This window comes from Lagenorhynchus albirostris, chromosome 9 (genome assembly GCF_949774975.1).
Source record: "Lagenorhynchus albirostris chromosome 9, mLagAlb1.1, whole genome shotgun sequence".
In the NCBI taxonomy this organism is placed as follows: Eukaryota; Metazoa; Chordata; class Mammalia; order Artiodactyla; family Delphinidae; genus Lagenorhynchus; species Lagenorhynchus albirostris.
In genome coordinates this window covers 43,461,763-43,750,120 of record NC_083103.1, presented here as the reverse complement: position 1 = coordinate 43,750,120, position 288,358 = coordinate 43,461,763, and the positions used below count along the sequence as shown (strand labels likewise).

Sequence of the window (288,358 nt, the reverse complement as noted above, 5' to 3'; positions counted from 1 at the left end):
GGCAGGCCCGGTTATAGTTATCTTTAATACTTTTGCTTTGTAATTTTTATCCTGGGGTTCAAAGTGATTTATGCACCACCATTACAGTATTACATTATTCTGCATTTGTCTATATATTTGCCTTTATCATTGAGATTTATACTTTCATCTGTATTCCTGTTGCTGTTTAGCACATTTTCATTTCAACTTGAAGAATTTCTTTTAGCACTTCTTGGAAGGCAGGTCTACTGATGATGAACTCCCTCAGTTTTTGTTTGTCTGGAAAAAACTTTATTTCTTCTTCATTTTTAAAGGACAGTTTTGTGAGTATAATATTCTGAGTTGGCAGGGGTTTTTTCTTTTTTTTATGATTTTCTAAACACATTAAAGTTGAAAATCTCTGATTTAAGTCACTTTAAGGACAGTAAGATTAATTTAACAGATAAAACAATACCTCACTGAAGTTTTTATTTTTTATTATTATTTTTTAATATTTATTTATTTATATATTTTCCTTATGAGTCATCCATTTTATACACATCAGTCTATACATGTCAATCCCAATCTCCCAATTCATCCCACCACATCCCCCACCTCCCTCTGCTTTCCCCCGCCTTGGTACCCATACGTTTGTTCTCTACATCTGTGTCTCAATTTCTGCTCTGCAAACCAGTTCATCTGTACCATTTTCTACGTTCCACATATATGCGTTAAGATATATTTGTTTTTCTCTTTCTGACTTCCTTCACTCTCTATGATAGTCTGTAGATGCATCCATGTCTCTACAAATGACCCAATTTCATTCCTTTTTATGGCTGAGTAATATTCCATTGTATATATGTACCACATCTTCTTTATCCATTCGTCTGTCAATGGGCATTTAGGTTGCTTCCATGTCCTGGCTATGGTAAATAGTGCTGCAATGAACATCGGGGTGCATATGTCTTTTTGAATTATGGTTTTCTCTGGGTATATGCCCAGTAGTGGGATTGCTGGGTCATATGGTAATTCTATTTTTAATTTTTTAAGGAACCTCCATACTGTTCTCCATAGTTCCTGTATCAACTTACACTCCCACCAGCAGTGTAAGAGGGTTCCCATTTCTCCACACCCTCTCCAGCATTTGTTGTTCATAGATTTTCTGATGATGCCCATTCTAACTGGTGTGAGGTGATACCTCATTGTAGTTTTGATTTGCATTTCTGTAATAATTAGTGATGTTGAGCAGCTTTTCATGTGCTTCTTGGCCATCTGTATATCTTCTTTGGAAAAATGTCTATTTAGGTCATCTGCCCATTTTTGGATTGGGTTGTTTTTTTAATATTGAGCTGCATGAGCTGTTTATATATTCTGGAGATTAATCCTTTGTCCATTGATTCGTTTGCAAATATTTTCTCCCATTCTGAGGGTTGTCTTTTCATCTTGTTTGTAGTTTCCTTTGCTGTGCAAAACGCTTTAAGTTTCATTAGGTTCCGTTTGTTTCTTTTTACTTCCATTTCTCTAGGAGGTGGGTCAAAAAGGGTCTTGCTGTGATTTATGTCAAAGAGTGTTCTTCCTATGTTTTCCTCTAAGAGTTTTATAGTGTCCGGTCTTACATTTAGCTCTCTAATCCATTTTGAGTTTATTTTTGCGTATGGTGTTAGGGAGTGTTGTAATTTCATTCTTTTACATGTAGCTGTCCAGTTTTCCCAGCACCACTTATTGAAGAGACTGTCTTTTCTCCATTGCATATCCTTGCCTCCTTTGACATAGATTAGTTGACCATAAGTGCGTGGGTTTACCTCTGGGCTTTCTATCCTGTTCCATTGATCTAAATTTCTGTTTTTGTGCCAGTACCATATTGTCTTGCTTACTGTAACTTTGTAGTATAGTCTGAAGTCAGGGAGTCTGATTCCTCCAGCTCCGTTTTTTTCCCTCAAGACTGCTTTGGCTATTCGGGGTCTTTTGTGTCTCCATACAAATTTTAAGATTTTTTTGTTCTAGTTCTGTAAAAAATGCCACTGATAATTTGAAAGGGATTGCATTGAATCTGTAGATTGCTTTGGGTAGTATAGTCATCGTCACAATATTGATTCTTCCAATCCAAGAACATAGTATATCTCTCCATCTGTTTGTGTCATTTTTAATTTCTTTCATCAGTGTCTTATAGTTTTCTGAGTACAGGTCTTTTACCTCCTTATGTAGGTTTATTCTTAGGCATTTTATACTTTTTTTTTACAGTGGTACATGGGATTGTTTCCTTTCTTTCTCTTTCTGATCTTTTGTTGTTAGTGTATAGGAATACAAGAGATTTCTGTGCATTAATTTTGTATCCTGCAACTTTACCAAATTCATTGATTAGTGGTTTTCTGGTGACATCTTTAGGATTCTCTATGTATAGTATCATGTCATCTGCAAACAGTGACGGTTTACTTCTTCTTTTCCAATTTGTATTACTTTTATTTCTTTTTCTTCTCTGACTGCCATGGCTAAGACTTCAAAACTATGTTGAATAATAGTGGTGAGAGTGGACATCCTTGTCTTGTTCCTGATCTTAGAGGAAATGCTTTCAGTTTTTCACCATTGAGAATGATGTTTGCTTTGGGTTTGTCATATATGGCATTTATGATGTTCAGGTAGGTTCCCTCTGTGCCCACTGTCTGGACAGTTTTTATCGTAAATCGGTGTTGAATTTTGTCAAAAGCTTTTTCTGCATCTATTGAGACAATCATATGGCTTTTATTCTTCAGTTTGTTCATATGGTGTATCACATTGATTGATTTGCATATATTGAAGAATCCTTGCATCCCTGGGATAAATCCCACTTGATCATGGTGTGTGATCCTTTTAGTGTGCTGTTCGATTCTGTTTGCTAGTATTTTGTTCAGGATTTTTGCATTTATATTCCTCAGTGATATTGGTGTGTAATTTTCTTTTTTTGCAGTATCTTTGTCTGGTTTTGGTATCAGGGTGATGGTGGCCTCATAGAATGAGTCTGGGAGTGTTCCTTCCTCTGCTATATTTTGGAAGAGTTTGAGAAGGATGGGTGTTAGCTCTTCTCTAACTGTTTGATAGAATTCACCTCTGAAGCCATCTAGTCCTGGACTTTTGTTTGTTGGAAGATTTTTAATCACAGTTTCAATTTCATTCCTTGTGATTGGTCTGTTCATATTTTCTGTTTCTTCCTGGTTCAGTCTTGGAAGGTTATAGCTTTCTAAGAATTTGTCGGTTTCTTCCAGGTTGTCCATTTTATTGGCATACAGGTGCTTGTAGTAGTTTCTTAGGATGCTTTGTATTTCTGCGGTGTCTGTTGTAACTTCTCCTTTTTCACTTCTAATTTTATTGATTTGAGTCTTCTCCCTCTTTTTCTTGATGAGTCTGTCTAATGGTTTATCAATTTTGTTTATTTTCTCAAAGAACAAGCTTTTAGTTTTATTGATCTTTGCTATTGTTTTCTTTGTTTCTATTTCATTTATTTCTGCTCTCATCTTTATGATTTCTTTTCTTCTGTTAACTTTGGATTTTGTTTGTTCTTCTTTCTCTAGTTCCTTTAGGTGTAACGTTAGATTGTTATTTGAGATTTTTCTTTTTTCTTGAGGTAGGCTTGTATAGCTATAAACTTCCCTCTTAGAACTGCTTTTGCTGCATCCCATAGGTTTTGTATCGCCATGTTTTCATTGTCATTTGTCTCTAGGTATTTTTTGATTTCTGCTTTGATTTCTTCAGTGATCTCTTGGTTATTTAGTAACGTATTGTTTAGCCTCCACGTGTTTGTGTTTTTTACATTTTTTTCCCTGTAATTGATTTCTAACCTCATAGCATTGTGGTCGGCAAAGATGCTTGATATGATTTCAATTCTCTTAAATTTACTGAGGCTTGATTTGTGACCTATGAAGTGATTTATCCTGGAGAATGTTCCGTGTGCACTTGAGAAGAAAGTGTAATCTGCTGTTTTTGGATGGAATGTCCTATAAATATCAATTAAATGTATCTGGTCTATTGTGTCATTTAAAGCTTGTGTTTTCTTATTAATTTTCTGTTTGGATGATCTGTCCATTGGTGTAGTGAGGTATTAAAGCCCCCCACTATTATTGTGTTACGGTCGATTTCCTCTTTTATAGCTGTTAGCAGTTGCCTTATGTATTGAGGTGCTCCTATGTTGGATACATATATATTTATAATTGTTATATCTTCTTCTTGGACTGATCCCTTGATCATTATGTAGTGTCTTTCCTTGTCTCTTGTAACATTCTTTATTTTAAAGTCTATTTTATCTGATATGAGTATTGCTACTCCAGCTTTCTTTTGATTTCTATTTGCATGGAATATCTTTTTCCATCCCCTCACTTTCAGTCTGTATGTGTCCCTAGGTCTGAAGTGGGTCTCTTGTAGACAGCATATATATGGGTCTTGTTTTTGTATCCATTCAGCGAGCCTGTGTCTTTTGTTTGGAGCATTTAATCCATTTATGTTTAAGGTGATGATTGAGAGGTATGTTCCTATTACCATTTTCTTAATTGTTTCGGGTTTGTTTTTGTAGGTCCTTTTCTTCTCTTGTGTTGCCCACTTAGAGAAGTTCCTTTATCATTTGTTGTAGAGCTGGTTTGGTGGTGCTGAATTCTCTTAGCTCTTGCTTGTCTGTAAAGCTTTTGATTTCTCCATCAAATGTGAATGAGATCCTTGCTGGGTAGAGTAATCTTGGTTGTAGGTTCTTCCCTTTCATCACTTTAAGTATATCATGCCACTCCCTTTTGGCTTGTAGAGTTTCTGCTGAGAAATCAGCTGTTAACCTTATGGGAGTTGCCTTGTATGTAATTTGTTGTTTTTCCCTTGCTACTTTCAATAATTTTTCTTTGTTTTTAATTTTTGCCAATTTGATTACGATGTGTCTCAGTGTGTTTCTCCTTGGGTTTATCCTGTATGGGACTCTCTGCACTTCCTGGACTTGGGTGGCTATTTCCTTTCCCATGTTAGGGAAGTTTTCGACTATAATCTCTTCAAATATTTTCTCGAATCCTTTCTCTCTCTCTTCTCCTTCTGGGACCCCTATAATGCAAACGTTGTTGCATTTAATGTTGTCCCAGAGGTGTCTTATGCTGTCTTCATTTCTTTTCATTCCTTTTTCTTTATTCTGTTCTGTGGCAGTGAATTCCACCATTCTGTCTTCCAGGCCACTTATCCATTCTTCTGACTCAGTTATTCTGCTATTGCTTCCTTCGAGTGTAGTTTTCATTTCAGTTATTGTATTGTTCATCTCTGTTTGTTTGTTCTTTAATTCTTCTAGGTGTTTGTTCTTTAATTCTTCTTGGTCTTTGTTATACATTTTTTGCATCTTCTCGATCTTTGCCTCCATTCTTTTTCTGAAATCCTGGATCATCTTCACTATTATTATTCTGAATTTTTTTCTGGAAGATTGCCTATTTCCATTTCATTTAGTTGTTTTTCTGGGGTTTTATCTTGTTCCTTCATCTGGTACATAGCCCTCTGCCTTTTCATCTTGTCTATCTTTCTGTGAATGTGGTTTTTGTTCCACAGGCTGCAGGATTGTAGTTCTTCTTGCTTCTGCTGTCTGCCCTCTGGTGGATGAGGCTATCCAGTTTTTTTCTTTTAGCACTTTAAATGTATCTTTCCACTCTTTTCCTGGTCTGCAAGATTTCTGCCGAGAAATCCACCTATAGCCTTGTGAGGGTTCCTTTGTATATGATGAGTCAGTTTTCTTTTGCTTTTTTTGATATTTTTTCTTTGTCTTTGTTTTTGATGATTTCACTACAATATGTCTCAGTGTAGCCCTCTTTAGTTCAATCTATTTGGGGTTCTTTGGGCTTCATGAATCTGGATATCCATTTCGGGGAATTTTTCAGCCATATTTCTTTAAATAAATTTTCTGCTCCTTTCTATTTGTCTTTTACTCCTGGGACTCCTATAGTGCATGTATTTCTTTAGTTGATGGCAGCCCATGAGTCCTGTAGGCTTTCTTCATTCTTTTTCATTCTTTAATCTTTATGTTCCTTTGACTGAATAATTGTGAATGACCTGTCTTCTAGTTCACTGATTACTTTTTCAGCTTGATTAAGTTTATCATTGACATTCTCTATTGAATTTTTGAGTTCAGCCATTGTCTTCTTCAGTTTCAGAATTTCTATTTGGTTCCTTTCAATGGTTTCTATCTCTTTGTTAAACTTCTCATTTTATTCATGTATTGTTTTCCTAATTTCATTTAGTTTTCTCTCTGTGTGTTCTTATAGCTCACTGAGTGAGTTCCTTTAAGGTGATTATTTTGAATTCTTTGTCAGGCAGTTCATAGATCTCCATTTCTTTCAGGTAGGAGTTTTATTTTGTTTGTTTTTTTGTTCATTTGTTTTGTTTTATGTTTTTCCTTTTGGTCCTAGCTTGTGGTGTCATGTTTTCCTGATTCTTCATGATCTTTGTAGCCTTGCTTTTGTGTCTGCACATTTGAAGAAGCAGTCACATCCTCCAGTCTTTACAGACTGGCTTTGGCAGTGAACACCCTCCACCATTCAGCTTTGCCAGAGATTCTATGAGGGCCAGGTGCCAGGATCCACTGCAGGAAGGTCTACCAGGGGCTGCAGGCTGACAGCTGAGATCCATACCTACTGGTTGTTGAAAATTCCCACCCCTTTTCTTTGTTCTGATTCCTTCCATGTTCTGAGTGAGGCATGACAGAGGTGGGACTCTTGGGTAGTACTCCAAAGGTCTGAAAAAGTTGGATATTCACTTTGCTCTCCATCTTTCCCTCTTGGAAGAACTTATGGACCGAAGGGATTTCTCTCAATGCTGCACTGTGCTAGCTTGGGGTAGGTGTGACATAGGTCAGCAGTCCCCAACCTTTTTGGGACCAGGGACCAGTTTTGTGGAAGACAAGTTCTCCACAGACCAGGGGTGGGGGGATGGTTCAGGCGGTAATACAAGCGAAAGGGGGTGGGGGGTTCAGGCAGTAATGCAAGCAATGGGGAGCGATGGGGAGCAGCAGATGAAGCTTTGCTAGCTCACCTGACGCTCACCTCCTGCTGTGCGGCCCAGTTCCTAAAAGGTCGCAGACTCATACCAGTCCATGGCCCAGGGGTTGGGGACCCCTGACGTAGGTAAAGTAAAACTGTTCTTCTTACCCTTTTCATTATGTTTTTTCTCATTTTTGTGCTCCCCTGGGGTGCTGTAACCTCTCACCTGGGTTCTGAATTTCTTGTGAAGGTATTTTTGACTGTGGATGGTTGTTAAATTGGTGTTTCTGTGGGGACATAAGGGCTGAAATCACATCACTCCCATTCTTATTCAACACAGTACTAAGTCCTATCCAGCACAATAAGGTAAGAAAAGTAGATAAAAAGGAAAAATAAATAAAAGTATACAGATTGGAAAGGATAAAATAAGTGTCCCTATTTTCAGATGTAATGATTATTTGTATAGAAAATCTCAAAGAATCTACAAAGAAAATCCTTTAATAAGTGAGTTCAGCAAGGTCACAAGATACAAGATGAACATACAAAAATCAGTTGTATTTCTATATATTAGATATAAAAACGTTGAACATAAACTTTTACATAAAGTATCATTTGCAACGATTAAAAAGTAAAATAAAATACTTCAGTATAAAACACATATAGGACTTATATGCTAAAGACTACAAAAAGGAGATGTAAATAAATGGAGAGAGATATTGTGCTCACAGGTTTAAAAACTCAACAAAAGACATCAATTCTCCACAACATAACCTACATAGGTTTAATGCAGTTCTTATCAAAATCCCAGCAAGGTTTTTGAGAACATAGACAAGCTCATTCTAAAATTTATATGGAAGGGCAAAGGAACTAGAATGACTAAAAAAGATTTTGGAAAAGATGAATAAAGAGGAAGGAATCACTCTGCCGAATTTTAATACCTATTAGGTAGTGACAGTAATCAAGACTATGTGGTATGGGTAGAGGAAAAGACACAAAGATCAATGGGACAGAACAAAGAACCCAGATATAAACCCACAGAAATATACCCAATTGATTTTCAACAAAGGTAAAAATCAACTCAATGGAGGATTTATCTTTTCAACAAATCATGATGGAGCACACAGGCAAAAAAATAAAAACAAACAAAACAACAACAAAAAAAACCTCCACCTAAACCTCATGCCTTATACAGAAAATAATTCAAAATGGATCACAAATTTAAAAGTAAAATGTAAAACTATAACACTTTTAGAATAAAACACAGGAGAAAATCTTCAGGGCCTATGTTTTCCTAAAAGTTTATTAGTTTTACATTTGATCGAATAACTGGGAGAATTTAGCTGGAAAAATACTACAAAATGGACATTGCCTCCCATCTGTGCTCCAATTTTCATGAGACAATGTCCTTTGTAGCCCACCCTAGCTGGAAACATATCAGAAAAGGAATTCTGGGAAATTATATTTCAGGCTAGCCAAATTAACACATCAAAAGCCATCACGGATTATATATATATGGAAAAAATTATGGTGACACCATACAGTACATTACCACACCACACACAATACCAAAAAATCAATTCTGAATGTATTATATATCTAAATATTAAAGACACAGCAATAAATCTTCTAGAAGAGAACATAGATAAATATTTTCATGACCCTGAGGTTGCCAAATATTTCTTAAACAGGGCACAAAAATTACTAATCACAAAGGAAATGACTGACAATTTAACTACATTAAAATTTGGAAGTTCCACGTATGTTAAGACAAGACACAGACTGGGAGATTTAAGAGTATGAAAGCAAGCCTCAGGCTAGTAAAATATATTTTCAAGATGTATATATAACCTACAAAGAACTGTATCAATAATAGAGAAAAAGAATGTCTAAAAAACTGAGAAAAAGGCAGAAAAGTAGAAAAAGAGGATTTCCAAATCACCAATAAACATATGAAAAGATGTTCTTAAAGAAATGCCAATTAATATATCCAGAGAAAACCATAATTCAAAAAGATACATGCACTCCAATGTTCATTGCAGCACTATTTACAATAGCCAGGACATGGAAGCAACCTAAATGTCCATCAACAGAGGAATGGATAAAGAAGACGTGGTACATATAAACAATGGAATATTAGCCATAAAAAAGAATGAAATAATGCCATTTGCAGCAACATGGATGGACCTAGAGATTGTCATACTGAGTGAAGTCAGACAGAGAAAGACAAATATCATATGATATCACTTATATGTGGAATCTAAAAAATGGGCACAAATAAACTAATCTAAAAAACAGAAATAAAGTTACAGACGTAGAAAATAAACTTATGGTTACCAGGGGGTAGGGGGAGGGAGGGATAAACTGGAAGATTGGGACTGACATATACACACTACTATATATAAAATAGATAACTAATAAGGACCTACTGTATAGCACAGGCAACTCTACTCAATACTCTGTAATGGCCTATATGGGAAAAGATTCTAAAAAAGAGTGGATATATGTATAACAGATTCACTTTGCTGTACAGCAGAAACTAACACAACATTGTAAATCAACTATACTCCAATAAAAATTTTAGAAAAGGGCTTTCCTGGTGGCGCAGTGGTTAAGAATCCACCTGCCAATGCAGGGGACACGGGTTCGAGCCCTGGTCCGGGAAGTTCCCACATGCCACGGAGCAACTAAACCCGTGCGCCACAACTACTGAGCCTGCGCTCTAGAGCCCGCGAGCCACAACTACTGAGCCCGCGTGCCACAACTACTGAAGCCCACGTGCCTAGAGCCCGTGCTCTGCAACAACAGAAGCCACCGCAATGAGAAGCCCGCGCACCATAACGAAGAGTAGCCCCCACTCGCCACAACTGGAGAAAGCCCGCGTGCAGCAACGAAGACCCAACGCAGCCAAAAATAAGTAAATAAATTTATATATATTTTAAAAAGCTGAAAAAATCTTCACCTTCAAAGGTGAAGGAAGTGGTGCCCAAGTGAGCATTCAAATAATGCCAGCTCAGGCATTACTGAGCAATGAGATCATCTGAAATAGTGACTTGTTTAACCTTTTATCCTAATTATTATTTAGTCTTACTGTCTTGGTTCCCAACTGACACAGGTCACCTTGCAATCTTAGATTATAGAACTTAATTTCTATTTGACAATACTCAAAGGATTTCAGTGGAGGAGGGGAAGGGAGTTCTCACTATGATATATACTAAATATTCAAAACCACCCTTTCTCTGTCTCTCCTTGGTCTTTGAAAAACCAAGAATGTTTATAATACAATAATGAAATAAAAATAAAGTCATTCATCAAGAACCCTGTATTTATTTTCTTTACGTCTGAAGGTTGTTAAATCCTAATTATCCTGAACTATTTTCATACTGCTAAGCAGCCTCCACTTATGATGTCAGTAATTAATATTCAATTTGCCTAGAGCTTTCAGATTTGCATGTTAATTATTGATTTCTTAATCACCATGATGGGTATTTGAGAGCTTTTAGAGAACAATGACATTTCAGTAAATGTTACAGAGTGATCATCTCTGTAGATTGGGGTTTTTAAGAAAATATTTTGCAATTTTCAGATTTCCTCTCCACCTGCAGCTCTGATTCTTTTCCTGAGGCATCAGCGTAAGCTTTGCACTGGTGTTATTGATAGAATTATGAGTATGAATCTGGAAAGGGGCAATGTTATCCTTTATGGTCTCAGCCTAACCATCCTTCTACTATTGTCCTATCTCTAGCAGGCGCAGATTTGGGAAAGTTAATTATAGCTAGTAGCTTTTAAATTACCTACATGAATCCACTTTTTAAACAACTTTATACAACATTTTAAACTTATTTATTTTTGGCTGCGTTGGGTCTTCATTGCTGCGCGCGGGCTTTCTCTAGTTGCGGCGGCGAGCAGGGGCTACTCTTGGTTGCGGTGTGCGTGCTTCTCATTGCGTTGATTTCTCTTGTTGTGGAGCACGGGGTCTAGGCACGTGGGCTTCAGTAGTTGTGGCACACGGGCTTAGCTGCTCCGCAGCATGTGGGATCATCCTGGACCAGGGATCGAACCTGTGCCCGCTGCATTGGCAGGCAGATTCTTAACCACTGCGCCATCAGGGAAATCCCTAACATTTTAAACTGAGGGCATCATGCCTGCAGTTTTCCCAACTCAAGAGGAAGCCAGATGCTTGACCGTGTGTACCTCCATTATCAGCTTTATATTCTCCTCCATCCTTTTCCTGAAACATTTCTGCCCCATACTGGGATCTAAGCCTGACTTTGAAGCGGTCCAGCGTAAGCTTGATAGAGCAGCCGCTTTTAAATGGCTCACCCAGTGCTCAATCCTGACCCTCTTCTCACTTACCTGCTGTGGGAGATTGTGTTGATAGCTCCAATTCTTCATCCTCCCTGGATCTATTCCCTTTCTTTGTGATGTTTCAATCTCTCCTCTGAAAAAGGTAAATAATATTCCTGTGCCCACTCCCACTCTGCCCCCAGCTTGGGTTCTGTCATGTGACTCACTTTATCAAAGTGAATGTGAATGGCCTGAATGAACAAATATTTGAAAAGTGCTTTTTCTGCACTTGGCTAAGAGGCACCGTCTGGACCGTCTGAATCTCTGACATGCCCTCAGCTAACTCCCACCTCCATCTAAGGAATATAAAAAAATTCAAGTTCTTATCCCTCTTGGGGCAGCAGGAATTCAGTAGGGTTTTCTATGGTCTTCTCTGCCCTGATACCCATATTTTATTTTCTTGCTTCCACACCATGGCAGCAAGGGAATTACTGAAAAGCTGCCACCCTCTAGGATTCCCTTGACTCTCAGATGCCTCATATTTTCTAGAGGTTACAGCCCCTTCACAAACAGTTTGGAGCTAACACTGGTGTCAGCTGAAAAAAATGCACAACCTAAAAGTTGAGAGTTATGTTTTATTCAGCAGACAAAACTGAGGACTTAAGCCCGGGACTCAGCATCTCAGATAACTCTGAGGGACTGTTCGGAAGAGGCAGGGGAGGAACCAGGATATATAAGAGTTTTTGCAACAAAGACCAGGTAGTTGGAACATCAAAAGATTACTATTAATTAAAGAAAACCAGATATCTCAAGGTAAGGAATTTAGCACTTTTCTATGTATGGGAAGATGCAAAGTCTGGGCTCGTTGAAATCATTCCTTTGATGGGCACCTCAGCTACCTGGGGCGAGTATCCTGTGCTTCTCACCCTGAGTCTCTTCAGAGTGCACCATCTAGAGTGGCTGCAGTGTCTGACTGCTAGATGGGGGGCAAATCCTGCCTCCATCCTGAGTTCCCTCAGGGCTCACCACCAGGGCAGCTGTAATGTGATGGCTGCCACATCCTTTGTTTACTGATATGGCAGGTGGCATTTTTAGTTCACACTGGGGACCCTCAATGACCCTCACCTGCATACACTCTCATCCTTCATTCCCAACTCTTTTCTCTCTTCAAGTACAGAAATTTTTCTTTTCCTCTAACAGTAGAAATACAGAGAAAAGGGAATTGGCTAGCCAAGTATACTTCCAAACCAATTTCTTATGTCAAGATAATTCATTTTGCTTTTGTTTTCTTTCCATGCTATCACCTCCCTTCCCTGAAGGCCAAGGTCTAGTTTCAGTGATGGGAAGGACAATAGAACAAACAAGAGAACTGAGGCAGCAACAGCAACAGCACCAGCAGAAATCAATTCCTTCCCCATTTGTTCATCTGTATATCAGACAAATGAGTGCCAACTCACAGACTGGTGTGATCCAGGTGAACTGACAAGTCACCTGAAGTATCAAGCCCAAAACAGGAGCTCAAAAAGAGTATCAAGAAGCGGACATCAAAGTAGAAGAAAGATACTGGTAGAAACCCCAAGCCATAGAGACATCAAAAGAAAGAGTCAAGTAAGCAAAGATAAAATAGAAAGATCCATGCTGTGGCAGGGGTGTAGGATTCAGGAGAAGGCAAATTGAGGCTGTGGTTATACTGTGCATATGCAAGGGCGGGCCAGAGAGATACCATCATGGCCACAGCTTGCTATTTCAACACGCTCATGCCTCAACTGTGCTGAGACCACACTTTCTCCTTCCTAATGCAGCTGTGTTCATAAGCCACTGTCTAACAATCTTGAGGAGTCTGGAAAGGATCCGCTTTGGTCCTCCAAATGGAATATGAACCAGCACTCATGGCTTTTTTGAGTTTTGCCACATTCACATGTCTTAGGGATGCTTTGGTCATATAATTATAGATACAAATATTTCTATCCCACCACTCTCACCCGTTATGAGTCCTCTCCCTTTAACAGAACCACCCTGATATTTTGAGGGTTTCAATGATTAGAAACAAGCATTTCTGATATTAATATATTTATCACTTCTACATCAATATAATAAAAGATGGAAGCAAAGCCATATCCAAGCTTACAAGGTCCAACACATAAAAGGATAAAATAGGCTCCCCTTCCCCTTCCAAGCCAGCCTCCTATAAGTAGTTGAGGTTTTTCCTTTTCTTCCAAATTAGTCCTTAAAGCCTTGTCCACTTTTCCTAACTTGGATCTCATGACCACTCCCAAGCTTGGTCGGATGCCTCTTCCCTCCCTGTGCTCCATGACACATCACGCATCTTTCTGTCACTCTACTTCCAATTTTTTTTAAACTCACTGTTTATAAGCCTCACTGGACTGTGAACTCCTACAATGAGGAACTATGGCTTTTCGTCCCTTCTCTATCTCATTCATCTCTGTAACCCCAGGACCAACCTAGCACAGGGCCTGGCATAGATTAGATTTTAGGAATACAAAATGGTGGTCAAAGCACACTTGAAGTAATTGTGGTGTCTCTGATCTTTGCCCCAAAATCTGGATCAGAGGACTTCCCTGGCAGTCCAGTGGTTAAGACCATGCTCCCACTGCAGGGGGTGCGGGTTCGATCCCTGGTTGGGGAACTAAGATCCCACATGCTGCGTGGCACGGCCAAAAATTTTTTAAAAAGGAGAAAAAGACAAAAATCTGGACCATGACTTTGGTTGGGGACCTCCTTGGTACAGCTGTAAGAACCTCTTAGTGATTTCCTGCTGTTGGCCTTTCCCCATTACCCTGACCATAAACTGAAGCTCCCATGTACTCACATGGTTCTAGTATTGACCTGGACTAGCTCTACTCAGCCATGAGTCTCAAAATCCTAGAAGAAATATCTGGAGAAGAGGAAAAGGGAAGTATTTGAGTAAGTACAGCCTGAATACCAGTCAGAGACAAGCTGTGGAAGAATAAACATCTTCCACCTAAAAAATGATGTGCAAGCACTTTGTGCTGCCTCAGCTGTGAGGCAAGTGCAAGGTGCTGTCTGGGTCAAGGATAATCATGATTTCTGCTGTCTGGCCCACTGGAGACAGGATCCATGACCCCAGTGCATCTTTTCCATCTTTGACATATATTATTCCATGAATTTTTGATGTTTCAATCTGTGTACTTTGGGGAGAGTAGTGGTAATTACAAAAGAGTACTTTCCATTCTCTTGGGCATGTGATAGATGGCTGGTTTCCAAGCATGTTTCCCTGCAGTAGGGGGACACCGAGGGGGCATTATGCTGGCTGTGAGCAGTTCTTACATCCACCACTTCTGAAAGACAGACTAAATCCTTTCAAGATAGAAAGGTGTGGGTTTGCCTCTTCCCCATCTTGGCAATTATCCTTTGGCTCCTCCATTTCATACAGTTGTGGAGTGGTTATTTGGGATTAAAGGAGCAATTGAATCTGTACCAGAAATAAGTTTGAGATTCCTCGCCTCCCTGACAAACGTGTTATCACTGCCTGCGCAAAGGGGCATTTACCTGTCTGTCAGAAATACACTTTGTTTTCATTTTGTGTGAAATTCTCTTTTACCTCTGAAAATGCATCTGTGAAATAAAATGAAAGCTTCCAGCAGATATTTCCCAAGGGAAGCACAAGTCTTCACCCTGCTCATGTGGGTCCTGGCCTCTGAGCAGTACCATCTGCTAATGAAATGCAGTCTTGGTCCACGTGCTTTAAAAATAGAACCCCATGGATTGCCTTCATTTCCAAGGTCCCCACTGCTGCCCTGATTCACATGCTACTTAAGAGATTCCTTTCCTGAATGTTCTCCCTAGTTTTTCCAGAAATAAGTACTTTGCATTTAAAGGGGGGAAGCGTGGTAGCTCTGTGACTACCCTACCTAATTAAGATCCCGGGGCGTGGGTGCTCTCTTGTTTCTGAAATGTGCTCAGAGTTAGCAGCGCATCATCCTCTGGGTGACTCATCCAGTTTTCAGGCTATCATCTCTCACGCTTCATGAAAACCTTGAAAGTGTGTTGTCAAGAGCCAGCTCCAATACGAGTGGTAATACCTACCTAGAGCTTTCGATCTGCAGACTGCTTTCACATCCACTACCTCTTTTGAGCCTTTTAACAATCTCAGGAGGTGATGTTTTCCCACTTTCCAGATCAGAAAATGAAGGCTTGGTGAGGATAGGGGTCTTGCCAAAGTAAAGAACACTATGGATGGCCTAACCCAGCTCTCCTGAGTCGATAGCCCAGGCTTCTTCCACTGCCAAAGAAAAACCATTACTAATTAGACAAAAGTTATGGGACTGGGGCCTGGACCCAGGTATGTGTTGGGCATGTCCACAGTTTCCTGGGGGTTCTAACATGAAGACAGGGCTGAGACCAACTGCATTCCCCCTTACATCCGTCCTCCGGACTCAGCCCTGGGCTCAGGGATCACAATGGAAGTAATCACTTTTCATGTCAGAAGAGGCTGGGGCTTTGTGCATGCGGGTGGGTGGGTGGGTGTGTTGGGGGAGGGGACAGGAGGGGGTCTAATCTGCATATGTACCATAGGAACTCTGAGAAGTCAGAGAAATGGGGTCCCTCTTCCTTCAGTATCTTATGCTCACTAAGAGAAACAGTGAAGGGGTTTTGGAGAAAGGTGATCAGATTATAACCACAAATTTGACTGACTTTGCATATTGTACATTGATTTTATGTCATGAGTTTCTCAGCCTCTGCACCATTGACACTTGAGGCCAGATAAGTCTTTACTGCGGTGGCTGTCCTGTGTATTTTCGGATGTTTGGCTGCATCCCTAGTTTCAACCCATTAATGCCAGAAGCAGCCCCCTCTTCCCCAGTTGTGACAGCCAAAAATGTCTCCAGATATTCCCAGATGTCTCCAGGGGAACAAAATCATCCTTCCTTGTTGACAACTAGTGTTTTATTTCATTGTTAAATGTACACATATCTGTCTCCCCCTAACTGTGGGCTACTTGAAGTCCGGGGCTATGCTGTCTGTACTCGCCTCTCTAATCCCCCAACCTGGCAGCATACAGTAGAGACCTTTCAATTCACAGTGGCCACTTAAATTAACCTGTTGTTCCCAGGGTTTGTACTTCACAGTCCTGGTCCCTTGGCCGTAGTTCATTAGAGAAAAGGTGATGCCTAATTCAAACTCAACCGTCAGATTCTCCCTCTTGTTGGAACTGAGACTGATAGGCTCTGTGTCAGCATGGGCTGGTCTTTTGCACAGATGAGTTGGGAGCTGGCAGCAGTCTCTTGCACTATCACATGAACTGAGACACAGAGAAAGCCAATCTTCCAAGAAATAAGAATTAAACCTATTCAAGCAGAGGCTAGGGACTAGATGCAGCACCTCTGGGTCCATGATGGTTTTTCAGACACTAGCTGCATACCTGTCCTTGGGTTCTAGGAAACATCCCTCCATCTTTTTTTTTTTTTTTAACATCTTTATTGGAGTATAATTGCTTTACAATGGTATGTTAGTTTCAGTTTCACAACAAAATGAATCAGTTATATATATACATATATTCCCATATCTCTTCCCGCTTGCGTCTCCCTCCCTCCCACCCTCCCTATCCCACCCCTCCAGGCGGTCACAAAGCACCGAGCTGATCTCCCTGTGCTATGCGGCTGCTTCCCACTAGCTAACTACCTTATGTTTGGTAGTGTATATACTCAATGGTTTGAATTAGAATCCCAGAGGACTGGATTCTTGTCGACACCCTATCAGGTTTTATTACTGCACATCTCACTCTTCCATGGAACTCCTCCTCTCCCAGTGTCTGGATCTGCCTCTGCTTCCAGGCAGGGCCAGGCAACGTCTAGAGGGAAGAGCCATTTCTCCGTCCCAGTGGACCCCTGGTGACCGGTGGTGCTATTGTGACTGAGAAAGCCTTGCTGCTCTCACTACCTTTTGTTTTTGGCTGCTGGCTTCAGCTCTAAAAGGTAAAGGACACCCGGTGAGGGGACCAAGCTGAGGTCCTGTGTGACACTGAGGGCAAGCAAACACACCCCTGCATGAGGTCAGGCAGGAGAGACACAGAAAGTCCCTGGCCTGCTGAAAGGTCAGCAGATGAGTCTAAGTGGTGGGATTGATTTCAGTAGTAACCAGCAAGGCTCCACATTAAGTAACAGTGGCTACTGACTGTGGCATCAAATAAGTGAAGTCAAAACCACGATGGCTATTATTCAGAATAGCCAAAAGATGGAAACAACCCAACTGTCTATCAGCAGATGAATTGACAAACAAATGTGACGTACACACACAGTGGAGTATGTATAGAGTATTCTCCCTTAAAAAGGGATGAAATTCTGGTACATACTACATATATGAATGAACCTCAAGGACATCATGGTCAGCGAAATAAATCAGTCACAAAGAGAAAAAGTTTTATGGTTCCTCTTAAGCACAGTACCTAGAGTAGTCAAATTCATAGAAACAAAGTAAATGGTCGTTGCCAGGCGCTGAGAGGAGGGGGTAATGGAGAGTTGTTGTTTAATGGATATAGTTTCTGTTCGGCAGGGTAAAAAGAGTTCTAGAGATTGGCTGCACAACAATGTGAATGTACTTAACACTGCTGAAATGGTTAAGTGGTAAGTTTTACGTTATGTGTATTTTACCACAATTTTTAAAAAACAAACCATAGTGGCCAAGCGTGTCACAAACATGCCAAGGCTGGAGAAACTAGACAACTAACATCTGCTCACTGAACAGACAGCTCTTTGTGAAAGGCTCTTAGCATAAGGCAAACACTGCCAGCTGAGTTTCAGGAAAGCGACTTCTCTGCCTGGGGAGTTTCTCTTGGACAATGTTTCCCTGTAAAACCTCCAAGGCATTTGCACGGCATGTTTCTGAATCCGTTCTTTTTTTTTTTTTTTTTTGCGGTACACGGGCCTCTCACTGTTGTGGCCTCTCCCGTTGCGGAGCACAGGCTCCGGACGCACAGGCTCAGCGGCCATGGCTCACGGGCCCAGCCGCTCTGCGGCATGTGGGATCCTCCCAGACCGGGGCACGAACCCGTGTCCCCTGCAGCGGCAGGTGGACTCTCAGCCATTGCGCCACCAGGGAAGCCCTCTGAGTCCATTCTTGCTGATCTGTTGTACCATCTGAGGCTGTCTCGGGAAGCTGTGACTCAAAGGCAACCCAAAGAGGGTATGTAATCCTCTCCATTAGCCTTGTAGGTATGGGCTGTCTCTGTCACCAGAGGATCCTAGGAGTTGGGGGTCACAGAGCAGAGACAGACAGATTAGTGAACTTTGGCAATGAAAGTGCTGGATACCACTGAGATCCCAGGGTATCAAGGTAGATGTTACCATTTCCGTATATTGAAGAGATAAATTTTGGTTGTGAAAGCAACCTTTGGTAGCTTGAAAGAGTAGCCCATAGGAAAGTGGACAGTCAGGAAGAAAACACCTCCTTGGTAAGGACTACCATCCAGAATCATGACGGTGGGCAGCCAGTGGGATAAACAGTCTCCCACAGCCCCACTGAAGCCTAGGCAGGAGGATCCCTCTAGGAATTCCTCCTCTGCTCAGCCTTCCTGGGATACCCCCAGAAGAGTGAGCCACTCCTTCCCAGGGACCCCAGCACTTCCAAATTCAACAGCATCTGGCTTGTTCCATAGGAGGGCCTCACAGACGCAGGGATGAAAGGCACGAGCTCTATACACGTTTGTTGCAGGAATGAACCACTGAGGGACACAGGTCCTGACAGCAAGGGACACCTCTTGGGGGATCTTTGTCCCCTGCCCCAGCTCCCACAAAGGGAATTACTCCAGCTGACCACAGAGAAAGCCTGAAGGCCTACAATGCAATTTTGACACAAGCATTTCTAATGAGGCAAGTGATCTATACCATGTGGCATCTCTGCCCCAGCATCAAAGCTAAGGGAACCAACCATTGAGCCAAGCATGGCACAGGAAGTCCCCAACATCATTACACAGAGTGTTCACAAACCCCTTCAGGTCCTGGACGAATAAAACTGAACCTGAGCACCGTGCCCTTTTATAAAGAGGGTTATAGCAGCACCATGCTCTACATATCGAGGGTTCCTGGTAATGAAGACTCCACATTCCCTCCCAAGGGCCTGTCTTTCCAATACAGCATCCTAGGAGCCTGCCCTAGGGAGGAAAGTTGAGTCTCCCATCCTGGTCCACAAAGAAGCTGGTCTTTTAGAAGAACAATCACAATAAGGCTGTGTGTCGCATGAACTCAAAGCAATGACTTTTAGAGTGAGACAGCTTGATTCCACCACTTACTGACACTATGAACTTGATCCTCTCTGTGTCTCAGTTTCCCCATGTGTAAAATGAAGATAATAATCCCAACTTCCCAGAATTTCTAAGTACATTGAAAGAGGGCTTGCACCAAGCCTGGCTTATAAGACTCAGCAAATTTCAGGTTCCCCCTCCCCCTCTGGGCTGACTCTCCCTCCTCCCACCCCCTGATGTGGACCCCATATGGTCCTCTAGAGCACCCTACACAGGCTTCCTTCCCCTACCAGGATAGTACTTGTTTCACCGAAACTCCAATTTCCCCAGTTTCTGTCAACAGATAACCATCAAGACCTGAGGCATCCTTGGGACCACAGGTCTGTGAGTCCTCAGCGCTTACCTGCAGACTCTGCACATAAAGAGGAATCACCCAGAGGAGGATGCAGGGGTGTGGAATTCTCACAAGGGAATACTGGGGATAAGGAGACATTCAGAAACTCCCAGGAACAGTCTCCCATCCCATAAGCACAACAGGACAGCCTTTCAGCAGCGAATCCACAGCTGAAAACCCTTCCACTGACAGGCTAAAGTGATCAGTTTTTCCTGAATTCCCCCTCTCCCATCCTCCTCTTCCAAGACAGCATTCGAGGGTGGATGACTTGCCTATTTGCACGGTAGTGCCTCCCAGTTTTATTGCAAATTAAACATGCACACATTATAAACAAACAATAGATGCTTCTAGAGCAAATATACAGCTTTCAGACCCTTCATAAATTCTTCAAGAGGAGCTCTTTGCAGTTTATAGCCTCAATACAATTTTGAGTGAGTTACAGCCCTGTGGGGATGTCAGGAAGGAGACCACTCACTTAGTGGGCCCTGAGAGTGAGATTCTCCACTCTCCCGTCTTGCTGCCAACTTGTTCAGGGTTGGAGTGGGGTGAAGGTCCAGTCTCACCCTGGCCCACACTCACTTTTTCTCCATGCCTTTTGATTTCTTATAAGATTCTCTTTCTCTAGCAAGCTCAGAATTCACCCCTGCTCGCCAAATACCAGGATTCTGGGACTAGGAAAATTGTATCCACTCACCTACTGTTACCGCTTTGAAGTCTCACTTAGGGATACCAAGGCCCAGAGAGGTTAAGAAACTTACCAACAAGCGGCAGAGCCAAGACCAGAACACAGATCTTCTGACTCCCAGCTCAGTCCTCTTCCTAACACATTGTGGATCCAGGAATCTGACTTAAATGAAGGGGCTTTTAAATACTTGGAATACTCAAAACTCTGGATAATCGTGTGCTGTAAAGGGCAGGAAGTCAGAGCAAGAAGCTGAAGCCCAGCTGTGGCAGATAGAGTTAGGATGCCAAAACACAAATCAGGAGCTAATTGGAGGGAACAGAACAGGATGGGGTGTGGCCAGGTTCTCATTCCTGAAGGAGGACATAGGAGACACGTGCAGGACCAGTCGCAAGCAGGGAGATGGATAGGAAGCACAGGGATTTCCAGCACTGAATCCAGGAACGAGTTTACACTTAGAGCATCCCTCACTTCCATGGACTGAGTTTAGTGTCCGTGTAGAATCTGTACCTCACACCAACAATTTGCTCTGCGTCTTAGAGCAAGTCAACAGAAGCACCATACAAGCAGGTCCTAAGCTCAAGTGGGTGATTTCCAACTCAGGACACTCTAGGAGATTGCCCCATGCCACACAGAGAATGGCATCTCGAGGTCTTCTGTGGGCCTCATGTGACCCTGGCAGGGATGGGCTCCAGCAGAGATAGGTAGGTGCTTGGATAGTAGCTCTTGCCCTACCTTGTTCAGATGAGGAAACCAAGACTCAGAGAGGCCGGGTTGCTGAAAATAACACAGGTGGAAACCAGAAGACTCATTTAACTCTGGCCTTCAGACTCCCATTCCCGTGTTCCTCTACCCCACCAAGCTTCCCCTGAACTACCTCCACGGCCTTGCTGCCTTCCTAAACTACATGTTATAGGTGATGATGTTTTTTTAATTAATTCAGCTTTATTTTTTGAGGATGTTGTCAGTGTCACAATACCCCTTGAGAACGTTGCCAAAACTCTAGAAGTCGTCTCTCTCTAACCCTCATGTGCATAGAGTCTGTGGAGAGGTGAGAGAAAACACGCAGTGGTAGAGAGCGGAGGTCAAGGTGAGTGAGTGACTTTCCATGCATTGTGGTTGCCTGGCCTTTCCCCTGCTTCTTGTAGGATCACCTCTTGTGGGAGGAAGGAAGCACCATGGAGATAGTTCCTTTGTCTCTTCTTGTCCCCTCCCTGGGTATCCCCATTTGACTCTAGACAGCTAAGACTATCTTTCCATAAGGAAATAATCTGTAATAGTGAAAAAAGCAAAAAGAAAGAAAGGATTCTAAATGACCAAGAGTCAAGAAAAGCATATTATATTATTAGCTAGGATAATGTGTAGCTATTATAAGTGGCATTTATGAAGTTTTTAATGTGGGAAAATACAGTCTGCAAAGTCTTCAGTACAGAATGTAACAAATACATGAGAACTAGAAACAGAACTCTGCATAGGGAAAAGGCTGAGTTAGAAGCGTAACTAAGTATTAACCATGGATTGTCTGAGTAGTAAGACTATAAGACATTGTCACGGACAGAATGTTTGTGTGTCCCTCCCCCCTGGCCCCTGCAAATTCATACGTTGAGACCCTCATGTGATGCTAGTAGGAGGTGAAGCCTTTGGGAGGTGATTAGGTCATGAGAGTGGCACCTTCAGGAATGAGATTAGTGCCCTTATAAAAGATACCCCAGAGAGTTTTCTCATCCCTTCCTTCATGTGAGAACACAGCAAGAAGATAGGCATCTATGAACCAGAAAGCAGGCTCTTACCACATGCCATATCAGTGGATACCTTGATCTTTGACTTCCTGCCTCCAGAACTGTGAGAAATAAATGTTTCTTGTTTGAGCCACTCAGTTTATGATGTTTCTGTTATAGCAGCCATGTCATATTTTTTCTCTACTTTCTGTTTCTCTAGTTTTCAACTTTCTATAATGAATATAAATTTTATAACCAAAAAAACTCACTTTATTTTTTAAACTTTTCTTTCCAAATGGTGCCAAAATTTTAGAGAACATAGAGTATAGTGATTAAGACTCAGCTCAGATAGACTTGTTTGACTCCCAGGGTTAATTGCTTGTTGTTTATCCCTCTGTGCCTCCATTTTCTCTTTCAAACAGTTCGGATAAAAAATAATGCCTGCCTCATGTTGTCATCATGAGGATTAAATGGGATAAAGTATGAAAAGCACCTTTCCCAACACCTGGCACGTAATAGGTTCTTCATAAGTGTGTAGCAACTATTACTGTTGTTGTTGTTATTGTGCTAAGGCCAGTGCACGAGCTGGTGGTCAACAGCACACAAAGGGTCAAGAAAAGCCTGGGTCCCCCCTCTGGGTGGACTAGACCCTGAGGATAGTAAGTGAAGATGGCAGTGCTAGAGCAAGCTTTGAGCTTTTCAATTCCTAAAGAGCTACCAGCTGGTCTGCAGTGAGAAGTTCCTGTGCAAAGGACATTGGCCAGTTAGCAGAATCACCGTTCCGCTTCACTGTGAGTTTCCTGACTCTGGACCTTCTCAGGACAGAATTACACTTTGTGGGTGGTTTAACTGTATATAAAATTTCCCAAGGAGGAAGACCCCCCCCCAAGTTGTTTTCCAGACACGTACGTGTTCTTTTGATTGGAACCTAAATTCTTACATTATAAGGACTGTTCCTGCAGCCAGAAGCATTCACCAATAAATGACGAGAGATCGGACAGGATAACAATAGAATTCCAAATAGCAGTTGCGTTTCTCTGAAGAACATGACTATTCTGTGTCCAAGAAGTTCCATTAGATCTTGGCATTGAGGATATGTGACTTGGAAAATAGCAGTCATTTTTTCCAAAGTGACAGATTTCCTTAAAATAAATGAATGGATTCCCTTTATCCAGGTCCTGAAAATCCTGTCTGAGCAGATTCTAGACCATCACCTCTCTGGTCTGATGATTGTATTATTATTCATTTACAGACAGTCTTGGATTATTCGTTGCATAGAAGGTCCTCCATGGGGGCAGGCCCTCCTTGCTGCTTATAGACCTTAAGTATAAAACCGGTATCTAGAGTGAAGATAAAAATCAAAGGATTTATACCGATAAAGCACCTGAGCAATGCCTGTGGAGACCTATGGGACAGAAAGTTACTGTCTGCAAGATATGTTGATGACATGCTGTTGGTTTAAAATAACTATGAGTCCACTGAGCCCAGTGCTTTCTGCCATTTTTTAAGCTCAACGGTGAGAGGATCCTCCAAATGAGCCTGCATTCCTTCAGAGGTATCCAGGACACTTCGTGCATATGTCAATCAGTGGTGCTCCAACCCATTATTAGGCTATCCATCCCCGTGAGAAACTGAGGGAGCAAAGTCCCAGAGACTGAGGACTGCACATGTCACCTCCTTGTCTTGTTTCCAGGTGGCAACATCTCTGGATACATAACCTCCACCATTTCTCCCATTTCCAGTGCTGATGGAATAAATGTTTATGAAGAGTAGAATCCATTTCATGGAGTGCAGGTTTTAATGAATACAGCTGTGTGTTTACCCCCAATTTATCCGCTGGTTTTGGGCAATAAAATTTGAATGCATCTGAAGGAGATTTTCATAGTTCTATAAAGAAAGGCAGCTTATGGCATAAAAAGCGTACAGCTTTTCAGAGAAAAAAGAAAAATTGAAGCTGGGAGTGGTTTAAAATATTTGCTTATATCTCCTAGAAGAAATGAACCATCATATCCGGGGCCAGGGTCTTTGAGGTCTGTAGCAGGAAATCCTCCTACTATTTGATGATTCCATTTCCGCGGTGACTGGCACTTTTCAGAAGCAAAGTGATTGCTTTTCTTCTAGATTTCTTTCAGGCATTATCGTTATTATTGCCATCACTGCTAGATTAGGCACTAGTTTTGCCTAAAGCAACAAATCATCAAAAATGCATAGCTTTCAAGGCTCTCCCTAAGTTACCAGTACACCTATAATGAATCTTATATTATCATTGTTGCATTTTTATTTCTATCAGACCAGAACTCTCCAGGGATCTGAAAAACTCCCTCCACCTTTGTGAGCAGAAAAGCATTTCAAGGCTCCATAGATTTCTCCCAGAAAAATCAAAATAGTATTGCCTGGAGAATTCAGACCCCAGTGTTGCTTTTGCCTGAACTAACAAGAATATTTCATTCTACATTGCCTTTAATCCTCCTCCCGGCTGTGAGAAATTCTACCATACTGGAATGGAGACCTAGATGCAATGTACAGTGGGCCCTCAGTAATGTGGGTCAACCAGCAGAGGGACAAGTCCTGTTGTGGGCAATACTGTGAGCTTGTGGAGGTAGGGACCCAGACTCACTTGTTCTCCATCCTCCAGCACCTAGTAGAGGATCCTTGAATGCTTGTTGAAACTCAGCGAGCTCAGTTAAAAGAGGCTGGTTCCGGTAAGAGCAACTAGATAGTCGAGGACTCAGGGTCTGACAGGTAGAGTTTGTTTTGCACTGACTTAGGCAAGGCCAGGCCATGATGGAGTGTGATGTGGGGGAAACAGGACAGGGCGTGATGAGTACCGAAATGGAAGAGCTTGGTATTGGGGGAGATGCATACAGAGAGGTGATGGCAATTCTAATGATTCCTCTACTCCTAGCAGGACTTCAGCCGGTAATTTGGAAGAAAGGAGATTTCAGCACCTCTCCACCAGCACCCCTAGCTGAGAGGGGAGAAATGAACTGGGTGTTAAGTTCCAGCCACAGAGAGTTTAAGTCGGGCCCCAGTCACGGAGAGAGATTGTAATACAGGGCATGACAGCCAGGCAACTATATCCGATACTGAATCAGGCAGTGCCAGGACTGGTGGCCTCTCGAACAAGCAGAGTTCATCATTGGCCCTCAAACGTCAAGTCTGGAAGTGTGACTTAACTCCAAGCTCCCCAGGGATGGATGTCAGGCTACTAACGTAAGCTGTGTCCTGGTCAGGAATGGCTGAGGATTTATGAGGTCTTGGAACTGCAAGTAGGAGGAGCTGAATGAGGCCAAGACACAGCAGAGAACTTGCTGTTCTTCCCAGTTTCTACCAAGGGTTCAGAGGCATGATAGTTTAGGCTCAAATTGAACGAAAACAGTACATTCTGGCAGAATGATTATTAAAAGATGGTCTTGGCCTGATTTCTTTTCTCTGTTAATTGAAGGAAAAGAGCAGGTTGTACGGTACCTTTTTCTAGGTAGCCCATCTAAGGTCTTGATTCCTTAAGTGTCTGACACAAGGTTGAGGGAGGTTGGTAAGTAGGTTGGATGTGTCCAGTGTTGACTGTGCTGCCTCAGTGTAACCAGGCAACCAGATGATTTTATCAAGACGGCAAAGGCAGGAAAACTGGTCAAGTTCCACATACGAGTGCTCTGGCGAAAGGTATGCTGGGGGCTTCCGGGAGTAGATGAGGAGAGGAAGGAGGAAAGAAACCACTCCCAATGACCATGGCGCAGAGAGTAGGAGAAAGAGAGGACAGAGGTCATGATGGAAAGAGGAAAGGAGACTTTCTCATTCAAGATCCCAGGTGTCCAGGGATTAATGATGTATATGCCTCTTGCAGCCAACTGAAGTCTAAAAAAGGACACAGAATCTTTATCCTTCTCTCCTCCCACCATCATCCAACTCTGAGTCTTTAAAGATGATATTCTACACCCATTGTATCAGTTGGGGTTCAATCAGAAAAAGAGAGTCCTCCCAGTTTTCCAAATAGGGAAGTTTTTAACATAGGGAATTAGACACATACACGAACAGGAGCAAAGATCGGGGTAGCAGCTGCCACAGTCCATGAAATGAAGAAGTGGTCAAAGCAGGGAAGGGGCTCCAGACAACCTCCGCTGTCCACAGCTCAGAGCAAGTGACATAGGAGATCTCCCAGAGGTGCTGCTAACTTCAGGAATGACAGAGAAGCCTCAGTCTCAGCTACCTGCAGCAGGTGGATCACAAGAACTCACTTGGAAGTTTCTATAAATCTCATTTTTGCCCCCTTCCCATCTGTCCATGACTGTGCCAGAGAATAATGGCTTCTCCTGCTCTGCTGTCCTCCAACTGTCACATGAATTTACAGAATCTAACCCAGACCATTCCAGAAAGGAATTCTAGGAAATGTACTTGCAGACTTCTCTGTAATGATGATGTAATGATGAAGATAATGCAGAAGCAGACAATCTGGCACACCCACTGAGGATGGGGATTTTGCCAGTTTCTTTATCCTTGGCGTGTAACTTGTAGATTTGAAATTTATTGATTCCGTTTTGAGTCTATCTCCCTCCACACTGGGTGCTTGAAAAAGTGCTAGAGATGACTAGCTTATTTATTCGCTCATTCGCTGAATATTTGCTGGACTCTTACTCTGTGCCAGGTGCTGGCCCTGCCCTCAGAGGCTTATACTCTAATTAAAGAGTACGTGACCACAATAAAGTAAACACACTGAACAAGGTAATTTCTTTTCTCACAGCTCTACTGAGATATATTTCACATATCATAAAGTTCACCCATTTTAAGTGGGCAATTCAATGACTTTTAGTAGATTTACTGAGTGGTACAACAATCACCATAAATCAGTTTTAGAACGTTTTCATCCCCATAATAAGATCTCTCATGCCCATTTGCAGTAAATCCCAGTTCCCACTCCCAGCCCCAGGCCACCAAGAATCTATTTTCCGTCCGTATAAGTTTGCCTTTTCTTAACATTTCATATAAATGGAATCATACTGACCATTTCAATTTGAGGTAAATACATGATTTAAATGAACCAGAGAGATGTGATAGAGCAGCTGGGCAGTAGAGAGGTGCACCTTCATTTTGGATGGTGGGAGAAGGCCTCCTTGAGAAAGACCGACATTTGAGTTGATACACCTTTTCAGATACACCAGGCATATATTGTCAAGAGCATGAGGTAGAGACTATGTTAATTGGTATAAACTACACTAAATATATTCAAAAACACCAATACACTAAAATCATGGTTTGGAGATGATGTGAGGGTTACGTGGCAACACTTATGCCCAAGGAGGGTGTGGAGGGCACATGCTGGTGGAGAGAACTCAGGACGAGGTTGAGTGACTCAGAAGAAAAGGGACAGAGGGCTCTATTTTCTTTATAAATGACAAGGTCCTTAGATTCCATTGACAAATGTGGCCCAACACCTACTAGAATATTCAGACATAAAAAAGGGATGGAACCAAACAAAAGCACCTGCCTCAACTCCTCCTTTGCCCCAGGGGCTAAGCCAGGAACAGCAAACTTTCAGCCCTCAGAGCAGCATGGGGGAGGCAGGGGTTAAGACTTCGGAACTAGGAGTTTTTCCAATCTCAGTTCCTACACTTCCTTGCAATGTCATTTGAGTTGTTGTCTCCTCATCTGCAATATGGGAATAAAAACTCATCTTGTTGGAACTTCTGGGGGATTAAATATGCTAATATAGGTAAGTGATCAGTCCAATGCCTAACACATCATAAGGCCTCAATAAATGATATGATTTGTTATTTTGAAGGGAGGGGCTGCAGGCTCAAGATCCAGGTAGGTAAAAGGTGATGTGAGGTTATACACTACTTGGTAGATCAATTTTGTTTTAATTACTTTAGCCACCACATTTACATAAAAAGACAGATACTAGTTCTGATACCAGGCAGAACTTAGTAAAAAGACTTGTCTCTTGGAAGCAGCCAGGGACAGGAACTTAGTAAAAAGACTTGTCTCTTGGAAGCAGCCAGGGACAGGTGAGACTGAACATAATTCTGCAAACTTTTGAGCTTAGAATACAAGGTGACCATGAGCTTGAGAAACCCCAACCCACCCAGGGAATGGAGGTCTACTGGGTATCTACTGAGATGGGATGGGGGCTGGAGCCAATCTTATCTTAAGGGTAAGAGACCCAACAGCTGTCAGGGTTAATGAACTTGTTGTTGTTGTTATTATTATTACTACTTGTTATTTTCATTCCCCTATCCCAGCTCAATTTGGCAGATGAGAAAACTAACCGATAAAAGCTAGGCAGACAAGGAGATTGAAGGTTCAGGAAGCTTCAGACTATGAAAAGCTAAGAAATGAGGCAGGGGGAGGGGGGCAAAAACCAAGAGGTCCCATAACCTGGGGAGTCTGGGGCACAGTCATCACCACATTCATCACCATTTCCCCAAATTCCCTTCTAGGACTTTTTCTGAGAACAGATAAAAACCCTAAAAGGATTGTCCTCAGCTAATAAAACCCAGTAACAGGATGAAAATAGTACCTACAGTTTCTGCGGTGGGTCATGGCTTGCATAGAGTCTTATCTCAGAATTCTACTCAGCAAACAATTCAAAAGAAATAAGTACAAGGAAATATCCATCACTTAGCCCCAAGGGTTTCCAAAGCTGACAAAGAAAAACCAGCCTAAGAATTGCCTGCCAATGCAGAGGACATGGGTTCGAGCCCTGGTCCGGGAAAAAAGAGAGAGAGAGAGAGAGAGAGAGAGAGAGAGAGAGGGAGGGAGAGAGGGAGAGAGGGAGAGAGGGAGGGAGAGAGGGAGGGAGGGAGGGAGGGAGGGAGAGAGGGAGGGAGGGAGGGAGGGAGGGAGGAAGAAAGAAAGAAAGACAAAAAGAAAGGAAAACCAGCCACCAACTATCTTTCTGCTCCATTTTCCAAGGGGACTGTTTTCATTTCTTTTCCAAGTCTGGAGAAAAGACTCGGAAGGAGTCTTTTGAGGAGGCCTGCCATGTAAGATTGCACCCAACTGAGCCTAGCCCTAAAGGAGGATAGCACTGGCCTCCTCTGAGAGGGGAGATAATTGGAAGATGTTCCATCAATAGTAGACACAGAAGAGCATGTTATCCACTTTCAAGAGCAAAGCCTCCACAGGCATCAGACGAGGTTTAAATCCTGGCTCTACTACTTAATCAAGTGAGTTAATTTCTCTGTGCCTCATTTTCCTTCTCTGTAAAGTGGGACAAATAACAGTTCCTGAATTATAGGGTTGTAATGAGAATTAAAAGAGATGATTTATGGAGAGGTGTGGCCAAGATGGCAGCATAGGAGGACACTGAGCTCACCTCCTCCCACAGGCACACCAAAATCACAACTATTTACAGAGCAGCTGTCAATGAGAATGACCTGAAGACTAGCAGGAAAGATTTCCCACAACTAAAGATGTAAAGAAGGAACAACAACAAGACTTGTAGGGGGTCAGAGATGCAGTATAGTCCAGACCCACATCCCTGGGAAGGTGACCCACAAATGGGAGGATAAACACAATTGCAGAGGTTCTCGCCAACAATCAAGGGGCTCAGGCCCCACATCAGTCTCCCCAAACCAGGAGTCCTGTACTTGGAAGACGAGCCCTCAGAAAGGCTGACTTTGAAAGCCAGTGGAGCTTGCCTACGGGAGAGCCAGAGGACTGTAGGAAACGGGAACTTCGCTCTTAAATGCACACACAAAATCTCACATGCTCTGAGTCCCAGTGCAGAGGCAATAATTTGTAAGGAGCCTGGGTCAGACTCGCTTGCTCATCTTAGAGAGCCTCCCAGAGAGGCAAGAGTCAACTGGGACTCCCCCTGGGAATATAGACACTGGCAGCAGCCAATGTGGGGAGCTCATTCTCCCACGAGGACACTGGTGCTCGCAAGTGCCATTCTGGAGTCCTGTTAGCACTTACCCGCCCATCAGCGGGTTGGTACCAGCCTTGGGCCCCCCAGGCCCCACAGCAGCTGCTCTGGCACCCAGCCTCATCTACCAGTGGGCTGGCACCAGCCCTGGGAGCCCACAGGCCATGCAGCCAGCCATGTCGGGACCAACCCCACCCCACCCCCATCAGCAGGTTGACAGTCACTGCATGAGGTGGGCCCTGGCAGCCAACTGGGCTGGGACCCAGCCCCACCTACCAGTGCACCCACAGCCCCCATCACAACAGAAGGGCCCACTCGGCCCACATAGGTGGCCCTCACTCCTCCAACATATGGCTCTGGCAACCAGAGGTGAGTGCGCTCCTGGGCCCCATAGGACATCTCCTTCATAAGACCACTTTTCCAACGTCAGGAAATGTAACAAACCTACCTAATACATAGAAATAAACAGAGAATTAGGCAAAATGAGGAGACAGAGGAATATGTTCCAAATGAAGGAACGAGACAAAACCCCAGAAGAACTGAGCAAAGTGGAGATAAGCAATCTACTCAATAAAGAGTTCAAGGTTGGGCTTCCCTGGTGGCGCAGTGGTTGAGAGTCCACCTGCCGATGCAGGGGACACGGGTTCGTGCCCCGGTCCGGGAGGATCCCACATGCCGCGAAGCGGCTGGGCCCGTGAGCGATGGCCACTGAGCTTGCACGTCTGGAGCCTGTGCTCCGCAACGGGAGAGGCCACAACAGTGAGAGGCCCGCGTACCGCAAAAAAAAAAAAAAAAGAGTTCAGGGTAGTGATCTCAAGGTGCTCAGCAGACTCAGGAGCCAGATGGATGAACACAGTGAGAAGTTTAACAAAGACTTAGAAAATATAAAGAAGACCAAACAGAGCTAAAGAATACAATAATAGGGACGGGGGAAGAGTTTGCCGGTGGTCGAGGGAGGGAAAGGAATGATCCGTGCAAAGCTATGGAGACAGGAAATGGCGAGAAGTTGGGGTTGGCTAAAACCTGGTAAGGTAGGAAAGTGGGAGGAGAAGAGGTTGGAGAAGCAGGACAGGAAAAGATGATAAAGATCCAAACTAGAGCAGTGGTGCTGAAGGTAAGGAGGAAGAAAAGAAGGTAGGAGATATTTCTGAGGTTGCATCATCAGTTCTTAGCAACCAAAAGACTGGTTAGCAACCAAAAGAAGGGATGAGAAGAAGCATCAAAGAGGGCTCTCTGTAATCAACCTGGAGGACTGAGTAGGTGGTTGCTCCATTGACGGAGATGAAGTCCTAGTAGGAAGAGCAGGTGGAGACCTAAATTTTCAGCTTAATCTGGCATGTGTTGAATTTGAGATGCATGTGGGGACCTTTCCAAGCCACGGTAGGTTCCCAGGCAAAGATATGTCTAATATGTAACTCTATTGGAGCTCTGGGACCATGCTGGCTAAGGTTTACATCCTTCTTTCTGATAAGTGACCATGTCCAGTAGCCAACAGACCTGCAGATGTGTCTGGGCTGGACAGAGGGCTTGAGCAATCATCTTCAAAATGCAGTCCCTAAAGTCATAGGGTGGAAAAGGCACTCCTTGTACCCCATAGCTCCCAGCCAAGCGAAGAGCTTGATGAATCACAGCCACTGGGTTGACTGTCCTGGCACCGCTCTCCTCCCTACCCACCTCATCTTTTCTATTATGTTCTTATCTTTCTTCCTTTCATCTCCTCCTGCTTCTCCTTTGCAGCTCCCAGTGAATGCTTGATGAATCCTGGCTTAGCGAATAAACTAAACCCTCCACTTAGAAAACAAGCCTTAGCTTTTATCTTCCTCTGTGGGTTTGGGTTTTGCTAGAATCAAAGTAACATTAGCATGATTTGTTTGAATTAGCATGAAGACTCCTAATCTGCTCCTTTGCAATATTCCATATTTTAATAACTTTAGTAATTACTCCTTCCTTTTTTTAATTAAGAGCTTAGAGACAGAGACCTTGGAGAGGGACCAAAACAGTGGAGTTTAGTATTGTGGAGAAGAGGAAGAAACATTTGCATAGCAGAGTCAATATTCAGAGCCAGCTAAGAAGCATTTGGATTTTATTTAATTCTCTGAGCATTACTGTGGACAAAGCCCCAAATGCTAGAGATACAGATGTAGCAGGAGATTCTTTCATCCTGTTTGGGGTCCAACTAGGATGCCCCAGGTTGCACTGACAACAATAGCATAAATTCCATAACCATATCCTCCTGGCAATGTTCCTAGCAGTCTTTAGAGCTTAGGAGAGGCCCAGAAGACCATCCTGGCTTACCGCACCGTGCCAGCTTCAGGGAGGGGCTGAGCAGAAGTTCCTGTTGGGGAGTTGCTTCCACCCACAAAAGAGGCTTCAAGTCCTCAGCTCCAGTAGCAGCCATGTGTTTTAAGGTATGTCTTCTCCACTGGACGCTAACCTAAAGGGCCTAGCTGAACCCTCAGGACCCTCAGGCCAACTGGGCTCATTTCCCGTTTCCCAGCTCTGCAGAGGTGTGGAAGCCATAACAAAGGAAAACTCTAGCTTCTGGGCATGGGGCGGGGGTGGTGGTGGGAGCCCGGAGGCTTCGCAGAGGAGAGCCTTCAGAGGGGCACAGCTCTCTCCTGAAGCCAGATTAGAGCTCAGAGGTGGAGGTGGGCCTTCTGCTTCTGCTTCTGCTTCTGCTTCTGCTTCTGCTTCTGCTCCTGCTTCAGCCCAGCACAGACACAGTCCTTACACAGCATGTCTTTCTGTTTGCAGCCCTGATCAGGAATAAGCTGCTCTGGGATTGCTTCCGGGGTTGCCCGCCTCTTGGACCCAGAATCACTTTCCTCTTCCCTCCTGGGACCCGTCTTCAAGAATGGAGCGGCTTTTATTTTGAACTCTCACTCTCAGAGTTTTGTTAAGCCCTTTTCCCTCAATCACACTATACCTACTCTTGAAACAAAATCTATCTTGAGTGACTCCAGACGGCTTTGCCTTTCTCAGAGAGACCCTTCGAAGGATTCCACTGCCACCCTGCTAAGGAATGCTAGAGAGTCAGAGGTGGCTTTCTGCATCCCTCCCACTGAAGAAGAGAAAAAAAAATGCACAAATTCAATCTCTAGTGAGCTGTACCCCTGGCAGGGATTCCAAACCCCAGAGATAAATCTGATGCACCTCTGCCTCAAAAAATCACGATATGGGACTTCCCTGGTGGCGCAGTGGTTGGGAGTCCGCCTGCCGATGGAGGGGACACGGGTTCGTGCCCCGGTATGGGAAGATCCCACATGCCGCGGTGTGGCTGGGCCCGTGAGCCATGGCTGCTGAGCCTGCGCTCCGCAGCGGGAGAGGCCGCAACAGTGAGAGGCCCGCGTACCGCAAAAAAAAAAAAAAAAAAACATGATCTTTTGAGGAATCTGACATGGGCAATAGCACATTTATAAGGTTAGCTGACTAAATGTTAAATATAGGTTCAAAAAGTCCTCATTAATTCTAACTTGTTGAATTGGGGAGAGTTTCACAGAGGAAGTATTTGACCTGGTTCTTTGAGGATAAGAAGGATTTAATAGATAGATAATAAGGGAAGTGGCACTCTAGGATGGGGGTGCAGAAAGAGCCAGCCAGGGAAGCTTGAAAACATCAGCTTTACTTAGGGAACAATGAAGGGTTCAGTGTTGATAAAGAGCAGGGTTCATAGCAGGCAGGACAGGAAAAGAAGCTGAAGTGTCTAATGACACAAGGCCTTCGGTGCTGTGGGAAGGAGTTGGGTCTTTATTCTGGAGGGGTTGGAAAAGCTCCATGGCAGGTTTCTCCAGAGAGGACTGATCTGATCCTTCCTCAGATGAAGGAGCTTTAGGAGGTTCAAAGCTCATCCATGGGAAGGATGGAGAAATTAACAACAGGCCACCATCTTGAAAGCATTGCTACTGGCTCTGAAATGAGAGACAGAACCAAGATAAGAGCAGACACACAAAATTCTGCATACCATTTTGGGAGAATTTAAAGGCTCCCTTGAAGCCCAACTAAGGTCACCAAGTTAAGACTTCTACTACAACGAGAGTCACCTATGTTCAACACTAAGGCCACAAAGATGAATAAGACATGGTTCCTGCCTTCAGGGGGTTTGCAGTCTGGTGAGGGGGATCAAACATATATTCAGATAGTGATACCTCTGCTAGTCAGTTACAGGACCTACTGTACCATCTCTCCTATATCCTCAAAAGGCCCTGTGACCCCCCAAAAAATGATTAAAAACCACTGCTCTAGAAATGTGTCACCTTCATCAATGTTTCTGACTCTTGGTTTCTGTTTTTATTCCTTCTCTAAGTATTAACTTCCTATTAAAATAAAAACAGAAAAAACAGGGTCCACAACATTAAATGGGTGCTGTGAACATCATTACATTTTATTTGTAGTAAAAACCCAACATATAAACTCAGCTCTGGGTCTAAGTTATGCTGAAACTCTGAAAGACATTTTCCCTGCCCATACCTGACCTCATTCTCTGGTAACACACACCATTTCAGAACCTACTCTCTAATAGCTGGTGCTTCTGTGAATCAATTTTAATTTGGACTTTAGCTTCTGCAGCAAATGCCTTTGAGGAAGCACCTTCCTGAGAATGCCAGCTTGTACCTTTCAGTTATGGCCAGATAATGAGGATGGAGGCTTGCCGGCCGCCCATTCCATTTCTATGTGGGTGGTGGGGGACAGATGTGATATTTCTGAGCAAATGACACGTTCAACAAACATTGAAAGGGATCACCACCTGAAACTAGTATAATTTTATATATCAGTTATATCTCAATTTAAAAAAAAGGATTATATTGTCCAAACCGTGGCTGAAGAAGATTATGCCACTTCTCCATGGAAGACGTGACTTAGAAGCCAAACTGGATTTTCTATGATATCCCAGTATTTATGGAGTCTACATAACAGAGTATTTAAAGGTGGGATTGGCCTGGAAAACCTAGAACATGTGTTTGCTAGAAGAAGAAAAGAGTCTCTGACTTCAAGAAAATATGCAGTCTGGTTGGGGGCATAAAATACGCATATAGGAAAAAAAGAATCTACTTGACAAAGGGACAAGGAAGTGTGTGTTCAAAGCAAAGTAAATTATTTACATTAGGGGAGGGGAGGTTGTAGGAATTCTGAGAAAAGAGCTGCCACTGTGTAAGGCAGAGCATAAAAGAGAGGGCAAAGGAAAGAAATGGTGTGCTACACACCACATACACTCACATTTAATGTAATTTCCTTTCTTCTAACAATTAGGGACTGTGCCAGATATGAGACCAGGTCGTTTCATATATATTTTCTGTTAATCCTCACAACTGTAATTCAGGTAGGGATTATTATTCTCATTTCATGAATGAGGATGACTGAAGCTCAGAAAGAGTAAATAACCTTCCCAGAACACACAGCTATGAAGCAGCTGAGCCAGAACGAAAGCCCAGGTCCGCCTGACTCCAAACACTAAATTCTTTTCACTTCACACAGTGTCCTTACAAGCTATTAGGACAATGTAGATGAACCCCAAAATTATGATGCTAAGTGAAAGAAGCCAGGCACAAAATGTCACATAGTGTATGACTCCATGTATATGAAACATCCAGAACACGGAAACCTATTGACACGGAAACCTAGCAGTTGCCAGGTGCTGGGGGAGAAGGGAATGGGGGGTAATTGCTTAATGGATACGGGGTTTCCTTTGGGGGTGATGAAAATGTCTTGGACCTAGATAGAAATGATGGTGGCACAGCTAGTGAATGTACTACGTGCCACTGAAGTTACACTTTAAAATGAGGGATCACTCATTTTATGTTATGTGAATTTTACCTCCATTTTGAAAAGCTACCGGGAAAGAGAATTCAAGGAGACGAAACTAAGGAAATGAAAACCCCCTCAGCATATCTGGGGAATAGTGAGCTGCCTGAGCCAAGTGGAACAGCAGGATGGACCAGAATTTTCTTCTCAATTCAAGTTAAGGATTTGGATAAAGGTGTGAGTCTCTCTCCTTAGTTCAGAGTTAAGAGTTTCCAAGCACAGACACCCGTGTTTCTCAATCACGGTAGACAGAGGTGCCCAAGACGGTCCAAAATGACCCTGAGAGTATTTTGGTGTTATGAGGGGTAAAGGCCACCCCTATTGTCGGTACCCTGAATCCAGAAGACACAATATTCTGTTTGATCATTCTCAAGTGACCCCATAGGTTCATGAAATATGGTCATTTCTAGGTTGCTTAGGAGAAACTGAGTTTCTGTGAATCTGAACTAGATGGAATAATCTCTTAGCTAATGACCAAGACCCAACCTCCCACCTCAACTGGGCTTGTTCTTGGCATTGAAGGTATAGAAACTCTCATGAAGGGCCTAAGGGGTCACTTGAGATTTTTGATTTGGATTTACTGCCTTTTATGTGGGAAGTGATAGACACTAAGGCAACCCATGAAAATGGGGGCTTAGACACAGCCCCAGGCAAGGGTCGCCATCTAAGCAGCAGTGAGCCTGGATGCAGGACCTATCTCAGAGCTTCACTGTCCTTTCAGGCACTTTGGGAAAGGCACTTTGGGCATGTCACTTCACATTACCCTCAGAAGTCTTTGTGCTATTGACAGTGGCTTCTGTTGATTTGGAGTTTCACACAGCAAAATGACCCTTTCAAACCCTTGCAACCTTTCCAGGAGCGAGAAGATGCTGAGTGTGAGTGGGCACTACAGTTCCCCTGCCCATCCTTCCTCACTGCTACAGTCAGCTCAGGGAGCCCGGCAGGAAAAGACATGTTTACCCTGGTAGACTTGTAGCTGAGTTTCCTCCATAGCACAGGCTCTCTTCCTCAAAGGGCCATTGAGAGGGGCTGGATGCAAGAATTAAACTCCTCAGCTGCCCATTTCTACCCAATATTGGGGTCATGAAAGTGCTCAGAAGGGTGCTCTTCCTAAGGATCAGCTCGGAGTTGTGCAGGGTGCCAACTATGACACTGAAAGTCACATTCTCTGTGCAGTGTGGTGGCACACAAAGGATTCCATCTAGAGCCTCATGCATTACCTAGTCAAGTGCTCCATGCAGTAACTGCCCTGAGCCCAATGAAGTATAATGTGTTGCAGCCTGGGGAATGCCTGAGAGGACCTCAGCCATCCCAAACGAAACACCTGCTCAAGTGTTCTATGCCATGCTCAGCAAAACACCCCCTGAAGTGCTCTGAGCAGCACCTAGTGAGAGGTCCAATACGGTGCTAAGTATGATGTCTAGTGCCCAGCAAGTGCTGCCCAATGAAAAGCCTTCAAACCCCAGAGGAAGCCTCTCTTCTGCCCATAACACCCCAGGCAGTCCCCTAGGACTGGCCCGCTGGCCTCCTCATGACTCCAACCTCACTGCAGCCTCTCTATAGCATCCTGGGGTCCTTAAAAAGCCACATAATATCATTTGATCAAAACAAGCAACTTGGGCTTCCCTGGTGGTGCAGTGGTTGAGAGTCCGCCTGCCGATGCAGGGGACACGGGTTCATGCCCTAGTCCGGGAAGATCCCACATGCCGCGGAGCGGCTGGGCCCGTGAGCCATGGCCGCTGAGCCTGCACGTCCGGAGCCTGTGCTCCGCAACCAGAGAGGCCACAGCAGTGAGAGGCCCGCGTACCAAAAAAAAAAAACAAAAACAAGCAACTTGTTCCAAACCTGAAGATAGCCAAGAACATATGAAACCCCAGATAGTAATGTAACAGACTTTTGTTTTATTTTGAGATTCTTTTTTACATTGTTTTAAAAATAGCATGCAATAAATACTCATTGTAAAACAAAACAATACAAGCACAGAGTACAGAAATCAAGTATAAAGTGAAATTCCCTGTTTCCTTTCCTCTCCCTCCCATCTCCCATCAAACCTTTCTAGAATTAGCCACTGTTCATTTGGTTTGTGTCCTTTCAGATATGTTCCATGCATTGTTCAAACATATATATGTATATAATTCTCTCTTTTAACACTTATTGGATAATACTTATTCATTCTTCTGAAACATGTTTTTTTTTAATATAATGTGGTCACCTTTCCACATCTCTGCATAAGTATTTGCTTCATCATTTTTGATTAATGCATATTATTCCATAGTAGAGATGTACTATTATTTATTAACCAGTCCTCTGTTGATGGCATTTAGAGCATCTCCACTTTTTCACTGCTACAAACAACACTGAAATGAACGTCCTTTAAATTCTGACAATACCCTCCAAAAAGATTATAACAATTTACACTTGACACAATTGACAAAAGCGATGCAAATCTTTCCATTGCTCTTGGAAAACCATCAGTCAACTCCACTTTAAAAGTTCTAGGAGGGCTTCCCTGGTGGCGCAGTGGTTGAGAGTCCGCCTGCCGATGCAGGGGACACGGGTTCATGCCCCGGTCCGGGAAGATCCCACATGCCGCGGAGTGGCTGGGCCCGTGAGCCATGGCTGCTGAGCCTGCGCGTCCGGAACCTGTGCTCCGCGACGGGAGAGGCCACAACAGTGAGAGGCCAGCGTATCGAAAAAAAAAAAAGAAAAGAAAAAGTTCTAGGAGGCAGGAGGCTCACAATTCAAGTTTCAGGCTGAGAGTCGAGGCGTCCGTTCTCGTTGGGACTGGCTGTTGCCTTCATGTCTTGCAACATGTAAGCTGGAGTCCAGTTCTTGGCACTTTCCCTCAGCCTGGTGTCCGACCCCTCCTAGCTGCCAGCAATGAAGGCCTGCCCTCAGCGCACGGGAGGCAGGCTTGACGCACACAGCCATCAGGATTTGCAGGGCTTCTGCTGCCCTGAGCCCTGTCTCCAGAGATCCTGTGAGTGATGGGGCCTCCTTAAGTGAGCACAGAGCCAGAGCCATCTCCAGTTCCCACAGATCAGTCTTTCTGTCTGTCTAGCAAGCTTCTGTCTTGGCCCCTGGCTTTGTCTTCAGCTCCCACTTGGAAGGGAACTCAGCTGGCCGCGGCCCCTCCTTCTTCTCCTCGCTCCTCTCAGCTCTGCTTCCTGTCAGCCCAGCCTTAGCACCAGCATCTTCACCACCAATGGTCATGCTGAGATTCTTGAGATGCCCACTCCTCTACCTGCTGTCTTGGATGGATCAGAATTCACCTCATCTCTAGAACTGAGCATTTGGACAACTGACTACTCTGCCTTTTATCACAGCTGCCCAGGCATCCCTCAGCCCAGACATCCCTCTGTGCTCCCCTCCCTCCTGCAATGCCAAGGCCTCACCTCACATTTCATTCATTCATTAAACAAATATTTATTATGTGCCATGCACATTTTCTACCAAATTGCAAAATTCCTAAAATAACTTACATATACATCAAGCTCTGTAATTCTACTGCAATATGGATGGCAGGTTATTGAAATTTTATAAATGTATTACTATAGACTAGACATAATCAGTCCTTTTTCTGGAATAGATGCACTCCTAGGCAGTTACAATTATAGTACTCCATCCCATTCCATTGATATTGTATAATAATAGCCAAGATGTGTTAAGTGCTCAGTTTGTGTTGGTCTAAGATGTGTGCATGTGTTAATAATCCTCACCACAAAAAACCTGCGAGATAAGTACTATTGTCATCCCCATTTTATAGGTGAACATCTGAGGCTAAATGAATCACCTCAGTTTACCCAGGCTGTAATTAACAGAGCCACTGTCCAAACCCAGGCATTTGACACCAGAGCCTGCACTCTTAACCACTATGTCATTCTGCCTCTCCGTAGCACTTTTCTACATCAGATCCTTGGGCAAAAGTCCAAAAAGTTCATCAATGGCAGCTTTTGGGAAGCCTGAAAGATGAAGGGTCCAGGGCATAAAATGAGAGCAACAGCCCTGGGCTCTGGCCAGTGGGACCCCTTAGAAGTTTGGTGATCTACAGGCAGTGGGCACCAGTGTGTCTAGCATGTTCCAATGATGTGATGAGAGAGATACTCAGAGGCTGATGCTGAGGACACAGAGCTCTCTGTGGTGTCCTTCGTCCAGGGGTCCTGCTGATGAAAGGTGGCTGTTCAGACTTTTTTCAAGCCTTGTCATCTTCAAGATTCACTGCATGGTGGTTAAGGGCACACATAAAATTTAAGGGCAAGGACTCTGGGGTCAGAGTGTCTTGGTCCATCCAAATCCTGGCTCTACGACTTTATAGATGTGTGACCTTGGGATAAGTTACTAAACATATCTATGCCTCAATTTCCGGTGTGCAAGATGGTGGAAATAATATCTTTCTCAGAGAGTTGTTGTGAGGGTTTAGGTGAAGGAATTCATATAGAGTACTTAAAAAATACCAATAAATGTGAACTATTTCAATATCATCGCAAAGACTGGCTGACCACTTTGGAGCAGCTGAGGCAGTGAACATAAAGCCACAACAAAAAGATTTGGTCTTATATAAGTGTGAGGCAAGGTGCATTCAGCACGGGGGAATATGGCAGTAGAATGGCAATTTGAGTGAAAATAACTGTATTAGTCTGCTAGAGCTGCTTAACGAAGCACCACAGACTGAGTGGCTTAAAGAGCAGAAATTTATTGGCTCTTATTTCTGGAGGATGGAAGTCCAAGATCAAGGTGTCAGCAGGGTTTGTTTCTTCTGAGGGCTGTGAGGGAAGGGTCAGTTCCAGGTCTCTCTCCTAGGCATAGATGTGTCTATGTATATCATCTCTCCTCTATGTATGTCTCTGTGTCTAAATTCTCCCTTTTTATGAAGATGCCAATCATCTTGGATTAGGGTCCACCTTAGTGACCTCAATTTTAACTTGATTACCTCTGAAAAGACCGCATCTCCAAATAAGGTCACATTCCGAAGTCCTGAGAGCTAGTATTTCAACATATGAATTTTCAGGTGATATAATTTAACCTACAACAATGACTAGTAAAAATAGTTATCATTTATTGGGTGACTGCTATGTCACACTATAAACTCTGACTCATTTAAAACCCACAGAAATACAAACAGCTCATGCAGCTCAATATCAAAAAAAAAAACAAACAATCCAATTAAAAAATGGGTGGAAGATCTAAATAGACATTTCTCCAAAGAAGACATTCAGATGGCCAAAAAGCACATGAAAAGATGCTCAACATCACTCATTATTAGAGAAATACAAATCAAAAGTACAATGAGGTATCACCTCACACCAGCCAGAATGGTCATCATCAAAAAGTCTACAGGGCTTCCCTGGTGGCGCAGTGCTTAAGGACCCGCCTGCCAATTCAGGGGACATGAGTTTGAGCCCTGGTCTGGGAAGATCCCACATGCCGCAGAGCAACTAATCCTGTGCGCCACAACTACTGAGCCTGCGCTCTGGAGCCCGCGAGCCACAACTACTGAGTCCGTGTGCCACAGTTACTGAAGCCTGTGAGCCTAGAGCCTGTGCTCCACAACAAAAGAAGCCACCACAATGAGAAGCCCGTGCACCGCAACGAAGAGTAACCCCTGTTCTCCGCAATGAGAGAAAAAGCTGGCGCGCAGCAATGAAGACCCAACACAGCCAAAACTAAAATAAATAATAAAATAAATAATTTTTTTTAAAAATAGATTTAAAACAAAAGTCTACAAACAACAACTGCTGGACAGGGTGTGGATAAAAGGGAACCCTCCTAAACTGTTGGTGGGAATGTAAATTGGTACAACCATTATGCAGAACATATGGAGGTTCCTTAAAAAACTAAATACAGAACTATCACATGATCCAGCAATCCCACTTCTGGGCATATATCCGGAGAAGACCATAATTCAAAAAGATACCTGCACCCCAATGTTCACTGCAGCACTATTTACAATAGCCAGGTCATGGAAGCAACCTAAATGCCCATCGACAGATGAATGGATAAAGAAATTGTGGTACATGTATACAATGGAATATTACTCAGCCATAAAAAGGAACGAAATTGGGTCATTTGTTGAGACGTGGATGGATCTAGAGACTGTCATACACAGTGAAGTAAGTCAGAAAGAGAAAAACAAATATCGTATATTAACGCATGTATGTGGAACCTAGAAAAATGGTACAGATGAACCGGTTTGCAGGGCAGAAGTTGAGACACAGATGTAGAGAACAAACGTATGGACACCAAAGGGGGAAAGCCGTGGGGGTGGGGGTATGGTGGTGTGATGAATTGGGCGATTGGGATTGACAATGTATACAGTGATGTGTATAAAACTGATGACTAATAAGAACCTGCTGTATAAATATATATATATATATATATATATATCATTCAAGTCATAAAAAAAGATACATGCACCCCAATGTTCATTGCAGCACTATTTACAATAGCCAAGACATGGAAGCAACCTAAATATCCATCAACAGAGGAGTGAGTAAAGAAGATGTGGTACATATGGAATCTTACTCAGCCATTAAAAAAATGAAATAATGCCATTTGCAGCAAGATGAATGGAATTAGTGATTATCATGCTGAGTGAAGTCAGTCAGACAGAGAAGAAAAGTATCATATGATATCACTTATACGTGGAATCTAAAAATAAAATGGTACAAATGAACTTATTTACAAAACAGAAATAGAAGACTTCCCTGGTGGTGCAGTGGTTGCGAATCTGCCTGCCAGTGCAGGGGACATGGGTTTCAGCCCTGGTCCGGGAAGATCCCACATGCCACGGAGCAACTGAGCCCGTGAGCCACAACTACTGAGCCTGTGCTCTAGAGCCCATGAGCCACAACTACTGAGCCCGCATGCCACAACTACTGAGCCCACATGCCTCGAGCCCATGCACCGCAACAAGAGAAGCCACTGCAATGAGAAGCCCACCCACCGCAACAAAGAGTAGCCCCCACTCACCGCAACTAAAGAAAAGCCAGCACACAGCAACAAAGACCCAACGCAGCCATAAATAAATAAATAAATTTATTTTTTAAAAAAACAGAAATAGAGTCACAGATGTAGAAAACAAACTTATGGCTACCAGGGGGGAAGGGGGGAAGGGATAAATTGGGAGATTGGGATTGATATATACACACTACTATATATAAAATGGATAACTAATAAGGACCTACTGTATAGCACAGGGAGCTCTACTCAATACTCTGTAATGACCTATATGGGAAAAGAATCTAAAAAAAGAGTGGATATATGTATACGTATAATTGTTTCACTTTGCTGTACACCTGAAACAAACATTGTAACTACATTATACTCTACTCCAATAAAAATTATAAAAAAATAAAAAAGAAATAAAACTCACAGCAAATCTTTAGCTATCCACTAAGAAAAGAGAGATTCAGATTTTGCCAAAGATTAACCAGTGGAGCCAGGATCTGGATCAGAACTGTCTGATTTCAAGTTCATGCTCTTTAAATGCCATGTAATAGTGTTCTTTTTCGTTGTTTCCTAACTAGCCAGTGACTTGGGATCATTCCTGTGAAGGTGGAAGGGCTTATCTAATCCCTGCGCCCACCTCTGCAGCTCCTTTGCGTGGAAGGGGGCTTAGTTATGTTCCCATACAGATCCATGGGGACTCCAGAAAGTGATAGACTGCAGAGCAGGAAGAAGCCTGTGATGTCATTCAATCCATCCCCTGCTTTATCAATGAAGAATGAGTTATTTGCACAAGGTCCCACAGGAAGAGGGGAACAGTACTGAATCTGTTCTCTACTCAACACTGCCTTAAGCCAGAAAAAATCTGAAATTTGCTAGTTGATCTGATTTATTTAGCAAATTCTTTAGCAGACTTAAGCCATTTATACAAAATCAGGAGATTAATCTTTGTTAATCAAACACAGTCTGACACCATACGAAATAGCTGAGGGTAGGTCTGTCATGCAAACATCCTCCAACTTTAATTACCAAATGGCTGGAATGATGGCCAGCCCCTCGCATTTATCACAAGAAATATTAAACTTCTTAGATAACGTATTTTCTATGCCAATGTTTTGAACAATAAGAAGAAAGGGAAAAGGTAATCTGTTCTTGTCACAGGAATTTTTACATAAAAAAAAGGAGAAACACATCAAATTTCTACATCCATCCTCCAGACCATAAATGTGGTGTTTCTCCATAATAGGATTCACCTTCTCTCAATCACCAGCTCTGGGGCATAACCACCTGGCTGGCATCTAGGGCAAATGTACTCTGCCATGCTGGCTTTCTCTGTCCCAGAACACAGTCCGAGTTTCTTAAGGGCATCAATCAGGCAAAACGTCAACAGAATTGAGACAGCAACACAACTACAAGGCTGGTAGTGACAGGTGTGATTTCATGAAAAGAGTCAAAGATCTAGTTCCAGGCCCAACTCTGCCTCTTAGAAACAGTACAACCCTGGGCAGATTCCTTTAGCCTTCTAAAACTCAATTTCCCCATCTTTAAAACAGGAGAAATAATTGCCTGCATGACAGGCTGTGAGGCTTAAACAAGATGAGTGTTGAGAAAATGCACAGCCCAGAGGCCGACATACAGTAGGGCCTTAAATCTTTTTTTAAATTCAAAGTGTATGGCAAATAATTTTCTTCCCTCTAAAATTGATCTGGGGTAATCTATTCCTTCCCTTATTCATATACAAATAAGGAAGGAATTGAGAATATCATGGGTTCTAGCATGGCCAATCTTTGTTCTAATGCTGCCACCTGCTGCTGGACAGCCAACATCCCATGCTACTATTTCAAGGGGGTGCTCTGAAATACATGGGGGAGTCTATGGGATGCAACTAGACAAATCCCTCCCCAGCACACTTCCCTTCATCGCTATCCTTCAGATCTGGACCAAGGGCACACCTGACTTATCTGACCCTGGGGTTACAGCCAAATTTCCTTGGCAGGAGGGACTTTGCAGACAGAGGATGACATTTTCCTAATAGGTCGCATTTTCCAACACTGGGAACATGAGGACAGCCCTGGGCTGAGCCGCACCGAAGTCAGAAACTAGTATGCATAGCACGGGGAGATCACCTTGGTGCTTTGTGACCACCTAGAGGGGTGGGATAGGGAGGGTGGGAGGGAGGCTCAAGAGGGAGGGGATAGGGGGATATATGTATACATATAGCTGATTCACTTTGTTATACAGCAGAAAGTAATACAACATTGTAAAGCAATTATACTCCAATGAAGATGTTAAAAAAAAAAAAGTAGTATGCAGACGTGTTTCACTGAAACTACATAATGTTGGCCCATTATATGTTTCATAAAATTCAAATTATCCACCAATGCTTAAATATCAGATTTCACCTGAAAATGTGAACTTTCAGATTGTTAAAAAATCTAAGGATATGGCAACATGGGACCCACAGTTAGCGGAAGCTGAATAGCAAACGTCCCTTTAGCCTGGAGCATTACCTCCAGGTCCCACTGCATCTCCTGCTTGGCCTGCCTCACTTAGTAAAGGTACCTTGTTGACCCCTGGCCCGGCTCTGCACAAACTGTCGTCTCCCTAATCTCAACCACAAACCCTGTAGAGAGTAGGATGGCTAAATAGAGTAGGATTGATTTATACTTTCAAGTAATAATAATTAGTAATTACCAAGCATTTAGTCTACGTCAGGCACAAAGAAGAGCATTTTGACCCTAACTTTCGAACTCAAAGATATTTTCATCCCATTGTGCATTTAGATCTGACATTCTTGCTCTATGTATTTGCTTTGTGCTGTGGGCCAAGAAATATAAAGTCACTAACACATCCAATTCATAATAAATATTACTTGCAGAAATAATCTATCTAAACCAAAAATTGCAATGGCAAAAGCTTCAAACAAGAAAATCTATTATTGATTTTTAAATGACTAAAAGAATCACATCTTTTAGGTATTACTGAAAACAGTAAAATTTGAACTCAAAATTTTGATCTGATAATTTGATCCAGGGGAATTGTTATGAAAAGTAATGGCCTTGGGAATTCCCCGGCAGTTCAGCAGTTAAAACTCAGAGCTCGGACTTCCCTGGTGGCCCAGTGGTTAAGAATCCACCTGCCAATGCAGGGGACACAGGCTCGAGCCCTGGTCTGGGAAGATCCCACATGCCGCAGAGCAACTAAGCCCATGTGCCACAACTACTGAGGCTGCGCTCTAGAGCCTGTGAGCCACAACTACGGAGCCCGCATGCCACAACTACTGAAGCCTGTACGCCTAGAGCCCGTGCTCTGCAACAAGAGAAGCTGCTACAATGAGAAGCCCGTGCACCACAACGAAGAGTAGCCCTCGCTCACTTCAATTAGAGAAAGCCAGGGCGCAGCAACAAAGACACAATGCAGACAAAAATAAATAAATTTAGGGGGAAAAAAAGACTCAGCGCTTTCACTGCCGGGGGCCCTGGTTCCATCCCTGGTAGGGGAACTAAGATCCCACAAGCCCTGCGGTGTGGCCAAAAAAAAAAGAAAAACAAACAAACAAAAAGTTATGGCCAAAAAGAAAACTCACAGTAGCAAAAGTTATAACCAGTCAAGCTAGGTAGGAAAAAAAATGCTAATTAGTTGAGTCTTTGTCGAAAAATATATATGAAAAAAATTGACCTTCAGACAAATAATTTCAGTAAAATAAAAATTTTAATTGGAAAAAGAAGTAAATATATTGCACAGAAAATTGTTGATGACATTATATTTGGCTTACTAACTTCCCCTCTCTATGCAATACCACAGAAAACTCATGACAATAACCTAGCGTGAATCTGACCATGTATTTCTCCATATTTATATAATCTCACACCTTCATATTCAGAGTGGGCTTTTCATTGTTTCTCTTATAAAAATTGAATCATATTATCTTTTCTTGATTTTTTAAAAAATATTTATTTATTTTTTGGCTGCATGGGGTCTTTTTTTTTTAAGATTTTTAGAAATTCCATGAAATGTCTGAAACATTTATATTAACATATTTCCATACAAATAACCCAAAGAAAGTTTAGTTGGGTTTTTTGTTTGTTTGTTTTTTTATACTGCAGGTTCTTATTAGCCATCAGTTTTATACACATCAGTGTATACATGTCAATCCCAATCGCCCAATTCAGCACACCACCATCCCCACCCACTGCCGCGTTCCCCGCTAGGTGCATGGGGTCTTTGTTGTGGCACGCGGGATCTTTCGCTGCGGCGCGCGAGCTCAGTAGTTGCACCCGAGGCATGTGGGATATTAATTAGTTCCCCGACCAGGGACCGAACCAGCGTCCCCTGCGTTGCAAGACGGATTCTTAACCACTGGACCTCCAGGGAAGTTTTCTCTTATAAAAATTGAATCATATTATCTACATTTCCTGGCACCTTGTTTTTCTCACTTAACAATATCTTAGTCTTGCAGTGCACTCGTCAGTCCCCCGGCTCTGTCCCTTGCTTCCACGGTGTTTGGCCAGATTAGACCCAGCAACGCCCCTTCCTCTAGCCTCCAACCACCCTCCAACCCTTTTGCCAGTCGCAACCTCGGGAACCAGCCACTCAGCTATCCTCGGCTTCCGGGACCAGCTAACACCATTTTCTGAGCTTAGCTCCTTATTACCCGTTAACATGAGCTTCCAAATTCCTCAGAATTTCTCCCCTGGGGTGGAGGCCGCTGTCCATCGCCTGGCCCCCTGGGGGCCTTCTACACTTACCTCTCTCTGGGCTTCTATTTTGACCGCGACAATGTGGCTCTGGAGGGCATGGTCCACTTTTTCCATGAATTGACAGAGCAGAAGCACGAAGGCGCCGAGCGTTTCTTGAAAATGCAAAACCAGTGCGGCTGCCACGCCCTTTTCCAGGACGGTCAGAAGCCATAGCAAGATGAGTGGGGTAAAACCCAGGACGCTGTGGAAGCCGCCGTTCTCAGGGAGCAGGAGCAGAACCTGAACCTGAACCTGAACCAGGCCCTTCTGGATCTGCATGACGTGGGTTGTGCCCGCGCAGACCCCCACCTCTGTGACTTCCTGGAGAGCCACTTCCTAGATAAGCAGGTAAAAGCCGTCAAGAAGATGGGCGATCACCTGACCAACCTCCGCCGGCTGGCTGGGCTGGACGAGTATCTCTTTGAAAGGCTCGCCCTCAGTCGTGACTAGCGAGCCTCTGGAGCCCAGCGGCCTCTGAGAAGCCCCTCTGGCGTCAGGGCGTCTGCCTGCAGTCCCGTCTCTGCAGCTTCTCACAGCTTTTTTTTTTTTTTTTTGCGGTACGCGGGTCTCTCACTGCCGCGACCTCCCGCGTTGCGGAGCACAGGCTCCGGACGCGCAGGCTCAGCGGCCATGGCTCACGGGCCCAGCCGCTCCGCGGCATGTGGGATCTTCCTGTACCGGGTCATGACCCCGTGACCCCTGCATGGGCGGGCGGACTCTCAACCACTGCGCCACCAGGGAAGCCGTCTCACTGATTTTTAACCGCCCTGTAGCCCTCTCCCAAGCCTTGGACCAAATGGGAAAAATAAAGCTTTCTGTAGCCAAGAAAAAAGAGAGAGAGAGAGAACAAAAAACACAGTAGCTTACAGAAATCTTTTCAAATCAGGATGGGTTCATTTGTATAAAAGAAAGTCTTCAAGAGAACGCTAGGTTGAAGAAAAGATATATTTTTATTTTTAGAAGAAGTTGCCAGATCTCTTTCCAAAATGACTGAAATAATTCATATTTCCTTTGGCAAAGTATGCAAGTACCTTTTTCTCTACATCCCAGTAGTTGGCACTACTGTTTCTTTCTAACAATCAGGTAGAGGTAATGAATAACCTCATTATTACTTTAATTTGCATTTCTCTAACTACTAATGAATTTGAGCACCTTTTCGTATGTTTACTGGCAACTGAATTTGCTCTTCCACAAAATGCCTATTTATATGACTGGGCCATTTTTTATGAGATAGTTTATCTTTTGCTTGCCTTGTGTAAGAGTTCTTGGTATATTTTCATAACAAATCTTCTACCTGTCACTTGCATTACAATTATTTTTTCCAGATTCGTCATTTGTCTATTGACTTTGCCCATGATATCTTCACCATACAAGAGTGTGAATTTTTATATAGTTAAATATGGTTAAGCTTCTGCTTAAAAGGGTCTTTCCTCATCGCTAGCAATTCTCATAAAATCCGGGAATGTAGTCTCCCAGAATATCTTGCAAGATATTATAGTTTAATTTTTTTATATTTAGTTTTTACATCTATCTTTAATTATCTATTAAAGATAGATATAAAAACTATTTATTTATTTTATGTTATTTTATTTTTTATCCAAAATGTGTTTATTAGGATGGTTTCCCATTCATCTTGATTCTGGGGGCTTTTAGTGCTGCTTCATACATAAGATAGGGGTCCAAGTTTTTCTTCCAAATGGATAGCCAGCTTTGCCAGGATCATTCATTATAAAATGTATCCTTTTCCCACAGAACTAAACTATCAATTTTCTAATACAGATGATGCTTATACATTTCAGGATCTATTTCCAGATTATTTATTTTATTCTACGGATCTAGTTACCTATTCCTATGCCAATACAACATTTAATTTATAGTATGTTCTGACATCTTGTAAATCCTCTCTCACTAGTCTTTTTATCATATTTTTCTGCACCATCTTTGGGCATTTATTTTTCTATATAACCTTTAATATTATTTTATTGAATCCTCCTCACTCCAAAGCCACTGGAATCCTAACTGCATAAAAAATGCATTAAATTCATATATTAATTTTGGAAGAATTAGCCATTTTAATATTGTCTTCCCATCCAAAAACATGGTATTTCTATTTGTTTATATCTTGTTTTGTGTCCCTCTATAAGACACACAACTTCTAATGAATTATTTGCTTCATATAAGTCCTATACATTTCTTGTTAAATTTCTTTTTATTTTATACTTTTGTTGTTATTATTTTTTTAACATTTCCATTTGTAGCTGTTTATTTTTATAATAGATAAAAATTGCTGATTTTTATATATTTATCTTGCAGCTACACAGCTAGCCAAATTATCTTATTAATTCTAAGAAGTTTTTTTACTACAGCTTCCTGGATTTTCCATGTATATAATCATACGGTCAGAAAAAGAGATTGTTCTTCTCCTCTTTCCCAGTATTTTTACCGATTATTTTATCTGTTTATTATATTTGCAAGAACCTCCAAGACAATGTTAAATAATAATGGGGAGAGTAGGCATTCCTGTCTAGTTCTTGGTTTGAACTGAAATGGTTTTACCATTTTACCATTTAGGATAATACTTGCTGTTCATTTCTGGTAAATAATCTTTATTTTATTCAGAGTATTTTTCAGGAATAGTTGATAAATTTTCAAATGTCTTTTCAATTGATAAGTTGATTTTTTTTTCTTTAGCTTGTTGATTAATGGATTATGCTGATAGATTTCCAGTACTGAACTATATTTGCATTCTTGGGCTTCCCTGGTGGCGCAATGGTTGGGAGTCCGCCTGCCGATGCAGGGGACACGGGTTTGCGCCCCGGTCTGGGAGGATCCCACATGCCGCAGAGCGACTGGGACTGTGAGCCATGGCCGCTGAGCCTGCAAGTCCGGAGCCTGTGCTCCGCAACGGGAGAGGCCACAACAGTGAGAGGCCGGCGTATCGCAAAAAAAAAAAACCTGTACTTCTTTTACTACTCTTAGATACATTAATAGAATCTATTTGCTAATATTTTAGAAAGTTTGCATCTACATTCATACATGATCATTGTCTATGACCTAGACTAGTTTATAAAACATTTGAACTATGTATTCTTTAAAAATAAGGAAAAAAACTCAATTGTGAATCTGTCTGGTCCTGTTGCCTTCTTCAATCTTAGCTTTTTAATCGCTTTTCCAACATCATGTTTGGTAAGTGGTACATTTATATTTTTCACTTCAGTTTATTCCTTTGGGGGATTTATATGTACAGTTATTTTAATCTCCATCATTTCCAATTTTACATACTTTTTCGTCTCTTTTTTCTTTAATCTTAGAACCAGGGTTTGAACTCAAGTCTTTCTGCTTCCAGCCTGAGTCCTCATGCCACGTCTCCATACTATGCCCTTAGAGTTTAATTAAGGCTGAATCCATAAATGTAAATTATTTTGACTTGTTTGATTAAAACAATCAGTCAATTGCAAAAGTTAGATTTATACAAATTTTAAATTATTCTAATTTTTACTTAAGATAGCTATCTTGGCATAAGCAGAATCATCAATAACATGGTCATGCTTGGCAAGACCTCAGGGAATTTGAATTGTCTTCATTTAGCGAGGAGACTCGTCATTTCCTTCATCCTAAAACTAGTTTTTGACCAGCACCAATAATTTCCATAGAAGAAAGTGAAACCCACTTTATCTGAGACTATGATTACTATTTAATTCTTGAAAATGATGTTCAAACTAACATGAAATTTCATTCACTTTAATAAAATACTACCTATTTAGGAAGAAGCTTTACTGTTATCTCTAGGGATATATTAATATCATTAAAAAGAACATACGGTTGAGAAAGTTGCATGTACATTTATAATTTTGTTCCCTTCTGAATATGAAAGACTATTTAATTAAGATTATTACTATCTTTAAAGCTTTTTCTCAAAGGAAATGTTCTTCATTCTAAGCTACATATCTTCTTTGGGGGGAAAAAATGGAATTTTAAAAGAAATCCTGAAATACTCTGAGTGCATATGCTCTGGTTATACCCAAAGGAGGACTTCGCTTCTCCTTCCCTCATTATATTTCTGTAGTATAATATAAACCAGGGTTGCTTGCATGTGCTTGCTTTCTTTCTCCCTCAGTGACAATTTTTTTCATGAGCCAACTGGAGAGATAAACCAATTCTTCATATAATCCAGGCAAAAACAAAAGAAAAGAATTGGGGGGGTGCCAGGCAGGAGGGTACAGAAAAGTCCACCCTCTGGACTTGGACATGGACACATGTTATTGCTCAGACATCCGTTTTGCTTTGTCCTCAGAATAAACATTTTCTCTGCCTTCACGGTCAATCTACTTCAATTAGTCCCATGCTCTTCTGTTACCCTTCCACCACAGAGTTCCACTTCCTGACTTCTATTGTCCTATGTATAATCTGGTCTCTGCTGAAACTGTTCTCCCAAAGGCCACCTTCCCTGTGGCAAGTGGAACTGTGCCCCACCCCCCCCCAGAAAAATTCATATGTTGCAGTTCTAAACCCCAGTATCTCAGTATGTGACCTTATTTGGAAATAGGGTTCTTGTAGATATAATTAGTTAAGGTGAGGTCATCCTGGAGTAGGGTGGGCCCTAATCTAATATGACTGGTGTCCTGATAAAAAGGGGAAATTTGGACACAGGCATGCACACAGAGAGAACGCCATCTGATGACAAAAGCAGAGATTGGGGTGTTGTGCCTACAAGCTAAGGAATGGCAAGATTGCCAGCAAATCACCAGAAGCTAAGGGAGAGGCATGTAACAGTTTCTTTCTCATACCCTCAGAAGGAACCAACCCTGCCAACACCTTGACCTTGGCCTTCTAGCCACCAGAATTGTGATTCTATACATTTCTGTTGTTTAACCCACCTAGTTTGTAGTTCTGTCATAGAAGCCCTAGCAAACTAATACTCTCTTCTTCCAAATTTAATGGTGTTGGGCTTCCCTGGTGGTGCAGTGGTTTAGAATCTGCCTGCCAATGCAGGGGACATGGGTTCAAGCTCTGGTCCGGGAAGATCCCCCATGCCGCAGAGCAACTAAGCCCGTGTGCCACAACTACCGAGGCTGTGCTCTAGAGCCCACGAGCCACAACTACTGAGCCCGCATGCCACAACTACTGAAGCCTGCACGCCTAGAGCCCGTGCTCCTCAACAAGAGAAGCCACTGCAATGAGAAGCCTGCGCACTGCAAAGAAGAGTAACCCCTGCTCACCGCAGCTAGAGAAAGCCCACACTCAGCAACGAAGACCCAATGCAGCCAAAAATAAATAAATAAAAATTTAAAAAAAAATTTAATGGTGTTTTCTCTTTACTCATCTACATTAACTTCTCATTTCAATTGATAACAGTGGCCACCAAGTCCTTGTGAAACTCTCTCCTTATGTTACAAAATCATTATCCATTGATCTTCCATTGTTTCTTCCTATCTTCTTCTCTGACTTCTCTTCCTCCACCCCCCAAAAATGTCAGTGCCCCCAAGTGTCTGTCCACAATCATTCCCATTATTATTAGTGGTAATATTATTAGTGGTAATAAATTTTTTGAAATATCTAGCTTTTATTGAACATATGCCAGGTACCATTCTAAATATTTTACATATATCATCTTATTTAATCCTCACATCTCCTCCAAGGAAAATGCTATTTTCTATCCCATTTTACAGATGAGTAGACTGAGGCTTAGAGAGGTTAAGTAACTTGCCCAAGGTCACACAAAAAGTATGTGGCAGAGCTAGGGTTCAAACTCAGGTCTCTCTGACCCCAGAGTACAGAGTTGTTTTCACACTGGTTCTCATTCTTTCTCCATAAAGAATAGACCTCCCTCCTTCCTCTGAAATCTTATGGAATTCTACTGCTTTGTTTTCTATTCAATACAGACAATCTTGTATTCTACATCTCCAGAGCCATTTCCCTCCCATTCTCTAAAGTCTGAACTTCCACCTCAAACTCCTCTTGTCCAAAACTGAACTCTTCCCATTTCCTTCCAAATATGCTTTGCCTTCTGTACCTGCTATTCGTTCCACAATCTCCTCAGCCACCCATGCTTGGAAACTTCATAGTATTTTTTTTAATATTTATTTATTTGGCTGCACTGGGTCTTAGTTGTGGCACGCTGGATGTTTAGTTGTGGCATGTGGGATCTACTTCCCTGACCAGGGATCGAACCCGGGCCCCCTGCGTTGGGAGGGCGGAGTCTTAACTGCTGGATCACCAGGGAAGTCCCCATAGTATTTTCGACTCATGTCTGTCCCATGTTTCTTTTTATAATCTGTTGCAAAGTTGTGCTAATTCTACCCAAAACTTCTGTCCAGGTTGCCCACTCCTCTCCATCCCACCAGCCTGAACTAACCTAACAACTGCATAGTGTCCTCCACATCCCATCCTTTCCATCCTCCTGTCCTACATTCCACATCCAACTCCTCTTAAAACACTCATCTCATCAGGTTGCACTGCTGCTGCACTGCTCACTGCCTGCAGAATAAGGTCCAAACTTCTTACACAGACCATAACGACCCCTACGATCTAGTTTCCATCTATCTTTCCAATCTCTTGTGCACCAAACAAAACTTGTGGCAGTTCTATACACACCCAGGCTTTTCTGCCACAGTTCCACGTGGCATGTTCCATCTCTAATCCTTTAAGTTTAGTGCAAATTTCTTGCTCTAAAATTCAGCTTCAGATCTTTCACTGGCTGTTGAATAGTTCTCCCTCCTCTGAACTCGCTTTACAGTTTATTTATATTTATCTTGAACCATTATCACTTTCCACCCTCTATTTCAGTTATTGATCTAGAGGTCTGATATCCCCTACCAGACTATGAGTTCCTAAAGGGCAGGCACCGTGATTAATCTCAGAATTTTCCACAGCACTTAACTCAGTATTTAGCATATGGTAGGTATTCGGTAGGTAATCACTGCATTAGTTTTTAAAGTCTCTATGTAAATGAATGTATTAACCAAACTGACTATTAGACTGTTTGAAATTCACAGAGTTCAGAGCAGCTAAAGCCTGAAAGTATATTAAAATCACCAGGAGAACTTGCTCACCTGGGTCCCCTTCCAATCCAGTCTGCTTTGTGTTCCTCTGGAACACTCCAGGCTAAACCATGTCACTGGCCCCAAAGCCCTTTCCTCACCATTCCCACCACACCTTGGAAGTTCCTAACAGGTCATTATCCTTCTTCATGTCTCAAAGTCTACAAGATGCTAGGTAGATGCCTAAACCCCTTTGCAGTGATAGCAAGACAACTGGTGTCAAAGTGCTTTGAACTCAGCAGGACCCATTTACCCTGTTGTTATGAGCATCCCTCTGCCAAGAGGCCACCTCTTGGAGGCTTCTGCAAGTCACTGAAGCCTGGTTGTTTAGCAAGTCCATGGGAAAGATTGGAGAAAAACCTCAAAGTTTTCATTTCCAATCCCAAGACATGGGAAAGCTGGGTAATCTCAACTGACCCTTCACCTGGGTGTACAGCCAGGGAGAGCCCCAGGGCCCGATGAGAAACAAGAGCTTATCTTGTCTCTGCAGATTTGAGAATCATGGGGTGAGAGTTATGTGAATGGCAAAGTTTCCAGGCAGGACAGAGAAAGAGCTAAATCAGAGGATCAGAGAATCAGAGCTGGTAGTTTGAATTTTTAACCGGGTCTAGTTACTTTCCCCAAGGCAAGCGGTCAAGAAACTATCAGAAATTCTATACTAGCTCCACAATATTATTATATAGTGTCATTGTTAATATTCACATGGCTAATAAAAAAAGTGTAGTTTGTTGAGCACATGCTGTATACCAGGCATGTACTTTATTCTCTATATTTTATACCACTTGGCCCTCATGCTGCCCCTGTGAAGAATTATGACTATTAGGAAACTAAGGTTCAGAAAAATAAGTAATGTCCCAAGGTCACACAGCTTCTAAGGGACAGACATTCCGAGGCAGAGTGGAAAGCAAGAGCAAAGACACAGAGATGAGGAAAAGCAAAGTATTCACAGAGACCTGCAAGTAGTTGGGTGTTCCTGGAGAATAAAGCATGAGAAGACCATGGAGAGAGGAGTTGCCCTTGTATTCTAAGTTAGGCAAATGGCTATCTTGCAGATAATTGGGAGGCTTTGAAGAGTTTCATGCAGGCGAGTAACACATGAGACTTGTGATTTGAAAACTGAGGTGGAGAATGGATTGGAGGGGACAGCTGAAATGCAGGGAGATCAGCTGGAAAACTGTGCAAGTAATCCTGGAAAGAGGTGATGACACCTTTGTGCCTTCTCCATCTCTTGGATGATGGAGGGAAAGCGGTGGAACAGAGAAATACTTGGAAGATAAATCAGTAGTCTTGGGAAAGTATTGCATAAGGTTTCAGCTTATAACATCTCCAACCTCTTCAACTGCGCCTCAGACTCTCATATCCAATGTTCTGTGGATGATTCGTGAGTATTATGTCAAATTATGCAGGGGACACAAGAATGAACAAAACAAGGTTTCTGATCACTTTCTAGTTGGGACAGATAATGCCAATCAACACAAAATTACCTGGTAGATAAAAGTGTTATGCAGACAATTAACAAAAGGTGATATGATAGGGTTTGGGTACCTTTAGAATGAGTGGTCAGGGAAACCTTTATGAAGAGACGCCCTTTAGGCTTGCTAATGAAACAGGAGGGGAGGGGGCAGGGCACAACCTTTAAAAGAATGACATGGCCATAGGACATGACAAAAACTGTTTAGAACCAACTAGGTCCAAGATGGCAGAAGATTCGACTTCCAGTGGACCTTAAGCCTCATTATACACTCATTGTAATACATTAGCATGCTAAATGATACACCCACCAGTGCCATAACAGTTCTGAGGCTGACCATCAAAGTCCAAACAGTGGGCAGTGGCCCAATTCCTGGAAATCCCTGGCCTTTCTCCGAAATAATTAGAATAATCCTCCCACTCATTAGCCTATGAAATTACCCAGCCCATAAAAACTAACCACACCATATTTCAAAGCTCTCTCACCTCCTGAGATGGCTCACACTCTGCCTGTGGAGTGTGTTTCTCTCTAAATAAATCCATGTCTTACCTGTCACTTCATCTCTGAATTCTCTCCTAATGAAGCAAGAACCTTAAATTCACCGGGAACACTACGACCATATGAAAAATCAAGGGAAAGAAGTGGCTTCCTGGGTTGGAAGAATCCAAAGCAGACCAGTGCAGCTGGAACAGAATGGGCAAAGGAGAAAAGGGAACAAAAGTATATCAGAGACGTAGACAGTGCCCAGGTCACGTAGGACTTTGAAAGTAAGGTTAAGGAATTTAGATTTTATTTGAAGTATCATGGGAAGCTGGAGGAAGGTTTTAATCAAGGGACTATTTTTACCTAATTTAAGTTGCTGAGTGATTACTCTGGCTTCTTGTGGAAAATATAGGCAGGGCAGATGCGAAAGCAGGCAAATTTTGTAGTTGTTCATTGAGAAATGGTGGTGGCTTGGAGAAAAGAGAATGGATCAAGGATCTGTTTTTTGGGGGGTTTTTTTGCGGTACGCGGGCATCTCACTGTTGTGGCCTCTCCCGTTGCGGAGCACAGGCTCCGGATGCGCAGGCTCACCGGCCATGGCTCACGGGCCCAGCCACTCCGCGGCATGTGGGATCTTCCCGGACCAGGACACGAACCCGTGTCCCCTGCATCAGCAGGTGGATTCTCAACCACTGCGCCACCAGGGAAGCCCAAGGATCTGTTTTGATAGATTAAACGTGGAAGGTAAGAAAGAAAGAATCAAAAGTGACTCAGGGATGCAGAAGACTGTGAAGGAGCAGTTTGGCAAGAAATCAACAGCTGGGTTTTCGACACGTTGAGTCTGAGATTTCTTTTAGAGATCCAAATGCTAAGTAGGCAGTTGGTAATACAAGTCTGGAATTCAGGAGAGAATCTGAGGATAGAAATGTACATTTCAGAATGATCAGCCTACAGATGGTATTTAAAGCCGTAGGACTGAATGAGATGTCTTAATGAATAAGAAAGAACAAAGAGCCCGAAACAGAGCCTGGAGACACTCAGACATTTAGAAGTCAGAAAAAAAGAGGAGACAGAAGAGGGACATTGAGATGGAGCCAATAAGTGGCAAGAAGCCATAAAAGAGTGTGATGTTGAAACTGAGCAGGACCCTGCGGGGGTCCTCCCAGGGTACAAATCCTTTCTGTGTCTCCCATTTCTTGTAGGAAATAGGCTTCCTTCAGCTTCCTTGACCTTACCTGAGTTCCAAAGGGCAGATTCAAACAGTTGCTTATCAGTGAAGGGAGGGAATGCAGAAACAAAGGAGGAGCAGACTTGAAACTCAAGTGCAGCCTTGGGGCAGGTTCCTGGTTCCTCCACAAGGAATATACATAACAATATCTTTGAGTTCTTCTGCAGAACTAAGCCCCCCACCCAGGTGAAGGATGGCAACTTCAGGCTGAGGGCAAGATTCCTGGAGCACCGCCCTGTTACCTCAACATCAACCAATCAGAAGACAGTCACACACTCTGCAGCCCTCACCCCAAATTTTCCCTGTAAAAACTTCTCTCTGAAAACCACCCGAGGGGTTCAGGTTTTTGAGCACTAGCCATCCTTTTCCCTTGCTTGGCCCTGAAATAAAACTTTCTCTGCTAAAAAAAAAAAAGAAAGAAAGAAAGAAAGAAAAAGTGAGAGGAAGAATTATTTTCTCTGCATATCTTTTTATGTAATTTGAATTTCTATCATGTGCCTGCATGGCTTCCATTAAGTGAGATCCAAGGAAATACTCTGCTAAAAGGCCGCACAAGTAGAGACCCCTGTGGCACTGCCATCTCCCCAGCACAGAGGAGGGCCATCTCACACAGGGGGGTCCTCTGGGCAGCCATAGAAGAGGACGGGGTTAGTTCTCTTGTGACTTCCACATCCTCTCTCCACATCTCTCCCAACTCTGTTCCTTCCCCGAACAGTCTTAGGCCATCAAGGGCTGCAGATTATAACCTTCCTAAACTGACTCTGACAGAGAGCTCATGAGCTGCAGGATGTTCTGCACTGAAACTTTCCTTTGACCAAACTGAGTAAAAGTAAGACTGCTTTCTAGGGAGCAACTTTGCTGCTCAAACAAAAAGAAAAAAAGCAATCACCGGGAGAGGACGTTACTTTTATTCAGATACACGGCACATTCTTCTTGCTTTCTTTTTTTTTTTTAAATCATCTTTTTTGCAGTATAATTGCTTTACAATGGTGTGTTAGTTTCTGCTGTATAACAAAGTGAATCAGCTATACATATCCATATATCCCCCAATCTCATCCCTTTTGCATCTCCCTCCCACCCTCCCTATCCCACCCTTCTAGGTGGTCACAAAGCACCGAGCTGATCTCCCTGTGCTACGAGGCTGCTTCCCACTTGCTATCTATTTTACATTTGGTAGTGTATATATGTCCATGTAACTCTCTCACTTCGTCCCAGCCTACCCTTCCCCTTCCCCTTCCCCTTGTTCTCAAGTCCATTCTCTACATCTGCGTCTTTATTCCTGTCTTTTCCCTAGGTTCTTCAGAGCCTTCTTCTTTTTTATTTTTAGATTCCATATATATGTGTTAGCATACAGTACTTATTTTTCTCTTTCTGACTTGCTTCACTCTGTATGACAGTCTCTAGGTCCGTCCACCTCACTACAAATAACTCAATTTCCTTTCTTTTTATGGCTAAGTAATATTCCACTGTATATATGTGCCACATCTTCTTTATGCATTCAACTGTCGAGGGACACTTAGGTTGCTTTCATGTCATGGCTACTGTAAATAGAGCTGCAATGAACATTGTGGTACATGAATCTTTCTTTTTTTTTTTTTTTTCATGAATCTTTTTGAATTATGGTTTTCTCAGGGTATAGGCCCAGCAGTGGGATTGCTGGGTCGTATGGTAGTTCTGTTTTTCGTTTTTAAAGGAACCTCCATACTGTTCTCCATAGTGGCTGTATCAATTTACATTCCCACCAACAGTGCAAGAGGGTTCCCTTTTCTCCACACCCTCTCCAGCATTTATTGTTTGTAGATTTTTTGATGATGACCATTCTGACCTGTGTCAGGTGATACTTCATTGTGGTTTTGATTTGCATTTCTCTAATGATTAGTGATATTGAGCATCCTTTCATGTGTTTGTTGGCAATCTGTATATCTACTTTGGAGAAATGTCTATTTAGGTCTTCTGCCCATTTTTGGATTGGGTTGTTTGTTTTTTTTTGATATTGAGCTGCATGAGCTGCTTGTGTATTTTGCAGATTAATCCTTTGTCAGTTGCTTCGTTTGCAAATATTTTCTCCCATTCTGAGGGTTGTCTTTTCATCTTATTTATGGTTCCTTTGCTGTGCAAAAGCTTTTAACTTTCATTACATCCCATTTGTTTATTTTTGTTTTTATTTCCATTTCTCTAGGAGGTGGGTCAAAAAGGATTTTGCTGTGATTTATGTCATAGAGTGTTCTGCCTATGTTTTCCCCTAAGAGATTCATAATGTCTGGCCTTACATTTAGGTCTCTAATCCATTTTGAGTTTATTTTTGTGTATGGTGTTAGGGAGTGTTCTAAGTTCATTCTTTTACATGGAGCTGTCCAGTTTTCCCAGCACCACTTATTGAAGAGGCTTCTTTTCTCCATTGTAAATTCCTTCCTTTTTTATCAAAAATAAGGTGACCACATATGCGTGGGTTTATCTCTGGGCTTTCTATCCTGTTCCATTGATCTATATTTCTGTTTTTATGCCAGTACTATACTGTCTTGATTACTGTAGCTTTGTAGTATAATCTGAAGTCAGGGAGCCTGATTCCTCCAGCTCCGTTTTACTTTCTCAAGATTGCTTTGGCTATTCAGGGTCTTTTGTACTTCCATACAAATTGTGAAATTTTTTGTTCTAGTTCTATGAAAAATGCCATTGGTAGTTTGAAAGGGATTGCATTGAATCTGTAGATTGCTTTGGGTAGTATAGTCATTTTCACAATGTTGATTCTTCCAATCCAAGAACATGGTATATCTCTTTATCTGTATCATCTTTAATTTCTTTCACCAGTGTCTTATAGTTTTCTGCATAGAGGTCTTTTGTCTCCTTAGGTAGGTTTATTCCTAGGTATTTTATTCTTTTTGTTGCAATGGTAAATGGGAGTGTTTCCTTAATTTCTCTTTCAGATTTTTCATCATCAGAGTATAAGAATGCAAGAGATTTCTGTGCATTAATTTTGTATCCTGCTACTTTACCAAATTCATTGATTAGCTCTAGTAGTTTTCTGGTAGTATCTTTAGGATTCTCTATGTATAGTAACATGTCATCTGCAAACAGTGACAGCTTTACTTCTTCTTTTCTGATTTGTATTCCTTTTATTTCTTTTTTTTCTCTGATTGCTGTAGCTAAAACTTCCAAAACTATGTTGAATAATAGTGTTGAGAGTGGGCAACCTTGGCTTGTTCCTGATCTTAGTGGAAATGGTTTCAGTTTTTCACTATTGAGACCGATGTTGGCTGTGGGTTTGTCATATATGGCCTTTATTATGCTGAGATAAGTTCCCTCTATGCCTACTTTCTACAGGGTTTTTATCATAAATGGGTGTTGAATTTTGTCAAAAGCTTTTTCGGCACCTATTGAGATGATCATATGGTTTTTCTCCTTCAATTTTTTAATATGCTGTATCACATTGATTGATTTGCGTATATTGAAGAATCCTTGCATTCCTGGGATAAACCCCACTTGATCATGGTGTGTGATCCTTTTAACGTGCTGTTGGAGTCTGTTTGCTAGTATTTTGTTGAGGATTTTTGCATCTATGTTCATTAGTGATATTGGCCTGTAGTTTTCTTTTTTGGTGACATCTTGTCTGGTTTTAGTCTCAGGGTGATGGTGGCCTTGTAGAATGAGTTTGGGAGTGTTCCTCCCTCTGCTGTATTTTGGAAGAGTTTGAGAAGGATAGGTGTTAGCTCTTCTCTAAATGTTTGATAGAATTCGCCTGTGAAGCCATCTGGTCCTGGGCTTTTGTTTGTTGGAAGATTTTTAATCACAGTCTCAATTTCAGTGCTTGTGATTGGTCTGTTTATATTTTTTATTTCTTCCTGGTTCAGTCTCAGAAGTTTGTGCTTGTCTAAGCATTTGTCCATTTCTTCCAGGCTGTCCATTTTACTGGCATAGAGTTGCTTGTAGTAATCTCTCATGATCCTTTGTATTTCTGCAGTGTCAGTTGTTACTTCTCCTTTTTCATTTCTAATTCTATTGATTTGAGTCTTCTCCCTTTTTTTCTTGATGAGTCTGGCAAATGGTTTATCAATTTTGTTTATCTTCTCAAAGAACAAGTTTTAGTTTTATTGATCTTTGCTCTTGTTTTCTTTGTTTCTATTTCATTTATTTCTGCTATGATCTTTATGATTTCTTTCTTTCTCCTAACTTTGGGTTTTTTTTTCCTTCTTTCTCTAATTGCTTTAGGTTTAAGTTTAGGTTGTTTATTTGAGATGTTTCTTGTTTCTTGAGGTAGGCTTGTATTACTATAAACTTCCCTCTTAGAACTGCTTTTGCTGCATCCCATAGGTTTTGGGTCATTGTGTTTTCATTGTCATTTGTTTCTAGGTATTTTTGATTTCTTCAGTGATCTCTTGGTTATTAAGTAGTGTATTGTTTAGCCTCCATGTGTTTGTATTTTTTACAGATTTTTTCCTGTAATTGATATGTACTCTCAGAGCATTGTGGTCAGAAAAGATAATTGATACAATTTCAATTTTCTTAAATTTACCAAGGCTTGATTTGTGACCCAAGATACGATCTATCCTGGAGAATGTTCCATGAGCACTTGAGAAGAAAGTGTATTCTGTTGTTTTTGGATGGAACATTCTATAAATGTCAATTAAGTCTATCTGATCTAATGTGTCTTTTATAGCTTGCGTTTCCTTATTTATTTTCATTTTGGATGATCTGGCCATTGGTGAAAGTGGGGTGTTAAAGTCTCCTACTATTTTTGTGTTACTGTTGAATATCAATTTCCCATTTTATGGCTGTTAGCCTTTGCCTTATGTATTGAGGTGCTCCTATGTTAGGTGCATAAATATTTACAATTTTTATATCTTCTTCTTGGATTGATCCCTTGATCATTATGTAGTGTCCTTCTTTGTCTCTTCTAATAGTCTTACTTTTAAAGTCTATTTTGTCTGATATGAATATTGCTACTCCAGCTTTCTTGTGATTTCCATTTGCATGAAATGTCTTTTTCCATCCCTCACTTTCGGTCTATATGTGTCCCTACATCTGAAGTGGGTCTACTGTAGATAGGTTATATACAGGTCTTGTTTTTGTATCCATTCAGCCAGTCTATGTCTTTTGGTTGGAGCATTTAATCCATTTACCTTTATGGTAATTATAGATATGTTCCTATTACCATTTTCTTAATTGTTTTGGGTTTGTTACTGTAAGTCTTTTCCTTTTCTTCTGTTTCCTGCCTAGAGAAGTTCCTTTAGCATTTCGTGTAAAGCTGGTTTGGTGATGCTGAATTCTCTTAGCTTTTGCTTGTCTGTAAAGGTTTTAATTTCTCCGTCAAACCTGAATGAGATCCTTGCTGAGTAGAGTAATCTTGGTTGTAGGTTTTTCCCTTTCATCACTTTAAATATGTCCTGTCACTCCCTTCTGGCTTGCAGAGCTTCTGCTGAAAGATCAGCTGTTAACCTTATGGGGATTCCCTTGTATGTTGTTTGTTGCTTTTCCCTTGCTGCTTTCAATATTTTTTCTTTGTTTTTAATTTTTGATCGCTTGATTAATATGTGTCTTGGCATGTTTCTCCTTGGATTTATCCTGTATAGGACTTTCTGCACTTCCTGAACTTTATTGACTATTTCCTTTCCCATATTAGGGAAGTTTTCAACTATAATCTCTTCAAATATTTTCTCAGTCCCTTTTTTTTTCTCTTCTTTTTCTTGCACCCCTATAATTCGAATGTTGGTGCATTTAATATTGTCCCAGAGGTCTCTGAGACTGTCCTCAATTCTTTTCATTCTTTTTTCTTTATTCTGCTTTAAACGTCCTTATTAAACGTTTGTTGTATTTTTTTGCATTCTATTTCCAAGATTTTGGATCATCTTTACTATCATTACTCTGAATTCTTTTTCAGGTAGACTGCCTATTTCCTCTTCATTTTTTTGGTCTGGAGGGTTTTTACCTTGCTCCTTCATCTGCTGTATGTTTCTCTCTCTTCTCATTTTGCTTAACTTACTGTGTTTGGGGCAACCTTTTTCCAGTCTGCAGTTTCATAGTTCCCGTTGTTTTTGGTGTCTGCCCCCAGTGGGTAAGTTTGGTTCAGTGGGTTGTTTAGGCTTCCTGGTGGAGGGGACTGGTGCCTGTATTCTGGTGAATGAGGCTGGATCTTGTCTTTTTGGTAAGCAGGATCGCATCCGGTGGTGTTTTTTGGGGTGTCTGTGAACTTGTGATTTAGGCAGTACATGGCACATTTTACTCCTATTAGCTTCACACCTTTTTTGCCCCATGCTTCTCTGTTTTTTTTCTACTGTGGTTCTGTGATGATGCTGATCCAGGGGGCAATTTATAGGGGATGATACAGCTTTGTCAGAAGGAAAAGGTATCCTCCTCTCCAAATGCTATTTAGCAAGCCTTTGCTGGCAAAATAAACAGGAGGGATAAGACCTGTCTGACACAGGGAAGAGGGGCTTCTGAGGGTGTAGCATTGTTCTTGTTTTTGGCTGACACATTGACCAATCATCCATGCAGCATAGAAGGAGAGTTTGGGTGCCACTGTTCAGTGTTTACGGCACATGCACACATAACCAAGTACGCCCACCTAAAGTATTCTTCGCTGATTGTAGCTTTTCACTTTTCACATATACCAAGGGACTCAAAGGCTATGTGGACTAGTGGAAATCCAGGCAGAGTAAGCATTTCTACCTTGGAATGACTGTAGAGGAAAAGAAAAGGAAAAGGAAAGACCCACAACTTTATCTCTTTCACAAGCTTCACTTCAAATGAGGTTTGACAACTAAAGTCATCATTAAAATTTTGGAAATTAGTGTTTACCATAATCAGAGAGTTGCTTCTAAATTGTATGAAGAGCCAGAAACTCTGACAAGGAATACGTTCTACAAATTGAAAGTGCTTTAGTCAGTTTTCCAGTGAGCTCACAAAAGGAACATTTGTGCCCACCTCTAATGTGTTTTCGTGTTTATGAATGAGAACAGAAAAATATTGTATATTATGGAAAACATAAAAACCATATTTAAGGGACTTCCCTGGTGGCACAGTGGTTAAGAATCCTCCTGCCAATGCAGGGGACACGGGTTCGAGCCCTGGTCCAGGAAGATCCCACATGCCGCGGAGCAACTAAGCCTGTGTGCCACAACTACTGAGCCTGTGTGCCACAACCTGAAGCCCGTGTGCCTAGAGCCTGTGCTCCACAGCAAGAGAAGCCACTGCAGTGAGAAGCCCAAGCACTGCAGCAAAGAGTAGCCCCTATTTACCACAACTAGAGAAAGCCTGTGCACAGCAACGAAGACCCAACACAGCCATAAATAAATAAATAAATTTACTTTTTAAAAAAAAACATATTTTAAAAAATAATAACTTTCCAAAAACCGTTAAGACTATATGTGATGATATATCTACTTTCACATTTGTCAAGGTAGCTGTAAAATATTGTTCATTATAACACATGAATAATGTACATATAATATTTAAGATCCCACATTCCCAAACAGTGAGCTTTAAAGAAATACTTGGAGTAACATAAATTTTACTGCTTAAACAGCAGCAAAAAAAAAAACCTAGGCAATGTAATCAGCAATTTAAGCAGCCATCTATTTGTCTAAAAGTGCTCATGTTTCTAAACTGCATAATGCTTTCGAATAAGCACAGTATTTAATTCGATAGCTAAGGATCAAACTCTGAGTTTTGTTTAAATAACTATTTCTCATACGGTAAAGAAACCTAAACCCAGGCTGTCTACAAGACACCAACATTTTTAGAGAAAAATAAAATAAAATATGGTGATTTTTATAAAAATCCCTCCTTGTAAATCAACAATGAACATTTTTTTTTACTATTCACTTAATTGTTTCCTAGAAATAAACATCCACACTGAGGATTATTACTTAAAAAAAAAACACACACAACTTTTTTTTCTGGAACAGTAGACAACTAATATTACTATTTTCTATTCTTACTGAAGATGGAGTTCAGTTGACATTGCCTTATCTAGATTTGCTGATAACTCAATGTTAACATCCCAAGAAATTGTTGTTTCCCTAGTTCTCCAACCCATTTTCTTCCAATTAAAACAATAACAACAGAAACCATTCTAAAATTCAAAATTATATATGTATGTACTTGCATGTGTGCATATCATGCTAGGAATTTTTTATTTTCATAGTACAAATATCACAAATATAAAAGCTGAAAAACTCTGCTTTGTATTTTGGATTAGCTCATATTCCTGAGTAATTTCTGGATTTAAACATTTCTCTTTGTCTCTGTTTTTATTCTCACTAAAAACTCTTTAGGAATAAAAATGCTCACTTTTTTTTAAAATTTATTTTTGGCTGCATTGGGTCTTCGTTGCTGCATGCAGGCTTTCTCTAGTTGCGGCGAGTGCAGGCTACTTTTCGTTGCCATGCGCAGGCTTCTTATTGTGGTGGCTTCTTTTGCTGCCGAGCACGGGCTCTAGGTGTGCAGGCTTCCATAGTTGTGGCTTGCGGGCTCTAGAGTGCAGGCTCAGTAGTGGCGCACAGGCTTAGTTGCTCTGTGGCATGTGGGATCTTCCTGGACCAGGGCTCGAACCTGTGTCCCCTGCATTGGCAGGTGGATACTTAACCACTGTGCCACCAGGGAAGTCCCCAAAATGCTCACTTTTTAAGAAAAAGAATGAACTCAATTTTGCCTGAATATATTTTATCTCATCTGTTTCTTGCAACTTGTTGCAAACACATTTTCCCATCTGGCTATAATCGCTAAGGACTTTAATCATTATACCTAAGTCTCCATTATTGTCTTCTTTAAGGCTCACAGTCTCCAGAACATTTTTAGGAATCATATGAACTCCATCGTTAGCCTCTAGCATGTTACAAAATACACTCCCAGGTCCTTTTAGCCAAGACTTGTTTCTTCTACTCAAACTGAAATCCAGAGGCTATCTATCTAAACCTACTTTCTTTCTTTCTGAAGAGCAAGGGGATAACTCTGGTTGCAGAACTAAAGAAGTCTGACTGGTCTTCTCTTGGGTGCCCACATGGCTTCTGATTCTCTTAGAGGATCTTAGGTTCCTCTGGGTCTGGTAGCTGTACTCTTGAACTGTTTCTCCATGTAAAGATCTCTGCCCAATTTCTATAGAATCACAAAATGCTGACCCCCTTCCCCACTTTTAGCTCTGACATGCTTAGGAGCTGTTAAGGACAAATAACTACAGTGACTACTGGGGACAAGTCCAAAAAATTTTTTAAGTCTTTTGAGTTAGAAAAATCTCTTGACTGTGATCAAAACGGTTGCCTATTTTTTCAGGGTTTGAGAAGCCTTCTTATCTTTCAGGGTCTCCACCCAAAATTCATCTTCTGAGTTACATGTTTTCAATTCCAGCACAGATGGATTGGGTGACAAAGGAAGCTCTATGTTATGAGGACAGCTATTTATTTCAGGGATGGCAACTCCTAATACAAGGCCAACAATGATTTCCTTGTGTGCCTTTTCTGCTTTTTGGAATCTGCTAGGATCCCATCATCACAACAGTATGAAACAGTTTTAAGATCTTCACTGCAATTGTCTCTAGAAGTACTGGCTACCTGGTGGTTACTGTTTCTCTGGACAGGCAAACATATAAACATTTACACAGCTCTTTTGGCTTTACCTTGATTTCACTTTCTGGGGGAGAGATGAAGTTTCTATGAAAGCTTTTACTAGTTATGTCTGACAATGAGTCTTGGCTAAGATTTTTAAAATGTGTTTTCTTCTTTCTTTTCTTATCAACAACAGATAAGACTGAAGATGAAAGAGAAAAGGTTGGATGCTGATAAATGTAATCTTTTTTTGGTTTGATATTGCCTAGACCCTTTTTGTCATATTTAGAATGTTTGTTTTTAGGAGTTTTACTCTTTTTACAAGACAAGGCATTGGAAATGTTAGACATGTTTTTCAAAAAATTCAGATTTCCTGAATATAGCATCATATCTTCATTTTCCTTACACAGCTGAAGCTTATTTTGATGATTCATGGGATTTTTCCATGTCTTATTTGATTTTCTAGCTGTATCTTTTCTATAATGATGACTTGTTCTGAATTTTGCCTTATAGTCACTGGTTATCACACTGGCGCTCACCTAGTTACAATTGACGAGACTTAAAATAAGATAGACAACAGTAAGCTACATTCATCCATGTAATAAACATTTAAGTGGTCACGGTATGCACACAGACCTACACTAGGTATTATCTATGGTCATACCTCAAGGAGGTTTGTTAGAGAAGGGGAGATATAGGTCCTTGAAAAGGAGAAAGTCAGTACTAAATGAGCAAGTACATAATAGGTGGTAAGACCAAAGACTGTTATATCTAAAAGTAAATCGTAAGTATTCTCTTAGTGATATTATACATAGTACACATTACAATAATTTCATTGCAATATAAATAGTATTAGATATGTCTAGCAAAACTGTAAGATGACTCAGCTGTAAGGGGTAGTGACTTGATGTACTTTAGGTAGAAATGGTTACTTTCCCAAGCATGTGCTCTAAAGTGCAGGGAAAAGAAGGTTTCTGTTGTCAATTTGCCAATTTAGTGAAGTTTAAAGAAGGGAATGTTTCTGTTTGATAAAATGTATCAAAGGGGTATGTGATGTTTTGATTAAGAAAGCAAAGGATCAATGATGAAACTTCATCTGCATCTAAGAGAAAAGTCATTTTAAAGCTACAGACATATGAAGTCACCAAAACTTAAAGGTGCCACTTTACAGTAACAAGCTGTATCCACCTAACACTGTATCATAAAACCAACAAAGCCATGTTCTGCTGCTAAGGTACTAGTAAGTATCTACATAAACTTCCCCTAAGAACTGCATATTATCCATAATAGTAATTTACTCTTGTATAGTGTGTTTCTGCTTCCAAAATGCTTTCACATCCCATAGCAATAAATGAGAAAGGATGCTATGCGATGTGCCAGATGCAGCTGTAACATAAGTTGAGGGAGGAAATGTCTGGACAATTAGGCAGTGGTTGCAGGCAGAATAGCTTTGTCTTTAGCACATTGTATTATGTAAAGATAAACCCCAGACTATGAAGCCGGCCTCCAATCAAAACAACATCCAATAAGGCTGACAAAACAACTAAAGGACAAGGCAAGAGAAGCATGCTGGGTATGTGAATCAAACCTCTCCCAATTGACCTACACAATAACAGAGAAGGAATAAAAATAGAACACGAGTCTAGATTCCACTGGTTAATTTAAACTGCTTGTCATCTCATCTTTAAACCTACCCCTCCAACTCATGGGGTTGGCAACACATAAATAGAGTGTGGTTTACAGAAGGGACCTAAGCCACACGGCACGTCTCCATAAACAGAACTGATTTCAGAACAAAATAAACAAACAAAACCCCATGAAGTGGGCTAAGCAACCTCTTTCTTGGGCTCTTTCTCACCCTATTACCCTCCTATTTATAGTTCTTTAGTCTCCCCACCTGAACCCCAACTGTTCAGACTTCCCAACCCCCCACTCCTGTGGCTTAGAAACAGGAACAGATCTTCAGTGAATCAACTGAGATCAGATATTCTTAACCAAAACTTAACACATACAAGCAGATGTCTGGAAGTCACCTTAGAAGTCTTTTTCCTCTAATTTTTCATCCTTTGCATCTATTCTCCTATAATAATCCCCACACCTGGACTCCAGCCTCTGAATAAACACCTCCCTTGATTGTAAATCAAGGCCTCCTGGGGCATCTCATTCCATTTCTGGACTGTTCTAGTCATTAAAAGGTTCTCAGTCATGTTAGCTCAAATTAGCCCCCTCCAGTTTCTCCTCACTTGAGAAATATAACACAAGTCCTCCTCCCACCAGCCTTTCACTTCTTTTGAAGGCAACTGTCACCTCCCCACTGAGTGCTATGTCCCTGCAGTTCGCATATGCCCAAATGCTCCTCATAGGGCATGATCTATAGGATTCTAATCATCTTGCTTCTAATCATCATTCTCTCTTGGACATGTTGGAGCTATCAATAAAATCCCTCTTCAAAAGTGTTGCCCAGAATGGAACTCAATATTGCAGGAATGGCCTACAAAAGGCATGAGAGCCTTTGTTATCTTAAAGGAACTACAGTCACCAAAGTTCATATGAACAAAAGAAGGGTTTCTGTTGTTTTTATCAGTTTGGTTGTTTTTTGTTTTGTTTTGGGTGTTCGTTTGTTTGTTTGGGGAGGGGTGTTTGTGAGGGAGGTGGGGAAGAGTTCACCATGCTTTTTATTCTGTGATTCTGGAATTAAATTTAAAAATACAAACGAGAATCAACTATGTGCAAAGCTCTCTACTAGGGACTTTTGGAGAAACAAATGAATAAGATCCAGCCCTGAAAGAGTCCACATATCATGTCCCGCCCCTTGTCCCCTTCCCTTCAGGGAAATCACAATTACACAGGGCTTTTTGATAAGGTGGGCTTATCATGTTAGAACACCTGGTTGGGGATAGGTGCTTGACCTGACCTACAAACAGCTGTTGATGTCTGTTCCCTGGAACCGCAGAAGTATGTCATACGCTTGTGTCACTGGTCCCAGTGACGCCCCTACCACACCAGCCTGGTTCTTGCACCCTCTGTCTCCTCGTCGCAGTCTGAGAGCCTTCCCTGCCTCTCAAAACACAGCCTCCTCCTTCTTCTGCTCAGATCCCAGGACATCACACATCTAGTATCCATTCTCCCGGACCCTGAGGTCAGGAAGGAAAGGCAGGCTTCTCTAGTCCCTGCCAATGGGAGCTCCTGAACACAGGGGGCTTCTTGCCACGCATCTCTTTGTCGTTGCAACTGTTCACTGCCGAAGGGATGGGAGGTTTGCAGCCATCCCATGTGATTAAGGGTGTACAAACTGAGGCTATTCAGCTCTACCAGGCTGCCTTTTATAGAATCACAGGACTGAAAAGTCTTGGAGATCATCCATTCTACAGTTTACACAATGAGGGAAGCCCAGAAAGTTAACTGACTCATTTGAGGTAACAGAAGGACCCTAGTTATGAGAGTATGGACTACCCTGATTCCCAGCTCAGCACCCCTCCCACTGAAGAGTGTTTTTGAAATCTAAATACTTTCTGTGTATTTGAAGAAGTGACCTAGGAGTGGATGTGATCCTATCTCTTCCCCTTAATATTTTAATAAAGACATTTCCTAAAAACTAAATGCCCACCACACTTAGTGTAGAAGATATTTCCCTTCTTCACTGTGTATCAAAAAGCTGTGACAGAGTACTGGTCTCTCACGCCTTCCTTGGGCTGAGGGTGAGGAATCGTAGCACAGAACTTGATTGTCTTCGATTTTCTGCTCATCAGGACCATGCAACAGCCTGGGCTCCCTATAGCCCTAAAACCAGGGAAAAGAGACAGAGGGGCAAAGCTGGGTCTCAGAACCTGTGGCCACGCCCCTCTCTCACTTACCCTGCCGGCCTTTCCCGGAAGAAAGGAGCACAGTAGGCTGGGAATGACCCTGGGGCTGTGACTCCACCCTGGGTAAGGGGAAGAGGCTGAGCCAAAGCACCTGTGGCCAAAGGCCCCCTGCCGTGCCCACCCCAGGCCCCACCCTCTGACCCTGAGGCCCTCCCCATTCCCCTATGCACCCTGCTGTCCTGCTCTTCCACCCATTCCTGCCCCATCCTTCCTCCCCCGAGCCTGCAGTACTCCCCTCTCCCAGAGCTGCCCCACACTCCCCAGATACTCCCTGGCCTCCCCTTCTGCCTCCAGCCCCAACAGGAAGGTGTAGAGAGCCCCACCATTGGTACTATACTGACAAACAGGAAGTCAAACTCTGCCCTGGAAGTTCTTGGTTTGAGTCCCTTATGGTAAAACACTTGTACCACCCATGAGTAGATAATTAAATATAATAATATGAGCTAACAGAGAACTTAATATTTGCCAGACTCTGTTCTAAGTAAGTTACCATTATTGTACCCACTTTACAAATTGGGAGACTGAGGAACAGCATGGGTTAAAAGTTTAAGACCTATGGATATACAGATGGCCAAGAGGCACATGAAAAAGTGCTCAACATCACTAATTATTGGAGAAATACAAATCAAAACTACAATGAGGTATCACCTCACACCAGTTAGAATGGCCATCATCAAAATATCTACAAACAATTAATGCTGGAGAGGGTGTGAAGAAAAGGGAACCCTCTTGCACTGTTGGTGGGAATGCAAATTGATACAGCCACTATGGAGAACAGTATGGAGGTTCCTTAAAAAACTAAAAATAGAATTACCATATGACCCAGCAATCCCACCACTGGGCATATACCCAGAGAAAACCATAATTCAAAAAGACACATGCACCCCAATGTTCATTGCAGCACTATTTACAATAGCCAGGTCATGGAAGCACCCTAAATGCCCATCGACAGACGAATGGATAAAGATGTTGTACATATACACAATGGAATATTACTCAGGCATAAAAAGGAATGAAAATGGGTCATTTGTAGAGATGTGTATGGACCTAGAGACTGTCATACAGAGTGAAGTCAGAAAGAGAAAAACAAATATTGTATATTAACACAAATACGTGGAATCTAGAAAAAATGGTACAGATGAACCAGTTTGCAAGGCAGAAACAGAGACATAGACGTAGAGAACAAATGTATGGACACCAAGGAGGGGTAGGATGAATTGGGAGATTCGGATTAACATATATACACTAATACGTATGAAATAGATAACTATTGAGAACATGCTGTATAGCACAGCAAACTCCACTTCACTGTACAGTAGAAACTAACACAACATTGTAAAACAACTATACCCCAATTAAAAAAAAAAAGACCTATGGACAAAACAGAAAGTGGTAAATCCATACTGTGGAATACTACTGAGCAATAAAAAGGAATAAACTACTGATACACTCAGTAATCTGGATGAATCTCTGAAACATCATGCTAAATGAAAGAAACCAGACCCAAAAGAGAACATATTCAATAATTCCATTTTTTATGAAATTCTAGAAAAGGCAAACCAGTAGCAACAAGAAGCAGATGAGTGGCTTTGGAACTAGAGATAGGGAAGGAAGAAACTTTGTGGAGTGATGGAACTGTTCCAAAACTTTATGGTGATGGTGGTTGCACAACTGCGTACATTTACCCAAACTCATCAAACTGTACACTTAAAATGGGTGATTTTTGTGGTATGTTAAGTGTACCTCAAAACACTGCCAAAAAAGAAAAAAGAAAAATCAAGAGGGAAGAAGAAGGACAAACAAGAGCCCTGGACAACACCAAGGATGAAAAGACAGAGAGCAAACAGGGAAGGAAAAGAGGAGTCGTCAAAGAGGTGAAAGATGGCCCAGAAGCCAAATGAAAAGACTAGTGACTGGTGTCTTGTAGGTGCCGAATGAATTCTTGTTGAATGAAAGAACAGCGGTGTCCAGAGGGAAGATGTGGTCAGGCCACAGGGAGGTCTTGAAAGATGAACTCTCTAAAGAGGCCTGTGAGGGTTGAGCTGGAATTAGGGGGAGCAGCCTCAAGAGGAAAAGTCCCCTGGTTTTCTCAGCTTTAGTGTTCTGAGACCTTCCAGAAAGAGAGATGTAGGAACTTGGTGTGCTATCAACAGATAACCCGCCCTAGAGTTCAGCTCATCGTAATAGAGTTGTAAGAAAAACAATGGAATATTTGGCTCATTTGTGATATTCCTGTTTACAAAATCCATCATGGTTTTTAAATTATTTAAAACATTTATTTAATCGGGTTCAATTATATGAAAGAGTTTGAAATGTTTTTAATACAGCTTGACCAATGGCTTGAAGAGGGAGTTAATGATGATGGGTCCCACAGTCTGATCTTTTGTGATACAGACTCAAGGCCTTTGAAGGGTGACAATCATAGAATATATGGCCTCTGCGGTATGAAGTTCCTGACACTGATTTACATTGGTAGGAGAGCAGTGGGCCGTGGTATTCAGCAAAGCCAGCCCACAGGGTAGGCCTTCCAAACCCCATGCTCTGGCTTGCAGGACCTGAGTCACAATGACTGATGAAAGAGGGTGTTGCCCGAAAGTTAAGGGCTGGTAGGTTGATTAATGGTCTCAGCATGAAGCTGCAAGCCTCTAACCCTGACAGATCATTAGCTCCCAGAAAATGTCCAGCCTCTGGAGGTCATGGTTATTATTACAAACTAATAAATACATGAAACAGAGCAAATGGCCTTTTTATGTGCTGGGAATATTTAAAACCTAAGCTGCATATTTCCATGCATATAGATTGCTGTTGGTAGCATAAATCCAACCTTAGCTTTCACAAAGTGGGAGCAGCGACCCTTAGAAGAGCCATACTTCACCGTTAATGTTGCATTAAATTTTAACCACTGCAGTCATGGTTAAGGAGATATTTTCATTATAATCTGGTATTTTCAGGACTTTACAACTTAACTTAGTTCAACACTCTCTTTTGGCAAATTGATTACTTTCATGTTGGTTTCTTACTCAAAGGATATAATGTCTTAACTTTGATAAAACAGTCAGTTCTTAAGGTTACTTAAATGACAGAAAAGGTAAAATCCTCAGACACAGAGTAATACATATTATATGAGAAAAATATTAAGCTCCTGTAGGAAGGAAACATTGTTCAGTCACTGTTTCCTTGTTATTAAGTATAATATGTTCCAGTAAAAAAATACAAATAGTACCACTATAAATTGATGGTATGTAAAAAAGGAAGCCAAAAGCTACTGACGGAAATCATTGGCTATTTCTTTAATTTACACTTTATACCTTCCCAGAAAAGAAGTATGAACTGGCTAACGAAAAGAAACAAATAGAGTAATGAGGAGAACAATCAAGGAAAAAAAAAGGGCAGACTGCGGCTATTCCAGTAACAGGGGCCACTTCAGCTATTGAGATGGGGCCAGGGATCGAGACTCTCTGGTACTAAGGTCCAGGGGGAAACTAGATAACCTGAGGAACTGTCATCAGAAAGGAGAAAATTAAATTTTAGAAACCTGTGAAACGTGAATCATGTCCCATTCTCTTTGACCGTTAAACTGTACCACCTTAGTGACACTTTGCTATGAACTGAATTGTGTACTCCCCTGCAAATTAATATTCTGAAGCCCTAACCCCCAATGTGACTGTATCTGGGTAGAGTCTGGAAAAGGTAGTTAAGGTTAAATGATGTAATAAGGGTGGGGTCCAATCCCAAAGGACTATGGCCTTATAAGAAAAGAAAGAGAGAGACTTCCCCCTCTCTCTCTCTCCACCATGTAGGACACAGCAAGAAGGCAGCTGTCTGCACGCCAGGAAGAGAGTTCTCACCAGAACCTGACCATGCTGACACCCTGATCTCATACTTCCAGCCTCCAGAACTATGAAAAAATACATTTCTGTAATTTGAGCCACCCAGTCTATGGTATTTTTGTTATGGCAGCCCAAGCTAACTAATACACACTTTGGCATAACCCATACTATCACCCTTAAGACATGAGAACACAGCATGCAATCAGGTGTCTGGAAAACTGGGTCTGATCCTGGCTCTGTACCTCCTTCCATGACTTGTCAATGTAGAAGACAGCAGGATCGAATTAGGTATTTTTTTCTGTCCTATAAACTGCAAAATAATAATAATTGATAAATAAATTTGACTCTTCCTCAATGTCATGAAGTAAAGTTATAGGTTTTCCTTAACAAACTATATGGTAAGTCTATTCTTGTCAGTCTGTTTTTAACAAGTTAAAAAAAAAAGCAGGGAATCTACATAGATGTTCAAAAATAGGAGACTGTTGAATTAACTTATGGTGCTTTGACTGCATAACTATGAACTCTTGTTTTAGGAAATTTTGAAAAATATTTATGATGTAATATTAAGTAAAAAATTTAAATAAGACATACTCTGATTACAATGACATTTTAAAAACTATAAAGGTAATGTAAAAATGAGAATAGTAATAGTTGAAATATGAGTCACTTTTGCCTTACTAATTTTATTTTCTGAAATGTTGCTAGACGTTCTTTTTTTATCACTTACAATTTAAAAAATAATTTGAAAGCACCTACGGGTATCTTCTGTGGAGAAGTGTCTTTTATTACCAAATTGACTGACTTTTGTTAGTTATTGAAGATTCCAATTGTGATTAAAGTTTCATTTGATTGATAGGACTACTGTTATTTTAAATACACAGTCAGAACGGCTAAATAGAAACAACCAAATGTTTTGGTTTAAATGAGCTCTGAAAGCTCTAATTTAGCTAAATACTTTCAAAAGACAAGGTCAAGATGAATGTTGTGGTGATTAGATATATTCATCTCACTATAAATGTCAAGACTGTCCGGTGTTTCAAGATGAAACTGAGATGGTATTCTTAGAAATAGGAACGCAATCAAACCCCACAGAAGCTGGATCCTGTTCAGTAAGCATGAGTGAATAGCAAAGTCCTCTTATGATTTATTCATTCATTTAGTCAATTAACATTTACGAATCACTTACAGGGTAGTGATTTAAGGCATGGGCTTCAGAGCCAAACTGCCTGGGTTTAAATCAGGGGTCCCCAACCCCCAGGCCGAGGACCAGTACTGGTCCGCGGCCTGTTAGGAACCAGGCCGCACAGCAGGAGGTGAGCAACGAGCAAGCGAAGATTCATCTGCCGCTCCCCATCGCTCGCATTACTGCCTGAACCAGACCCCAAGCTCCAGCCATGGAAAAATTGTCTTCCATGAAACTGGTCCCTGGTGCCCAAAAGGTTGGGGACTGCTGGTTTCAATCTCCACTCCATCACCTGCTAGAGTTCTAATCCTGTGTATTAGTCAAGATAAGTTACGTTTGTTATGGCGTTTGAGTCTGTTTGGGCTGCTATAACAAAAGTACCATAGACTGGGTGGCTTATAAACAAAAACTTCTCTCTCACAGCTCTGGAGGCTGGGAAGTCCAAGATCAAGGCACTGAAGCCCACGTGGCTAGAACCCGTGCTCCACAACAAGAGAAGCCACCGCAATGAGAAGCCTACGCACCGTGATGAAGAGTAGCCCCCACTTGCCACAACTAGAGAAAGCCCGTGCACAGCAACGAAGACCCAACGCAGCCAAAAATAAATAAATAAAATAAAATTATTTTAAAAAATAATTATCTATATACTTTTATACTGTATAATCCCTAATATCCTATAGACAGTCAATAAATAACTAGCAATAGCTTATATATAGTGATGGCTGAGGGAGGGGTGTTCATACTCTCCCCTTACACTACCCCTGGGCACTGATAGCCACCAGAGACCCCGCATGTTGCTTTTGCCTGATGTCCTTGGCTGCCTCCTCCACAGCACAGTGCTGCTCTGGGGCAGAATCCTAGGCCTTTGGTTGAGTCTCAGCTTCCCCACCTATGTGTTTAATCTGGAGAGAACCTCAGGTTCCCCTGGTCCCAGAAACCTGGTATGTCCCAGGGTGGCTTTTCTGCCTCTCTGCCTCTTCAGTGTCAGCCAGGTTCACAGTCCCTCTCCTCTTGTCCCTGAGAAGCATAATGGAGCGCCCCCAGAGGAGGGGAACCCCAGTGTACCTGGCTAGGATGAGGCTGTTGTCTCTCTCAGTTGGTTGGTGCCCAGGCCCTCAGCTACTCGGTCATCTGATCTAAGATATTTTCTGCTTCCTTCCTAGAAAGATTTCTCTCATTGGACCTGCAAATGTCTTCCCTTCATCCTTTTTTTGTGAGAGATACAGCACATGTGTGCAAGTGTACGTGTCTGTGTGCATGTGTTTTAATTTAGGGCAGTGTCTAGTTCTTTTTCTCAGTCTCTATTTATATTATGTTCACTTAAAAAATGTGAACTCATTTTCATGATTGAATTTTCCAGTTTGTAACACACACCTTTGATTTTTAAAATTATTCTCATTTATCCACTCAACAGATATTTATTCCTGCCAATTTGGTGACAATGATGGGTAAAATAGCTCTTACAGAACTTATATTCTATTGGGATTGATAAATATTAAACAACTAATAACATAATTACTTAATTATAGTTATGTAAAATACAAAAAAGGAAGAAAATGAATTGCTAAGAGAGAATATGACACAGCACCTAACTTCATCCAAAGACGGAGAAAGTCTTCCTTGAGGATGTGCTGATTGAGCTGAACTCTGAGGGGTAAGCAGAAAATAACTGGGCAAAAGAAGTGTGTGGGGTGGGGGAAAGTGCAGTAGCAGAGAGCATCCCAGGAAATTGAAACAGCATGTGCAAAGGCCCTGGGGAAGGGAAAAGATAACTCCTCTCAGAAACTGAAAGAATGTGGCTGAAATGCAAACAGTGCCCAAGAGGAAGCTGGAGCTGTCAGGGACAAGATCATGAGGGGCTTGTTGGCCACACTAAGGACTCTGGTCTTTACCTTATGGGCTGTGGAAAGTATTAAAAGATTATAAGCAAAAAAGTGACATGATTCTTTTTAAAAAAGATTATTCTAACAACTGGGTAGGAAAGGTATTGCAGGGAGGGAGTAGAATTAAGAAGCTATTTCGCTAGTCCTCACAGAGATGATAGCTTGTGGCAGTGGAGATGGAGAAAACTGGGTAGTTTAGAGATATATTTAGGAGGTAGAACTGACAAACAACTATGGCCTGAAAATTCAAAGCAGTAGATACTGAAGTTTAAGTTTAAGTGTAAAGTTTAAAAAGGGAAAAAACTTAAGTTTCAGGGAAGTCTTTATTTAGAAAGGGTGGCATGGATTACTTCAAGAGAGTAACATTTATGCAGAGACTGAAGGGTACAGTGGTAAGGTCAGATTTTATATATATAAATTTTATTTTTATAAAATGTAATTGTTTGTAAATTACACATTCATTTCCTATATCTTCATATAGATATGAATATATATTCATACTACATCTATGAGAATATGTCTACTCAAATGTGCCCTTAAGAACAGTGAGGAACTCTGAGATGTTCAGGTCATAATCCTGTAGAACACTGGGCTACATGGTACAGACTACTCAGCCCAGTTGATTTGCTTGAGAAATAATGGATGAAGTTACAGAATGCGTTTATATTACATAATTTAAATTCTACCTACAGACTTAATGCTACTCTCCTTCTTCTTCATTCCTGAAAGAAGAAGGACTTACAACCATTGAAACCATTGGTTTCCTGGGAAGCTGGGCACAGACACAGCAGCTGGAGAGAAACATCTCTAGCTGTCTTCATTTCCTTCAGTCTTCTGGAATCCAAATCTTTTCTGGCTCTGGAGAAGGCATGAATAGTGAAAGAGGAGTTGTGGCCATCTGGTACTTCGGCGAAAGTGCCATCGGATCGTGAAGAAAGCTCTGGGCTAGGAGTTAGGAAATAAGAGTTGTAATTCCAGTTCTAGATGTGGTCCTGGAGTGCCTTGAGTAAATTACCTGGCCTCTCTGGGCCTTGGTTTCTCAGCTGCAGGATTTGGCCTAGTTTATGTCTGGGGTCCCCATAGTACTCATTCTATGATTCGAAGAGAGAACATGAAGGCACCTACATAACATTTCACAGACACGGTTTCTTTAATCATTCCTTAATTCATTTGACAAATGAGAACCCACTATGTGCCAATATTATTGCAAGCACCAGGGAACAAAAGCAAACATCCTCATGGAATTTAGATTCTAGGGTCTGTAGTGACTTTTATACATACATGGGTCATCAGCAATAGCATCTTTATTTATTTATTTTTTTTTTGCGGTACGCGGGCCTCTCACTGTTGTGGCCTCTGCGGTTGCGGAGCACAGGCTCCGGACGCACAGGCTCAGCGGCCATGGCTCACGGGTCCAGCCGTTCCGTGGCATGTGGGATCTTCCCAGACTGGGGCACGAACCTGCGTCCTCTGCATCAGCAGGTGGACTCAACCACTGCGCCACCAGGGAAGCCCAGCAATAACATCTTTAATAAACAGCTCAAAGAAGTTTCTGGTTTGCTTGTTTTTGTTTTTTTAACATTAATGAGGGAAAGTTTGTTCTTTCAATACTTATCTCAGACTCCACCTCCTTCCTCCAGGAAGCCTTTTCTCTGAAGACTCAAGTGGGGCGGAGTAGTTTCTTCTTCTGTAAGTCATAGCATTTTGTGCTGTGCAATATATACATAACTTGTACGTGTATTCAAGTATTTATAGACATAAGTCATTCCTATTGAAATTCTACATTGGTGTTGGTCACCTCAATCAGACTCTAAACTCCTTTCAGAAGTGACCACTTACCTTCAGGCTCTCAGCACAGTGCTGGGCCCCTGGAGGTGCTCGGTGTGCACCGTTGGCTCTGAGTTGCGGGAATACATGGGGGCTGAAACTCGGCGGCCTCACTGATTTTCTCAGCAAGAGTCTTCAGAGCAGGATTATGCCTCCAGCTCAAATCTGACTCCTAGGCTGTTGCCAGGTTTCCTCGCTCTGCCTGACCTTTCCTGCCATCCCAAGGCTCAGCCTTGCTCGGGTCCTGCTTCCACGGCAGGTGGTGCATATATTCCTGGAGGCGCAGCTCCCAGCACCGGGACCACCAAGGTGGGTGGATACATTCCAGGGAATACCCTAGAAAACGTCCTGGGGTGTGAGAAGAAAATATTAGAACACACACGCACACACCTACCTATTTACTTTTTATCCAAAAAATAAGAAAAATTAAGATTTACTGACATGTTATATGTGAGTGACATCTGCCCTTCCACTTGGCATGCGCGTCTGATGGCCTCTCCGCACATACTTGGAGGTCCCCGGGTCACTTGGAGGAGGTGGAAGGGGACCTTCCACAGCAAAGGGGGGGGTCACTGAGGGTTCAGTGAGGTGGATTTATACATTACATTATGTGGTTTTAACTCACCTGCCCTCACAAAATAGAAAAGTGGCTTCAAAAGATTCCTACAAAAAAACGACCGTTGGAATATAATGCCAAAGATATTGCATACTTACGCGGCATTTAGTACACACCAGGCACTGCCCTAAGTGCTTTATTAATTCATTTAACCATCACAAAAACCCTGGGAGGAAGGGACAGTTTTTATTCTCATTTTAAATTTGAAAAAAAAAAATACTGGGTCATAGAGAGTTTAAGTTGCTAGTCAATGGCAGAGCCTCAGGTCACCCCAGGCAATCTGTCTCTAGTCCGTGTTTTAATGTGATGCTCCTTGAAAGCACGAGGAAACAAGAGCATGGCAGAGCAAACACTCTTCCTCTTCTTGGTACAATACCTCAGACATCTTAGGAAGCTAAAAGTCTGACCAGTGTGACTGTCAAAGGTATTTGAAATACAGATTTGCATTCACTATCGTTAGTGATCAACTTTGCCTTAAGTTGTTTATTATGTCTGAGGCTGTTAGCCAATAATAGTAGGAATGTAAGTATATAAATAGATAGATAAATAAATATCAACACATATTAGTGCTTTATTAAATAAGCACCTGGTCAAAAAAAATTTGGAGACCACTGCCCTAGAGACTAACAAATAGCTAAACAACTTTCTGTGAAGGTTCGGAAGCTTACACCCCAAATTATTTATTGTAGTTACTTTCTAAGAAATGAGATTGTATACACAAAACAGTTTTAAGATAAAATTTCTGCTTATTACCTCTAGACTTAATAATGTTGGAATTTCCCAAACTACCATCAAACATTTTATGAGGAAAAGTTAAAGAACCGAATTTATTTATATGTCTCTACCAATAACCCCAAAGTGCCTAACTTCTTAGTGTGACACTTTAGATCTTCCATGACGTTTGTGACCCTCTTCTCCAACTCAGAGTGCCGTCTGTTGGTTTTGCCTTCCAGGAATCTCTTCTCCCTGGGGCCTCTACTGGGTTCTCAGCACTTGGTTCCTGCTTTGGCCATTGCATTAGGCATGTGACCCAGTCTGGGCCAGTCATAGATAAAGGGGTTCCTTTTTCTCACTGTGACACATCCTACCAGTCATCTGAGGCTCCAATGCCATGACCTGACAGAATCTATTTCCCTACACACTCAGGACTTTACACAAAATCTATTATATCTTTTTAACATATCTGTTTTAATTATGAACAGGGCTGCCACATGCAATTGTGCAAGTTGTGCACTGCACACAGATGCCCAACTAAGGATGAATGGAGGCTGAAGCCTAGCCCAAGCACTGCTCACCAAGCTGTGAGCCCCAGAGAAAGCTCCCCAAGAGTAGGGAACATTCTTGCTCATCTCTCTGGCACAGCTCCTGGCAACATGTCTTATCAGAAGACTCTCAATAAATATCTGTTGAATTGAATTTCAGAGTACGTTTTCAGACAAAAAACCCTTACATGCCCCATCATTTTTAATCTTCTTTATTCAGTTATTCAGGAAATCAGTCACCACATGGACTGTATGCTCTCTTAAGCATCTATCATAATATCAAACACCTCAAAGTGAGAGAGAGGCATGGACATATATACACTACCAAATGTAAGGTAGATAGCTAGTGGGAAGCAGCCGCATAGCACAGGGAGATCAGCTTGGTGCTTTGTGACCACCTAGAGGGGTGGAATAGGGAGGGTGGGAGGGAGGGAGACGCAAGAGGGAAGAGATATGGGAACATATGTGCATGTATAATTGATTCACTTTGTTATAAAGCAGAAACTAACACACCATTGTAAAGCAATTATACTCCAATAAAGATGTAAAAAAAAAAAATCAAACACCTTAGGGATATTTAGTGGAGATTAATTTATTATGATAAAAGACCCTTGCTCATTTTCTGTTCTTTTCATTATGTTTTTTATCTATTTTATGATCTACTTTCTAAGTGTTATTTATTATATTTTATCTTCCAAAGAGCCTTGTATGACTATAGTGCTCACACACATGATACATTTTGAAGTTTTTGTAGTTAAATCAAATGAGACATTGAGTCTGGTTAAGAATTTTTGGTTCCTCATAAACAGCAGTGCCATATACCTTGCATGAACGCAATAAATGTTGATTATTGACAAAAATTGTGATGATTATTGAAGTCAAAAATTTACAATCTGCCTGCAGATAAGTAAATGAGATAACAGTTGAAGTTTCTGAATTTTTTTTTAAGTTGAAAAGATTGCCTAATCCGTGCATGTAAAAAATTCTATGGACAACTAACATCCAAGTGTCAATTACAATTTTTCCTACTAAGGGACTCATGCAAGCCAATGAGAAAATATTCCTTTACTCACTTGTACTGGTCTGTAAAAGGTCTGAATAGACAAGTTTTGATGAAAAACTGCCTGCTTCATAAAGAGAGAGAAGAGGAAAAGTGGGAAAGGAATAACAACTGCTATTTATCTTTTTTTTTTTTTTTTTGGTGGAAGCAGGGAGTCCTAACCACTGGACAGCTAGGGAATTCCCTGCTATTTATCTTTTTAAAGAAAAGGTTCACTTTTAGGGCTTGTAAAAAGAGATTGATAATCTTCCAGAAAAGAGCAACTATAAGGATTAAATAACTAAATCTTTAAAAATGATTAGAAAGTGAAATCAGTTAGTCTAGTGAAAATCATCAAATAATTGAAAGACCAGTTTCAACATTTAAAATGTGAAAGATCAAGCAGCAAAGATCATTTGCTGAAAATTTAAAAGAAAGACCCAGAGACTTTGAATCACCAGCTTAGTTAAAAATTAAAAGTTGGGGGGGTGGGATGAATTGGGAGATTGGGATTGACATATATACACTAGTATGTATAAAATAGGTAACTAATGAGAACATACTGCATAGCACAGGGAACGCTACTCAATGCTCTCTGGGGACCTAAATGGGAAGGAAATCTAAAAAAGAGGGGATATATGTATACGTATAGATGATTCACCTTGCTGCACAGCAGAAATTAACACAACATTGTAAAGCAACTATACTCCAATAAAAATTAATTTAAAAAGAAAAATAATACCAAATAGAAATTTGTATATACACACTTGAATAAGGAATGCATTAAACTGCAAATATGTGGATCTATATTTTAAAAAAAAATTATAAGTTGGTGATTCATCACTTTGTTCCACTGAAGATAAATTATACTTAACCATCAACAAAGAAAATACATTCTATTGAAATATTTCTATGTGTTAAAATCTATTCTATAGTGTCTATAGAAGCAAACAAGTCTTTACCTATGATAAAAGACTTTGGAGTCAGACTTCTTGGATTGGAATCCTAGCGCCACCATTTACTAGCCTTGTGGCCTTGGCAAATTACTTCATTTCTCGATGCTTGTTTCCTTGTCTGTATAATGGGCATGATAATTGTACCCAACTCAGCAGGTTGTTGTGGGGAGTAATGAGACACTATGTGAAAGTGTTTAATACAAGCCCTGGACCATGGTAAACACTTAATAACAATTTGTGATTGTTATTAGAGGTATAATAAAGGACTTATGAGCCAAAGCAGACAATAAAAGACCATGAAAGTTTTCAAGTATTGAGCATCTACAATGTTTCAGTCACCATGTAAGTCAATTTCCATACCTTATTTTTAAATTAGTTGTTTTAAAATTATATAAGACAAACATGTCCCCCAGTAAAATAATTAAAGGAACACAGTGTGATTTAGTGTGAAAGTGAAAAAGAAAAGATCCCAGCTAACCTTGACATTGCCACTGACAACCTCTATTCCAGGAACTCAGAGATAACCAGTATAAATTTTCTTTTTGGTGGGGTAGTATCATATGCCACTAGAGATTTCATACCCACATCAATAGAAAACACCTTGGCAAATATATCAATGGTGGAGACATAAATATTAGAGCTTACAACAACCAAAGACAAATTGACCATGATACGTTCAAGCTTTCTCTAGGGTTTTGCAAATGCTCAAATTTCAAGGTCAAAGAATAAGGAGGAATCTAATAAAATAAAACTGGAGCCATGGCATTAATCTTTTGAAATGATTCCATAAGATATTTGCAATAGAGTAGTATTTATAAATTCGGTGGTTTGATAGATCTCAGTATCCCTTGAGAATCTCAGGGGCTTGTTGTAGTAATTACTTTATAGAATTACAAGAATTAGGAATAATGTATACAAAGGTGAATTTTATTTATTTTTTAAATATTTATTTATTTTATTTTTGGCTGCATCAGGTCTTAGCTGTGGCATGAGGGATCTTTCGCTGCTGCGTGTGGGCTTCTCTCTAGTTGTGGCCGCGGGCTTCTCTCTAACTGTGGCACAGGATCCAGAGAATGCGGGCTCTGTAGATGTGGCGTGTGGGCTCAGTAGTTGCGGCACATGGCCTCTCTAGTTGTGGCGTGCGGGCTTAGCTGCCACACAGCATGTGGGATCTTAGTTCCCTGACCTGGGATCGAACCCACATTCCCTGCACTGGAAGGTGGATTCTTAACCACTGGACCACCAGGAAGTCCCAAAGTGAATATTTTATAATAGTATTGTCATGAAACAACAACAAAACTCAGAGATGCAAAGGAAAAGATAGTCATTAAAAATTTTTAACTTGTGCATAGCAAAATATAAATAAAGTTAAAAGACAAAATATCAGCTGGAAGAATATTTGCAACAAATATGACAAATGGCTAATTTCCTTAATATAAAAGAGCTCTTATAAATCAATAAGTAAAAAATGAACAATCCAACAGAAGACTATTTAAAGATTGGCACTTCATAAAAAAGGAATTATGTTCCTAGAAATTATGTTCCTAGAAAAGATGTTCTACTTTACCTGTCACTAAAGAACTGCAAGTGTAAAAAACTGCCATCTTTACTCTCAGATTAGCAAGACTTATAGGGAAATAAGAACTCATTTAAATTTTGTAGAATATGAATTAATGTAAACTTCTTTGAAGGCAATATATATCAAAATTATACATGGAGTGCTACATACCATGAGCTGTTCTGGTCAAAACTGCAAATATTAAGTTGGTAAATGCCAAGAGTCCACTTTATTACTCTCAGTTTCTAGTTGAGAGCAAAGAGGTTCAGAGAGGTCTTACATGGAGAGCTTGGATCTCAAAACAGGTCAGTCTGGCTCCAAAGTCACATCACAGTAACTAAAGATCTTTTTAACTCCATTAAAACATAGTCATGGTGAAAACCTCCATTCCCATTTACAAAATACTTTTAACATTATTACTAATAGTTCCAGTTATAGTGGTGAACATTATCACTAGCTCTTAAATTGTATCATATGACTTTGACTATAGGGCTTTATTTATTTATTTATTTAATTTTTTAATTTATTAATAAATTATTTATTTAATTAAATTATTAAATTATTAAATTATTTATTTAATTAATTGAAGTATAATTGCTTTACATTGTTGTGTTAGTTTCTGCTGCAGAACAAAGTGAATCAGCTATATGTAAACATGTATCCCCATATCCCCTCCCTCTTGATCCTCCGTCCCACCCCCCGATCCCACCCCTCTAGGTCACCACGGAGCACCGAGCTGAGCTCCCTGTGCTATACAGCAGCTTCCCACTAGCTAGCTATTTTACACATGGTAGTGTATATATGTCAACGCTACTCTCTCAGTTGACTATAGGGCTTTTTAAAAGTCACTTAAAACATAGAAATAGGGCTTCCCTGGTGGCGCAGTGGTTAGGAGTCCGCCTGCCAATGCAGGGGACACGGGTTTGCGCCCCGGTCCGGGAGGGTCCCACGTGCCGCGGAGCGGCTGGGCCCGTGAGCCATGGCCGCTGAGCCTGCACGTCCGGAGCCTGTGCTCCGCAACGGGAGAGGCCACAACAGTGAGAGGACCGCGTACCGCAAAAAAAAAAAAACAACAACATAGAAATGTTTCACAAAGGGTCCTAAAATGTAAAAGAGGAAAGAAATACCTTAAGTGTTACCATGAATATTTTAAAATACACTTTTTATCTTGGAATAATTTTAGATTTGCAGAAAAGTTGCTAATACAGAACAGAGAGTACACATATACCCCTTCCAGCTTCCCCCATGATTAACCTCATTACCATTGTACATTTGTCAAAACTAAGAAACTGACATTGGAACATTAGTAATCAAACTAGAGACTATATTTGGATTTCACCAGGTTTTCCATTAATGTTCTCTTTCTGTTTCAGGATCCCATAGAGGGTACCACATTGTATTTAGTTGTGATGTCTCCCCAGTCTCCTCTTGTCTGTGACAGTTTCTCATTTTTTCATTGTTTTCTCGAGCTTAACTGTCTTGAGAAATACTAGCCAGATATCCTGTAGAGTGTTCTCCAATCTGGGTTTTTCTGATGTTTTTGTCATGTTTTGACTGGGGTTATATTATGAATATTTTAAAGTGAAAGAAAAAAGAGAAGTAATCCAAAAAAAGTTATAAAGAAAACAGTCCTAGCACTTTTTTTACATGAATCTCATGTAAAAAATGTCATTAATTCAACAAAAATTTATTAAGCACCTACTATGTGCCAGGCACTGTTCTAGGCACAGAAGATACATTAAGGAAACTAGTCTAGAGTGAATGGTCATGAAAGGCCTCTTTGAGAAACTGACATTTGAGAGGCCCAAATAACAAGATGGAACTAGATAAGGGCAAAGATTTGGGGGAAGAACATTTCAGGGAAAGGGAATAACAAGCCAAAGTCTCTGTAGCAGAGGTAAACTTGATGTATATTAAAAGCTTCAATAAAAGCAGAGTGGCTGGGTCACTGGTGTAAGACGAAGAGGATAGATGAGATGAACAAGGCAGACAGGGCTGGATTACATTGGGTTTTATAGGCCATGGCAAGGAATATGGATTTTATGCTGAGTGAGATGGGAATTCTTTGCAAGTTTCAACTAAGAGAAAGACATAATCTGATACATTTTTAAAAGATGATTCTGGATGCTGTGTGGAGTAGAAATTGTTGGGGGATAAAGTAGAAATCAGGAGCCAGGAGTTAGGAGACAAATGCTGTAGTCCAGGCAAGAAAAGATGGTGATTGGAATGAGATGGGCAGCAGTAGATATAAAGAGAAGTGGTTGGATTGGGATATATTTCAGAGGAGGAAGCAACAGCACATAGTAATGAATTGAATGTAAGATCAAGATTCTCAAGTTTTTGGCTTGATAGACTGAGGATGGTGTAATCTGTTGAGGTGGGGAGAACTGACAGAGCAAATGTTGCAGGAGGTATAGGTGGGGGAGACTTGGAAATCAAACGTTTTATTTAGGTCAAGTTAAATCTGAGATATTTTGAGTTATTGAAAAAGTAGATGGATATATGAGTTTGGAGCCCATGGGAGAAGTCAGGGCTGGAGACATAAAATCTATATATAAAATAAACAAACAGGGCTTCCCTGGTGGCGCAGTGGTTGAGAGTCCGCCTGCCGATGTAGGGGACACCGGTTCGTGCCCCGGGCCGGGAGAATCCCACATACCGTGGAGCGGCTGGGCCCGTGGGCCATGGCCGCTGAGCCTGCGCGTCCGGAGCCTGTGCTCCGCAGCGGGAGAGGCCACAATAGTGAGAGGCCCGCGTACCGCAAAAAAAATAAATAAATAAATAAAAAATAAACAAACACATAAATATGTAATATCAGTAACTTTATTTACTAGGAAGAGTAGCCATACATCCCTGTTTGTTCATTTATTTATTAATCAATTCATGCATTCATAAACTTATTCCACAAATGTTTATTGTATACCTACCAACATATCAGGCTCTAGTAAAGTCATGCCAATGGCATCTAAAGAGAAGAGTGTGCAGCCAGAGAAGGTGGGTCATGGCAAGAAAATACTAAAACTTTTAAAAATATTGATTTTTATCTAAAAACAGAAAAAAGTCTTTCAAATATTTAATATATAGATCGACACTGCCATCTCACTACTAATGAATGAAAAGTGTGAGTTAGGCATTGTGGAGAATAATTTGGAGATTTCTTCATTTTCTTTGTTTTAATATATTGTGATTTCTTCCAGTTTATGTGTGCTGGGTTAAGTAGATTTACCAATTACATTATTATTATTATTATTATGTTTTTTTTTCTTTTTTGCAGCTCCGGACACGCAGGCTCAGTGGCCATGGCTCACGGGCCCAGCTGCTTCACAGTATGTGGGATCTTCCCGGACCGGAGCACGAACCCATGTCCCCTGCATCAGCAGGCGGACTCTCAACCACTGCGCCACCAGGGAAGCCCACCAATTACATTATTATTTCATTAAATTAACCCCCACGAAAATGGAAGTAGCTAAAAAAGATTTCTGGAAAGAAAACATGAGTTGGAGATAATAAAGCAGGCCTAAGCAAAAAGATGACGATAGAGATGACACATCTGCTGCTAGCATGAGCTCTACAGAAGCCATCTTATTAACTAGTGGGCATGACATTTTGAAATCAGAGATCTGGAAATATTTCCATTATGTGATTTTGATGCAAAATGACGTATGTGTGCTAACCAAGGCTGGGACTACAGTGAGGCAAGTGAGGCATTCACCTCGCACACGAAATTTAAGGGGATGCCCCAAAGTCAGCGATCAAGATAAATATCTAAATGCAATATTTTAAAAAGTCAAAATTAATGCAAAAACCTATGATAAACAAAATATCAAAATTTTAAGTAAAGACAAGATCAGTACTCTTAAAAAAAATCTTATACATGTACACTAAAACTTGAAGACAGAATTTTGCAACTTGTTAAAAGAAATCTTCCAGGCAATGCATTCCAAAGAGTTTTGAAAATATATAACAATGCAACTTCTTCTGGCTGACATCAAGGAAGATAGAAAGTTACTAGCTGAGTTTCAACAAAAACTTTTCATGGTTGGTGGACGGAGGTGATAAAAATGGATACTTGCATTAGAAGAGCAGCCAAAGATGTACTTCTTCCATTAGGATCTAAATATCTTTGTAAGTTATCTTTTCCAGCTTATGACAGCCGTTAAAACAAAGTACAGAAATAACCTGAACGTTGAATCACACATTTTAATAACCATTTCATAAAGTATTACAGATTTTTAAAACCACTGAAACCTAGTCAATCATATTGCTTCCATTAAATATTTTTAGCAAGAATAACAAGGATTTTAAAAAAGACAATTAATATAGAAAATAACTCTTACAGTTACTTTAAATGTTTATTTCATCTTCATCCTTTTTACGCTTTAAAAATGCTTTATGTCATACACAACAGGAACACAACAGGACGTGTATATAACTTACATCAGTATACAGACTTTTTTTTTGGTAATAGGGAAGTGCAATCAAAAAAAGTTTGGAGAGCACAGGTACAGGTAGTTAATGCCGTGGGTGTTAGGAAAGTGGCAGGATTATATTATCTCAGCGTGCTGTAGAATCGCTGTACCACGGAAGTCTTCGTGAAGGACACCGCACCAGGTTTTCATAAACGGAGGTTTGAGGAATGAGCAGGATTTAGAAAAATAACTATTGCAAAATTTGTTGCCTATAAAACAGAGCACAGTGCTTACTGCCAGAGGAGATTAAAGTACTCTAAAAACACTTTTAAAAGGAGATCCTAGGTCCAAACTGCAGCCCTGCTCTCTGAAGCTATCTCAGCCCCAGGCTTGAACCTGTCGGAGAAGGAAGTTCCCCGAAATGGCCCAGGAGAGTGCAGCTCTGAAGGAGGGGGACTGGAGGGAGAGTGATACCACTTTTCCGAGCCATGGGCTGTCCCCTCCCCTAGCAGGAGGCCAGCCGTGAGGTCCCTTGAGCTGTGCCCTCGGGAGGGTGGGGAGAGGGAAAAAGAAAACGCAGTCCTTTCTGGCTGGGACCGTGTCTGAGCGCAGAGGCCGGGGGGCGGGGGAGGGGGGTCTGTGAAGAGGGGATGAGTTCAGGTGCTTTTCTAACGGGGAGGGAGAGCAGTGTTGGTAGTAGGGCCAGAGGAGCGGCTTTAGGCTCGAGTCTCTTCCTGGTGGGCAGGGAGTCCGAAGAACCCAGGAAGGCATGAAGGACCCTAAGGCCTGGTCCTTTCCTTGACGGCAGAGGGAATCCCGAGATGGACAGTCCAGAAACCCCCTCCGGAAAGCATTTTCTTGGCCGCTCAACTAACTTTATACATCCCGAGGCTAAGAGCTGAGGTAATTAGATGCGAGCGACAGCTGTCTCGGCACCTTGGGCGCCAGGCACCTGGCTTGGAGCCCGACGGCCCGAATTCTCGCGAGAACGGCAGCCGCCATTTTTCCATTGATTGCGGCGGGCTGGGGGAGGGGCCGACGACGAAGGCGGCTGCGGCGGCGACGACGGCGGAGCCTTGGGTCGGTGTCTGCGCGCTGGTGTCTGAGGCCCAGGCTGAGGCCTCCTCGGTAGCCCGAGCGCAGGCGGTGGTGAGGATGACGGCCGCTGCCGTTTTCTCCTGAGCTAGAGCCGCCGCTACCCTCCCCCTCCCCCGGCAGGGCGGAGAGGAGCGGCCGGAGTCTGAGCGATGGTGCCCGGCGAGGAGAACCAACTGGTCCCGAAGGAGGTGAGGGGCCAGCGGAGGAGGCTAGGCCCGAGGCCTGCGGCCGCTCTAGGCAGCGCAGGCCGAGGCGAGGGGCCGGCTGCGGGCCCAGCTCGTGGGCCGGCCCCCCTGTGGGGGAAGGAGTTGTTGGGGGTGCGTGGTGGGTGCGGCGAGCAATTGGGAGACCCGACTGGGTCTAGGGGGCCGGGGAGCGGAGACCTCTCCCCTTGGGTTTCTGGGGCTGGACAAATAAAGGAGCGCACTGGAAGGAATCGGGTCCTGCTTTGGGGGAGAAGGTGGCTTCTCAAGTAGTTATTTAACACGTTGAGCCAAGGTAGAGAGGTGATTTCAAAGAAAACATTCTGCAACACTGGCTGACGGGCACGACAGGGTGACGGTGCTGCTTCTGGTTTTGACAGTGGCAGTGTATAGCTTTCAGGGCTTGTGAAATCTACACCCAGCTTGAGCTTCGTGGGAGGGCAGTTAACTGCTACGACTTTTTTGAACAACTGTTTCTTACTTGGTAGTACTATGGGCCTGCCTAAATGGGGCCTCCCAATGATCGATGAAAAGTAGTAAATGCGACTTCCACGTAAAGGTAAGAGATATCGAAGCATTACCATATGGAGAGCTGAATTACTTTTTGTAGTTGGGCTGTGTACGCCAGTTTGGGTGACTTCTTAAATTCTTAAAAGCAAGTGATATGAGAAGGCTTGACTTCTTGGCTTCTCTTGAATAGTAGGAGAGGATTAATGGTAGAATCCAGCACTGGCCAGGGAATTTCAACATATTAATAGTATCTCTGTTGGCTTTATAAATATCTTCAGGGTATCCAAACGTGTATTTTTAACTGGTTGATCATCAGGCGAATGCTTTGGATTTTTAGTTCTTATATACCTTAAATAGAGGCAACTGTCCATTGAAATTAGCTATGTTGGATCTTGATATTTCTGAGTGATGTTCTTAAAAATTCTTCTTTTTTTTTTTTTGCCTTTTTTGGCTGCTTTATAGCAATTTGTTGCTACTTGACCAAGCTCCGACACTGCAAAAGTGTTATTGGAGTTGTGTACGTATGATATGAATATTTTCCCAACATTATCAGATGATTGTTTTGCAAGGACAGTTTTTTTTTAAACTAAGTTATCATGTGTCAGTATTTATTCATCAAGCACCACCAACTCTGCAAAGCAGGTAAACAGATGAGTTAATCAGAATTCTTGCCGTGGGAGCTTTTAAGGCTACTAAGGAAGGTAACACTAGTATTCATTGAACTCCAAGTAAGGACTAGGTACTTTTCTACAAAGGTAACTCTCATGCAGGGATGGAAGTGATAGGTGCTATAAGAGATATAAAAATGAATTTTCTTTTAGAGCTACATAGTGCTGGTTTTCATTTCTATGAAAAGCAAAGTTAGTCCTTTATTTTATTTTTTTAATTAATTAATTTATTTATGGCTGCATTGGGTCAGGCTTTCTCTAGTTGTGGTGAACGGGTTACTCTTCCTTGTGGTGTGCGAGCTTCTCATTGTGGTGGCTTCTCTTGTTGCCTAGGCGCGCATGGGCTCTAGGCGCATGGGCTCTAGGCGCGCATGGGCTCTAGGCGCGCGGGCTCAGTAGTTGTGGCTCGTGGGCTCTAGAGTGCAGGCTCAGTAGTGTGGCTCACGGGCTTAGTTGCTCTGCGATATGTGGGATCTTCCCGGACCAGGGCTCGAACCCATGTCCCCTGCATTGGCAGGCGGATTCTTAACCACTGCACCACTAGGGAAGTCCCCTTTCTTAATTTTTTGACCATTAGAAAATATAATATAGGTGGAACTTTGCTTTAAGAAAGCCCAATATTAGGTTTATTTCCTTAATAATTTGATTTATAGAAAACATGATATAAATAAACACTTTCACAGGAACATACCTGAAATGCTGCCTTTACCTTTTGGATTTTAAAGATTAAACGCCTCTCCTTTAAGACTAACTCCCTTATCTGAGGCTTCAAACTCATCCCCACTTACAACATTTTTTTTTTTTTTTCCCCTACTCTTTCTGGACCACATGCCTTTATTTTCTGTTCCCTAGACTCATCTTCAGTCTTTTCTTTTTCCCTGACTCCTTTTTTGATTCCTGGAAACTTGCACAGTACTCTCAAATCTCAAAAGTCTGTCACTTTTTTAGCTAGCTAAGTAATTCATTCTTTTTTGATGGCCATACTTCTCTTCTTGAATTCTTGCCTGCTTCTCTTCCTTGAATTTTCTTTTGCATTTGATACTTAAAAAAAATTCCTTGATTTTAGTAATACTGTACTTTGGGGCCTTTTGCCCCTGCCTGTTTGTACTATCTGACCACTCATTTAGTCAATGTCTTTCTCTTTTTTTCTGTGTCCTTAATTGTCACTTTCGTCTCATCTTTGTCATCCCTTGTCTGGTCTTTTTCAGTAGGAGTAGAATTATATAGTGCTAAAGCTGAGAGAACACATAGTGATCATTTAGTAACTTATACCCCTTCACTTCTATAGATGAGGAAATGAGGGCCAGAAGATTGAAAGTGAGTTGTTCAGGGTCACATAATGAGTAAATAAATGACAGAGCTAGGATTAGAACTCACATCCCCTTGATTATACTCTGTTTTACACATCCCTTCATGGAACCTAGAAGCTCCGTAAAAGTAGTATGTAACTCTCTAAGTCTATTTACTATGTGAAAATAAATTACAGAATTTTAAAATGTCTTACTTCTGTTCTACTGGCTTATTACCAACAATTTGGCGGGCTTTTCTTTTTTAGAGAACCTCTGACACTTACTAGATTTAGATATTGGTTAAATGTGTGCATCCATGTGTGTGCACATGTGTGTGTGTGTTGTTGAACGAATAATATGTTATTCTGGTCCCTGAAGCTCAAGGACAAGTGTACCTTAGAGGACTGCTGAAGAAGGCAGCTTAGTGTTATGCAGGGCTTGGCAAACTAGTCCCTGGGCCAAATTCAGCCCACAGCCTGTTTTGTTTGGCCCATGAGTTAAGAATGATTTTTACATTTTCAAATTGTTGGAAAAAAATCAAAATAATAAAAATAATCTGTGACACATGGAAGTATATGATATTTAGATTTCAGTATTCATAAATAAAGTTTTATTGAAACACATTGATGCCCATTTATTTACTATTATCTATGGCTGTAGCAGAATTGTGTAGTTGATACAGATGCTGTATGCAGGATAAGTTTGAAACTATTTAGCTTGGTGTTCAATGCCTAGTACACTTTGATTCTGGCCACAGTCTGCCCTTTCAGCTTATCTCTTCTTCCTCAAAACAAGTTTTTAATGCAGCCAAACAGGTTTTTCTCTGACTTGCTTTTCACTTCTATTTGTGCTAACTCTTCTTTCCTACTTCTGCCCACTGATACAGAACATTCATACACATCTTTCCCTCAGTACCTCATATCTCATTTATTCTAAAAAGCCTTTTCTGACCGTTTAACCTTAAGGATTTCTCCTTCTTAGAAGACTTTTATATATGAATAGAATTCATTTGGCAATTAATAAATAGTGCTTTGTGACATCTATTATGGTCTCAGACTGTATTTTATTATTATTCATTATGGATTTCTTGACAGCAGAGATCTTTGTGTGTGTCTGTCTCTCTCTCTCTCTCTCTCTTTTTTTTTTTGGTATGTATTATAGGTCTAAGACAGTGTCCTTTCTGAAGGACACTGATCTTCAGTAATATTCATTGATATGGTTACAGGGTTGCAAGGAAACTTAAGAGTTCTAACCAATTTCCCCTGCTTGGATATTTTCCACAACATCCTTGGCAAACTGTTTTCCAGCCTTTGCTTGAATACCTTCATGACATCTCTGATAACATCTTTGTCTTAGAAGAGATCTGTTTTAAGTTTTTGAGTTGAGAGAAGTCTAGATCTCTGTAGCTGCCATCTTTTGATAGTTGCCCCTGAACAACAGAGAAATCTTAAATCATTTTGCATAGGACAGCTTTTTCTCATTGTTGAAGAGGGGGGAGGGGAGGAGGACTGAGCATCCTCAGTACTTTGTTTCTCCGTTGCTTTCTTTTAGACATAATCCAGTGTTTTTAATATTTCTCCTAATTGTTGTACCCAGAGGAGAGCAAAGTGAGTGTGGTCTGTTCTTTGTGGTAAATAACAAAGCATTTCACCTCACTTTTTCACTCTACTATATGTCTTTGAATTGTTTTATATTGATGTTGACTTTGAGATCTCTTTTAATGTCATTCCACTTTCATTTATTGCATCATTGTTTTTATTATTCTGTTTCCTTATAAGGATTTGTGACATTAATATTTGTTGTGTACTCACTGTACGTTACTGTATGCTGCCATATAGGGAATATTTAGATAAAATTATTTTTTCCTCAAGTATTTTATAGTATAATTAAGGATAAAAGGTACATATTACTAATAGTTTTAAAATAATACTTTCACTGCAATACTTAAAGTGGCGTCCAAGGAGTATATAAATGTAGAAAGGATAGAAAAATGAAAGAAAAAGAATATGTAGTTCCATATCTCAGTAGATTTTTTTCTGCCTCTCTTTTCCATATAATAAACACTACTTCTATCTGGAACTAATGATGATAATAATAACCAAAATTTATTGAGCATTTATTATATGTCACATACTGTTGTATGTGCTTTGTGTGTATTAACTCATTTGAACTTCACAATGACCTCATAACTATATCAGGGCCGTTAATATTGAGAGCCCTCAAAACATTAAAACAACTTGTTTTTCATCTCTATTGTCTTTTTAAAAAAATAAATTCAATTAATAAATATTATGGAACATGTCAAATGAGTATTCTTTTAATTTGTATGGCTTCAAACTTTGATTGTAATTTACACATTTATATCTACAGCCCTGACCTCTCTTCTAGTTTCGGATTTCCACCTGCATACTGGATATCTCTACTTGGTTGTACTTGGACCTACAGATTAAATATGTGTAATATCAACCTCATTTCTCTTTCCTCTCTTCTCATGTCCTCCTCCCAGCATAGTTCTTTCTTTGTATTCTCTTGTTCAGTTAGTGTCATCATCATCTGTTTATTTGCTTAAGTTGGAACATTTTTTTGACTCCTCCTTTTTCCTTTTTTCCATATATAGTTAAATCGTCACTTGAAAAATATCTCTTGTATCCTTACCTTTCTCTTCGTGGCTCTGCCTCTATTTTCTCATTCAAATGTAGCCCTTTTAAATAGTCTGTGTTCTTCTAGGCTCTTTTCTTTCGTAACCGTCCTCACCACAACAGCCATTACTTTCTAAAACACATGACATTATGACTTACCTGTTTTGAAGTTTATAATTATTACCCTCTGATTGCAAATTGAATACTAGGTAATATTAATAAACACTATGCACCAGACACTGTGCTAAACAATTTACACACTTACTTAATATCTATAAAGCCCTTTAAGCATCTCTTATCTTTCATTATGTATTTTATAGATAGATAGAAAGAAAGTAAGGCTTAAAGAGTAAGTAACTTGGGCTTCCCTGGTGGTGCCGTGGTTAAGAATCCGCCTGCCAATGCAGGGGACACGGGTTCGAGCCCTGGTCCAGGAAGATTCCACATGCCGTGGAGCAACTAAGCCCATGTGCCACAACTACTGAGCCTGTGCTCTAGAGCCTGCATGCCACAACTACTGAGCCCACCCGCCTGGAGCCCGTGCTCCACAACAAGAGAAGGCACCGCAATGAGAAGCCTGTGCACCCCAACAAAGAGTAGCCCCTGCTCGCTGCAACTAGAGAAAGCCCACGCACAGCAATGAAGACCCAACGCAGCCCAAAAAAAAAGAGTAAGTAACTTATTCAAAGTTGTATAGCTGTTTGTTTCTAAGTCATTGTGGCCTTAATCAGTAGGAAAGTCCTTCATAATGTAGCCTCAATTGATTTGTTTTTTAAAATTAATTTTTGTCAAAAGTTATACGTGCACATATTGAAAAGAGTTGAATAACTCTGCTCTGCAGATTCTCCCTCCCCTTCATTTTGGGCTCTCCGGAGGCAACCACTTGCTACTCATTCTTTTGATATTTATCTCCATATTTCAAAATAGTATGCCTGTAGTTTTCCCTCGTGATTTTTTCAGTTGAATGGATCGTCTACGGACTTCCTGCAATGGAAGATTCGGTTTACCACTATCCCCAAACACAGACACACTTCTCAATTCTGCCCAATCCTTCCAATATTGTCATATTGCAAGTTGTTTGGATACATCAAGTTTCAAAGTTTATATCAATGTCACTGTATTCATAGTTGAGCCTTGTAGTTTATTGTGATGATTTTTCCTTCCTGTACAGTATTTTGTTTTCCATGAGTTAATATTTTCTAAGAATTTGCTTTTGCTTTGTTTTCTATGTATTTATCATTAATTTAACCAAGTGGTTCTCAATTGGGGGCAACTGAGAGGATATTGGCTATGTTGGGTAGGTGAGGGAGGGCAGGAGTGTGCTACTGATATCTAGCGAGCAGAAGCCAGCTATGCTGCCAAGCATCATCCTGCACTGCACTGGACCGCCTCCCACGACAAAGAATTATGTGGTCCAAAATGTCAATAAAAACTCTGATTTAGTCCAAACTCTCAAGTGTATGAGTCTTCTCCTTACGTTTACAACTACCAATTTTTTGATGAATTTTCTTGAATTGCAGCTGCTGTCTTAGATTTGCCTTTACAATCATTTTAGAAGTTTCCGTCAGGTCTCTCTTGTATTAGAGCTCCTGGTTCTGTATCTGATGTCTTCATCTTTCTTTGTGTTCTCATTTTGGAGGACCACTTTCAATAGCTTTCTGGATGGGCTATAATTTTTTCAAGACTTCACATGTCTGAAAATGTTTCTACCCTCTTGCTTTATAGATAGTTTGGCTGGGCAGAGAATTCTCAGTCAGAAATAATTTTCTCTCAGAACTTTGAATACATTGCTCCATGGCCATATTGTTTTCAGTATTGCTGTTGAGACATCAGATGCCTAGAAGATTTTTTTTTTAATTAATTAATTAATTTTTGGCTGCGCTGGGTCTTCGTTGCTGTGTGCGGGCTTTCTCTGGTTGCCGCGAGCAGGGCCTGCTCTTCGTTTCGGTGTGCAGGCTTCTCATTGCCATGGCTTCTCTCTGCCACGGCTTCTCTCGTTGCAGAACACGGGCTCTGGGTGCGCGGGCTTCAGTAGTTGCAGCACGCGGGCTCAGTAGTTGTGACGCACAGGCTTAGTTGCTCCGCGGCATGTGGGATCTTCCCGGACCAGGGATTCAACCTGTGTCCCCTGCATTGGCAGGCAGATTCTTAACCACTGCACTACCAGGGAAGTCCCTGCCTAGATGATTTTGAATCTTACTTTTCCTCTCTGGAAGCCTGGAGAAGCTTTTCCCCTAGAGTTCTGAAATTCCTGTATTATGTGTACAGGTCTGTTTTTCTCCACTTCTCCTGGGTTCAGGGTAGTCTTATTCAATCTGATATTTGTCTCATCAGTTTTGGGAAATTTTCTTAAGTCATTTCTTTTGTTTCTTCCCCTTTGTTTTCTCTGTTCTCTCTCTTGAATTCCTATTATTTAGGTAATGGGTCTACTGTCTTGGTTTCTCTAATTTTCTTCTGTTTACCTCTATTTTCCATTTCTTTTCCTTTTTCCTCTGTTTTCTGGGAGATTTTTCTCAATTTTATCTTCTGATTCTTCTACTAAGGTTTTATTTCTGCTATCATGTTTATAATTTCCAAGTACTCTTTTTTTTCGGAAAAAGTTTTAATATATCCTGATATATCCTGTTTTTGATATCCTATTTGTTTTATGGATGCAGTGTCTTATCTCTCTTAGGAAATTATTGATACTTCTCTGCATATTCTCTCTTTTCTCCAAATTTCCTTTTTCTGTTTGTTTGCTTTGGGCTTTGTCGTTCATATTAGATGCTTTTTTTAGATGTCTGGTATTCCTTGGAACTCAATGCTTATTTAGAAGAGGGGCCTTAAAAAGCTGAATGGAAGCTCTACCAGTGGGTAATTATGGTTTTCCCTGTACTTTAGATATGTGTGGTTAATTTCCTTGTAGACTCCCAGTGACACGTTTTTCCCTTGTGCTGAATTGATTTCCCAGAAAAGATCTCTGATCTTTTGCTTGGAGAGAACAAGCTTGGGAGCTGAGTAGGAAACGGGGTTGTGGGTTTCATCATAAAGTACATGAATACCGTTTCATTTAATTCTCCAGTTTTCAATGTGGCAGCCCTCAAATTTGATTGCACCTGGCATCCTCTAGTCCAGAGATACCTTGTTTTATGCTCTTCTGAGATTGCTTAGTCTTTTGCCCGGAAGGGTCAAAGAGTAAAAGAGAGAGGATCTGGGAGTTCTGAGTGCTTCTTAAGCAGACTTTAATCTCTTATTCTAGCTTGGACTTCACTCTTGCTCCCAGAGTATCGGAAACTGCTAGTTCCTGAGCCTTTTCTGGTTTTTTTCCCCTTTTTCTTTTTAAATTTTTATAGAAAGCTTGAAAAAAGAATACACAGAGTTCCCATATACCTGTCACCAAGCTTCTCCTCATGGTAACATATTTTATAACCACAGAACACTTTTCAAAAGTAAGAAATTAACTTTAGTACAATACTATTAACTATACTACAGAATTTATTCAGATTTGACCAGTTTTCCACTAATGTTTCTTTTTATTCCAAGATCCAAATTCAGAGTCCCACATTGAATTTTGTTGTCATGTCTCCTTAGTTTCCTCTTATCTGTGACAATTTCTCAGACTTTCCTTCTCTTTCATGACCTTGACATTTTGAGCAGCACTAGTCATTTTTGCAGAATCGCCCTCAATTTGGGTTTGTCTGATATTTTCTCATGATTAGATTGAGGTTATTAAAGAGAAGGCTGTCACAGAAGTGATATGTCCTTCTCTGTGCATCATTTGGCGGGGGGCGGGGGGGGGACATGATGCTGATGTGTCCTACTGTGATGTTAACCTTTGATCACTTGGTTCAGGTGATTCTGCTAGGTTTCTCCACTGTAAAGTTACTATTTTCCTCTTTAATAATTACTAACTACTTTGAGACCATGCAGATATCCTGTTTCAGCTTAAACTTCTGCCCACTAGTTTTAGCATGCATTTATAGATCTTGTTACTGTTGCATTCTAATAGTGATTTTCTGTTTCCCTCATTATTTCTACATTTATTAATTGGAATTCTTTTGTGAGGAAGAGTTGTCCCTTCTCCCACATTTATTTACTTAATTATTTATTTATGTCAGTATAGACTTAAGATATTTATTTTATTCTTTCGATTATAACCCCAAACTATTGTTATTTATTTTGTTGCTCAAATTTTTCCAGTCTTGGCCAGGGGGAGCTCTTTCTGGTTGGCATCTGTGCTCATCCTTGCCTTTTGAGCACTTCTGTACTTTGTGGCACCACATAAAGCTTCAACCCATCTTATACTTGCCCTGCCCCAACCCTGCAATCAACCACTTCTCCAGAGAGTTTAGGGGTCTTTTGGTATAATTGTAACTGTGGTATGTCCTGTAAGCCAGGTGTCTTTGTTTTTCTAGGCTAATGTAGGTTTCAGTCTTCTCAGGTGTAATTGTCACTACCACTTGTTCTGCTTTCTAGCTTCTAAAATTGTGTTTCTGGTTTCCTATGGATTTATGCTCTTTAAAAAATTTCTTTATTCTTGTTTCAGAGAGGTTTTGGGAAGCTTTTGAGCTAAATGCTTGTATTCAGTTTGTCCTCTTTGACCAGAAATTCTTAATGTTTTTGTTATCTCCTGCCCCAAGCCAATTTTGTTTTAGCCACATTCAACCACATTAGTTGCTGTTCCCTGATGTGCTGTATGCTTTCGTGTGTCACTTGCCCTGAGTGAATAATATGAAATGTTTTTTAATACCTGCTTTTTAGGGAGTTTTAAATGGGTGAACTTTGATTTTACATGAAAACTATTTAAGTACTTTATTAAGTACATTTTTAGGATTCTTGCCTCTTATTTTCCATTTTTTGGATTAGTCACATAAATGTTTTGTGTCTTAGTACCAAATATTGTAAATTTTTTGCCAAAATGGAGGGGAGAGGCTTAGTGCATTTCTAGACTACTAACATACCATCACCATCATAGCCCAAGTTGAAAGAAAAGATTGTATTGAAAATAGGGGGTTGTGTAGCACAGGGAACTCTGCGCAATATCATGTAACAACCTAAATGGGAAAAGAATTTGAAAAAGAATAGATACATGTATATGTATAACTGAATCACTTTGCTGTACACCTGAAACTATCACAACATTGTTAATCAACTGTACTCCAATATAAAATAAAAAGTTAAAGAATAAAATAAAATAAAAAGTTATTGCCCAAAAAAAAGAAAAAGAAAGGGGGTTGTGAAAAACATAGTATTAAATATACATTAAAATACCTATTGTAAATTTAGGTTCCAGAAGACATCGACTTTAAAAACTTGATTCATTGGTATTAAGGACCTTATTCAGTTCAGGCAACATGATAAGTGTCATGATATTCAGAGGCATATTCTTTTATGAGGCTTATTACACGGAGTGTTCTGTCTAGGTATTGCTGCTTAGAATCTAATTTTGTACAAACATTCTCCACTGTAAATGATGTGCTTTTTCACATCAAGATTCTTAAAGAATGTATTTTTCCTGAGCCTGCTTTTCTGTCAGTATAATGGAAGAAGGGGTGGATATAGGTGTAGTGTAAGTGAACAGATGTCTCCTCTCTGCTCTACTGAATACTTCTGTTTACTTTGTCTCAGGGTGTGGGAGCAACAGTAATTGCCCTGTTCTTTTGTTTAATGGAACTAAACTGAAACAAGCATACCTAAAGTAGCCATGGACAGGAACATTTTCATTGACATAAAACTGTTGCTGCAATCCACTGTCCAGAGTGTTGAGAGATTACTGTTTCTATGAAACTTACTGAGATATATGTCTTGAATTTGTTTTTTGTTGTTGTTTGTTTGTTTTTGGCCATGCTGCACCGATTGCAGGATCTTAGTTCCCCCACCAGGGATAGAAGGCAGGCCCTGGCAGTGGGAACACTAAGTCCTAACCACTGGACTGCCACGGAATTCCCAATATGTTTATTTATTTATTTGTTTGTTTTGGCCATGCCATGCAGCTGTATTGAATTTTTTATGTTTTTAAAAAGCAAGCTTTTAAAATCCTACCCAACCAGCAAAACCTAGCCCTTCTTACTACTATAAGAAACTTTTCCTGATTCTCCTCTTTCAACCTGATAGCATTTTTCTAACCCTGAAATCCCATAACACTGTAACTTTTGACATTTGAAAAATTATAAGTTAATACCTTTATTATTTGTCTTAATACCTTTATTAGAAGCTCTTCAAAGTCAGGACACAACAGTCAGAGTGCCTGGGTTCAACTTCCAGTTTTGTGACCTTGGGCAAGTTATTTAACCTACCATTACCTAAGTTAAATGAGGATACTAGTAACTACCTCCTAGGGTTGTTGGGAACGGTTAATGAGTTAATACATACAAAGTGTCTTCCACTTAGTAAGCACTCTTATAAATGTTATCTGTCATAATAAGTGTTACTACCTTCATTACTGTTATTACCTTCATCCTGTATTCTCCCTAGGGGCCAGCATAATGTACTGTACATTGTTGTTGTCCAATATGTATTGATTAAATAAAAATGAAGTCATATTTTAGTTATTAAATATGCTTAGTTGTTTGAAGTCGGGGATCTGATATGACCTGTCAGCATAAATCCTAAATGATTGTTAGATTTGACAGGTTCTTTTATATTATCAAGTAAGACCTGTTTTTACTACTTTTTGATAGTTGAAACATGTGACAAAGTACAAATGAAACTTTTTAGTCTAATGAGATCCTAAGAAAAATTGGTTTAGTATATATAGATATTTGTTGAAATAACTTACTAGATTAACAAGTTATTTGTGTATAAGTTTCAGTATGAAATGTTATTTTAAAGCAGGATTCATGTTAAGAATAGTTTGTTTCTGGGAGAACTTTATGTGTTTGATAATTCTGATTTTCAAAAACTCTAGAGTATAACCAGTTGACATGGATAGAAGAACCAATTAACCTGTCTATTTTTGTCAGTTGTATTACTGATTGTGCTTTAGATTTGGTGCTGTGTAATTGACTGCTATAAGACTTGCAGAGTCATTCAAATATTAGCAGAAATATAGTGGCTTTCCAGTAGAGAAAAACTTAGGGCTAAGTGACATAATTAAGAAAAAAGATCTGGAATTTAAATCTTTCTGTATACAGTGAGTCCAGTACTTTTGGTTTAGCTTTAAGGAAAACCATGAACCTCATTTATCACCTAAGTGAAATTTTCTAGTATAAGCAAAGCATTGTAATTTGACTATAAATACCTTTCTTGTTTCAAATGATATTACCTATTTTTATTTCATCATAAATACGCTTTAATTATTCTTAATGTAGATTTCCATAGTTCTGGATGCTGTCGAATTCATTCAGTTAAGCATTGAGTTAGTAGCTGCCAAGAACCAGAGAATCAAAGATGAATAAGGAATGTGACCTAGTTCTAGTTGCTAGTCTAGTCTGGGAGACAAAAATTTGTAATGAGGCAAATGCATAATTTGGAAATAAAGTGGGCCCATAGAGGAGGGAGCTACCAGCTTTATCTAGGGGATCCTGTGAGAATGTAACACTTAAATTAGGTCACAAAGGATGACTTGACTGCCAAGTAAAGAAGGAAGTAAGAGCTTTTAGTTAGGAGAAATGGCATTTAAAACACACAAGTCTGTAATGCATTTTAAAAGTGGCAGAAAGTTTGGGGTAAATGCATGGGGTGCCTGGGGTTGAGTGAGAGAAGATAGTTCTGACAGATCGTGTTTTAAAATTCTGAAGGCTTTGTATGCCTAAAAGGAATTTAGGTTTTTATTGTGCAGAAATTAGTGGGCAGGAAATGTTTTTTTGGCAGAAAAAGTTAACAAATTTGTTTGTAATTGTTACAAACAAATTCAGTGAAACTTGTTTGCTGAAACATTGTTTACTTGCATGAATGTTTTATATCGCTGCATTAATATTAAACATTTACACACAAACGAAAATGGGGCAAGGCAGAATTTGCTATAATACTGATTCTCTCACCTGTTTTTTTTTTTTTGCATTTGCAGTCATATAATTAGGTACTTTTTTTTGTTCTTTTAAGAATAAAATGTTTCCCTTTCATAATGCATCTTAAGTGCATTCTCCACATTTGAGTCATCCTGGCAGGATATCCTTTGGCATAATTGTTACATATTTGATATGGATAACACACAGGTAGGTATCTTCAAATAGGCTAACTAGATAGGCCTCATTTGCCTCCAGAAATGTGCCAGTAGCTGCACTTTGGTAGTGTAGATCTGGTTTGAAGTCCTGAACACTTGCAAGTGAGAAGTTCAGTGTACTTCAGGGACAGCTGCAGTATGAGGCTTGTAAAAATGTGGTTTCTTCACCTTTTCAGTATAAGACATATTCTTGTGAGTGACTTTAGTAGCTGGTTGCTTTCTTGAGTGCTTTACCACTGGCTTTTTACAGGCATTTGTCTTGATAGGAGCCATAGTATAGAGAACTCCCTGTTTATACCCCCCTTCTTTTCGGCAGCTCAACAGGCTAAAGTGGCACTGGTGCTAGAGTGATGACTGGTGGCGGCTGCAGCAGCAGCAGCAGCAACTGAGAACACCACAAGGAGTGTTAATAGGGGATTAATGAAATCTTCCCAAGGATTTCCCCAGTGCTCCAAATTCAGTTGACTTTAATATTTTACTGAGAGGAGCTCTTGATTACAACCCCAGTTCCGGGTTGCATTAGAAAGTAGAATTTTTGTATGACTTACCTGGTAAAAGATACGTATTGCTTTAGTAAATATATCAATACATAAACTATCTATGAATTCATATACATTTCTTCCATTTTATGGATATAAAATGTCTACCGTTTTATGTGTTTAGGTATTTTAATTTTGTTGCCTTTAATTTTACGTACACCAAGTTGTATAATTTATTACTTTATTTATAGCACTTTGTGGTAATGAAAGGGAATTGGTGAAAAATTAGATACCTAACAATGAAGTCTCTTACTAAAAGACATCTAAGGGATTTCCCTGGCAGCCCAGAGGTTAAGACTTTGCCTTCCAGTGCAGGGGTTGCTGGTTCGATCCTTGGTCGGGGAGCTAAGATCACACGTGCCTCGTGGCCAAAAAACCAAAGCATAAAAACAGAAGCAATATGGCAACAAATTCAGTAAAGACTTTAAAAATGATCCATATCAAAAAAAAAAGACATCTAAGAAATATTACTGCTTTAATTTTGACATCTTAAATTCATGTCTTGAAATATTTATTTACTATTACATTATTTACCATTAACATAACACAAGTATGATTTTTAAAATTCTAAGAAAAATAGACAGTGATGCAGAAAATATTTCTACAATTCAGTAATATGATTTAACAGTGGAAGGGAAGTAGTAGTTAGGTATTACAGCTCCTTCATTTATAGGGGAGGAAAACATGAAGGCTGTAAAAACCCCATAACTTACTTAATGTCTCACGTAGTGGAAGAGCTAGAATGAGACTTTTTTGAAAAAGTCAAGTTTACTGAGGTATAATTTATATACAGTAAAATTTGTTCCTTTAAGGCATACAGTTTTATGAATTTTGACAAACTTATACAGTTGTATAACCACCACCACAGTCAAGATATAGAACATCTCCATCACCTTAAAAAAGTTTTCTCATGCCTCTTATAATCAACCCCACCTCCCACCTCTAGGCTCTGCAACCACTGATCTGTTTTCTGCCCTCATGTTTTGCCTTTTCCTCATATAACTGGAATTCAAATAGTATGTAGCATTTTGAGTCTGACTTTCATCCAGCATAAAACTACGATGTTTATCTATGTTATCTGTTGTATCACTAGGCTTCCTTTTTATTGTCCAGTGTCACAATTTGTTTATCCATTTATTAACTGGTGGACATTTGGGTTATTTCCAGGTTTTGGTGATTCTGAATAAGCTGCTACAAATATCTGTGTACAGCTTTTTCTTTTGGTAGACATATGTCTTCATATGGTAAGTGCGTGTTTAACTTCGTAAGAAACTGCCAAACTCTTTTCTGAAATGGCTGTACCATTTTGCATTCCATTGAGCAGTGTATGCACATTCCAATTGCTCTGCCTCCGTGTTGGTACTTGGCAATGTCAATGTTTTTGTTTAGTTTTTTAATCATTCTAGTTAGTGTGTAGGGATATCTCTGTGGTTTGAATTTGCATTTCTTATTGACTAGTGATGTAGTGTATCTTTTCATTTACTTGAAGTTTTTTATTAAGCCTGCTTTTAAAAAATCATTTTATTTGAATATTACATATTTAAAGTTTTGCTAGTACTGATAGGAGAGAGAAGTAAAAAGAGTACCTATTCTCAAGGAGTTGATGATTTACATAGAGAAAACTGGTAATTGTGTTAAAGAGTATGGCTGTAATTTTGACAGGCTTCTTGAGAAAGGGGGTCATACATTAGCTTTCTGGTGGAGAGGATAATGGTTTGGGAATCAGAAAGTGCATTGGTTTGGCTTTGCGTTGCTTATCCTTTCTGGGCCTTTCTTTTTTTTCTTCTTTCTTCATCTCTGAAATGAGGGAGTTGGACTAGATAAGGTATAAGATTTGTCTCTAAATTATAAATCTACATAAACTGTTTGGTAGTAGTTTTTTGCTTTTTTTTCAGTAGTAGGTTTTGTGGGTTTTTTTTTTTTTTGCGGTACGCGGGCCTCTCACTGTTGTGGCCTCTCCTGTTGCGGAGCACAGGCTCCGGACACGCAGGCTCAGCGGCCATGGCTCACGGGCCCAGCCGCTCCGTGGCATGTGGGATCTTCCCGGACTGGGGCACAAACCTGTGTCCCCTGCATCGGCAGGCGGACTGCCAACCACTGCGCCACCAGGGAAACCCTGTTTTTTTTTTAAAAAATAATAAATTTATTTATTTTTGGCTGCACTGCGTCTTTGTCGCTGCGTGTAGGCTTTCTCTAGTTGTGGCGAGCGGGGGCTGCTCTTCATTGCAGTGCACGGGCTTCTCATTGCAGTGGCTTCTCTTGTTGAAGAGCACGGGCTCTAGGTGCACGGGCTTCAGTAGTTGTGGCACTTAGGCTCAGTAGTTGTGGCTCGCGGGCTCTAGAGCGCAGGCTCAGTAGTTGTGGCACACAGGCTTAGTTGCTCCATGGTACGTGGGATCTTCCTGGAACAGGGCTCGAACCTGTGTCCCTTGCATTGGCAGGAGGATTCCTAACCACTGTGCAAACCAGGGAAGTCCCTCAGTAGTAGGTTTTTAAATTATGTAAGAAGGCTGTGCAATCAGAAAACAAAGATCTTTGCAGATCTTTCCTGTCTGATGAAATTTCTGTTACCCAAAAAAGATCATCTTCTGAAATTTTAAATAATATAAATTATAATATAAATATTATAGTTGAGAATTATATATTTCTTTTTTTTTAACACTTAAAAAAATTATTTATTTTTGGCTGCATTGGGTATTCGTTGCTGCACACAGGCTTTCTCTAGTTGTGGTGAGCGGGGGCTACTCTTCGTTGAGGCGTGCAGGCTTCAGTAGCTGTGTCTCTTGGGCTCTAGAGCACAGGCTCAGTAGTTGTGGCTCACGGGCTTAGCTGCTCTGCAGCATGTGGGATCTTTCTGGACCAGGTCTCAAACCCATGTCCCCTGCATTGGCAGGCGGGTTCTTAACCACTGCGCCACCAGGGAAGTCTGAGAATTATATATTTCTAAAGTCTATTATAGGGATGGTAGCTGACAGTTCTATGATAATACATTTTGTATGATACTATATTATTATTATTATCATTTATGGAGCATTTTTAAGATGTTCTCTTTTGATCTTCAGAAAAACTCTTTGTGAACCATGAGAGTCAGAGATAAGTGACTTGCATAGGATTACACGGCTAAAAGAAAAGTAGCCACCTTGACCTAAGGGTTCTAGCCTAGATCCTTTGCCTCTGCACTACATTGCTCTTTGCACTGTAGACCATTCCAGTAGGAAATAAAATATTTAAATTGTTTTAAATAACCTTAACATTTTTTTCAGTTGTATAGTTTCATGTTCAGGGTATTATAAAATTTATTATCCATGCTTCTAAATAAAAAGCATGGTAACACATAATATAAAAATCTACTTTGATTTAGTAGTAATGCAGTAGAACATTCAAGACTTGTAAACAAGTCAGTTGTATCACAAGCTGAGTCACTGCTTGTCAAGAACAGCCTACTCACAGAAGAAAACTTAGCTGTAATCAAAAATAAAGATAACAGGAATAGTAAAGGATATATTATATACCCTCCTGAGAGTAGTTTAGTTTCTAAGTATAGATGCCTTAACAGTGGGTTACCCATTAACAGTAGTAGAACGACTGTTAAAAGGAGTATGGCAAAAGTGGGAATGGTGTTAGGATAGAAGTGAGAGGAAAAATACTATTATCATAATTTTAATGACACAAATATATTCAACATTATGAAGTCATCAGAAAGCTTGTATTTCTTAGGAGATCTGTGTTCATATGTGACCTTAGGTTTCTTAATTTGTTGTTCATCTGTAAAATAAGGACCTTGATCTGATGTCCAAAGGTTCATCCATGTTTAAATATATGTATTATAGTTCTGTGTGTGTGTGATGAGTCATCTGATTGATTGCTTCTTAACTATCAAATGAAATATGTTGATCGTAGTTAAATAGATTGTAAACTACTCTTTTAAAGTGCTGAAACTTTACACTGTTACTTTTCTACTAATCAATCGAATGAGTACTTGATGTAATCTGTTACAAGAAAAAATGTTACAGAGTTTTCAGAGTTTTATATATTTAGTTTTCTAATTATATTATGGGGGTTCTGGGAGCTTGATTTATGGGTATTTTAGAAGGAAGTAGAATGCAGGATTCTGAGGGACACCTAATACTAGAGCACAAAGGCAGGTATGAAACTGTATTTTTACAGAATTTTAAAAACAAATGTTATATGTTGACAGGCAGTTGATGTTATCATGTTCTATATTAGTTTAAGTTCAGAAAATCCATTCCATGATATATTAAATAAGTACCTGTTAATATTGCAAGTTAGTTTATCACAGAATCTGTATTTAAGTAAAATAGTAAAGTAGAATGTACTTACAATTTTTTTATGCCTTGAACTAAGCTTTTAGAATAGGTACAAAGTCATCTTTTAGAAAATTCCTATATGAAGATTTGAATTTGAAGAAACTCAATATATATGAAGAAAGCAGGTTAAAGCAGGGAGTGATTATTATCAAACTTCCTTTAAATAGTAAAAGCCCTTGCAGTAAAAAAAATTTCAAAATTTAAAATCATTTTGGAAACTTTTCAGGGTTTCCAAAATCAATTCAATTTTTAAAAATTTACTTAGAAGTTTTAAGAGCACACTATGCTTCCAAAAGCATCAGCTATAACATATTATGAATTATTTTCCTGAATGAATATATTTTGTTTAGAGAATTACCTAAAGGACCTTAGACTTTCTGCTTCTGTGGTTTTTGGTAGTTAAGATTTTAAAGTACCCGTTTTTATTTCTAAGCTAAGTAGAATCACACTTAATCTGCTTATGTTTCTTCCTACACAGTTGTTGTGGTCTTTATTCATGTTCATATTGTATCTTTATGATTTTCTGAAGTATTTACGTATTCCTGACTAATCTCCTCAATTCCTTGGACATATTTGTTTGTTTGTTTTGAGTATATTAAGAAGAAGAGCTAAATTCTGTTTTTTAAAAAACTGATACAAACCTTAGATATGTGAAAGAATTTTTTTTATTAGAGATTTGAGCTTAAAATGAAATATTATGAAAAGCTATGGTTAAGAAGACTGAGCCATTTGGGGGAAGTTATAGAGGATGCTAGTGAAAATGGACTTAACGTGGATACTAAGAAAGTTTTGAATTTTTGTTAGTAAAATGTCATTTGTATCACTTTCTGATTGTAATGATTAATAGAGATGTTTTATTATAAAGGCTTGACTGTTTAGGAATGCTAAACAGAAATGGGAAATGTGACATATTTAAATGATATACTATTAAAAGTTTCAGAATACCTACATATACATTCTTAGTCATTTGATTACTTTCCATTCTATACAGTAATGTCTTTAATGTTAACTTTTGAATGGAACAAATCATCTGTTTATTTTGATGATTAAATTATTCTATATTTGGCCAGTGAGAGCCTTTTCAACTGGTTCCTGTGTCCTTTTGACATACCCCATCAATGTTGGAGGATGTCCTTACTTTCTGGCAGTGCAGGGCATTCCAAACTCTTTGTGTATTTTCCCAGCCCTAACACTAACATCAGCCATTTCTACAAAGACCTATGGACCCTTTTTGTGGAGAATCGTATTGAGAAACCAAGATCTGGGCATTAGATGTGTTTATTGCTACAGGGATGTCATTGCTTCTAGATACTCTCAGTAGAAGGAGGTAGAAAATATGCACAGACATGTATATAAACGTGAAATCTGTTTTTATTTCTATATCTGTTTCTCTGTAAATGTATGTATATATACAATCAAATCATCTGTAAGTCCTTAATCCATAGGCAAAAAAATTTTTTTGGTTTACAAGAAAAAAGGGAAATTTATTTCATGCTTATACATATATTTATATATATCCATAATATATTTTATGCATATTATGTGTCTGTAATACAGAACCATTGGAAACCCAATTTGCAGACAGTTTTGCTGCTTCCACAAATTTTGGTCATAAGTTCTCTATTTAATTTTTTTTTAAAAATATATTTATTTATTTTTGGCTGCGTTGGGTCTTTGTTGCTGCACGCGGGCTGCGCCGGGCTTTCTCTGGTTGCCGTGCGTGGGCTTCTCATTGCAGTGACTTCTCTTGTTGTGGAGCACAGGCTCTAGGCGCGTGGGCTTCAGTAGTTGTGGCTCGTGGGCTCTAGAGCACAGGCTCAGTAGTTGTGGCGCACGGGCTTAGTACCTCTGCAGCATGTGGGATCTTCCCGGACCAGGGCTCAAACCCATGTCCCCTGAATTGGCAGGCGGGTCCTTAAGCACTGCGCCACCAGGGAAGCCCTACTGTGCTAGTTTTGTCATTTGTTTTCTGTAGACTCAACATTCTGTTTGCTGTACACACTAGGAGTATAGTCCTTGGAATCTCCCCAGATCTTTTTCATGTACTGTTGTTCAGGAGTGTCTTGGTTATTCTTGTAGTTTTACAGATTTGTACAGGTTTAAGAATCAGCCTGTTAGTCCTCCCTCCACCCCCAACACACACACACACACACACGCACGCACGCACGCACTCTTGGAATTTTGATTGGCATTACATTGGACCTATAGATTAATTTGGGAAAGTTAACTTTTTTACAGTATTGAATCTTCCAATTTATGAACATGACACATCTTTCATTACCTTATCATTTATTCAGATCTTTGTTAATTTCTTACAAAGCGATGTTATAGTTTTTTTCATAAAAGGCTTGCAGATTTTTGGTTAGATCTATTCCTAAGTATTCTATAAGATGCTATTGTAAATAGTTTTTTTACTGCATTTTAAATCTGTTGTTGGTTTATTGGTTTTTTAATGCATAGAAACTTTGATAAGCTATTATTAATGGTAATAATTTATATGAAAAGTATTTTGGGTTTTCTAGGTAGACAGTCATGACATCTGTATAATGACTGTACTTCCTAATCCATTTAGGTTGTTTTTCTTTTTCTTCCTTGTCGAACTGTCCCTTTGGTACAGTGTTGACCGGAAATAGTGACTAGTGTGCAACCTTGTTTTGTTCTTAAAGTGAGAGCTTTCATCATTTTGTCATTAAGTATGTTTGCTGTAAATTTTTGTAGATGTACTTTATCAAGTTAAGGAAATACTCTTCCTATTTTCTTATGCATTATCATGAAAAGATGTTTATTTTCAGATGAATTTTCTGTATTGTATCTGTTGTCATGATTTTCTCTCTTAACCTGTTAATGTGTGGCATTATGTAAATTGATATTTCCAATGTTAAATGAACCTGGTTGTGATGTATTATGCTTTAATACATTGCTAGATTCAGTTTCCTAATACTTGGTTTCACATATTTTGCACTTTTCATGAGTGGTATTGTTTTATAATTTTCCTTTCTTAATATTAGTCTTTTTAGAGTTTAATATCACATGTTAGCCTCATAGTATGATTTAGAGTGTTCTTCATTTTCTATAGCTGTGAAGAAGTTCTGTAAAAATCAAATTACCTTTAGAGTATTTGGAAAATCTTAGTAAAATCATCCAGGCATGGAAGTTTTTCTTGTTCTTATTGGAAGATTTTTAACTACTGACTCAATCTGTTTAATGACTTGAGCACTATTGTGGTTTTCATTTGTTTTCCTTTGAGTTTGTTTGATGACTATTATTTTTCTGGGAGTTTATCCATTCCATTATGTTTTCAGATAAGTTGGCATAAATTTGCTTGTGGCATTCTTTTATCTTTTGTTCTTGTTGTTGTTGTATCTAATAGTTACATCCCCTTATTATAATATTTTTGTGCCTTCTCGTTTTGGGGGATTGATCTTACCAGTGGTTTGTCATTAATTAGGTTTTGTTGTTGTTCAATAAAATCAGCTTTTGGCTTTGATAGTTTTCGTTATAGTATTTTTATTTTCTATCTCATTAATTTCTGCTTTTATCTTTTTATTTCTCCTGTTCTGGTGCTTTAGTTACATGACATAGATTTTGTTGTTGTTTTTGTTTTCTGCTTCCTGGAGACCAGCCACAGCCCCAAATGCCAGATAGTAGCAGAGAACTGACTATTTTTTCAGCTCTAGATTTTTGTAGTTCTTCCTGGCTTTTCACTCTATCTTACCTCTGCCTAGTACCACAAAGGCTCACCTATTTTGCCAGGAAAGCTCCCTGCTTCTCCCCTGCCCCCCTTATTCTGTACAAGTTTGATATGTTTCCATTATCATTTGGTTCTAAATATTTTCTATTTTCCATTATTCTTCTTTGACCCATCAACTAGTATATGTTAATTTTGTAATTATGTGATTTTCCTAGTTGCCTTTTTGTTACTGATATTTAATTCAGTTGCATTATAGTGAAAGAAAGTGTTCTATATGATACCAGTCTTTTGAAGTTTATTGAGACTTGCTTTATAAAAAAGCCGAGTATCAGGTCAGTTTTTATAAATATTCTGTGTGTGCTTTGAAAATATATATATTTGCAGCTGTTAAGTATAGTCTTTGCATGTATCTGTTATATGAGCCTTGTTAATTTTGGTGTATGTTTTTCTGTAATGTTGTTAATTTTTTGTTTTTGGTTTTTTTGGTCTATTAAACCTATCAAAAACGTGTATTAAAATCTCACACTAATATGTTGGATTGATTTATTTTTCATTATACTATCAGTTTTTGCATTGTATATCTCAAAGCTGTTTTATTTAATATATTCAGGCATTTAGAACTGTTACATCCAGGATAATCCCCCATCTCCAGATCCTTAACTTGATCATATCTGCAGTCTTTGCCATAGAAGGTAAAATCTATAAGCTCTTGGGATTAGGACATATTATCTTTAGGGACATGATTTAACCTATTCCATTATTGTTGTTTCTTTTTCTTTTCTTTCTTGGCTTCTTTAGGTTCAAATGATTTCTTTCATTCCACTTTTTTTCTGTTGGTTTGGACATTATATACCGCTTATATTCTTTTAGTGTAAGTGTTTTTAAAATTAACTAATTTATTATGCACAGTTACCAAAGTCTAAAATTAATCATCTTTAATTTCCTCTTGAATAGTGTAAGGATGTTAGAATGCTTTAATTCCAGTAACACCCTCACTTGTATGGTATAATTGTTATATACTTTAATTCTCTCTTTTTTTTTTAAACATAGAAGACATTGTTTAGTTTACCCACCTATTTGTCACTTCTTTTGCTCCTCACTTTTTAAAATTGTGATAGTATACACATAACATAAAATTTACCATTTTAACCATTTTTATGTGTGCAGTTCACTGGCTTTAAGTGCATTCACATTGTTGTGCAAACATCACTACCAGCCATCTGCAGAACTTTTTTTTTTTTTTTTTTTTGCCGTACGCGGGCCTCTCCCTGCTGTGGCCTCTCCCATTGCGGAGCACAGGCTCCGGACACGCAGGCCCAGCGGCCATGGCCCACGGGCCCAGCCGCTCCGCGGCATGTGGGACCCTCCCGGACCGGGTCACAAACCCGTGTCCCCTGCATCGGCAGGCGGACTCTCAACCACTGCGCCACCAGGGAAGCCCTGCAGAACTTTTTGTATCTTCCCAAATTGAATCTTTGTATCCATTAAGCAGTATCTTTCCCTATCCTTCCTCTTCCTCGTCCCTGGCAACCACAATGCTACTTTCTGTCTATGAACTTGACTTCTCTCCTTCTTATATAAGTAGAATCATACAATATTTGTCCTTTGTGTCTGGTTTCTTTCTCTTACCATAGTGTCTTCAAGTAGCATATACCAGAATTTCATTCCTTTTTAAGGCTGAATGATACTCCATTGTATGTTTATGCCCACATTTTGTTTATAATGTCATTCGTCAATAGACATTTGGGTTGTTTCTATTTTTTGGCTATTGTGAATAGTGTTGCTATCCTGCTAAAACGTATACTGTTTTCCAGTGGAAGCACCATTTCACATTCCCATCAGCAGTGCACAAGGGCTTCAGTTTCTCCACACCCTCCAACGCATTAGTGGGAGTTTTGTTTGCTTGTTACCGGTTTTTGGTTTTGTTTGGTAATAGCCATTCTAATGGGTGTGAAGTGGTTATCTTGTATTTTTTATTTGTATTTTCCTAATGATTGGTGATATGCTTGTTGGCTCTTTGTATATCTTCTTTGGAGAAATGTCTATTCAAGTTCTTTGCCTATTTTTTAACCAGGGTGTTGGGGTATTTGTTGTTGTTTTGGGGTTGTTAGAATTCTTTATATATTCTGGATATTAATACCTTAACAGATACATGATTTGCAGGTATTACCTCCCATTCCAAGGGTTGCCTTTCTGCTCTCTTGTCCTTTGGTGCACAAGCATTTGAATTTTAATGAAATCCAATTTATGTATTCTGTTGTTATTGTCTCTGCTTTTGGTATCATATCTAAGAACCATTGTGAAATCCAATGTCATGAAGCTTTTCTCCTATGTTTTCTTCTAATAGTTTATAATTTTAGCTTTTGCTTTTAGATCTTTGATCCATTTAGAGTTAATTTTTGCAGCTATTTATTTATTCTTGTATCCCACTCCTTTGTCAAAGACAAAATAACTACTTTGGGACCAGAATTTAAACACTGAGTAAAAATGTTACTACCAAAGAGGGAACTAGATCTAGTACAGAGACATGGGAGTGAGGAAGTGACACAAGACTCAAGAGAGGGAATATGGTTTTTCAAAGCTGAAATCCATGAACAGTCTTTTTCTCCATGCCTATGATTAGCTGACAATATATTGGATTGGCCAGAAAAGTTCATTTGGGAAACACCCGAACAAACTTTTTGGCCAATCCCATATAAGCACTTTGTTTAGACATTGCATGTGCATTGAGCTTGGTGGTGGTTTTTCTAGAAAGTTGTCCTCCTGGTGACATGATTATGGCACCATAATAGTTGTTTAGTAGAAATCAGGTATGTCTCACTGTTGTCAGGCTAGATCAGAATTCATCTCTTACTCTCTAGGATTACTTTTCCTTCTGCCCATGATACATTTTTTTGAAAGGTTACTGTGAAATATAATTTTCCGTAATATAAACAGGAAGACAGAAGAGGAAACATCCTCTCATCCTCTCTTTCATCATGAACTTTCAATGAAGTTCTAAGAGCATATGATGCCTCAAGCTTTTGTAGTCTTTTGTGATGATGAGGATACAAGTCTCTCATAGGTCTAAGAATTGACCTGCCTCAAACGAGTGGTTCTCACTTGGAGTCTCTTATGTGGTTATAGACAGATGTTGACTGGGATTTTAGACCTTAGAAAAGATTCTTAGACAAAAAAACACTGAGTGCCGAAGCATAAAAACTGGTAAAGAAGAAAAATACCTTTTTAAGGGTTTCTTTAATGAGGATCTACTGGTCATAAAAATCTTTGGTTTTGTATTCCTAAAAGACATTTTTGCTGTATATAGCATTCTGGGCTACCAGTTACTATTATTTAGAAGATTAAGGGTATGCTTCAGTCTTCTGGCTTCCATTTTTGCTGTTGAGAAATCAACTGAAAATCTAATTGTTTTAGTTTATTTAAAGGTAATCTCTCATTTCTCCCTGCCTGCATGTAAACTCTGTATTTACTTTGCTTGAAATTTGTTGGGTTTCTTGAATCTGATTTGGTATCCTCCATTGGTTGTTGAAGTTCATCATGTATTTAAATTTTCTCAACTTCCATTCTCTCTCCCTTCACCTGGATGTATCCTTTTTACTGTATCCTTCATGCCTCTTTTACTCTAATGTTTTACGTTGTTCTGTCACTAAAAGTTTAGAAAATTTTAGTTCTATCATATGAGATTCATTAATTCTTCAATATTTTAAATACATTTAAACTTTGTGATTTTTACTTTTATTATTATATCCTTTTCTAGGAATTCTGTTTGTTACTTTTAAAAGCCTGCTGATTGCCAACGTCTACTCATGAATTCAAAGTTCTTTTTTATTTCTTGAAGCATATTGTACATTTTTCTTTTATAATGTTGCCAATAGTTTCAATGTTGAAACTTTTATTGTATGTCATCTGCTATGTTTTATTCTTTGCTGACTCTCACTCATGGTGCCTTTTTTCTTATGTATTTAGTGATTAAAAAAACAATTTTGAGCTGTTCATATGTCTTGTAATTGTGAAAATAATTTTTATGGAAATTATATGAGCTTTGGAATACAGATGGCTTCTTTCAGAAGAAAATTGTGATTGTTTCTGCCATGTATCTGGGAGTACTACTGTTGTGGAACCATTTTCAAAGTAATTCTTAACTTGTGGGTTTTTTTAAATACCACACAGATAGTGTGAATTGGGGCTGCAAATGAACATGAGGGCCAGTCTGTGACTACATGTCCTCAGGAGTAGCACCCCCACTTCACTCCAAGGTTTAAAACAGGCAATCATCTTTTAGTCTCTAGGAGAAGAGAGGTGGAAGAGTAGCAGGATAGGCAGATGTATTATTTTTAAATTAAACTTTTAATTTTGAGTTAGTTATAGTTACATCTGTAGTTCTGAGAAATAAAAAAGAGGTATCATGTACTCTGTATCCAGTTCCCCCTAATGGCAACATCATGTAAACTATAGTACAATATAACAATAAAGGTATTGGCATTGATACAGTCAAGATACAGAACATTTTCATCTCCACAGGGATCTCTCATGTTGCCCTTTTATAACTACACTCACTTCCCTCCCACTCCCAGCCCCTCTTTGATTCCTGGCAATCTCTTAGCTGTTTTCCATTTCTATATTTGGTCATTTCAAAAATGTTGTATAAATGGAATCTTACTGTATGCAACCTTTTGGACTTGGCCTTTTATACTTAATATATAATTCTCTGGAGGCTTCTCTGGGTGTCCCATGTATCAACAGTTTGTTCCTTTGCTTATTAATGTCCTTGGTATGGATGTACCACAGTTTGTTTCCATTCAGCTGTTGAAGGACATCTAGATTATTTACGGTTTTTGGATATTATGAGTAAAGCTGCTATAAAATTCATGTATAGGTTTTTGTGTGAACATAATTCTTCATTTCTCTGTGATAACTGTTGAATAGTACAGTTGCTGGGTTGTATGGTAGTTGCATATTTAGTTTTTTCAGAAATTACCAAATGGTTTTCTAGAGTAGCTGTACCATTTTACTTCCCAGCAGGAAATTATGAGAGATCCAATTTTTCTGCATCCTTGTCAGCATTTGGTGTTGCCACTATTTTTAATTTTAGCCATTCTGATAGGTGTGTGGTCATATCTCATTGTGGTTTAATTTGTATTTATCTAATGGCTAATGATGTTGACCATCTTTTTGTGTGCTTACTTGTCATCTGTTTTCTTCATTGAAATGTATCTCATGATTTTTGCCTGTGCTCTAATTATATTGTTGCTTTTTTATTGTTAGGTGTTCAGAGTTCTTTACAGTATAGTCTAGATACTAGTCCTTTGTCAATTATGTCGTTTGAAATATTTTCTCCCAGTCAGGAGCTTGTCTTTTCATTCTTTTTTTGTGTGTGTGTGGGATTTTTAGTTCCCTGACCAGGGATTGAACCTCGGCCCTTGGCAGTGAGAGTGCTGAGTCCTAACCACTGGACCGCCAGGGAATTCCCTGTCTTTTCTTTCTTAACAGGGTCTTTGCAAAATAGATATTTCAGTTTTGATTACATCCAGTTTATCAATTTTTCTGTTTGTAAATCATGCTTTTGGTGTCAGGTCTGAGAACTCTGCCTATCCTTAGCTCTAGAAGATTTTTTCCTATGTTTTTTTTCTAAAAGTTTTATAGGTTTACATTTTTCATTTAAGTTCATGATCTATATTTAGTTACTTTTTGTATAAGGTGAGAGACTTAGGTCCAGGATTATTATTATATTTTTTTGCCCATGGATGTCCAATTATTCCAGTACCATTTGTTGAAAAGACACTCTTTCCTCCATTGAGTTGCTTTTACACCTAGTCAGAAATCAGTTGGGCATATCTGTGTGGCTCTCTATTGTATTCCATTGATCTCTATGTCTATTCCTCTACCAATACCACACAGTCTTGATTACTCTAGCTGTATAATAAGTCTTGAAATTGAGTAGACAGAGTCCTCTCACTTTATCTTTTTAGTTATTCTAGTTCCTTTGCCTTTCCATATAAGTTTCAGAATATTCTTGTCTATATCTTCAAAAAAACTTGCTGGGATTTTGATAGGACTTGCTTTAAAAACTGTATTTTTGTTTGGGAAGAATTGACATCTTTACTATGTTGAGTCTTACAGTGTAAGAATACATTATGTTGCTTTATTTATTTAGATCTTCTGTTGTCCTATTATGAGCAGAGAATATACTCTATTTGATTGTAGTTCTTTTAAATGTGTTAAAATTTGTTTTATGACCTGGGATATGGCCTGTCTTGGAATATGTTCCAAGTGCATCTGGACAGAATGTATATTCTGTCTCTTTACAAATGTTAATTAGGTTCTGTTGGTTGATGGTATTGTTGGTTTTTTTCTGTGTCCTTGCTTATTTTCTGTTTAGTAGTTGTAGCAATTGTTGAGAGAGTTGTTGGAGTCTCCTAATTATTGTAGAGTTATTTTATTATTTTAGTTTTACTGGTTCTGGCTTCACAAATTTTGCAGTTCTGTTTGGTTCATACAAATTTAGGATTGCTATGCCTTCTTAGTGGATGGGCCCTTTTATCATTATATGTTTCTCTCTATCTCTGATAATTTTCTTTGTTCTGAAGTCTACTTTAACTGATATTAATTTTTAAAATTAACTCTTGCTTTCTTTGATTGATGTTTGCATGGTACATTTTTTCCCTTTTTTACTTTCATACTAAATATTTTACATGAAATATGTCTTATATGTAAATTTATTTTAAAGCGTTTTATGTATATCATGTATTTGACATAGTATGTATTATCTATGGGTGTACATCTTTGTGTGTGTAGGTGTGTGTGTCTGAGTTTCTTCGAGACAGCATATAGTTTTGTTTTGTTTTTTTTTTTTTTGGTGGTATGCGGGCCTCTCACTGTTGTGGCCTTTCCCGCTGTGGAGCACAGGCTCCGGACGCACAGGCTCCGGACGCGCAGGCTCAGCGGCCATGGCTCACGGGCCCAGCCGCTCTGTGGCATGTGGGATCTTCCCGGACTGGGGCACGAACCCGTGTCCCCTGCATCGGCAGGCAGACTCTCAACCACTGCGCCACCAGGGAAGCCCGACAGCATATAGTTTTAATTTACCCTCCTAACTCTCTTTTAATTGGTGTGATTAGGTCATTTATATTTAATGTAATCATTAACATGTTAGCATAAACCTCCCATTTTATTTTGTTTTCTGTTTTTCATTTTGCTGTTATCTTTCACTTGCCTTCCTTTGTGTTATTTGAATATTTTTTAAAATTTCGTTTTGATGTTTCCATACTGATTTTGATCATATCCTCTTGTAATAGCTTTTTTAGTGGTTCTTCTGTGTATATACAAGTTTATCACAGTCTACTGGTGTCATTATTTTATCAGTTTAATTGAAATGTAGAAACATTACCTCCCTTTATGTCTTGTTACCCTCCCCTGTCTACAATATAATTGAATTAAATACTTCCTCTACATACATTTATAACCACATCAAGCAGTCTCTTAACTTGTGCTTCAACTGTCAAACATATAATAAAAACTAAAGAGGAGAAGGAAAATGTATTCTATTTAGCCATATTTTGCTAACTGTGTTCTTTTTTCTTTCCTGATGTTCTAAGGTTCCCCTTTAATCATTTCCTTTTTTGTTTAGAGAACTTCCTTTAGCCATTCCTTTAGGGTATTTCTACTGGAGACAAATTCTTTTAGCTTTCTTTTATCTGAGCATGTCTTGAATTCTGCTTGGTTACAGAAGCAATTTCTGGGTCATTCTTAAAGGACATTTTTCTGGTTATAGGCTCTTGGGTTAACAGTTATTTTCTGTGAGCACCTGAAAAATATTGTGCAACTTCCTTCTGGCCTCCTTGGTTTCTGATAAGAAAGTTGTCCCACTTTTCTGTTCTCTGGGTGTGTGTGTGTGTGTATGGTTTTTTCCTCTCTTTGTCTCATTTGTGATAGTTTCTATTGCTGTGTCTTCAAGTGGTTTATATAATCTTTTGTTCAGTGGTACCTAATCTGTTAACCCCATCCATTCTATGTTTCGTCTCAGACATTGTACTTTTCATCTTTAGAAATTTGAGTTGGATCCTTTTTTAAATTTCCTTTTTCTATAATTGAGTTTATTAATCTTTTCTTTCATAGCATTTAATGTTCAAGTCATGCTTTTTTATAATTGAATTTTTATTTTGGGTATAGCTGATTTACAATGTTATGTTAGTTTCAGGTGTAGAGCAGAGTGGTTTAGTTATACATATACATATATCCATTCTTTTTCAGATTTTTTCCCCATATAGGTTGTTATAGAACATTGAGTAGAGTTCCCTGCGCTATACAGTAGGTCCTTGTTGGTTACCTATTTTATATATGGTAGTGTGTATATGTTAAGCCCAGACTCCTAATTTATCTCTCCTCACCCCCTTTCCCCTTTGGTAAACATAAATTTATCTTCCAAGTCTGTGAGTCTTTTTTTTTTTTTTTGCGGTATGCGGGCCTCTCACTGTTGTGGCCTCTCCCGTTGCGGAGCACAGGCTCCGGACACGCAGGCTCAGCGGCCATGGCTCATGGGCCCAGCTGCTCCGTGGCATGTGGGATCCTCCTGGACCGGGGCACGAACCCGTGTCGCCTGCATCGGCAGGCAGACTCTCAACCACTGCGCCACCAGGGAAGCCCTGTGAGTCTATTTTGTAAATAAGTTTATTTGTATCATTTTTTTAGATTCCAGCTATAAGTGATGTCTTTCTCTGTCTGACTTACTTCACTTAGTATGATAATCTCTAGATCCATCTATGTTGCTGCAAATGGCATTACTTCATTCTTTTTTATGGCTGACTAATATTCCATCGTGTGTATCTACCACATCTTCTTTATCCATTCATTGATGGACCTTTACGTTGCTTCCGTGTCTTGACTGTTGTAAACAGTGCTGCAATGAACATTGGGGAGCATGTATTTTTTGGAATTATGGTTTTCTCAAGATAGATGCCCAGGAGTGGGATTGCTGCATTATATGGTAGTTCTGTTTTCAATTTCTTAAGGAACCTCCATACTGTTCTCCATAGTGGTTGTACCAATTTACATTCCCACCAACAGTGTAGGAGGATTTCCTTTTCTCCACATTCTCTCCAGCATTTACTGTTTGTAGAATTTTTGATGATGACCATTCTGACCAGTGTGAGGTGATACCTCATTGTAGTTTTGATTTGCATTTCTCTAATAATTAGCAATGTTGAACATCTTTTCATGTGCTTTTTGGCCATCTATATGTCGTCTCTAGAGAAATGTCTATTTAGATCTTATGGCCATTTTTTGATTGGATTGTTTGTTTTTTTGATATTGAGCTGCATGAGCTGTTTGTATGTTTTGGAGATTAATCCCTTGTCAGTCACACCATTTACAAATATTTTCTCCCATTCTGTGGGTTGTCTTTTCATTTTGTTTATGGTTTCCTTTGATGTGCAAAAGCTTTTCAGTTTAATTAGGTCCCATTTGTTTTTGTTTTTATTTCCATTCCTCTAGGAGGTGAATTGAAAAAGATCTTGCTGCAATTTATGTCAAAGAGTGTTTTGCCTGTGTTTTCCTCTAAGAGTTTTATAGAATCTGGTCTTACATTTAGGCCTTTAATTCATTTTGAGTTTATTTTTGTGTATGGTGTTGGACAATGTTCTAACTTCATTCTTTTACATGTAGCTATCCAGTTTTCCCAGTACTACTTATTGAAGAGACTGTGTTTTCTCCATTGTATATTCTTGCCTCCTTTGTCATAGTTTAGTGGACCATAGGTGCGTGGGTTTATCTCTGGGCTTTCTATCCTGTTCCATTAATCTACATTTCTTTTTTTGTGCCAGTGCCATACTGTTTTGATTACTGTAGCTTTGTAGTATAGTCTGAAGTCAGGGAGCCTGACTCCTCCGGCTCCATTTTTCTTTCTCAGGATTACTTTGGCTATTCAGGGTCTTTTGTGTTTCCATACAAAGTAAAATTTTTTTTTCTCTAGTTCTGTGAAAAATGCCATTGGTAATTTGATAGGAATTGCTTTGAGTCTGTAGATTGCCTTGGATAGTGTAGTCATTTTGATTGATTCTTCCATTCAGGAACATGATATATCTCTCCATCTGTTTGTGTCATCTTTAATTTTTTTTCTTCAGCATCTTATAGTTTTCAGAGTACAGGTCTTTTGTCTCCTTAGGTAGGTTTATTCCTAGGTATTTTATTCTTTACAATGGCAAATGAGAATGTTTCCTTAGTTTCTCTTTCTGATCTTTCATTGTTAGTGTATAGAAATGCAAGAGAGATCTATGTATTAATTTTTTATCCTGCAACTTTCTGAATTGATTGATGAGCTCTAGTAGTTTTCTGTTAGCATCTTTAGGATTTTCTATGTATAGTATCATGTCATTTGGAAACAGTGACCGTTTAACTTCTTTTTTTCAAATTTGGATTCCTTTATTTATTTTTATTCTTTGATTGCCATGCCATTGCCAGGACTTCCAAAACTATGTTGAATAAAAGTGACGAGAGTGGACATCCTTGTCTTATTCCTGACCTTAGAGGAAATGCTTTCAGCTTTTCACCATTGAGTACGTTAGCTGTGGGTTTGTCATATATGGCCTTTATTATGTTGAGGTAGGTTCCCTCCATGCCCACTTTCTGGAGAGTGTTTATCATAAATGGGTGTTGAATTTTGTCAAAGTTTTTTCTGCATCTATTGAAATGATCATATGGTTTTTATTCTTCAATTTGTTAATGTGGTATATCATACTGTTTGCTTTAGAAGAGTAGGTGTTAAGTCTTCCCTAAATGTTCAGAATTCCCCTGTGAAGCCATCTGGTCCTGGACTCTTGTTTGTTCGAAGTTCTTTAATCACAATTTTCAATTTCAGTAGTTGTGATCGGTCTGTTCATATTTTCTATTTCTTCCTAGTTCAGGTTTGGAAGGTTGTACCTTTCTAAGAATTTGTCCATTTCTTCCAGATTATCCATTTTATTGGCATATATTTGCTTGTAGTAGTCTCTTATGATCCTTTGTATTTCTGTGGTGTCAGTTGGAACTTCTTTTTCATTTCTAATTTTATTGATTTGAGCCCTCTCCATTTTTTTCTTGGTGAGTCTGGCTAACAGTTTATCCATTTTGTTTATCTTTTCGAAGAATCAGCTTTTAGTTTCATTGATCTTTTCTATTGTTTTCTTCATCTCTATTTCATTTATTTCTGATCTGATCTTTATGATTTCTTTCCTTCTACTAACTTTGGATTTTGTTCTTCTTTTTCTAGTTGCTTTAGGTGTAAGTTTAGGCTGTTTATTTAAGATTTTTTTTGTTTCCTGAGGTAAAATTGTATTGCTATACACTTCCCTCTTAAAACTACTTTTGCTGTGTCCCAAAGCTTTTGGATTGTTGTGATTTCATTTTCATTTGTGTCTAGGTATTTTTTGGTTTCTTCTTTGATTTCTTCACTGATCCATTAGTTGTTTAGTAATATATTGCTTAGCCTCCACGTGTTTGTGTGTTTTTACAGGTGTTTTTCTTATAGTTGATTTCTAATCTCTTGGTGTTGTAGTCCAAAAAGGTGCTTGATATGATTTCATTTTTCTTAAATTTACCAACGTTTGCTTTGTGGCCCACCATGTGATCTATCCTGGAGAATATTCCATGTGCACTTGAGACGAATGTGTATTCTGCTGATTTTGGATGCAGTGTTCTATAAATATCAATTAAGTCCATCTGGTCTAATGTGTCATTTAAGGCCTGTGTTTCCATATTGATTTTCTGTCTGGATGATCTGTCCATTGATGTAAGTAGCAGTGTTAAAGTCCCCCATTATTATTGTGTTACTGTCAATTTCTCCTTTTTTGGTTGTTAACATTTGCTTTATATATTGAGGCACTCCTATGTTGAGAGCATAGATATTTATGATTGTTATATCTTCTTGGGTTGATCCCTGATCATTATGTAGTGTACTTCTATTTCTCTTGTAACTGTCTTTATTTTATTTTATTCCATTTTTTAAAAATTTTTAAATTATTTTTTTTGTACACATTTAGTTTTATTGTAACAGTTTTTTAAAAATTTTTATTTTTGGCTGTGTTGGGTCTTTGTTTCTGTGCATGGGCTTTCTCTAGTTGTGGCGAGAGGGGGCTACTCTTCATCATGGTGCGTAGGCTTCTCATTGCGGTGGCTTCTCTTGTTGCAGAGCATGGGCTCTAGGCGCACAGGCTTCAGTAGTTGCAGCATGTGGGCTCAGTAGCTGTGGCGCACGGGCTCTAGGGCAATGAGCTTCAGTTGTTGTGGTTTGCGGGCTTAGTAGTTGTGGCTCGTGGGCTCTAGAGCACAGGCTCAGTAGTTTTGGTGCATATGCTTAGTTGCTTCTCAACATGTGGGGTCTTTCCAGACCAGGAATTGAACCCATGTCCCCTAGATTGGCAGGCAGATTCTTAACCACTGTGCCACCAGGAAAGTCCTGTAACAGTCTTTATTTTAGAGTCTGTTTTGTTTGATATGAATATTGCTACTTCAGCTTTCTTTTGATTTCCGTTTGCATAGGATAACCTTTTCCATTCCTTCACTTTCATTCTATATGTGTCCCTAGAACTGAAGTGAGTCTCTTGTAGACAGCATGTACATGGGTCTTGTTTTTGTATCCATTCACCTATCAGTGTCTTTTGGTTGGAGCATTTAATCCATTTACATTTAAGGTAGTTATCAATATGTATGTTCTTCTTGCAATTAAAAAAAATTATTTAGGATTTGTTTTTGTAGCTCTTTTTTTTTCATTCCTCTTTTGTTCACTTGTGATTTGATGACTATCTTTAGAGTTGTGTTTGGATTACTTTTTCTTTAAGTTTGTGTATCTAGTGTAGATTTTTGGTTTGCGGTTACCATCAGGTTTTGATATAGCAGTCTCTATATGTATATATACAAGATTGTTTTAAGTTGCTGGTCTCTTGATTTCAAATGCATTTCCAATATCCTGCATTTGTATTCTCATGATTGCTGATTTTTATATAATATTTTTGTGTGGACTGTTTCCTACTTTTACTGTATGTTTGCCTTTACTAGTGAGCTTTCCCATTTGTAATTATCGTTTTTCTAGTTGTGACCTTTTCTTTTATGCCTAGAGAAGTTCCTTTAACATTTGTTGTAAAGCTGGTGTGGTGGTGCTGAATTCTCTTAGCTTTTGCTTGCCTGATTTTTCCATCAAATTTGAACGAGAGCTTTGCTGGGTAGAGTATTCTTGGTTGTGGGTTTTTCCCTTTCATCATTTTAAATATATCATGCCACTCCCTTCTGGCCTGCAGAGTTTTTGCTGAAAAATCATCTGATAACTCTATGGGGATTCCCTTGTATGTTATTTGTTGCTTTTCCCTTGTTGCTTTTAATGTTTTTTTCTCTTTGTCTTCCATTTTTGTCAACTTGATTAATATGTGTCTTGGCATGTTCTTCCTTGGGTTTATTCTATATGGGATTGTCTGCACTTCTTGGAGTTGAGTGAGTGGTTCCTTTCCCATGGTAGGGAGGTTTTTGACTATTGTCTCTTCAAATATTTTTTCAGGCCCTTTCTCTCTCTTTTCCTTCTGGGACCTCTATAATGTGAATGTTGATGCATTTAATGTCATCCCAGATGTCTCTTAGACTGTCCTCATTTCTTTTCATTCTTTTTTTTTTTCTTTATTCTTATTTCTTTATTCACACCACAGCTGTGATTTCCACCAATCTCTCCTCCAGGTCACTTATTCATCCTTCTGTCTCATTTATTCTGCTATTGATTCCTTCTTATTTATTTTTCATTTCAGTTATTGTACGGTTCATCTCTGTTTGTTCTTTAAATTTTCTAGCTCTTTGTTAAAAATTTATTGTATCTTCTCGGTCTGTGCCTCCATTCTTTTCCCGAGATGTTGAATCATCTTTACTGTCATTACTCAATTCTTTTTCAGGCTGATTGCCTACCTCCACTTCACTTAGTTGTTCTTCTGGGGTTTTATCTTGTTCCTTTACCTGTAACATATTTCTCTGCTGTCTTATTTTGTCTAACTTTCTGTGTTTGTGATCTCTGTTTTTCAGGCTGCAGGTTTGTAGTTGCACTTGCTTCTGGTGTTTGCCCCTTGGTGGGTGAGGTTGGTCCAGGGGCTTGTGCAACTTCCTGTGGGATGGACTGTAGCTGCCCCCTGGTGAGTGGAGCTGGTTCTTGTCCCTCTGGTGGGCAGGACCATGTCAGGGGGTATGTTTAGAGGCAGCTGTGCACTCAGGACAGATGTTAGGCAGCCTGTCTGCTGATGGTGGGGCTCTGTTCTCACCTTCTTGGTTGTTTGGCCTGAGGCGTCACAGCACTGGAGACTGCAGGCTGTTTGGAGGGGCCAGGTCTCGGTGCCAAAATGACCACCTCCAGAAGAGCTCACGCAGATGTGTATTCTCTGGAGTCTCTGCCAGCAGTGTCCTTGCCCCCACAGTGAGCCACAGCTGAACCCCGCCTCCCCAGGAGACCCTCTAAGGCCCGCAACTAGGTCTGGCCCAGGCTCCTATGGAGTCACTGCTTTGCCCTGAGTCCCAGTGCATGTGAAACCTTGTGTGTGCCCTCCAAGAGTGGAGTCTCTGTCTCCTCCAGTCCTATGCAGCTCAAGCCCCCCTGACCTTCAAAGCCAAATGCTCTCAAGGCTCCTCCTCCTGATGCCAGACCCCCAGGCTGGGGAGCCTGACGCTGGGCTCAGAACTCTCACTCCTGTAGGAGAACCTCTGCGATATAATTATTTTTCAGTTTGTGGGTCGCCCACCTGGTGGGTATGGGATTTGATTATATCGCAAAAGCCCTCCTCATACTGCCTCGTTATGGCTTCTTGTCTTTGGATGTAGAATATCTTTTTTGGTAGGTTCCATTCTTTTTTGTCAATGGTTGTTCAGCAGTTGGTTGTGATTTTGGTGTTTTTGTGAGAGGAGATGAGCTCAAGTCCTTCAACTCTGCCACCTTGTCTCCACTTGAGTTGAATCTTTAATATATCTTTCATTTATTTCCTTTGCATTCTTTCCTGTACCTTCTTAAAATGTAGAATATAGTTATAAACTTTTTATATTCTTGTCTATTAATTATATCATCTGTATTATATCTGGGTAGGTTTTCATTGATTGATTTTTCTCCTCATTATGGGTCATCATTTCCTACTTTGATGCATGCCTGTTTATTTTGGATTGGATGCCAAACACTGAATTTTATGTTGATGGGTGCTGGGTATTTTTAATTTCCATAGATATTCTTGAGGTTTGTTCTCTGACAGAGTTTTAATTTACTTGTAAACACTTTGATCCTTTTGAGGCTTGCTTTTAAAAAGTGTTGTAAGTTTGATCCAGAATAGCCTTTAGATTAGGCCTAATTTGGTCCCACTACTGAGACAATACTCTTCTATGTACTCTCATCTGAGCCCCGTGTATTATGAAATTTTTTTCACTTTGGCTGGTGGGAACTGAAGTGAGCTCCAGGGATTCTTTCCTGTGGTTCTTTCCCCTGCCTCAGGTAGTTTCTTCACATGCATATGCTGGTGAGTACTTAGGGAGGACCACTACATATCTCTGGAGCATGCTATTTGCACATCTTTCTTCTCTTCAGTATTCTTCTCTGTAAATTCTAGCTGAATTGACCCACTTGAACTTCTAACCTTATCTTTTCAGCTCAGGAAGATTGCTGAACTTTAACTGGGTTCTCTCTCCCTGCACTGCAGCCTGGAAGGTAGCTTACCTTTTTTGTTTGTTTTCACAGGGATCACTGTCCTGTGTTACCTGTTATTTAATAATATTTTTAAACTATTGTTTCATATATTTCATCTCTTCTTTTTAGTTGTTTAAGGTGGAGAGGGTAAATCCAGTCTGCTATTTCATCTTAGCTCATAATGGAAGTTTTTTGGAGTTAACAATAAACAAGTAAAATATAAACAAATATATCAGGTGGCTATAAGTGTACTATGGAGAAACCTGAAGGAAGGGAGATGAAGAGGATTGCAATTTTAAATAGAATGGTGAGAAGAGGACCAGTTTGAGAAACTAGCTATTTTGGTTATTTTTTGCTTTATAATAGCCTACACCCACACTTAATGACTTTTGCTCATGGACGTGCAATTTGGGCCAGGCTGAAGAGAGACAGCTTGCTCTGCTCTGCTAGGCGTCAGTTGGGGCATCTGAAAGGCTGGGGTCTGGAATCATCTGAATACTTCCTCACATGTATGGTTGTTGATGCTGGTTGCCAGATGGGATCTCAGTTGGGTTGTGGCTAAAACATATACACATGACCTTTCCATGTGGCTGCGTGGCTCCGATACAGCATAATGGCCAGGTTCCAAGGGTGAGCATCTGAAAGAAAGCCAGGAAGAAGCTGTGTTGCCTTTCCTGTTTTCTAGCCCAGCCTTGAAAGTAATGTTATGTGTCACAGGAAGTCACTAAGGCTGGCCCATATTAAAAGGGACTGGACTTAGACTCCTAATCTTGCTGGGAGGCATGTCAAAGAATTTGTGGACACATTTTAAAGCCATCACAATGATACTTGAGAAAGGATATCTGAAGGAAGAGCATCCCAGGTACAGTGTACAGAAATGCAAAGACTCTGAGGCTGATGGATACCTGATGGTTTAGATTTGTTTATTTTGAATTTCCCCTGTACAGTGTCATCTCCTTGAGGGCAAGGGCTTTTGTTCACTGCTATTTTCTCAGCACCTAAAACAGTGTTTGACAGATAGTTGTAGTTTAATTCTTATTTGTGGAAGAGATAGCGTATTGGCAGCAGGTATCAAAAAAATCCTAAAAATGAGTACATAACCTTTGATCTAGAATTCTTTCTTTAGGAAATAAACTTTAGGGAAAAAAATTGTACAAATACGCAAAGCTGTACTGAAAATTTGAAGGTGTCTAAATGCCCATTAATAGATGAGTTAAATAAATTATGTTTTGCCTATATAATGGAACACTGCAGTTTTTAAACTAAATGTTTTGACCCAGAAAGATGAGTGAGTGTTGAGGGAAAAGGAGCAGAATTCAAACGATGGTGTTCGGAATGATCTTTTTTGGTTAATAATCTTTATATAATATATGCATAAAATGGAGAGGGATCTAATAGGATGTATATCAAATTTTTAATAATTGCTATAGGAGTTATTTTAGACTTGCTTGTCAAAAAATATGTATTACTATTATAATAGAAATACATTTCGATTGTAAAAGCAAATGAGGTAAAATTTTTTAATAAATTTTTTAATAAAATTTTTTAATTTTTATAGAATAGTATCTAAGCTACTATGAGTGATAAAAAGCACCTTTTAAAACAATATGTTGGGTTCTTTTTATTAATTAAAGAAGGTGGAGGAAAACGAAATTTGTACAGAAGTTTGGGATGTAAAATCAAGATTTTTCAAGAGATTATCTCTTGATTATAGGTTATCCTTATTTCCTTTTATATATTTCTGTATTTTCTTGATTTGCTAAAATAAGCTTTTAAAATAAGGAAGAGATATTAAAAGAAAATAGCTGTAGGGGATAATGTTAAGCAGCTTTACTTTAATAGTATTTATAATGTGAAAAATCTAAATTCATAAGGTAGCAAAATCGGGGATCTTTTGGTTTCCTTGCAGAGTTCCTTTAATGGTCTCAAAATAGTGACTTAGAAAGAGAAAGACAAATACTATATGATTTACTTATATGTGGAATCTGAAAAACTGAACTCTTATCAACACAGAACAGATGGGTGGTTGCCAGAGATGGGGGATGGGAGTTGTGTAAATAGGTGAAGGTGGTCAAAAGATACAAACTTCCAGTTATAAGATAAATAAGTTCTGAATGTAATATACAGTGTGATGACTATAGTTAACAATACTGTATTGTATATCTGAAAATTGCTAAGGGAATAGAACTTAAAAGTTATTATTACAAGGACAAAAAAGTTGTAACTATGTGAGATGATGGATGTTAACTAAACTTATTGTAGTAATTAATCATTTTACAGTATATACATATATCAAATCATTATGTTGTAGCCCTTAAAACTGCTACAGAATTATATGTTAATTATATCTCAATAAAACTAGCAAAATATGACTTAGAACATTTGACTTATACACAGTTCTGAAGCTCCTACTCTTTGTTAAAATGTGGTTGTTTTCCATGTTAATATTATTTTTTATCACCATAATGTAGGTTTTCAGTAACCTTACAAGAGTAATTGAGGGGCTTCCCTGGTGGCGCAGTGGTTAAGAATCTGCCTGACGGGCTTCCCTGGTGGCGCAGTGGTTGAGAACCTGCCTGCCAATATAGGGTACACGGGTTCGAGCCCTGGTCTGGGAAGATCCCACATGCCGCGGAGCAACTAGGCCCGTGAGCCACAACTACTGAGCCTGAGTGTCTGGAGCCTGTGCTCCGCAACAAGAGAGCCCATGACAGTGAGAGGCCCGCGCACCGCAATGAAGAGTGGCCCCCGCTCGCTGCAACTAGAGAAAGCCCACGCTCAGAAACGAAGACCCAACACAGCCATGAATGAATGAATGAATGAATGAACAAATGAATGAATCTGCCTGCCAATGCAGGGGATGCGGGTTCAAGCCCTGGTCCGGGAAGATCCCACATGCCATGGAGCAGCTAAGCCCGTACGCCAAAACTACTGAGCCCGTGTGCCACAACAACTGAAGCCCACGTGCCTAGAGCCTGTGCTCCCCAGCAAGAGAAGCCACTGCAATGAGAAGCCCGCGCACCACAACGAAGAGTAGCCCCCACTTGCCACAACTAGAGAAAGCCCGTGTGCAGCAACGAAGACCCAACACAGTCAAAAATAAATAAATAAATAAATTTATTATTTTTTTTTGCGGTACGCGGGCCTCTCACTGTTTTGGCCTCTTCCGTTGCGGAGCACAGGCTCTGGACGCGCAGGCTCAGCGGCCGTGGCTCACGGGCCTAGCCGCTCCGCAGCATGTGGTATCTTCCCGGACCAGGGCATGAACCCGTGTCCCCTGCATCAGCAGGCGGATTCTCAACCACTGTGCCACCAGGGAAGCCCCCAATACATTTATTTAAAAAAAAAGAGTAATTGAGGCCTAAGATTAAAACTACAAATGTAATTTATGAATGAAATCTTAGATGATATAGTAATACTTTAATTCATACATATTTTGTTGCAAAAATGTTTTTAGGTTAATTATTCTCATTTCACTGTCTTACCTCTTTATTTTAAAGAAATAATTTGTAATTCATTTTGTTCTTACACACCATAGGATGTGTTTTGGAGATGCAGACAAAATATCTTTGATGAAATGAAGAAGAAATTTTTACAGGTAGACTGCTGATGTAATTGCATTAGTGTGATAATCAGCAGAGCAAGTAACAGCATGTTAGTATTTTTATTTAATAACAAGGCATGTCTTAAGTTTTATGCTTGTTTGGCTATTTTATTTCTACCTGATTTTATTTATTTTTCATTTTGTTTATTTATTTATTTTACCTGATTTTAATAATAAGAAAGTCACCTTAAATGAATGTATGTCTGATAGTACCTTGTCTTTAACAAGTGAATGAGGTGGAAAACTGATATAAAAACTATAGAACGTTTAGTTTTGACTTTTGGGTATAATAGTTGTCTATTTTTTACGGATGTATTTATTTTCTGAAATATTAATAGTGCTGGGATTAAGTTAATAATTTACAGAGTCAAAACCCAGACATCTTATTTGAAGAATTAAATAGAACTGTTACCTTCCTGACAGCCTGTATGCACTACAAACCTAAACAGTCCTGTGATGTAGCATCCCATTCTAACCTTTACTTAATATCTCACTTTCCTCAGGTCCCTTTAGCTCTAAGTTCAAGGTTCTTTATTTAATCTCTTCTGTCCTCTTCAAGTGATCTCTGGCAAGAGGCCACGTAGAAAAATATCATGTAATATTTTAGGGTTTGCTGGGGGAGTTGGAGTGGAGTGGAGGGAGGATCTTAAAAATAAAATAATCTTTTTCTCATGTAAGTTAAGACTCCCAGCACTACTTGTTACTTGTTTAAGTAAAAATGCACAGTCTGAATGAGGCTGATAAATTTAATAAACTTCAGTGAGCAAAAATATTTATACCATCAATTTTTTTTTTTAGTCTGTGGCAGTATATTAGCCGTGAGCTGTGGATGCCCAGAAGGGTAATGCTCTAGCGCTTATAAGCTCATAGCAGTTTCTTTATCAAGTAGTAGATAAAATGGACTCTCTGTGTGTGTGTGTGTGTGTGTGTGTGTGTGTGTGTGTGCGCGCGCGCGCGTGTGCGCGCATTTTTAAGTTTGCAACCATAGTATTATCATTTGTAATAACACTGAAAGGAAGAAAGTCTTGAGAGAAAATGGGTTGACTATAAAATTTAGAGGTAAAGAGGTCCCTTTGTAATGTTTTTAAATTATTCATATTAATTTTTTTCTTAGAAAAATCTTAATCTTGTTAACTTTGAATTGTGTTTGATATTGTTTTCTGCATGCTAATGCCATTCTAAATATATGCATTAATTATACACCTTGTTTTGTGTTTTTTTAATAAGAAACACGAAGTATTTTATTATGAAACAAAAATTATGATGTTAACTTCAGAGAACTCAGATTTGAACTTAGAACTGTTTGGAATGCCAAGAATAGGAGACAAGATGACTTGAGAGGCCCTGAGACTCCTTAGACAGAACCATCTGTGTTGACCACTTCTAGATGTTCCTATAGATGTTTCTTCCTTTGGAAGAAATCTGTTTTCAGTGTTTTTATCCCAGTATGTTTTACCTTTTGTAAATAAGACTATCATTTTTGTTTGTTTTGTTTTTTCAAGGATTCTTTTTTCAGACTTTGCTTGGAAATCTGGCTTTGTTTCTGCATAGAGCACAAAGACAGAATACTCTCTTAGCATATAGTGTTAATGTAACTGCTGTTGACTTTACCCTTTTTCTCACAAGTGTAATATTGCTATGAGTTGCCCACCAAATAAGTAGTTTTAATTTTATACTTTGTACCTTTTTTGTAATTGGCCAGATTTTCTGTGTAGGGAACTTTGTGCCCTTCTAATAGCTCACCTAATATAGATGAAATGTTTTCCCAAGTGGGACATGCTTTAGGCTTTTCTAAAACTTTGCATTTGTTTTTTCTTACCTGTTTTCTCCTATTCATTATAGAACTTTTACTGACTCAGAAATTGTGCTCGCTTCCCTAAATTATGATGTGTCTTCAGATGCTTTACCTTAATGTTGGGTGTAGTGCTTAAATGGAACCCCCGCCACCAACCACCATCACTAATACCACCACCACCACATTCTTCCCAGCTAGCACTTGCATGTGCTTAAATTTATTTAGGTGTGTTTCTGTTATCTATTATTGTGGAACAGCCTACGCCAAAACTTAGTGGCTTAAAACAACTAGTTTATTTGCTCACAATTCTGTGGGATGGGATTTGGGCAAAGGCTTAGCCAGTCAGTTTTTCTGCTTCACATGGCATCATCTCGGATCATTACTTGGCTGCACTGGCTGGTGACTGGCTTTGGATGGAAGGTCCAAGAAGGCTTTTCTTATCAGGCACCCCAGTGCTCCACTAAGTGGCCACTTTCTCTCTGGGTGGATTGTTAGGGTTTTAACACAGCATGGTGGTCCCAGGATAAATGGATTTCTTTTGCCTGGCTGGCATATAAGAGGAACATTCCAAGAGGTGCAAAGGCAGAAGTTTCCTGCTTTAAATCACACAGTATCACTTCTGTCACATTCTGTTGGTCCTAGTTGGCCACAAGGCCAGCCCAGATTCATGGGAAGAGAAAAAAGAAGAAGAGTGGCAAAGAATATTTAGCCATCTGTAATTTACCTCAAGATGGTGATTTTTTTGCTTTGGGCATAAGTAGGACCAATCAGGGGTAGAACTCCAAAGAAATTAAGAAGAAAGAGGCACCCCTATTTTCCCAGTTCTAAGAAATACTTTTTTACATTTAAGTATTGTGGAAATCTGTATGCTTAGTATAATATTGTAGAATTTCTTTTTCTCTTGAAAAGCTATAATAAAAAGATTGGTACAACTTTATTGTTGAAATCTTAAAATTGGAAAAAAACAGTTTTTTCTAATTAGTTCCCAAATTGGGAGGCAGGGGGAGGGAAGAGATTTTGCCTCAGTGTAATTAGTGTGGGCAATCACGATAACAAAAATTCAGATGTAATCTATGGATGATGGCTATGTAATAGATTAAATTAGGACTGAAAAATGGGCCCAGGAGGTTGAGGATAAAGTAATAAGATTTACACATGGCTAGCTTAGAACTTTAAAGGTCAGAGTTTTTCGTTTGTTTAAATTATCCTAGAATTGAATTCAAGAGTAATATGTGATTGGCCCAGAAATTCTTATAGGAATCTTAAGAAAAAACAGAGGACTGCACAAAGTTTTATGTAGGCATTCATCACAAAATTATTTCTAAAGTGTAATAAAGTCTAGCTCAAGAGTCAGTAAAATTAAATTGATGGAACAAATTATTATTAATCCATGTAATAAAATATTATTCAGTTGTTAAAATGATGAGTTAGAAAAAGTTTGACAAGGAAAGGTTACATGATATATTTATAAGTAAAGAAAGAGGTTTCAGGGCTTCCCTGGTGGCGCAGTGGTTGAGAGTCCGCCTGCTGATGCAGGGGACGTGGGTTCGTGCCCCGGTCCGGGAGGATCCCACATGCCGCGGAGCGGCTGGGCCTGTGAGCCATGGCCACTGAGCCAGTGCTTCCGGAGCCTGTGCTCCACAACAGGAGAGACCACAATAGTGAGAGGCCTGTGTACCGCAAAAAAAAAAAAAAAAAGTTTCAAAACAGCATGTATATCTAACTGAATGTTTGTGTTTAAAAAGTGTGCATGTATATGTCTGTTTGTGCTTGTGTAGGAAAAATATTTGGAAGAATATAGACCAAAATGTAATAGTTATCTCTGTGTTATGAATTACAAATGATTTCCACTTTTTCCTTTATACTCTTCCTATTTTGTTTTTTTTGGCTGCGCTGCGTGGCATGTGAGATCTTAGTTCCCTGACCAGGGATTGAACCCACACCCCTGCATTGGAAGTGCAGAGTCTTAACCACTGGACTGCCAGGGAAGTCCCTATACTCTTCCTATTTCAAAAAAAGGAACAAAATTACTTATGTGCAATGCACAGAAAAGAAAGCTATTGTCATTAAAAGAATAAAAGGCATACATAAGATTAAATTTTGTGTTTACAAGAGTACATTTAGCCTTCAGATGAGATTCCATTGGGGTAATATTACCCACATCTGGGTGTGGAAGGAGAGGAGGCTGGAGTGCCTGTACCTTGCACTCACTTATTTAAGGAAAGAACCAGGAACTGCTGATGGCCATATGTTACCATATCATCATTCTTATGTATACTGTAATGTCAGCACTTCTGATTTCTGAATTCTTAGGTAGAGTTCTCTTGCTTGGACCGTCAACTTCAGCTTATCTGAAGCTTTAAAATCTGGCAGCTGTAGTGCTTTTCACCTGGAAAACTCGAGTCTGCCTCTGAAATATACTGTTGAAAGTGTAAAAGCGGATCTTTTGTAGTTGAAATTGATTTAGAGTTTCTCGTTCCTTTATCGTGAACCAGAGTTAAAAAGGGTCCACTTTATGTTTCTCAGTTTGAGATTAAAATGTGTAAAACCATCTATTACAAGTGTTAATATAACACCTTAAGCTTATAGCTGAAGTCTTTTTTGTTCTTTGTTATCCTGTTTATTTTATAAAAAATGTATTCTTTTGTTTTTAAATGGGTTATTATTGGTAACTAAATATTTTGACTTGTCTGAAATATAGTGCTAGCCAATCTTAAACATTATACTTCTTTTATAGCAACTTATTTCTGTTTTAAACTAATTGGATTAACCTTAGTTTAAGTAATCTCTTACAAACCCAAAATTATATATGGCAGAAACAAATTATAATTGTATTACCCTGCCAAACAAACAAAAATACCTTGTGGTGGTCCTGTCTTCAATACAAGTCAATGATAATAACTGCTCTTATTTAAAAATGGATAATATAGAAGTAACAAAAGATTGAGGTTAATATTATTGTGTTTTTTATAAAAAAAGGTGAGAAATACATTCTTGTATACAGTACCAGTTTGTACAGTTCATATTTGTGCAAAGCCTTTTATGGGGATAGCGAGAGGTCCCTCAGATAATGACTGCTGCCCTAGACTTTGAGGGAAAGCAAGAGATTTACATGATCAGATTTGCATATTAAAATACTGTTCTGGATTGAAGGAAGATGAGATTGGAAGAAGCTATTGCCACGATCTTAAGATAAGATTCTCATTGCTGCAGGCAGGATTAAAGAGGAAAGGAATAGTTCAAGAGATATTCAGATGATAGAAATGGTAGAATTTGGTGATTATGTGAGTTGAAGAAGAGGGAAGAAATGAGGAAGGTGCTCCTCTCTGGTTTCAGCAGCTGGTAGATGATGGTACCATTAATTGAGTTGGGCATTACAGGAGGAGGGAAAGAACTTCTTTCACCAAAGTGCCTGATGTAGCCCACTACTGCTGTGGAAGAGTCGTGTCCTTCAACAGCTTGAGGGAAGGCATAGCTTCTTTGAGAAAGTCTCCTTTAAAAATTTTTTCTCTGATTTATATACTAGATAAAAAAGAATGAAAAAATTTGTGACCCTAACTCCCTTCTACATTGGTAATTGAAAAGTATTTTTTCCTTGCTTTCCTTTACCCCTCTGCTGGCTGATCTATTTGGGTAAGCTTGTCAGCTCCTAACACACTGATAAATGGGGCTTTTGGACTTTTGGTCTGTGGGTACAACAAAGTAAAGGTCAGGATGCCTGATTGCTTTTATCCTTTAGTTATGGATTTTGCAATCTTATACAATCCTCATTGCATTTCTACACAGCTCTCTTTCTGTTTCATCAGGAAACCCAGAAATGCTTGATTTGACTGTGCTAGCATAGTAGTGACACATTTTTAAGGATCAGATTTTGTTATTTTCAACTGAAAATTGCTCAAGTAAACTTGTCTTCATGGGCTTGTTGATCACTGATTTACAGCCTTAAAAGGTGAAAGCAAATACCCACAAGAGCAATGGTTGATTCTTAAATATACCCCAGTTTTTCCAAAACAAACATATATGGTGCTTTATATGTTTGACATATCCATTAGAATATATTTCAGCCATAAAACAGTAGTATTCACACAGAGAAAATAGTATTTTGTGGGCATTTTTTTCATTTAATCATAGAAAACATAATTATATATATATTTTTAAAGATAAATAGTATATTTTTTTAAATTTCAGGTAGAAAATGCTGCTGAAGAACCAAGAGTCTTATGTATAATACAAGATACTACTAATTCAAAGACAGTGAATGAACGGATCACTTTAAATTTACCAGCTTCTACACCTCTCAGAAAGCTCTTTGAAGATGTGGCCAACAAAGTAGGCTACATAAATGGAACCTTTGATTTGGTGTGGGGGAATGGAATCAATTCTGCTGATATGGTAAAACTCTAAACTGAAAGCATCTTCTCTTAAGCTGCTAATAATATTATAGTCATTATTGTTGTTGTTTTTAATAGTATACTAAATCCTGGAACCCTTCTTAATATTGTAAGCAGGACTATAGAGTCTGTGCAACTCGATATTTGGATCCTCTTCATCACTTTACTTTCATTCTAGAGTCAGCATTTGATTATCTTAAAGTTTGCACAATGTCATTTCATTAGTTTTTTTATTCATGTAAGATGATTATCATAATATTGTGTCATCTATGGAAAATTTTCCAACATTTACTGAATGGGATATTCATTTTAAATATTTAAGTGAAAAAAGCAGGATATAAAATCATATGTATTTTATAATCTAATTTTTGGAAAAGAAGAGAAAATGTATATAGAAAGAAAAAAGTAATAGAAGGACTTACACTCCAATATTAACAGAGATTATGCACCAGATAGAGTGGTAAACACCTGAACAGGAGGGTTGGTGGTATCATGACTTCAACTTCAAAGACCTCACAGTAAAGTTTTAGAGACAGGTATATCAAAAAATAATTACACTAAGATGTTTTAAGTATTATTAAGTATCATTTATTAGTTTGCTGTAAGTGCAAAGAGGAGACACTGACCAGTTTTGCGTGGGAGAGTGGCAAAGGGGAATGTTGAGTTGGATCTCATCTGTATTTTAGAATAGTATTCTAAATAGTCTTTTTTCTTTCCTCTCAGTCCAAATTCACCCTGCATACGATTGCTAGAATTATCTTGTCATCTTAAATCATAGTACTCCTGTCACCTTCCAGTTTAGAAATCTTTAATGACTGCTCACTGCCCTGATTAAAAGTCATATTCCCGGGCTTCCCTGGTGGCACAGTGGTTGAGAGTCCGCCTGCCGATGCAGGGGACACGGGTTTGTGCCCCGGTTTAGGAAGATCCCACACGCTATGGAGCGGCTGGGCCCGTGAGCCATGGCCGCTGAGCCTGCGCGTCCGGAGCCTGTGCTCAACGGGAGAGGCCACAACAGTGAGAGGCCCACGTACTGCAAAAAAAAAAAAAAAAAAAAAAAAGTCCTATTCCCTAACTTAGCATTCAAGACAATTGGTCCTTTAAATATAATCTTAGCTCTCAGATATTGGACTAATTTATTTTCTTAACACAAAATTTCATACTTCTCTATCTCCGTGTTTTTGCTTATGTTACCTCTTCCTGTCCTATACCATTGCTGCTCTTAAGTTTTCCAGGAAAATACCTTTAAAGGCAAATGAATGTGTATCCTGATCGTATTTGGAGGGCATAGTTTTAATTGGCTCTGCAGAAGAATAAAAGATGTTGGGTGTTGCTTGATTTGCCTTTAAAATTGATGATATTTTGCCTTCTATTCCATAATATATTTATGATTTTTTAAAATGTAGAACTAGTGTTTTTAAATGGGAAAAGAATCTGAAAACGAATAGCTATATGTACAACATATGTATAATCGAATCACTTTGTTGTACACCTGAAACTAACCAACATTGTAAATTAACTATAATATAAAATAAAAAATTTTTTAAAAGTCTACTTACAAAAAAAAAAAACCCTAGTGTTTTAAATTAGCCAGCTTTCCCCCTCTGAAATTGGGCAGTAAAATTGGTAGTCCAACAAGTTATACAAAGAGAAATGATATTTAATCTGAAACTTTGAATATTCTCTTTTACATTACTGTATAACTTCTAGTGTTGCCTCTTTTTCGATTTAAAGGATAGTTCTATACTGTCTGCCCAAGTCCTGTTTATCTCTTACTTTTAAGAAGCCTTACTTGATGTTTCTTCATGCCACTTTAAAAGTAATCTTTCTCTTTGTTCTCCTATTGCACTTTTTATTCTGCTATGCCACTTATAGTCTTTTTATCATAGTTGTTATTCATTTGTGTCTTTCCACTTGATAGAATATATTTTGATGTCTAGGACCTCATAGTATTAGTTTTGTATCCTCCAAAGATACTATCCCTAGGCACTCAAAAAGTGTTTGTTAAATTAACATCTGCTATAGCACTATGCCAGGATTAAGTATTTTTCTTTCTTCAGCTGTGACTATTCTTAAGTACTTAATTTTTGTGTCTTAATATGCCTACCGTACATTTCTATGAGTATACTCTTACCTGCTTACTGTACAATGCTGCATGTATGCTGCTTTGAAAACCTGATTCATTTATCTACTCACCATCTCATACACACAGACACACATTTATTGAGGTAAAACCCCTATGTGTTCTAGCTGTATCATCTGATCTTTTATGCCTGAGAGACGCTGAGAGATCTGGTTCCTGCCAGAGAATATAAGGGACCCAAAGATACCTTTCTTCCTTTCAAGTGGCTTCTCTTAGCTTCTGGTTCTCTGTCCTGTTTTTCTCATGGATTTCTAGATGTGATCCAAAGTGAGATGATATGTTTATTTTATTAACACTTATTTTGTGCTTACTGTGTAGCTAGTATTGTTCTGATACTAGACTTTATACAAATATAACCTCATTTAATCCTTTTAACCACACTATGAGGTAAGTGCTATCCCAGCCTCGTAGGTGAAAAAACTGAGTCATGGGGAAGTGAAGTAACTTGCGCAGAGTCACACAAATAGCAAGTGGCAGAATCTCTTATAGTTAATTTTTTTGTCCTTAATACCTGTGCTTCTATATAACATTCATTTTGTAAGAAAGGCATCTCCATAAAGTAAGTCCTTCTAAGGAGATATTCCTCGTGTCTTTGAAACATTAAAAACATTTCTTAATGAACAAAATAGTTTTAAAACAAAAGAATAGGGCATTCATCCCATCCCTCATTTTTCTCAACAGTGGCCTGGAATGTTGGGTGAGTATGGCTTGGAGCATGCAGAGCTCTGTCTCTCATCCACCAACTGGAATGTATCAGAATGACAGCCAGGTTTTAAATTGCCTACCAGATAAAAGAGTTAGGTGAAGACTAAACATGTTAGATGTTTAGTTTTCAAAGGAGTGATCACTTCTATCACCCTGGGATCCTCTGAATCCTGACAGTGGACTTGAAATAGGTATCATTTACTAGGACAGGCTTTTCCTTCGAGGGTCTTTCTGAAGGTGCCCATTTTTCAATGTTACATAATTGTTTGGGTTGGGTTGCTTAGTGTGTTTCCTTATGTGGGAATTCTCATTATATTCCTATATCAAAACATGTTTTTACAGTTTTTAGTGATATAAAATAATCTTTAGTTAATTTTCATGAAAACCCATTGAATACTATATTGCATACATTTTAGAGAACATCAAAACAAATGTTTACAATACTTTTTTGTGTAGTACTTCAGTTTTTTAGATGTTGGGAAATGTGAACAGCTGGGATACCTGTCAGTATATGCCCTGTCACTGGGCTTAGCCATCCCAGTTCCTGAATAGATGAGTTAATTCCAAGCCTAGATTAACAGAATTTCTCAGAATCTTCATTTAAAAAAATACTGTTTAAGCCCAATAATTGTAGATATGTGTCTATTTACATATTACTTGTTTTATTATTATAATTAATGTTTCTCATAATCTGAGATATCTTATTTTATGCCTGTAGGCTCCACTGGATCATACCAGTGACAAGTCTCTTCTTGATGCTAATTTTGAGCCAGGAAAGAAGAACTTTCTGCATTTGACAGATAAAGATGGTGAACAGCCTCAAATACTGCTGGTAAACGCTTTAGAAAGCCCTATAGTCATAATTTTTGTGCACTGTCACCTACTACTTGGGAAGCAGTTTTCCAAAGGAAGGAGGAGAGATGTGTTTTGCAATTTATGTATAATAAATTATTTTTCTGTTTTCTGTTGGCTTGTATGTATGTTAACGTGGTTACACTGGGCATCCATAGCACTTTGTGTATATAGTCTCTTGCCACACTGAGAATCACCACTAGAACAGGGATGGGGATGGGTCTAGGATCTCCTACTGTGTTTCAGTGGCCTTTTGTTTGGTTAAGCATTTGCTTGGTTGGTGTAAATCTTCGGCAGTTTTGCCCAGGTTTTCTGGTAGAGGAACAGACCCCCAGAATTATCTACTCTGCTGGTTTTGCTCTCACTCCCCGTCCCCCACCCCCCATTTTTTTTTGGAATGACTAGTTTGTAAATTCTATGCTTTATTTCTGTTCTTTTAGTGTTTGCTGCAATTCATATTTCAATAGCCTTTCCTGTCTGGTTCAGTGGCTTTAGTGATTGTCAAATCTAGTAACTCCCAATTTGAGAGAGATTCATTGAAAAAACCTGGTCTGATTTACCTTGCTGCTTTACAGACTGAGGAAACTCACAGAGTTTATGGACTTTTTCAGAACGCTTCTCTTTAATGAAACTTTCCTCAGGAAAAGTTCTTCTGTTTGATGCTTTACATTTAGAAGTCTATTGTGAATTAGAATGCCTCTCTGGACAGTAGACAGTAATTAAACACAGGATATCCATACAGAAGCAATGCCAGAATATGTTCTGACTTTCCTTAATCTCATTGTTTATTTTTATGACATCATGAGAAGATTTTGATTAGTCTGACATTGAAACTAAATTAGCTATTAATTTGGGGATTCATGTTTTAAAATGCTTAGTAATTAGTCTTCAGCTCTTAGTTGCTTGTGCTGATTTTATATCCCTTACTCCTTTTGGACATCTTCCTCATTAATAGGAAGTTTCTTATTGGAGACAATAGGAGACTATCCATTTCATTCAATACTTATTGAGTGTCCCCTACCTTTCAGGCCTACTTAGCAAGGGTGATGTAAAAATAAATGATAAACTGTGTCATTAAGGAGTTCACAATTGTACTCTGATTAATTAGTACCAGAAATCTCTCTCATGTAAACAAAATTTGAAAAAGAATTAAATAAATTTGAGAAAGTAAGAACTTTGGAAGGAGACCTAAGCATTTTTCCAAAGTGTGTTATATTGGGCATCTTTCAAACCTTCTTACAGGAAATAGTGAGGGTATATACTTTGAATGTCTTGGTGGTACCAGTAATGCCTTGTCTTTTTTTCATTGCCTCAGGAATTAGTATGCCTTTTTTCATTGTTTTAGCAATATTTACCACTCAGTAAATATTGGTTATGCTACATTTTAGGAGGATTCCAGTGCTGGGGATGACAGTGTTCATGACAAATTTATAGGTCCACTTCCAAGAGAAGGTTCTGTGGGCTCTACCAGTGATTATGTCAGCCAAAGCTACTCCTATTCATCTATTTTGAATAAATCAGAAACTGGTAAGATATATTATTGTTGTCGTTGTTGTATTTTCATAAAATCATAGGGCATTAATCCAGAGTAATCTTAGCAATCTCAAGCCTAATCTTCTCATTTTATGGATTAGAGAAAACAGACCCAGAGCAGGATCACTAGTTAGCAGAAGCAAAGTTAGAACAAGAATGTGGTTTCCCTTTCCCTCAACCCATTGTTAATTTTACTGTATTGTTACTGCCATTATTTAGTAAAAAATATTAAATATTGGATTTTGAAGGAAGACTTTTTCTGTTTGATAATTTTCTATCTTGAATTTAATCTTAAATTTTTGAAGTTGACTTCCTCTGGAAAGGAATGTATCTCCATGTGCATTGGAATAGACTATGGCAGATACTTTCATGTGGAAACAGATGGGCCAGGCTTATTTTATCAGAACTACTGTGTTATCTTCTAGTTTAATCTAATCATATGTTTGAAATTAATCATGTAATTTAAAAATTCCTGTTAGCTTTTTTCTGAATATGTTTAAACCTATATTTTTGAATTTTTTTTCAATTTATTGAGCTAATGGAATTGCTTTATTTATGCAGTTTTATATTTATATATGACTGGTTAATTGCCTGAAAATATAATCTGGATACTTTCACATATCATTTTATCTTAAAACAAACATTTTCAGTAGGTAGTATTCGTGTTAAAAGAAATGGAAACAGGCTTAGAGAAGCCTTTGATTATATAGCTAGTTAATGGTATTTCATGTTAGGTATGGCTTCAGAGTGTTTACTCTTAGAACTTTAAAACAGAGATGACTGTAAATATTAGACACAAATATCTATTATAAAAAGAAAACTGTAGAGTAATATTGTAGATACTGTTTTAATTTGTTCTGTAATCTTCCACTTACTATATTTTGTAATTGAAATGTAGAATAATTTCCTCATAGCTAATCTTTTGTACAGGCTTAATGGTGTATTTGTTCTGAAAATGGTAAAAGCTGGTCGTGTTTGGTATTTAGGATCATTTATGTCAATAGAACTTTTTGCAGCAAACTACCAAGAATAAAAGAGAATGACAAAGTATCTTTTCTCATTATACTGTCTAGAGTATAGTGACTCTCAAATTTTTATTTCTTTAAAAATCATTTTGAGATACTTGTTAAAAATGTAGGTTCTGAGGCATTACTCCTCCAAATACTAAGTTAGTTAGCTCTGCAGTAGACTGGATAAATTGCATTTTTAAAAAAATAGATACCCTAGATTATTATGAGATAGTTGGAATACTTAGAGAAAGTTCCAGATTTAACAAGTCAGGATTCTTGAAATTTTTGCTGTGTATTCTGACAACCAACTCAGTCCTTATGCAAGAAGTATTTACAGAACTCCTACTTTGTGCTGAGTACTGTATGGCTCTCTGATGCCTGTAAATTCCTAGAAACTAAAGCATACTTTAAAAAAAAAGTTCTCCTATAATACGAATGTAATACATGTTCATTGTCATATTGTAAAATGAAAAAAGTGGAAATCACTGACAGTACTATTAACAGAAACTGCTTTAATGATTTTGCTTATTTTTGTCTTATCTTTCCTTCATCTGAATGCTTTTAAGAAAATGGGGAAATCATGTTGCAAGCAGACTTTTAATATATATTTTTTCGTGTAATACTATATGAGGAGCATGTTTCAATGTTATTAAATAGTATTTTAATATGGGTTTTAAGTGGCTGAAGAATAGTGTTTCATTATATGATTTAGATAGTTAAACTGTAATTATTACCTATGTTATGATGAACATACTTATACATAAGTTTTCATTTTCATCTGTGATTATTCCCTTAGAGTAAGTTCCTAGAAATTGAATTACTAAGTTGAAATTTATGAAAAATATTTTTAGAGGACTTTGATATACATTGCCATGTAATCATAGTCTTCATTCCCAACTATTGTTCCTCATACAGCTCTTTTCCCTACCAGTACATTTTCCTCCGGTGTTCTGGGGTACTGCCTTTGTGAATTAAAATAATCTGTACACGGGCTTTCCTGGTGGTACAGTGGTTGAGAGTCCACCTGCCAATGCAGGGGACACGGGTTCGTGCCCCAGTCTGGGAAGATCCCACATGCCGCGGAGCGGCTAGGCCCATGAGCCATGGCCGCTGAGCCTGCGCGTCCGGAGCCTGTGCTCCGCAACGGGGGAGGCCACAACAGTGAGAGGCCCGCGTACCGCAAAAAAAAAAAAAAAAAAAATCTGTACACATCCAAAGGAGCTGGGGTTCAAAAAGTGTTCTTTTTAAAAAATATTTATTTATTGTTTATTTGTACCAGTTCTTAGTTGTGGCACACAGATCTTTGTTGCTGCATGCGGGATCTTCATTGTGGCACACAGGATATTTAGTTGTGGCATGTGGGATCTTTTTAGTTGTGGCATGCAGGATTTAGTTCCCTTAGTTCCCTGACCAGGGATCAGACTCGGGCCCCCTGCATTGGGAGTGCGGAGTCTTAACTACTGGACCACCAGGGAAGTCCCAAAAAGTGTTTTGTTACTGACTACTGAATTTGCATTCTCCTTAAGAAATTATTGTAAATGTACAAAATGTTTTTATTGAAAAATGCTCTCATGATTTCAACTCAGGGCTGTAAGAAAACATTTCTCCATAATGCAGTGAGGCTGAGGACTTAACATATTCTTTCCTGTTTCCCTTGCCTACCAACTGCTCTGGTAGCCAGCCACTGTTGATAGGAGATGGTTGGGGGTCGGGGGGACTTTAAGGAATAAGGAGTGGATTGAAGGCTGATGTGGACTCTCAGGTGATTAGAAACCACATGACTGAGGTATTTCATCATTTAAAACCGAGATATCTTTCCTTGGGCAGTTTCTTTCACAATTCTTTTCGTTTTATTTTATCTACTTTAGGAGTTGGCCAGTTTCATTCTACTTCATTTGACCTGTTCGAGTTCTCGTTCATTTCTTGTTGGTTCTGTTCATGATTTCTTTCTGCATTTGCCCTCTGCAGAATGGCATGTGTTCTTATGTTCTTCTCCCTTAACTAGCTTGTACTTACAATATTGATTCATAACTATTTCAGATAGAGGACCCACTTGATAACATTTATCATTTGAAATTTGCTGATTTAGACAACGCATAATGACAAAAGATTTCTATTCAATAACATTTTATCTTACTAATCTCACTAAAACCTTCATACTTTTGGAAAATAGTTGTACATTTATTTGAGACACTGTTCATTCTGTTTACATATGGTGCTGAGTCAGGTACAAAAGACCATAGGTTTCTATATGATTCTTATTGCTAGTGGTAAAGTAAACAGCAGTGGCAAAAATTATTACTCCCTCCTTCCCTTAAACCCCTCCCCCGCCACCCTTTTTTAAGCCCAGGGAAGGGAAACAAAGTCATAAATAAATGATACATGATTGGTCTTAAGGTACACAAAGAACAATAGCAGTATTCATTTACCTTTTAAGGCTGCAGGTAGAGTGGTTGTCCCTGACTGTTGAGGAGTTGGGGGAAGGAGATGGAGAAGGGAAATCCCAGGCAGCCTCAGCTGAGAAGAAGGTGCAGGACAACCTGGTCTCCTTGCTTGAGTGCTGTCGTTTATGGGAAAGAGTCCGTTTATATAACCTAAGAATGAAATAATGCTTTTTATTATTAATAATCAGTCCAGATATCTTACAGATTTGTATTACTTGTAAGTCATATGCACTTCTCCCTCAAGTGCACCTGCTGCTATGCTAAGTAGGATAGATAGAGAAATCAGATTTGACCCCTCCCCCCACAGTCTGTTGGGGAAGCCATACAGGTAAATAAACAGTTATAGAACAGAGTAGGACAGGGTGTTGTGAGCACAACTCAGGTGGGGCATGCTGGTTAGGAATTGAAGCAGTTTATAAGTATATAACAATGTAAAGTAAATATATAAACATATATACATAGTATTCTTAAAGATGAAAGGCACTAGAAATCAAAGCTGGAACCTTAGTCCAGAGTGAACGATAGGTAACTACTTGGTCTCTTCTTAGAATTGTACAAGTGCAGATAGCATGGAATCTATTCCTCTTCTCCACAACTGACCAAGGTTCACTGTGCATTTGTTGGTCCTTTCATCACCTTCATTAGCAATATAGTTTATCCACAGTGTTTACCATTTCTTAAGATATTTTTGTTAATTCTTGGGAAATTGAAAAAGTATTTCAAAAAGCTTCAGTGAACGCCTTTGGCATGTATTGAGAAAAGATTTACGTTTTTTTGAGATAACCAAGTCTTTCAGTATTAAGTGGGAGTAAATAAGTTTAATTATTAAGCAATGTGTTTACCACATTTTACTAAAATAATGAGGTATAATAAAATGATGAGGCTGATTTGTGTGCTATGTGTACCTCATAAACTGGGCCTGAAGTCTACTTCAAAGGAGAAGTTCCGAAAATGTTCTCAACAGTGGTAGCCATTTCCAATTAGGTATATAAAACTAAGTACTTAAAATAGTTCACTTGACTTTTGAATGCATGTAGGTTTCTCCTTTCCTTCTCCCCCTCTCTCGGTTCTCCCCTACCTCCATCTCTGAGTTCTCTTCTTACTTTAATAGTCACTCTTTGCATAGCGTGCTGATCTGTGGGATTTCATACTTCATGGGTTTGTTAAAACAGTGGAAGTCACTTTGAGTTTGTATACAGTGAATTTATCTCATGTTGTTAATTCTTGGTAGAAATTGGTTTATGGGGCCTGATGACTGGGATAACTGGTTCGGTACTGTCTTCATTTGTTGGGTATATATGATGTTTAAAGTGAATATGTTTATACTTTTCCATTTTAATACACAACTTTTAGATTTGGTGAACAAAGATGATTTTTGTCAAAAAATACTTTATTAAACATAACCCTCTTAAAGTTTTATTAAATGCTATGTAATATCCATGTGTATCTCTGGACGTATAGCAATATGTCCAAAGATCCTGACTTTTTCTGAGAAATAAGGTTTACATAGTGCACATATTAGCAAAGAGGGCTTTCTTAGGTGCTGTTGAAAAAATTGAAATAATTTCCAACTGTAACCTTAACCTCTCAATTTTTACTGTGTAGTAAATTCTTGTTAAGTTTTCTTTTCATTAATTTTGTGATGTAAATGCTGATTTATGTATATTTGTGTGTGCTTTTTTTTTAAAGGATATGTGGGATTAGTAAACCAAGCAATGACTTGCTATTTGAATAGCCTTTTGCAAACACTTTTTATGACTCCTGAATTTAGGAATGCATTATATAAGTGAGTATTCAAAAAAATTCTATAAATAAAATTGATTTAAGAATGAAAATATAGTTTTTAACTAATTAAGTCTGTCTTCCTTCTTGCACTTATTTGTTAAGTTTGGGGCATCTCTCACTTCTTAAAACATACCTTGAATAGTAAATAAGGAAAGGATCTTATGAGAGACAGCATATGAAAAATTTGTGGGGAAAGAGAATCAGAAGTGCATAGACAGCAAAAGGATAAAATTGATAAGATTTATGTTTAAGAGAAATTATTGTATTTAAGCTTCCTCACTTTTAGCTTTAATGCCTTTGTGAAGAAATAAGTTATCTGCTTTTGGAGATAATCTGGATGTGTAAACCATATTCTTTTTTTCCTCCACCTCTCAATTTAAGAAACAAAGTTGTCTTTTTAAACTTGCAGATTTTGTTTTTTAATTAAAATACAATGCAGCTGTTCCGGTGTTGTGTGTGTGTGCGCGTGTGCGTGTGTGTGTGTGTGTGTGTGTGTATTAGAGAGAGAGAGAGAGAGAGAGAGAGAGAGAATGTATTTTTAAAAGAATGTATATATATCAGATACTTTAAAATGCTCTATGGAGGAAGTCCATATTTAAATAAACCCTAAAGTCAGACATTTATTTTTATGAGTATCCTATTATAATACATTTAATACACTCTCACTTTGTGTATTTCTTTACAGTATACATAACTTATTTTTTAAGACATTTTAAAGTACAAATAAACTGATTTTTTTCTCCTTTTTGTGTTACTTTTGAGTAACATCTTTGTAATTACTGTAAATATGTATTTAAACTATTTTTGGAACTTTTGATATTACAAACAACATTATATTACCATTGCATTCATATGTAAGCTCATCATCTGAATTTACTTGTAAAAATTGGCCTGTTTTTCATTCAGCAAGTATTTGTTACCTAGTGTTTATATGCTAGGCATTTGGTAGAGAGAGATGAAGTTAGAAATAAGATCTTTGTTTTTAAGTAATTTACAGATCTCTTCACAGTAGCAATATATGTATGTATAAAATAGTTTAAATAACATTTAAGGATGGCTAAATACCATGAGAGTTTAGAGAGAAGGGAGATTAATGAAACTTGGAGAAGTGGCTTAGAAGAGCAAGTAGAACTTGAGGTAGGTCCTGAAGATAGGTATGGTTTGGCCAGGTAGAGACGAAAAAGAGGGCCTTGTAGACAGGAGGACTTTCAAGAGCAAAACTGAGTAATAGTAAGTGCTACCTAAATGTTTGTTATTGTTAGTTTGTATCAGGTACTGTTCTGAGCACTTTACATATAGACTCATTTAATTCTCATGGTAACTGTATGAATTATTGAATACATGCTGTTATCCACATTTTACAAAGGAGGTAACTGAAGACACAGAGAGGTTAAATAGTTTGCCAGAGGCCACACTGCTAGAAGTAGCAACCCACTAGATGCCAGAATTTCCGTTACCCTATTCGACCTGTATTGTAGTTGATGCCACTAAGTGCGATATATTGCAGGGGCCTCCAGGAGATCTGCTTAAATGGAGTTTTTGTCAGAAGAAGATGGAAGATGAGGTTAATAGATGAAATCTAGAGCTTGTCCTCAAAACTAGAACAAACTCAGTAGTCCATGATAATGTGCCTTCTCTGGGGAGTGTTGCTTAGGAACAGGAACCCCAGGAGCTTAACCATGAGTTCCACCCTGGAAGAGGTCCGTAAACATATAGCTCTGTGGAAAACAGTAAGAGCATAGCCAGATTGATTGATTCAGCAAACATATGTTGCACACTTATTGTGTGCCAAGCACTCTTTTAGGCACAGAAATTACAGTGGTGAATAAGACAGAGTCCCTCCCTTAGACCTTCTGTAGGTCAGCCAATAGAATGAGCTCATTTCACAGTCATGTATGCCATGAAGAAAATCACGACAGTATGGAAAGAATAACTGTCAAGACGTAGGGTGAGTAGTTACGGAGGGCCCCTCTGAGGAAATACCATAGAATAGACTTGACAGGAGTCAGTCCTGTGAAGATACAGGAGAAGAACATTCAAGGCAGAAGAAACCGTAAGTGCAAAAGCCTTTGAGGAACAAAAATCCATTGTGACTGGAGCCCAGTGAGTGGAGGGGGAGTGAGAGATAAGATTAAAGAGGATGCCTTAGAGATTGTAAAAAGAGAATGAAGCTTTTTGCAGGTGGGGAAACAAAGCCCAAGAGCCTGATGGTGTTTCATAATGTAGAACTAAGGAAGGAATGGCTCCTTTAAGAAGCTGGACCTCGCTGGGCTACAGACAGGGTAGCACTAGCATGAAGGATAGAGTTCTGTTTGTTTATTTTCTTCACTTGCTACATAAGAGCCGGAGAGAACCTACCACTTTAGGTGTGTAGGCATGAATTATGGAAAATTTCAAAATATTAAAAAATAGTGAAATAGTATAATGAATCCCTCTGTACCCATCACCCATTTTTGGATATTATCAACTCATTATCAATCTTTTTTGTCTATAATCCTCCATTCTGATTATTTGGAAGCACATACCCAATCATATCATCTGTAAATTATATCTCAGGTCACTGCTAAGATTTCCCTGATTGCTTCATAATATCTTTTTTAAACATTCTGTTCAAATCACTATCTAAACAAGATCTGTGCATTGAAATTGATTGATAAGACTCTTAACTTAGAAATGCAAACCAAAACTACAAAGAGGTGTCACCTCACACTGGTCAGAATGGCCATCATCAAAAAAAATCTACAAACAATAAATACTGGAGAGGGTATGGAGAAAAGGGAACCTCCTGCACTGTTGGTGGGAATGTAAATTGATACAGCCACTATGGAGAACAGTATGGAGGTTCCTTAAAAAACTAAAAATAGAACTACCATACGGCCCAGCAATCCCACTACTGGGCATATACCCTGAGAAAACCACAATTCAAAAAGAGTCATGTACCACAATGTTCATTGCAGCACTATTTACAATAACCAGGACATGGAAGCAACCTAAGTGTCTGTCAACAGATGAATGGATAAAGGTGTGGCACATATATACAATGGAATATTACTCAGCCATAAAAAGAAACGAAATTGAGTTATTTGTAGTGAGGTGGATGGACCTAGAGTCTGTCATACAGAGTGAAGTAAGTCAGGAAGAGAAAAACAAATACCATATGCTAACACATATATGGAATCTAAAAAAAGAAAATGGTTCTGAAGAATCTAGGGGCAGGACAGGAATAAAGACGCAGATGTAGAGAATGGATTTGAGGACACGGGGAGGGGGAAGGGTAAGCTGGGACGAAGTGAGAGAGTGGCATGGACATATATACACTACCAAACGTAAAACAGATAGCTAGTGGGAAGCAGCCACATGGTACAGGGAGATGAGCTCAGTGCTTTGTGACCACCTAGAGTGGTGGGATAGGGAGGGTGGGAGGGAGATGCAAGAGGGAGGGGATATGGGGATATATGTATAGGTATAGCTGACTCACTTTGTTGTATGGCAGAAAGTAACATAACATTGTAAAGCAATTATACTCCAATAAAGATGTTAAAAAATAAAGAAGACTCAACCTATTGACTTTTAATCCTCTTCGATCTTATTTCCACATTGCAATTTATTCCTTGAATATATATATATATATATCAAAAACTGATGGCATTTTTCCTATAGTTTTTCACAGTTTGCATTTCAATGGTTGAGTGTCATTTAATATTCTGTTCCCTGTATTTTTATGAGTTAATAATTAGGACAAGAATCTTGACCAGATTCAAGTTCATCAATTACTTTCAAATGACCTTTGCGTTTTATTCATGTTGCCTTCTTATGCCTTTTCTTGTGAAAGTCTAACTTTTTTCTAAATTTATGAATTAGAGAAAGACTAATGTTTCATTAGATATTAATAGCTTCGGTTAATATCCAAAGCCCTCAGAGTTAACATCTTAACATTTGTTATGATAATATTAATTATGCTTTAAAGAATAAAGATATTTTGTAGATAATTTTCAAACATTTCATTTCAATAGGTGGGAATTTGAAGAATCTGAAGAAGATCCAGTGACGAGTATACCATACCAACTTCAAAGGCTTTTTGTTTTGTTACAAACCAGCAAAAAGAGAGCAATTGAAACCACAGATGTTACAAGGAGCTTTGGATGGGATAGTAGTGAGGGTACCAATTCTCTTATAATGATAAGTATTTGTAATAGTCAAAGGAATTTTGAGACCGTATTATAAACAAATGACACATATTAACATCTTAATTAACTTTACCTTAAACCTTTTGATTGCTTTTTGCTGGCATTTAAAAATAACTTATTTTGAAAATTTAAGCTCTGAGGCATAAATTTTTGATCAATTAAAATTTTCTTGTAAAGTAAGTTTGGTTATACTCTATTTTTATGTACTCAAGCTAAAATTTTAAAAGGGTGTTGGCTTAGATTTTTATTATCATATTTCTTGACTCTACAGTGAAAAATAACAAAAATAGCAAATATTGTAGCACTATAGAGCATATGCTATTTATAAAGTGATGAGCTCTTGTGATTCTTTTCCTTGTGATTGCCTTTTTATGACTATAATGTATATTTTGTGTTCTTTTTAAATTTAGCATTATTTTATGTAGACTTTTCCATATTTCTGACAATTTGCTTTTAAACAACAAATTAATGCTACATTACACTAAGTTAATAGCTCTTTTTAATTAAATTTTATCTTAAAATAGCTTGGCAGCAGCATGATGTACAAGAACTGTGCAGAGTCATGTTTGATGCTTTGGAACAGAAATGGAAACAAACAGAACAGGTAATTTATCTCTCAGGTTGAGGGGAGTGTTTTCTAATAAATTATTCATTACCTTACAGTGACTTTATTCTATTGGAATGTTTTAAAACTTGGGCATTAGTCCAGTTGTCAAAGTACTGACAGTTTCCTCATCTTTAAAATAAGTTGGGCCCTGTGATCTAGATGATCTCTGTTTAGCTAAGAACTAGGTAATTCATACATGTGTGTGTGTTTTGGGGATGATTTTTGGACAGTATTTTCAGATATTTGCTAAGTAAATTAGATGGCTTATCTGTTACACATTATAAAGTATACATTGTAAAGTATATTCATCTAGCATTACCTTCTTTTTGACCAGTCAGGTATAGGCATGCTTTTGACACCTAGGATCCTTGTTAATCTGACCCTATTCTTCTTATCCAGTGGAAGGAGGAACAGGTTAGAAGTGGGAGAATATTAGATATATCATTGGGGTGAGACATAAGGCTGAACTGGATGGGGCTCAGGACTCAGTACAGAGGAGGGTTTATGCTAGGTGTAGTGATAGAAGATCACTAGAGGTAAAAAGGGGGAAGAATCTGGAAGGTAGCCTGGAGGATCTACTCTCTGATTGGAACTATTATGATGGCTTGGACTAAAGTTTTTCAAACTAGATTGTGATCCATTCACTTATGAAATAAATTTAGTGAATCAACACCAGCACTTTAAAAAAAAGGAATAAAATTGAAAAGTATAAGAGAAGCATCACATAAGTAAGGGTAAGTATTGTTTTATGCAACTTTTGTTACAGTTATATGTATTGGGTTGCAGTGTACATTATTTTCTTACTGTGGGTTGCTATCAAAACTGCTTGAAAAACACTGGATTGAAACACTTATAAATGCCCTCTCAGGTAGAGAAGACATAATCAAATATAACTGGGGCAGGTGAATGAAGAAAGCTTCATTAAATAAATAGTATTAGAGTAGACAGTTATGGTGGATCCTAATTTGAAGGCTTATGAATTCTAGATACTTGAAGAGGTATAAATTTATGAAAGCGGTAAACTGTAATATGCTTTCCCTCTTAACTGTTCTTAAGAGATATTGGAAAAAATTTTAAGTTCATTTAGTGATCTAGTTTCTCTTCATTATAGGATTGTATTTTCATAACTTTATGTAGATGGTATTGGGGTGTTTCTTTTTCATAGGTCTGAAGGTACCCTTCCTCCTCGTTACATCCCTATGTGGGTCAACACTTCTATTAAGACCAGTTAGGGCGTTCCTTCTGAGTTCCCAAGTTTGGGTACAAGAATCTTGAGGCAAGACATTCACATGGAGGGTCCTTACTTAGGGAGTTACCTGCCTCCTTTGAGTCAGAATAGCCCCAGTTGGCTAAGTTTGGGGAGTAGGTGAGAGATCCATTCTTTTAGGTGAGGATATTTTGAGGGAGATGGAGTTTAAGATTTTTTTTTCAATTTCTGTACATTTAAAAAATTACAGTATATTTTTTCTTTAAATTGTTTTATGTATATTACTGAAAGTTAAAAAGTTTTATTTGTACCTTGAGATAGAGGATATGATTTTAGGAATCAGAATATTGCGAAAGTGGTGGTAATATATGTAAAGCTATAAAAGTAGCCAGTTGTTTAGCTGTGTGATTATCAGTATGCCTAAAATAATGTCATGATGTATTCTCATCCTAATGAAAAGATAATACGGGGCTTAGTAGTGAAATCAGTAATCAGCTTATCAACAAAACACATTTTAATAGTGGGATTTTTAGTAATGTGAGAATTGAAATAATTTTTGCACATTCTTAATTTATTTTGTTTTTGTTAAACCTTTATTTTTTTCTGTAGAATTTAGATTAGATAAATCTTAAAGGTTTCTAAAACTTCAACAGTAAGAATGAATATCCTTTTGAAAATCATTCTAAAAGACATAAAATATTGGTAACTTACTTTTAAGGAACGCTTTAAAAAATATAAATGTTCTTATTTTTTAGGCTGATCTTATAAATGAACTGTATCAAGGCAAGCTGAAGGACTACGTGAGATGTCTGGAATGTGGTTATGAGGGTTGGAGAATCGACACATATCTTGATATTCCATTGGTCATCCGACCTTATGGGTCCAGCCAGGCATTTGCTAGTGTGGTGTGTACCTTTCAGCTGACTGCTTGTGTATCCATACACAGAATACATAATAGCACAGTGGTATAATATATCCTAAGGTAAGTATCATCCTAGATACACCTTCTTGGGTTGTTAGACATTCCTGCATTTAAACTAGCAAGATCTAGAAGATTTTTGACCCTTCAGTGAGTCCTAATAGTGCATGTATAAGAGGGGAAGTATATGCAAATATACTGCCTCATGGCTCAATCTTTTATTCTTTCTTAGAGGTGACTAGATTATTTCACTTTCTTTTTTTTTTTAAGCTCTAAACAATCTATTTTATGAATGGTACTTTTTTTTTTTTGGCCTTGCCGTGTGGCTTATGGGATCTTGGTTTCCCGACCAGGGATTGAACCTGGGCCCTTGGCAATGAGAGCATGGAGTCCTAACCACTGGACCGCCAGGGAATTCCCTGTAAGTCTACTTTTGTGATTTTTTTTTGTTTTGAGGGTATTGTTTTGTTCCATTGGAAAAATAACCTCTGGATTTTTTGACAAACAGAGGCCACATTTTTTAAAGAAGCATCCCTATTCTAAAATTTAATTTTAAAATGATGCAGGTATTATATAACCACAGATAATTTGAAGACTCAGAACTATATATAATTAACTTAGTTACTTATATATTGAGTATCAAATTGGGCAATTAAGATTTTCTCATTCCTCCTTTTGTTATCTATTTTTAACTGCGTTTTGATAATTTTATTATTGCATTTTATTCTTAGGTTTGCATACTGAATTGCTTATACAAAGCGAGAGTCTTGGAAGGAGTTAATTTGACATTTAAAATTAGAGTTCAGAAACATTTATTTGAACCTGTTATGAGCCAGGGGAAACTTTCAAAGCTAACTAAGATATCTGAAAAAGTAGAATTTCATCATGATGTTGCTTTGGATCTTACTTATGCTGCAGTCAAGCCGATGGTGGCTGCAGCTAAAATCAGTGTTCTTAAAATCAGAGGCTAGTCCATACTTTAGCCTCTAAAATACTGCTACAAGTATGGTTTAGTACTCTGGCCTCTAGGACAATTGATGCCCTTTCTTTTTTTCTCCTATTTTTATATGACTTAAGGAAATAATCAGCAAGAAGTTATGGAATCAGTCAGTGGAAATCCAAAGGAAAAGACTTTCTGGATAGTGGAAGATCAGGCGTCCTTTGCTCCACTGTTTTTCAGTCAGCTTCCTGAATAGATTTGAAAAATTTTGTTAAGTGCTTAATAGTACCCTTTGTAAACTGCCACTCTGGGTATGTGAGATTGGCATTGCTTTGAGTGGCTAGTTTCATTTTTCATTTTTGTTTTGTTTTTACTTTATTTATTTTGACAGTTTAAGGTAGAAGTGACATACTGAAAAATCATTAACATATGTGTTTCAATGACTTATCTCCTAGCTTATTTTAAAATATTGGCATTTCTTTAACAAAATATACTAGGGAAATAGTCAGTAGTCCCAAGTGATGTACACTATTTTTTCTACTTTATTTATGAAAGTATTTTTTATGTAAGATTTTTCACATATATGTTCAGTTTAGTTTTTCCTTTTTTTACATATTTATTGAATGTTGAGAAAGCTAGTTTTATTTGTGTTATGTTGGAATGTAATATTTGAGTATTCAGCAAATATAATTGCATAGCTAAATCTATATGTTGTAATTTATTCACCTGCTGAATCGTCACCACTCTCTTCAGTACATTATAGACATAGCAGTGGAATGATTTGGAGGACATTTTTGGAGAAGTGAAAAAAGTCACATTTCTAAATGAAATTCTCCAAATTCTCTCCTGCACTGATACATGGATGACGGTGGTGGTGGTGGTGGAGATTATTCAGTGGGAATTGGAAGTTACAGCTATGAAGCAGTATGTGAGCAGGTTTATAACACACATGCGCTAATAGGGCTTGCAGAAGGGAACCTAAACCTTCCTAGACTTTGCTGGAATCTCTTGAGGGAAATTACAGCAGGTGAAACTACCCAAGATAGGGGTTCTAAGGAGGATACTACCTTCAGAGAACTTTAGTTAGAGGTAAGTGGTTTCCCTTTATTTTCTGAATTCAAACTTATAACCTACACTTGTTAAACTGCAGAAATCATCATACAGCATCTAAATTTAGTGTTATATCACTGCTTGCCATTGTGTATTTTGTTAGTTCTATGTGTTTTAAAAAGAATTTGGCATAAATGTGGATTGTAAATGTCTAGTTAAAAGAAGCATTATAAAATCTCATTCAAACTCTTATAATATTTGGCCTTAATTTGAGTTGAACTCTTTTAAAATTTATTTTTCTACTTTTATTAAGGGTCTCTGGTATGTTTGCCGTATTGGCTGTGTATACATATACACATAAACATAATTGAATACATGCACACATAAATACACACATGTACTTACGTACAATACAACATTGATGGTTATATGTTCTGATTATTATATATTCTGTTTAGTGAGCCATAATACTATAGTTATGTGTGTTCCATGAGGTTAACACCTGGTGTTTAATTTCAGATAATTAAGTGTGAAGTTCTGTTAAAAATGAAAGTTGTTTTTTTTAAACTTCATCTGAAACATCCAATTTCTATAGTTGTTTTATCTCCATGTTTAAATAAACTTGAGAATAATATTTAAGGTTAAATTAGAATGGAGTTGCCACTTAGTTAATTTATCATTATAACATCTGTAATCAATTTTCATGGTTATTTTTCACCGTGATTGATAACAGACTAGTTTTTTAGTAAGTGCTAGGAATCATGTATAGTTTTTTTTTTTTTTTTTTTTTTTTTTGCGGTACGCGGGCCTCTCACTGTTGTGGCCTCTCCCGCTGCGGAGCACAGGCTCCGGACGCGCAGGCTCAGCGGCCATGGCTCACGGGCCCAGCTGCTCCGCGGCATGTGGGATCTTCCTGGACCGGGGCACGAACCCGTGTCCCCTGCATCAGCAGGCGGACTCTCAACCACTGCGCCACCAGGGAAGCCCCCTCACGTATAGTTTTTTAAAAAGCTTTTCATCCTAATATTTTCTTTGTTGAATCATTTCTTAGTTATTATAACTATAATATTTATTAAATTTCTGGTCTTCATTCTCCCTGGCCAAGTAGTGAAAAGGGTTATTCTGCCATTCTGTCTCTCAGATTGAGTTCTATTCAACACTAGTCTCCAATGAGATTTAATAGATGTTTGGGAGAAGGCTTCTGATTAAATAAATTTGGGAAACTGTGTAGCTGTAATTCTCTGTGGGAAGTTTACAGTGCGTATTTAATTTTAAATGCCCTGAGTGTTCCTGTAGTGGAGAAATTTGTTTAACTGGGTTTAACCAATCTTATATTTTCTCTGTGGGACATGTCAGTATTTCAAGAGACACTAGGATTCTAAGGAATGTAGTTTGTGAAGCTCTGCATTAGATTAAGGTGATTTAAGGAAGTCTCTACTTTGTTACATTAACATTTATGTCCTTGGGACCTTGGGGGGGAGTGAGAATACTAAAATATATGTTATAATTTCCTGTTGTTTCACATAGTTTGTTATTAATCCTGAAAGATTATATATATTAATCTTTTAAAAAACTTGATTCTCAGTGATTTATTAGGTAATTACAACCTTTTATTTTCACTGATTAGAGCTGTCTGCGTGAAACCAATCTCTCTGAACTTTATAATCAAAGAAACCTTGAATCTGCTCATTGCCAAGCATATTTGAGAATGTATTATTATAAGAAGATACTCCTAAATACATTCTAATGATACATAAAAATTGGAAATATTTTTATTGGTGAATTATGAAAACATTTTATAAACAAAAATGATATAGCCTCATATGTTTGACATTAACTAGGGAAGCTTTTCTACTTAATAGTAAATTTTATTTATTTTTAAATTTTTTTAATAGTAAATTTTAAACACTATCTTGTTATAGATACCCTTTGTCCTGTATTTATTGAGTTGCTTATTCTGTGGCAGGCACTGTTCTAGACCATTTATTTTAGGGTAGTTTTATTTTCTTTCGGGATAAGTACATTTAAGTATCTGTTTATTATGACAAAATGTCTGAAATTGGATTTAGCTGTATAGTTCCATATAGTGTCTTTGGAAAGATCAGATTATGTACTTGTTCCCTAAGTAAACACAATTTAACTATCATTTTAAAGTTTTGAATAGAAAATTGTTAAATTCATAAGTATTTACAAAATCGTAAGTGTTCCAGGTATTTAGTGTACACAAGTTTATATCATAAGTGCTACCCTGATTTAACACGTAATTTGGACATTCTTATATGGCTGGCTTAACCACATAACTCATTTGGATGGTACAGTAGTCCAAATTTGTCCAAATATGTAAGCATCACATAAAGAAAACTCTCTTCCACAGACTGTATCCTCATTTTTCCAGGAATTTGTGTGGTTGGACATAGTGGGAACCAGTTTAAAAAGTGGGGACTTCTGCTTTCAGGATGATGGAGTAGATGTACATTGCCCTATTCCTCCCGCTAAAACAACTGAAAATCTTGAACATTATATATAAAATAAACATAAGAAGACTGAAAGGTGGAGAAAAGGCATAAAGACTAGGGACCTCAGGATTCAAGGAATGACATGGGGTGAGTTCCCTGGGTTTTCTTTTTGCCTAATATTTCCCAAACTTGAAGATGATGGCAGGCTGGAAATAGCAACTAGCACAGACTAGTAAGCCTGCTCTCTCTAGCCAAAAGACTGGGAAAGACAGAAAAGGTAGCCAGTAACTGCTATGCTCTAGCCAAACACTGCAGAAAGACTATGGCCCCAACCCTGACCCATGCCAGCCAAGGCTGAGTGGGGAGCCTAGACTTCCACCCTTATGAAGTTGTAACAAGGCTCTCCAACCCCCTGCTGGGGTGATTTCAGAGAAGATTGAGTAGGGAGGCAGGAGTTTCTTCCCTGCTTGACAGTACTGAACCTCCCCACTGCCATTCTCCCTTTCCCCTGGTTAACTGTCATTAGAGACCATGTGGGGAGCCTGGCCTTACACTCCCACCTAAACAGTAAGGAGGTGCTCCTTTCCCTTCCCACTGGAGTAATGTTAGAGGAGGCCTAGGTGAGAGTCAGGACTTTCACCGCTTCCCAGGAGTAAGGAGGCTCTCCCCCTCCTACCTGTGGTGTTGGTGGAGGCCACAAAGGGAGCAGTAATGAGATACTCCTGCTGTCACAGCCCAGGTGGTGTCAGCGGAGGCTTACTGAGTAGCCAGAATCCCTACCCTTGCCAGCAGTAGTGAGGAACCCCTCCCCACCACCAGTTTCAACATTGGCCAAGTGAAATTGGACTTCTACTCCCACCTGGCAGTAATTGGGCAGGAACCTTTTCCCCAGCTGGAACAGTGTCAGAGGAAGCCAGCTAAACTGGAAGATTTAAAATAGGGTCCAGAATATCATAATACCCCACATATTAAGGTTTCAATTAAAGAAATCATTCTGTATTCTGAGAACCAGGAAAATTTCATTTTGAATGAAAGAAGAGAATCAAGAGACATAAACACCAAAATAACAGATGTTAGAATTATCTGACAAATATTTTAAAGCAGGCATCATAGAAATACTTCAGTGAGAGTTCCTAAACCCACTTGAAACAAATGAGAAAATTGAGAGTCCTGGGGAAGAAATAGCAGGTATAAAAAAAAATGAAACGGGAATTTAGAACTGAGAAATGCAAGAACCAAACTCAAAAAGTTAGTGGATAGGCTCAACAGCTGAATGGAAGAGACAGTGTATAATCAGTGAACCTGAAGATAGAACAATAGAAGTTACCCAATCTAAATAACAGAGAAAATAGACTGAAGGGGGGATAAAAATCCTCAGGGACCCATGGGACTATAACAAAGGGTCTAACATTTGTGTCACTGGAGTCCTGGAAGGAAAGGAAAAAGAAGGCAGGGCTAGAAAAATGAAGAAATAATGACTGAAGACTTCCCAAATTTGGCAAAAGGCATAAAGCCACAGGTCAAAGAAGCTGAGCAAACAACATAAGCCAAAAGAACTTCACGTCAAGTTCAATTATAGCTAAACTTTTGAAAACTAAAGACAAAATATCTTGAAAGCAGTGAGTGAGAAAAGGTACTGTTTCTACAGGAGAAAAGCACTCTGATTTCTCATAAGCAGATTTTTCATCAGAAACTATGGAGGCCTGAAGGCAGTGGCATATTTTTGAAGTGTTGAAAGAAAAGACCTGTCAACTAGAGTTTTATACCCAGTGAAAATATTCAGGAATGAAGGGAAAAATCAAGACATTCTTAGATGAGGGAACACTAAGAGAATTTGTCACTAGCAGACCTACCTTAAAAAAATGGCTAAAGAAATTTCTCTAAATAGAAAGGGAATGATAAAAGGAAGGTATTTGGAACATTAGGAATGAAGAAAGAACATAGTAAGCAAAAATTTGGGTAAATACAGTAGGCTTTCCTTGTCCTCCTGAGTTTTCTAAATTATGTTTGATAGTTGAACCAAAATTGTAACACTGTTTGATGTGGTTCTAAATGTATGTAGAGGAACTATTTAAGACAATTATATTATAAATGGGAGAAGGTAAAAAGACATAGAGGTAAACTTTCTGTACTTCACTTGAACTGGTAAAAGGATGGGACCAACAGACAGATAAGTTTTGTGTATGTAATGTAATACCCAGAGCGACCACTGAAAAAGAGATAAACTCAAAAGCACTATAGATAAATCAAAGTAAAATTAAAAAAAATTTTTTTGGTCATCCACAGGAAGGCAGGAAAAATAAAACAAAACAAAAATTTAAAATAGCATACTTATTTACATGTAAATGGTCTAATTATACCAAATAAAAGGCAGAGGTCAGCATATTAGATTAAAAAAAAGTGACCCAACAGTATGCTAGCTACAAAAACTCCCTACAGTATATTGGTATAGGCAGGTTGATAGTAAAAGGATTGAAAATGTTATACCATGTAAACATTAATCAAGATAAATGAGGAATGGCTATATTAATATCAGGTAAAGTAGACTTTGAAGCAAAATTACTAGAGACAGAGAAGGGCATTATCTAATGATAAAAAGGTCAAGCCATCAAGAAGACAGCAATCCTAAATGTGTATGTACCAAGTAACAGAGCTGCAAAATACATGAGGTGAAAGCTGTCCTACCTGAAAGGAGAGACTGACAAATCTGCCATTATAGTTGGAGACTTCAATGCCCTTCTCAATAATTGATAGGTAGAATCTCTAGACAGAAAATTAGCAAAGATATGGAACTTAACAATACCATCAACCAACAAGATCCAACAGACATTTATAATATGGTCCACTCAGCAACAGCAGAGTATAACATTCAAGAGCCTGTGGACTACATACTAGGGTAGACCATATCCTGGGCCATCATACAAACCTCAATTTAAATTAAAATCATAGAGTATATGTTATTCAGCCACACTGGAGTCAAATTGGAAATCAACAGAAAGATAAGTGGAAAATCACCAAACATTTGAAAACTAAACAACACACTTAAATCCATGAGTCAAAGAGAAAGTCTCAAGGGAAATGTTTTTAAAAATACTTTGAACTGAATGGAAATGAAAATATAACGTCAGAAATTTTGAGACACAGCTGAAGCAATACTACTGATAGGGGAACTTAGAACACTAAATGCTGCCCTTTAGCAAAAATTCTTAACATTAGAAAAAAGAGGAATTGTTTTGAATCAATAATCTAAGCTTCCACCTAACCTAGAAAAAAGAGCAAAAGAAACCCAAAGCCAGCAGAAGGAAGGACATAATAAAGAAAAGGACAGAAATCTGTGAAATTGAAAACAGAAAATTAATAAATGAGAGCTATTATTTGAAAACATCAATCCGATTGACAAACATTTAGCAAGATTGACAGAAGGGGAAAAAAGATAAGAAAAAATTTTCCGGTATTAAGAATGAAATTAGTACCACTACAAACCTTGTATATATCAAAATGATAGTAAGGGACAACTCTGCAAACATAAATTTGATAACTCAGATGAAATGAGCCAATGCCTTGAAAAGCACAAAGTACAACTTATCTAATATGACTTGAATAGCCCTATAACTCTTAAGATATTAAATTCATAATTTAAAATCTCTTAGGAAGAAAATCTATAAGTTGGAATGGTTTCACTGGAGACTTGTACCAGGCATCTTTAGCACAGTGAACACCAGTTCTACACAACCCCTTCCAAAAAACAGAAAGGAAAGAACCCTTCTCAGTGTATTTTATGAAGCTAGTCTTATCCTCATACTAAACCAGACAAAGACAGTTAAAACTACAACAATAACAACAACAAAAAACAAAACAAGACACCAAAAAACTATGACCAAGCCACTATTCTTTATATATATATACACACACACATACACACACACACATATATATCTTTATTGGAGTATAATTGATTTACAATGTTGTGTTAGTTTTTGCTATACAACAAAGTGAATCATCTGTATGTATACATATATGCTCATATCCCCTCCCTCTTGCATCTCCCTCCCTCCTCCCTATCCCACCCCTCTAGGTGGTCACAGCACGGAGCTAATCTCCCTGTGCTATGCGGCTGCTTCCTACTATCTATCTGTTTTACATTTGGTAGTGTATATATGTCAGTGCCACTCATTCACTTTGTCCCAGCTTACCCTTCCCCCTCCCCATGTCCTCAAGTCCATTCTGTACGTCTGTGTCTTTATTCCTGTCCTGCCCCTAGATTCTTCAGAACTATTTGTTTTTTTAGATTCCACATATATGTTAGCATATGATACTTGTTTTTCTCTTCCTGACTTACTTCACTCTGTATGACAGACTAGGTCCATCCACCTCACTACAAGTAACTCAATTTCATTTCTTTTTATGGCTGAGTAATAGTCCATTGTATATATGTGCCACATCTTCTTTATCCATTCATCTGCCAGTGGGCGCTTAGGTTGCTTCCATGTCCTGGCTATTGTAAATAGTGCTGCAATGAACATTGTGGTACGTGACGCTTTTTGAATTATGGTTTTCTCAGGGTATATGCCCAGTAGTGGGATTGCTGGGTTGTATGGTAGTTCTATTCTTAGATTTTTAAGGAACCTCTGTACTGTTCTCCATAGTGGCTATATCAGTTTACATTCCCACCAACAGTGGAAGAGGGTTCCTTTTTCTCCACACCCTCTCCAGCATTTATTGTTTCTATATTTTTTGATGATGGCCATTCTGACCAGTGTGAGGTGATACCTCATTGTGGTTTTGATTTGCATTTCTCTAATGATTAGTGATGTTGAGCATCCTTTCATTTGCTTGTTGGCAATCTATATGTCTACTTAGGAGAAATGTCTATTCATGTCTTCTGCCTATTTTTGGATTGGGTTGTTTGTTTTTCTGATATTGAGCTGTATAAGCTGCTTTTATATTTTGGAGGTTAATCCTTTGTCAGTTGCTTTGTTTGGAAGTATTTTCTCCCATTCTGAGGGTTGTCTTTTCGTCTTGTTTATGGTTTCCTTTGCTGTGCAAAAGCTTTTAAGTTTCATTAGCTCCCATTTGTTTATTTTTTATTTTATTTCCTTTTCTCTAGGTAGTGGGTCAAAAAGGATCTTGCTGTGATTTATGTCATAGAGCATTCTGCCTATATTTTCTTCTAAGAGTTTTATAGTGTCTTGACTTACATTTAGGTCTTTAGTCCATTATGAGGGTTTTTTTGTATGGTGTTAGGAAGTGTTCTAATTTCGTTCTTTTACACGTAGCTGTCCAGTTTTCCCAGCACCACTTATTGAAGAGACTGTCTTTTCTCCATTGTATATTCTTTCCTCCTTTATCAAAGATAAGGTGACCATATGTGCACGGGTTTATCTCTGGCAAGCCAGTATTCTTAATGCATACAGATGGGAAAATCTTTGTCAAATTATTACCAAATAGAATTAAGCAATATATAAGGAGAATTATATACCATGTCTAAGTAGAGTTCATTCTAGGGATTCAAGGCTTGTCAGTATGTAAAAAATCAATGACTGTAATCTAGCATATTAACAGAGAAAAGAAGAAAATTCACATGATCATATCAATTGACTTAGAAAAAGTACGTGACAAAGTTCAATATCCACTTATGATTAAAAAAACTATCTGAAAACTAATAATGGAGGATAATTTTCTCAACCTGGTAAAGAATGTATTCAGAAATGTAGAGCTCCCATCGTACTTCATGGTGAAAGACGGAATATTTTCTCCCTAAAACATCAAGGTTATCTAGGCAAGGATGTCTGCTGTCACTCTTATTCAGTTCAGTACTGGAAGTCATAGCCAGTACAGTAAGGCAAGAAGAGGAAATAAAAGGCATACCAATAAAAGGAAGAAATAAAATTGTTCCCCCCCTTTTTTATTTATTTTTATTTTTGAATTTTATTTATTTTTTATACAGCAGGTTCTTATCAGTTATCTATTTTATATATATTAAGCATATATAGGTCAATCCCAATCTCCCAATTCATCCCACCATAACCACCACCATCCCCCCGAGCCTGCTTTACCCCCTTGGTGTCCATAAGTTTGTTCTCTACATCTGTGTCTCTATTTCTGCCTTGCAGACTGGTTCATCTGTACCATTTTTCTAGATTCCACATATATGCATTCATAAATGATATTTGTTTTTCTCTTTTGATTTATTTCACTCTGTATGACAGTCTCTACAAATGACCCAATTTCATTCCTTCTTATGGCTGAGTAATATTCCATTGTATATACATACCACATCTTCTTTATCCATTCGTCTGTCGATGGGCATTTAGGTTGCTTCCATGACCTGGCTATTGAACATTGGGGTGCATGTGTCTTTTTGAATTATGGTTTTCTCTGGGTATATGCCCAGTAGTGGGTTTGCTGCGTCATTTGGTAATTCTATTTTTAGTTTTCTAAGGAACCTCCCTACTGTTCTTCACAGTGGCTGTTATCAGTTTACATTCCCACCAACAGTGCAAGAGGGTGCCCTTTTCTCCACACCCTCTCCAGCATTTGTTGTTTGTGGATTTTCTGATGATGCCCATTCTGACCAGTGTGAGGTGATACCTCATTGTAGTTTTGATGTGCATTTCTCTAATAATTTGTGATGTTGAGCAGCTTTTCATGTGACTCGTGGCCATCTGTATGTCTTCTTTGGAGAAATATTTATTTAGGTCTTCTGCTCATTTTTGGATTCTGTTGTTTGTTTTTTTGATATTGAGCTACATGAGCTATTTATATATTTTGGAGATTAATCCTTTGTTGATTCGTTTGCACATATTTTCTCACATTCTGAGGGTTGTCTTTTCATCTTGTTTATAGTTTCCTTTGCTGTGCAAAAGTTTTTAAGTTTCATTAGGTCGCATTTGTTTACTTTTGTTTTTGCTTCCATTTCTCTAGGAGGTGGGTCAAAAAACATCTTGCTGTGATTTACATCAAAGAGTGTTCTTCCTATGTTTTCCTCTAAGAGTTTTATAGTATCCAGTCTAACATTTAGGTCTTTAATCTATTTTGAGTTTATTTTTGTGTGTGGTGTTAGGGAGTGTTCTAATTTCATTCTTTTACATGTAGCTGTCCAGTTTTCCCAGCACCACTTACTGAAGACACTGTCTTTTTTCCATTGTATATCCTTGCCTTCTTTGTCGTAGATTAGTTGACCATAGGTGTGTGGGTTTATCTCTGGGCTTTCTAGCCTGTTCCATTGATCTATATTTCTGGTTTTGTGCCAGTACCATATTGTCTTGATTACTGTAGGTTTGTAGTATAGTCTGAATTCAGGGAGTGTGATTCCTCCAGTTCCATTTTTTTCTCTCAAGATTGCTTTGGCTATTTGGGGTCTATTGTGTCTTCATACAAATTTTAAGATTTTTTGTTCTAGTTCTGTAGAAAAATGCCATTGGTAATTTGATAGGGATTGCATTGAATCTGTAGATTGCTTTGGGTAGTATAGTCATTTTCACAATATTGATTCTTCCAATCCATGAACATGGTATATCTCTCCATCTGTTTATGTCATCTTTGATTTCTTTCATCAGCGTCTTATAGTTTTCTGAGTACAGGGCTTTTACCTCCCTTGATAGGTTTATTCCTAGGTATTTTATTCTTTTTGTTACAGTGGTACATGGGATTGTTTCCTTTATTTCTCTTTCTGATTTTTCATTGTTGGTGTGTAGGAATGCCAGCGATTTCTGTGCATTAATTTTGTATCCTGCAACCTTACCAAATTCCATTGATTAGTTCTAGTAGTTTTCCGGTGGCATCTTTAGGATTTTCTATATATAGTATCATGTCATCTGCATACAGTGACAGTTTTACTTCTTTTCCAATTTGTATTCCTTTTATTTCCTTTTCTTCTCTGATTGCTGTGGCTAGGACTTCCAAAGCTATGTTGAATAATAATAGTGAGAGTGGACATCCTTGTCTTGTTCCTGATCTTAGAGGAAATGCTTTCAGTTTTTCACCATTGAGAATGATGTTTGCTGTGGGTTTGTTGTATATGGCCTTTATGATGTTGAGGTAGGTTCCCTCTGTGCCCACATTCTGGAGAGTTTTTATCATCAATTTGTGTTGAATTTTTTCAAAAGCTTTTTCTGCATCTATTGAGATGATTATATGGTTTTTATTCTTCAATTTGTTCATATGGTTTATCACATTGATTGATTTGCATATATTGAAGAATCCTTGCATCCCTGTGATAAATCCCACTTGATCATGGTGTATGATCCTTTTAATGTACTGTTGGATTCTGTTTGCTAGTATTTTGTTGAGGTTTTTTGCATCTATATTCATCAGTGATATTGGTCTGTAATTTCCTTTTTTTGTAGTATCTTTGTCTGGTTTTGGTATCAGTGTGATGGTGGCCTCATAGAATGAGTCTGGGAGTGTTTCTTCCTTTGCTATATTTTGGAAGAGTTTGAGAGGATGGGTGTTAGCTCTTCTCTAAATGTTTGATAGAATTCGCCTGTGAAGCCATCTAGTCCTGGACTTTTGTTTGTTGGAAGATTTTTAATCACAGTGTCAATTTCATTCCTTGTGATTCATGTGTTCATGTTTTCTGTTTACTCCTGGTTCTTTCTTGGAAGGTTATACCTTTCTAAGAATTTGTCCATTTTATTGGCATAGAGTTGCTTGTAGTAGTTTCTTAGGATGCTTTGTATTTCTGCCGGGTCTGTTGTAACTTCCCCTTTCTCATTTCTAATTTTATTGATTTGAGTCCTCTCCCTCCTTTTCTTGATGAGTGTGGCTAAAGGTTTGTCAATTTTGTTTATCTTCTCAAATTACCAGCTTTTATTTTTATTGATCTTTGCTATTGTTTTTGTTGTTTGTTTCTATTTCATTTATTTCTGCTCTGATCTTTATGTTTTCTTTCCTTCTACTGACTTTGGGTTTTGTTTGTTCTTCTTTCTCTAGTTCCATTAGGTGTAAGGTTAGATTGTTTATTTGAGATTTTTCTTGTTTCTTGAGGTAGGATTGTATTGCTATAAACTTCCCTCTTAGAACTGCTTTTGCTGCAACCCATAGAGTTTGGATCATCGTGTTTTCATTGTCATTTGTCTCTAGGTATTTTTTGATTTCCTCTTTGATGTCCTTAGTGATTTCTTGGTTATTTAGAAACGTATTGTTTAGCCTCCATGTGTTTGTGTTTTTTACATTTTGTTCCTTGTAATTGATTTCTAATCTTAGAGTGTTGTGGTCAGAAAAGATGCTTGACATAATTTCAATTTCTTTTTTTTAAAAATTTTATTTATTTATTTTATACTTATTTATTTTTGGCTGTGTTGGGTCTTTGTTGCTGTGCACGGGCTTTCTCTAGTTGTGGTGAGTGGGGGCTACTCTTCATTGCAGTGCATGGGCCTCACTGCAGTGCCTTCTCTTGTTGTGGAGCATGGACTCTAGGTGCGCAGGCTTCAGTAGCTGTGGCACGCGGTCTCGGTAGTTGTGGCTCGTGGGCTCTAGAGCACAGGCTCAGTAGTTGTGGCACACGGGGTTAGTTGCTCTGCGGGATGTGGGATCTTCTGGGACCAGTGCGCGAACCCATGTCCCCTCCATTGGCAGGCGGATTCTTAACCACTGCGCCACCAGAGAAGCCCGATTTCAATTTTCTTAATTTTGCCAAGGCTTGATTTGTGACCCAAGATGTGATCTGTCCAGGAGAATGTTCCATGTGCACTTGAGTATAAATTGTAGTCTGCTGTTATTGGCTGGAATGTCATATAAATATCAAATCTATCTGGTCTATTGTGTCATTTAAAACTTGTGTTTCCTTATTAATTTTCTGTCTGGATGATCTGTCCATTGGTGTAAGTGAGGTGTTAAAGTCCCCCACTATTATTGTGTTACTGTCGACTTCCTCTTTTAGAGCTGTTAGCAGTTGCCTTAATGTGTATTGAGGTGCTCCTATGTTGGGTTCATATATATTTATAATTGTTATATCTTTTTCTTGGACTGATCCCTTGATCATTATGTAGTGTCTTTCCTTGTCTCTTGTAATATTCTTTATTTTAAAGTCCATTTTATCGTATATGAGGATTGCTACTCCAGCTTTCCTTTGATTTCCATTTCCATGGAATATCTTTTTTCCATCCCCTCACTTTCATTCCGTATGTGTCCCTAGGTCTGAAGTGGGTCTCTTGTAGACAGCATATATATGGGTCTTGTTTTTGTATCCATTCAGCGAGCCTATGTCTTCTGTTTGGAGCATTTAATCCATTCACGTTTAAGGTAATTATCGATATGTATGTTCCTATGACCATTTTCTTAATTGTTATGGGTTTGTTTTTGTAGGTCCTTTTCTTCTCTTGTGTTTCCCACTTAGAGAAGTTCCTTTGCATTTGTTGTAGAGCTAGTTTGGTGGTACTGAATTCTCTTAGGTTTTGCTTGTCTGTAAAGCTTCTGATTTCTCTGTCGAATCTGAATGAGATCCTTGCTGGGTAGAGTAATCTTGGTTGTAGGTTCTTCCCTTTCATCACTTTAAATATATCATGCCACTCCCTTCTGGCTTGTAGAGTTTCTGCTGAGAGATCATCTGTTAACCTTATGGGAGTTCCCTTGTATGTTATTTGTCATTTTTCCCTTGTTGCTTTCAATAATTTTTCTTTGTCTTTAATTTTTGTCAGTTTGATTACTGTGTGTCTCGGCATGTTTCTCCTTGGGTTTATCCTGCCTGGGACTCTGCGCTTCCTGGACTTGGGTGGCCAGTTCCTTTCCCATGTTAGGGAAGTTTTCGACTATAATCTCTTCAGATATTTTCTTGGGTCCTTTCTCTCTCTGTTCTCCTTCTGGGACCCCTATAATGCGAATGTTTTTGCATTTAATGTTGTCCCAGGGGTCTCTTAGGCTCTCTTCATTTCTTTTCATTCCTTTTTCTTTATTCTGCTCCGTGGCAGTGAATTCCACCATTCTGTCTTCCAGGTCACTTATCCATTCTTCTGCTTCTTTTATTCTGCTATTGATTCCTTGTAGTATATTTTTCATTTCAGTTCTTGTATTGTTCATCTCTGTTTGTTCTTTAATTCTTCTAGGTGTTTGTTCTTTAATTCTTCTACGTCTTTGTTAAACATTTCTTGCACCTTCTCGATCTTTGCTTACATTCTTTTTCTGTGGTCCTGCATCATCTTCACTATCATTATTCTCAATTCTTTTTCTGGAAGGTTGCCTATCTCTGCTTCATTTAGTTGTTTTTCTGGGGTTTTATCTTGTTCCTTCATCTGGGACATAGCCTCTGCCTTTTCATCTTGTCTGTCTTTCTGTGAATGTGGTTTTCATTCTAGTGGCTGTAGGATTGCAGTTCTTCTTGCTTCTGCTGTCTGCCCTCTGGTGGATGAGGCTATCTAAGAGGCTTGTGCAGGCTTCCTGATGGGAAGGTCTGTTGGTGGGTATTGCTAGGTGTTGTTCTGGTGGGCATTGCTAGGTGTTGTTCTGGTGGGCAGAGGTCAGTAAATCTTTAATTTGCTTGTCTGCTGATGGGTGAGGCCGAGTTCCCTCCCTGTTAGTTGTTTGGCCTGAGGTGGCCCAGCACTGGAGCTTACAGGCTTTTTGGTGGGGCTAATGGTGGATTCTGTGAGGACTCATGCCAAGGATTACTTCCCAGGTAGGTCTGATTCATTCTCCTATGGGGTCACTGTTCCTTCCCCCTGGGTCCTGATGTGCACACTATGTGTGTGCTCTCCAAATGTGGAGTCTGTTTCCCCCAGTTTTGTCAAAGTCCTGCAGTCAAATCCCACTAGCCTTCAAAGTCTTATTCTCTGGGAAGTCCTCCTCCCATTGCCAGACCCCTAGGTTGGGATGCCTGATGTGGGGCTCAGAACCTTCATTCCAGTGGGTGAACTTCTGTGGTATAATTGTTCTCTAGTTTGTGAGTCACTCACCCGTGGTTATGAGATATGATTTTATTGTGATTGCGCCCTTCCTACCGTCTCATTGCGGCTTCTCCTTTGTCTTTGGTTGTGGGGTATCTTTTTTTGTGAGTTCCAGTATCTTCCTGTCGATGAGTGTCCAGCAGTTATTTGTGATTCCAGTGCTCTCGCAAGAGGGAGTGAGCACACGTCCTTCTACTCCGCCATCCTGAACCACTCTTACCTGCTCCCCCACCTTTTTTAAACAACATAATATTTTGTATAGAAAACATGAAGACATTTACCAAAACAAAACCCTAGAACTAATAAGTGAGTTTAATAGGTAGCAGGGTATAAGATAAACATACAAAAATCAATTGTATTTCAAAAATACTAGCAATGAAATGTGGAAAGTGAAATTAAAAATACAATACCATTTATAGTTGTGGGGCAAAAAAAGCCTTAGGTGTAAACCTAACAAAATATGTACTGGACTTATGTGCTGGAAACTATAAATTCTGAAAAGAATATTTAAGTAAAGGGAGAGACATACTGTCCTCATTGATTGGAATATTCACATGGTAAAGATGTAGATTCTCCCCCAAATTGTATAATTTTAATGAAATTCCTTTCAAAATCTGAGAAGATTTTTCAAGCTCATTCTAAAAAAAATAGCTAGAATAGCTAAGAGAATTTTGGAAAAAGAATAAAGTAGGAGAAATCAGTCTCCTTGATCTCAAGACTTATTATATAGCTACAGTAATCAGGACTGTATGGTATTGGAGGAATAGACAAATAGATCAGTGGAACATAATAGAAAACCCAGAACTAGATCCATATAAACATGCCCAGCTGATTTTTTTTAGAATTGCACAGTGCAATTCAATTCAGCAAGGATGGTCTTTTAAACAAATGATGTTAAAACCATTGGGAATTCATATATACAAAAATGAACCTTTACTTAAACCTTACAGCTTGTAAAAAAATTAACTCAAAATGGATCATAGACTTAAAAAAAATGTAAAGTTGCAAACTTTTAGAAATAAAACACAGGAAAAAATCCTCTAGAAAAAGGGTTAAGCAGTGAATTCTTAGACTTGATACCAAAAAGTGCAATCCACAAAGGGAAAAATTGACAAGTTGTATCTCAACAAAATTTTAAAACACTTGTTCTTTGAAAGCCCATGTGATGAAGGTAAGAGAAGCTACAGACTGGGAGAACATATTTGGAAACCCCATATCTGACAAAGGACTAGTATCTAGAATACATAAAGACGTCTCAAAACACAATAGTAAAAAATGATAACAGTCCATTTAGACAGTTGGCAAAAGACATAAACAACATTTCATGTAAGAGGATATGCAGATATCAAATAAATACAGGAACAGATGTTCAACATCACTAGGGAAATGCAAATTCAAACCATAATGAAGATAACACTCTCTACCAACAGAATGGCTAAAATAAAAAATAATGGCAGCACAAAAAGCTGACAACAGTGTGGAGGAACTGGATCACTCATGTTTTTGGTGGGAATGTGAAAAGTTACAGGCAGTTTCTCATAAAACTAAACATGAAATTATCATAACCTCCAGCAATTGTACTCTTGGTTATTTATCCCAGAGAAACAAAAACTTATCAAATATTCATAATGTCTTTATTTTTAATATTCTGTAACTGGAATCAACCCAGATGTCCTTCAACAAGTAAATGGTTTAACACACTGTGGTACAAACAAACCATAGAATACTACTTAACAATAAAAAGGGACAAACTACCAATACACACAGAAACTTGAATGAATCTCCAGGGAATTATGCTGAGTGACAAAAACCAATCTCAAAAGGTGACATATGGTTCCATTTATATAACATTCTTGATAAAACAAAATTTTAGAACTGGGAGATGGATTAATTATTGCCAGAGCTTGTAGATTAGTTGGCACCAGGGGAAGGATGGGTAGGTGGTTACTATAAAAGGACAACATGAGGGATCCTTGTGGTGTAGGAACTGTTCAGTCTCTTGACTATGGTGGTGGATATATAAGCCTATACAGGTAATAAAATTGTAAAGAACTTACTACACACACATAGACAGACAAATGAGTACACTGAAACTGAGAAAATTGGAATAAGATTGGTGGGTTATATCAATGTCAGTATCCTGATTGTGATATTATACTATAGTTTTGCAAAATGTTATCAAATGGAGAATGGCAAAGTGTACAGGAGGCTCTGTATTATTTCTTATAATTGTATGTGAATCATCAGTTATCACAACAATTGCAATTAAAAGTAGATGGCTTAAGTAAAAGTAGAGTTCTTTTCCTAGTTTAAAAGAGAAAACTATATGTTCTGGGAAAGATAGTTGACTCTCTGTAAGGAAGACATGTAACTGTATTTCAATAGCACAGAATTGCTAAGTCGAAATCAGTTAGAAAATAGTTATCAGTAGTGGTTCTAATTTATCTTCCATAGTTCAGTCTGAAAAGTAAAGTATTATATTTTAGCAACCATTTCTTCATTCAAGCCGAAGTAGATGTTGAATGATGGAGAAAGAATTATATATATAAGTTAAGAGTAAAAATAAGTGAGAGGATTTATATACCATTCCTTGGTTCTATCTTTTGATTGCACTGTACCTAGATTTTCTGTATTTCTTACTCAGAGAACTAAGGATGTAAGACTTCTCTATGTTCTATTCTGAACGCTGGAAATCAGGGTCTAAACAACTCTGCACAATTACACTTTGTATAATATATAAGGAGGTGTAAGCTCTAGAAAATAAAACTATTATCTTCACTCTGGAATGATGAAAAACAATCACAGTCAACCCAAAGCTAGTTTGGAAACATGACACAAGAATAACATACTCAAGAGGACAGCTCATGGTAAGCAGTATAGTTTTTTTGTGTGTATTAATAATGGCATAATGTTTATTATATTTTTCATTTTTATGATCCATAACTTATTTTTTTGTTATCTAAAATATAGTTTGGCATGATTTTTAGTTATCTTGTACATCACATTAAGTGAAGACAAATGTATATAACCACATTAGCCCATAACTTACATAATTGTTGAATGAATAGATGAATTGAAGCTAATTTTTATGACTGAATAATTTTATTTATAATTATTCTGGGGTCAACTTTTAAAAAAATGAATAAGAAGCTAAAGAAAATTATTAATATAGCTTTAACTGTTTTCTAAATCTAAAGGAAAATGGTGGCTACCTCAATCTCCATATCTCCACATATCCTCCCAAAACCATAGGCTAGAAGGAACACAAATGAAACCCAACTAACCCATACTTTCTGGATTGCTAGGAGACAATGACATGAACTTCAGATTACCTGAAGGTAGCAAAATTATCAAGTGCCAGTGGAGCTTCCACTACTGCTGCAAGTCTGTATATGTGGAGAGTATGAAGTGGGATGCTTTAGAGACTATGAAACAGAAGAGAGTGGACTGGAAGACTTAAACAAAATGAAGACAGAATCACCCTCAAAAAGAGAAAGTACAACAGTATGTGCCAAAATAGTGAACACAGACTGGGACTTGGTAGTTTATAGTACCAGCTACCAGGAAGGAGTTTTAGAGCGTGTAGTAACTTAGGAAGTGGCAGCCTTAGAGGAATTTTGCTTCTAGAGAAGGAGATAAACAGAGAAGGGGTGATGCCACTGAGTCCTAGCAGTGAGGAGAAAACAAGAAGAAGAAGAAAAATAAAGTGTTCTGCAAAATGAAAGAAGACACCAACCTCTTTTCCCCCATTACCCATTCAAGAAATTACACTTCACTAAGTTGACAGAAGGTACTCACAAACTAAAGAACGCTGTCCACAAAATGAGTAAGGGAAAAATCAAACTTACACAGCAGCAGTGTTGGAAGAAAACAGAAAATATGTATTAAATCATTTCAGCTGATGAAAATCTATACACACACAACCTCAAAACCTTAGAAAAATAACCACAAAGTAGCATACTGTAACACAGTACTCTAGACTAAGTTAAGTATTCTCAAGCAAGCAGAACAGAACTTGGTATCCAAAAATTTAAGGAGAGAAATGGATTAAAGAAAAAACCAAGCAAACAAGAAATGCAATGCAAGCTGATCAAACTCAGGAAGGAAATTTAAAAAAAGACAAGACTACATTAGAAATGAAGAATTAATTATAAAATGCTCAAGAGAAAATAGAATGGAATGAAAATCTAAGGAAGAACATAGAATGAAAATGAGATAAAGAAGTAAAAATTAGGATCTCAGAGCAAGTGATGGAAAGGAAAGGCTGGCAAAGGAGGTCCAACATAATTGGAATCTGTGAAGAATAAAAATAACTCAGTAGAACAAAACTTATAAACTATAATCCAGGAACACTTTCTGGAAATAGGGGAAATTTAAATCTACCTTTTGAAGGACGCACCACTGTACCTAGAAAAATGGACCTGGAATGATCAACTGAGACATATTTTAGTAAACTGCTAAACTTGAAAGACAAATGGGGCTGGCATCATACTTTTGAAGAGCAACATGCAAATCATGGCAATAGAATGGCAATTTCAAGAAAATCAAGAAAAAGTACAGGCCAAGGATTTGCTATCCAGCCAAGTTCTTCTTCAATTATTATGGCAATAGAAAATCAACTTTTGAATATTGAAGAACTCATAGACCATTGTATCCATAAGCCTTCTTGAGGAGATTGTTGGAGGATGATCTCTATCCACCCAAGAGACCACTGGGGAAGCTTCAGCAAAAGGACCGTGAGCATTTAATATACTAAATTGTAGAATTAAGGACTAAATAAAACAAGGGTGGGGACATGGAAAAAAGAAAGTATGAAATGTTACATGTTAAACAATGTACAGAGAATACCATTCTTAAAAAAGGAAGAGAGTGAGAAGGGAAAGTAGAATGAGATCATAGACTTAAATAGGTGGGAGACCAAGGCTATCATTTAAAATCGGCCGACCAGACACTAAAAGCTTAAGTAAGGAAAAGGAAGGATTAAGGGCACTAACAAAAGTACATATAAATGCACTAGAAAAAAATTACTAACCTTCCTAAATACCAAAAGAAAATGTAAAAAATAGCAAAAACACCATGTAGAAAAAGAAACACAGTAAATATTACTTAATAGAGTAATTAAAATATACAATAGTGACTGAGATGAAACAAAACATCAGTCATATTAAATATGGATGGGCTTAAATTGCCTATTAAAGGCAAAAAATTTTCAGGTTGGCTTATAAAACAAACATTATATTAAAATTTGGTTTAAACAAGAATCCAATAGTGGATGCTAAACTAAGGTGGAAAGTTCTTTAAAGCATAGTAGTTTTGTATGGTCTCCAAGTGTCTCCTTACAAATTGCTTATTAGCCACAGAGGAAAAAAATAATAACCACATAGTGAAAAAACTGGGCAACACCTTGACCACGTGTTTGAAGTTAATATCACCAGTAAGGATGTTAGGGACATCTTGCCCTTTGACTGTGATACCCTTAGAAGAACACATCATTACTTACTTACATTAGTCTAGTAAGGAATGCATAACCTGAATCTAAGGAACATCAGACAAACCCAAATTGCAGAACATTTTTATAAAATAACTGGCCTCTTCAAAATTGTTAATGTTATGAAAGAAAGGCTTTGAAACTGTACCCGACAAAATGAATCTGAAGAGGCAGACAGCCAAATGCAGTCTGTTTTCCTGGATTTGATTCTGTACTGGATGGGGAGAAATACTATAAAGGACATTATTAGGATAATTGACAGAATTGGAATATAAACTGACACAAGTACTTTACCAATATTAAATTTTCCTGAGTTTGATAACTCTTCTGTTTATGTAAGAATATGTTTTTTCTTAAAAAGTCAAATTGAAGTATTAAGAGGAAAAGCATGTATGAACCTACTCTCAAGTGGTTCGGAAAAACACATAATGTGCGTGTGGGTGGGAGAATGATAAAGCAAGGTAGCAAAATGTTAAAAGTTGGTGTGTCTAAGTAAAACGTTTAAGGGAATTTTCTTTAAACTTTTCTCCGGGTTTAAAAGAAGAAGAAGAAAAAAAAAAAGATAGCTCTGGCTGTGAACTATAAGCCAGAGATCAATACGTACATATAGCTTAGTTTAGTAAAGTAGAATTTGAGTTACATAATGTTCTCACTCTCCCTTTACCCTCCCCCTGCTTTTTGAAGATATTGAGTGTTTTAACAGTTCAGTAATCCATTCGGAAAGCTCAGCTGATTTGGTATCAGTCTGTGTTAAGCTATAGATGTGATTGCTCTTAAAGCTTTTACCTCTCATGTTTTTAAAGAATTTGCCTTTTTCGTACTTAAAAATATGGGAAAAAATCCCCCAAAAATCGTTTTCTAAATGTGTCCTTTCCTATGACCTCTGTAAAACACTTGATTATGTGGAGAAAAGCCAGCTACTTGGTCCCCCTCCCTACCCCATTGGTTCTTCTTGTGTTCTGAGGACCAAATAGGAGATGGATGAAGTTAGAAGCATTTTGTATATTTTTTCATATTTTTTATCTTATTCCAAAATAAGCTATACAAAGCAATATGTGGATAGTAGTTTTTGTATGCTTTGCTAGCTGTTTTACAACTAAGTCCATTTTGCTAGGTCAGGCTCCCTTATCTTTTGAGGAACAACTTGTTCTATATCAAAAATTTTTTGAAGATACTTTGTCTTAATGATTCCACTTCTTCTTCTTTATATGTAATAAATATTGTCGGTAGTTCTACTTAGACCATGTCTGAGGAAAAGAGATGACATCAAATGAAATTGTGCAATCCAATCTTGTATGTTGTATCAACTAAAATTTTTTAATTGTGAAAAATCAGTGATGAAAAATTACAATAAAAATTTTATGCCTACTGATTCTTCAACAATATTCATACTGGTTTCTTCTGTCTTAAAGCTGTATGGAGAAAAGAGAGCTACATGGTTCCACTAGGTGAACAATCCAGCATCTCTCATACGTTTTCAAATGGAGCAGTAGCTGACAAGCAGTGAGAAGGTTGCACAGTGGTTTTCAGTCTTTATAATTAGTGCAATGGTAGCTTACTGACTGACCCTAAATGTAGGGGTTAAGGATAATTATTAGATTTTTTAATGTACAAATAGTGTAAATTCTTCAGAGTGCTGGATTGTTAAATGTGCAGTTTAAAATTGTCTCCTTTTACAAGAAGGATGCAATGACACATGCAACTGCTTTTCTAAGAAGTATGGAATTACTTTTTAATCTAAAGACTGAGGATTTCTATTAGATTATTTAACCAAAAATCACAACATAAAGTCTATGAAAATTAGGTAGAAATGACTAACTGATGTGCAACACTAGGAAATGTAGAGCTCATACAGAATGAAATAAAGTAATTTTTTGCTAAGTGTTTATAATGATAACATCATTTTGCTGTTGATACTTTTTTTCCGCCTTTTTGCATTTTGAATTCCTAATTTTCTTGCTGTTCTACATATAAGTATTTTGGTAATTGCAGTGTTTTTATATTCAGGGCTTTGTCGTTAACATTATAATACTTTACAGTAATTATAAAACAATTTTTTTTTTTCTAACTAGGAGGAAGCATTGCATGCATTTATTCAGCCAGAGATCCTGGATGGCCCAAATCAATATTTTTGTGAACGTTGTAAGAAGAAGTGTGATGCACGAAAGGTAGATGCCATTTAGAAATTAATACTTAATTATCTGAGATAATATTCAATATTCAATAGATTCCCCCCCACACTTTTTTTTTTAGGGTCTTCGGTTTTTGCATTTCCCTTATCTGCTGACCTTACAACTGAAAAGATTTGATTTTGATTATACAACCATGCACAGGATTAAATTGAATGATCGGATGACATTTCCCGAGGAACTAGACATGAGTACATTTATTGATGTTGAAGATGAGGTGAATACTTATAAATTATACTTCAGATATTCTTCTTTGATCAGAGTAACTTGTGATATTCTTTGAAATGACAAAAAGGATATTAAATTCTGGAATTATTTCTTTAATTTGTGTGATAATCTTACGTTTCATAACTTTCTTAGTTATTGAAACATACCAGTCTAGAGATGGGCTGCACTTGTGTTTCTGGCACATGATAAACACAGAACAGATATATTGAATGAACGAGCAAACTGGGTAGTATGGCCTTAATTTCTTGTTTTGTCTTAGTGTCTTTTTCATGCATTAAGGTTTCTGGGTTATTCTCCCTTAAGGTTTACCAGCTCTTAAATTGGCTAGGTTAGAAAGCTAGGTAATAAAGGTATTTTTCTGTGTTTCTTTTTTAATTAGTTTTATTTTTAAATTAAAACTTCTAAAATAAAAAATTTAAAACTATTTAAATATAGTTTGAGAATGGAACTTTGAGGGCACACATAAAGCTCATTAATTTCTTCCGCTCATTGACCTCCCCCAATTATCTGGTTCCTCTATCCTTATCAGTAAAAGATTCATAATGTCCCACTCTGTTCTCTTGGAAACTCTTCTGATTTAATTATTGGGAATATTTACAATGACTTAACATAGTTGTTACAGAGTGATAAATCTTTCTTATTCTCAAAACTGCCATGAAGTATTTTTTTCTGATTGGAATTCATCACAATAGTTAAAAATACCTTTTCCCAGAGGCTTAAAAATAATTTTAAACATTCTCAAGTTTTATTTATGCTCTTAAGTACTAAATGGCAAATGTTTTCTGAGCCTCACTTTCCTTGTCTGTAAAGTAAGGATGATAATTGCTTTTCATAGCTTTTATAAGATGAGATTGCCTTTAAGTAAATGTTCATTGAATGGTACCTGTGACCAGGTAACATTCTCTGAAAGGTTTAATTTGAAATAATATCTCAAACACCTGTGCTTAAGCTAGGAAGTCTGTCCAAAGTATACCAAACTTTCAAGGGAGATTCCTACTCAGAGATGAGTATTAGATGGGTTTTCTGTATATTCCTAATGTATTTCTTACAAAGGGAAGTCTTTTCCAAGGGAAGAAAACTGAGATACAAAGTTTGACCAGAACTTTTAGGAAGTTTTAGGTCCATTTCTTGGAAGAAGAGAAGATGTTCTGGCTTAGTTAAAAGGAGTTTCAGGGATGATCTCTTTGGACTTTGTGTAGAATTCTCAAGTTGGTTTTCACCTCCATTTTTCCTTGAACCAAACTTTCTTGAGGGATGAAGACTGTATGTTAGGTGCAGTTCTTACAACAAAATTCTTGGCAAGAAGTTGGTACTTACTACATATTGCTTGGTTAATTCAAGAACTTATAGGCAATGCCTTAAACATATCAAGTGCCTACATTTTAGAGAAGAATTTTCAAACTCTGTATCTAAAATATTAAAGGAGGGGCTTCCCTGGTGGCGCAGTGGTTAAGAATCTGCCTGCCAGTGCAGGGGACACAGGTTCAAGCCCTGATCCGGGAAGATTGATCCCACATGCCACGGAGCAACTAAGCCTGTGTGCCACTACTACTGAGCCCACGTGCCGCAACTACTGAAGCCTGCACACCTAGAGCCCATGCTCTGCAACAAGAGAGAAGCCTGCGCACCTCAACGAAAAGTAGACCCCGCTCGCCGCAACTAGAGAAAGCCTGCGCGCAGCAATGAAGACCCAACACAGCCAAAAATAAATAAATAAGTTTTTAAAATAAAATAAAGTATTAAAGGAAAAGGGAGGAAAGAGTTGTTTGAGGATTTCTATGAAGAATTCTTTAAATTTGTCTGAAAGGGATTTAAAAATCATAAAAGCATGGAAAAGTATTATTTACTGTTGTTACATTTCCACCTCCTTTAACTGGAATATAAAGTTCTTGAGGATAGATACAGTGTCTTGTTTTTCTTTCTAATTGTCTGTAATACCTAGCATAGTGATAAACTGAATTGACCTTTTTGTTCAAGAAAGGAGATGATATTCTTTTGGGATTTGAGAACAACAGAAGCTCATTTTGGAGCATAAGTTCTCTGCTTTTATGGTTTTGATGAAAGAAATGGTAATTTTATATAGTTACTTTGCAGCTGTAAACATAAATGGGGTTTAATAGAATTCTGAAACACTAATTTGTTGTATTAGAATTTTAAGGTTGTTAATAGAAATGCTTTTAAAATACACTTTTGTTTAATTTTATTTAAGGTCTCACTTTTTAAGAGAAAATAAATTTGCTTAAAGTAGAATAAGTATTTTTATTAACAATAGCATCATAAATTATGTGGAAAAGCAGCATATAGATTGAAAGGTTTATATTTTCCCTTTATTTAGCTTATAATTGTAAGATAATTATGTTTTATTAAGAAATCTCCTCAGACTGAAAGTTGCACTGACAGTGGAGCAGAAAATGAAGGCAGTTGTCACAGTGATCAAATGAGCAATGATTTCTCCAATGATGATGGTGTTGATGAAGGGATCTGCCTTGAAAGCAATAGTGGAACTGAAAAGATTCCAAAACCTGGGCTTGAAAAGGTACTTTTTGTAATTTGTGGTTTTTAGTTGAACGAGAGAGTAAGGTAATCTCTGAGCTGCTATATAATTATCTTTAAAAGAAATTTAATTGCTATTATTTTTATGCATATATGTGGTCATAATTAAACTTTAGAAAAAAACTACTTACAGGTGGGAGCATTAATTTCTGAGAGGCTGAACTATACCGCTGAAGCAAGCTGAGTGGTGGTGTGGAAAGGGTACTAGTAGTGAGGAAACCACTTCATTTTGCCTTTAAAGTAGCAGCAAGCCTCTAAATCTTATATCAGAGTTTTCTCATATCGCAAAACGAAGGCATTAGACTAGATCTGTTAATTTAAAAAATTCTGGCTATGGGACCTTTCCTGAAACAATAAGAGAACTAATCTTTTTTAGGTAGGGGACCCCTCAGTTTTCCTCCCCTCCCCATGACAGCCCTTAAGGGACTTCAAAAAACGATACAATTCCATGGATTATCATTTGAAAACTACAAGACTGGATAATATCTAGGATAGAATTTTTTTGTTACTAGGTCAGTGATTTTTAAGATTTTGGTAAACCATTTCTTTAATGGTTTTTTATCAAATGGTTCTTTATCAAACCATTTCTTTAATGGTTTTATCAAACCATTCTATCAAACCATCAAATGGTTCTTTATCAAACCATTTCTTTAATGGTTTTATCAAACCATTCTAAAGCAAATTTGTATAATTTGCTTTATTGAGGGGAGAATTACAGATCAGATGTCTTGAGCATGGTGTGAATAATGAATCACCAGTGTGAAGACTGATCACTAGCTCAAGTCTTACAGAGTCGTATTAAATATAGGGGTTTTTTAAGGCAGTATTTAAGAATGGAGTTTCACTTGCATAAATCTGTTTTTAGATCAAGACCATTATTCTCACCACCATTACCACTACCCTTTACCTTTTAAAATTATCTGTTTCTTTCAGGGCAGACAGATGAGGTGTGAATTGCTGTGATGAATAATATAGTGGATACATTATAACTTAGTGTAAAGAACATTGCATTCAAACAAGGGTTGGAAAACTGTGGCTCAAGAGCTAAATCCAACCCCCAACCTGTTTTTCTATATAGACAATTATGTCTATCTTTTTTTTTTGTTTTCCTTATCTTATTCCACTGGATAGGATTTCCCATACAGTGTTGAATAGGAGTGGTGAGAGAGGACGCTCTTGCTTTATTCCCAATCTCAGGAGGAAAGTATTCAGTCTTTCGCCATTAAGTATGATATTGGGTCTAGATTTTTTATAGATGTTCTTTATCAATTTGAGGAGGTTCCCCTCTTCCTAGTTTGTTGAGAGTCTTTATCATGAATGGGTTTGGATTTTGTCAAATGTTGTTTCTGGGTTCAGTTGGTAAGATCATGTAACTTTTCTTCTTTAGCGTGGTTTACATAGGTTGATTTTCTAATGTTGAACCAGCTTTGCATACCTGAGAGATATCAAATCAATAGATCACTGTATCACAGATATTACATAAATAAATTAGAAGATGTTCAAAATAATTATATACCTTAGCTCTTTTATAAAGGAAGTGGAATCTTATTTGAAATTTTAAAAATGTTATTTGGGATTTATTGATTTTGATGTGCATATCAGAATGGTCTCATGTTTAACACCTCTTTGTAAAATTTCAGACTGTTATTTTCTTTTTACATAAATATATAAATTTGTATTTCAGTTATACATTGTTCTAGAGGTTATAGCATAATTAAAATGTGAAGGAATATACTGAATGAAACTTGTGGTATATAAAAATTATGTGATGAATTACCATTTTAATGATCTTAGAGAAAAGTTGACTTGCCATAAATACAGAGGACAACTAACATGTTAGTTCCCTGTGTTTTAGTAGAGAATAGGAAATATACAAATTAGGGTTTTGTGTTTTTCCTCTGTGCTGAGTTACTTTTATTCTTTTCTTTAGAATTCTTTGATCTATGAGCTCTTCTCGGTTATGGTTCATTCAGGGAGTGCTGCTGGTGGTCATTACTATGCTTGTATAAAGTCATTCAGTGATGAGCAGTGGTACAGCTTCAATGATCAACATGTCAGCAGGGTAAGGAGGGATTTTTTAAGATTATTATTCTGAAAGACAGGAGTAGGGATGTTTCTCATCAACAGCAGGGTTTATTAAAAATGAGAGACTCAGTCTGTCCATTGAAGCATACCAAATCATTAAGACATACCAGATGTCATTCTTTTGTTTTTGTTTTCAGTAAATTTCCTTTGTTTCTTTATTTTGTTTTATTTTGGGCTTGCAGAGCCCAAATTTATTTAGTGTTTGCAGAGCTAGACTCCCAGTTTTCTTCTTGCCCTGAGCCTTCACATGGGCTGTCTATTTAAGAGCACTAGAAAAGATTGGCCATTAGTAGCCACTGATTATGATTACATTTTGTGAACTGTTATCTGTGTGGTCCATTTAACTCTGAGGTTAAAACTTGGGTTACATGTTGACATAAAGGTAATGGTGTTATAGATCTTACCAAAAAAGTAAGTAATGTTACAACTTTTTAGATAACACAAGAGGACATTAAGAAAACACATGGTGGATCTTCAGGAAGCAGAGGCTATTACTCCAGTGCTTTTGCAAGGTAAATAACTTCCTAAGTTTTTCTGTTTATAAATTAGAATTATTTACAGCTTTTCAACATTTTTTTAATCACTAAAAAGGTTTAACCCAAGGGTCAACAAACTATAGCCTATGGGCCAAATTCAGCCTGCCTTCAGTTTTTGGAAATAAAGTTTTATTGGAACACCATCATACTCATTTGTTTAAATACTGTATGTTGATCTTTTCCCACACAACAGCAGAGTTAAGTAGTTTTAGCACACAGAATAGCTCACAAAGCCTATGACTTTTACTATCTGGCCCTTTTCCAGAGAAAAATTGCTGACTCCTGACTTACCTGTAGTACTCATTCTAGGACAAAGGTTTTTTGAAGATTTTACTACGTTACCAAGAAAAGATACAGGATTTTCTCATAAATATGTCGGTAAAAGCAAAGTAGTCTCCTTTTTTTCAAGAACGTTTAAATCTGAACCTGTACAAGAACAGCTACATGATTTTCTAATTGTTTGAAACAACAAAAAAACTACTATTTAAAATAAATATTTGATGCTAGGAAATGGAATCTTTACAATCTACTTTTTGTCCCTATTAATCTTTTTTATATTTTACTAGCTCCACAAATGCATATATGCTGATATATAGACTGAAGGACCCAGCAAGAAATGCAAGTATGTTGACATATAGTTACTTGATTTTAATCTGTGTTATAAACCAGTTTTTTTGCAAGTTTTATAAACCCAGATAACTACTTTTAAATGATAGGACAATTAAATTTTTTTAATGTGTGGAAGAATTAATTATAAAGACTGTTATGAGATAATACCAACTGGTAAAAGCACTTGGAAAAAAGTTGAACTATTTTTTAATACACTAAGAGACAAAACTTACTCTGCATTGCATACGTTGGATATTTAGTTGCAGTAAGATTGTATTATATGTAGTTTGGTGCAGTGATGATAGTCTCCAGATCTGTGTAGCAGCCATAACTCACCATCTGCATGTCCCAGAACAAGTTATTTAACTTTTCTAAGTCTTACTTTCCACACATGTAAAATGGGAATAATTATAGTATTTTATAGGATTATTATAAAAAATTAAATGAGATAAAATTTTAAGCATTTAGTGTCATACTAGAGTTAAACATCTTTGCTTATTTGCTTAAAAAGCAAGTAAAGTTTTATGAGTCGAGTATGCATCCTTTATTAGATTTTAATTTTATTAGGAATCCTAAAAATAATCCTGTATACAAAGCATGTGGATTTGCCTTTTTTTTTCCTTTCGTAACTGCTACTTTAAAAAATTACAGTTCCTGTGTTTTCTTGGTAACTCTGATCGTGACTGAGATAGTATTTGCACACAGGTGTATAAAGCATGTGTGTGTGTTTGTGTGTGTGCATACGATATATACACAGGTGATGTGTTTGCTCATATTCTTTTCACAATTAATATAATCATTGTCTTTGATTTCAATATATTTCCTTTGTTTAGAAACTACTATACTATGAGTAAATCTATTTTAAGCAGTCTGATGTTTTTGTTTACATTTTCGTAAACTCTCATCAGATTGTGAATTCAGTTGGTGCAAGGCTTAGGACTTATTTATCTTTTCACCAATGATATAATATAGGGTCTGTCATATAGAGGCTGTTCAATAATTTACTGTGTAATTATAGGAAAGAAAAAAGGAAATTATAATAAGTCATTTCAGAACAGAGATTTCAGAGTAGAAGTATTCATTCTACTTTACACATAATGAAACTATACCCTAAAGAGTAATTTGTCCAAGGTCATAGCTACCTGGAGGCAGAGCGAGGTTTCTAGTTTGTGTATCCTCTGTGACACCCAGCATTCCAGATATTTCATGTAGTACAGTAACTCAGCTTTCTTTTATCCGCTCCCCACAGCTCTAGTTTTGTGGTGAAGCACCAAGGGGCACTGTATGTATGATATGGAATATTTTTTAAATTGGAGCTCATTTCTGTAAACAGTAGATTTTTACCTTCCACAGAGGCATGATTTTTTTAAAATATAAATTGTTCTCCCTATTTAATGCCTAACAATCATTGGCTTTATTAAACAGTGTTATAGTCTCATACTGTCACTTCGAATACTTTGAGTTACATATGAAGTTCTTTGATTAGAAGGCAGCTAAAAGACTACTTTGAGAACAAAGGAAAGAGAATCATATTAGTGAATAATAATAAACAAATAAATACCATTTGTAGTAGTAGAGCATCAACAGTATTTATTACATTTCCTTATATCCCAGGTAATAACTCTATGTGGTAAGGTGCAGTTAATAAGCTGAAGAAACCAAGGTCTGGAGAAGTAAACTTGCCCAGGGTTATACAATTTGATGGTGATAGCACTATTTGAAATCAGAAGTGCTTTTATTTTCAAGTTTAAGGGAGGCGTTTTCATTCTAAAAATCTTAATTTACATACCAGAGTTGTCTGGAGCCAAGAGGTATACAGATAAAGATATGGCTTTTTTGAGACCTAACCATGTGTCATTATCAACTGCCTCTTCACCCTTGTCTGGAAGAAGCTCATGTTCCAAGTTGAAAGATTGATGTAATTGGGATATATTTTGATAACAGCTATAGTAGAAGTGTATACTCTGGGAACATAGTAGAACAAAATTAAATAAAGGAAGCTCAGTCTCAGTGGCACTGTTTTACCCTGTTTTTACTATTAATAGAATTTCTAGAAGTAGATGAATATCCAGAACATATTAAAAATTTGGTGCAGAGAGAGAGAGAATTGGAAGAACAAGAAAAGAGGCAACGAGAAATTGAGCGCAATACATGCAAGGTTAGATTTCCTAATTTTACTTTTAATTAAAAAGTGCTATTGAACTTTGCTTAACTGCAGTTCTCATCACTGACTCATTGGGTTGATTCTGTAGATAGTTATGCCATCATGATCATTAAACAGTATAACCAACTATATTACTGAGGTAAAATGATTTCATTTTATGCATAAAAAACCAGTAACATGGGCTTTCCTGGTGGCGCAGTGGTTGGGGGTCTGCCTGCCAATGCAGGGGATGTGGGTTCGATCCCTGGTCCGGGAAGATCCCACATGCCACGGAGCAGCTGGGCCCATGCACCATGGCTGCTGCGCCTGTGCTCTGGAGCCGGTGAGCCACAACTGCTGAGCCCATGTGCCGCAGCTGCTGGGACCCGTGTGCCTAGGGCCTGTGCTCTGCAGCAGGAGAGGCCACCGCAGTGAGAAGCCTGCATGCAGCAGCAAAGACCCAATGCAGCCAAAAATAAATTTATTAAAAAAAAACAAAAAACCAGTAACATAGTGATAATGCTCAGTGCTGCTGAGGTTACAGTGAGATGAACATTGTAACATTCTGCTACAAGTATAAATTGATAAAACCTTTCTTCCTAGAATTTCAGTAGGATTTATCAAGAGCCTTAAGCAAATTCATATTCTTTTATATAATTCTCTTAAGAAAATATTACCTAATGAGATAGTGACAGATGTGGTAAAAATTTTGACCACAAGGACATTCTCCACAGTATTTTCCAAATTACAGAAAAATTGGAAACAACTTGAATATATATCAGTAGGAGAGTGATTACATAAATTGTGATACATGCTTATAAAGAAACATACAGTTAAAATTAATGATTTTGAATTTTTTTATAACATGAGACAGTATCAATTATTAAGTGAGATAGATAGACGGAGAATGATCCCAATTATGTTTTTTGTTTAATTATAATATTTTTGACTATTAGGAAAGAATACTGTCTACAAAAGAAGTAAGTTCGATTTATGACCTGTTGAGTTAATGATGATATTTTACATTTTCTAGATAAAATTATTCTGTTTGCATCCTGTGAAACAAGTGATGATGGAAAATAAATTGGAGGTTCATAAGGATAAGACATTAAAGGAAGCAGTAGAAATGGCTTATAAGGTATGTTTAATTGCACTGTTGGCATTTAATTATTGATATTTTACGTAACAGCATTAACATTTTCCCAAGTTTTTATTATAGTCAGTAGTAATATAAGCACTTGCAGTAGCTTTGATAGCCCACTTAAATCCTATGTCTCTTAAAGAGTATAGTTTACACCTCTTCTCTGGAATGTGGTCCATTGCTTTTGAGAACTTTCTCACTCCGAAAGCCAGTTAAAGCTTTCTAAAACTCAGAAATAGAATTAGAAACAAAAATATTTATTTATTCTTTATATTCATTTAGCAGATATTTATTGAGTGTCTGCTATATGATGCATTAGAGAACTTGAGTGAACAAGACCACATGAGGTGTTAGAGGTACCAGAGTGAGCAAAACAGGCTCACTGCCTTCTTGGAGTTTACAATCCCACTGGGGAAAAAAACAGACAAAAAATATTTAAACACCACAGTTTTCAAATATCTTATTAGATGCCACAAAGTAATTCAGTAGTATATTAAGGTTATTTAATCTGAGACTTAAACCATGAGGAGACAGCTGTGCAAGAAGTTGGGGAAGAGTACTTTAAGTAGAGGTAACAGCATGTGTAAAAACTGAGGTGAGGAAGTACATGATTAAGAAGCTGAAAAAAGGTGCATTGTGTTTAGATCATCTTGATTGAGAATAGAGGCACATAAAATGCAATTAAAGGCTGTGTAAGAATAGAAGTTTGCATTTTATTCTAAGAATAATGCAAATTTATAAGTGCGTTTTGAAAGGCAAATAGAAAAAGAAGCATTCTTTAACCGGATTATTCTAAATGTCATCTGTTATACTTGACAGAATTTTTTGCCCTTTCCATGTAAACATTAACATCATTTGACTAACGTTAAACAGTCATTACCTAGAGAAAAAATTGCATACTACTTCATTTCATTTATAATTATATGTAGAACCAATGAAAGAAGTAAAAATAATTCACAAGATAGCTGGCATTGTTTCTCAAAGTGTGATCCAGCACAACCTGCACCAGAATCACATTCCTATTAAAAAACAAATTCCTGCAAATGAATCTGAACTTATGTTTTGGCACCTGGGATTATGCATTTTAAACAGGTACCTCAAGTGGTTTTTAGACACACACAGTTTGAGAACTTGTATTGTGTACCTGGTCTTTCATAGCACTTTATCAGTACTGAAAATTTACATTTGTGTGACTATTTTAATTAATTAATGTCCCTCACTAAACCGTAAGCACTTACAAGGGTGAAGAGTATTCTGGTTTTGTTCACAGTTGCATTTCCACTACTTTTGCCTGGTAAACAGGAGAGTCAAAATTGGAGGGGGAAAAAAAAATTGGATGGGTATGTGAATGAATAAATGAATGAACAAATAATAAAATGGATGAATGGCTATGGGTTCACCTGATTAAAGTAAAAATCCGTTAAACATAATGGTGGACTGCAAGCAAAACAATAGTGAAACCAAATTAAACTAAAATGGAGAAAATGTCTTTAAACAGTTTTACACAGTAAGGTCAATCAGTGATAGCACTAAGGGTAGTTTATATTCTATCAGTTTTTAATGTAGGAAGAAAAAAATCTTGTCTTAAAAAATAGAAAGTTTAATTTCACAAATGTAAAGAGTGAAATAGAAAAGAGAAATAAATCGATCTTATATAAGAAAAATAAAGCTCCATTTGTGGGAAGTGAGGGATGGAGGAGTAGAGGGCAATGGGGACATACCAAGGCTTACAGTAATGCTTTCTTTAAAGTTGTAATCACAAACCTCAGATGAGTATTGAATACTTCTAAGCAATCCTACTATGTTTCTCCAGGAGGTTCAACTCCCACTTAAAGTGATGTTGCATCCAGGGTATGCCATCTACTAGTGACATGTACTAGAGGGAAAATTTTTGACAGAAATTCCTGTGCCCAATTTGTTGGTGTTCCGGAGGCTAAGATTGAAAGGGATGGTTCAGAGAGGAGTCGGGTAGCACTTGGGAGACAGAAGCTATGACCTTTGTGGTGTCTCTACAAGGCATGCTATCCTCCCTTGCTTAGGGAGATCATTACTAGATACGTTAATTACCAGTTTTTCTCCAAATTGTATTAAGATAACAAAAGATGCATGTTCTAGTTGGTTGTTTTCCCCTCATGTTTCCAGCTGACTGGTTATAAAGCAATAGCTTACAGTGCATTAATTTTGAGTACATCTAAAGTTTAGAATGTTAACTTTTGTAAAAACAAAAAAGTCTTTAAAATATGTTAGTGCATAGGTCGTATAATTTGAGGGATAATGAACTATGGTTATTTTAAAATACCCTTTAAGTCGTGCCTTTGAGCTTTGATGCAAATCGTAAATATATGGATTTTATTGTTTGTTAGGACCTATTGTTAGTACAGTTACACATCAGACTAAAATATCAATACTATATATTTCTTTTTCTTTTTCCTCGGATGTTATATTCTTTTAGATGATGGATTTAGAAGAGGTGATACCTATGGATTGCTGTCGTCTTGTTAAATATGATGAGTTTCATGATTATCTTGAACGATCATATGAAGGAGAAGAAGATACACCAATGGGACTTTTACTGGGTGGAGTCAAGTCAACATACATGTTTGATCTGCTGTTGGAGACAAGAAGACCCGATCAGGTTTTCCAGTCTTACAAACCCGGAGGTAAGGAATTTCATGGTATTCTGAGTTGTAAAGGACTTAGAATATTCATAAGAAAGTTTTTGTTTGTAGAAATTATTTTTAAATTTTTTACATGTTCTTAAAATGTAGAATAATTCTGATAGGTTGGGAAGTAGTCAGCAACAAACCTGGAATTAAGTTCTAGATTACTTTCCAAAAAGCTATACACAAAATTTAAGAAACAAACAACAAAACTACTGGCTTATAGTCTTCAGTGGGATTTTTTTTTCTTCTCCAGTACTAAATCGTCCTCCCTCCCTACCTCTGCGCCTGCCCCAGCCTCTCTCTTTTTATAGAGAAGACCCTGGTATATTCCCATAAAGTCTCAGAAGTAGAGTCTCTTTTTCAGGGTCTCCTTGAAGACCTTATTATGGTAATGGTTTCATAACTCAAATTCTGTTCTTCTGTGGATCTTATACACCTCCTTTTTATGAAGGCTCTTCTTTCCAAAGTAGATTAAGTGTGGTATTCTTTCAAGAGCTCCTTTAGTCAGACTCCGCTCTCTCTGTAAAGAGTCCCTTTGGAGCATTTTCTTGCAGATTTTTTGTTTTTTTTGTTTTTTGCCTACGTTGGGTCTTCGTTGCTACGCGCAGGCTTTCTCTAGTTGTGGCAAGTGGGGGCTACTCATCATTGCGTTGCGTGGGCTTCTCATGGCAGTGGCTTCCCTTGTTGCAGAACACAGCCTCTAGGTATGTGAGCTTCAGTAGTTGTGGCACGCGGGCTCAGTAGTTGTGGTTTGTGGGCTCTAGAGCGCAGGCTCAGTTGTGGCGCACAGGCTTAGTTGCTCTGCGGCATGTGGGATCTTCCTGGACCAGGGATCGAACCCATGTCCCCTGCAGTGGCAGGCGGATTCTTAACCTCTGCACCACCAAGGAAGTGTCTGCAGATTATTTTTGAACTAGACTGTAAAAACTATGATAAAAATATAACATGGGTCAGCAAAAAACCCACTTTTTAAAAAGAGAATCCTAAATGTCATTGTGGATTGTAAACCTTGTAAAGTAATCTCCTTTATTCATTAATAATCAAGACTTTAGCAGAATATTTATTCAGATTTAGATTAGTAACATTTGGGGGAAAATGGAGTATTGACATATACTACATATAAGAGATTAAAACAGTTAAGCTGGAGAATAACTATCTACTAAATCCAATGTTTGAAGATCATTTATTTTTCTGGTGACTAAAAGTTAAGTTATATAATGATCTCCTGAAAATAGGAGAGGAGAAGATGGCTTTAAATTGTAACATGGGGACTTCCCTGATGGCACAGTGGTTAAGAATCTGCCTGCCAGTGCAGGGGACACAAGTTTGATCCCTGGTGCAGGAAGATCCCACGTGCCATGGAGCAACTAAGCCCATGTGCCACAACTACTGAGCCTGTGCTCTAGAGCCCGCAGGCCACAAGTACTGAGCCCGCATGCTGCATCTACTGAAGCCTGCATGCCTAGAGCCCATACTCCGCAACAAGAGAAGCCACTGCAATGAGAAGCCCACGCACAGCAACAAAGAGTAGCCCCCGCTCACCACAACTACAGAAAAGCCCGCGAGCAGCAGCAAAGACCCAATGCAGCCAAATAAATAAAATAAAATAATAAGTAAATAAATTGTAACATGAAGAATTTAAGTCAGAAAACAAACATGTAATCCAAAGGGTTTCTGCTGAAATTTCCATAGGATATAGAGAATATTATTTTGAGAAGAAGTCGTCTTTGATTATGAACAAGGTCTTGAATTGTTTAATGAAGGTTGTCAAAAGCAAGTAGGGCTGCTATGTCCCCTTTAGTATTTGTTGTGCATTCTCTAGTTATTTACATTTATTTAGTGTTGTGGTTTTGGTCTGTATTTTGGAACTTTGGGTATGTACTTTTAATATGCTTGATAAATTTGGCAGTGGTGTTAATGTTTTATAAGGAAACAAAGCAATTATTTTTAAAAGTCACATTTTGACTTTTGTCATTTTTTAAAGAGATCTATAAGAACTTTTTTATTAGCTTCATTTTTTATTTCTTTATATATATTTGTAATGTGATAAATTGTGAAAGTTTTAACATGTATAACATATACATCTACCATCTTGATAATTAGAAAAATATTTTCTTTGCCATCTATTAGAAACACATTTAGAATGCATTGCTCATGTGAAATACCTTTTAAAAAATAACCTCCAATTGGGTTTTTATGTTTTTCCAATGGGACAGAAGTGATGGTGAAGGTTCATGTTGTTGATCTAAAGGCAGAATCTGTAGCTGCTCCTATCACTGTTCGAGCTTACTTAAATCAAACAGTTACAGAGTTCAAACAGCTTATTTCAAAGGTAAGTTTTAAAATTGGTCAATGAATATTTTTAAGTACCTGCTGTGTACAAAGCACTATGTGATAGTTACAAGATGTAGGAACCAATATTTACCTCAAGGAGCCAGTGTTTATAGCTAGGAGACAACTGTGGTTAGGAGAGAACGATGCTGCATATGGAAGAAACAGATTGACTTAAGCGTGGAGGTAAGGAGTGTGAAGCAAGTGCACATAGCAATGATATGTGTGCTTGGCTGGATCATTGTAAAGTACGTGCCTGGAAAACAAGTTCACTTTATCTCATGGAGGGTTTTTAAATGTAAACTCAAAAGTTTGGGCCCTGTTTAACGTAAACAGTAGGAAGTAGGTTGGTTATTTTTCTAAGTACAGCAGTGGTATGATGAGAGCTCTGCTATAGCGTGATAATTCTGGCAACACTAGACTAGTGTTCCCAGTGGACTGAGGGAGGACTCAGGAACATAGATGAGGAGGTTGTTGAAATAATTCAGATGAAGGCGTTATGACCAGAAATGAGAGAAGTGGCGATTGTAAGAATGAATATATAAATAGAATTGGCAGCACTTGTGATTGGTAAACATTGGAGCAAGGCAGGAGCACAGAAGACCTAAGGAGTTTCACTCTTGGGTAACCAGAAAGACAGTGATAGATGAATAGAAGTAGAAGAGAAAGGTGATGAATCAAATATTAGCCACATTATGTGAGTTAGTGGTAAATAGCATAGGCTCATTCAGAATTTTTGAACTGGAAAAATACGATGACGAAACATTCACATTTCCTTAGACAAAAAAACTATTCCACTCTAGAGAAATGGTTATTATCCTTTCAGGGGTCTTGTACACTATAGAACATTGAGCACACAAACATAGGCAAAATTAACCCCAGGTTAAGATTCCCTTGGTGTGGTCGAAATTGTTCAGAAATCGCAAGTCAAGGAACTTCCAGTTTCCATTCATTCATTTTATGGTAGTATTGTCTTTTATCTCATCTGGGGTTTTTTAATGCCTATTTTAACAGGGTTGTTGTGAACATGAACAAAACAAATAAATGCTCTTTTTGTGGGAAAAAAAATTGTAAAGTATTATATAGAAGTTCGTTTTTAATTATTTTTATGTTTGAAAAAAATGACTTCCAGCAATTTGCCAAAGTAATAATTGGAGGAAACAAATCATACTGTGAAGTCATAGTTTATGATTAAATTACTTATAAAAAGACAGCATTAGTGTAACTGCTCTGTATTACAGTTTAATCTAGAATATGAGCACTGAGGTAGTACAAAAGAAACACATGCATTTCCTTCCCTGAAGAAGCTGATAATTTTGTTGGGGAAAAATGTGTCTAAGAATAAAGACAGTGAGAAAACAGGATGCCAAGAAATATAGTGTTTAAAGTATAACAAGGATGCCTGAGAATTAGTTATCATTAGCTGTAAAACAAATCATGTTTTATAAAATATAAATTATTTTTATCTGCTCATTTCATGAGAAATTTATAAAATAACACCAAAAATTTAGGACATGGAATTTTAGAAAACTTTAAAATTTACCTACTAATTTAATCTCATTTTACACAGAAGACAATTGATTTAGTAAAAAAAGTATTAACAACTATTCACAGAATACAGAAGAACTCATCCAAAGTCAAGAAGTTAAACAGGTGTTGGTTTGACATCAGTTCTCAAAGTCAGTTACTCAGTTTCTTTGGAATCAAATCACCTCATTTACTTCATGAGTTTGGGAGAAATAGAACTTTCAGTGAAAAATTGTTACTTTTAAAATAGTTTCAGAGCATACATTTATAAGTGATACTCTGTTTTCCTAATTTACATCATAATTAATGGATGGGACTAATAATTTTTCCCATAGATTCTTTAAAAATTTGTAAACCTCTACTAAGATTATTTTTCTCTTAATTTTCTTTCTGCTATTTTTAAGAAGAACTCAGCAGTGTCTCATTTTCCCATATTTCCAAGTCAAGCAGAATTATTCTTGAAAGAGCACTTTTTAATTAAATTACTTTCATTATAGGCCATCTATTTACCTGCTGAAACAATGAGAATAGTGCTGGAACGCTGCTACAATGATTTGCGTCTTCTCACTGTGCCCAGTAAAACCCTGAAAGCTGAAGGGTTTTTTAGAAGTAACAAGGTATGTCTTTTATTTTTTCATGACTATTTTCTATGCTGCCACTCACCATCTGTCTGAAATTTACTTTTTGGGTTCTCACATCCTCCCAATAATTACCCTCCTTTTGTAGTCAGGTCACATCTTGCTTCTCTGTCTTCTCAGTCAGTCTTGCTGGCTCTCGTCTTTGCCTTGTTCATGCACCACCCCTCCTGGAGTGTTTCCCCCTCTTCCTACAGTTTGTTTCAAGCCCAAGATTAGTCCTCCTTCTTTGGTGGAGCCTTCATGACTAGTTCTGGTCACAATGATTATGTTCTCTGAATTTTGTTCATTCTTGAGCTTCTCCCATAAAGCAGTACTTCATGGTGAAAGTCTGAAGCATGCCTAGTGTGGAGAAAATTACTATCTTGGATTCACCCCACATTATTCCCTTTTCCTACTCATTTATCTCTGTAAGAAAAGAGAAAGTTCATGTTGATCTCTTTGTTTTATCTCTTGATATCATTATGTGTTCCATCATTTATCATTTTTCCTATGTTTTTATTCCTAATGCCTTTGGTTTACTCTGGATAAATTGTATCAAATTTTCCTCATTTGCTGTCTTTCTTATTTATCACCATTTCCAGTCTCATTCATCTTAGGGCAGTTTGGTCTTTTATCATATTTAGCCTCTTTGTTTTTTTTTTTTTTGTATTTTATTAATTCTGATGTGTAATTTTTATTCACCCCTAGTTTCTTCCAATACTTCTGTGTGGTGTTTGTGTGTAACATTAAAATCGCCAATCCACCCTAATACTGTTTTAGGGTAAGGAGTGGGAGGGATCTAACTTTATTTTTTTCTTTAAATAGTTAGCTGATAGTCCTGATTTATAACATTTATTGAATAATAATCTTTTTATGCAAAATTCAAAATACTACTCATAATTGCCTGATTTATGTATATGCATTTCATTTTTTTAATTTATTGTGGAAAATTTCAAACATATGCAGAAGTGCATGAATAGTGTAATGAACCCTTATGTACGTATCACCCAGCTTCTATAATTATCAAGTCTTGTTCATGTATATTTAACTACTTCCCCCAGATTATTTGAAAAACATTCCCAGCATCATATCATTTCATCTACAAGCAATATGAATTTATATTTCTAAAAGATGAGAACTCTTTTTAAAAACATAACCACAATTACATTATTATACCTAAAAAACTAACAGAAATGCCTTAATATCAACCAATACCTAGTCAATATTCAAATTTCCCTGATTATCTTTAAAAAATTTTTTTTCAGTAAGATTTGTTTGTTCAAATCAGGATCTAAATAAAGTCCATAATATCTCTCAAGTTTATTTTAATCTAAAGATTTCCTTACATGTTTGTTTCCTTGCAATTAATTTGCTCTAGAATCAAGTCATTTGTCCATTAAATTTTTTATATAACCTGGATTTTGGTGTTGCATTCCCAAGATGTTTTCATACATTTTCCGATAAACAAGATATTTGTTTAGCAGTTTTATGGCTAATTACAAAGACATATGAACATAGTATTTATTTTATTTAGTCTCCAAAAACAATGGGCGTGTCCTTTAGAAACATTATCATCTCAACTTTTATAATTTATTGTGCACTGTCTTATACTGATGCGATATTATTCTTATAATGAATGAGAATGTCACCAAAATTAATGATGTAATATAACCCTTTGACTTACTGTTCAGGTGTTTGTTGAAAGTTCTGAGACTTTGGATTACCAGATGGCCTTTACAGACTCTCATTTATGGAAACTCCTGGATCGGCATGCAAATACAATCAGATTATTTGTTTTGTTACCTGAACAATCTCCAGGATCTTATTCCAAAAGGACAGCATACCAGAAAGCTGGGGGTGACTCTGGTAATGTGGATGATGACTGTGAAAGAGTCAAAGGACCTGCAGGGGGTCTAAAGTCTGTGGAAGCTATTCTAGAAGAAAGCACTGAAAAACTCAAAAGCTTGTCACTGCAACAGCAGCAGGAGGGAGATAATGGGGACAGCAGCAAAAGTACTGAGACAAGTGACTTTGAAAACATTGAATCACCTCTCAATGAGAGGGACTCTTCAGCCTCAGTGGATAATAGAGAACTTGAACAGCATATTCAGACTTCCGATCCTGAAAATTTTCAGTCTGAAGAACGATCAGATTCAGATGTGAATAATGACAGGAGTACAAGTTCAGTGGACAGTGATATTCTTAGCTCAAGTCATAGCAGTGATACTTTGTGCAATGCAGATAATGCTCAAATCCCTTTGGCTAATGGACTTGACTCTCATAGCATCACGAGTAGTAGAAGAACTAAAGCGAATGAAGGGAAAAAGGAGACATGGGATACAGCAGAAGAAGACTCCGGAACGGACAGTGAATATGATGAGAGTGGCAAGAGTAGGGGAGAAATACAGTACATGTATTTCAAAGCAGAACCCTATGCTGCAGATGAAAGTTCTGGGGAAGGACATAAATGTATGTACTTAAAAAGAAAAAGGCTCCTTGAAACAGCCTTAATTTTTTTTATCAGTTTATTTAAATTTTTAGTTAAGAATCAGCTAAGAGATGCTTTGTCCTAAGATTACCTGTAGCTTCCTGGGTTATAAGATTATCCTCTCTCTCCTTTGCTTTCAGTTTTGATGCAGTTATAGTAAACGGTGTCCTTAGACCTGTGCATTATGCCTGTGATGGTAATGATGTCACAACTTTTGTGAGATGATTTAAAAAGAAAAGGAAAAGAATTAAAAATTTTTTTAAAAGGAAAGAAGTATGATAACAGTACTAAGTAAAAAAAAAAAAAAGAATTAGTTTAAATAGTAAATAATATACCAAAAAAAGGCCAGACACTTTAGAAAATTTTATATTCAGTGCCTAGAAAAATTTTTAATTTGTGCATTCCTTCCCTTTCCTCCATCACCTAATCCAAACTGCACCCTTCCTACACCCTGTGAAAAGTACACAACCGGAAAAGTCAGGGAAAGGAAAGGGCCTTCTTTTGGTTTTTTTTTTTTTTAAGTTTCTTTGAAGGAAGCTTCAGCCAAGATATAAACTAGAAATTCTGAATTACATAATCTCAGAAGGATGGAAGAGATCTGTCAGTTTGGGCATTTGGACAAACAACAAAAACATATCAACATTGGTGAGATTTAAAATAATAAAAGAATAAATAAAATATAAGACTAAAACCAGCCAGAGAATTAGCAGGACAAGCAGGTTCAAGATACAAAATCTTTCTTCAAGTATAAAAGGGAAATAGCTGAAAACCTAAATACTTTGCATTAGTCTGAAAGGCAAATATTAATATTACCCATTATATTTTTATATTTTAGTTTTCAAAACACTTTTTTGTTCTCACTTGAAGCTTTTCTGAAATTAATAAAGCAAACAATGATATCCTCATTTGACTGATAAGAAAACTGAAACTCATAGAGGGTGAATGACTTTCCCAAAAATACATACATATCTAGTAAATAGTGGAACCATTACTAGAGGTTAAGGCTTCTAACTGAATGCATTTGCTCCTATTACTTTGGAAGAGAGGCCCACTCTTCATCAATCCATTTATACACCCACACAATTATTATTTCCTGAATACATGCCAGGTGCCAGGCCATATGTATTTGTCAGAAGTAAGGATGACTAAGATGCAGCCTTATGCTTCATCTTGTGGAGAGAAGGTGCACAAACAACCACTGTATTAGTTAAATGCTAGGATACTTGTAGTCTCAAAATTAGATCTTTTAAAAGGAAGTGGCGGGGCTTCCCTGGTGGCGCAGTGGTTGAGAGTCCGCCTGCCAATGCGCGTCCGGAGCCTGTGCTCCGCAACGGGAGAGACCACAACAGTGAGAGGCCCGCGTACCACAAAAAAAAATAAAAAAGTGGCAGAAATCATGAAATCAGTAGTAAAATACATAAATTTGTGGTTTTAATTAATTAGGTCCAAATAACAATGTAATTATCCATACCTATATCTTGCAGAAACTCAAGTGCGAAAATGTGGATTAGTGAGTTAAAATGGAGATAGAGAAGCTCTATTATAGTAATGCTTCATTTATATTTCTATGGAGTTTTTTTCTTATAACTCTTATTAACATGTTATCTCATTTAGTTCTCAACAGCTGTGTGAAATTGATATTGTTAGACACTTTTCACTGATGAAGAAACTGGCTCAAACAAGTTAAATAATTGGCCTGAGGTCACACAGTTAGTTAGTCACACTGCTGGGATCAGATTCAGGTATTCTGGTTGTAAGCCTAGTACTCATACCTCCACCTCCTCACTGCTACCACTGTTACTTACCTCACGTCATAGTACAGGAAAAATAGCTAGTACCTACTCTGCTTTCTTACCATCCTCAACCCTTCAAGGGCATTGCAGAAATTAAAAGTAGCTTCTCTTTGGAAAAAGGTTAGAAATTTCTTTCAAGGAGTTTGTTTTTGAAAGATGTGCTGAAAATTAGACTGCATGAGAGTTTCAATGGTAGGAAGGATTCAGTGGGAATATTTAGAATCATAGTCTAAAGGGTCCCATTTCCATCTTAGAATGCTTAATGAAATCTTTGCAAAGGAGATTGCTGGCCATTTTAACCTTTTTAGAAATCCATTGTGGGCTAATTTACTAGCATTCATTGAAATAGTATTCAAGATTTTGTATCTTGAACCTGCTTGTCCTGCTAATTCTCTGGCTGGTTTTAGTCTTATATTTTATTTATTCTTTTATTATTTTAAATCTCACCAATGTTGATATGTTTTTGTTGTTTGTCCAAATGCCCAAACTGACAGATCTCTTCCATCCTTCTGAGATTATGTAATTCAGAATTTCTAGTTTATATCTTGCCTGAAGCTTACTTCAAAGAAACTTAAAAAACTTAAAAAAAAAATGTGATGAAGAGAAACCATTTTCTACAAATTACTTAGGCTTTCAGAAGCCATACAGAAGGTTTGTTTGAAAAGAAAAAGTGAAAACCCTGGAAAATGCCTTTTCATGTTTAAAAATCTGGCTTAGGGAAAAGGGAGTGGGGATGATAGCCAGCAGCCTAGTGTTTAAGGAGTCTCTAGTAAGACTGCTTCGTCACAGTTCCGCAGGGATCTGAAAGTAGGTGCCTGGGAAACATGGATGATACGTAATAATACAAGTTCTTCAGAGTTCTGTGCACCGTCTAGACAACTCATTTAGATAATTACCAAACAGCACTTAAAATGATAGTCTTTAAGTGATTCATTATAATCCAGGAATTGTTTCAGGGAGTATAGAACCTGTCTTTGAAAATACTGTCCCAGTGTGACCTAGTTGTAGTCTTCAAGCACTGGGATATAAACAGGAAGGCCAAAGTAATAAAAATGGTAGTGTATTTGCACTGAAATTTTTTTGTACAATTTTGGCTACCACCTCTTTCAAGAAATACATAAAAGAAAAGAAAGAAAAAAGAAAAGCCTTTGAGGCTATTTTGAGGTTGCACTGTGAAGAGACTGAACTTTTCTGTATGAAGGGGTAGATAGGAAAAATGATATGATGGTATTCTGTAAAACTACAAAATAATTATAGCTCATCAGTTAAGCTAACACTTTGTCAGTGCTATGTTAAGCATTTTACATGTATTGACCCAAAAACACATTATGAGATATAAATACTGTTACCTTCATTTAATAATAGAGGTAATTGAAGTACAGAGAACTTAGGTCAAAGTCACAAATCTAATTTGTGAGGAGGAACCAGGACTTCATTCCAGCCAGGCCATGTAACTCTAGAACACTTGGTCCTAATCACTATATTGGACTATATCAATAACCAACAAACATTCATGTCTTCCTATGATACAACATTACTAGGAGTTATGAGAGAAACCAAAATGACAGTGATAGCTTTTATTTGAGTAATGCCTTAGAATTTACTATATTTGTCGAACAACAATCAATGAGACTGGCGTAATAATCCTGTGAGAAAAACGGAGGCTCAGAAAGATTGGATGACCTACCTACAGCCATTTATTTATCAGACTGAAGTGGCAAAACTGAAATCCAGCCATAGGCTTCTCATTTCTAATCAAGAAATTTTTTCATTACACCCTTCTCTCAAGAAATTTAGTCCCTCTCTGGATAATAGAGTTTTGTTTGCCAAAAGCTAGATTTTAACATTTAGGAGCATTCCTTAAAGCTTAGAAACTGACATTTTAAACAAATTAAAAGAAATGCTGCCTCAAAAGATATATACAGTAAATAAAGTTCATCACCTTATCTATGTTTTCTAATTCATACTTGCCACATTTTCTCTAGTGAACCAGTATTTTATAACCAGGAAAATAGTAAATTAACATTATTTGAAAAATCCATTTAGAAAAATTCATCAACCTGAGTTGGGATGACCTGAGAATGGAAATCAGGAGTGTTTTAGGGTTTTATCCTTAACCTTTCATGTAAATTTCACAGAAAACTGAGGTCTGCCCTAGAGAGAGCCTTAGGGCTGCAAAGAGACCATGGGCCTGAGGCTGCATGGCAGCTCTTGCATTCTGTACTGCTTTGTTACAAGAGAAAGATAAATGAGTGAAGTTTTTGCTCTTTACTAGAATATGAAGACCAGAGTAAATAGAAATATATTCCAGAAGTATCCTCATGAGTGGCTTATAAAGGACAAAATATTAAAATAATAAGCATTAGAAAAAAAGCCCATCAAAGATAATACTATTATAATGCCAACAGAGCTTAAACTGAAGCTTGGAGGAGGTGGGAGTTTCTGACCCATTTAGATATTATTTCTGTTACAGTCCAACCAACCACATGATAAAACAGACATCTTCATATGCTAGTCTTGACATTTTTCTCTAGTAGAAATCCCAGAACTAGATTTACTAACAATTTTTGAGGCGATTTATATATATTTTTATTTATATATATATATATATATATATGAAACTATTCTATAAACATATTACCTCATTGAATTTACAGTGAGATACTGTGAGGTAGGTACTGTTATTAGCTCCATTTTTCAAATGACAAAATGCAGGTACAGAGGCTGGTGGCTTGCTCTGTGTCTCACAGCTAGTAAGAAAGCAGAAGAGGTAGGGGTGGGACCCAGCCAGAGCCCACACTACTGCTGTGTAGATCTAGAAATGTATGTATTTGAAGAGAGTTCCTATAAGTTTGGTTTTTAATTCAGCAGCCAAAATAAGTAAGCAAATAAGCACTTAAATATCTCAGGACATTTAAAGCTGTCAGATTATCCTTAGCATATGCTCAGTGCCCACATTTTTGTCCATTCAATGTAGTATATTAGCTAAAAGTCAAATAACTGAAAAGGTACTTTTTCCTGCTTACAGTATAATAAAAAGTATATGATCTGCTTTATTTATACTCTAAGAGGTTTCTTTTACCTTTTTTTTTCTGTTTTTTGTGTGTGTGTGTGCTTAGGGTTGATGGTGCATGTTGATAAAAGAATTACTCTGGCTGCTTTCAAACAACATTTAGAGCCCTTTGTTGGAGTTTTGTCCTCTCACTTCAAGGTCTTTCGCGTGTATGCCAGCAATCAAGAGTTTGAGAGCGTCCGGCTAAATGAGACACTTTCATCATTTTCAGATGACAATAAGGTTGATTAAAATAATTCTGAATAATTAGAGTCTGTTTTAAATGATAGATTTGAGAACATCTTGCACTACTTCCAAGTAAGGTGAAATGGATACCCTAAAAGGATAATTTGTCCCTGAGGTTTAGTGGTTATTTGGCTTTTTTGTTGTTGTTTTCTCCATTCATCTAACAAACATTTGTTAAATGTTAACTGTGTGCCAGTTAGTATTCTAGGCACTGGGGAATCAGAGGTAAAAGATATACCTGTTTTCAAACAGCCCAGAATCTAGAGAATTGGGAGAAAAATACTAAACAGTTGAGATGAAAATGGGTAGTTTATTCTGCTGAGACCATACATCTAAAAAAAACTTTTTAATTTGTAGATTACAATTAGACTGGGGAGAGCACTTAAAAAAGGAGAATACAGAGTTAAAGTGTACCAGCTTCTAGTCAATGAACAAGAGGTAAGTAATATACTTACAAGCAATGTAAGGTAACTTTTGATAGTTATTAAAAACATACAGTGCACAGATTTGATTACTAGACATTTCTTTTTATCTCTCTAAAGAAGGGGATGGCAGACTATTTTTAGGAAATATTTCAGTTGTACAGGCCATACTGCCTCTGTTGCAACTACTCAGTTCTGTCAATGTAGTACAGAAGCAGACACAGACAGTACATAAGCCAATGGGGGTGGCTATGTTCCAATAAAATTTCACTTACAAAAACAGGCACCAGATGAATGTGGCCCTCAGGCCATTTTTGTCATCCCCCTGGTCTAAAGTATTGCTACAAATGCTGGAAGGGCAAACATTTTCTGCTTTTAAAAGGGGGTTTGTTTGTGCTTCTGGGAATGATTGTAAAATGCTACAGAAGGATGGCAGTTGACTACTTTTTGTGTTCAGAGAATCATTTTTAGTATTTAACTAGCATTATATATAGTGTCTCTTTGTGCTCTAAGTGCGTACAAATATTAACCCTTTTAATCCTCATCAATTAACTCTATTATAAAAGTACTGTTATTCTCATTTTATAGATTAAGAAACCGAGGCACAGAGAGGTAACTTGCCCAAGGTCATATAACTTGTAAATGGTGGATTAAGGATCTAAACCAGCTATGTTTTTCGGGGAGTAATAAAATATCTTAGTTCCTGTGATATATAAGATTGTGGTGAATACCCAGAAGAATAAGGCAAAGACACTATTTTTAAGACATTTATAACATCTCAGTGAAGACCTAGACAAATGTGAAAAACAGCAAATAAGGGGATAATGTTTTCATAAAATGCCTTCATTTGTTCAACAAATATTTTATTAGGCATCAGTCATATCTCTTATATGTGATCCAATATACTTATTTTGACTTACATCTTTCTTCTGAATTTGGGGTTTGTGAATACTGTATCTCTTTTGAGACAGTCAGTGAATGTATTTGGAGAATTAGTATTCATTTCTCTCATTTTACTCTATAAAGGTGATTCTTTTTACTTTCAAAATTATGGTCATTGTATTACAAGAAGAGAAATATGAATGTATTATCATATTTAATCTCCACAATGACTCTGGCTCTGGTTTAAAGATGAGAAAACTGAGGCACAGAAATGTTAAGTAAGCTTGCTCAAGATAGCAGAGCTTTAGTAAGTAGTGGAGCCAAGATTTAAACCTAGGAAGATAAGACTCCTAAACCCAGTCCAGTAATTGTCACACTATAAAGTGCAAATAAAACGTCTTGTTGATCCTTATTTTAATGTGTAATTCAGGGTCTAATTGTTTATGTTTATATTCCTAGCCGTGCAAGTTTCTGCTAGATGCTGTGTTTGCTAAAGGAATGACTGTACGGCAATCAAAAGAGGAGTTAATTCCTCAGCTCAGGGAGCAATGTGGTTTAGAGCTCAGTATTGACAGGTAAAGTAAAATTACAGTGTCATCAGCAATTTGAAGAAAGACAGTGTGGTCAATTGATATGGATTGGTATAATTTTCTAAAACTAGAAGAATTTTAAATTCCTGTACCATTCAGAATTTTAGTACTGCAGATTAATAGAACTAAGCAAAAGTATTAGCATTTGTTTGAACTTCCTCTGTAGGATACTAAATTTGATGTCTTGAGAGCTTTTCATTATATTTTCCCAAAATTTTAATGAATAACCATTTGACTTTTGTGTTTGAACATAGTTCATTTTTCTTTGATGTGTCAGATTCATGTCATTTTTTTTCAAGTTAAGAATTTCAAAGTATAATAGTTTAAAATGTCTTATCACATTTGTAGGTTTCGTCTAAGGAAAAAAACATGGAAGAATCCTGGCACTGTCTTTTTGGATTATCATATTTATGAAGAAGATATTAATATTTCCAGCAACTGGGAGGTTTTCCTTGAAGTTCTTGATGGTATTATCAATATTTTTGTGGAGAAATATCAGGAATTCTCTAGAAATAATCGAAGTTATCATTTTTTCAAATAATGAGTTTCTTCTGTCTCTTCTCTGGGCATCATTTGCCTTTTAAATATTTCTTCTTTTCTCTAATTTTAAGAATATGAATTCTTCCTTTCAGGGAAGTTGCAATTTCAAAGTTGTATTTTTAGTACCTTTTACAGAAAGTAAAAGTTTCTTAGCCATGTTTGTTATTTAGTCTCTTTTTTCATTGTGACTTGTTTTGAGGCTGTGGTATTAATGATTTTTCAGAGATTTTGAGAACAGTGACAATATTAGTTTTCTAGGCTGGTACAAAGTACTACAAACTGGGTGGCTTAAACAACAGAAATTTATTTTCTCACAGTTTCGGAGGCTAGAAGTCTGAGATCAAGGTGTTGTCAGGGTTGGTTCCTTCTGTGGGCTGTGAGGGAGAATTTGCTCCATGCCTCTCTCCTAGCTTCTGGTGGTTTGTTGGCAGTCTTTGGTGTTCCTTGGCTTATAGATGCATCCTCCTGATCTCTGCCTTCATCTTCACATCATGTTCTCTGTGCGGGCTTTCCTATCTGTGTCCTGATTTCCCATATTATAAGGACCCTAGTCATATTGGATTAGTACCCACTTTAATGACCTCATTTTAACTTGATTACCATTGTAACGACCCTATTTCCAAATAAGGTCATATTCTGAGGTACTGAAGTTCAGGACTTCAACATGTCTTTTGGTGGGGGACATAATTCAACCCATAACAGTGTAACAGTGACCTAGAAGAGCAGTTTTGTTTGTCACACCTCCTGGTTTTAATTATCAACATTGGTACATTTTAATCTAATGTTTTTTGGAAGAGTTAGTGGGGGAAAAGTTGGCTTTTGGGAGATATAAAGGGAAACAACTAGTTCTATATTCTTTTGTGACTTTGCTGTTGCTTAGAAAGTTTTTGATTTTCCTTTTCTTTTTCCATAGAAATTAAAATATCATAAGTTCTGGATATTTTTATGTAAGATTATGATAGCTTTCAGAGGGTTCAATAATACTAACACCTCACCTATTTCAGGTCTAATTTGGTTTAAATATCAATGTTTGAATTCTGATTAAGTGACAAGTTAAGTGGGGAGACAAGGAATAACCAGGACGCCATCTACCATGATTTGTAAGCAAGTGCTCCAGATTGTAATTCCTTCTCTGAGTATCTGGGGCCTGAGAGAGTAATCACTGTTTCTGGGTAGGCCAAGAAGAGATGAAGGACATAGACGTCACCCTTGTTAGGACGGAGTATATATTAGCAGAGATGGATTAGCCAGAACATGTCTCTGGATAGTAGGTCCTTACATCAGTATCATTTCAGTATATATTTTAGCATCGAAATACTTGAGTAAGATATGTCATGTGATTAAATCTAAGAAACATTTATTGACCTGTAATTTGCCAGACATTGCTGACCCTTGGTGCTATAAAAATGAATAAAGACCAGTGATTGCCCTCCAGATGCACAGTGTATGGGAGAGCCAGAACTACAAACCTGTAATTCCAAAATGATAGGCGTTAAGGACCAAATCAGTACAGTTGGCTCTTGTGTACATCAAAGAGAAAGGTGACAGCTGAGCTGGGTTTTGAAGAATCAGTAAGTTTGGGAGTAAATGAAAAGAGAAGGATTAATGATAGCTTGAGTGAAAAAAGAAGATAAACTTAAAGCTATTTGATTATGATTTTAGATTGTGGGGTAGAAGCCAACAGAGGAACAAAGATCATAGATGCAAAGAAGAGAGTAATTGGTCGAGCAGTGTCCAGCAGGAGTCACGAGGGAGTGGAATTAGGAGTACTGGTGGAAGGAGAGTTTGCAGGGGTTAGCGATTATCTTCTGAGACTTGGGGGAAGAGAGTAAATATTTTATTCTCAAAAAATCCTTGGGATAATTGGTTTCTTTTATGCCACTTTTTCTTTTTTATATTTATTTATTTATTTGGCTGCGCCGGGTCTTAGTTGCAGCATGCAGGATCTTTAGTTGTGGCATGTGGGATCTAGTTCCCTGACCAGGGATTGAACCCGGGCCCCCTTCTTTGGGAGCACAGAGTCTCAACCGCTGGACCACCAGGGAGGTCCCCATGCCCACTTTTTAAGAATAACACTTGAAGTAAATCTTTTTGTTTAGTCAGGCAGTACAAGAAAAGGCAAATTATGAATCATTAGAGTAAATAGAATGATGGCCTAATCTTGCATATTAGGGGCAGAGAAGATGAAATCCATGTCACAACTCGCAGTTTTGTCAAGACGGTGGAGGCCTTCAGAGATGAAGTTGGATCCCTTCCAGGAGGTTGTGTTGGAAAGCAGTAGTGTTGATGAGTTGCGAGAGAAGGTAAGTTCATTTTAAAGAAAATGAACTAACATACATTTTTCTCTGTGGTGCATAAGAGACACCCTAGGAAGTGAGTGCCAGACACTGATGCAGCAACCTCTCTTTCTTTGTCTCTGTCACACATTGTACCACACTACTCTTGTTTCTTAGGGCTGCTAATGCTTTGAAAAATTACCTTGGCTTCTGGCCATCCAGAAGTGAACCACCACTTTCTGTTACTTGGACCAACTTTGCCTTAAGTAGTTAGGATTAGTTAGAGGCACTAGAGTAAATTGCTGTATATGCTTAAAACCCAAATGAGGTAGAATCGAGTAGAGAACCCAGATGAAGATGTCTTCTGCATTTTTCATTTTAAAGGTGGGAATTCTAAGGATCTCTGGAGAAAGGGTGAATTATTCATAAGTGGTACTAGGACGGTTGGCAGTTTGGGGAAAAATTTATTTCCATATTTCACACCAAACACAAAAATAAATTCTAAATAAGTTAAATTTATATTTTAAAATATAATAAAATGATAAATGTTCTAGGTGAAAATATTGAGAATATTTTTATAATCCCAGAGAGGGAAAAATATTTGTAAGTATAATACCAAAAGCCAAAAAAGAAAAGATAGACAACATAAAAGTTTAAATCTTCTGCACAGTACCTCCCAACTGCCAAAAAAATATTTTTAAAGCAACCCATAAAACTAAAAAACAATGGAAAAATATTGGAAACATACGTGAAACATGATGTCCAAATTTAAAAGGAGCTACAAATTAATAATCTGGACAGTCTAATTTTAAAATAAGCAAAGAACATGAATACACAATTCATAGAAGAAGAAATACAAGTTAAAATAATAACAACACTTTTTACCTCTTAAATTGGTGAAGATTTAGAATATAAAAAAATACCTAGAGTCATCATGGTTTGGGGAAAATGCAATATCATACACCTTTGATAAGTGGTTAAATTGTTACATTTTTTTCAGGGTTCAGCTTGGCATTGTTTATCAACATTTCAGATGTGCAATTCTACATCTAAGAAATATTTGCAGAAATATGCAAAGAGATATTTATGGAGATACATATTATAGCATTGTAACTGGGAAAACCTAAAAACACGCTCAGTGTCCATCAATAGGAAATACAATGGTATATTTTTCAACTATTGAAGAGAATGAGGTTACTCGGTATCCTATTCTTATATAGAGACTACATAAAGTTACTATATAGATATATAAAACTGTTTATGAAATGTATTTATAAATGTGTGTATGTAGTTTATATATGCACAGGAAAGGTCTGAAAGGAATATACTGAATTGATATTTCTGAGACATGGTGTTTGCAGGTAGACAGAGGAGAGAATTCCACTTCCTGCTTTTTAAAAAATTTTTATCAAACATGTTACTTCTTTGAACAAAAAATCAAGCTATGTCTGTGCTTATGAGGTTAAAGGAAAATAACTTCTCAGCAAATTTACTTTTTAGATGAACTCATGTAAAATGTTTCCTTTTACAGCTTTGTGAAATCAGTGGAATTCCTTTAGAAGATATTGAATTTGCCAAGGTAAGGCCCTGAGAATGTTTAAATCTGGGTACTAGGGCTCAATAAACATGGCTAATGGTGTCATTTATTCATTCATTCTTTTCTCCTTAGGGTAGAGGAACTTTTCCCTGTGATATTTCTGTCCTTGATATTCATCAGGATTTGGACTGGAATCCTAAAGTTTCTACCCTGAATGTCTGGCCTCTTTATATCTGTGATGATGGTGCAGTCATATTTTATAGGTAACATTCACAATGTTTTGGTTATTTCTAGTGATGCCACATTTTTGTTGTGCATCTTGTTTTTCATAAATAGCTTTACAATTGTTATGATATAGAGCAGCCCTGACCAGTGCAAGCCATTTATTACATTCTGAAATTTCTAGTAGCCACATTTTAAAAAGTAGAATGGTGAAACTATTTTAATAAAGTATTTCTAACCCAGTACATCCAAAATATTATCATTACAACATGTAAACAATATAAAAATCATTTACAAGATATTTTACATTATATTTCGTATAGTAAGTCTCCGAAATATTGTGTATTTATTATACTTGCCTCCCATGTCAATTTGGAGCAGACATATCTCAATAGGCACACATGGCTAGTGGCTGCCGGAGCAGACATTACAGATATAGAGGGAAAAGAATAGTCATTGGAGGCTGGCAGATATGTGTTCAGATTTAGCGTTGTTATTTACCTAGGTCCTCATCTGTAAAATGGCAACAATGATTTCAACCTTGCAGGATTTTATGAGAATTAGGAACTATTGCATTTTAAAAAACTGGCCTAGTGCCTGTTATAAATAGATGTTCAATAAATGATAGCCATTATTATACTAATAGTAACATGGAAATTATTCTTTGCCATTTTTCGAAGTGAGTGCCATGTTAATATAATAAACACATTAGAAATCTAGGATATCTTAATATATGAGGTTATTTAACTTCAGTGGTGATAATCAGATTTCATTTTCTCACTGAGGAGCTTTAGAGCATTTAAGCATAAATTAAAGGAGACAGATGGCTCTGCTGGTCTAATATGTCATTAATATTTTAAACGTAGGGATAAAACAGAAGAATTAATGGAGTTGACAGATGAGCAAAGAAATGAACTGATGAAAAAAGAAAGCAGTCGACTCCAGAAGACGGGACATCGTGTAACGTACTCACCTCGGAAAGAAAAAGCACTAAAAATATATCTGGATGGAGCACCAAATAAAGATCTGACTCAAGACTGACTCTGCTAGTGTAGCATTTTCCCTGGGGGATTTTGGTTTTAATTAGACGGTTCACTGCTACTGTGTAGTGTGCCATTATAGCCGGACGTGGTTAGGGGTAACCCAGTGATACCAGCACTGATTGGACTGCCCTTCACCAATCAGAAGCTCAGTGCCCAATGGGCCACTGTTTTGACTTGGAATCATGTTGTGCACTATAGTCAAATGTACTGTAAAGTGAAAAGGGATGTGCAAAAAAATAAAAACAAAAAGCAAAACCTGCTACTAGAAAAGGGGAAAGGGGAATGAGTAAACTTCTTTTCTTGCAGACAGATGTGCACATAGCCGCTAGTCAAACCAGCCTCAAACAGGATGCTCATAGCTTAATAATAAAAGCTGTGCAAAGGCCATGAATGAATGAATTTCTGTTTATTTCACTGATACACACATTACCTCATTGACAATTCGGAAGTAAATGCAACGTGTGTTGACTCTTGGAAAGCAGCAAAAATAGGAGCAGAAGAAAGAAATTCTTAGAACCAGCCGTAACCCAGTAAAGAATCGTGAAGTTGTGTTTTTATTTTGTTTTCTTTTTTTCGAAGTATTAAGAACATTATTCTAGATCATCAAAACATTTCCTTAGACCACTCCCAGCAGGTGGCAGCTCAAAATTGCTGCAATACTGTAATTATAACTGATTGTACGTTAAGTTATGGGTGTAGAGAATTCATTTCACTCATTCATTCAGCATGTAAATAAAATTGATCCTATTGAGTTATCATAATTGCAGTTCAGCTATTTCCCATGGTTATTCATTTCACATATCATTCATGATGTACATTTGTGTACATTGAGAAGTATAGCAGTTTATGTAAATGTAACCCTCAGTGGGGTTCCTCAGTGCTGGGTCCCATACGATTGTATTTGCCCTTGTTAATGAGGTTTTTCTGTTCAGCGGCTTCGATTTTTTCCTTTTTTACATTTATTTTGAAGATTTACTCCAAGTTTGAATCTTCTAAAACCCTTTTAAGTCCCACTTTAATTTTTGGAGTTGATACATAGTTACATGTAGTTTAACTTTGGGGAAACAACATCGTTTTGAATAAACTTGCTACTAAGTCAGGTCATGACACAGGCTAATGCAGTCAACATGATTTCATTGCAAAGTCTATTCGAATCGGCAAGTTTTTGCTCTGCTAAATGCAACTATTCAATGAACATAATTCTACGTAAATTTTGAAAATGCCATCTAATTTATAAAAAAATCAATAAAAAGGTTTTGGTAAAACTTTTTCATGCCAGATGCTGTTTACAACAATGAACATGCCAATAAAACATTTGTTCATTCTGTTGTGTTATTTTGGTCATTAAACTTTTGTGAATGAAGAATCCGGGTTCAGAAGAGATTTGTTTTCTTTAAATACCACATTTTGTAATGTATATTGAATAATTATCTCATCTCTGTGGTAACGTATGTTTACAGTAAAGTTCTCATAAGAGAGATGAAAAGATGTTAATATTTAACTTTGGAGGATCCTGTCGATATTTCAGAGTCGAAATTTTACCCTTTTTTTCCTTTTAAGAAAAAATTAGAAAATAGTGTTAGCAAATGTTGGTTGCAGTTTGAATATAATGATTGAGAGTTCCATAATATCTTAAAAGTCCCTACGAGGGGAAAAAAAATCTTTTCTAAGACATTTTTCTCACTAATTTTTATTCCATATAAACTCTGTAGCATTCTGCTAAATTTGATGGCGGTAGTGTTCTGGGTTTGCATTAGTGGAATTGGTGGTGTTCTCAGAGGAAAACTTGAAGCATTTGTGATGAGTTGTTTTTTCAGATCATTTCGATTTTCTGATGTAACATGACAGCTCTTTGGTTCTGATGCAGGCCAGCTTCCTTGGGATATAGGGGTCAGTAAATGTGCTTTCTGCTTTCAAGGACTGACTGTGGAGCAGAAGAGGCAGATTTGTAAGTAAAATGGGTTTGGGGCCGTGTTTGGTTTGGTTTAGTGTCCCTATAAGAGGAAATGGTAGAATCTTCATACCTGCTCCTCATTCTGTGCCTTCTGCCCTTTTTATTGTTTGTTTCGTGTTTGCTGTTTCTAATTGCAGGCGTATTACAAATACCAAGGGTAAAGAAAATATATATTTCATTATGGAAAAGAAAAAGTTAAAGCTTCTTGCTCTTCAGTGCCTGATAGAGAACACAATGTTGCACTTGAATAATTTCAGTAAAGGGGGTGGTGATTTCAAAGTGGATTTGTGACAGTGGGAACAGTAATTTGTGGGAAAGAGATTAATGTGTCAACCTCCCCCAGACTCAGAGAAACAAGTGAGCACCTGTAAGCCAAAGGGCATATTAACTGTGTGTTCCCAGGCCTGGGGCAGTGGAACCTGGTGATCACTCATCTGCTGAATCTTCTGAGTCTGAGGCAGGCCACATGCAATAAAGAGTGACCCTGTTCCCCATGGGTCATGCCAAGGTTTTGAAGAGTTTTTACTGTGGGGAAGATGAGTTTGTGTCAGCCAGGTACGCCCTGTGAGAACCAAGTACCTACATATCTAAAGCAGGTGCTGAAGGTCAGGGGTCCATTTTGGCGAAGAAGCCAGAGCTATGGTTTCAGGACTCTGCCTTGTTTATTTAGCTGGTTTGTGCAGTGTTTATTTAGCTGGTCTGAACAGAGGTTTGCTAGATGAACGTCTACTTCTCAAACGAAGTGTAAGTAAGTGATAGTAGCCATGACAAGATAAAAAGAGTGAGGGACAGAGCCCTATACTAACTACACAGTGTTTGGTAATCTCTTTTGTAATGGAATGGAAAGTACTTTAAAACTCTTGAGAAAACAGAAAGTACTTTAAAATTCTGAGGAAATGGGGGTGAACTATGCCACAGCTAGAAAACAATCAAGTAGGCAGGCTACACTGTTAGGAATGATATCTAGGCGGAGAGAGGAGACAGCTATAAACTTCCAACGTGGTCTGAGCTAGAGTGCACAGCATCAGAGCACTGCAGTGTTATTACTAAATCTGGAAGTGACCTGTGAATGTATGGAATACAATAAAATCTTTTATACTGATTCATTCGCTAGTATTTCCTTTTCAATTGGCTGTTTTCCTTCTGAATTTTGTCCCTTTGTTCAGCATCAAGACTCTAACCAGCTCTTGCACTTGTGACTTGCAAATTGTAGTCTAGAGTATATGGAATAGAAGATAATCTGAATTAGCAAGTTTTTTGTTTGCTAAATAAAAGTATTCCATCTAAACAATTCTGTGTAATTTTTGCAAAACGAATCAATATTTTGGTCACTAGCAGTCAAAAGCCTTCTAGGGCCACAAATCCTTAAATCCAGTGCAAAATTGTGTGTATGTGTAGTTTTCTAGGGGTCTAGTAAATGCTTTTTAAATCAGGTTTGCAAAGGAATTCATGGTCCAAATAAAGCTTGTAGCCACGTAGGCTTGGTGTACATGAAGCTGGTGTACAGAAGATGCTCCTTCAATGTCGTTCGTATGGGGAAAGGGGTACTACGATCATTTGGTTAGATATAGTGTTAATTTTCAAAACGTGGCTTTCAGAAACAATGCTTGACAAAATCAAGAGTGCGTTAAATCATGTGTGTCTGTTTAGAAAAGAATGCGACAATCACTAGGGGCCAAGCTAGGAGGGCAAAAAAGTGTTAGGGAGGGATGTGCTCCCCCTTCCCCGTGATAGCACCACCACCTACCTCCCCCTCACCAGTTAACCTGCACAGGAGAAGCTGGTCTTTTGACTGGTCAGAGTCTGAGAATTTACCAGGCCAGGGGATTATTTGTGGACCCAGGAGCCCTGCCTTAAAGGTGAGTACCGTGCTCCCCCTCTGCTGCCTTTGCTCCCAACCTGCCCCTTCCCCCAGTATAGAGGGCACACTTCATGTTCAGCCTTATAATGCTTTAAGCAACCCACTGAATTAGAAGGTATCATCTTGTTGAGATACAAATAATGCAGTGGTTCTGTTTTTCCAGTAACTATGCCAACTGTTTTGTAGAATGCAGTTTCGCACTGGAAGCAGACTTTGGGGGCAACCCTATAAATTTTAAGGCACTTTGCATTATTCAAACAATCTGACCTTGTTGAAGTTTTTTAGCCATTTGATTTAAAGCGCCTCCCCCCACCACACGCACAGTGGCTGCTGGATGTGCCACTCTGCTTGGAGAGGGAAGGAGGCTATGGTCAGAGCCCTCACTCCCCACTGGCTCTTTTCCACACCAGCTCTATAGATGGTGGAAGAGGGAAAAGAGCAGCCTTCTGTTGGTGGTGGTGAGGTTACTGTCCCCTTTTTACCTGGTCACCATGAACTCTCGTAGAAGGTAAGACGCCCTACGGGTCCTACCAGGCAAAGATTCAACTCCAAACAACAGTGGTGGTTCCTTATGAAACTTGACTATCTTTTGCCGACTTCCTGCTGGCAAGGGACATTCCTCTGAAATGCGTACCACGTTATCCCATGATGCCCTGGTCCCCACCAAGTCTTCAACCCTTAACTGCATGTTTCTTCCATGGCCCTGTCTCTGGGGCTGTGGGTGCAGTAGGAATCTGTCTTTGCATCTGCCCTCCTCCACCTCACTGCTCCATCCAGTCGTCTCTCCCTGATGCTCCTCCTTCCATGGTATTAGTGGCAAGTCAATGTGTCCACCTTCTACACAACCATCCCCCTTTGAGATGTCAATGGCTCCCATACAAATTTTATTTTTTATTGAAGTATAGTTGATTTATATTGTGTTAATTACTGCTGTACAGCAAAGTGACTCAGTTATACAAATATATATACATTCTTTTTCATTATGGTTTATCACAGGATATTGAATTTAGTTCCCTGTGCTATACAGTAGGACTTTTGTTGTTTATCCATTCTATATGTACCAGTTTACATCTGCTAACCCCAAACTCCCAATCCATCCTTCCCCACCTCCCTCCCCCTTGGTAACCATGAGTCTATTCTCTATGTCTGTGATTCTGTTTCTGTTTCATAGATAGGTTCATTTGTGTCATATTTTAGATTCCACATATAAGTGATACGGTATTTGTCTTTCTGACTTCACTTAGTATGATAATCTCTAGTTGCATCCATGTTGCTGCAAATGGCATATTTTTTATGGCTGAGTAGTATTCCATATGTACCACATCTTCTTTATCCATTCATCTGTCAGTGGACATTTAGGTTGCTTCCATGTCTTGGCTATTGTAAATAGTGCTGCTGTGAACATAGGGGTGCATGTATCTTTTTGAATTATAGTTTTGTTCTGCATATATGCCCAGGAGTGGGATTGCTGGATCATACGGTAATTCTATTTTTAGTTTTCTGAGGAACCTTTGTACTGTTTTCCACAGTGGCTGCACCAACTTACATTCCCACCAACAGTGTAGGAGGGTTCCCTTTCTTCCACAGCCTCTCCAGCATTTGTTATTTGTGAACTTTTTAATGATGGCCATTCTGACCGGTGGTACCTCACTGTAGTTTTGATTTGCATTTCTATAATAATTAGCAATGTTGAGCATCTTTTCATGTGCCTATTGGCCATCTGTATTTCTTCTTTGGAGAAATGTCTTTTCAGGTCTTCTGCCCATTTTTTTGATTGGGTTGTTTGTTTTTTTGTTGTTGAGTTGCCCCATCCAAATTTTATGAGTGTTTCTCTGAAAGTTCCTCCCATAGGTTTTAGCCAAAGGAATAAGTCTAATTTCCCCTGCCTCATAGGAGGTCAGACAGGGAAATAACCTGTTTTCCAAACACTGCCATCTCCCAAAAGGGGGTTTCTTACCACCTCTCTTGTCGTCTTTATATAGGGCAATTGAGTTGCTGCTGCTGCAGTGGCATCTCTCAGCAGCCCCTGTTATGAGGTGCCTAGCTACACAGCTGTCGGCCCTCTGACTTTGGAAACCCAATCTGGCTATCAAAACAATCTCTCATCTAGTTGCATTTCTTGACTCTCTGGAGGGGATGCACAAACTACAGGAATACTTAACTGCCCTTTATCCCATGCTTCCCTCCCACCACAGCAGGTCCCTGGCCTCTCCCTTCAGCTCTCATCCTTCTGCCCTGCACCCCTTTCTCCTGATTGTGTCAAAAGCGCAAAGAACCAGGCTAGGGAGGCTAGAAAAGCCAGACACTGGGAGGAGTAAAGGAAGGGAGCAGAAACAGAACATGAAGAGGGGAAGCTGGGAAGAGTCAGCAGCAATCATTTTTGTTCCATCACAGTCCTCTTCCAGTTTAGTCTAAGGCCCTGTGGGTGGACAAGCCAGCCACTGACCTGGGCGGAAGGTGGAGCTCAGACTTGGAGCCTGCACCACACACTCAAACACTTCATTTTCTAATCTTGCTTTCCCATTGAGGGTGGGAAAGCGGGTGGGTTGGGATTCATAAAGCTGCATGTTGTTCCCCTCTTAGTTGTTTCTGGTTTCAAACAACAAAGACTAACAGCAACTTTATCTGTCATATTCCTGGTTTACTTTAGAAGGAGTCCAGAAATAGTTGACAGAAGGGCTGCTTTCCTCCTCAGCGTCATCAAGGACTCAGGCGTTTATCCTTCTGAGGTACGTAGAATAACAGCCCACAAAAGATGTCCATATCCCAAACCCCAGACCCTCTGAATATTTACCTTACATGGCAAAAGGGACAGCAGATATGATAAAGATTAAGGACTTTGCCATGGGAAGATTATTCTGGATTATATATGAGTCACTGGAAGTGAAAAACCTTTCCCAGCTGCAGAGATGGCACCAAAAGACCCAACCTGTTACTGCTGGCTTTGAAGATGAAGGGGGCCATGAGCCACAGAAAGAAAGCAACCTCTAGAGGCTAAAAAGGGCAAGGATGTGGTTTCTTCCCCAGAGCCTCCAAGAAGGCAGCCCTGCTGATGGCCTTGATCTTGATCACATGATCCCAAGATGGCTGCTGCAGCACCAAATGTCACATCCTAAACACCTGTGCTCAAAGGCAGGCAACCAGGGAAGGGGGTGGAGGGTGGGGATATACTTCCTGTAGGCCTCTTTCCTTTTGTCACTCAGGTAAAAAACCCTTCCCAGAAACTCTTTGGCAGCCTTCCCCTTATATTTCCAGGGCCCGGACTGGGTCATGTGGCCATCTCTAGCTGCAAGGGGGGGCTGGGAAAGCAAGTGTCCAGCTTTTTCAGCCTCTGTGATGGTGGGAGAAGCGCAAGGAAAGAGGGCTGGGATTAGCTGTCAGGTAATTGAAATGACAGCATCTACTGTGGCTTCCTTGGCAGGAACTCCAGATCTCGGGAAGGGCAGGCAGGAAGATGCAAGTACCAAACTCCACCTAACCTTTACGATATTGCACTTAGAACCGTGAGTAGAGGAGCTACACCAGCATCTATATGTGAATTTCAGCCAAGAATTTTGCCAAGCCTCTCATGTTCTTTTTGTGGCTATGATGACAAAGTAGAACAGGATAATATACCTGCATATAAGCTCCATGAGAAAGTGACCTAGTTTTTATGTCATGTACTACTGTCTCCCTGGCACCTAACGTAGGGCCTGACATTTAGTAGGTGCTCAGTAAGTTTTTGGATGAAATTTCAGCCTCTTCGCCAAACACTCAAATTTACCTTGCCTTCCAGCCACTATGAATTACTTGCAGTTCCCCCTATATACCATCCCTCCTCCTTGCCTCCCTCCCTCTGCCTGTAGCCCAGAATGCCCTTTCCTATTCCTTCTGTCCTCCTGATATACTATCATCTTGGAAAGCCAGTTCCCATGCCAGCTCTCCCAAGCCACGTGCTCCTTCGAGGATCCTGTAACGCTCTGTTCAGATATCGGGTTGACTGCTTTCATTTTGCCAGTGCTGTGCTTAGTGTATCTCCCTCATTAGGCTGTGATGCTTTCAGGGTAGGACCCTATCTGGATCAACTTGGTACCCCTAGTGCATATCACAGCACCTGGTTCTGAGTAAATATCTGTTGAGTAATAAAGATGTAGAGTGGTCCTGATGATTCTGGACATTGAAAACAGCTAATTTTAAGAGATAAACATCAGTATATCCTGAGCATACTGTACTAGATATTGTTTTGACTTCTAGCTCTATCACTTAATCTTTTTGAGTATCCATTTCTTCATCTGTTAAATGAAGAAAATATTCATGGGTTCAATGAAGATTGAATTCATATGGGTAGACTGTCTAATCTGGTGTCTATCAGTCACCCAGCTGACCTTCATATATAGTAGTTTATTATTATGGATTATTATGGTCACTGAAGATCTTACTGTGTTTGGCCCAGAACTGCATTTGATTAAAGAAGCCTCCCCAGAAAAGAGGCATACACATTCCATTTACTCTTTCAGAGACAATGAAGCACTGACACTCTTAAGGACTAATTCCCATCCCAAAATGGTTAACATTTCTAAAATATTTTGATGCTAAAAGAGGTGTGCTTCCATTGTCTGGAAAATTTGCTTTATGGAAGAACTTTTTATTTTCTTTTTGGACAATGCAGGTCATTTCTATTCTATGTTTTCTGGCTGAAAGGAATGTTTTCAAAGTCAAAAGGAAAAAGAAGTCCAAGAGCTACAAAAGAGTAGTTTAAGTGATTTATGCTTGATTTCTAAATGCAACATGTGTTTATACATAATTTAAAACTTGAAGAAAGCATGCTTATACAATTGTGTGTGACTTTAACATTTAATAACTCTGAATACCTGATAGAAACAGTCCATGACACTTGAAAATATCATTTATGGAACAGCATACAATTCAGTGCTCTTAGCTTGGATATTACCACCATATTTCACAAAGTCTTGCTTGGCTCGATTTTCTCCATGCAGTCAATATGGTCTTCAGTTGCTGGTAAGTGATTTTGCAAATTTCATTTATAATCCTGGCCCTAAGATTACCTAAGTACTGTTTCTGGCACATTAACTTACATATTATGCTCCGGTCATGTGTACCTTCAAAGTTACTGATATAACTGACTGCCACAGGGGATAGTGTCAATACCTCTGTCTCCACTGGAGTGATGGCCACCCACACTGGGGAGAACGCTGTTTTTCTAACAAACAGCAGAACTTTAATCTTACAGGGATGTGTGAACTAGTTTGACCTTAGTTCCAGGTGTGCCTCAAAAAAAAATCTCATTCTTCATCCTCGTAGCGGGTACTTTAGGTGGCACTGAGGCTGGTGGGGAGAGCACTGGGCTTGGAATCACACCTGGGTGACATCCTGCTCTGGTCTTCACTAGCTGTGTGACTTGGCAAAGCCACTTGACATCTCTGAGCCCCCGAGATCCTGGCAGACGGGGAGACCAATGCCCCCTTCACCAGGCTGTGGTGAGAGGACATGACACTGCTGCCCTGGCACAGAGGTAGGAGCTGAGTAACCCTGCTGAGAGGATGAATGCAGGTAACGTGGAGTGAGAACGTTTCACCTGCAGCAGCTGAGGGCAGCGCTTGCCTGTGCCCATGGGGAGAATGGCATGAAAGATTCACTTGTTGCATTTTCGCAGGTTTACGTTTGCAAAGCAGGGCATTCTTCTCCACATGTTTGAGAGTCAACATTACCCCAAAACCCATCGTGGGGAAATTCTGCATTCTTTTCCATCCCCTCCCCTCCAACTATTCTCGAGGCAATGTCACACAAAACGAAACGTGCCGTCTGCCAACCAGCAGAGGCGAAGCAGCCGATACTTTGGACCAGTTTAGCAGCCCTATTCTACCTTCAGCCTCCCACACCCTGGTCTTCCCCGACACCAGAATTGTGGTGCATGGCGGAGGGGGTGGGTGCTGGGCAAGGGTGCAGCCCCTCATGTTGTTTTAAGCCAGAGGGGAAAATGTACTGGGAAGAGGCCACGGAAAAAAAGCCTGGTGAGCTCACACCTAGGGACACAGCTGGGGAAATAAATTAACTACTTCTGTTGCATGTCTACCCACAGAACAGGCCTGGGTCTAAATCTCCTCTCCCTCCAGCAGCTCCGAAGCGGCCCCGAGCTCCCTGAGAGCCATTTCCACTGACAGGCTCCTCTCCAGGTTCTCCAGCTCCCGGCGCACCTCCTCGATGAAGCCGCCGTCTTCATACTCATCAGGGACGTCTCTGGGCACCAGGTTTGCTCCGTCCTCATCGCGGCCCCCGACGAAGGTGGGCTTGCACACATACACCAGGCTGTGGCTGTGGAGGGAGGGACGGGGGCGAGGCCCAGGCCCCCAAACTGAGGCCCTGCCCTCTGCACAAGCCCAGCTCACCTTCACGGCACCTCCTCTAACATCCTGCCTTAAAGCAGATGCTGAGGGAGGGTCACCTTTGGAGAATGTGCTCCAAGGTGAGCTCCCCCACGTCGAGCCACAGGTCTGTCCTCCTGTCACGGACCCTCTCTGGCAGCCCTGAGGACTTGGCGGTCTGAGAGTTTACAGCCCCCTGCCCACCTGGGCCCCCAGGCAGCAGCAGCCCCTGCTGCACCTATGGGGAGCCCTGGGCCTTGTGGGCCAGGGCCAGGGTTCTGTCTGTTTCCCCAGCCACCCTGGATCCTGCTGGGAGAGAAGGCAGAGCAGCGGCTGCTGAGTGAGATGCGCACGGAGAACTTAGCCTCTGAGCAGGCCTGGTGCTTCACGTCTCTCCACGGCCTCTACTCTGCTGGCCATTCTCCCGGCTGCCCTCCTACCTCTCTGACTGCACCTTCTCAGTCTCCTCTGCTCTTTCATTGTGATGCGCCTGGGCTCCCTCCACACCCAGTCTTTTTTAACGTCATCTACTGAGGAGGCTTCAACCCTCACACAGATGAACCCAAGTCTGTACCCCTGGCCACACCTCCTGAGCCCTAGTCCTATAGATCCGCTATTGGACCCTCCATCTGGAAGACCCAAGGACACCTCCAACTAAACCTACCTTAAATTAAATCCACATCTTCCCCCCACCCTGCTCCTGCTCCTGGGTCCCCACTGGGTGGCACCTCATTTGCTCTCAGCCCCCGACAGAAAGGGCAAGTGAGACCTCACCTATGAGGCTGGCAGAGGAGGCCACTGGCACACGGGCATCGGTCCAAAGCTCCATCAGGCTCCAGCTCCCAGGTGATGAGATCCAAAAGCCGGCTGGCAGGGTCGTGGCAGAGCTCACCCTCCACGGGCAGGGGTGTGCACACAGGAAACAACAGACCTGGAACCAGTGGAGGGTTACCCCTGTACCAGGCAGGCAGGCAGGCACCAAAGGAAGGAGCAGAGAAATGGGGTGCAGCCCCCCAGCTTCCACCCTGAACCCCAAAGTGGAGGTTGGGATTGAAGAGGTGGAATGGTAGGAAACCAGAATGATGGCATGGGCTCAGGAGGGAACAAGCCGGGAGGGCTGGAGCAGTTAGGGAGGACTGCCTGGAAGAGGTGGTCTTGTGCTGGGTTTTGAGGCCAGAGGTATGGAGAAATTAAGCGTAGAAAAAGGCACTGAAGTTGTTTTTGGAGGGGCAGGAATTATTATTACAAAATATGTTTTCAAAGAAAAAAAATCTGGAAGGATATAGATAAGACCTTTGCTTATCTGTATCTTCCAGTTTTCCTACACTGAAAATGTATTATTTGTATAATTAAAAAATGAAAGTAACTATGTTTATATATATATGGGCTGGTGAGAAAGGTTGGGACAGCAAGATTCCCAGATGGGCCAAGGAGTAGAGAGAAAAGGAGGACAGGTAAGCTGGACCCGGCCAAGGTCTTGGAAGGCCAACTGAGAAGTGGAATTGAAGTGACAGGACAGGAGCAACCGCAGCTCCCAGAGGAATGATACCCAGGGAGCCATGTCCTTGAGGAAAATTGCTGGGGCAGCAGGTACCAGGTGGACTAGGGCTTGAGGGAGGGGTTAAGGGACGGTTTCAGAAACACCCGTGGATAGGGAGAGCACCTGAGCAGACCTCACCTGGGAAGGGCAGTGAGAATGAGAGATGGGAGTAGAAGGGGGCCACTCGCAGGAAAGCGGACCAGGGCCAGGTGCTACCCTGAGGCCTGGGGAATGGGTGGAGTGTGATGGGGAGGGGGTGCCCTCATCCCACGCATCTGGGGGTATTCCTCCCTCCTTGGGCTCATGCATCCTGAAGGAATTTAATTTCCAGGCATCACAGGAGGAAAAGAAAAAGAGTGAGACAGAGAGCTGGTCTTCAGCCCCGGGAAGAAGTTGCGGTGCTGGGACACATACCAATGAGCATCGGGGACCCTGCCTAGGAGGAGGTCCCTGAAAAGGTGTGGTTGGCATGGACGGGGCCCCAGGAGCCCCAGTGTGCTAGAGCTTGGGACAGGGCTTGTCCTGCCCCCAGAGGGGAGCCCACCCACCTCTCTGGAAGGCACAGCACAGCCCCGGCTGGCAGTCCCTCTGGTTGTCACAGATGGTCCCGTTGCCGCCTTTGGTGGCCGTTCTGGTGCAGTGACCCCAGACGCACAGCTGGTCTCCACAACACTCGCTGTCCCGGGTGCAGAGCTGCAGCAGGGAGGGAAAACACAGGCGGCTCACGGACCTGAGGGAGCCCAGCCTGTCCCTGCCCCCAATCCAGAAGCCTGGAGACAGTGCAGGTCGGCTACCCCACATCCTCCTACTATAGACAGGAGGAAACCGAGCTCCTTGGTCTGGGGGTGTCTTAGGGAAGTCAAGGGGGTGGAGATGGGAGCTGGGCAGGAAACATGACACCTGGGGGAGTCCTACGCAGCTTGAGATTTTATAAAGGATGGTTGCATCTTTTCGGTTCCCCCCCCAGACTTGGCTTTGCCTCCTTTTCATTAGGTCCCTAATTAACGGTCAGGAAGGAAGATGGCTTATGGCCCACAGATGCAGGCAGCGGCGTGAATCTGATCAGCTGATTAAATTAAGGCCCAAGCCTGGACAGCCACAGGGACAGGAGGGCACTGGGTGCCTTGGACCTGGGGTCGCACGTGTGGGGTGGTGGCACCGAGCAGGCCAGGAGATGCCTAACCACAGGTGGGGGCCAGGCAGGGCGGCAAGAAGCCCTCTATTTTCCAAACTTGTTATCGTGCTGTGTTATTGCCTTAATAATGAAAAGGACCAGAAAAGCCCATATATGGCTTTGTTGGGCAGAGGGAGTGTCGCTGTTCCCCGGCTTCCCGCTTCTCTGTGGAACCTCCATCTGGAACATGCTCTGGCTTCTTCCTGGGCCTCCTTCTGCCCTCTCTGAGCAGACTGGGAGAAAGATCTGGGGCGTGGGTTGCCCCTTCCCTGCCCAAGGGCTGCCGTGGTGTTGCCGGCTGCATCTACTGCGATGGTTTTCCCCAGGGAAGGGGCAGGGTAGGGCCTCCTCTGTCCTGCCTCCGCACCTCTCTTATCTATGAGGCAGGCACTGGGGCCAGAAGCCACTGGGCGGGTAGGATGACAGCAGGTCTGCAGATGGCTTCTGGTCACCCCAGGAGTCAGCCCCACTGGGAACCATGGACTGGCTGTTCCAAGCGTGGACACGGTGGGGCCCCATAGGAGGCTTCCAGGAAGCCCAGCTGAGAACCGGGGGCCACTGGCCTTCTCCCCCAGGTCCCCTTTTCTGGGCCCCCATGGCCCTGGCGCTGCAGCTCTGGGGGCCTCTGGGCACACTCACTGTCTGCTGGTCCCGGCACGGCTGGCAGGAGTACTCGAAGCTGGAAAACTGGCAGTACCTGCCAGGCCCACAGTCCTCATCAATGATGCACTCCTGGGAGGGAGGGGAAGAGAGGAGAGGGGAGGGGAGAGGAGGAGGGAGCAGCTTCATCAGTGAAAGGCAGATCAGCTGACCCGCGGTGCCCTGGAAGGGCCAAGCCCCACTTTATCCCGCAGTCTTAGCCCACAGGAATGGCCTCCAGACTCCTCTTACACCCAGGCGGCCCGCCTGGCTCTCTCACTTCAGCATCCACTCCCTCCAGGCTGGCGGGGGCCCTCACCCACCCCGCACGCCCGGGCTTCTGCCCTGCAGGATGCCACACCCAGTGCACACAATCGAGTCTGCGTGCAGCCCTCCCCCTCACACACCCGGGATGGGAGCACAGAGACTCAGCCATTTTTCAAGGAGGAGCAGATGGATTTAATAAGAAGAGCTAATGAGTTCCAGGCCCAGGTGGCTGCACAGGAAGGGCTGGGGTCCAGGCCCAGTAGGGCCCTGCTGATGGTGAAGGAAAAGTGCTGCAGAGGCTGTGCAGCTGGGGGGCTGTCGGGGGGCCTCCTGGGGGTCCTGGTCTGGGGTCCAGGGCTGCCTGGCAAAGGCAGCTGCCAGCTTTGAAACCCGAGGAGGCTGCAGGTGGCACTCAGCCCTCCAGCCCAGGTGCCTTCTCATGGCTGCCAGCCCTGCTCGGCCGGACAAATGGAGGAGAAAGGGAGAGAAGGGATCTGTCCACCCCAAGGCCCAGAAGAGGGAGGCCACTGCGGCCCGGCCACGGTCACCCGTCACTGGCAGGAGCAGGGCTGCTTTAGCTCCGGGCCTGCTGTCAGGCTCCGCCTGGGAACTGGCAGCTTCAGAGGGAGAGGAGGGCAGCAGAGGCGAGAGGCATAAGATCCACCACTGACAACCCGCCCTGGTGCCAGCCCCGGCGGGCTCAACGTCCCCGGTCTACCTCGTGGCTTCCCCAGCAAGCAGCAGGGAGGGATTACTTTCCCCATGCTATCAACCTGGAAACTGAGGCTCAGAGAGGCCAAGGGGGCCCCCCAAGATAGAACAGCTATTCAGGGTAGGGGGACCCTCTCCACCACCAGCCCTTGGCTGAGGGGGCCTAGGGCTCCAGATGTGGCCGTCAGGGACCCACGGATGAGAAACTCTCCTGAGGCAGGTGTTCTGGGGCCCCAGCAAACCTTATGGGAGGGTCTGGGGGAGGGAGGGACCTGCCTTCCCGCTCTGACCTGGGCATGCTCCATGCTGAAAGCAAGTGTGGAGCCGGACCCAGAAAGGCCTGGATGGGCAGGCCCTGGCCTAAGTGGCCTGGGCTGGTCCCTCCCTCTGCTCTGTGAGCTGAGGCACCAGTGCTAATGGGTATGGACAGGGGACTGTGAACGGGGTCTTCTAGGGACCCCCAGGGCCAGAGCATGTTTGTAGGCCTGGGGGTCAGCAGGGAGGCTCTGGCCAGGTAGCCTAGGGAATGAAGCTTTGTCCCTGGGAAGTGACAGGTGTCCCCAGGCCAACACTGCAGGCCTAAGAAGATGGGTATTTGGTTCAGGGCAGCTGCAGGCTTGGCCTCTGCATAGGACTGTTGCAACTCCTGCCCGGCACTGACCCCCAGCCTGGCATACCTCAGAGCATGCGGTCATGCTCTGTTCACCAAGCAAGGCTCACCCAGCCAGGAAGACCATCAGTCCCACTGGACACCATCTTCCAACAGCCCCTCTGAGCGACGACGGGGAAGAGGCCAACCTGGAGACGTGGTACCAGTCACCCCTGTGTGCCAGGCTCTGTGCTCACCAGGGGCTCCAGAAGGGACCAGGGCTGACACCCAGAACAAGTGAAAAGTAATTTAAATCTCTACTGTAACCTCTCAAAAAGTGTCCAAGGGTAACCAAGCAGGACCCAATGGGGCTTTCCTGGGACAGACCCTCACCCCCACCCCATGTCCTCCGCCTGCCTCTTGTTTGTAGAAAAACTTTAACCTCCTAGGCCTTCCCTGAGTTCTGAAGAAAAAATTTAATCAGAGAAGTGAGAAAATGCAGAACCAAAGGAAAACAGTCAAGCAAGACAAAACAGTGATAGTTTAGCCATTAAATATGTCCTTGAGCCGTTTTGCAGTTACTGAAACCCCCAGCAGGTGGAAGAAGTTAACTGTATGCTGATCACAAGCCCGCGGACCCCAGGCAACTGGAACCAGAAGACTGATGATGTTGACTCCCAGTTACCTTCCCACCCATCAGAAGCATGTCCGCAAGCTCATCACGCACATGTGCAACTCTCTCCCTCAACCTGTCTTTAAAAACCCTTCCCTGAAAGCCATCGGGGAGTGGGGATCTTCTGAGCTTTACTCCTTGCTTGGCCTTGCAACAAACGCTGCACTTTCCTCACCACAACCCAGCATCAGAAGATCGGCTTTACTATGTGCAGGCAAGTGGACCCAAGTTTGATTCAGTAACAAAAGGGGAGCACACTGCCCACCACCCTGCAAGATGACCTAAAATTGCTCTTCTCTGTGTCTCCCCAGCGTCCCACGCATCTCGGCCCACAAGCCCCCTCCCACGGCTCTGCCCGAAGTTTCCATCACCACAGCAGTGCAGCAGCTCAGCAAGTAGGGTCTGCCCTCCCAAAAGGAATCGATCTTGTCCCTGTTCCCAACCCAGCAACTCTAAAAGGTCGGCTGTTTTTACTGGTGAGAAAACTGAGTCTCAGAGGGGCGGAAGGGCCGCCCAAATCAGGGGTGAGCTGGGGGCAGGGCACTCAGTCTGTGTGACCCCAGAGTCCATAATAGCCTGAGAAGCCGACAGGTTTATAAGTAAAGCACTCAGCCACCACGCCTTCCTCAACACAGACTCAACTCAGCCAGTTAAGCCAGAAGCGTCCTGACATTTCTTCCAAAACAGAATAGCAAGAGCATGGGGTGGTGGGGTCAGGAGGGAGGGAGGAGTAGAGGGCCCACAGGTATCAAGGCCCTTCTCTGAACCCGGCCACATTTTGAAGCATTGGGATGCAAATGTGAATAGGAGAAGGCCTTTGCCCTCAAAGAATTTATCATTCAATTAAAAAAAAAAATGCAACCCAGCAGAAAAGAGAGAAGGGTATGAACAGACAACTTACAGCCAGTGAAACTGCTTTGTCTCTTCACGCAGAAAAGATATTTGAGGGGCTTCCCTGGTGGCACAGTGGTTGAGAGTCTGCCTGCCAATGCATGGGACACGGGTTCGAGCCCTGGTCTGGGAGGATCCCACAGGCCGCAGAGCAACTGGGCCCGTAAGCCACAACTACTGAGCCTGCGCGTCTGGAGCTTGTGCTCCGCAACGAGAGAGGCCGCGACGGTGAGAGGCCCCCGCTCGCCGCAACTAGAGAAAGCCCTCGCACAGAAACGAAGACCCAACACAGCCAAAAATAAATAAATAAATAAAGATGTTTGATTTCACCAATAATCAAGAAAATGCAACTTAACAGAGCTGGATACCACGTTTTCACTTAGAACAGAAACAAGAAGTTTGATACTATCTGCAGTAGGCAGAATACTCCCCCCCAACCCCAATGTCCACACCCTCATCCCTGGAAGCTATGGACATGTCATGTTACATGGCAAGGGGACATTAAAGTCACAGGTGGAATTAAGGGTGTTAATCAGCTGACCTGACATAAGGAAAGAAGCCTGGATTTTCCAGGTGCACCCAGTGTAATGGTAAGGGGCTTTGCACATGCCAAGGAGCAGCAGGGTCAGTGTCACGGCAATGCCACATGCAAAGACCCTCATCCCCAGTTATCCAGACCTAACTGGCTTTGACTATGGAAGGGCCATGGGCCAAGGATCAGTATTTCTCCTAGACCTTCCAGAAGGAGCACAGCCCTGCCAATACTTTGATTTCAGTCCAATGAGACTCCTGTTGGACTTCTGATTTATGGAAATGTACGATAATAAATTCCTGTTTTTAAACCACTAAATATATGGTAAGCTGTTACAGCAGCAATAGGAAACTAATACATTGCATAATATCCCATGTTGGTAGGGATTTGAGAAACTGAGCATTGCCAGATGGCAGTTAGGGGGTAATTAAAATTGAAGTAGATGTTCTTTGCAGGCAACTCATCAGCATCTATCAAAAATGTAAATGCATAGATCCTTTGACCCAGTAAATCCCCTTCCAGGTGGCTATCCTCAGAAACACTCATCCATATGTGCAAATATCCAAGTACAGGGATGTTTAAGGCTATACATCAGTATAATATTTGTAATCCAGAAATAATGGAAATGCCCAATAAGAGGGGACTGATTAAATTATTGTACAATCATTTCGTGGGAAAATGGCACCAGGCAGGCATTAAAAAGAATGAGGTAGTTCTTTGCACTGTGATGTTTACAATCCATCAGTAAGTAAAACAAGCAAGTGAAAGAAGCATGTAATCTCACTCCTGTAGAGCAGAATAACAATACGTGTGACACGCGCCTGGACCCGGCACAGCGCCTGGCATGTGGGGGCACCTGATGGATACCGCTTAGTGGATGAAACCACTTGTATATTACTGGAGCAAACAGGCTAACAAAATGCTGACCGTTAGCATTGATCTGGGAACCAAAGCAAGAAAATATGCACATTCCATTAACTTGGCTTCTCATTCCCCAAGAATCCTGTAGACTTGGAATTTTTACTACATATTTCCCTTTCCAGATCTTTAATTTAAAAGATATGAGCTGTGGGGGCAGGGGCAGACTTCCCTGGTGGTCCAGGGGCTAAGAGCCCGCGCTCCCAGTGCAGGGGGCCCGGGTTCGATCCCTGGTCAGGGAACTAGATCCCACACGCTGCAGCTAAGAGTTCGCATGCTGCAACTAAAGATCCCACATGCCGCAACTAAAGATCCCGCAATGAAGATCCCACATGCCGCAACTAAGACCCGGGGCAGCCAAATAAATTAAATTAAAAAAAAAAAAAAAGATATGATCTAAGAGCCCCTGCTGTTCACAGTCCTCCATCAAGCAAAGAACAGCTTCATCCTCAGGAATATCTTCCTTTCCCTAAACCGACTCCTACGCAGAACAAAGCATTCCCTACAGAGTCACAGTGAAGCAATTCATGTTTTTCTAGGTATGGAAAAATTTTTGGCATGGAACCTTGCCAAACACTTTTGAAAAATCCAGATACACTAAAGCAATGGTTTCCTTTGCAGACATGTTTCTGCTACCTGCCGGGGGCTCTGGCAGGTTAGTTCAGCATGACTGACCCCCAGGAAAGCTCGGTGCTTCTTTGTTAACGGTCTGCCAGCTCGCTTACTGTGGATGTGCATTCCCAGCAGCTAGAAATGCTGGAGATGCTCTTTGAGAATTGTGATCATACTGGAAACCTTGGAACTTCAAAGTGTAAAGAACCCCTAGAGGCCAAAAGAGCAGAAACTGAATTCTGGTTTTGCCACTTCACAGCTGTGACCTATCTCACCGGGCTGTGAGAATGCCAAAAAATTTTTAAAAAAGAAAGAAAGAAAAGAAAAAAATGAAGGGCTCACGTGAGCACCGCGGAGCAGGTGGGATGAGGTGCTGGGGTGAGATGACAAGCTGAGCCGACACCAGCTGCCCGCGGTGTTCTGGCACCAGGCCCAGGCACGGCCAGGTCACTGCTGCCGCCACTCTGCACCAGTTCTCCTGAATCCCCCCAATGCGGGCCTTAGTACCCACACTTCCCAGATGTGGAAACTGAGATTTAAGGTGAAGGATCTGTCCAGAGTCACCCAGCCCAGACGTGGCGTTGCGAGTCCCAGCCAGTGGGTCTGACCCTAAAGACAGGATCCTTCCATCTCCCCTCCTGGGAGGATCACCTCTCTCCCTTCAGCGCCAACCAGTCCCCTGTGCCTCAGTCCCAGCTTAGCAGAGCCCACCTGGGACAAGGCCCCACACATCCCCGGAGACTCAGGGCCAGGGCCACGGCCCGTGGGCATCTGGGCCTCAAAGCTGGGTCACTCAGAACCAGCTTCTTCGGAGGCTCCCCCGGTCCCGGCCACTCGCTGTCTGTCCCCACCCCTCCCTCCCATCCTGGTGGGGAAGGCTGACAAACAGCCCAGAGGCCTGCTGTCAGGACCGCAGCCATTCAGAGGACGGGGGTGGGGGGGTGGGGGTGGGGTGGGTGTAGGCTTTGTTGTTCCGAGGACGGAGCTATGTTTAGAAGGCGCTCTGCACAGCACTCTGCTCAGAGGCCGGCGGGGAGGCGGGCCCAGCAGGGAACACGCTGGAGATCTGGCAGGATGCTAGGCCGGGAAATGGCCCTGGCACTTCGACACTACCATGAAATACTGGAAAATGGCAAAGGAGCCGTTCTGCATCTTTGATTTTCCATTTCAGAGTTTATCAGGGGAGGCAAAGGAAGGGGGAGAAAACAGCACAGGAACCCCGCGAGGCTTTCCTCGGCTTCTGTGTGGTGAGCGGCAGGGGGAGCTCAGCTTCTCTGTGGCCCTCCTGCTGCCACACTTCGCTTCTCACATTGGCCGGGACATGTTGTTCATGGTCCCCGGGAATCCAGACATTCTTATATCGAGAGGCCTAAAGGAGGAGGCCACCAGGGGGGCCCCTGCCAGGGCTGAGGCTTTCCACAGGCTCCTCTCAAGCCCATCTTCAGGGGAACCAGCCAGGGCACATGAAATGAAGGTCCAGGGGACCTCCACCAGCTGAAACTCGCTGGCCCTTGGAGCTACAGCCCCTGCAGCAGGGAAGGTTCAGAGAGCACCTGCTTGGGCTTCCATGGCTCTCTCTATCCTCACAGCCCCGTGAGGTCACTTCACATCCCCCAGCACGTGCCTGGCGCAGAGTTGCCATTCAGTTAAAAATACATAGATGAACCAAAGACCAATCTCCACTTTGCAGATAAGTAAACTGAGGCTCAGAGCCCAAGGTCATCGATGGAGTTGGAAACACTAAGATGTAAACCCAAGTCCATCAGACCCCCAAGCTGAGGCTCACTGACCTTCCACCACACCCTGTTGCCTCTGAATACCCAGGTACAGGTTGAATTATGCTCCCCCCAAATTCATATTTTGAAGCCCTGATTCCTAGTACCTGTGAATGGAAAATGTTGCCTGCCGTATCAGTAAACAAAGGATGTTGCAACCACCAAGCCATCACATGACAGCTGCCCCGAACCATGAGCCCTGAGGGAACTCAGGATGGAGACAAACCAAAGGGGCTGCCCACTGCCAAGCCCTCAGCCACTGCAGTCACCCCCAACTGTGTACCCGGGGGAATTCAGAATGGAGAAAAGCAGGGTACTGGCCCCAGACAGCTGAAGTGCACATCAAAGGAATGATTTCAGTGAGCCCAGACTCTTGCATCTTCCCATACATAGAACAGTGCTAACTTCCTTAACTTGAGATATCTGGTTTTCTTTAATTAATAGTAATCTTTTGATGTCCTGACTACCTGGTCTTCATTACAAAAACTCCTATATATCCTGGCTCCCCCCCACCCCTTGCCTCTTCGGAACACTCCCTCAGAGTGATCTGAGAGTCCTCTCTTCCAGGCTTGAAGTCCTCAGAATGTCCACCAAATAAAACATAACTCTCAACTTGCAGGTTGTGTTTTTTTTTTTTTTCAGTCGGCATACCTCAGAATGTGACCGTATTTAGAAATAGGGTCATTGCAGATATAATTACTTAAGATGAGGTGATTAGGGTGGGCCCTAGACCGATACACCTGGTGTCTTTATGAAAAGGGGAAATTTGGACACAGAGACAGACACTGCTGGAAGGAAGACGTGAAGAACACAGAGAAGATCTACAAGCTGTGCCCTCACAGCCCTCAGAGGACCCACCTCGGCCAACAGCTCGACGTCAGACCTCCAGCCTCCAGAGCTGCGAGACAACACGTTTCTAGTGGGTCACCTTGTCACCTAGCTTGCTTTATTATGGCAGCCCTAGGAATCTGACACCCGCCGCTCCCAACAAGCCTGTGGCGAAATCTCCTGTTTCAGACCTTCCACACACATCCAGCCTCTGTTCCTGAGCTTCAAATCTCCCTCGGGGTGGGAGCCAGAGGTATGACAGAGGGGATGGGGTCGGTGGCGGGGGGAAGACACGGCACATTCTGAAGGATTTTTACCCCAGGGACCGGAACAAGGTTTCTGCGTTGAGCCCAGAAACTTTCAACCAGCAAGTTTTGGGCCCCAGGCCCATGCTCTGGTTACAGAGTTCGGATGGATGGTCTTCTCCTGGTCCCAGGTGTGTAGTGGTGGTGCCGGGCCCTGAATGCTCCTGGGATGCGGGGATGGTACAGTCTGAGATAAACAAATGTCCCTCCCAGACGTGGGGCTGTTCTCTGAGCCCCGGCCCTCCTGAGCAGACTGTGGGCACCAACCGTCCTCATCTTCCCCGAACTGGGGGGGCTTCCTGGGATGTGGGCCCTGCAGTGCCAACACTGGGGAAGTCCCAGGCACTCTGGGAGCACACACCCTCACACCTCCCTCTCCGGGCCCCGTCGCTGCACTCAACGCACTCTGGTTACTCCATGTCCTCCTGCCCCTCAAGGCCACGTGGCACCAGTGTACCTGGGGTTGGCATGAGGGTGAGCTGCAGGCTTTGGGGCCCCAGGCTGGAATTGAATACGGGTTCACTTACAAGCTGGGTGACCTTGGGCAAATTACTGAGCCTCTCTGTGCCTCGATTTGTCTGTAAAATGAGAATCCTCAAGAGGCTGTTGGACAGATGAAAAGAGATAAAATGTGCATGCTCTTGGAACAGTGCTGGTCGCCCAGGACTCAACCCCCAGGGCGCACCTCTATCTGCGCTCGTAACTCACTGCAGGAGCTCAAAAGGTGACCGTGGGAAGCCTTGAGTAAGCTTCTGAGCTAAGTTCAGGCCAGCAGATCTCATTCTAGAGTGAATACCTGTCCTACTGAAAAGACCCAGAATGTCAGGTGCAGCCAGGGCTCTCCATCCATCACCACAAGACAACCTCCTGCTTCACCCTGGAGCCCTCTGCTGTGGGGAGACAGGAGGGAGGAGGACAGGTGCACAGAAGTACAAGGGCGGCCCAGGGATGCCCAATTACAAGAGGGCATGCAAGCGGCCAGGAGAAACACGATTCAATCACCCTGGGTGCTAGGCATTTGGCATCCCTCATCTCATCTCATCGTCTTCCAAAGTGAGCAAGAGAAGCCCAACTTTACAGACCAAGGCAGTGAGGTCACTTGCCAAGGTCATGGGGAAGAAGTGGTAAGGCGGGACACTCAGCCCAAGAGTTCCATCTGACCCCGACCCAGTGCTCTAGGGAGAAAAGGGCAGACCCCAGGGAACACGCAGCCTGGGGGCCCAGGCCAGGGGGCAGGAGGGAGAAGTGTGGGGCAGGAGGCCTCTGGGGGAGCCTGGGAGCTGCCAGCTCTGCCTGCAAGGGAGGGCAGGGTCTCCAAGGCTGGGCCCTGGTGCAGGTGCCCAGAGGGCTGGGAGCGGTGCTGAGAGCAGCGGCAGGCGGCCTCCCCTTCCTTCTACAGGATCTCCAAGTCAGCTTCGCCTGTTCCTCAGACTCCTTTCTTGACCTTAAGACCAGGTCAATCGCAGGAGCTGTGACACTCATGCACATTTGTCTCGAACACAGCAGGGTGCCCCCAGCCTCTCCTAGACGCTGCCCTGGAAACTCTCAGCCAAAGCTGCAAACCTCACCCAGGGCTGTGGCCTGACCCATGCTGCAGGGATAGCCCGATGGAAAAACCCAGGCCAGAGCCAGGAGCCGACGCCAACTATCATTATCCTAAAGTCCCAGCATCTGCAAAGGCCTGGGGCTCCGGGGCTGCTCCCACCAATACCTCTTCCCCAGTCACACAACCCGTTAAACAGGAAAATGTGGCCCCAGCTGGGCTCAGCACACGGGGTGTGGAGACCCACATACCCCAGAGCCTGCGGTGCCCGTACCACTCCGGACACGGTCCTGGAGTTCTCCTCTCCTCCTGGCCCCCAGCCCAGACCTCGGGCCCTCTGAGGAGACCGTCACACCCACAGGTCCTCAAGGACGGAGAGGGGTGTTCCAGACTAAAGCCTGTCCCACAGACAGGCCACAGAGACAGCCAGCCCCACACTCACGGAACTTCCCAGCACATTCTTTTAGCCTGAGCCATGTTGCCTCTGGGGAATTTCTACCCATATTTAATTCCAAAAAAAACTTATTCACGTGTCCAATCTGTGTCTAACCAATTGAGTGTTGTCACCGCCTGGGTTAGAAGCAGTGGAGTGAGCCCTCCACCCTCTCCCCATCCACGTTTCTGAGGCTCTGAGTCTGCACGGCCCCGACCTCCCATTCTGAAGGCAGACTTTGAAGGTCTGACCTTCACCAAATACACACGGGACCCAGCTGGTGCAGAAGAAGCCTGCTGCCCAAGCCGTCAGGAGCCTAACCATAATTGTTCTGAGAGCTGCCCCAGCAGAGGGGCCCTGGAGGAAGCGGAGGTTGGACTAATTCAATCATTGCCAGATTGGAGGAGACAGGCGGCCCTCCAGGCCCAGGGAGCATCCAGACCGCATCTGTGACGGTGACATAATAACGAAGTGTGACAAGGGGAGAAGTGAATAAAAAACAGGTTATGTCCCCCTGTGACCTGAGAGACGGGGGCCTGAGGTTCCGGCACGGGGAGCTCTCTGCCTGCACCAGGCAGCACCTGGCACCGTGAACTGCCCCCTTGGCTGGAATTCTCACTCCCCCAGCAACCCTCAGACAACCAACCTGGCTCCTCAAGGCCCTGACACCAGATGGGGGGTGTCCTGCATGGGGCGCCACATTCCTGCCACTGCAAAGAGATGTTCCTCACCCGTGCAAACTAATAACCTACACATCAGTGAGGTCTGAGTTCAGTTCACAAGAGGGCCAAGGATGTCCCGTGTCTGCATCTGCAGGGCTCAAGGGTCCTAGCAAATTCACCCAGGTTGTGAGTCCCGGTGAGACCTTCACCCTGAGGACACTCCATCTTGTAACTCACTGTCTTCCCACCTTCTCTGCCTACGATGACCCGAGTCCAATCTCTGCACGGCACACAGAGCCCTTCACGGTCAGTTCCCAACCTGCTTTCCAGTCCAATTTCCTGACCTCCCCAAGACCCAATTTTGGTCACTGCTTCTAGAATGCCCTCACTTCCCCGCTCTGCCAATTCATCTTTAAGGAGCAACACAATGTGTCCTCCTCAGACACATCCCTGACCCTCCCCACTGGGCAGAGAGGGCCTGTCTCCCGGGAACCCCTGGCCCTCAGTACCCACCCCAGTGAAAGCCGGGTGAACACAGGAATACGTTTGGACTACAAAGACCAACAGGCATTTATAAGGCTTGCCAAGACTGACACTGGGAGAGCCAAGATTCAAACTGTGGAGGCTTCAAGTGTCTGTAATTGGTTTTTCTCTCTGAGGAGTGACCCTGTCCAGCAGCAGTCAAGGTGGCCGGTGGCTGGCTGGTCATTTGTGTCTCTAGGCAACCCAAGGCGGGACGTGCCTCAACTCCCAAAGCCCTCTGAGACCTTCACTTGAGTCACTGGCCTCGTCTCACCAGAGCACTTACAGCATCTTTGGATTGTTTTTTGAAATAGGTAGCTGGGGGGACTGAAAGGGCAGTCCCTCAACTATCCCACCCAACCTAGGAGAGCACCTAGGCTCACCTTTTTTTAAAACTTAATTAATTTTATTTTTGGCTGCGTTGGGTCTTCGTTGCTGTGCGCGGGCTTTCTCTAGTTGCAGCGAATGGGGGCTACTCTTCGTTGCGGTGCGCAGGCTTCTCATTGCGGTGGCTTCTCTTGTTGTGGAGCACGGGCTCTAGGCGCGTGGGCTTCAGTAGTTGTGGCTTGTGGGCTCTAGAGCGCAGGCTCAGTACTTGCGGCGCATGGGCTTAGTTGCTCTGCGGCATGTGGGATCTTCCCGGACCAGGGCTCGAACCCATGTTCCCCTGCATTGGCAGGCGGATTCTCAACCACTGCGCCACCAGGGAAGCCCCTAGGCTCACTTTTAATGACTCTGATACAGTGATGCTGCATGACTTTCAAGGCTGGGTCATGAGAGGCAACAGAGCTTCTGCTTCGCTCTTTCCCTCTTCAGATGCTTGCCCTCTGAACCAAGGCTCCACCATGCTGGGAGGAAGCCCAGGCTGTGGAGAGGCCGCAGCACCAGCTAATGTCCCAGGTGACAGCCAGAAGCATGAGTATGAAGAGCTTCTAGATGATTCCAGCCTTAGCCACTGAGTCACCCTGGCTTCAAGTCAGAGCTCTCAGACTCTGGAGCAGATATGAACCATCTCACTGAACCTCGTCCAAATTCTTAGCCCCTAATCCACGAGCGTATCAAATGATTGTTTTACACCAGGGAGACTGGGGTAACAGATCACCCAAGCACAGCACACCCAAACTTGCCCTTTGCCTTGCCAATCTTCCCGCCTGGCACCCTGGTGATGATCTCACGGCTCAGTGGGTAATGCCGGCGTCTATACAGGGCTCGCTCCCCTGCTGTAGGCAGACAGGAAGCATGGCAGGCTGTGTCCTCAGCAGTCTCGGGCAGCTGTTTAGAGCGAGGAGGCCAACTCCATATGCCTCTGCTTGGTCACCTGCCTGGTGGCTGATTCTGTGAACTCCTTCGTCTCCACTCTGACCCCCTCTGGCCTCGGCCAGGCTATGGCCTCCTCGGTCTTCTTGGCTGCTCTCCAAGCCAGACAGGTTTGATGTCATCTTCCTTGGCTGGACATCTCCCCTCACTGTTCAGGAGTCCAGCAGAGCTAGAATTCCTATGAATCCAAATGACTTGGCATAAAATACCAGTCCTTGTTGATGGTGAGTCTCCAAAGTAGCTGCTGACACTGTGCCCTGTGGCCCTGGTTGGTCTCTGAGGTAGAGGCCACCCCCCATCCCAGCCTGGACCCCGTGGTACTGGCAGGGGAGTCCACGGCAAGGGCCTTACACCTTCTCTCTTTTAACATAAACATTCTGAGCAATGAATGGCCACCGGAAGCAACATCTGGGACGTGATGGTGGGTCCTCCGGGGCTGTGCTGTGTCCCAGGAGACCAGGAGCGCCCCTGGACTCCACTGCGTCGGGGGCCTCGAAGGAGACACATGAAGAGATGCCTTTGGGGAAGTGTGAGCAGCCCTCCCTGGAGCAGAGGACGGGGTCTCCCAGGGGGAGGGATCTGGGTGTCATGGAAGGTCTCCCAGGAGCCAGCTCCCGGGCATCAGGACAGGAGCGTCAATGGGAAGGCGCGTCTCGGTTCTCGTTTCCACCGGCTTCTTGGCACCGGTCCACAGCACTGCCTCTGCTGTCCCCTCAGCCACCCTGGGCAAATTTCCATCACCTGCCTCTTTCTCCTTTCCTGGTTCAGGGCTGAAATTGCTGTGTGGCTCACGTCTTCATGCACGTTCTATATCCTCTCGCCTCCAGTCCTGCTGGGGCCTTGGCCACTTTCTGGGACACTTGCAACCAGAATCAGAGGTCCCGTCGGTGCTGGTACCTGCCCCAGACAAATAACGTTCAGCCATGGAGGGCGGCGAGCCGCTGCCGTGGCAGAGGTGTTCTGGGCCTTCCTGCGTCTGTGACTAGGGGAGGCCACGGCCAGTGCCAGTCACAGGCGAGGAGGATGCTCGCAGGGGGCTGCAGTGGGCGGGATCCATTCGGGGCCTGTGGGGACCAGAGATCTGTGTCCCCACCCTCACACAACTCCTCATACAGGCCCTAGTGAAATCACCTCGCTTTCAAACAAAGCAATGACCAGGATGAAACTTAAATCGCATTCACATTTACCTGCACCCAGCTAAGCCCGGTATGGTTCACACGATCGTGTGATTCCTTCATTCATTCACAGGAAAGGATAATGCAGGAGATGGAGGAGGAACAGAGTAGGTTTCAGGGGCAGGGGATGAGCGACTGCTTAGGCTTTCCAGTAAGTGAGCTAGTAGCTTCTGAGAGTGTCTCTACTGCTCAGTTACATTTTGATTCTATCTAAGACCCTCCCTCCATCACTGGGGATAGATGGAGTTTCTCCATATTTACTCACTTGGTTTCTTTTTACTCTTTTCACATGAGTTAGTGAGCTGACTCCGCCTAACCCAACCCCTTCAAATTGTTTTCCTTTGCCTTGGGAAGAAAGTCATGAATGTGTCATGTCCCAAAACACTCTTGGAGAGGGTGCCTATGTGAGATCCAGCTGCTCAGCGTAAAGCATTCTGAGGCCCGGTCCCGAGGTGCGCGTGCTGGAGAGAACGGGGGGGGGGGGGGGGGGGTTGTGATGACTAGCTCGTCTTCCTTCTCTTGTCTATCCCAGCGGCTCGGGGCTGAGTCTGCAGGACAGCGGGTCAAGCCTTCTCCAAGGAAGAACAGACTGTGTGGGGGGGTGTATGATCCCTCCCAAAACATCGAAAATCTCCAATGGGACGTCCTGTGTCCTCAAGCTGATCCACTGGTGAAAAAGCCCTCAGAGGGAGGCAGAATTCCGGAGACACGTGAGCAGGTGGCTCAGGCTGCCAAGCCCCAGCCAGGGCCTCGGGCCTCCCCCGAGGAAGACTCGCCTCCACCGGAGCCCTAAGCTGCAGGGGTCTGCAGACTTCCCACCTAGCCCACCTGGTGTCAAACGGCAGATCTGGGACCACCTGCACATTCCAACTCTGAGATGGACCCTGACCCTGCATTTTCAAGAGCCCCGCAAAGCCGGTGATCAGAAGTTTTTCAAACTTCAGTTTCCTGCGAACAGGCCTGCGAAGCCCTTAGGCTTCAAATACCTGAACGGAGGCTGGCGTTACTGGGGTCTGGAGGTCACGTCCCATCCACAGTGGGGGCGACCCCACCCCAGGGAATGCAACAGACAGATCCCCTTCAACAACCTTCCCTCTGCCAGGGAGGCCACGTCTAACTCTGAACGACTAAGAGGCCCCAGTGTGGGCACTGGCCCCTGGCCTTTTTAAAAACAGGGTCTTAACATTTTTCACGCCATGGACTCCTATGACAGCTTAACAAAGCCTACAGATCCCTTCTCAGAATAATGCATTAGGTAAATAAAGGAAAACACACAAGACTACAAAGGAAAATGACTGCACTGAAATACAGTTATCAAAATATTTTCAGATACAGTGTTTTATGGGCTTCTTTATTAACACACTGAGCAGTAGAACCTACCGGCTGGTCTGACAATAACCTTAATTTCTAAGTAGTGATGAGTGTAAATGCTGTTTCAAGTCACCTGCAACAGTAGTGAGAGAGCACAAAAATATGCCTGACTGCGACCGGTAACGGGAACTGCTAATGATACTGTGGTTTGTTGCCTACTTTCAAGATTGAAGGAAGTACCACTTTGATTTAAAAGTTGGTGAAAATCAAAGTGCGCTTCTTTTCCATGAGTTCTATCCAGGTTAAGAAGGTGATTCTAATGCATGTCCAAGGTTAAGGGCTACTCCTTTAGTGCCTCCCATCTAGCACCCTCTTTAAAAGATACATCTCAAAGGATTCCTTCAAGTTCTTTAAAAAAAAGAAAAAAAAGATGAAGAAAGTGTAAAGTAACAGAAAACAGAAACAAAGTTGTTCCCCCCATGCAGAAAAAGTCACTTCCCCAGGCAACTGCTAGGCCATTGGAAGGGAAAACAGCCTGGCATCCCCCCTGGGCCTCAAATGGGTTTCTAAAGCCCTTGGTCCCCGCCTCTTTCCTGCTGTCAGCAATTATGCTCTCCCTCCCCCCAACAATCCCCACAAAGTTCACCACAGTGAGGACTGAAAAAGGGGCTTGTGGAATTGTTAAGCCTTCCAAGTTGGACCATTTGTGCTAATGAGCTTGGAAAAAGCCGAAAAACACATGCTCTGACCTCGTTCTGCTCACAAGTGGCCTCATCTTATTTTGCTTCATCTTCCTGCGATGGCAGGGGACACAGAAAGCTACAGCTCTAAGGGGGAGGCCGTGGGCCGTGGTCTAGGGAGAGTGGTCTGGGCACACCTAGGTTTTCTGCCCCAGACACCCTGGAGCCACCCATCATCATGATGGCCCCAGCGCTGCCTGCCGAGGTGCCGGTGCCGAGGAATCCACCCCCATCACCAGGTCTGCTCCAGCTCTCCAAGCCGAGACCCCGGCCACGGGCTATAAAAGGGACACACTACCCCTACGGTGAGCCCCCAGGTCCACTTCCTCCTCAACACTCCTTGCTGGGTAAGTCATTTAACATCACTGGGCTGTAGTTTCCTCATCTGAAAAATGGGAATGGCAAAACCAAACCAATTATGTTGCTAGGAAGATTAACAGCGATACGTGTGTCCACATATCATGGCCTGGACCAGACCTTCAGTTACTATTAGTGACCTTCCCATCTGCCCCTTTTGTAAAGTAGTGTATGGTAGAAGAAGGCTAGGCTTTGGAGTAAGACAGACCTATTTCCAGATCCTAACTCTGCCACTTACTAGCTGTACAACCTTGGCAAGTCACTCTGTGCTTCCTCATCTTTAAAGCAGGGCTGGTACCCCCTGTTCTAGGTGGGTTTGGTTAGAGTTAAGGAAAATCACGTCTATGAAATGGTCCACAGTACCTGGCACATAGTAGATGCTCGATGAATATTAGTTCTCTTCCCTTTCTCTCCCCCTCCAAATCCTAGCAAAGCTATCGGGGAAGGGAACAGCTCCGCCAAGGCAGGCACCGAGCATGACTTTGGTTTAGCCTTTCTGCAGGGTGTGTGTTCTCCCTGGAGAAGGTGGTCCCTGCAGACATCATGGGGAATAAACAGGACCCCAAAGCAATGGGAAAAGCAAAAGGCTACTGGGAGGGGGGTGGGAGGCTGACCGTAAGGCCTGCTTCTTGCAGGGCCTGAGAGGGATGGAGTCTGTTGGCCCCTAGCCACTTTGAGCCACCAGGGACCCACTGGCCTGGGGAGCAGGCCTCCTCAGTCTGCGAAGCAAGATGTTTTTCCACCCTGACTGCTACTCACCAGGCAGTGGGCTCTCTCTGCTTTTTGTACCTGCTTCCTCTTCTGGGAGGCCATGAATTATGAGACTATGGAAAATTCAGACTGTGGCTGTATTTTCCACATCACATCATTGAAATGTGTCAGTGGCCAAACTTCAGATACAGGTGCCTGCCACCCACTTAAAATGCTCCTCCTCGGTGGTTTAGAACGTTCCCCTTCAGGGGCACGGGTCTCATACCCGACCAGTGGTGAGAGCAGAAGAAATCGGGTGAGAGATTCCACAGTTTCCTAACCCTGAGAGCCTCTCCCAGTGACTCCCAAGGGGCTCTGCCATTCTTGGGAGGGAAAGAGCCCTGTGTTTATGGCCATGCAGTGGTCCTTTTGTGATTCTGATTCTTCATTTTGAACATTTGGTGGGGGGTGTTCAATGACTCTTGGTATAAATGACAGGAATGGAACCAGGTGGTGGAAGGTTCGCAATAACTTCTTCAAAACCACCTCAAATTATGGCTGCAAACTTCCATGACTTTTTCTATCAGAAATATATCTTTTTATGGAAAAGGCCAGTTTATATCTGGTTTCAGAGGAATAGGAACCCATTTTACCATTCAACCATCTACCATGACTTTGGGAATTTAACTTCTCTAAACTCCAGTGTCCTCATCTGTAAAATAATACCTACTTCCGGGACATCCCTGGTGGCGCAGTGGTTAAGAATCCACCTGCCAATGCAGGGGCTGCGGGCTCGATCCCTGGTCCGGGAAGATCCCACATGCCGTGGAGCAACTAAGCCTGTGCTTCACGACTACTGAGCCTGCGCTCTAGAGTCCGCAAGCCACAACTGCTGAGCCCACGTGCTGCAACTACTGAAGCCCATGCGCCCTAGAGCCCACATGCCACAACTACTGAGCCCATGCACTGCAACTACTGAAGCCCGCACACTCTAGGGCCTGTGTGCCACAACTACTGAGCCCGTGTACTGCAACAAAGACCCAACGCAGCCAAAAAAAAAAAAAACCTACTTCTCTGTTTTATAAAAATTAGAAAATAAAAGATGTAAAGATACCTGGTGTACAGCCCAGCAAACAGTAGGTGCTCAATAATGTAGATGAACGAATGAAGGCAAGAAAAACACAGAGGACCATTTTTTTCAAGCAAATAAAACTCATCTACGTATTTGTAGCTCTTTGCTGGGTCTTATCTTCAAGGCCTGCTGCTTCTGTTTATAGTCCCCAGCTTACTCCTTGGTCATACAGCTTTCATCTGTTAAATCTGTTCATTCAACTACTAAGCGCCGATCCCGTGTTGATACAGAAGTAAACAGGACAAAGCCCCTGCCTTCCCAGGGCTCACAGTCTTCTAGATACTCTCCTGGCCACGACTTCATCAACTTTGGATGGCTGCTCCCTGAGAAGCCCTGAGAAGCCCCTTCCCCAGCAGTCATCACCATCTTCTCAGCATTAGGCAGACCATCTCCCCGGTTACTAATCTTACTAGATATCACAAAAACGGTGACACCAAGCCCCTGCTTCCTCAACAGGAAACTCCATTATCAATGGCTGCTTGAAGTGCTGTGTTATCTCAAGTTCTGAAGCTCCCTCTGGGCTCATTAGGAAATAACTGCTATTGATTAGTCGTGTCTGCTATGGGCGTGGCAGTGGGGAGGATGGCAGTGTATGTGCCCCATGTTTTCAACCCTGGTCTACAGGAACTCAAAGGACCCTGTGAACCCTGCCATTTATAATTCTGTAACTCAGTGAAATCTTGCTTTACTTACCTTTGGCACAAGGCCTGTCTTCACACAACAGCTTTTTCATCCGTTTGGTCTAGCACCTTAGCCAGTATCACCTGAGAAAGTTTCTCAGTTACTGGGTTTCAAGGGACGGCAAACTTACAACAAAATAAATACATGTACTAATGTATCACCCTCATATATGGTAAATCACTGCTCCTAGAGGCCCAGGAAATTAGCTCAGAGAGGAGAATCTATTTGTATTGAACATCTATTAAGTGCCGGACACTTTCCATACATTGTCTCTTCCTTCTGAAACACCCTTAGGGCAGTCACTAACTCCTCCCCTCATGGGGCAGGAACCAGTGCTCAGAGCAGTAGGGGAAGCTGCCCAGGGAGCAGGGATCCCAACCCGTGGCACTCCAGACTCCAAATCCCACTGCTCTGTGTTCCCATAAAATGTACCCACATGTCTTGTTTATTCTTTCTCTCCCAGGGGGTGGAGGTGAAAAGTGAAACTGACAGTGGGTCTAGACAGAGCGATGAGATCTGGGCAAACGTTTAGATGACTCAATCCTCATCCATCATTTTTCCTACAGTCTGCTGGGCATAGGACCAAGAGAAGACATTCCTGCCTGACTTGGGAGACCAGCTCAGCTCACCAGGTTTGGGGCATACTGTGAATTCCCTGAGAGCATTAAATACATACCTCTGCACCCCAAACCTTCATCCTGACCCAGTTCCCTTCCACTGGCTCTGCCTATGACCCCAGAGCCCCTGTCCTCTGGTCCTCCTCCCAGGAAACCCTCCCGACCACCACAAAACCCTCTCCCTGGAGGCCTGAGCCCCCGCCAGAGCCCCCAGGAGTCTGCAGTGCCCCGAGGGAAAGTGGGAGCTCCCCAAAGCCTCAGGGATTCTTTCAGGAGACACGGTGCGGGATCTCACCAAGGAAGGTGTGGATGGGCAGGAGATTCCTAACGATCAGGAAAACCACATCTTTGGATCCTAGAAATGAATTTCCAAGGATGCAGCCTGAGCCTGCCTACACCCAGCCGGGGACAGGGGGAAGTTTTCAGCATGTTAGCTAGAGGGGGGCATGAGTTAGTGTTTACTTACACCTCTGCTTAGTGGTGTCAGGTACCCCTCAAAGACACCCCCTGAGACGATGGCTGCCATACTGCAGAGGCTACTGGTGGGACCAGTGTTGGGAAGGCACTGCCTTGACCTAGGGCAGCAGAGCCCAGGGATTTTGGTACAGCCCTTCAGCTTACATTGGGCCCTTGGGTTCTCTAGTGCCTACAGTCACGGAAACCAAGAGGTAGCAAAACACCCCCATCTCACGCTCCACTGGTGGGAATGTACAATGGTGTAGCTGCCGTGTAAGAGTATTGGCAGTGCCTCCGAAAATTAAAAATAGAATTACAATATGATCCAGCAATTCCATTCTGGGTATATACCCCAAAGAATCGAGATCAGGGATTCAAAGAGAGATTTGTACACCCATGTTCATCGCAGTAGGATTCACAACAGCCAAGAGATGGAAGCAACCCAAGTGTCTACTGACAGACGAATGAAAATATACACACAATGGAATACTGTTCAGCAAAAAGGAAGGAAATTCTGACACATGCTACAATATGAATGAACCTTGAGGACATTATGCTAAGTGAAATAAGCCAATCACAAGAGGACAAATACAGTATGATTCCATTCATATGAAGTATGTAGAACAGTCAGATTCATAGAGACAGAAAGTAGAAGGTTGGTTGCCAGGGGGAGGGAGGAACGGGGAGTTATCATTTAATGCGTACAGTGTCTTAGTTCTGCAAGATGAAAAGAGTTCTGGAGACCGGCTGCACAACAATGTGAATACACTTACTACTGAACCATATGCATAAAAATGGTTAGGATGGTAAATTTTATATTATTTATTTTTTACCGCAATTTTTAAAATGTTCCATTAAGAACATGGGTTTTAAAGGTTTGGCAATGGATAAGACCTAAGTAATTTGTTTGTTTTTTTCTCTTAGTACTGGCTTTCCACCTAGCTCTGCTGTTTCACTTCTCTGAGCCTCAGTTACTTCATCTATAAAATGGGATCAAGAGTGTATGTGCCCTGCATGGTTGTTGTGTTTATTATGTGAAGGGAAGCTGGCCAGATCCCAAGCACAGTGCCTGGCACACAGCAGGGGCCCCATCAATGGCAGCTCTTATGTTCATCATCGTCTATTACTATTATTGTCATTATGATCATTAATTATTACTGAGTACTGGATGACATCACAGCACTGATGAGCTGGTCTGATCGGTTACCAGGATTTACCCTGAAAAGGAGAAATAGGTGGCTTTGGAGAGAGGATGGCTAATCTGATCACTTTCTGAGTCTCAGTGACCAAACAAGGGAATGTTGTGGTCCTTGATGTTATTTTAAAAATAAAATGAGGGCTTCCCTGGTGCCGCAGTGGTTGAGAGTCCGCCTGCCAATGCAGGGGACATGGGTTCGTGCCCCGGTCTGGGAAGATCCCACATGCCGCGGAGCGGCTGGGCCCGTGAGCCATGGCCACTGAGCCTGCGTGTCTGGAGTCTGTGCTCTGCAGCGGGAGAGGCCACAGCAGTGAGAGGCCGGCGTACCGCAAAATAAATAAATAAAAAATAAAATGAGGGGCTTCCCTGGTGGGGCAGTGGTTGAGAGTCCGCCTGCCGATGCAGGGGACGCGGGTTCGTGCCCCGGTCCGGGAAGATCCCACATGCCGTAGAGCGGCTGGGCCCGTGAGCCATGGCCGCTGAGCCTGCGCGTCCGGAGCCTGTGCTCCGCAACAGGAGAGGCCACAGCAGTGAGAGGCCTGCGTACCGCAAAAAAAATTAAAAAATAAAATAAATAATAATAAAATGATATGGACTCACAAGCTCTGTGAGTTTTTCAGAACTATGCCAAAGATCAAGGACGGGCAGAGCTGCAGATCTCACAGTCAGCCTGAAAAAGTCCCAGGCTGGTCTAGAAGGATCCCCAGGCCCTAATAGCCAGGGACAGCCACCCACCTGCACAGGGAGCTCTTCAGCCCCTGACATGCTTGGGCTACTCAGAAGCCACAGAAATAGGCTTGTCCTGCAGCGTCAGCCTAATGAGATTTCAAGTTCAATCACTGTTGTTTATTTGACCTGCCTACTGGCACCAAGCAAAAGCAGCGTGTTCCACACTTCTAAGTAAGTTTCCAGACTCCAAGCCCTGAAGCCAGGCTTTTTGCAGGGCACAGACGACTCGGTCTCGAGTTTCAGCAGGATTAAGCAAATTCCTGTCCCCACCGACATCTCTGCCATCCAAACCACGTCTTCCTGGCTCTATCCCGGGGATTGCATGGAGCCCCCCTATACTATACCGAGGCAGGGTATGTTCCTAACTCAGCATGTATTTCCAACTCCTTGGCTGGGCTCTCGAAACCCTTCCTGATCTAATTCCTGCCTCTCCCCAGCCTCATCTGCTACTCCCCCAAGCACACCTCCACCTCTGGCATTCTAAACTATGTAGTGTTCCTCACACATGTTCCAGTTCCACCAGCCTCCTTGACTGTAAACAAAGAACGCTTCTGCAAGGAATGCCCTTCCTCCTCACAACTGAGAATTCCTCGACACCGTTCAAAACACAGCTCAACTGCTACCTCTTCCAGGAAGCCTGCCAAAATGTGTGAAGGGTCTGAGACTTTACTTGCAAGGGGACAAGTGAGCCTTCCACAGTTTCACGGCTGCCAGCAGAGAAGTCAGACTTCTGGGTCAGAGACAAAAGGCTTCATTGCTGACCGCACAGAAGCAGCATGAGCTTCATGTCTGTGACAGTTCCCCTCACCCCCAAGTTCCAGGGGGCAACATGGAGGGGCCCAGGTGGATCCAGTGTGTGCAGTGGGTGTGCATCACAGCTGACCAATGTCAAGCTTAGAGCACCCAAATCTCGTATAATGGACTGCAAGCAAACCTTCCCTCTGCCAAGGAGGGAGAGCTGGCTCTGTCTTCCAAGGCTGCTTGCTGTACAAGCATCCTGGAAAAGATAGTCTGAAACCAAAGGGCAATTAGCGCCTCTGCTTATAAAATGTGCAGAAACTCCAGAAACCAGGAAGGATTGTTTCCTGACAGAATCTTCCCTGGCTACCTCATCTAGCTCTCACACAGTGCTCCCACCATGCTCTGTCCACCACTGCCTTAGGAAACACGTATGAATCCATGTTGTAATGACCCGTTTACTTTGCAGTTCCACCGCTAGCTTGGGTCCTCTCTGCTGTTAGGGACCATCTTTTACATTTATCTGCCAGACACACATTAAGTGCTCAATGAATGTGCAAATAAATGGATGAGTTGAATAATTAACACGGGGAATTTTGACAGCCATGGTTTGGGGGTAATCAAATAATGATAACAACAAAGAGCTGACATTTACTGACTGCCTATTCTCGCGTTCTAGGCGCTGTCTGGTGTGTTTTTACCTGGATTGTTTTATTTTGTCCTATATGGAAGGTACTCTGATGAATCCACTTTACATGTGGGGAAACTAAGGCTCAGAGCAGTTAAGGGATTTCACCAGTCACACAGCTAATAGCAGTAGAGTTGCACTCTGAGCCAGCTCTCCTTGGGCCCAAGACTTACCCATCCCGCTAAAGAGCTTCTCCTCTCAGAGGGCATCTAAGCTTTGGGGTGTTTGTGAAAGTGGCCAAAGAAGGAAGGAGGGAGTGCCTGCCTTTTTGTGTTTACAGGGGTGGCAGCAGTAGCCTGCATGTCACCATCACCTACTCCCCAGTGTGACGTGCAGCCCCTCAGCCATCACAGTGGACACGGAACGCACAGATAGTTCCTGCTGGAACCTCACACCTTCCTAATCTGTCCCACACTGGGCCAGATGGTATTTGGCCTTGGGAACAGCCTGGAATGTGAAACTGACCCTTCTCCCTGAAGAAGAGAGGAAGGAATGAGATAAATTTGTGGACCACTCTCTTGTTTGCTACAACTTCCAATTCTCAAACAGCCATTCCCCTTGACCCTACTAATAATCAAAGAAATAGAAACAAAAAGAAAATATAGGTGGTCACCCACTATAACACTCACTGTAGGTGAGGGAGTGTTGGTGAAATTATCTCAGAAATTGCTGCTAGAAGCAAAAATAGTACAACCTTCGGGAGGAAAATTGGGCAACATCTTTCAAAATCTTAGATAGGCACACTCTTTTTTTTTTTTTGCGGTACGCGGGCCTCTCACTGTTGCGGCCTCTCCCGTTGCGGAGCACAGGCTCCGGACGCGCAGGCTCACCAGCCATGGCTCACGGGCCCAGCCGCTCAGTGGCATGTGGGATCCTCCTGGACCGGGGCACGAACCTGTGTCCCCTGCATCGGCAGGCGGGCTCTCAACCACTGCGCCACCAGGGAAGCCCCTAGGCACACACTTTGACACAGCAATTTAATTTCCAGGTTTTACACAAAGAAACACTGGCAATATTGTTCAAAAAGATAGATAGATGTCTATATGTCTATATGGAATATAGACATCTATATATATATATATAGACATATATATGTCTATAGATGTAAATAGTTCAAACGCTCTTCTTAAAACACTCAAAACATAGAGTTCTACAAAGGAAAAGTCTCTGCAAAGTTCAATTCTTCCAGAGATATCTACTAGTAATGATTTTGTGTACATTTTGCCAAGCTTTTTAATGCATACTGTTTTTTTCTAAAACTGAGATATTTTATAAGCTATATATATAAAGTATATCTTAAATACATAGTAAATATACTGCTTTGCAATTGCTTTTTATTCACTTAACATTTTATTGAAGACATCCTTTTATACCAACTTATACGAAACCTGTATGAAACTGGTTTATCAACTTCACAGTATTTTGATTTTGCATGTGGAATCATGAATTCCTTCTTGAAGGAGATTTAGGTTGAGGAGAGTACAATTTAATATAGCCAGGTTATAGCTCAAAAAAAGAAAAAAAAAACACCTCCTACTCCTTAAAAACTGCTTACCCACAACAACTATTTATTTGGGGATTGCTTATCCACTTCTCAGAATGATCCAGAGCTCTTCAATTTTCCCTATAATGTTTTCCTACTGGATTAAGGCATGAGGGCCTTACACCTGGCCAGAAATTACAAAACCAATGCAAAATATAAATCTAGAAACACAAATGGACCCAAGTGTCTGGTTATAGGACTGTGGAACTGTACATTCACACGAGACTCTGCCAATCACTCTTAGAACCACAAGTGTGTTGCTTTCTATAGAAACCAAGATACGTCCTGCCAACCTGGCCCCATCCTGGAACTTGTCAGCACCTGACCATCACCTATGCTTCTTATCATTCATTAGGCCCATCCTTCCTTCTATTTGTATCCCCAACACCCAAACCAGACACTTATGACTCGTGAGGACAAGAAGTGCAGGGTGAGTCAGGCTTGAGGCAGGGAACACGGAGTTTCTAGCAAAATGCATTACTCAAGAGGGCGAGGCAGAGCTCTAGAGAACTTAGCCCAAGGCCACAAACATCAGTGGGAAGAGGCCCGTGGAGTCCTGAAACACAGCCTCAGCTTCCAGGGAAATTCCACTCTTTTTTTGCAGTAGGTTGATGGGAACCAGGGGAGAAGCCAGTTAGAACCCAGTGTTAATTACTTGTCAATAATAATGAGCCTTATACAAAGAGCTTTCATAAACCTTGCCTTACAAGACTCTCCCCCAATTCTGTGAACCGGGGATTATTAGCTTCACTGGATAAAGAAAGAAACTGAATCACAGAGAGCTTGTGAGGGTCAGGACAGCTCTGAACCCAGGTGGGCCTCACATCTTGTTCAGACCTCATTCTGCCCCCAGACTGACCGACAGGGAAGGTCTGCATTTTCTGGGACTTGGCCACACACCCCTGCCCGCTACCACACCCTCAACAGGACTCTCCAGGAGGCTGGGCCTTTGGGAACTGACTGACGTTCTCTAAGGAACCCACGCCGTCCGCCAATGCACTTCTGTTAAACTAAACCCCAGTGACTCCTCAGCAGGGTGCCCTCTGCAAGTCCATGAAATTGACAAGGGTGACTCGAGCCTCAGAAATCAGGGCAGAGGGAGCAGGCAAAGCTGACACCCCACCTGCATTTACTCTGTGATGAACGAACAAGCTGGGGACAAGGAGAACCCGAGGACCAACAGGGGAAGAGGCCATTCAACACGCTTTCTCTGCCCGCTCTCTTACTGGGTCTCTCTGGGCTTTGAAGTAACAGGATGCTTGCTGTTCAGTGCAAAACAAACAAATCTTGGAGAAGTTCAGCCACAGCTTACCACCCCTCTTCCCCCACACTTGAAACACAAATAACACTAAGCACCCTCGCAGCAGAGGAGACACTGAGTTCACCCTAGTGGAGAATTCCACTGTCATCGTCTACAGTCCGCTGTCTGCCCTGACCATTCTCTTGGACAAGGAAGTCGCGGGGTTACTCAAATCACGACTATCCGGGTGACGTGGGTAGTGAAATTTGTCTACCTAGGCCCTCAGAAGTCTCCGGCAATATCTTGGAGTTGGTTGTATGTGATTGAACCTGTAGGTTCCAATAAGGTATGTTCGGCTGGAGAAACAAACAGACCTGCTCTTTCATATCATATTCTAATGTAAAAACAGAAAAGACAACAAATGCACAACGTGCTAAGCTCTGTCGCTCTGAGCTGTATTTTAATGAGAGGACGCGTCCCTTCAAAATGGTGCCTTGGCTAATTGGGCCAGATCCTTCATATCTGGGGACATGGTTATAAACAAAAGCCTTGCATGTGTGCATAACGGCCTGTCTGCTCTCTAGCTTCCAACAAGCCACTTTCCTCCTAACCCCTTGCGCGAAAGCAGCACAGCACCGGTCAGCCCACCCAGTGGCCCATGAAGGGGAGAGGCGGAGGGCTCCACACAAAAGCCTCACAGAAAGACGTCAGACCGCATCACCATCGCCGGTGCGCTCAGGTGAAATAAGACATCATGTCCTTTTCCCCTTTCGCATGTGAGAGCAAAAACAGACCCACGCCTTGCACGTACTGTGTTAGGTTTTCTAGACGGGCCTATAGTGTTACCGTCTGTGACTTTCCGTGGGCCTCCTTGGGTTACCATACATATGAATACACACCCCAGCATGTGAAGAAAGGAAAATATGGGAGTGCTTGGTGAATATTTTTAATTGAATTCATCTGGGAGTTTTAAACCATGAAAATTTAGCTCCTGTTTATAGTAGCTTAAGGTTGGAACAGCATGTGATTTTTGTCCTTTTGAGTGGCAAGCCTCCCTTTTCCACTTAAGAGAATGTCTCATTGGCACATAACGCATTTTCCAGAGCCAACTGTAAAAATCATTAAATTGCCAAACTGTGGAATGGGACAGTGGTGATGACGTTCGGTTGTTCTCACGCCTTTGAAGGCAATCGAGTCTTTACGGCTTCCCACTCAGAAAAAGGAGCTCCACATCTCTTTATGCTTGAGTCCCAGCTCAGTTGCGTTGGGACAATGGTAACCCAGGAACCAAAGAGGATTCGAATGGAAGGATTCTGTGGGCATCTGAAACCAGACCTTGCTTCTCTGACTGCTGGCAAGGCGTTTGACAACAAGCAAGGCTCTGTAGTGAGGTAACACACCACCGTTCCTGCCACATGACCTCCCTTTCACAAGTGCCTTGCAAAGTCTCCAGGCTGTTCTCTAAAGACCCATGGGATTCACCAGGCACTGGCTGGTCAAGCATCAGATGCCCCAGGTCACCATTCTAGCCAATCAAATTGGAGCTCATTCTCATAGAGAAACTTGCTGAGTTAAATTCCAAGGGCCTGAGCAGGAATCTGGAAAAACTCAGTGAGGCTCTACCTTCTGGATTTCTCGGATATGTCTCTCCCTGTCACTCTCCTGCATTCTCAGGACCATCATACACAGGGGTTCATGATCAACGTATGAACCTACATCTGCAGGCATGGGGATTCTGGGCCTCCCAGCTGAGCCTGGAACATGGACACACAGGCCGTGCAGACTCAGGAAAACTGCCACAAACTCAGAGGCTGCAGCACACAAGTGCAGGCAGCTGCTCCCTGAGCCGCGCACGCTCTTGGCATCTTTGAGGTGTGGTCTCTCAGTCACCCACCACTCTCAGAGCCTTGGTTCTCCCCGTCACAGGGCTCAAAGCCTGACACAGCTGCCTCACTCAGAGGGCAGAGCGGGGAGCATGGGATGTGCACCTGGGCCTCCAGCAGGTACAGAGGTGCTCATAGCAGTGCTGTTGCCCTCTGGGCTCTGGGAAGCTCTCCAGAGCAAAACTATACTATCATGCAATCATATACCTTTTTTTTCTTGAACACAAAAGCTTTCTTTTTGTAGTCCACAGCCCTAAGAGTTGTGTTTCCCCTGCCCTTTCACAGAGACTTAAATCTGGAACATTCTAAAGCTTTTCCCCTCTTGGTACCATCTGTCTGTCCGGATTTTTTTCTATTTTTCTGTTTTTTTTCTTCTCTCTCTCCCCACCTTCAAAAGCTGGTCTCTCCTCCCTCCTGACCTTAGTCAATCCTATCTTTGTTTCACAGGCTTCTGTACTTTCAGAGTCGGGAGAGATGGTGAAAATCATTGCCTTATTTAAAGATGAGGGAAATGAGGTGACCTAGTTTATATGTGACAAACTCATGCTTCCAGCCTCTGCCACTAAGTCTCTCTTCATTTCACCAAATGGCTTGCCCTCCATCAGCTCCCAGGTCCCTTGAATGGGGGGTCTCACCACCACACAAAGCTGACTGGACTCCCCCAGTAAATGTCTGAGCACAGTGCCAAAACAAGCAAAAAGAACCCATCCAGTCAGCAGAGGGAAGGAAATAATAAAAACCAGAGAGGAAATAAATAAAATAGAGATTAAAAAAAAATAGAAAAAAATCAATAAAACCAAGAGCTGGTTCTTTGAAAGGGTAAACAAAATCGACAAACCTCTGGCCAGGCTCGCTAAAAAGAAAAAAGAGAGGACCCAAATAAACAAAATAAGAAATGAAAGAGGAGACATAACAACCAATGCCACAGAAATACAAAAAGCCGTAAGAGAATACTATGAACAGTTATATGCCAACAAATTCGACAATCTAGAAGCAATGGACAAGTTTCTAGAAACATACAGCCCACCAAAATTGAATCAAGAAATAGATAATTTGAATAGACCAATCACTAGAGATGAAATAGAATCTGTAATTTAAAAACTTCCTACAAACAAAAGTCCCAGACCAGATGGCTTCACAGGTGAATTCTACGAAATATACAGAAAAGAATTTCTACCAATCTTTCTCAAACTCTTCCAAAAAACTGAAGAGGAGGGAACACTCCCAAAGACATTCTATGAAGCCACCATCACCCTGATACCAAAACCAGACAAAGACGCCACCAAAAAAGAAAATTACAGGCCAATATCTTTTTTTCTTTTTTTTTTTTTTTTTTTTTGCAGTACGCGGGCCTCTCACTGTTGTGGCCTCTCCCATTGCGGAGCACAGGCTCCAGATGCGCAGGCTCAGCGGCCATGGCTCACGGGCCCAGCCGCTCCGCAGCATGTGGGATCCTCCCGGACCCAGGCACGAACCCGTGTCCCCTGCATCGGCAGGCGGACTCTCAACCACTGCGCCACCAGGGAAGCCCGGGGCCAATATCTTTGATGAATATAGATGCAAAAATTCTCAACAAAATATTAGCAAACCGAATCAAACAACACATTAAAAAGATCATAGACCGTGACCATGTGGATTCATCCTAAGCTCACAAGGATGGTTCAACATACACAAATCAGCCCCACATAAACAAAAGAAAAGACAAAACTGCATGATCATCTCAATAGATGCAGAAAAGGCATTTGACAAAATTCAATGTCCATTCATAATAAAAACTCTTACTAAAGTGGGCATAGAGGGAACATATCTCAACATTATAAACGCTATTTATGACAAACCCACAGCCAATATAATACTTAACGGTGAAAAGCTGAAAGCCTTCCTGCTAAAATCTGGAACAAGACAAGGATGCCCACCCTTACCTCTTCTATTCAACATAGTATTGGAAGTCCTAGCCAGCCATAGCAATCAGATGAGAAAAAGAAATAAAAGATATCCAAATTGGAAGGGAAGAGGTAAAACTGTCATTTTATGCAGATCACGATTCTATATATTGAAAACCCTAAAGACTCCACACAAAAACTACTAGAACTGATAAACGAATTCAGCGAGATAGCAGGATACAAGATTAACATACAGAAATCAGCTGCATTTCTTTACACTAAAAATGAAATATCAGAAAGAGAAAGTAAAAAAAAACAGACCCTTTTAAAATTGCATCAAAAAAATAAATTACTTAGGAATAAACCTGACCAAGGAGGTGAAAGACTTATATGCTGAGAACTATAAAACACTGATAAAGGAAATTAAAGATGGTTCAAAGAAATGGAAAGCTATCCCATGCTCTCGGATTGGAAGAATTAATATTGTTAAAATGGCCATACTACCCAAAGCAATCTACAGATTTAATGCAATCCTTATCAAATTACCCATGACATTTTTCACAGAACTAGAACAAATAATCCTAAAATTTATATGGAACCATAAAAGATCCAGAATTGCCAAAGCAATCCTGAGGAAAAAGAACAAAGCTGGAGGCATAACCCTCTCAGACTTCAGACAATACTACAAAGTTACACTAATCAAAACAGCATGGTATTGGCACAAAAACAGACATATGGATCAATGGAATGGAATAGAGAGCCCAGAAATAAACCCATACACCTATGGTCAATTAATCTTCAACAAAGGAGGCAAGAATATACAATGGAGAAAAGACAGTCTCTTCAGCAAGTGGTGTTGGGAAAGTTGGAGAGCCTCATGTAAATCAATGAAGTTAGAACACACCCACTCACCATACACAAAAATAAACTCGAAATGGCTTAAAGACTTAAATATAAGACATGACACCATAAAACTCCTAGAAGAGAACATAGGCAAAACATTCTCTGACATAAATCATACCAATGTTTTCTTAGGTCAGTCTCCCAAGGAAATAGAAATAAAAGCAAAAATAAACAAATGGGACCTAATCAAACTCAAAAGCTTTTGCACAGCAAAGGAAACCATACACAAAATGAAAAGACAACCTACAGACTGGGAGAAAATATCTACAAAAGATTCAACCAACAAGGGCTTAATTTCCAAAATATACAAACAGCTCATATAACTCAATAACAAAAAAACAAACAACCCAATTTAAAAATGCGCAGAAGACCTAAATAGAAGACCTATGTCTCCAAAGAAGACATACAGATGGCCAAGAGGTACATGAAAAGATGCTCAGCATTGCTAATTATTAGAGAAATGCAAATCAAAACTACAATGAGGTACCACCTCACATCAGTCAGGATGGCCATCATTAAAAAGTCTACAAATAACAAATGCTGGAGAGGGTGTGGAGAAGAGGGGACCTTCTTACACTGTTGGTGGGAATGTAAATTGGTACAGCCACTATGGAGAACAGTATAGAGGTTCCTTAAAAACTAAAAATAGAACTACCATATGACCCAGCAATCCCACTCCTGGGCATGTATCTGGAGAAAACTATAATTCGAAAAGATGCATGCACCTCAGTGTTCATAGCAGCATTATTTACAATAACCAAGACATAGAAGCAACCTAAATGTCCACTGACAGATAAATGGATAAAGAAGGTGTGGTACATATACATAACGGAATACTACTCAGCCATAAAAAAAGAATTAAATAATGCCATTTGCAGCAACACAGATGCAACTAGAGATTATCACACTAAGTGATAAAGAGAAAGACAAATACTATATAATATCACTTACATGTGGAATCTAAAACATGACACAAACGAACCTATTTACAAAACACACTCACAGACATAGAAAGCGAACTTATGGTTACCAAGGGGGAAAAGGGTTGGCAGAGGAATAAATTAGGAGTTTGGGGTTAGCAGATACAAACCAATATATATAAAATAGATAAACAACAAGGTCCCACTATATAGCACAGGGAACTACATTCAATATCCTGTAATAAACCATAATGAAAAGAATACGAAAAAGAATATATATATGCATACGTATAACTGAATCACATCGCTGTACAACAGAAACTAACACAACATTGTAAATCAACTATACTTCAATAAAAATAAATGAGTAAATAAATATTAAAAAAAAAAGGACCCATCGACTACCAACCACAGCAACACCACCTAACAATTATGGGTACACTGCTTCTTTTCCTGTGCTAAGGCCACAAGGGGTGAGGGAATATCCTGGATCCCCTCAGAAGGCTGGGGATGCGTTCTACACCTCAGAGAAGAACGTGCAGTGGGAAGTTTGCATAACGTGCCTGGGCACAGAGAGGCTGGCCCTCGCAGGCCCCATAGAGCAGGCACCATGTCACACGGCAGTTGCCTTGTCCTCTCCTCACCAGGCCTCTGCATCTGAAACCAGCCACCTCTTTGCGAAGATAAGGTACAGCTGAGCCACTTCTCATCTGGGAGTCTGGACACCAGTGACTCGGCCTGGGTCATCCCCCAACCTATGCCAGGCCTTTCTTCTGTGAAATGATGTCTCTCTCCATGTTCAGAATCTATAATTCTCTAAAAAGCAGCCCACCTTTGGACTGAGCAGCAGGCCACTGAGTAGCGGGTGCAATCACAAGGGGCCCAGCGAGAAGCCTGGAGCAGGGGGACACCTTTCCAATGGGCCACTGAGTTCCACTTAAGGTTTTCTTGCTCTCAAACTGCCAGACCGGGGCTGGGATCATAAATGACGTGGGTCATGCCAGAGGTTTTAGGGTATTTTCAGGTCGGATGCACCAGGTCTTGTTACCAGGGACCCTGACCAATGCACCCGATACTTCAGTGTTCCCCTTCCAAGGCTGAGCCTCAGCCATGCAAATGACAACCGAATTGAACGTGTCCTGCCATTTCTGAGGCAAAGTGCATGTGGAGGCAGAGCCTGTTACCAGACTGCGGCTGTCTGGCCAGAAATGTAGGCATTGGGGAATCTTGGCAGAAACGAAACAGGAGAGGTGCAGGGGAGCCAGCTCCCTCCTGCAGCCACTCTGAAGTCTGGGCCAGCTTTGGCAGGCTCAGCAAAGGAGTGTGTGCCTCGGGTGTGAGCACGGGGAAGATGACCACTCACGTGGCTCCTTTTGCCTTCTTCATCGCCCATTGACGTAATGACCGTCTCTGAAAAGACCATCTGTCCAGTCTGGTTGTTGGTGATCTATAGGAGAACAAGTACAGTGAATGTGAAATAGGAGGAATTCTGGACAAATCCCACAGGTTGTTTTTTTGTTTTACTGTTTTCTATTTTCTGAAGCAGAAGCACCTGTCAAAGTAGACAGAAGGCCCACTCCCTCCCCTCTTCTTAAATGCATTTTATTTTTTTTATCTTTATTTTTTTAATTTTCTTTATTTTTTTGGCTGCCTCGGGTCTTAGTTGCAGCATGTGGGATCTTTCGTTACGGCACGCGGGCTTCTCTCTAGCTGTGGCATGTGGGTTTTCTCTCTAGTTGTGGCACGCGTGGGCTCTGTAGTTTGCAGCACGCAGGCTTAGTTGCCCAGCAGCATGTGGGATCTTAGCTCCCCAATCAGGGATTGAACCTGCGTCCCCTGCATTGGAAGGCAGATTCTTTACCACGGGACCACCAGGGGAGTCCTGTCCCCCTTTCTTTCTGAGCTCCACCAGCAGCGTCAGACGGTGCAGCGATAAGAGATGTAACAGAGCCTACAGCATGGGGCCGAGGAGGTCTATGTAAAGCACACAGCCCGTCACCTCGCAAATATTCAGCGCTAGCTATTTTTATCATTCCTGGGGCTCATTTACTTGAAACTCAGTGTCAGCTTTCTTTTCAACTAGAGGTCTGGGTATTGAAAGAAGCAGGTTTTAGCTATAGCTGCCCCACTTCCTGATTCTGGGGAACTGTTTTGTTTCATCAAAAAAGTGCTTAAGTACTATGGGAGGCCTGGCCCTGTATTCCTCTATCCGTTGCCTGCCTTCTGTAAACAGGAACAGGCACCTCAAAGCTGAGCCTTAGAAACCTGACGTGGAACCCAGGCTATTCCCACCCGATCCAAGGCCACGTCAAACCTCTGTGTTGGTGATAAAGACAGAAAGACGCCCAGGAGCTAGGAGACCTGTGTTCTTTGAGCCCTGCCTCAGACACCAATGACCATCTAGTATGTAACCTGGAACAAATCATTTCTATTCTCTGATTCACAGTTTTCTCATTTCTAGGTCATCTTTAAAGTTCCTGCCAGCTCTAATGTCACAGGCGTCTGCAGCCAAAACAAAGTGGAAACTCTTAGGCTAATGTGCAATAGTGGATCAAATTCTAGTTCTAATTCCAGTTCTGAGGAGATAAGGATCATGTCTTCATCAACATACTTTATTTTTATCTAAATAATTCCTCTCTCTGGCAAAGAGATAATGTCTTCTTCCTTTATGCCAGATTTTTACAGGATTAACCAATGTTATATTTTTTTTAATTGTACAGTCCTATATGTATAGGTTGCAGGACTTCTCAGAGCCTTTATTATAGTAAGGTGCATTTTTGTATCTCTAGGAAGAGAAATATGTACAATGTTTTCCAAACATGTTTCACCCCTGAGCCCTTCTTTTATAAAGCATCACACAGGACAGGAGCTCCATGGAACCCGCTAGAGAACTACTACACAGTGCGGATACCGTAACTTTACTGTAAGAACAACAAGAAGAATTTGCTGCTGGATAGCACTTCATAGTTTACAATGACTCTCACATACTTTAAGTTATTGGACCCCCATAATACCGTAATGTAGATGTTGATATCCCTATTTGCTAAACGCAGTTAGTGAGGGTCATGAAATTGAAGTAAGTTTTTCAAAATCACACTAGTTACCGGTAGGACTCACGTTTGGGTATTCTGATATCTACAAGGAGAAAATATAAGAAGCAGCTGAAACTACTGGCTGATTATTCTCAGAAAGGATGACTTAATACTGGTTTTGACAAGAATAAAACAATCACTTTTGGAAACATTCTCCAGTCTTCAGACAAGCAATGCGAAAGGATTCTGCTTCGCAGGTGGAGCATTTATTTATGCGGGGGGTACACTCCGGAGCTGGGCCATCAGTATGTAGCCGAAGAGCCACACAGAGGCTACTTTATAGTCAAGGCAATGGCCCATGAAAATGGACCCCTTTATCCTCTATAGCACAGAAGTGCTGTTGTTTCAACCCATTACCTGGGCACTTGAACAAAAGCAGGTCTCTTTTGTGAGAGCCGTCATGGCCTTGCATGTAGGCATTGAGATGAGATCAGAGGTCAAGCTCCTTGATGCTCACAACAGAAGGTCAACTCTACAGCCTCTAACAATGACCCTGAACATCTGCACACCAGACTCTCTTCGAGAGAACACAGGCCAAGTGGTTTGCTCCCAAAGTCCTGCCAAACTCATATGGGAGACATCTCACACTAGGGGCAAGCTAATGTCACATTCCTCTAGGTTTGCAACGTTTTCTTCCTCGAGTCAGACTGAGAACAAACCGCTTGCTCTTCGTGCAAGATATTGGACCAAGAGACACTTAAGATGTGTGGTAGGTTAGGAAACACTCTGCTGTAGAATTTTGAATAGATAACCAGCAAACAAAAGAATATTTCATCTCCTGGCTATAGAGGCTTTTTCTTCTGAAGGCTGAGTATTACCACATTTGCGGTCCTCCTAAGGAAATGGTGAAGATCTATTCACTACAGCATGAACTCTATTTCAACTCACTACTGAAACACGGATAAAAACCTGTGAAATAGGGCTTCCCTGGTGGCGCAGTGGTTGAGAGTCCGCCTGCTGATGCAGGGGACACGGGTTCGTGCCCCGGTCCGGGAAGATCCCACATGCCACAGAGTGGCTGGGCCCGTGAGCCATGGCCGCTGAGCCTGCACATCCGGAGCCTGTGCTCCGCAGCCGGAGAGGCCACAACGGTGAAAGGCCCGCGTACCGCAAAAAAAAAAAAAAAAAAAAAAAAAAAAAACCTGTGAAATAAATTCCTCAAATTCGATACTAGGAAAGTATCTCTCTAAACACTTGTTTGCTTCCTTTGAGACAAACGATAAAAATCCCTGAACATTCCTTGCAATTGAACTGGCGGGAAGAGTAGAGTTAAATTTACTGCTTAAATACAAAAGCAATTTATGTTTTTGATACATATCTTTCCCCCTTTAAATAGCTCCCTCACTCCCTATGGTTTTTAACATGTATTTTACTATCCTCATTTGTATTTTTTGGCTTGCATATCAAACATGTAAACAAGACCTTAGTCCTCTGATGGGACCAGGCGACGAGGAAAGGAGGAAGTGCTGGCCACGACCACCCTTACCTTGTGAATTTCTCGGTGGACGTGGATGGTGTTATTTCCAACCTTGGTTTCCGTGTTGGTCTCATTGTGATAGCTGGGAGGTAAGCGTGCCAGGTTCACTTCTGATGACGTTTTAGCAGCAGCCTCTTCTGCCTCCATCTAATTAAATCAATGGATTTAATGAGCAATATTGTTTTCTCTTGATACAAATCAGAGTCCATGAGAAAAAAAGAACCACTTCTCTTTTCCTCCTCTGCAATTACAGTGGTGCTGATGATAGTAGGTACCAGTAATTGAGTACCCAGTAGAACAAGACGTTGTTCTAAATGTCTACGTATATCATTGCCTTACATCTCACAACCTCCCTGTGAGGTGGGTGTTAACGGCCCCACTTTACAAGTGGGGCAACCGAGGCTCAGGAAGACTAGATAACTTCCCAAGACTCTCAGTGGAGGGCAGAGTCGGGATTTGAGAATGCCTCTGTTGAACAGTCTTGACCCCCGTATAGATGCTCTCGGTGCCACGCCCATCTCCCCATGGCCTAATCGGGAGGTCACCCGCATTTGTTCCCTTATGTGCCAACAACCACCTGTCTCTCTTCGAGAGCATTCTCTGGCTGCAGAAGTGTGCTCAGTCTGCACAGGCCCCACGGGTTAGGGAGTGAGCACTCCAGGGACAACCCTTAACCAGTGAAGGACAGGCTACGGGGGTAAGTACCCCAGTGCCCTCTCCCCTCAGTGGGACGGTCTCTCTCCAAGGACCCCAGAGGGATTGAGCCCTGGTTGTCCCTAGCAGTAACCTGCTCATCAGCACAGCCTTTATTGCCTCTCTTCTTTTCCATCTCACTTTCCCACTTCCTCCTCGTGTTTCTGGGGTCACATCACAAATGAATTATTTGCTCCCAAATCCTTGTTGCAGGGCCAGGTTGGGGTGGGGACCCAACCTAGGACAGCCCCTTCCCCACTGCAGGTGGCGCCACAGCTATGTCTCTTCCCCACCCACCCCCTAAGTACAAGAGGGACCCCTGTAGAGGGTCAGGTGACTAGCTCCCGGGGCGCACCCTCCTCCTGGCTCTTCTTGCACAAGTGTCCTTTTCTGATGCCACGTTTCTCAGGCCACTGTCCACAAATCATGAGCTTCCATGACATCTATACCAGACATGTCAGTCAACTTAAATCTGGACTCAATTCCAGCCCCAGTCCTGATGAGTGGGCAGGTGACAGTGTGACCAGTCACAGTTGATTGGACTCAAACAGAGGTCATGTCATCGACTAACTGAGCCAACCCGACACTCTCTCTAGGAATTTAAAATGAGAGACACAGAGAGAAGTTGTAACTGGTGCTTGGCAATTTTCCAACAGTGCAATCTTTGACTCTGGGCTATTCTTATTCCTTTAAAGGAATCCTCAAAAAAGATTCTATTTTAAAAATCACTGTCCTCCATTCCCTTACATACTACGTGAGCCCCCTCTTTTCCTTTCTCTCCCATCCAGATTTGCTGACCTGGGTATACATGGGGAAAGAATTCCCATGTCTCAATGTAGCACAAAGACACTGCACCACAAGTGTGAAGAAAGTCTGGTCAGCATAAAGGACCGGATAACCAACCAAGGACTTGGTCAGCAACCGCTGTGTTTGACCCTGAGACAACTCGTCACATGTCTGAACCCTGGTCACTGGCTCCGTCATCACCATCACCTCCATGCTTGGGCATCAGCTATGTCTGAGCCATTGCGCCAGCTCCTTCCATACCTCCTTAAATATTCACAGCAACCGTTAAGAGGAAGTGTTATTACCCTCATTTTGCAGATGAAAAGAATGAGGTTGAAAAAGGGAAGGAACCTGCCTAAGGTTATCACATTCTTAGTAAGTGGCAAAACTCGGATTAGAACTCGGGTCAGTCTGACTCCAAATTATGTGCCTTTCCTAGTATGTGATTCTGCTTATACTTTTGCTGGGGAGATAGGAGAGCCCCACACAAGGCAGTTTGAGGATGATTATGACAGTCTGTAGAAGCGAGTCAGGGGTTCAAAGAAGAGAGAAAAAGGCTTCCAGGTGGAAGAGGAGGCATGATTGGGTTGGTCTCACAGAACAGATACGATTTGGATAGAGAGGAGCATAGAGGAGGCGAAACTGGCAGCCTGGATGAGAATGGTGTGTCATGGGCTAGGGCAGAGGGTCCATGCTGTACCCTAAATGGATAAAATAATGGATAATGAAGTAGAGACAAACTGACAGGTGAGTCCAGGGGCAGTTCTAATGCAGACAATGTTAGCCTGGTTCTCAACCGAGAGGCACCTCAGAGTCATGTCCAAACTTTTAAAAAATATATACATATCTGGATCCCTTCCAGACCTGCCGAATTAGAATTTCTGGAGGGGGGACCCCACATATCAATGAGCTTCCCAGATGATTCTGAGATATTCCCTCCCCTCTACTCGCCCTCAGGTAAGAACCTTTGCACCAAGCAATGGGGAGCTGCAGCAAGTTCTGAAGACTAGTTGGGAGATAATACAGAATCCAGAGAAGAAAAAGAACGGAGTCAGGGGACTAGCTACAAGCAGGCTGAGAGTCAGAAGTTTTATCTGGGGAGGGGCCTTCTAGGTGGTAAAGGCTCCAAATAAATCTAGAAGGACCAAGCCACTGAGAGCTGGCCACTAGGTTAGGCAAGAAGTTGCCCGCAGCATCGTCAGAAGGCAGCACAGTAGAAAGTGCCCGGGTTCTGGAGTCAGGTAATGGGGGGCAGGGGCAAGTCCCAGCTCGGCCACAAAGCAGCCACGTGACCTGGGGGCAAGATACCAAATATCTCTAAACCTCAGCTTTCTTGTTTGTAAAATGGGGATGATTCTACTTTGTTGAGCAGATGTAACGATTAAGGATCATGAAATCTGAGCGCTTGGTATAATACAGTATCTGTCACCCTGCAAAGGTGTAATACTTGCATAACGTAGTCGTCTAAGAAAGCAGTTTTAGAAGAAGCTAGTTTGCCGGGGGATGTCTGGGTAGGAGTGGAAAGGGCAGGTAGTAAATAACATGTGTTCCAAGGGTTTGCCAATAAAATGGAGTAGAAATGGATGAAGCTAAGACAGGAGATTTAAGACTAAGAAAAAGGCTTCTTAAATTTAAGTGAGAGATCCTGAGATGTTTAGTGATAGAAAGGATACAGCTGGGAAAGAATAGGAGTCTGGAGATACTAGAGGGACTAAATCCGGAAGGAGAATGGAATGTTTCAATGCTCTTAAAATTTCTATAGGAATGGTAATCCTCCAGTTTGGCTTGCAAATAATTGACAAGTTACCAAATTTAGAATTTGCTCTGGGTTGAACAGATAGTCTTTATATAAAACCTTCTCCCCCTCAACCAGTGGTTATTTCAACAGAATGAGCTAAAGCTCTTTCATGGCGCCACAAGCTAAAAGTACAGTTTACAGTGGAAATTTCAACCACAACTATTACTGCCACTCGCAAGAGAAACTTAAGCCTGAAGCAACAGGACTTGTTTCACAGAGGCGGAAAGTGAATATTGTTTAAAATGGCACCTACAATTGGTTGAATCTGCGTGTCTGTTAAAGGAGCAGAGTAAGAAAAACTGGAGAGAGAAATTCAGGCTTGGTATTGGGATTCTTCCTAGGAATAGGTGAGGTGGTAAGAACATTCTAAAACATGCCAGTTACAGATGTGGCAATGGAGGGGCGGGGAATGGTTTTATCCTCACAATACTTTTATCAGTAACATACAGAATAATTAAACAGGAAAACAGGAACAGCCCAGACTGAACCATTGGAAGATTTGCTTCCCCTCAATAATGATCCTACAAGCAGAGTTAACCTTTTTCCCTTAAGAGAAATCAGCAGCTTGAGTCAGCTGGAATATTTTAAATGTCAGGGAGTTACTTGAAAGCAGATTCGTGATGCAACTCTGTAAACTATGTAAACAATTAATGCATCCGGCCTCGTGTCCTTTTTGGCTCTTCTCTGGGACAGTAAGTAAACAGCAACTATCTTATGTTTATGAGATTTAAGAGGCTTTCTGGCAGTCTCTTTTAAAAACTTAATACTAACAGCCATAATCTATTGTGAATCTATATCAGACACTTGTGGTTCTTTTGTTATCATTCCTACTACTGTTATTAATATGATGATAATGAGAGCCATTATTTATTGAGAACCAACAATTTCCCATAGTCCTGACAACCACACGAGGGGGCAACTTATATTGCATCAATTTTACTTAACCTCATTTTTATTTTATTTTATTTTTTGGCTGTGCTGCGCAGCTTGCAGGACCTTAGCTCCTCGACCAGGGATAGAACCCGGGGCCACGGGCCCACGGGCCACGGCAGTGAAAGCACCAAGTCCTAACCACCGGACTACCAGGGAAGTCCCTACTTAACCCATTTTAGACGACCAGAAAACTTGCTTTACTTACATCCTCTCATTTAATTCTCCCCATTACCCCCGAGGGGAAATGGACATTTCCTCCATTTCAGAGCCTGGATCCCATCACTCGTAAGTGGCAGAGCTGGGATGAGAGAAGGAAGGTTGGTTCCCACTGAACGGGGTGGAGGTGCCAGCCCATGTCTCCCCTGGTGGCAAACTGCAGAAGTCAGGCAGAGCCATGTCTGGAGGAGGAAGGCTGGGGCCCAGGCAGAGGCAACGTGGCCAGCTCCCTCGGAGTCAGCACCACCACAACGTCCCGCTGGCCGCAAACTGCTCTCATCAATGAAGAGACTGAAGGGGCCCTGCCGCTCCCTCATCCCCCCTCACCAGGGGCTGCCGGCAGAGGACCATGCTGCATGGGCAAGTTCACACTGAATGAAAACACGCAGGTGACCTGGTCAGGCTCAGTGGGAATCCATGGGCAGGAGGGAAGCAAATGACCTGCTCTGGAACCAGAAGGATTGTGAGCTCAGTTCAATTTGAAGGTGCAGAGTGAAAAGACACTGGGGCCTCTGATGCTTCGGCGCCTTTCATTGTTCCATGTCATGATTCTTTCGCTTTCTCAGGAAACAGGAAGGCCACAGGTTTTAGAATCTGGCCTGTCCAGTGGATGTTCAGATACAGCTGCCCATGCAAACGCCTCCCAATCCAGTGTCCCCTTCACCAGTGTCCAGGGTCCACCAGGCTGACTGTTGTGGGCAGGAAGGGGAACTAACCCAAACCACACAGGGGTGGGAAGAGAAAGCCACCTCTCCTGGTAGACGAGAGCCAGCTTTGGAGACTTTGTCCAAATGCAGTGCAGAGAAGCAGGGATGTGGAGGCACCTGACCTTCCAGCCTAGACATCTGGTCCCTCACTGACTCCTTCATTGTATGGCTGGCTTCTCTCCAAAGACAGGCTGCAGCAGAGGCAGGCCCAAGAGGGGCCATGCCTACCCACCCCAGGCAGCAGGGTCCCCTGGCTGGGAGAGGTGGGCCAGCTGCACCTCCTGTCCAGGCAACCCTGGTGATGCTTGCATGCCCACCATAGAGGATGCCATCCATAGTGTTTGGACCTGGGAGGCAATGGAAGGAAGAAGCCAAGCAAAGTTTTCCCAAGGTATCTGGTATCTGATAACTAACAGCTGCTATATATTGCGCATCTATTATACGCCAGGTGCTACACATATCGTGGATTTAATTCTCACGGGACACTGAGGTACAGGATGTTAAGGGATCTGCCCAATGCCACCTGCTAGTGAATGGCAGAAGAGGGCCCTGAGCCCAGGACTGACTCCAAAGCACTCTTGGGGTGGGGTGGGAGGTTGCCCTTCACACAGCTTCTCCTCCTCTCACCCACCACCCTCTGACAACTGACACTGCTGGGATTTAGGACTCCCAGTTTCCTTCTCTGCCCCACATGGCACTGGGGAAGCCCAGACAGATTACCAGCAAAGCTCAGGGCTCTTTGTCCCCACATGGCACCCCAACTGTCTCTCGGGAAGATGGCACAAGCTCAAAGCCCAGACAAGCTGGGACTTGAGATGCCTGGAGCTTCCTCAGCAAAACCACAGCGCTGGAATACCAGGGGCCTTGCAAGCCTCCGCTGAGGACAGGATAAGGCCAGCTGCACACCTGAAGATAATTGCAAGGTGATGGCCGGCAGCCTGCAGGCAGGTGGTGACCCCCGCTGCCCATGGGCAGGTCCGGCCGGAGTCTCTGGCTGGACAGACTCAGATCCAGAGCTTTTGGCAGGAAGGCAGAACGAGGCGGGAGTTGGGATCACCCTGCGCTGCCTTCAGGTAACTCGGAATCTGCTGCCCGCCCTGCCCAGCCCTTTAGCGGACCTGAGGACCCTGGCCAGCGCTCGTACCACTGCTTCCCCATCCCCCGCTGTCGCCAGCCTCGCGCTTCCCCGGAGCGCGGGCCCTTCGGGCGCACTCACCTCCTCCACCGCGCTGCGCAGTTTGTGCTGCGTGTCCTCCATCAGTTCCTCAACCTCGCGGAACATCTCGTTGAGAGTGGCCTCCTCCTGCGGGTAGCTGAGAGCCGGGCCGGGCTCGAACGAAGCCGGGGTCACTGTCGGAGCTGGCGCGGGGGCCGTGGGGACCGCCGCCGCCAGCAGCAGGCACAGCAGGGTGCCCGCCAGCCATCGCATCTCGGCTCAGCGCCCGCAGCCGCCGCGCCGCCGCCTGCGCGTGCCAGAACGCTGTCAGAGGCGCGCCGACCACCCTCTGGCCCGCGCCGCCCGCCCCCGCCGCCTCTGGCACTACGAGCCGGGCCCGCCCCCGGCGCCCCACTTCCCGCACCCACTCCCAGATGGGAGGAGGCCGAGTCCCCTCTGGACGCAGCTACCTCGCACAGGGAAGACCCCCACCCGCTCCAGCCCCGCGCCCGAATCCCCTGCGTAGCCCCTGGCGCATCCTCCGGCACAGGCTGTGCTCTGCCCCCGCCCCCAGTGATAGCCCCTCCCGCGAGCAACAGAACCCGGGTGCCCCCAAGCTTACAACCCTCTCCCCTCACCGCCCTCCCCACCGGCCCCCCACCCCGGCTTGGTCCCGGGTTTGAGCCCTGTTCCCTCCTCGACCAGGTCAGAGCACAGCTCTGGTGCCGCGACCCCACTCCCACCCCATCCTTACCCGAGCCCCCATCTTGGGTGGTCAGAGAACAGCTCATCACCGCCCCCTCCCCATCGCCGGGGTCGGAACCAAGTCCTGAGCCCAGTCCCTCCCCCACCCAGGAGCTACCGAGATAAGCCACCTCCCTTCCCCGCCGCCGCCGCCCTTCACCCACCCCGACTGGACCGAGCTGTGCTCCGGGCTGGACTTTCCAGGCCTCGCCAGGGGCTGCCTCGGGACTGCGGAGCGGGAGCGGCGCGCTGCGCGGGCCGCGGGTGCGGGGAGCTCGGCGAGGATGCTGCAGCGCTGCTACCCTGGCGAGCCCGCAGAGCTCGCCCCGCCCGCCCCGCCCCGCGGGAGGGGCCGCGGCCCAGCCCGCCGCCAATGGCCGGCCCGGGCGCCGGCGACCTCCCGCCCCAGGCTGGCCTCCTCTGCCGCCGGCGCCCGGCTCTACCGGAAGCTGTCGCGGTCTGTTCATCACGTTGCCCCGCGGCATCCCAGTCCATTGTCATCTCTGGCCCAGATTCTTGCCACAGTTTACGGGAGGCGAGGGGATGGTGTTTTTTCTGGGTCCCACCTTGCCTTTTCCAAGCCATCCTCTACCCAGCAGGCAAGATAAAATCCAAGCCCTTAGCCTGGCATTCAAGGCCCATCACAAGCTGGCCTTAATCTGTCTGCCGTGGTTGTTTCAGTACTCCAGCCAAGAAAACCCACTCCTAACTCCCGCAGTAGGTCCCGAGAATGTCAGCAAGTTCCTTAAGGGCGGCATAGCAGAGTGGTTAAGACCAGACACTGCAGCCAGACTGCCTGGTGTCAATCCCAGCTCTGCTCCTTAGGAGTTTACCAATTTGGCCAAGTTAGCAGATTCGTCTGCTCTCCATTTAGCCCAAATGTAAAATGGAGGTTATAGGAGGACAACTAAAAAACGTTGCTCGCCATCTGGTTCTACAAGAACGAAGTCACTAGCCACTGCAGTCACAGACCTTCAACACCCCCTGAAAGGAGTTCAGGGCAGAGATCAGGAATGAGGCACTCTGTGCTCTGGGGAAATTGGCAGAACAGGCCTTCAGATAGATCTTTTCAGGAGAAAATTTTATGAACCCAAACTCTTGTATCATCCCATACTTAGAAAAGCACTGAAACCATTCATTAACACATCTGTTCCTCATGACCAGCAGCAACTTTCTATCGAGATGTGTGCTTGGTTGCATGTACCCCCTTTGCCAAAATCACAGATCTACTGACCTTCCCCCTTACCTCTTTGGAACAGTTCCACAGAGCTTTCTGAGAGGCTGTCTCACGGGCTACAGTCCTCACTAAGTCCCCAAAGAAAACTGAAACTCACAGCTCTCGTGTTGTCTGTTTTTAATTCAGTTGACAAGTAGTAAGGTACCTCGTAGGTAACAAGTATAATGTACGCAGGTAGGTGTGGGGCAGGCAATAAGTGGGGTATAAATTTCAGCTATCGTAGTGAGAGCAGAACTTTGTCTATTCACAGCAGTCTCCCTAGTACCTAGAACAGGGAGCACTCACATAATTTTTGAATAAACCTGTGTTTTATTTGTCAAAACTCCTCCTATTTTTTCCTGTTACTCTTTCTGTCTGGACAGCCCTCCCTCCTCCCCTTGACCCCATCTTTCAAGACTCAGTGTCTCTCGTTACCTGTCCCTGCTCCATCCCATTTCTCCTCTAGGCACCCCCAGCACCACGTGCTTCCCCATGGCAGCCCTGACTTGCCATGGTCTCTCTAGTCACTGGCCCATTTTCCCCAGAGACCTCAAATTCCTAGGAGGCAGGGACTGACTTGCTCACCGTTGTGTCACCAGGGCCTCAGTTATAAGACACACTTGGTCCCTGAGAAATGGATGGGCTGGTCATTATATCAATTGCTAGTGATATATCAATATAGCAGTAACATTATGAGAACTCACAATGTGCCGGGAACAAGTATTAACTCATTTAATTCTCAAACAACCTCTGAGGTTGGTACTACTACTTTTATTCCCATCTCACAAATCAGGAAACTTTCCTAAGACCACATAGCTCATAAGTGGTTGAACTGGGATTTGAACCAAGGAATCTGGCTCCAGAGGCTTCACCCTTCACTGCCAAACGCCTCTGGCCAGGAAGTATGAGATGACTTGGGATGATGACTTGGGAGCATCTGATGAGCAATTTCTGCAGGTGACCACTTGGAAAACATGCGTTTGGGGGAGGGAGTTCAGGGCATGCCATCCCAAAATATACCACTTTGGCATATTGATTATTTTGAACCGAAGGCACTTGAGAAACAGCAGATGTAGGAAGGGCTCTCTGACCTGCCCTTTTCTACCTACAAAAAGGCCATAAAATTTTTCATGAGAGAGGTGCCCTCCCTGTACCAGGAAGAGAACATCCTTATCACCAGAGAGGAAGTCAATGCCAAAACGGATCTGTACAAACACACACTTACTAAAATAACCCTTATCTTGGTTTTTTCACCATACCACTCCCAGTCACCTACCCACAATTCACTGTCCCTAGTCCAACCCCCTTTGCCTTGTCATTTCTTCACAAATCTATCATTTCTTCGTCTAAAAGGTATAGAAGCTTTCTGCTCTGGGTCACCTCCTCAAGTCTGCATTGACCTGTGAAGTCTCCCATGTACATGTAAAATTTTAAATAAAATAAATAAAATAAAAACACATTTTAATAAAATGTGTTTCTTCTGTTACTGTCTTATGTCAGTTTAATTCTTAGGCCCAGCCGGGGACTCTAAGAGGGTTGGGGAGACAATTTTCCTCCCCTACAGGGACCATGGCCTCTTTGTCATGTCCATCCAGCTGAGTCCACAGCAGAGTGTCAGTCGGGAAGAAAGGATATTGGTGGCCTTCTTGGCATCGGGCGCTGTGCACAGCCCAAATCTATAGTGAGTTGCCTGGAGACTCAGAGAAGTTATACCCTCTGCCCAGACAGCAAGTGAACGGTTGGTCTGGAACTAGACTCCACGTGTGGCTGACTCTAAAACCAGTGCTCTTAGCTTTCCTTCTCATGACTGCCTTTCTTTGCAGACGTCTTCAAATCACTGTTTATCACCAAGATGTGGCTTCTAGCCAGGTTCTCTTCAATTTCTGGGCCTCCGGGTTAAGCCCTCCTAAACATCCAGGGAAAGCCCCCTGACCCCCCAGCATCCCGTGCAGCCTGGCTCAGCTCTTCATTAGCTTTCTGAGGGTGGCCGATCCTGTGCAAAGAGCCTGGAACTGAATCTCCAGATTCCCCACCAGGCACACACACTAGGAAGAAACTAGAGCAGAATGGAGACTCCAGCCCGAGGGCACACTTTGGGCCCAAGAAAAGAGTTGCAGCGGTGCAGATATATAGAACAAACCATGGTCTTCCATTCCTCCCCGTTGCTGGCTTAAGAGACTGGGAATTTCCCTGAATAAGACTTGTCTTCTATCTTATATCTTTTGCCCTGCAGTCTGGAGTTCTTGACTTTCAGAATGAACTTTAAAAAAAAAGAAAAATTTGAGCTGCTCCCAAGTGACAGGTGAAGGGCTATGTGTTTTCTCCTATGGGGTCTAAATTTTGTACTCTGAAAGGTATGAATATATCAATAGTGCCATGATTAAGTGAAACTAGCAAAAAAGAAAGAGATAAAAGGGAAAGGAGACAGGAAAGGTAAGAAAATCTACAGTCCTCAAATATAAGGGCTCCCCCTGCCCAGCTTCATCCAATCCCATCACCACCTTGAGGCAGGAAAAGCACTGAGGCAGCTGCAGAGATGGGCCCCGGCCAGACCGCACATGTTCTGGGCTCCTAGAAGCTTAGGGGCTGGAGTGGACGAGCCCTGTGCTTTGGGGGCCTGACTTAAGAAAGGGTAGCAGTCTGGATGGTCATTGTGAGCAGACGGGCCTAGGGGCACAGAGAGCAGGCAGAGTTGTCAAAGGCTGTCCAGAGCAATCATCTTTAGGGTAAGGAACTATCTAAAATGCCACAATTTCCATTATATCACTGGTCTAAGCTCTATATCCATCAGGGACATTGTTTTTTCTTTTAGGGTGTTTGGAAACACTTCTTGGAATTATTTTAAAAGTCTAAGTCCTCACATTTTCTCTATTGGAGTCTCATTTCAGGGTTGAGGAAGTGGCAACAGAGACGTTGTCACCTGCTGGAAATTACCTACAAAGTCAGCACCCACACAGCAATTTCAGGTCTAGCTGTCCACCCCACAGACACTCATGGCCATGTGCTTGAAAACACTTGTTAGCGTCTTCAGCAGAAGAATGAATGAACAGGTTTCTACAAACAATAGAATACAACAGTTAAAGGAATGGACCAATATTTCTAGGCAACAACGTGGATAAATTTCAAAAGACAAATGCGGCAATTTGCAAAATGAGATGCACAGAATGCTATTTGTGCTTATTTTAAAAACACAAAACAACTATCTATTGTTTATGGATGCTACAAATATAGTAAAAAAAAAAATTTACAGAAATAGGCAGGCCGCCTGTGAGGTAAAAGGTGGGGGAAGAGATGGAGAAGGTCTTCAGTCACATTTGTAACATTTTATTTCTTTAAGAAAGAGAATGTAAAAAAAAAGAGAGAGAGAGAATGTAGCAGCGTGGAGGAATGTTGAAGCAACAGTGTCCAACGATTCACATCAGTTTAATGCTGCAGTTGATTAACTACACGTGGGCATATGCGTGTGTCTGTTGTATTATTTTCTGTATATTTGAAATAGTTTGTGAATAAATTGAAACAAAAGAAAAAAGCAAAAGGCAAGCCCCTCCCAAGCCCTATCCTGCACCCCCTAAAAACCAAACCAAAACAAAACACCTCTAAGAGCCAAACAGACTTTTCTTGGATCTGTTCTTGGCGGAAATGCTGTCTTCCCCAAGGCCCAGCAGTGGCCCCCGTTGCCGTGAGGTGAGAGGGGGGAGTGGAGGGTCCACACCAGACCCAAATGGAGGGGCATTTCTCTTCATAAAATGCCCTTCTGTGTGCTCCAATGGTTGGGAGCTTTTCTCCTGGGGTGGGTGGAAGGGTGGGGGAACTGGAGTCAGGTAAGGACCCCGGGCGTGGGTGGGGCTTATCTATCAACCCATCCCCCAACTCACCGCCATCACCAGGATAGGGAACAGTCTGCAACAAGGAAACCTCAGACACCCACGACTCGGCGGCACTCAATCTGGATAGGTGACTATTGTGTACCGAGTTTTTAAAGTTTAACCATTCAGAATAATTAATTAGACCAAGGAAGGATTTATTACACATTCCTCTTTTTTCTTTCCCTTCCATCTCAGATAGACTACACTGAACACAATTTGGAAACAAATGTGAAGAGTTGGCTCAGACATCATGTAGCTGCATGGCTATTTAATATCTGTTTAATATTTAGTAGCTGTTTTCCCTGCTGGAATGCAGGCCCCGTGAGATTGCCCAGGATGCCTGGCCCTGCAACCGTCTCCTGTCCTGTCCTGCTGACGGTCTGCAGGGAGTTCACACTCAATGAGGAAATCCTGAATGAATGCGAGCCTGATAGGGACTGGGCTCCCTGCCCGCAGGAATCTACAGTGAACAAAGAAACAGAAGTAAGCAGGTAATGGCCAGGACAGTAAGACAGAGGAAAAGACAAGCTGATTCTTTTCAGAACGTCCATAGTGGGATAGGGCTGTTCATCGCTGGTCCAGTCATCTCTGTGGGAGTGGGAGATCCTGTGGCGTCCTCACGCGTGACCCACCTCTCCCACCCTTTTGACTGGACCAGGATGGACACCTGTCCGAAGCTTGACCCATCAGATTCTTTCCTGGATTTTGAGGCTGCAGACACCATTGTTCAGCTGCTTGAGGACAAAAGCCAACATAGAGAAAGTCAGAGAGAGAGAGACACACATTTAGAGAAATGAGATCCTATAAGCTTGAGAGAGAGGGTGATGGGAAGAGAGGGGCTGCCTCACCCCATGATGTCATTCTGGTTCCGGGTTTTAGTCTTTCATGAGTTTGAAAGCCAGTAGCTGCCCCATCCGCCCTCAGACCCTGTGAGATGTTTTGGGATTCTTCTCATAGACTTCCCTTTTTGTTGCAGCTAGGTTTCACAACTTTCTGTGGCTGGCTACCAAGCTGCCTTAAATGTCTGGGGTGGGGCTGCCTATATTTTAACAAGGCAATCCTCATCAAGGAAGGTTTGCATTAGAGGAGATGCATGAATTAGAAATAGAGGGCCACCAGGCCCAACGGGACAGGGAAATGTCAGCCAGGGGCCTCCTCTCCTTTGTTAGCCGCTCTGACCCACAGTGCCAGCCACCAGTTACACTGAGGCTTCCCAGCTCCTGCCTGGAAGCTGTCATTGTTCTGAAGATATCGGTGCCAAGATTTTTCTGAATGGAAACTCCATCTGGCCTTGGAGAGTGTTCACATGGATTCAGATTTTCCATGAGTAACAGCCACTGAATATCCAAAACATACATTTAATTTGCCAGGTTTCTGCGGGTGGGTGAACAAAAGAGACCCAGAGGACCATATTCCCGGCCATCACCCTTGGAACGCAGCCCCGCAGGGATGAGCCCCGAGCCTGGCTGTCTTGCTTTGCTGTTTAGCAGGTGGATTCGTGTGCTCTGTGTATCCTTACATGTGTATCTGAAGTGGGTGATGACTAAGGAGCAAGAGAATTTCGGTGGAGCCAGCACCAAAAGAGGAAGACAGAAGAATTGATCTTATTAGGGCAACCATAGAGGAAGACTACCTAGAAATGTGTTTCTACCCAATTCTCTCCATTGCTTCAGGTCAAAGTGGTGTGTTTATTTCTTCCCTGGAGCAACTTTCAATGCTGGCTCCATCATAGAATCAGCTGGGAAGCTTACTAAACAGTACAGATGCCTGAGTACCCTTTAGAGCTGCTGATTCAGACATATGAGAGAGGGCTCCTCAGGGTACCTTCTAGAACTGTCCTTGCTGAAGATTCCCTTTTCATCAAGCCTCACCCAAAAGCTCTCCTCTCATGCCATCCGCTTCTCCCCTGACCTGGGCAATGGCCAGTAGCACTTGCTTCCCTCTGGATGTGGCTGGAAGCTGCTAGAGGGTGGAAAGAAGGCTGGACCTGGAGCTGGATAGTCCTGAGTTTGGGTTCTGGCTCTGATCCTAACTGCCATGACCTGAATATCCCAGGATTCTCTAGCTTACGGGCACATTAGTGCCCAAACCACAGGGCTCTTAGCCCACACCTGCTGTCACTAAGATAATCTGGGAAGTCCCTAAGAGATGTGTTTGCACATCTGTGATTCAGTTCTGGTTTCCAGTTGCCTCCACTACCACCGTCTCCAAAATAGTTGCACCATCTTGAAGATAATGAGTCAAAACTTAATAGGTGAAGAGCTCAGTGGCATAGCCGGGTGTCTCCAGTGGGCTGGCCGCTGTTGGGTTTTGCTACATTAATATCCTTGCTGGTCAGCAGTAAAAAGGAATGAACTACTTATATGCACAAAACAAACGCATCTCGAATGCATTAGACCAAGTGAAAGAAGCTGGACTCAAAAGGCTATACGCCGATTCCATTTATATGATATTCTAGAAGAAAGCAGAACCATAGGAACTACAAACAGATCGTTGGTTGCCAGAGGCTGGGATGCAGGGAGGTGTTGACTGTAAAGGGGCCCAGGGACCTTTGGGGGATTCTATACCTTGATAATGGTGGTAGACACACAACACCGTTATGCATTCGTCAAAAGTGGTAGAACTGTCCACTAAAAGCTCTGAATTTAATGTATGCAAATTACACCTACATTAAAAGAAAATGGGGGTAAAAAAGAGATAAAGTAACTTGCCCAAGGTCCGAGCCAGGGATCCAAGCAGGTGTGTGGAACTCCTGGATCTGGACTTTGAAGTGCTCTGCAGCGTGTGCTCAGGCAGCTTGCAGGGAAGGGGGCACCTCTCAGGAAACACTCTGTCCTTGGTCAGGAATATCAAAGAAGTCTGCAGTCGGGGCATCGTGATGTGGGGAAAGGAACTGTGTTCCAGTCATGGTTTTGCTACCTTCTAGATTTATAATCTTGGATGATCTAATTTCTCTCTCTAAACTCGTTTTCTCATCTTTAAACTACTTTCTCTTTTGAAGGCATTGCTGTGTCATCGTAAAGGGCAGGGGCCCAGGAACAGCCCCAGTTCTGCGTTACTCTCCACAGGTGACTGGGACAAGTCTCTCCACGTCTCTGAGCCCCACTTTCCTCATCTCTAAAAGGAGGACAGGACCTGCATCTACCTCGTGGGACTGATGTTAGCCTGACAGGCACTCAGCAAAGCGCCTGGCACTTAGCAAGCATCAGTGAATGTGAGCTATTATGATATGATCACCAGCCAACAAAGCTCTTGCAAAGCGAGCAGGGAACAGAGCTTCCTTTGTGTGCGCTCAGCTGGGGCTGTAGCGAAGGCTGGGTGAGGGGAGTGTCCATGGAAATTTTGCTCAGACCACGAAGGGTTATGGAGGGTCTTGGGCAGACAGCTCTTCTCTGTTTACGCAGGCAAACCTTTTGTCTGCCTCGGTGCACAGTGCCGCCAGCATGGCTGGGTCAGAAGTTCACATAATAAACAGTACCCAGAACATGCTCCCATCCACGCTTAGGTCCTGCAGCTGAGGCTCTTACATTTTAAACTCTTTTTCTTTTCTCCCTCACAGTCGGCACATCCCTTCCTGCAATATGATTTCCATCCAGCTCCCTGATGATATGTGAGTAAGAGGCAGATGAAGGGACTTGTCCAAAGTCCCACTGTTAGCAAGGGAAATTGGAGCAATATGGATAGCTACTGCTAAAATTGTGTCTTCTCATTTTTATCCCTCTGTCGCTGTCACTCTCTGTGTGTTCCTTCTTGATCTAAAGCAGACACTTGGAATGCGTCTATTTGCTTAATATCTCTGCAAGGCAATAGCCCCTTGCCAGTTTGATTGTGCTATTTTGGAAATTCACCGCACTGGCCCTGAGGCTGACCAAGCATGCCAGGCAGCACATGCTAGCACCCATCGTCTTTATGGCTGGAGTTCTTAAACTTTATCAAGCATCAGAATTGCCTGGGGTCGGGGGAGTGGGTCTTAAACACAGACTCCTGGACGGGGCCCTGAACTCCGCATCTCTAACAATTTCCTGGGTGATCCTATTACTATCTGCCCAGGGACCAAACCTTTAGAATGTCTATTCATCACTGCTGTGGGAGATACTAAGCCTCACTTAGTATCAGAGAGATCAGAAGATGGGTGGTAGCATTGCTTGTAGCACCCCAGCCCAAGTAAAAGAGAGAGCGACTGGAGATAAAATCAAAAGGAAAATTGAAGTGTTTCCCAAGTTTTTTGTTCTACTTTCTGCCAGCAGCTATCACTAAACATTCCTGATGGGGTTCAAATTAAGAACCAAGGGAAGAGGAACTGGTGAAAGATCTGCTCAATAAAATGGACCATTGAAACCCAGAAATGCAGAGGGACAAAGAAAGATGTTTATAGAACATAACTGATAGTCAAAGAGCCGAGCTGAAAAGAACAGTGCTGAGTGTCACAGCCAAGGTAAGGTGAGGTCAGAAACAGGGAGAAAATAAAAAGGGAGCAGATTAGAAACAGGTTTGGATATGGTACCTGCCAGAGGTTACGGCAAGCAATGCAGGCTCAAGTCTGTAAAGGGTACACGGGGGCTAGAGAGCAGCCTGCTTTTATGAACTGATGGCTACATAAATCCTACAATAGACAGCTGATGCTTTAAAGGACCAGACAGGACTGAACAATTCTCTTAAAACTTAAGTGTTAGATGAACAGAGACATTATGTTTTAAGAATCACATTTGGTAAAACTACAGTGAGATACTGTTTTTACCTTTCAAAAGAATGAGGCAGCTCTATCTATTCTCATTCATTCATTCATCCATTTATTCAACAAATATTTTTTGGGTGCTTCCATGTGCTAGGCTCTGTTCTAGGAGCTGGGAATTGAGATGAATGAAGCAGCAAAGCATCTGTTTTTACAGAGTTTACATTCCAGAGAATAGAGAGAGACCTTCAAACCTACACATACACACAACACACACACACACCACAGAGAGAGAGAGAGAGAGAGAGAGAGAGAGAGAGAGAGAGAGAGAGAATAGTTTATATTTTAGGAGGTGATAAATGCTATGAAGAAAATAAAACTGAGGACAGAGAAGAATGAGGAGAGTTGCTATTTTAGATGTGCTTTCGAGAGACCTCTGATAAGGTGACATTTGAGCAGACACAAAGAAAGTGAAGGATGGTGACTACAGATTCAATGCAATCCCTATCAAACTACCAACGGCATTTTTCACAGAACTAGAGCAAAAAGTTTCTCAATTTGTATGGAAACACAAAAGACACCAAATAGCCAAAGCAATCTTGAGAAAGAAAAACGGAGCTGGAGGAATCAGGCTCCCTGACTTCAGACTATACTACAAAGCTACAGTAGTCAAGACAGTAGATCAATGGAACAGGATAGAAAGCCCAGAGATAAACCCATGCACATATGGTCACCTTATCTTTGATAAAGGAGGAAAGAATATACAACGTATATTGAATGTGTATTGAAGAATATACACCTCTTCAATAAGTGGTGCTGGGAAAACCGGACAGCTACATGTAAAAGAATGAAATTAGAATACTCCCTAACACTATACACAAAAATAAACTCAAAATGGATTAAAGAACTAAATATAAGGCCAGACACTATAAAACTCTTAGAGGAAAACATAGGCAGAACACTCTATGACATAAATCACAGCAAGACCCTTTTTGACCTACCTCCTAGAGAAATGGAAATAAAAACAAAAATAAACAAATGGGACCTAATGAAACTTAAAGCTTTTGCACAGCAAAGGAAACCATAAACAAGACAAAAAGACAACCCTCAGAATGGGAGAAAATATTTGCAAACGAAGCAACTGACAAAGGATTAATCTCCAAAATATACAAGCAGCTCATGCAGCTCAATATCAAAAAAACAAAAAACCCAATCCAAAAATGGGCAGAAGGCCTAAATAGACATTTCTCCAAAGTAGATATACAGATTGCCAACAAACACATGAAAGGCTGCTCAACATCACTAATCATTAGAGAAATGCAAATCAAAACCACAATGAGGTATCACCTCACACTGGTCAGAATGGCCATCATCACAAAAATCTACAAACAATAAATGCTGGAGACAGTGTGGAGAAAAGGGAACCCTCTTGCGCTGTTGGTGGGAATGTAAATTGATAGAGCCACTATGGAGAACAGTATGGAGGTTCCTTAAAAACTACAAATAGAACTACCATATGACAGAGCAATCCCCCTACTGGGCATATACCCTGAGAAAACCATAATTCAAAAAGAGTCATGTACCGCAATGTTCATTGCAACTCTATTTACAATAACCAGGACGTGGAAGCAACCTAAGTGTCCATCAACAGATGAATGGATAAAGAAGATGTGGCACATATATACAATGGAATATTACTCAGCCATAAAAAGAAACGAAATTGAGTTATTTGTAGTGAGGTGGATGGACCTAGAGTCTGTCATACAGAGTGAAGTAAGTCAGAAAGAGAAAAACAAATACCATATGCTAACACATATGTATGGAATCTTAAAAAAAAAAAAAAGGTTCGGAAGAACCTAGGGACAGGACAGGAATAAAGACGCAGACATAGAGAATGGACTTGAGGACACAGGGAGGGGGAAGGGTAAACCGAGACAAAGTGAAAGAGTGGCATGGACATATATACACTACCAAATGTAAAATAGACAGCTAGTGGGAAGCAGCCACTTATCACAGGGAGATCAGCTCGGTGCTTTGTGACCACTTAGAGGGGTGGGATAGGGAGGGAGGGAGGGAGACGCAAGAGGGAGGGGATATGGGGATATATGTATATGTATAGCTGATTCACTTTGTTATACAGTAGCAACTAACACAACAACGTAAAGCAATTATACCTCAATAAAGATGTTAAAAAAAAAAAGGAATGAGGTACTGATGCATACTGCAACATGGGTAAACCTTCAAAATATTATGCTAGGTGAAAGAAGCTAAGCTCCGAAGCTCACATATGGTATGACCCTACTTATACGAATATCCAGAATAGGTAAACCCATCAGGACAGAATGTAGCCCGTGGTCACCCGGGGTTGGAAGGGAGGTGAATGGGCAGAAACTGCTTGATGCGTAAGGGGTCTAACTTCGGAGTGATGGAAATTCTTTGGAACTAGATAGAGGTTGCGGTTGCACAACATTGTGAATGTACTAAATGCCACAGAATTGTTCAGTTTAAAACGGTTGACCTATGTTTTGTGAATTTCACCTCAATACATTATCAGGGGAAAAGAAGTACAGAATAGCATGATCTCCAAGGTAAACTGCTAAGTCAAAAAAGTGTAGAACAGTGTGTGTATGTTCCTGTGTATCTAGCAGCATGGAATACCCTCATTCACTTTTCTGTACCTGATGCAATTTACAAATCGTATGTGTATTCTCTACGCAAAAAATGTAAAGTAAATAAACGAATTGTTTTTAAACACAGTGCTGACTTCAGAGTCAGACTGGGTTTGAAATCCCAGCTTTGACAGGCATCAGCTGTCAGCCTGTGTTACTCTCAGCCCCAGGTTTCATATCTGTAATGTGGGTACAATGACTGTACCTACTGCCCTGGGGTTGTCAGGCACATTTATGAGATGGTGCAGGTAAAGGGCCCAGTGCTTGGGATACTGTGACACTGAATGAATGGTGGGAGTGGTTCCTATTCATAACACTCCTGACAGCAAATGTGTGGGCTTTTCCCACACCAACCACCAGTTCTGCAACAGCCTGGACACTGACTGGGTATCTTACGGCTCAGTTCAATCCTGATGCTATTCGCCCACGGTTAGTGCAGACCCTCAGGTTAAAGGCTCAGTTCCATAATGCTGTCCCCATTTCTTTTTTTCTTTCTTTTTTTGAGGGATCTTAGTTCCCCCACAGGGGACTGAACCTGGGCCCATGGCAGTGAAAGTGCAGAGTCCTAACCACTGGACCACCAGGGAACTCCCTGTCCCCACTTCTGAACCAGTCACAAGTCCCAGGTCATCACCTGTACTTCTGACCAACTAGCTCTAAATTGGTGCTTCCCATGCCCCTCTCCCTCAGGCTTGATAGTCCGCCAGAAGAGCTCACAGATCTCAGAAAAGAGCTTTCCTTGCTGTTACTGGTTTATTTTACAGGATACAACACAGGAACAGCCAAATGGAAGAGATATGGCAACGTATGTCGGAAGGGGTATGAAGCATCTTTGCCTTCTCTGGGCATGCCACCCTCCCAGCACCCTGAAGCTCTCTGAACCAACCCAGAAGCTCTCCGAACTTTGTCTTTTAAGGGTTTTAATGGAGGTTGCATTATGGAGGCGTGATTGATTGACTCAACGGTCGTTGGTGACTAACTCAATCCAAGCTTCTCCCCTCCCCGAAGGTCAGGGGGTGGGGTTGAAAGTTACAACCCTCTAATCAAGCCCTGGTCTTTCTGGTGACCAGCTCTTATCCTAAGGCTCTCTAGGGTCCCCTAGCCACCAGTCATCTCAGTAGCATACAAAAGACACTCTCATCACTCCAGAGATTCTGAGAGTTTTTGGAGCTGTGTGTCAGGAACTGTCGGCAAAGACCAAATATATTTCTGCCATGGTATCGCAGGATATAAAGCAGATCCTTACAGAAGAGAGACAGAGCAAGAAAAACATTATTTAAACCCTGCTGCCCAAATCTAAGCATGCTTTCTCACTTTTGCTAGGTGCACTGGTGGAAGAGCCCAGGAGGTTTTTCACACTGTGAAGGGGAGGTCATGCATCAGGGGCACTGCTGTGATGCACTCTGAGGCTGGATGCGGTAGCCACAGCTGGCATCCTGAGCCACCAGGGCACACTGGAGTAATACCAAACCGTGACCAGGTGCACATGGAGTTACTTTAAAAAGGGACTGAGAAAGCCAGGTGACACTGCTCGAAAGTCAACTTGAGTTTATGGGGCGTGCCCTTCTTTGCTGCCCAGCCTGGCTGTACTCCTGAAGCCTGAGGTGGAGGCACAGGAAAAGCCTCGCGGTGCAGCCAGAGACTCCTGCAGCTGCGGCTGCTGAACACAGGCCCATCCTCTGCTTCCCACCCCCCAGTAGCCTGGGACCCAGTGTGAGGTTCTTCCCCAGCCACCCGGACTTACTGCGGTGCTGCTCAATCGGTTTCCTGGGGGTCACCTGAAACGCAGGTGTGCTTACTCAGCAGCTCACGGGAGGAGTGGAGAGGATCAGAAAGGATGCAGCCTTGGGTGACTCAGGTGGCTCCTGAGGGAGCAGGTCTGTAGCTCCTGCTTGGCCTCTGGCGTGTCAGGCTCTTACTTCAAGCACAAATGGTCCTTCCCTCTTTAATTCCTGTTGCGAGGCTTGGCTTTTGGCTCTCGGTTTGAAACTTTTTTATCATCCTCACTGGACCACGAGCATCTTGGAGACAGGTGCCTCATCTTATCATCATTTAGTCCATTTGTGCAAGAGGGCAAGGCTTCCCCACAGTCATCAGTGTCATTCCTGAGGGGCAAGAATTGGTTCTTGGGGGAGAAAAATATTCTTATGTTTATACATAAAGCACAAATGTACATACAGTATATAAATATACAGTGTATCTGTGGTACTAAAATTTATAGGGGGAGACAGTTAGAAAACATTGCTAAAAAGGTTTGTAGGGGAGAGATCAAAATAAAAAATGCCTGAGAAACCCTGGAGTATATAAGGAAGTCAGAATCTCCATCTCTCAAGATGGAGATCTTAATTCCTTTTCCCTGTCCTGCTGTGAGGGTTAACTGAGATAACGGGAGATGTGGCACACAGCAGACACACAACAAATGTAAGATCTATTCACTCCGGTGGCCACCTGAGAGTGCCACTCTTCCAGAACCTGCTCTTTCCCAGTCTCTTTGGCTGCTCTATCAGCTGCCTATCTGTGCCCCTGCCCATAGGGTGTTGTAGGCACAGGTAAAGGTGCTTGTCATTTGGGTTTAGCAGGCCCCCGTAATTCACAGGTGAGGCAGGTCCACACCGAGCTAGGAAGTGCAGCCCTGGGCCCCCCTCCACTACTGGCCACAGTCCCTTTCCGGGGCCACCTCTCCCCTTGCTGGCTGGCAGTCCCTCCTCTGCGTCCAACCCCCACAGAAGGCAGGAGAAAAATCTCTGACAAGAGCGCTCTCAAAAGGGCTCCTGTGATCAAAAAGACAACAAGTGATGGAGAGGATGGGGAGAGATTGTAACCCTCACACACTGCTGATGGGAATGTAACGTGGTGCAGGTGCTTTGGAAAAGTGTCTCAGTTCCTCAGATGGTTCAACATAATGTTAGCATATTGTCCTGCAATTCCACTTCCAGATATAAAAATACCCAAGAGAAATGAAGACATGTATCCCCACAAAAACTTGTACATGAATGTTCATGGTAGTATTACTCATAACAGGCCAAATGTAGAAACAACCCAAATACCCATCAACTGATGAATGGATAAACAAAGTGTACTATATCCATACAATGGAATGTTATTTGGCAACAAAAGGAAATGAAGTCTTGATAACATGTTACAACAGAGGTAAACATGATACTAAGTGGTTATTTATGTGCTTGTCTTGTCCCATCTATCTGAAGAGCTCCAGTGACTTGCCTTCCTCGTCCCTGTTTATCCACTTACCCAGCACTTGTTCTGGGGCATGTCAGAGTTTAGAACATTTTTACCAGATGAAATTGCTAATCATCACTTCCCCTGTTCCCACCTATACTGTGAGTCAGCACTTGTTCAAGATCACAAAGCTAACTCCCTTTAAATGTTCTCATTCTAAATCTAAGTCCTGATATATTATACTATTAAGTATGCTCTCCGACTTGTCTATTGCATATGCCTCAGGACCTAATGCACAGTGATCCTTAGCAGGTGGGTAGAAGATATTAGCTGAATGGATAATTTAAACAATAAAAATGCTGCAGGAGTCCTGCACTGTTCAAAGCCTGCCTTTTCCCAGAGGGTTACTGTTCAGGGTGACAGGAGAGAAAGACAAACAAATCCTTGTGTTCCGTGAGCTTTCCTCCTCTCAAGACATCTGCGCAGGGTTTCTGTCTGTGTGGATTGGGGAAGTGATGCTAACATTTGCAGAATCTGACTTACTTGTCTCAGGAACCAAGTGGGTCTACTTATATGTCTATGTCACGTTTATTTTTTCATTCAGTGAATAGTTAGAGCCTTACCAGCTATGATGCCTGGTTCTGAATATATACAAATGAAGCAGTCGGGGTCCCATTCTTAAGGAACAGAGACTTGTTTCACTTTTTCTTTTCATCAGCTTGAGAACCAATACCTAACAGCTTCTTCCTTTATTTTTTTAATGTTTCCTACCAAGCTTAGAATAAACTCAGCTCTATTTTGTAGAATTGTCACAGGAGTCCCGAGGGCTTGTCTTTTACTTTATTTGTGTATTTTTTTATTTGACACGTGCTCATTCTGTGCTCAAGAGTAAGTCAGGTGGCCTCTCTGGGCCTCAGGCTGTTCTCAGATCCAGCGGGTATCCCCTTACCTTTCCCAACTCTCAGGGACAGTGTGAGGGCCATGCAGAACCACGAATGCTGAAAGGGCTTGCAGTGAACACAGCTGGATGGGCGTGTCGTGTATAACTGTCATTCTGCCCTGGGCCATCATCACAATTTGAAGAGAATCTGGACAGAAGTCAGAGAAAAGAGAGACCGTTTTTATTTCTCAGTGGAAACACCTGCCTTTTGGGACATAGATTTAAAATGAAAACATTTAAAAGTATGCATGATCTTAAACAAGTCATTTCTCCTTCCTGAGTCTCAGCTCCCTCATCTATGAAATAAGGCTGTGGGACTAGATCGACAGGTTTCGAACTATGCTCCAGAGAAATTCTCACTGGGAAGAGACTCTTCTATCTCCACATCTGCAACGGCAGAACTAATTTTTTTAAAATTTCCCCTCATTTTACATATTTGGCTTCAATGTAGGTTTTCTGTTCTTTCTATTTTTTTTTTAATAAAAAAATCCTGGAGCTAAAACAAAAAGGAAAATAAACCCTACGGCTAACTAATCTGTAACGAGTGTCCTCTGGCTCTGGCCATCCTGCTCACACACACATGGACCCACGTGCTACTGCTTAGCCTGTGTGCATTCCTCTTGTGTGTGTTAGGTATGTAGGAGGGCCTCTGGGTACTGAATTCCTTTGTAGGGGAGAACTGGTGTTGATCTGCAGCCTGCACTGCACGTAGAGATGACCATTTTTCATAGCAGCATTCCTGAGTCTGAATAACCTTTGGCAGCTGAAGGCGGAGAAAGAAATTCAACAACCAGTCCAGGGAAAACCTCTTCTTCCCAATGCTGGAATGTTTTAGCTGCAGGTGACAGGGGTTGCTGGGGAGTGGAGAGTTATGGGAACAGTGCCACCTTGTGGTCACTTTCCCGAGCAAGCCCAGGCTGGTTGTTGAATGGCTCTTGGAGGGATGGGCTTCTGGAGGGATGGACTCCTGGAACCTGGGATTCTGAATTTGCTGGGAAGGGGCTTTCTGAGACCATAGCCTGGGTCGCGCCCAGGTCCCTTCCAGGCAGCAGGCCCAGGTGCCTGTCTCTGGAGCCCTTCTCTGGAAGCCACCAGGCTGCTGAGGCCTGTGAAGGCTAAGGGGTAGATGTGTGATTGCTGGGGGAAGTGTGCTGTTGCTGGTGGGACAGCATCTGGATCTCGAAGACAAGGGCAAAGCCTGAGAGGTGTTGGGACAATATTCACAACTGACACGGCTGAGGCCAAGTTGGGAAGGTGGTCTACCAGGAAGTACATAGAGGGAGGGTAGGAGGTGGTATCTCCCTGTCCAGAAAGAAACTCAGGGTTCATGCAAGGAAGAGAGGACTATATCCATCACATTGACCTCATTCTGACCCGAACCCAGGACGCTGAATGATCAAATCCCTTGTCTGTCCCTACCCTTGCCCACCCTTGGACTAGACCTCAGGCTGACAGCGATGAACCCAGCACGGACAGTATGGGAACTCACAGTCTGGTGCAGCGCTGTCTGGTACAAATATAACAGGAGCCACAGGTGCCAACCGCTTATTTATTTTAAATTTTCTTGTAGCCACATTAAAAGAAGGAAAAAGAAACAGGTGAAATTACTTTTTAATTATATATTTTATTTAACCCAATATCTTGTCATGTCAACATGTAATTAAAATAAAAATCAGTAGTGAGATATTTCACATCCTTTTTTCTTTTTTCCTGCACTAAGTTTTAAAATTCTGTGTGCATTTCACGCCTGCAGCATGCCTCTCTCTGCCTCTCAGTATTAAGAGGCTGCTGGGACCTTCAGAACCCAGCCCTAAGGAGCTACTTCTCTGTCACTCGGTCACCAATGTGTCCTTTGGCCCAGGGCATGTCACTCACTAATGCGGGGTTTGATGTCCTTGCCTATGAAATACGGGGCTGGACTGCTGACCTCTGACGTTCTCCCTGAGGGAAGTGATGCCATCATAAAATGAGGTCTAGGCCTAACCCTAACCCTAGTCCTGCCCTGCCTCCCTCAGATAAGAGGCTCGGCTGTGTTTTCCAATGAGAGGGATGGCAGTCATTCGTGCCCGCTCACTGGTGGCCCTGTCTCCCCGTCCCAGCTTTCTGAGGATTGCCAGAGCCGTTCTGACTCCACCCAAAGACTCCAGCACCAAAGATGCTGCTGACTCTGTAGCCCCCAGAGAAGGACTCCCCAGGGCTCCTCTGGGGGCTTCTTACCTCTTTCCCGGGCTCAGGAATCTCTTGGGAAGAAACCTGCAGTGGACTCCTCAGACTTCTGGAGCTAGACAGAGCCCCGGGCTCCCCCAAGCACCCTGACAGAAGAACCCCTTTTGTGCAGGTCGTGGAGAAACTGTGTGAGGCTGAATTCGGAACAAGAGACCCCTCCCCTCTAAGCCTCTGAGCCTCCGCCAGGAGCCTGAACCTCCAGGAGGGCCCGTTCCCCCAGCTCCCCGACTGAGGGAAGCCATGACTCAGTGGGCCTAAGATGCCCACTCGGCATCTGCACATAACCGGGGCCAGGCTGCTCAGCTCGCCCACAGCCCCCCTGGGCAGGGGACATTTCCCAGAACACAGCTGTCCCCACTCCTCCCTCCCCGTATTTTGGGACTCAGACTGGTTAAGCCAGAGGTGATGGAGACCATCGGTCAACTCCTGTCTGATTAACTGCAGCCCAGAGTGGAGGAGAGTGGCCAGGGCACAGGGCTGGTCAGCGGCAGAGCCTCCTGCCTCCCAGCCTGGGGCTCCCCCCTCACCTCTCCGCACCACCCCATCTCCAAACCCTGCCGCCCCCCCCAGCTACTTCGGCTCCAGCCCCCTTCCCTACACACAGTCTCCATTTTCTGGCCACCGCAAGCCACTTCACTTCCCCAGAGGGCCTCCCTCCTGCTTACCTCCAGGTCTGGCCCCCAGGCGGCTCCTTCTGCCACAAATTCATTCCCTTTCCCCTTTCTGTGTGCAGCCAAACCTTCTCATCCTCAGGGACAGGCCCAGACATCACACCTCGCAGTCACCCGGTTACAGCCACCTCCAAGATTGTGTCTGGTTTCTCCCGGTATGTCCAGGGCCTGGTACAGTTTAATGAGGGAGGTGTGAACGAGGTCCTGGATTCTGTAATGTTCCCATTCCCCCTTCCTCAGTACTGATGGTCTCGCCCTCCCTTCCATCCCAAGGTGTTCTCTCCCGCAGGAAGGGAGTTGACCTCGCTGCTGTGCCTCGGCCCGTGACCAGGTGGGGCCTGAGGGGTCTCTGATTGCCCCGCGTTGGTCAGCAGGGCCCTGTCCTCGTTTCCTCCTGGTGAGCTGGTACTCACTGGCACTGTGCAGGTTGCCCAGGAGGTGGCGCCAAAGTGCTGCCAGTGATAGCCTGACGGGAGCCTGGATCCCTGTCTCCAGGCACCTGGGCTCCCATCCACAGGGCCAGAGCCTACACTGGGTTCCGTTGCCGTGACCAGGGTCCCGCTCTCCGACGACCATGGGGCCACAGCCTCCTTGACCGTGAGGGTCAGGAAGTCTCCGTTCATCACTGCTGCCCTGTGCTCAGTGAGGCTGGGCTCTGAGTCACCCTTTGTACCACAGCTCTGCCCAGGGCCTGGCACCGACTGTGCGGAATGGAGGGACAGAGGCCATACAAGGACTGACGAGGTCCCGTGCATACTCTACGCTGGGCTTCTCATCATCACAATGACTTCAGTGTCCTAGGCTCGGAGGCTGGAGCTGACAGGGAACTTCGCCATCATTAAGAGCCGGTGGGCCTGGAATGGGTTACGCGTTTACTGCGACATTGACCCTCAGGGGCATAACCTTGGGGGTGGCTGGGTGGGACCAGGAGGGCAGGACTCCTTGAGCCAGTTGCCCCCAGTAACGAGCAGCTTCACTCACTGTACAATTATTATTATCTTCTACATTTGCTCAGCGTGAACATGGTTGGGTAGCCACTAGCCACAGGTGACTATGTACATTTCAATGAATTAAAATTAAATAAAATTTAAAATCCAGTT

The 288,358-nt window shown here is 41.0% G+C and overlaps 2 protein-coding genes, 1 long non-coding RNA gene and 1 pseudogene across 7 annotated transcripts; 3 read left to right on the top strand and 1 right to left on the bottom strand.

Moving 5' to 3' along the window:
* The first annotated feature begins 47,486 nt into the window (after positions 1–47,486).
* On the top strand, positions 47,487–48,013 carry LOC132525387 (ferritin light chain-like; annotated as a pseudogene).
* A 42,768-nt stretch (positions 48,014–90,781) lies between these two features.
* Positions 90,782–211,618, top strand: USP47 (ubiquitin specific peptidase 47). Of its 3 annotated transcripts, XM_060159654.1 has the most exons (29): positions 90,782–91,033; positions 132,055–132,114; positions 138,104–138,307; positions 141,873–141,986; positions 143,395–143,533; positions 148,683–148,779; positions 152,792–152,937; positions 153,490–153,569; positions 155,535–155,684; positions 179,587–179,682; positions 179,768–179,920; positions 182,300–182,467; positions 184,415–184,546; positions 185,005–185,081; positions 185,672–185,727; positions 187,760–187,872; positions 188,891–188,995; positions 191,451–191,658; positions 193,878–193,993; positions 196,017–196,136; positions 197,828–198,605; positions 203,537–203,712; positions 204,073–204,153; positions 205,479–205,594; positions 205,958–206,076; positions 208,322–208,452; positions 209,957–210,004; positions 210,095–210,225; positions 211,051–211,618. In XM_060159654.1, exons 1-29 carry the CDS (start codon positions 90,995–90,997, stop codon positions 211,223–211,225), a joined length of 4,128 nt encoding a protein of 1,375 aa, XP_060015637.1. In that variant the 5' UTR covers positions 90,782–90,994; the 3' UTR covers positions 211,226–211,618. The 3 variants fall into 3 exon arrangements, with proteins under 3 accessions (XP_060015637.1, XP_060015638.1, XP_060015639.1); XM_060159655.1 differs by lacking the exon at positions 132,055–132,114 and having other exon boundaries at positions 90,785–91,033; XM_060159656.1 differs by lacking the exons at positions 90,782–91,033; positions 132,055–132,114; positions 143,395–143,533; positions 148,683–148,779 and having other exon boundaries at positions 138,168–138,307.
* Positions 211,619–219,772: 8,154 nt separating this feature from the next.
* DKK3 (dickkopf WNT signaling pathway inhibitor 3) lies at positions 219,773–268,123 on the bottom strand. The gene is made up of 8 exons (XM_060159653.1): positions 267,986–268,123; positions 267,138–267,384; positions 260,798–260,935; positions 257,583–257,666; positions 224,758–224,850; positions 223,493–223,637; positions 222,179–222,335; positions 219,773–221,354 (listed from the first exon to the last, which is right to left on the bottom strand). Exons 2-8 carry the CDS (start codon positions 267,348–267,350, stop codon positions 221,135–221,137), a joined length of 1,050 nt encoding a protein of 349 aa, XP_060015636.1. The 5' UTR covers positions 267,351–267,384; positions 267,986–268,123; the 3' UTR covers positions 219,773–221,134.
* LOC132526000 (uncharacterized) lies at positions 219,866–228,176 on the top strand. Of its 3 annotated transcripts, XR_009542423.1 has the most exons (5): positions 219,866–222,250; positions 223,276–223,729; positions 223,938–224,132; positions 226,922–227,473; positions 227,931–228,176. It is a non-coding gene; the product is annotated as an uncharacterized LOC132526000 (long non-coding RNA). The 3 variants fall into 3 exon arrangements; XR_009542422.1 differs by having other exon boundaries at positions 223,276–223,402; positions 226,922–228,176; XR_009542421.1 differs by having other exon boundaries at positions 226,922–228,176.
* Positions 268,124–288,358: the final 20,235 nt, after the last annotated feature.

Bases quoted from the DNA above. Each gene is read 5' to 3' on its own strand.
- USP47 (XM_060159654.1), top strand. From the start codon at position 90,995: ATGGTGCCCGGCGAGGAGAACCAACTGGTCCCGAAGGAG. The intron at 91,034-132,054 runs GTGAGGGGCCAG...TACACACCATAG, and splicing joins ACCAACTGGTCCCGAAGGAG to GATGTGTTTTGGAGATGCAG. The intron at 196,137-197,827 runs GTATGTCTTTTA...CTTACTGTTCAG, and splicing joins GGTTTTTTAGAAGTAACAAG to GTGTTTGTTGAAAGTTCTGA.
- DKK3 (XM_060159653.1), bottom strand. From the start codon at position 267,350: ATGCGATGGCTGGCGGGCACCCTGCTGTGCCTGCTGCTGGCGGCGGCG. The intron at 260,936-267,137 runs GTGAGTGCGCCC...TGATTTAATTAG, and splicing joins TGCGCAGCGCGGTGGAGGAG to ATGGAGGCAGAAGAGGCTGC. The intron at 224,851-257,582 runs GTGAGTGGTCAT...CCTCCCTCCCAG, and splicing joins AAGAAGGCAAAAGGAGCCAC to GAGTGCATCATTGATGAGGA.